Source organism: Narcine bancroftii, chromosome 4 (genome assembly GCF_036971445.1).
Source record: "Narcine bancroftii isolate sNarBan1 chromosome 4, sNarBan1.hap1, whole genome shotgun sequence".
NCBI classification, from domain to species: domain Eukaryota; kingdom Metazoa; phylum Chordata; class Chondrichthyes; order Torpediniformes; family Narcinidae; genus Narcine; species Narcine bancroftii.
In genome coordinates, this window is record NC_091472.1 from 190,311,498 (window position 1) to 190,599,855 (window position 288,358).

A 288,358-nucleotide genomic window follows, 5' to 3' on the forward strand; every position below is an offset into this window, starting at 1 on the left:
CTTGAGCAATTTCTTTAAAGGTAATTCTGTTTCTAACACTTTTATATAGTTCTGAGTCTAACATAACCTCGTGAAACATCATCTCATTTTCTAACTCGGCTCAGTGGAGATCTCAGGACTCCATAGCAAATTCAACTCCAGTAATGATGAAGTGTTTAGAATTTCATCCAAAATGCCAGCAATTCCCCCCTCTTCACCACATAATTGATGCTGCTTGACCTGTTGAATTCTATCAGATTGATTTTGCTCTTGGTTCCAACATTGTATCGTCATTCAATTCAACAATCTCAGATAGCTAGCTTTTCCATTTGATGTCAAGACTGAGAACGAAATTCTGGGAACCCCCAAAGGTCTGTCTATGGGGGAGGGACAGTATTGATGTTTTAGGTCAATAACCTTTCATAGGGGACTGTTGTTATCTTGGGTGTCATACCTCAATTTCACACTTGGTGGATATTGCTTTGGTTTCATATTTCCAGCACCAATGTTTGGTGGGCAAGCTGTGGGAGATTGGATTAGCAAGCATTTAATTTTACAAAACAAATTAGACATACAGCACGGTAACAAGCCATTTCGGTCCATGAGCCCATGCTGCCCAATTAAATCAAATTAACCTACACCCCTGGTACATTTTGAATGGTGGGAGGAAACCAGAGCCCCCGGGAAAAACCCACGCAGACACAGGGAGGACACACAAATTCCTTATAGACAGCATGGTATTTGAACCCCACTCTCAATTGCTGGCACTGTAACAGCATTGTAACCACCACACTAACTGTGCCTAATCAGATAGTCAGCATGGCTTTGACAGGGGAACATGGTGTCTCTTGAGCCTGATTTAATTCTTTAAGGATGTAACAAAGTACATTGATGAAGGTAGAGCAGTGGATGTAGTGCATATGGATTTTGGAAAGGCATTTCATAAAGTTCTCCATGCAAGACTCATTCAGAAAGTAAGGAATCCATGGAGGCTTTGTTTTATGGATGCAGAATTATCTTGGCCCTGTGTTCTGCAGAGATCTATTCTTTGAAGATGTAACAAAGCACATTGATGAAGGTAGAGCAGTGGATGTAGTATATATAAATTCTCCTTTACTTCAGCTTGATCTCAGTACCAGCAGGTGTTTCATCTCTTCTTTGTCATGTACTGTGATGAAGTGCTTTATGAGGAAGGACACCACTGTTGTGAAGATAATGTCAGAATACAGAATGGAGGCCCTAGATGGTGGTGCCAGAACATTCTTGCTCTCAATGCCACCAAGACCAAAGAGCTTATTGTTAATTTTATGAAGGACAGGTTTTTTAAAAATTTTTTATTTTTCACACTATAAACCATATTGACCAAGATACATACAGACATTTTTCTTCTTAAATATATACAGTGTCGTTTTCTCCCCTTTTTCCTCCCTCCCTTCCCTCCCTCCCTCATGCCTTCCCCATTTATTTGAAGTTCAATCTATAAGATACATCAAACCCGTTAAACAATGTTGTCACTTAATAAAAATAAACAAGAAATTTTACTGAGGGGGGCGTGGCAAGATGGCGTAAGGAACAGACGTGCCTTCCAGTCCTCTCCTGACTCTAACTTATTGTTTTGTCTTTAAGTGCCTATTAAAACTTTTTTAAAAAGTTTATAAATAGTATGAGATGTTGAATTAATACCTAATGGTACATTTGTTAAAAAAAAAGTAAAAGGAAACATCAACAGATTGTTAAAAAATTATATTTTCCGAAATTATCTGAGCCTGCTTGTCTACAAAAAGCCACGACTCAGCTTGAAATGGATCCAGGAAAACAAGCGAAGAATTCGGCCTTGGAGCTCCGTTCTGATTCCGTCAGTCTTTCTGAAGGTCGTTTTCAGCTGCCTTTAGAACAAAGGGCTGGCCGGATGCCAGTATTTCAAACAACGTCTACTGAGACTTTGACTGCTGAATTAGCTGGGGCGCCACCAGTTGGAGAGTTAAAGAGTTGTTATTTGACTGCTATACCACCAGTTATAACAGCTCTTCCAGATACAGATGTAACGAAGCTTTTAAAGGAGGTTTGGATCAAAGATAACCCTGATCGTCAGCCTCCTGATACTTCTGGGGGGTCTGTGGCAGGGGCTCTTACACGGAGTCAAACTGCAAGAAAAGCTACTAAATTAAAAGAAGAGATAGAAGGTCCTCTGATTCCACAAGAACAGCAGGATCCCAACATGTCTGGATCTACTGATGTTGATATACTTTTCAAGAGTCTTGAACATAAGATATTTTCTTCAATGATGCATTTAGGTGATTCTATGAATAATCTTATTTCTAAGATTAATGCATTGGTGGATGTCAATACTCAACAGATGGCTGATTATGGAGCTTTTAAAGTTGAAACTATTGAAAGACTTGAGATGTGTGATCAAGGATTATCTGATGTACAAGATCAATTGCAAGATGTGAATAAAACAATTGAAATATTACAGATTCAGAATAAAAATTTAGCAAAAAAGGTTCATTATTTGGAGAACCATTCCAGACGGAATAATGTGAAATTTGTCAGCTTGCCAGAAGGCATAGAAGGGCCAGATCCAAGAAAATTTTTCATTGAATGGACTCCACAGGTGTTGGGACAAGATAAGTTTTCTGAAGGTTTAATATTGGAACGGGCTCATAAAGCTTTGAGAAGGAGACCTTTTTCAGGACAGAAACCAAGACCTGTTCTGGTTCGCTGTTTAAATTACTGTGATAGAGAGACTATTTTACGTATGGCTATTAGAAATGCACAGCAAAACAAATTTCCTTTGATGGTTCAGAGTAATCGTGTTTTCTTCTATCCGGATTTGAGTCAGGAAATAATGTTTCAACGACGTGAATTTAATTCTGTGAAATAATTATTGTGGAAAAAAGGATATAAGGCAACATTTAGATACCATGCGGTACTGAAGATTTTTCAGGATGGATATCAACCAAAGTTCTTTGATAATCCTAAAGAAGCTATGGATTTTGGTCAGTCTTTACCAATTACGCAATTCCAGGAACGACATAGTCCTCCACGGTCTCCAAAGAGGGCAGAGCTGCAAGAAGGGAATTTGATTTCTGGAAGAAATGGAAGAAACGGTGGTCGCAATGGCAAAGGAAACTCATTTAATAGATAAGGAACATTTGAAACTCAAACGTGAATGGGTTGGGCACGTTTTTTATTCTTCATTTAATTCTAAGGCAAAAGGTGTGGCAATTTTGGTACATAAGAATCTACCATTTTAGTTACAGAGTGAAGAGAAAAATGGTGGAAGATTATTAAAATTAAATTGTACAATCTTTAATGAGGCATGGACTTTGCTTGATGTTTATGCTCCTAATGTTGAGGATACAGCTTTTGTTGTGGATATGTCTTTATTACTTGGACAATCGAACTCTAATGTGACGTTGGGGGAGATTTGAATGTGTTGGAACCTTTATTGAATAAGTACTCAAGAGTAATTAAGAAGTCTAAGATGGCAATCCAAGTGATTAATATGATGGCAGATTTGAATTTAATTAATATTTGGCGAAAAGTTAATCCTACAGAGAAAGATTTTTCTTTTTATTCCTCGCGACATAATTCTTTTTTTAGAATTGATTATTTTTTAATATCAGCACATTTGCAGGATAGGGTTACATCTGTGGAGTATAAAGCTAGATTGGTTTCGGACCATTCATTATTATTATTAGAATATTTGAGTTCACAAGATGTTCAGAAAGCTTCAAGATGGAGATTTAATACTATGCTATTACGACGTGAATTTAATTCTGTGAAAGAACGGTTGTGGAAAAAAAGACATAGGGCAACATTCAGGTATTCTGCAGTACTGAAGATTTTTTAGGATGGAAATTAGCCAAAATTCTTTGACAATCCTAAAGAGGTTATGGACTTTGCTTAGTCTCTACCAATCATGCAGTTTCAGGAATGATGTAGTCCTTCAAGGTCTCCAAAGAGAGTAGAGATGTAAGGTGGGATCCAGATTTTTAAAAGAAATGGAAGCAATGGTGATCGAAGTGGTAACGTTGATTTAAAAAAATAAATCTTTTATCTTTTTTTTGAAAAGAGTTTAAATAGTTTAAATAATGATGATAGTTTAATGAAATGGGAGTTGGGAGAGGGAACTGGGTGGGCACTAGTTTCCAGAAGTCATCAGCTACCTGTGAGTTATCTCACACCCAATATTTTGGGGGAGTTACCGCTTTGGGCGGTTTAAACAGGAGGAGGTAGTTGTGACCTCCGACCTGTTTTTTTTTCTTTTTAATTTTTGGGTTAAGAAGTGAAGGTTTTTTTTAATTATTTTTAAAAATAAATAATTTTTTTTAAAACTCTTTTTGTTTTGATTGTAATTGAGAGGGAATTAGGAGGTTTTTTCTCTCTCCTTTTTTTCTCTTTTTTTTGGGTTTTTTTTCTCTTTTTTCTTTCTTTTTTAAGAGGATGATGTCACAGAAGATAATAAGTCAAAAATTGAGGATGTTGAATTAGATGAAGAGGATGATGAGGGGAAAGGTGATAAGAAGAAGAAAATTAAGTATAAATACATTGAGGGAGAAGAGTTTAATAAAATTAAGTTAATTTTGATAGAGAATTTTGAAGATGTTATAAATGAAGAATATGGAGAATTTTATAAGAGTTTGAACTTTTTTTCTTTTTTTTTCTTTTTTATATAAGGGGAGGGGAAGGGAATAAAAAGTTTATCTGATTGTTTTTCTAAGGGATGTTTTTGTTCTCTCGATGAATTATAAAGGAAACTTGGTATTAATGGAAATTCTGTATTTATGTATTATTAATTATGATTTTTTTGTATAACAGATATGTGGTTGATAAATGATTTTAATATTTGAATTTAGTTTTAAAGTGGATTTCATTTGTTAAATACATGAATTATGTTTGATTTAAATATATGTTTAAGGGTATTATTTTAGTATTGATTTTTTTTTGTTGTTAGTAATTTTTGTTGTTGTTAAGTTTTATCCTTTTTTTGTAAGTGGGGTTTTTTCTATTTTATTTACAACATTGTTAATTAATTTTTCACTCTTTATTTTGGGGGGGAGGGTTGGATTAATTTTAAATTAGATGATTAATGTTGTGTTATAATTATTGGGGGGGTTAATTTGTGTAGTTTAATGATGTAGTATTCTAATTTTTATTATCTTATTTTTTATTATTTCTTTAAATGTAATTTTTATTTTATTCATGTCATAACATTTTAAATAAAGTTTAAAAAAAAAGAAATTTTACTGAGTCAGTTCTTTTCATTATCTTCTCCTTCTGTCATTTTAGGTGGTGGAAGTCCATGGTAGGATTCTCTATTGTGTTTCATGTATGGCTCCCATATTTGTTTGAATATTGTAATGTTATTTCTTAAATTATATGTTATTTTTTCTAATGGAATACATTTATTCATTTCTATATACCATTGTTGTATTCTCAAGTTATCTTCTAATTTCCAGGTTGACATAATACATTTTTTTGCTACAGCTAGGGTTATCATAACAAATCTTTTTTGTGCTCCATCCAAATCGAGTCCAAATATTTTGTTTCTTATATTACTTAGGAGGAAGATCTCTGGGTTTTTTGGTATATTGCTTTTTTTTTTAAACTTTATTTAAAAATTTATGACATGAATAAAGTAAAAATTACATTTAAAGAAATAATAAAAAAAAGATAATAAAAATTAGAATACTACATCAATACTAAAATAATACCCTTAAACATATATTTAAATCAAACATAATACATGTATTTAACAAATGAAATCCACTTTAAAACTAAGTTCAAATATTAAAATCATATATCAACCACATATCTGTTATTCAAAAAAATCATAATTAATAATACATAAATACAGAATTTCCATTAATACCAAGTTTCCTTTATAATTCATCGAGAGAACAAAAACATCCCTTAGAAAAACAATCAGATAAACTTATTCCCTTCCCCTCCCCTTATATAAAGAAAAAAAAGAGTTCAAACTCTTATAAAATTCTCCATATTCTTCATTTATAACATCTTCAAAATTCTCTATCAAAATTAACTTAATTTTATTAAACTCTTCTCCCTCAATGTATTTGTACTTAATGTTCTTCTTTTTCTTCTTATCACCTTTCCCCTCATCTTCCTCTTCATCTAATTCAACATCCTCAATTTTTGACTTATTATCTTCTGTGACATCATCCTCTTAAAAAAGAGAAACCCCCCAAAAAAAGAGAAAAAAAGGAGAGAAAAAAAACCTCCTAATTCCCTCTCAATTACAATCAGAAAACAAAAAGAGTTTAAAAGAATTATTTATTAAAAAAAAATAATAATAAAAAAACCTTCACTTATTAACCCAAAAATTAAAAAGAAAAAAAAAACAGGTCGGAGGTCACAACTACCTCCTCCTGTTTAAACCGCCCAAAGCGGTAACTCCCCCAAAATATTGGGTGTGAGATAACTCACAGGTAGCTGATGACTTCTGGAAACTAGTGCCCACCCAGTTCCCTCTCTCAACTCCCATTTCATTAAACTATCATCATTATTTAAACTATTTAAACTCTTCTCAAAAAAAAGATAAAAGATTTTTTTTAAAAATCAACATTACCACTTCGGTCACCATTGCTTCCATTTCTTTTAAAAAAACTGGATCCCACCTTACATCTCTACTCTCTTTGGAGACCTTGAAGGACTACATCATTCCTGAAACTGCATGATTGGTAGAGACTGAGCAAAGTCCATAACCTCTTTAGGATTGTCAAAGAACTTTGGCTAATTTCCATCCTAAAAAATCTTCAGTACCGCAGAATACCTGAATGTTCCCTTATGTCTTTTTTTCCACAACCGTTCTTTCACAGAATTAAATTTGCGTCGTTGAAACATAATTTCTTGACTCAAATCTTGATAGAAGAAAACAGGATTATTCTGAACCATCAAAGGAGATCTATTTTGCTGGTCATTTCTAATAGCCATACGTAAAATTGTCTCTCTGTCACAATAGTTTAAACAAAACAGATCTTGGATTCTGTCCTGAAAAAGATTTTCTTCTTAAAACTCTATAAGCACATTACAGTATTAAACCTTCAGGGAATTTATCCTGTCCTAACACTAGTGGAATCTATTCAGTAAAAAATTTTCTTGGATCTGGTCCTTCTATGCCTTCTGGCAAACCAATAATTTTCACGTTGTTCCGTCTAGATTGATTCTCCAAATAATCAACTTTTTTTGCTAAATTTTTATTTTGGATCTGCAATGTTTCAATTATTCTATTTTCATCTTGCAGTTGATCCTGTGCATCGACTAAACCTTGATCACACATTTCAAATCTTTCAATGGTTTCAAGCTTAAAAGCTCCATTAATGACTTCCGCCATCGCATTAATCTTGGATACTGTATCTGACTCGATACAGAATATATCTTATCTTCAAGATCCTTAACAGACATTTCAACAGAAGTAGATTCAGGCATAATGGGGTCTTGCTGTTCCTTAGAGACCACGGGATCTTCTGTCCCTTCCCTTAATTTAGTATCTTTTCTAGCAGTTTAACTTTGCATAAAAATCCCTCTCAAAGACCCCCCCAGCAACGCCAGGAGACTGAAGATCAGGGTTATCTTTAAGCCAAATCTCTTTAATCATCTTCACTGAATCGATGTCTGGAAAAACCGTTGTAATTGAAGATGCATTTTGCAGCGCCACCACTGTAGCAGTCGAATGACAGCACTTTAACTCTCCGGCTGGTGGTGCCCCAGCTGATTCAACTGTCAAAGTCTCAGTAACAGCACTCACAGTGGCTGTTGTGTGAAATACTGGCACCCGTCCAGCCCTTTGTTCTAAAAGCTGTTGAGTGCGACCTTCAGAGAGCCTCACCGGCTTAAAACGGAGCTTCAATGCCGAACTCTGTACGTCTTCCTCTGGATCCATTCTACGCTGAGTCCTGGCTTCTTGTAAACAAGTAGGCTCAGACAATTTCGGAAAATGTAGTTTTTTTAACAGTCTGTTGATGTTTTCTTTTACCTTTTTTTTGCATATAAACCATTAGGCACTAATCCAACACCTCTTATTATTTATAAACTTTTAAAAGAACTTTAACGGGCACTTAAAGACAAAACAATAAATCAGAGGCAGGAGAGGTCTGGAAGGCACGTCTGTTCCCTACGCCATCTTGCCATGCCCCCCCGGTATATTGCTTTTTGTGATTTTATTTAATATCTGGTTTAAATCTTCCCAAAATCTTTTCACTTTCTCACATGTCCAAATTGCATGAATTGTTGTTCCCGTTTCCTTTTTAGAGCAAAAACATCTGTCTGATACTGTTGGGTCCCATTTATTTAACTTTTGAGGTGTGATGTATAGCCTGAGTATCCAGTTATATTGTATCATACGTAACCTCATGTTTATTGTATTTCTCATAGTTCCGGAGCATAGCTTCTCCCATGTTTCATTCTTTATCTTTATGTTTAGATCTTGTTCCCATTTTTGTTTAGGTTTAACATTTGTTTCCTCGTTCTCCTTTTCTTGCAGTTTGATGTACATGTTTGTTACAAATTTTTTGATTATCATTGTGTCTGTAATCACATATTCAAAATTGCTTCCTTCTAGTAACCTCAGACTGTTTCCCAATTTGTCCTTCAAGTAGGTTTTCAGTTGGTAGTATGCCAACACTGTATCGTGAGTTATATTATATTTATCCTTCATTTGTTCAAAGGATAATAATTTATTTCCCAAAAAACAATTTTCTATTCTTTTGATCCCTTTTCTCTCCCATTCTCTAAAGGAAAGGTTATCTATTGTAAAAGGGATTAGCTGATTTTGCGATAATATTAGTTTTGGTAGTTGGTAATTTTTTTTATTCCTTTCTACATGAATCTTCTTCCAAATGTTGAGCAGATGATGCAATAACGGTTAATTCCTACATTGTACCAATTTTTCATCCCATTTATATAGTATATGTTCAGGTATCTTCTCCCCTATTTTACCTAGTTCTAATCTGGTCCAATCTGGTTTTTCCCTTGTTTGATAAAAATCTGATAGGTATCTTAATTGTGTGGCTCTATAATAATCTTTCAAGTTTGGTAGTTGTAAGCCTCCTTGTTTGTACCATTCTGTTAATTTATCTAGTGCTATCCTCGGTTTCCCCCCTTTCCATAAGAATTTCCTTATTATTTTCTTTAACTCCTTGAAGAATTTCTCGGTTAGGCGTATTGGTAATGACTGAAATAGGTATTGTATCCTTGGGAAAATGTTCATTTTAATACAGTTTATCCTTCCTATCAGTGTTAATGGTAAGTCTTTCCAATGCTCTAAGTCATCTTGTAATTTTTTCATTAATGGATGGTAATTGAGTTTATATAGATGGCCGAGGTTTTTATTTAGTTGTATACCTTGGTATCGCATTGCTTGTGTTTGCCATCAAAATGGCGATTCTTTCTTAAACTTTGAGAAATCCGCATTATTCATTGGCATTGCTTTTTTTAACAGACTGTTAAAAAAACTTTTATTTGTGTTGATCTTGAACCCCGACACTTCTCCATATTCCTTCAATTTCCTATGTAATTCTTTTATTGATATTTCTGGTTCTGTTAAGTATGTTATAACGTCATCTGCAAATAGACTGATTTTATATTCCTTCTCTTTTATTTTTATCCCTTTTATTTTATTTTCTGTTCTTATCAGTTCTGCTAGTGGTTCTATTGCTAATGCGAACAGTAAGGGAGATAGTGGACATCCCTGCCTTGTTGATCTGCTTAAGTTAAATTGTTTTGATATATATCCATTTACTGTCACTTTCGCCAATGGTCCCTTATATAATGCTTTAATCCAATTAATATATTTCTCTGGTAAGCTGAATTTTTGTGGTACTTTGAATAAATAATTCCATTCTACTCTGTCAAAGGCCTTCTCTGCGTCTAAAGCAACCACTACTGTTGGAGTTTTATTTCCTTCCACTGCATGAATTAAGGTAATAAATTTACAGATATTGTCTGTTGTTCGTCTTTTTTTAATAAATCCAGTTTGGTCTAGATTTACTATTTTGGTACATAGTCGGCTAATCTGTTTGCTAATAGTTTAGCTATTATCTTATAATCTGGGTTAAGTAAAGATATTGGTCTATATGACGCTGGTGCAAGTGGATCTTTCCCTGTCTTTGGTATTACTGTAATTATTGCTGTTTTGCATGAATCTGGTATGCTTTGTGTTTTATCAATCTGATTGATTACTTCCAGAAGGGGAGGAATTAATAAGTCTTTAAATGTTTTATAGAATTCCATTGGGAATCCATCCTCTCCTGGTGTTTTATTGTTTGGTAGTTTTTTTTTATTATCTCCTGTAATTCTTCTATTTCAAATGGTTTTATTAATTTATTTTTCTCCTCTGTTTGTAATTTCGGTAGTTCAATTTTAGTTAGAAATTCATCTGTTTTGTCTTCTTTCCCTTCGTTTTCAGTTTGATATAGTTGCTTTTAGAATTCCCTGAATTCTTCATTGATCTCTGTTGGATTATATGTAATTTGCTTGTCCTTTTTCCTTAATGCAAATACCATTCTTTTAGTTTGTTCTGTCTTAAGCTGGCATGCTAGAATTTTGTGCATTTTTTTTCCTAGCTCATAATATTTCTGTTTTGTCTTCATTATGTTCTTCTCCACCTTATATGTTTGTAGTGTTTCATATTTTATTTTTTTATCTGCCAATTCTCTTCTTTTAGTTGTATCTTCCTTTATTGCTAATTCTTTTTCTATATTTGTTATTTCCCTTACAACTGTTCTGTTTCCCGATTATAGTCCTTTTCATCTTTGTTACATAACTTATTATTTGCCCTCTGATGAACGCTTTCATTGAGTCCCATAGTATAAACTTATCTTTCACTGATTCCGTATTTATTTCAAAGTACATTTTAATTTGTCGTTCAATAAATTCTCTAAAATCCTGTCTTTTAAGTAGCATGGAGTTTAATCTCCATCAATACATTCTTGGTGGGATGTCCTCTAGCTCTATTGCCAATAAGAGAGGTGAGTGGTCCGATAATAGTCTAGTTTTATATTTCACTTTCCTAACTCTCCCTTGAATTTGGGCTGATAACAGGAATAGGTCTATTCTTGAGTATGTTTTATGTTTCCTCCATATATCCAAAAGTTGCATTTCTTGCATTGATTTAATTATAAATTTGGTTACTTTGTTCTTTCTGTTTGTTTTTTTTTCCAGTTTTATCCATGTTTGAGTCCAAATTAAGGTTAAAATCCCCTCCTATTAGTATGTTCCCTTGCGTGTCTGCTATCTTCAAAAAGATATCTTGCATAAATTTTTGATCTTCTTCATTAGCTGAATATACATTGAGTAAATTCCAAAATTCTGAATATATCTGACATTTTATCATTACATATCTCCCTGCTGGATCTATTATTTCCTCTTCTATTTTGATTGGTACATTTTTATTGATTAATATAGCTACTCCTCTGGCTTTTGAATTATATGATGCTGCTGTTACATGTCCTATCCAATCCCTCTTTAATTTCTTGTGTTCCACTTCAGTTAGATGTGTTTCTTGTACAAATGCCATATCAATTTTTTCTTTTTTCAGTAAATTTAACAGTTTCTTCCTTTTGATTTGGTTATGTATTCCATTATTATTTAAAGTCATATAGTTCAACATAACCATTTCATACTTTGTTTATCTTTCCTTTCCGTTTCCTCATCACCACCTTCCCTTCTTATCCATTTCTGCTTTCTTTTTTTTGAACACATTATAAGACATTTCTAAAACATAAAATATTTCCATTATTCTCATATCTAAAATTCCTTTAACCCCAATACTCGCTCCCCTTTCTGAGTTGCCCTTTGTCCCTTGTCAGGCAACCACATCTCCCCTCTCCATTTGGATTTGCGAATTCACTCGCAAGCATCAACTGATTTCGCAGTGACTGTAATTTTTCCCCATCCAGCACCCCCAGAAAAGATTTTAATGTTCATATATAACAAAGGTCATTCTCTTAATTCCCTCCTTACTTCCTTTCTTCCCTTTCTTTCCCTTCTTAGTTCTTACCTATACTCTATTTTTATATATATATATATATACACAATCACACATATACACACCTACATACACACATACATATAGTTTTTTGTCATTTTTGGTTTTTTTTTAAACTTTATTTAAAATTTTAAGAGATGAATAAAATAGAAATTACATTTAAAGAAATAATAAAAAATAAGTTAATAAAAATTAGAATACTACATCATTAAACTACACAAATTAACCCCCCCAATAATTATAACACAACATTAATCATCTAATTTAAAATTAGTCCAACCCTCCCCCAAAATAAAGAGTGAAGAATTAATTAACAATATTGTAAATAAAATAGAAAAAACCCCACTTACAAAAAAAGGATAAAACTTAACAAAAAAAATTACTAACAAAAAAAAAATCAATACTGAAATATTATCCTTAAACATATATTTAAATCAAACATAATACATGTATTTAACAAATGAAATCCACTATAAAACTAAGTTCAAATATTAAAATCATATATCAACCACATATCTGTTATTCAAAAAAACATAATTAATAATACATAAATACAGAATTTCCATTAATACCAAGTTTCCTTTATAATTCATCGAGAGAACAAAAACATCCCTTAGAAAAACAATCAGATAAACTTATTCCCTTCCCCTCCCCTTATATAAAGAAAAAAAAGAGTTCAAACTCTTATAAAATTCTCCATATTCTTCATTTATAACATCTTCAAAATTCTCTATCAAAATTAACTTAATTTTATTAAACTCTTCTCCCTCAATGTATTTGTACTTAATGTTCTTCTTTTTCTTCTTATCACCTTTCCCCTCATCTTCCTCTTCATCTAATTCAACATCCTCAATTTTTGACTTATTATCTTCTGTGACATCATCCTCTTAAAAAAGAGAAACCCCCCCCAAAAAAAGAGAAAAAAAAGGAGAGAAAAAAACCTCCTAATTCCCTCTCAATTACAATCAGAAAACAAAAAGAGTTTAAAAAAATTATTTATTAAAAAAAATAATAATAAAAAAACCTTCACTTATTAACCCAAAAATTAAAAAGAAAAAAAAAACAGGTCGGAGGTCACAACTACCTCCTCCTGTTTAAACCGCCCAAAGCGGTAACTCCCCCAAAATATTGGGTGTGAGATAAGCTGATGACTTCTGGAAACTAGTGCCCACCCAGTTCCCTCTCTCAACTCCCATTTCATTAAACTATCATCATTATTTAAACTATTTAAACTCTTCTCAAAAAAAATAAAAGATTTTTTTTTTAAATCAACTTTACCACTTCGGTCACCATTGCTTCCATTTCTTTTAAAAAAACTGGATCCCACCTTACATCTCTACTCTCTTTGGAGACCTTGAAGGACTACATCATTCCTGAAACTGCATGATTGGTAGAGACTGAGCAAAGTCCATAACCTCTTTAGGATTGTCAAAGAACTTTGGCTAATTTCCATCCTAAAAAATCTTCAGTACTGCAGAATACCTGAATGTTCCCTTATGTCTTTTTTTCCACAACCGTTCTTTCACAGAATTAAATTTGCGTCGTTGAAACATAATTTCTTGACTCAAATCTTGATAGAAGAAAACAGGATTATTCTGAACCATCAAAGGAGATCTATTTTGCTGGGCATTTCTAATAGCCGTACGTAATATTGTCTCTGTCACAATAGTTTAAACAACAGATCAAAACAGATCTTGGATTCTGTCCTGAAAAAGATCTTCTTCTTAAAACTCTATAAGCACATTACAGTATTAAACCTTCAGGGAATTTATCCTGTCCTAACACTAGTGGAATCTATTCAGTAAAAAATTTTCTTGGATCTGGTCCTTCTATGCCTTTTGGCAACAATTTTCACGTTGTTCCGTCTAGATTGATTCTCCAAATAATCAACCTTTTTTGCTAAATTTTTATTTTGGATCTGCAATGTTTCAATTATTCTATTTTCATCTTGCAGTTGATCCTGTGCATCGACTAAACCTTGATCACACATTTCAAATCTTTCAATGGTTTCAAGCTTAAAAGCTCCATTAATGACTTCCGCCATCGCATTAATCTTGGATACTGTATCTGACTCGATACAGAATATATCTTATCTTCAAGATCCTTAACAGACATTTCAACAGAAGTAGATTCAGGCATAATGGGGTCTTGCTGTTCCTTAGAGACCACGGGATCTTCTGTCCCTTCCCTTAATTTAGTATCTTTTCTAGCAGTTTGACTTTGTATAAAAATCCCTCTCAAAGACCCCCCCAGCAATGCCAGGAGACTGACGATCAGGGTTATCTTTAAGCCAAATCTCTTTAATCATCTTCACTGAATCGATGTCTGGAAAAACCGTTGTAATTGAAGATGCATTTTGCAGCCCCACCACTATAGCAGTCGAATGACAACTCTTTAACTCTCCAGCTGGTGGCGCCCCAGCTGATTCAACTGTCAAAGTCTCAGTAACAACACCCGCAGTGGCCACCGTGCGAAACACTGGCACCCGTCCAGCCCCTTGTTCTGAAAGCTGTTGGATGCGACCTTCAGAGAGCCTCACCGGCTTAAAACGAAGCTTCAATGCTGAACTCTGCACGTCCTCCTCTGGATCCATTCTACGTTGAGACCTGGCTTCTTGTAAACAAGTAGGCTCAGACAATTTTGGAAAATGTAGTTTTTTAACAGTCTGTTGATATTTTCTTTTACCTTTTTTTTTGCATATAAACCATTAGGCACTAATCCAACACCTCTTATTATTTATAAACTTTTAAAAGAACTTTAATGGGCACTTAAAGACAAAACAATAAATCAGAGTCAGGAGAGGTCTGGAAGGCACGTCTGTTCCCTACGCCATCTTGCCACGCCCCCCCCGTCATTTTTGTTCTTGTTACATCTCTTCATCTCTCTGTCTGTTTTGTAGTTGTTCTGCAAATTTTCGTGCTTCTTCCGGATCCGAGAATAGTCTGATTTGCTGCCCCGGAATAACTATTTTAAGTACTGCTGGGTACTTTAACATAAATTTATCACCTTTTTTTCCATAGAGTCGTTTTTGCTGCGTTAAACTCCTTCCTCTTCTTCAGGAGTTCAAAACTTATATCTGGATAGAAAAAAAATTTTTGACCCTGTATTCCAATGGTTTTTGTCTTCTCTTATTTTCTTCATTGCCTTTTCCAATATATTTTCTCTTGTTGTATATCTTAGGAATTTTACTAGAATGGATCTTGTTTTTTTTTTGTGGTTGTGGTTTAGGGGCTAATGTTCTGTGTGCCCTTTCTATTTCCATTTCTTCCTGTAATTCTGGTCTTCCTAGGACCCTGGGGATCCATTCTTTTATAAATTCTTTCATATTTTTGCCTTCTTCATCTTCCTTAAAGCCAACTATCTTTATATTGTTTCTTCTATTATAATTTTCCATTATATCTATCTTCTGAGCTAACAGCTCTTGTGTCTCTTTAACTTTTTCTATCAGATTCTTCTAATTTATTTTTTAAGTCATCTACTTCCATTTCTATGGCTGTTTCTCGTTCTTCCACCTTGTCTACTCTTTTTCCTATATCTGTCATGATCATCTCTAATCTATTCACTTTTTCTTCAGTACTTTTTATTCTTCTTTTTATTTCACTGAATTCTTGTGACTGCCATTCTTTTACTGCTTCCATATATTCTTTAAAAAAAATATCCATGTACTTGCCCTTCCCTTCATCTTCCATTTCTCTGTGTTCTTCCTCTTCTTCTTCTGAGTCCACTCCAGGATCTGTGTCCTTGACCTCTGTCTCTTCTGGTTTTCTTGTTGGGTTGTTTGTTTTATTTTGTTGGGTATTTTTGGTCTTCTTATTTTTATTAGAAGTGTCTTGATGTTGGTCTTCTTCCTCTGGGTTGGTCATCTGTTGTTTCTTTGATTTCTTATTTTTACTCTCCTTTCTTGCTCTCTATGTTTTCCTCTTGCTGTTGTATTGTAGTTGTCTGTTTCAGCTGTGGAGATTGACTCCTCAGCTGGTCCCCCCACCTCCCGTCAGTGTTATTTTTGTCTTGCACGGTTGTGCACTTTTGTTTGGCTCTGTGAGCCATTTTTGTAGTCCCGAGTTCGGGGCTTCGACTGACCTCACAGAGCGGGCTTATTTTTACTCTCCTTTCTTGCTCTCTATGTTTTCCTCTTGCTGTTGTATTGTAGTTGTCTGTTTCAGCTGTGGAGATTGACTCCTCAGCTGGTCCCCCCCTCCCGTCAGTGTTATTTTTGTCTTGCATGGTTGCGCACTTTTGTTTGGCTCTGTGAGCCATTTTTATAGTCCCGAGTTCGGGGCTTCTCTCTCCATGGCAGGCCTCCTCATACAGGTAAGGCCTTCACCTTCTTCTTCCGACGTCTTTCCTCCTTCTTTTCTTCCCGTTGTTTTTGCTTTTTCTTTCTTCGCTGCCATTTTCTCCACACTTTTACTTTCACTTTGTTTTGGTTTTTATGTTTGTGCCTTTGCTTTTTCTCTATCTTTTTAAAAAACTTTTCTGGAGAGGGCTGGAGTTCCCCTACCGGCCACTACTCCATCACGTGACTCCTCCCCTTATTGAGGGAACATACACCTGTTGCAATCTTGGGAAGAAGGTGGAGAGAGTCAAAACTTTCAAGTTCCTGGGAGTCCATATCTCAGAATACCTTACCTGGAGCCAGCACATCAAGGCGACCATGAAGAATGCACTCCAGTGCCTCTACTTTGTAAGGAGTCTGAGGAGATTTAGCACAATGCATGTACTCTATTGAACTTCTACATGTGTACTGAGAAAAATATACTCATTGGTTGCATCACAGCCTAGTTTGGAAATACAGATGTTTAGGAACACAGAAGGCTGTAGAAAGTGGCAGTCAAATTCATCAGTCTGACCTGCCATTTACTGCAGACATCTGTACAAGTTGCAGCCTTAAGAAGGCAGCCAACATCATAAAGGACATCCATCATTCTGGTCACAATACCTTTTCTCACTGCTACCTTACGGCAGATGGTACAGAAGCCTGAAAGCCAGCATCCCTACCTTCAAGAGCAGTGTCTTTCAAATAGCTCTCAGACTCAGGAACCTCTACTTGGTCCACTAATCTGCATTACGATTACTGTGAATATTTATTATCTATCATGCATTTATTCTCTTAATTTAATTAGTTTACTTTTATATTTTTTCTTTATGTTTGCCTGTTTGGCTGCAGCAAGCAAGAATTTTAGGCATGTGCACATTTTATTATACATATGACAAACCTATTATCATACACTTTGTGCTTATCATTGAAGAATTGTGTTAATGTCCTTCCAAGATTGATTCAACACTCTGACTATTGGCTCCTTCATTCAGAATTCAAGACAAAAAAAAAGACCTATTTGAATTTAACAAATACTTTGACCAAGAGTCTACACCAGACGTCTGCCACTGGAAATTTACTCTCAAATACCATCTTATTCCCCCCCCCCCCACACCCCCCGTAGCTTGCATTCTAATAGGACGTTAGTTTGGATAGTTATGAAAATTGCAAATTAAAATGTAAATTTGACCTCCATCCAGACCTTTAATATGGCATGCAATATTCTCAGGTCTGTAGTGTCACTGTGACTTGAAAAAAATGTAATACATGATCATTGTACAAATATAGGAGTACTCAAGGGATGAAGTGTTATACTCATTCTTTCATCCCATTAGTTACCCTAATATTGTAACTGTCAAAATTCTATACACGCAATTACCTCCTGCATGTGGAGGTTAGACCAGGTAGTAATTCTTTATATCTTTGTTCTCTGCTATTAACTGTTATGCATGCAAACAACTCCACATGCACCAAATGAATGTAAAACTGCTAAGATCTTTCCAGTTTGGCAAGATGGCTGGAAAGAAATTAAGATCAGTCTATATCAATTGCCTTTTTTACTTTTCACATACAAAGGGAAAATTTTTTTAAACCATTTTCTTATTTTAGATTCCATTAATTTGTTATGCAAAATATAAATTGTGGTTGTTTTTAGGGGGCAGCTGTCATTTGGCACAAAGTAGTCACTGTTCCTATGGATACAACTGTTACAGAATACTCAGAAATTAGACCTGATGAAACTTGGAAGATGATAGAATGGTACTTACTGGCTTACTGGAATGAGAATATCTCTATTTTATCTCAGGCCTGAAGACCCGATTACAACTCTCAGAGCAATGCTGATCCTGCTTGCACTGGAAGTACACAGGAGTTCTAAACATCCTAAATATATTCTCAAGCCCAGCATCCAAGAACATTTATCTGAACATTCATTGATTTTGAAAAAGGCACCAAGATTAATTTTAAATATACTTTGATCAAGTTCGTCTGCAGCCCTACTGACAACCAGTTCTGTCTCAAACAGTCTGAAGGTCAACTCAATTCCTTGATCTTTGATGTCCTCTGCATTATAGCTACCATCCAACTTTCCTTCCATGTCAGCTAGGCAATTTTCAGACTCCTTTAAACAAATGCAATAGTAAACATTCAATTTCAGTAACTATTTCAAAAATTAACAAAAGGTTTCCACAAGTATTCCTTTTAGAAAATGGATTTTAGTGGTTTTAAATAGTGAGAATTTAAGCCACATTCCCAGTTGTGAGCCTACTTTCCATTAAGGCAAAAAACTACAATATTCTTGCTTCTTCTTGATTAACAGACTTTGCTGATTTGTACTGTATCTTGAATAACTATTTTCCTGACTCAAAAGAGCTTGTTAATAATAGCCAATACAAGAAGAATGAGCAATGTCCTTGATACCGTAACACAATCAACATCTTCAAATCAAGGTGTCAATCAAAAAAAGTTAGATGAATGTACATTTCAATTTTTTCAGTCTACTCTTCCAGAATTTATACAAAATTTATGACAATTACCGGTACTACTCGGATACAGAATATTCATGTAGCATCACATTATAAAGGGCACAAAGATGAATTATATTTCATTCAATTATTTCAGTAAAACAGAAAACAGTGAATATTTGGGGCTTGAAATTACATTTATTTGTGTGTGTGTGTGTGTGTATGTGTGTGTGTGATGGTGGACAAGCATTTCACATGGACCAGTAGGGTATCAGGAAGCAGAAACAAAATACAATGGCCAAGAATTTAATTACATGAAATTAATTACATGATAAACTATACCATTACAGAAAGGAAATATTTACAGGATTGAAAACCCTCAGTAATTCAGGAATGTGGCACCTTATGCAGCAAGGATCTCAGCTACCCTCATCAGTTTGTAGAATAAAGTTCCTTTCATATGGTTGGACAGTTAACTAGTCATTCATGGAAATTAAATTTACAATTCACATACAATGCAATTAAAGACTTGATCAAAGTTGAAAAGAGAAAGAAACTGTAAAAGGTAAACAATGAAATTATTTAAAAAAGCAGTCGTGATAACAAAATTTAAGATTTTTTGTATTCAATCCGTTCTACTTTTACATCATCAGAAATCAGCTGATAAACATAAGTGACTACTGTAGATGCCTGTATGTCCATTAATACGAATGAAGGGATGATATTTCTGGAAAAGAACATAAACAGTTAGTCTCTATATAAATTTATCTGTTTTTCAACATCTATTATGCAAAAATATGTTTTTACCCAAGTTATTTGCAATAAACCTCACTGGAAACTAAAAGTGAAGCTTCTGTTAAATTTTACATCTCATTAACCAAAGTGAAATGCAGGAATTACCGTATTTGATGAGATACAAGACCCCCCACCAGGGATAGCAGGGAATATTAAGAATTTTTTTTTTATTAAAGTGCATTTACGAGCAAGTTAGTGAACAGGTTCCTCCTGCACCTCTTGGGCTGAAGTGAGCTGCAGCGGTGGCTCCGGAAAGCACAGACTTGTACTGCTGGCGGGGGCTGCCGTGGTCAGTCTTCTCACCGAGGGAAGTGAGCAGTGGTGGCGGCTCTGGAAAGTGCGGGCCACCTGAGGGAAGGTGGCTCCTAAAGCTGCGGGCCCGCTTCCTAGACAGCTGCAGCATCTCCACGGGCTTCTTGAATTTCAACATCCTATATGACGCAGGGGATATTTTTGAGACAATTTTTGGGAAAATAGTGGGTCTTGTATGCTGTCAAATACAGTAAATAATTTGAGCTAGTTTTTATACAAACAGACAAAAATCACATTCATGAATTGATATTTATAATAATCAGTAATATCTTCCAGACTTTGAAAACACTAATCCAGCCACATATTTAATGACCAGAATGCAACATGGAGAAGATTTTCAATGTTTAATTACTGGATTTGTCTATTTTATGGCAAATAATTTTAATTTTACTGAGTTCATTAATGAAAAGACAACAGCGTTTCATTTCACCTTGGGATATTTCAAAGCTGAATACTTTTGAAATGTCTGCACTAATTAAACACAACAATGGCCCATAAGATAATGTTTCTTCTTAGCCAGTTCCTAGAAAAGAAACATTTCCACTCCAGCTGCGTGGCCTCTGATAGTGAGGCCAATCTGAGAGAGAAAACGACACTTTCACAGATGGAGCAGACAATGAGGGAGCATGTAATGAAGTAATTTTCCCCTTCCACAGGGCCTCTGAACTCTTGATGCAGACTCTGGTATTTAATGCCATCCCAAATGCTTCTTCAATGAACAACCATGCGCCACATATTCTCATACATACAAATCTTTTTCTTTGTCTTTAGATAGAGCTCAGAATAAAATGTGTTTTGCAAGCCTGGTGTCAGACACATCATTACCTGGCCTGCTCAATGCAGCTGATTGAGTGTAACTGGGGCCTCAATATTGATGATGTTGACCTGATATTAGTTTGTTTCACCTTTTGGTGAGGGCAAGATCTATCTTATGATTCAGAAGTAATTGAGGGCTTGGAACTTGCCGTCTGAGCACGTTCAGATACAAATATAATCCCTATACAGGTGCTTCCCTACTTACGATTGTTCGACATGATTTTTTAAAAAGTTACAATGGTTTGAATCCATATTTTCAATTTTGAACTCCATCTGTTCCCAAGCTTGCGATATACAGTACACTACTCTCTCACATCCCCATCATCCAGCAATTTATTTTAGTTCAATGCTTCAAATATTCTTCATGTCCAATGTGCTTTCAGCTGTGCATATTAATGGTTTTTTTCAGGGTGGAATAAAGGAATTCAAAATCTAATTACTAAAAAAATGGAAGGCGCAGTGTTCTTTTTCGACTTATGATGGGTTTGCCAGAATGCAACCCCATCTTTAGTTGAGGAGCACCTGTACCTATGTACGGGTAACCTTCATTCTGGAGTGTAGTCTTAATAAGTGGAGCAAGTTATCAATAGATCTGAATATTCACTCCATTCCCATGGTAAGATTATTGGAGGCATGATGCTGATTAGGGCAATGACTTTGTCTTTGATTCACAGTTGTCAGTGAGATGGTTCTATTGCACACATTGGTTATCATGATTGGCTTGTCATCAAGGAACAAATATAGGTTTGTGTGTATTTTGGTTAATATGGTTCATAGTGTGAAAAATAATTTTTTTTAAAAAAAGGAGCAAATATAGGATGGATATGAATCTCTGCAAGCAGCCAAGCTTGAGGAATGTGATCCAAAGACAATTAATTGGAGGGTCGAAGGCTTTGGCAAGGTAGGTTGGTGGTGTTTTCTCTACACTTTTCTTGAATTGTCACATACTGAGATGATATTCATTCTGCTGCTGGATAGAACCAACAATATGATCAGGGAACAGCTTTTCAATCTCTTGGAGGAGGTGGGGCCAGGAAAACCCTGGAATAATTTTACCAGTGGTAGATAGCAGTGAAAGCCTTCTCTGGTTACCACAGTTGGACTTGTCGACTTTCTTGAAGATGATCACATTGGCAGCATCTCTGAAATGTCTTCTTTCCAAACGTGGATTTGTGACAAACTTTTCGCCGTCAAGTGTTATCTTTTCAGTTGGAACACCTTCTGTTCCCAAGACCATGCTAATTTTGAGTAGGGTAACGCAAGAGGGTGTTGAATAACCAGATGCTTTGAAGGCTTTAGCTTGAGTAAGAATATTAAGTCGGACATTTCCACTATCAAATATGTCTTTTAACCCAACAGGTTCGTTAAACAGGATTGCTTTGCAAAGCACCACCATTCAGTCCACACAAAGGATCCCAAGTTTCAGTCTGCCTGTCACTAATGCCCCATCCCATTCTCCACCTAGCTGTGGCCTCTCACACTATTACAGATCTCATGCAGGCTTGAGAAACCCTCATCTTCTGACTGGGCACTGTAGAGTTTTCCCAGATCAAATACAGGAATTCTCTAACTTTAGGTCACTTTCTTTGATTCAGAAATAGCAGTTAGCACCAAGCATAATTGGTTCCAACTATAAATTAACCTACTTGATCTCCCTCAACAGCAATATTCTTTTTAGTCTTCTCATTCCTGTCCCCACCTTCTCTGAAATTGAAAACCAAATTATTTTCTCTCAGTTCCAATGAAGGCTCGTGGATCTGAAATGTTAACTCACTTTTTCTTTTCACAATAACAGGCTTACCTGCTGATTGTTACCGCATTGCTGTTTTAATTTTAGATTTAAAACTTAAAATTTTTTTTTATGACATCTTTGATGACAACTTAAAAAAGAAAATCAGACGATAGAATTGATAATGCCCACTAGGAATCATATTCATGACTTATACTGAAAACTTTCACACGGTAGTGTATTATGGATGAAACTTAAAAAGATGCATTTTAAATTACAGTACAATTCTGATTATCCGAAATGAGATTCACTGAAATCCACAGTTATCCGAATTTTTTTAAAAAAAATTTTTTTTGAATAAATGAGGATACCTAAAATCCTGGAGCTGAAGTGACTGGAGAAGTTGGGCTCCCAGTGGCGGCAGCAGCAGTGGACCTCGGCAGGGAGGTGTCGGTGATGGCCAGCATTTTTTTTATTGTGAGAACTAAATATTATTTTAATGCTTACAAAGCCTTACCTTGTTGTTTGTTGTTGTTTCAACACTGTTACAAGTGATTTGCTGTTGCTAGTGGGCTGTTTTTAAAAAAATTAACCTAATCTCCGAAAAAAAACGTTTATCCGAAATGGGCACAGCCCCGACCATTAAATTGGAGTTGTACTGTAACTTCAAATTGTCATTATATTATTCTACATCCAATGTACTCACCCTTCCAATGCATTACCAGCACCTGTGGCTGAACCTGGATTGATATAGAACTTGCTCTCCTGCTCAAAGGCCTCAAACTTGTGTGTGTGTCCTGATATTAGGATATCTACATCTAGCTGTCGTTGAAGCAGAGCCAGACTGGTCATATCACCCCAGGGAATCACCTGGTGGCCATGGATCAATCCAATTTTGAATTGTCCCACTGTTACCACTTTCTGTTCTGGATAATTCAAATTCTGAAATCAAGACAAGAGTGGTTACATATTTAAAAAACATCATAACCAGATAACATAAAAATAGGAATGCCAATATATATTATTTCAAATTCCTAATTTCATTTAATTATTGTGATGGAGAACTGGCCACAGAAAGTGATACATGGGCCACAAGGAGAAGAGAGAGTCTCACTGTCTGCTTCTCCAGGTGTAACTACAAACTAAATGAGAAATTGCTCTCAAGTCTACATGCATTCTTAACATAACATGCCAAAAACATTAATACAGATTTGGGCTTGTAATTTCTCACTGATGACCTGATAAGGATAGAGCATGGAAAAAAATGCTCAAAATTCTTTTGCTAACTCGTATCATGTTCTTAGTCAGTTGGTCATGCCTGGCTAACAGCTTAAAAGCAAATAATCTACACCAAGTTTTTAAACATGCTTATACAGGTACACAATCCTTTATCCAGACATCTAAAATCCAGAAAGCTCCAAAATCCAGCAAGTGGGGAGTGAGACAGCAGTTAAAATCGGGCGGGAGACTGGCAGCGTGAGTCGGGAGGGCTGGGGGGGGGGGGGGGGAATAGAGACCGGCAGTGCGAGTCGGGCTGGGGGGAGAGAAAGAGACCAGCAGCGCGAGTCAGGAGGGTAGGTGTAACTCTGGCTTTCTGAAATCCGGAAAAATCCAAAATTCAGAACACATTGTCTCCCAAGGGTTCCAGATAAAGGATTGTGTACCTGTAAAATGGTCTTAAATTGAAAAATATAATGATGCCATCTTTACGAACGCAAGATCAACAGAATACATGATAAATATAACTATCTCATGATCGCCTTGTTAATAGCCTCCATTATAACTTGAATACTCTGCAAAAACACATAGCTGACAGCATAAAACAGAAGTGCATTGCATGTATTTCCTCCTGCTTCCACAACCCCCCCCCCGAAAAACCATGTTGTTTTATTTTAAAAAAAATAGCTTTCACCTATTAAGATATTCATCTAGAACACGGAATCCTAGCAAGATACAAGTGCAGTACTACAAGTATGTAGTTGGGCTTCTGTTTAGGAAATACTAATTTTTTAAATATAGCCTTTTTGTCTGCTCCACTTGCTTTATAGCCATAGACCAACACACAGTTTTGTTAGTTTTGCAAGATGGAGTAATATTCTCAGGAGACAGAACAAAGCAAAGGAAAGAAATGTAATTAGAAGGGAGACCTATTCATTATGCATCCATTCTGCTCAAGTGCAAGAGGTGCCAATTGAAATAAAGCACCCAGAGAGTTCTGGTAATCTAGTCTCAGACAGACACTAAAAAGAATAAGCTTTGGAAAAAATAGTGGTAGGTAAAATAAACTGAGATTCTGCAATGTTCTATTTGACATCAGGCAAATCAAAGAAATAATTTGGTCAAGAAGAATCAACATTCACAATTAGCCATCATAGCTAAATGTCCTGCATGTTGTTAAAAACAACCAGAATTTTAGTTAGCAGAATCAGTTTAAGGGAGACATCATGTCTGGAATGTATTGCCAAAAAAGGTGGTAGTGGAGGCTGGTACAGTAGGGACATTTAAAAGACTCAGACAAGCACACGGATACAAGAAAAATAGAGGGTTATGGGTGTGACGCAGGGCTGATTTAATTTGTTGAGTAGGTTTACATTGGTCGGCACAACATTGTGGGTCGAAGAGCCAATACTGTAACGTTTTATGTACTTATTGCAAATATGCACAGCAAGAATAGGTAAAGGTCATCAACCATACAAAAGAAATGAGAAAGGAAATGTGAACTTGAAAAGGGAGTGAAAGATCTCTCTTACACCAACTTATGAAAGAATGAGATGCAATACACAGTAAATATTTAGTTCACATCATATGTTTGGGAGTATTCACCAAATCAGCAAAATATTTAAGCCTGAATTATTGGTGTACTGAGTACTAGCTATTGTGGATCAAGGTTATCAATAACTTCCAGTTTTACATTTAAATCCACATGCACAGATATTACAATATGCCATATTCTGTAAGGCTCACCATCCAAATCCAAGGGCGATAAAGAAAAACTAAGGGATATAGCCACTGGCCATTTTAGTATGCTGCTAAAATAGAAAGTGTTCTTAGCAGTGGAGCTCCTAATCCTGGTTTTCAAACAAAAGTACTGAACAACTTTAAAGAATGAATGCATTGAGATCATTATGAAACCAATAAATAGTTGAACCATTTGTTAGTTTGAAAGTCACTGTTGTGTGCTGGGTCTTTACATCTACAACTTTGTTCACTAAAGCATTGCTGATAAGCGTGGAAAGATGTTGAGATTCTTATTCCTGTTCCACAGCCACCACGATATCAGTGAAGGATGCACCATCATAATAATAAGTCAAGTACATAGTTGGTGAACTATTGGTAGAAAAAGTGTTCCTGTTGTACACTAACCACAAAAATCAGTGTCTCCAAGGTAGACTGGAGGCACAAGAAGAATTGTTTTACTAACACAATTCCTTTATTTTCCTTTCCCATTTAATCAATTGGTCAGATACTGAATTTTTGAAGCAGCCAAAAAACTATATTATTAAATTAGAGCATCCCTTACCTCATCAAAATCTCCTCTGACAATGTGGACATCGCCAGCCAGTGTTTTAAGATAATCATAGCTCTCTTTAGTGCACAGATTGCCTGTGCATAAAATGTGCTGGATCTTACCAGGTACCAATAGCTTCTTGAACTTGGCTGGTAATGTATTACAGCGGTGAGGAATGTGAAGGTCTCCCAGTACCAGCACCAACTGTAGGATAAAGTGGAAAACAAAAATAAATTAAGCTCTTCTGCACAACCAAATGAACAGCAGTACATGTTATATAATTGCATTGCACGAATGCAATTCAGAATTAGAATCCTGCCATTCTTTCTTCTTTGGCTTGGCTTCGCGGACGAAGATTTATGGAGGGGTAAATGTCCACGTCAGCTGCAGGCTTGTTTGTGGCTGACAAGTCCAATGCGGGACAGGCAGACATGGTTGCAGCGGTTGCAGGGGAAAATTGGTTGGTTGGGGTTGGGTGTTGGGTTTTTCCTCCTTTGCCTTTTGTCAGTGAGGTGGGCTCTGCGGTCTTCTTCAAAGGAGGTTGCTGCCCGCCAAACTGTGAGGCGCCAAGATGCACGGTTTGAGGCGATATCAGCCCACTGGCGGTGGTCAATGTGGCAGGCACCAAGAGATTTCTTTAGGCAGTCCTTGTACCTCTTCTTTGGTGCACCTCTGACACGATGGCCAGTGGAGAGCTCGCCATATAATACGATCTTGGGAAGGCGATGGTCCTCCATTCTGGAGACGTGACCTACCCAGCGCCATAATCCTGCCATAATGAGTGAATATATCACTATTGCTTACAAGGCTCCTCTTGGCAAAGATCAAAGTCAAGTCTTTTTCATTCCCTTGAATTCAAGGCCAACAATAAAAATAGCTCATTCTCAGTAATGGGTTCCTTGTTAACAAAAATGTGTTTGGAAATGCACATTTAGAGATCATACTAGGTTAGGAAATTTACTTTTGAAGCTCATACTTCGGAGGTTGCTTACATTTTACATCTTCATGGAAAGTTTTTCATCACATTTATTTTTTCTGTTTTATGGCTATCTAGATAACAGTTTTAAAGTAGCATTTAATCCTCTCCATTTCTGCAGGCCACTAAAAACTCACTTTCCAGTTTCAGCACAGCATTTGTTCAATGGACCATCGTACCACAAGCTGAATGTAATCACCATCATCCCTTTACAGTGAAAGCATTTATACTTTCTATGTCATTCCAATCACAAGCAGCTTTGTTATAAACTGGTTCAATTTCATAATGTGGCAAGTATTTGTCCAATTTTCACAGCCAACAAAGCAGGACTACCAAATAATAAAGGAGGTTTGAGCATACTTTCAGACTGCAGACCAATAACTCTCATTTTAAAAGTGGTCAGTATGTGTCAAATGCTTTAGCAATTCTACATCAATACAAGTTTCCATTCACATTACACTGGAAAATGAAGATTTTGCTTCCTGAACACTTTTGGGTGTATTTTATGAATTTTGGGCTGTTGATCATGAAAATCACCTTAAAATGTTCCTATCACACATACTGTTTTTTAGATATAACCTATTTTTGAGATTTCCTGTCATATTGTAAGTCTACTTCAAGCAGACAAAACCATGAAGTGCAGTATCATTGAAAATTGATTTTCTGCATTTGTACTGGAACGTCTTCCCTGACAATCTTGGTGCAGTTAGTGACGAACGTGGTGAAAGGTTTCACCAGGACATTACGAACATGGAAAAGCAATATCAGGGCAACTGGAATCTATCAATGCTGGCCAACTATTGTTGGGCACTGACACAAGAGGCATCAGATACTGAATATAAAGGAAAATCAGTGGCAAAACATTTTTAGGTCAGTTGAACTAACGCAATGTGTCAGCATCGTTATGTTAATAAACATACTAAATTAAAAAAGTTTATTTAATGTTTCTCCAATTTCCTACGTGATACAGCAAATCTGAAATTATCTTTGTGTTCAACTTGAAGTTGTCTATCAAAACCTCCAATTTCTTTTCAGGAAACAAACCCTTTGAAAAAAAATTGTTGTCCAGTGTTATCACAGATAATATTTTAAAAAAATAACAAGTTGAAAGATTACTGTCAACCTTTTAAAAAAAATCTACAATCATGCCAAATTCCAGGTCAGGAATCACTCATTGGTTTATGACTCTTTGCAATTCATCTTGGAAGTGGTCTAAAAGAGTATAAAAACGAGTTTTCACAATACCGTCATTTTAGAAGTGAGATCAGCTACTAAGTTTAAATTATGATCTTGATTAATATATCAAAATTATTAAAAGATAATAGAAACACATCCTTCACATTAACATACAAAAGTGGTCACTGAATCTATTAGCTCCTTTTGCTGAATCAAAAGATCTATAGATATAAAGATCTATAGATGTCTGTGGAAATGCAAGTGTTCAATTCTCACTTCAGTGATAAAGACTCAAACTGTAAATGATCAAATTAAAATTCATTCCCTTCACTGTTTCCTTGGAGAATTAGGGAACAATTATGCTACTTTATGAAACTAATATTGAATATCAAATCTTTTTTTAAAATCAACAGCAATTTTACACAACAGGGTATTGACAATTTTATTGACAGAGCATCAATTTGTCATTTGGCCCTTTATACACATATTGATCTTTTAGGAAAGTTATTCAATTAGTCATTCTTGTTCTTTCCACATTGTCCTTCAGTTTTTATTTCCTTTAGTACACTGATTCAGGCAAAACTCCATACAACGTCTTAAAATAAGGAAAATGAAAATAATTACAGAAACAAGGTACATTTCTTCAGAGAAAAGATTCAAATAGTAGCTAAGAATAATCGAAACAAGCATATTTGTCACATGAACAGAATTAAGTGGATGTTTTCCCATACAAAACATGGTAACTAAAATTCTTGAATCATATAGTTTGGAGAATGATGTGGGAATAGGGCAGGCAATAATAACTGAGAATAAAATAACACAAATAAACATATTCTTCGATACTGAATTTCACATTAGAACTCTTCATTCTGACCTTAAACGTTAACCGTACTTTGTTTATCTCCACCGAGTTCCTCCACAGATTTTTTTCCTTCAGGTTTAGAATGAAAATTCACTCCATTTCCTCCTATTCTAGGTAGTTTGCAGGCATTCCGTAGTCGGGTCAAACTACAGAATATATTCAGGTTAAATGACAACTCAAGCAGAAGCTTCAGATTAATAATATTTTTTTCAAATGACCATTTTTAAATGTTTTCGCCCGGGAGACAAACATCGCACGATTGGGAAATGAACATTGGAAGCGCTTTAAAAAAGAAAGGAGCGTCGAGGGTTGACCAACTCCTGTTTCTGGACCATAGAGAAGTCTGTCCAGTGCTGGGAGTCTCTGCACTGAGACTTGTCCAGTCCAGCTGAGACATCATGTGACTGTGCTAAACCGGCTGCTGCAGGCCCCGGACACCGATCATCATCGCAGCACATTTCGAACCCGTTGCTCCGACATTAAGAACCGTTCGAGAGACCGCGCATACTTGTTCTCAAACCAACTAGGCATAAAGCATCAACATAGCAATGACCAGCGTTCGAGCTCCGCAAACTCACCATTTTCCAAGCGTCCAAACAGAAAACACTTCTTCGTTGAACAGATGCAACACCCAGTGCAAGCGCAACCAATCAGCTTCCAGTTTAGGAACCGGATCCGACGGCGCGGCCACCAGGCCAATCTTAGTCTCGCAATTGCAAAATGTTATGGTTTTGAATTTTAAATGGCCTTTGCTTCGGAATTGAATGACACAACTGGCGACTGAATAACGGGGGTAAATGTGGATCCCCCCAAAAAACTGCAGACGCTGGAAATCTGAAATAAAAACAATATACTAAATAGTTTGCATTTCGACTCTGTGTCATCGAATTACATTTTACAGTTCTTTCCATGTGGAAGTAAAGAGCTCTGCATTAAGAAGAAAAATAACAGTGCAAAGCAGGACACGAAGAAATCCAGGCTGGGTGAATGCATCGAGACTGAGTTTATTCGATGTTAATTGATAGAATGAGTGGATTTCAGACAGGGTTGAACAGAAGTGGTTCAGCAAGTATGGTGGTGGAAACGGTCCAGCTCGAGGTGTGTGCGTCCAAATCCTATAAGATTGATACAGTTAGAATTTGCAAAGTTAAAAGATTTGAAAGAGGGGTTGAAATTTTATAATCAATTTGGATGGGTGAAAATTGACAAAAAAAACTTTTGGTTTGCAATGATGTTTCAAATGCACGTAATACTTTCATCAGTTTGCACTTTGATGATTCATTTGGGAGATTATCTTTGATAATCTGCTGAGTTCCTCCGTTATTGTATTTTTACTAAATTCACTGCATCTGCAGATTTTCATATTTCATTCCACTCATTTAGAAAAACTCCAGAGGGTGTGATATTTTAGTTTTCTCCCCTCATTGTTTAACCTTGTTAAGTCTCTATGTTACAGGAGAGGCCTCTTAAATAACTTAGATTCAAATAACAGAAGAAATTTTACTTACTGATGACTTCCACCTTACGGAAGCTGTTCACAATCTCACATATGGTGGACTACAGTGTATTCTTACGTAGTTACAAAATAGTTCATAGTATCCTGATTATATAGCATCCTTCCTTCTCAAGATAAAGAAAAATTTAGTGTTCTTTATCACTTACTTTCCAGTGAAACTTAGTCTCTGAACTTGTATACTAGTACAACTATTTTTAAATAGTTCTTATCGATACACTAGCAGCAGAATGTTCTTTTGCCATCTTGTGGAATTGGTTGTGACCATGGGCACTGTGTAGCTTGTTGTGCTTGACCTGACAACTGCTGTGTTGATGTTTCCATATTAGTGGTTGTGGTCTCTTCACTTGATACCCCACTTGCTATTAGTGTTGCAGGCTTTGCTGGTATTAAAGCTTTCTCCTTCATTGCATTTTGTGTTGGCTGGATGTGAATTCTGTTCCTCCTCGGCTGATTGTCAGTCTGTCTTGACAATGTATGATTTTGGTGTCTCAGCTTCTCTGATGACCTTTGCTAGGTGTGATAGTACAGATCTATCACCAATGTACATAGTGTATATAGTTACTGTATCTAGACTGTGCTTACAGTGATTGGCTGAGAGCTAAGCCACACCTATTGTCTGGGCCTTAAAGGGTTGTGTCCCTAGCCAGGTCGGATCATTCCGGACTGGTCGGCCACCTGTGAAGAGCTCCGGTCTTTTGCTAATAAAAGCCTTGGTTTGGATCAACAAGTCTTTGGTTCTTTCGACGAGCTCTACAATTTTATTAGCAAAAGAATTTTTTTTGAAAGGGATGGAGCGTTTAACTCGGCCAGAAAAACTTGATATCGACCCACAGTCAGCTACAGCCTTCAAAGCCTTTAACTTCTGGCTGCTGAACTTTGAAAACTTCCTGAGATTCATTGAGGTGGAGGAGGATAACCAGCGTCTAACAGCATTGCTGTCTATGGTGTCCTTGAGAGTCTACGAGAACATCCAGGATGAGACCACTTACACCGCAGCCATAAAGGTACTGAAAGGACTGTATGATCAACCGGTGAACAGAGTTCATGCCCGGCTTGTGCTTGCGTCGAGGAAGCAACAGCCCGGTGAGTCCAGCAGGGCATATTTACAAGTATTAAAGGCATTGGGCAAGGACTGTAACTGTGTGGACAAAACTGCTGCCGAGATCACAAATGATCTCGTCCAGGATGCCTATGTGGCCGGGCTCAGATCGAATGAAGTGAGGCTGCGCTTGCTCGAACAAGGGGTAGAAAAACTAGAGGACGTGGCCCGGATTGCAATCACAATGGAGGATGCAGCCTTAAAGTCCACCGAGCTGTCTAGGGACTGGACCCCTCGTTCTGATGTGAGTAGAGTGCCCTTCTACCCTACCACCCCCCGAGATACTGACGGCCTGTCGGCTGCTGCTACGTTGCCCCGTGCGAACCCGAAATGTTATTTCTGCGGGAGGGACAAGCACAGCAAGTCCCTGTGCCCAGCAAGAAAAGCCAAGTGCCAGAAGTGCCTTAAAAACGGCCACTTTGATGCAGTCTGTAGGTCTAAAATGGCCGCCAGCAAACACAGTGCCTCGTGTGAAGCCCAATCGCCACTATCCCATTCAAACTCTTCTTCCCCAGAGCTCTCGTCCAATGAGGGCTCCCCTGCACGGCAACGCCTGACGTCACGGAGACGCCGAAACCGGAAGGCGCAGCCCACCCTCGCAACCATGGTGTTGCCCCGCCTCTCGCCCCCGTGCGGAACACTCGACGCTACCGCCGCTGCTGCCGCCGCCACAGACACCCCCGGGGCCGGTGCTACCGCCGCCGCCGCCACAGACACCCCCGGGGCCGACACTACCGCTGCTGCTGCCACCGCCACAGCCACCCCCGCGGCCAACCAGGTACTCACCCTAGCGTCCATCGCTGACGACCACCAGCTCCCGATCTGCTGCGAGGACCGACCATTCACAGCCTTTGAAGCGAATAGGTGGCTATATCAATTTCTCAGGGTACCATTCGGGTTCACGAATGGTGTCGCGGTCTTCCAGCGGGAAATGGACAGGATGGTGGACCAGAACGGGCTAACCGCTACCTTCCCGTATCTGGAAAATATCACCATCTGGGGCCACGACATGCAGGACTACGACGCCAACCTAGATAAATTTCTTCAAACTGCCCGTCGTCTGAACCTGACTTACAATTTGGACAAGTGTGTCTTCCGGACCACACGACTCGCTATTCTAGGTTGTGTGGTGGAGAACGGGATAGTCATGCCAGATCCTGACCGCATGCGTCCCCTAATGGACTTACCCCCCCACCCCCCACATACCCAGAAAGCTCTCAAACGTTGCCTGGGCCTTTTCTTGTATTACGCCCAATGGGTTCCACACTACGCCGACAAGGCACGTCCTCTTAGCAAGACCACCTCCTTTCCCCTCTCGACTGAAGCCACAGCGGCTTTCGATCGAATCAAATCCGACATCACTGCTGCGACGCTGCACGTGATCGATGAGTCTGTCCCGTTTCAAGTCGAGAGCGATGCATCCGACTTCGCCCTGGCAGCCACCTTGAACCAGGCCGGTCGGCCTGTAGCCTTCTTCTCCAGAACCCTCCAGGGTCCGGAGAGTAGACACTCCTCGATCGAGAAGGAGGCCCAGGCCATAGTTGAAGCGGTGCGTCGTTGGAGACATTACCTCGCTGGGAGGCGCTTTACACTGTTGACTGATCAACGCGCAGTCTCCTTCATGTTCAGCAACACCCAGCGTGGTAAGATAAAAAACGACAAAATCGCCAGATGGAGAATCGAACTCTCCACCTTTAACGATGACATCCTGTACCGGCCTGGTAAGCTCAACGACCCGCCCGACGCGCTCTCCAGGGGGATGTGCACCAGCATACAGATGGACAGACTACGGAAACTCCATGAGGCGCTCTGTCATCCAGGGGTCACTAGGTTTGCTCACTTTGTCAAGGCGCGCAACTTACCCTACACAGTCGAGGAGATCCGCTCCATGACCCGAGCCTGTTCGGTGTGCGCTGAATGCAAGCCCCACTTCTTCCGTCCGGATAACTCCCACGTTATCAAAGCCACCCGCCCCTTCGAGCGACTTAGCGTAGACTTTAAGGAGCCCCTACCGTCGACCAACTGTAATACCTACATCCTTACAGCCATCAACGAGTAATCCCGCTTCCCATTTGCTGTGGCCTGCCCAGACACCACTGCCACCTCAGTGATACAGGCCCTTCACAGTATTTTCACCATCTTCGGGTACCCCAATTCCATCCACAGTGATAGGGGGTCATCATTCATGAGTGCAGAGCTGCGACAGTACCTTCTGGAGTGTGGTATTGCTTCAAGCAGGACCACGAGCTATAACCCACGCGGTAACAGCCAGGTCGAGAGGGAGAATGCCACCATATGGAGAGCGGTTGCACTGGCTCTCCGGTCTAAAGGTCTCCCCACCTCTCACTGGCAGGAGGTTCTCACTAGTGCCTTACACTCCATCCGCTCCCTCCTATGTACTGCAACAAATGCCACCCCCCATGAAAGAATGTTCCTTTTCCCGAGGAAATCCGAATCAGGAACCACTGTACCGGCATGGCTCACCGTCCCTGGCCCCGTCCTTTTGCGACGCCACGTCCGGCACTCAAAGAACGACCCCTTGGTCGACCGAGTGACTCTACTCCACGCGAACCCACATTACGCCTACGTTGAGTTCCCAGACGGGCGAGAGGACACTGTTTCTGTGTGGGACCTAGCTCAGGACGCGGTAGACCCAGCAAACCCCCCAACCCAACCTTCCCCAACTCCTTATTCTCCAGGCCCCGTGCTGCAACAGAAGGACCAACAGCACCCCAATGACCCGGGCCACCCTGCCGACAACACGACTGGGGAATTGAGCGACGGAGCAGTCGCACCCGACGAGCCCACTGGCGACACCACTCCAGCGACCCCAATCCCGGCACCACGGCGGTCACGCCGGATGGTCAGACCCCCTGACCGCTACAGTCCTTGACCTACCCCTTCCTTTCATTCTCTCCCTCGTTTTTGTTTTTTTTTTCCCAGGGTCAATTCTCCAAGAAGGGGTGAATGTGATAGTACAGATCTATCACCAATGTACATAGTGTATATACTGTATCTAGACTGTGCTTACAGCGATTGGCTGAGAGCTAAGCCACACCTATTGTCTGGGCCTTAAAGGGTTGTGTCCCTAGCCAGGTCGGATCATTCCGGACTGGTCGGCCACCTGTGAAGAGCTCCGGTCTTTTGCTAATAAAAGCCTTGGTTTGGATCAACAAGTCTTTGGTTCTTTCGACGAGCTCTACACTAGGGTCCATGTTTTTAACATCGGCTCTTGAATATGCACATGCTGCCTTCTGATGAGTTCTGGCAATGTTTGTATATAATGCTGGCGTCCTTCTTCTAGCATGTCAGCCAGTCTTCTTCTGGTTTCCTCCTGGTCTTCTGGAGGGTGTATTTTGTTTGGCTGAGTTGTTTTGTATCTCCTTCCATTTAGAAGTACTGCCAGGGACTTCATATCAGCCTTAAAGGTGTAGCTAGGTATGGCTCTTTTGTTTTGCGACATTTAGCTAGTGTGCATTTCACAGTTTGCACTTGTCTTTCAATTAACCCATGACCTTTGGGGTAGTATGGGAATGATGTAGTGATAACAAACCCATTCTCTGCAGCCAGCTTTTTGAATTCTTGTGACGAGAACTGTGTTCCATTGTCACATATTTCTTGCTCGGTTATTTCTTGTTCAGCAAGGAGCGCTCTCATTTCTGAGGTGATAGTTGATGCTCTCAGGTCTTTCACCCTTTTGATTAATGGAAATTTAGAGTAGTAACACGCTACTATTAAATACCATTCTTGATTATTAGTGAACAAGTCTGCTCCCAATGTGTGCCATGGCCTGGCAGGTACTTCTGTGGAAATTATTTCCTATTTTTGTTGTGTGTTTTTGTACTTTCCATATATTTGACATGTAGCCACCATATTTTCAATGTATTTGTATATATCAGTCCAGTACACAGCTGACTTTGCTCTGAGTTTGCATTTCTCCATTGCCATGTGATCTTCATGTTTTTTCTGGAGAATCTCTTTCTGCATTGTTTCAGGTATAATCAGTTTGGATCCAGCCAGCAGAACACCAATCTCCAACAATATGTTGTCTCTGATAGATCAATATTGACATATTGAAGGCTGTATTTTCTTTATTCTCTCTGACCATCCTTGTATTACTTGTTGAGAAAGCATTTGCAACACCTCGTCCTTACTGATTTCTCCTCTGATCTGGCTCAATTTATTACTGGTCACACTGATGAGATGATGTATCTTGATCCCCTTGTCTTCCATTTCACATTTTGCATTCAGGGAAAGTCGTGACAAGGTATTAGCAAGAACCATCTCTTTGCATGGTATATATTTTAAGTTGAAGTTGTAGCATTGTAATCGCAGAAGTAATCTCTGCATTCTAGCTGGTGCCTTGTTTAGGATCTTTCTCTGGATGTGTTCCAATGGGCGATGATCACTTTCCACTATAAACTTTCTTCCATACAGAAACTTGTGAAACTTCTCACATCCGTATACAACCGCCAACAGCTCTCTCTCAATATTGGCATATCTGGTCTCTGCTGTTGTTAGTGCTTTTGAGGCAAAAGCTATTGGTTTTCCTTCTTGCATTAATGCTGCACTAAGGCCTCTGTTGGATGCATCTACTTGCAGAATGAGGGCTTTTCTCTATCATAGTATCTCAACTCCACTTCTCTGCATGTTATTTCTTTGAGCTGGTCAAAACTTCTCTGATGTGATGGTGACCACTGAAATTCCATGTCTTCCTTCAGCAACTCTCTGATGTTTGCTGTCTAGTCTAACATATGTGGTTGAAGGAACTCATGTATTGGACCAACCCAAGAAAGCTTCTGAGTTCCTTTTTGTCCTTTGGGTGCTCCATCTTGACAATGGCTTAAATATTGTAGGTTAAATATTGGAGGCTTGTTCTGGATTGTCCTCTGTATTTGGATCCTTGTGTTCAACTTGCTTCCTTTTTTCAACTCACCGAACATCCATGTCCAGTATCTGGGTGTTGGAGTCCTGATTGTTGTTTCCCTTTACATGGTGGATCTTCTTGTCTTTTTTGTTCTCTGGTATTACTGTTTTCTTCATACCAGACTTGCACATCTTTGCCCAGTGGTTTGCTTTGCCACAGGTTCTACATTCAGAATCATATGGTCATCGGAGGAATGTTGTCTGCCGCACTTCCTGCAGGTCTTGGAGGTTTGCACTTTTCTGATTGTCTTCTTTATAGCATCAACCCTTCCTTTTCTTTGCTATGGGTGGGTCTGCATAGTTAGGGATTTCGTTTGCATCCTCGTGACTTTTAAGGCTCTGTCTGTGACTATAGCTTCGGCCAGCTTCAAGCTATTCTTCCCTATAAGAGACTTCTGCATTTCGGGATGGGCACTCCCTCATATTAGTTGATCAACTAATCTTTCCTCTATACCCTTAAATCTGCATTTTGCAGCAACAATTTTTAGTCTAGTGAGGAGGTTATCAACAGTTTAATCAGTCTATTGCATTAAGCCTTGAAATTCATAGCTTTTAATTCTATGATTAGATCTGGGTTCAAGTTTCACCACCTCTGTAAGTCAAGGCCTTGCTCCCCTGTCTAAAGAAGTATATAACTGACCTTCTCCTCTACTGTTGCATTTTTAAAATAGCTTTTGAATGCTAAATTGTTGAATCATTTAAAAAGTTTCAATAGAAGTGCAATGTCTTCAGCCTCCCAGTCCATCATTGGGTGAACTGCTATTGCTCCAGCCATTTTTTTCAGTAATGTTTATTCTCTTCTTCCCCTTTGTATTTCAGTGACTTATAATCAATTGTATGGCTTTATTCTTGTTCTTTTATGCCGTTGCCATCATGTAATGTCTCTGTGTTTCTTGAGAGGCTTCTTAAATAACTTAGAGATGCAAGATTCAAATAACAGAAGAGTTTTTACTTACTGATGTCTTCCACCATCACAGAAAAATGTTCAGACACTCACATATACCTATGGCCACAATGGTGCACTGCAGTTACTACAGTAAGAAGGGTGTATTCTTATGCAGTAACAAAATAGTTCTCATTATCCTGACTATATAACACTTGCTAAACACTCTCAAGCCTTTGATTACTTCCAACATAATTGATTTGCACACACTAGCTGACAACCATGAAGCTCCAGGAAAGTATATGTGCTGTTCAAGTTTGTGAGCAAGCTATTAGGTGTGGAAATGCAGGGTTATTTTTCTATCATTGTTGTCATGTGTCTCGTTCTCTGAGTGTAATAGGCACAGATAGTCAAACTTTTCCACAGCATTGCAAAGTAGTCTTGCTGCCATCAGTTTACTTTGAGTCACCTCTTGTAATCCTAAAGTCAATTTGGATTTTTACCTTGTTTACTGAAACATTTTTTTAGTCACTTGTTCGTCAGATGGAACTTGAGTATCACTGTTACTTTCTCTTATACTGGATGGGCCGTTAGCTCCTGGCATAAAGATTCTAGATTCAGAACATGATGGGTATAGATAAAAGTTATGAACAGATACCATATTAAGTTGAAATTTAATACTTTGATGGTCCCACAATGTGGCAGGTGTTGATTTGAGCAAGATCTCACTGTGTTCAGCATCCCAAAGTGATGTGCAGCTTTTCTTTATCCAGGATTCCACCAGGTATTTCTTCACTTTGAATGTTGAGGGGTGGAACGAAGCCATTCACTGCATTCAGGACGTCTTATTCGGTCAATTGTGTTGACCAGATATGGCAACATGAGGCAAAGGCATCCTAACTACTCCATTCAATGACTTCCAATCCACAACACAGGTTTCCAATACCACTTGAGGAAACTGTAGCAATAACTGGTGTACAACCTGGTTGCAGAATTAATAATTTGTTTAATTGTCCAAAACAGAATATGATTGATGCCAGAAAAACTCAAGAACTGGAATCTTTAGCAAACAATGAGAAGCTGGAGGGACTCAGTGGGTCTAGCATTTTTGGTCAGTCAATATTTTGGAATGGGACCCTTTATTGAGACTCAATTGTATGTTCGGTGAGGAGGAGTCACGTGATGGAGTAGTGGCCGGACGGTGAACTCCAGCCCTCTCCAGAAAAGTCGGGAAAAACAAAGGAAAACACAAAGGCACAGAAATAAAAGTTAAAGAAAAGTGAGTATAAACGTGGAAAGAAGATGGCGACAAAAAAAGAAAAATCGAAATCAACGGTAAGAAGAGAGGAAGAGAAGACAACGGAAGAAGAAGGAGAAGGCCTTACCTGTTCGAAGAGGCCCGCGGTGGAGAGAGAAACCACTCCCTCAGGTCGGTAGAAAGTGGACTACAAAAATGGCTCGCTGAGCCGAGTAAAAGTGCGCAACCGCGCATGAAAAAAAACACACCGATGGGAGGGGGGACCAGCTGGGGAGTCGATCTCCACAGCCGGCAACGACAGCTGCAGAACACCCGCAGCAAGAAGAGAACACAGAAGACAATGGAAACAAGAAAGAAGAGAAGAAAAGGGCAACAAAGAAACAACTGATGGCCAACCCAGAGGAAGAAGAAGAGGAAGAGTACAGTGAAATAGAAGAAGAAGAGAAAGGCAAGATAAAGGTTGTACTTTCTCTTATTAAAGGATACATGGAGTCATTTAAAGAATGGCATACACAGGAATTTAATGATTTAAGAAGAAGAATAAACAACACAGAAGAGAAAATGAATAAAATAGATATGACCTTAACAGAAATGGGAAAGAAAATGGACAAGATGGAAGAGCGGGCAGTAGCAGCAGAAATGGAGGTAGAAGACTTAATAAAGAAATTGGAGGAATCTAATAAAAAAACTAAAGAGACACAAGAACTGTTAGCTCAAAAAATAGATATAATGGAAAATTATAACAGAAGAAATAACATAAAGATAGTGGGCCTTAAGGAAGATGAAGAAGGCAAGAATATGAGGGAGTTTATAAAAGATTGGATCCCTAAGACCCTAGGATGTCCAGAACTACAGCAAGAAATGGAAATAGAAAGGGCACATAGAGTATTGGCCTCTAAACCACAACCACAACAAAAACCAAGATCTATTGTAGTAAAATTCCTAAGATATACTACAAGAGAAAAGGTACTGGAGAAGACAATGGAAAAAGTAAGAGAGGGAAACAAACCACTGGAGTATAAAGGGCAAAAAATCTTCATTTATCCAGATATAAGTTTTGAACTCCTAAAGAAGAGAAAAGAGTTCAATACAGCAAAGGCGATTTTATGGAAGAAAGGGTATAAATTTATACTAAAGCATCCTGCGGTATTGAAAATATTTATTCCAGGACAATAAAACAGACTATTCTCGGATCCAGAAGAAGCACGAAAATTTGCAGAACAATTACAAAAATAGACTGAGGGAGGAAGACGGGTAATGAGAGTAAAAATGATCACGATTGATATGTATGTGGGTAAAGACAAAAATAGACTGAGGGATGAAGACGGGTAATGAGAGTAAAAATGATCACGATTGATATGTATGTGGGTAAAGAGGTATAAGAGCGAATAGATACAATGTGCATACATGAATGTATCTGTACTTAGAGGAAAATATATAGTATAGACAAGAATTAATAAGGGAAGGTAATGGAATAGAGAGAATAAGGAGGGAATTAAAAGAGTGACCTTTGTTACATATGAAAAGTGAAATCTTTTCTGGGGGGGGCTGGGTGGGGGGGAATAGCGGTCACTGCAAAATCAGTTGACGCTTGCGAGTGAATTCGCAAACCCAAATGGAGAGGGGAGATGTGGTTGTCCGACAAGGGATAAAGGACAACTCAGGAGGGGAAGGGGAGAATGGGGATAAAGAAGATATAAATAGGAGAATAAGGAAAATGTTTGATGTTGTAGGAATGTTGTCTTATAAAGAGTTTAAAATAAGAAAACAGAAATGGAAAAGGAGGAAAGGTAATGATGGAAAAACGGAAAGATAAGATAAACAAAGTATAAAATGGCTACGCTGAACTATATGACTTTAAATATTAATGGAATACATAACCAAATTAAAAGGAAGAAACTACTAAATTTACTGAAAAAGGAAAAAATTGATATAGCATTTGTCCAAGAAACACACTTAACTGAATTGGAGCACAAGAAATTAAAGAGAGATTGGGTAGGACATGTAACAGCAGCATCGTATAATTCAAAAGCAAGAGGAGTGGCTATATTAATTAGTAAAAATGTGCCATTTAAAATAGAAGAGGAAATAATAGATCCAGCAGGGAGATATGTTATGATAAAATGTCAGATATATTCGGAGTTTTGGAATCTACTTAATGTATATTCACCTAACGAAGAAGATCAAAAGTTTATGCAAGATATCTTTTTGAAGGTAGCTAATACGCAAGGGAACATACTAATAGGAGGGGATTGCAACCTGAATTTGGATTCAAATATGGATAAAACGGGGAAAAAAATTAACAGAAAGAACAAAGTAACCAAATTTATAATTAAATCAATGCAAGAAATGAAACTTTTGGATATATGGAGGAAACAAAACCCAAAAGAAAAGGAATACTCATACTACACGGCTAGACATAAAACATACTCAAGAATAGACCTATTTTTGTTATCAGCTAGTATGCAGGATAGAGTAAGAAAAACAAAATATAAAGCTAGAATACTATCGGACCATTCACCCTTAATATTGACAGTAAAGCTAGAGGACATCCCTCCAAGAATGTATAGATGGAGATTAAACCCCATGCTACTTAAAAGACAGGATTTTAGAGAATTTATTGAAAAACAATTAAAAATGTATTTTGAAGTAAATACGGAATCAGTGGAAGATAAGTTTATACTATGGGATGCAATGAAAGCATTCATTAGAGGGCAAATAATAAGTTATGTAACCAAGATGAAGAAGGACTATAATCAGGAAACAGAGCAGTTGGAAAGGGAAATAGTAAATATAGAAAAAAAATTAGCAATGAAGGAAGATACAACTAAAAGAAGAGAATTGGCGGATAAAAAAATAAAATATGAAACATTACAAACATATAAGGTAGAGAAGAATATAATGAAGACAAAACAGAAATATTATGAACTAGGTGAAAAAACGCACAAAATCCTAGCATGGCAGCTTAAGACAGAACAAGCTAAGAAAATGGTATTGGCATCAAGGAAAAAAGACAAACAAATTACATATAATCCAAAAGAAATTAAGGAAAACTTTAGAGAATTCTATGAACAATTATACCGAACTGAAAATGAAGGGAAAGAAGGGAAAATAGATGAATTTTTGACTAAAATTGAACTACCAAAACTACAAATAGAGGAACAAAATAAATTAACAGAACCATTTGGAACAGTAGAAATACAAGAGATAATAAAAAAATTACCAAATAATAAGACACCAGGAGAGGATGGATTTCCAATAGAATTCTACAAAACATTTAAAGATTTATTAATTCCGCCCCTCCTGGATGTAATCAACCAGATTGATGAAACACAAAGCTTACCAGATTCATGTAAAACAGCAATTACAGTAATACTAAAACAAGGGAATGATCCACTCTCACCAGCGTCATATAGACCAATATCTTTGCTAAACACAGATTATAAGATAATAGCTAAACTATTAGCAAACAGATTAGCAGAACAGGTACCGAAAATGGTAAATTTAGACCAAACTGGATTTATCAAAAAAAGACGCACAACAGACAATATTTGTAAATTTATTAACTTAATTCATGCAGTAGAAGGAAATAAAGCACCTGAAGTAGCAGTTGCTTTAGACGCAGAGAAGGCCTTCGACAGAGTAGAATGGAATTACTTGTTCAAAGTATTGCAAAAATTCAGTTTACCGGAGAAGTATATTAATTGGATTAAAGCATTATATAAGGGACCGTTAGCGAAAGTGACAGTAAATGGACATGTATCAAAGCAATTTAACTTAAGCAGGTCAACGCGGCAGGGATGCCCACTATCACCTTTATTGTTTGCGCTAGCCATAGAACCACTAGCAGAATTGATAAGAATAGATAATAATATAAAAGGAATAAAAATAAAAGACAGGGAATATAAAATCAGTCTATTTGCGGATGATGTTATAGTGTACTTAACAGAACCAGAACTATCAATAAAAGAATTATATAAGAAATTGAAGGAATATGGAGAAGTGTCGGGCTACAAGATAAACGTAAATAAAAGTGAAGCAATGCCTATGAATAATGCGGATTTCTCAAAATTTAAGAAGGAATCTCCATTCAGATGGCAAATGCAGGCAATAAGATACCTAGGTGTACAAATAAACAAAAATCTAGGCCAATTATATAAACTCAATTACAACCCACTAATGAAAAAATTACAGGACGATTTAGAGCATTGGAAAGATCTACCACTAACACTGATAGGAAGGATAAACTGTATTAAAATGAACATTTTTTCCAAGGATATTATACTTATTTCAGGCATTGCCAATACAACTGACAGAAAAATTCTTCAAAGAGTTAAAGAAAATAATAAGTAAATTTTTATGGAGAGGGGGGAAACCAAGGATAGCACTAGATAAATTAACAGAATGATATAAACAAGGAGGCTTACAATTGCCAAACTTCAAAAATTATTATAGAGCCGCACAATTAAGATACATATCAGATTTTTATCAAACAAGGGAAAAACCAGACTGGACGAGATTAGAATTAGATAAAATAGGGGAAAAGATACCTGAACACATATTATATAAATGGGATGAAAAATTGGTACAACATAGAAGTTCTCCAGTATTACATCATCTCCTCAATATTTGGAAGAAGATTCATGTAGAAAGAAATAAAACAAATTATCAATTACCAAAACTAATATTGACGCAAAATAAGCTACTCCCTTTTACAATAGATAACCTTGCCTTTAGAGGATGGGAAAAAAAAGGGATTAAAAGAATAGAAAATTGTTTTTCAGGAAGTAGATTCTTATCCTTTGAACAAATGAGAGATAAGTACAATATAACTGGAGATACAGCGCTGGCATATTACCAACTGAGATCCTACTTGAAGGATAAATTAGGAAGCAATTTGAGTTTGCCAGAGGGAAGTAACCTTGAATATGTGATTACAGATACAATGTTAATCAAAAGATTTATAACAAATATGTATATTAAACTGCAAGAAAAGGAGAATGAGGAAACAAATGGTAAAACTAAACAAAAATGGGAACAAGATTTAAATATAAAGATAAAAAAGGAAACATGGGAGAAATTATGTTCTGGAACGATGAGAAATACAATAAATACGAAGCTACGTATGATACAATATAATTGGTTACACAGACTGTCAGAAATAAAACTTCTCACACATGAGTCTCTTTAAAACTGATGACACGACAAGCTTTATTTACAAGTCTGCAGAGTTGGACTCAACTGGCTTCTCACCAGTTAAGCCCCGATACATACAGTGCATTGATTTTTATACCCTTGTTGTTTGCTCTTCCCCTACTTATTAATACTGTTTTAATTGGTTAGTATTGCAAAAGCATTCTAAGTACAACTGCATTTTTAATTATCACGTTCGTTACGTACGCTGCGAACTCTACATACACTAAATTCTGTTTCTCACCCTTCTTATCAATCTTTTGTCTCCTGCATGTCTCTCACTATGACCATGAAAAGATATGTTTAAAAAAACATATCCAGCTGAACCTTTTGTCCTTGGCTGCTAGTAAGCTCCCTGTCCGTTCTGGCTTCCCTTTTTATGATTAATCATCACATTTTAACTTAAGCCATTTTAACCTAAATTCTCTATATATAACACAGAGTATACATTACACCTCAAAAGTTAAATAAATGGGACCCAACAGTATCTGATAGATGTTTTCGATGTAAAAAAAGAAATGGGAACAACAATTTTTGCAATCTGGACATGTGAGAGTAGAAAAATTTTGGGAAGATCTCAATCAGATATTAAATAAAATAACAGAAAACAATATACCAAAGAATCCAGAGATCTTTCTCCTAAGTAACATAAAAAACAAAGAATTTGGAATTGATTTGGAGGATGCACAAAAAAGATTTGTTAAGATAGCCCTAGCTGTAGCAAAAAAATGTATTATGTCAACCTGGAAATTGGAAGATAATTTGAAAATACAACAATGGTATATAGAAATGAATAAATGTATTCCATTAGAAAAAATAACATATAGTTTAAGAAATAATATTGAAATATTCGAACAAGTATGGGAGCCTTACATTAAATACAATAGCGAAAACCTACCGGGAACAAACATTACCTAAGTTGATGGAAGGAGAAGAGAAGAAAAGAATGGACTCAGTAGAATTTCTGGTGTATTTTTGTTGAATGACAACATTGTCTAACTGAATTAATGCAACCTAGATTGTATAACTAAAATGGATGAGAGGGGGGGGGGATGGGGGGGTGGCTTGGGAGGAGGGAGGGGGGAGGGAGAAAAAGTCACTGTAAATGTGTGGAAAAGAAAAAGTGTATATCATGGCTATTGTGATTTATGGTGTGAAAAATAAAAAATTTAAAAAAAAAAAAAAAAAAAAGTTAAATAAATGGGACCCAACAGTATCTGATAGATGTTTTCGATGTAAAAAAAGAAATGGGAACAACAATTTTTGCAATCTGGACATGTGAGAGTAGAAAAATTTTGGGAAGATCTCAATCAGATATTAAATAAAATAACAGAAAACAATATACCAAAGAATCCAGAGATCTTTCTCCTAAGTAACATAAAAAACAAAGAATTTGGAATTGATTTGGAGGATGCACAAAAAAGATTTGTTAGATAGCCCTAGCCGTAGCAAAAAAATGTATTATGTCAACCTGGAAATTGGAAGATAATTTGAAAATACAACAATGGTATATAGAAATGAATAAATGTATTCCATTAGAAAAAATAACATATAGTTTAAGAAATAATATTGAAATATTCGAACAAATATGGGAGCCTTACATTAAATACAATAGCGAAAACCTACCGGGGACAAACATTACCTAAGTTGATGGAAGGAGAAGAAAAGAAAAGAATGGACTCAGTAGAATTTCTGGTGTATTTTTGTTGAATGACAACATTGTCTGACTGGTTTAATGCAACCTAGATTGTATACCTAAAATGGATGAGAGGGGGGGGGTGGGGGGTGGCTTGGGAGGAGGGGGGGGGGGGGGGAGAAAAAGTCACTGTATATGTGTGAAAAAGAAAAAGTGTATATCATGGCTAATGTGATTTATGGTGTGAAAAATAAAAAATTTTTAAAAATAAAAAAAAACTGTATGTTCGGTGCTATTTGACACCTTCACTTCAATACAATTCTCATTGTCAACTGTTTTCCTTGATAGTCCACTCTTCACATGTTCACTGTATCATCTAATCCAGGAGCGGGCAACCTTTTACCATGCGTGGGCCAGGAGGTGTGTCAGTGTCAATGGGTGAAATAAATAGTGAAACACAGACATTATGTCATTTAAGTTTTCGACTGTCTCCACTTGAAGTACGTAATGAACATAACTGATGATAATTTATCAAATAAAAATCCACAGAAAATGTTCAAGCTATGAGATCAACCGTATTCCTTCCAAAAAACTATGACGATGCATTTCAGGTCAGAGACAGCATCTTCAAATCTGAAAATGCACCAAAAATCACAAATTAAAATGACACAATAAAAAAAAGTCAAAAAAGAGAAAAATTATTCACAATGAAAACAAAATAACCTATCTCAAAACAGACAGCACCTCAGTGGGAAACTTGATTTTTGTTTGTTGTTTGAAAGAATTTTGATATTGGGTGACATAGTTGTTGATGCCAATAGCAAGACATAATTGCAAGGAGTTGTGTTATCAATCCTACCAGTAGTAGAATGAACTACTTAGCAGGAATGATAAAGTAATTCCTTACTGGATATAAATATTTCAGACAGGCGTTGGGAATGCTGCAAACTGTCATTTAAACTTGGTTGCTTTTAAATAATTCTTCAAATAGTTTAAAAATAATCAGTAACAATTATTTTTGTTGCAAAACTGCAGACATAAATACATTTGTCAAATACAGCATTTTGAATCTTTCTCAGCAGAAGCTATTGTGCATTCCTCTCAACTTCTGCCTTTGATCCAGATCTCTCGCTTTTATTTAACTTCTCTGCACTCTAAGGTCTGTTTTGAACTATGGGTATGTGAGGTAAATCCCATTTCCCAAGTGAACAAAATTTGCTTTGTGCTAAATGAGTTTTGCTTGCAGCCAGAGTTGGATGAAGAAACATTGCAGCATCCCACACCCAGAAATATGGCTTTGCGCTTTTATGAGCAGCTCAGGGGAGTTGGAAGAGGGGGGAATGGGGAGATTCAGGGGAGCAGGGAGATGGGGATGGGTGGCGGCAGGAAAGGGGGTGCTTCAGGGTCACTCCAAAAGGTTCGCACCTGTGGTAAACCAATGTATGTATGTTTGGGCACACCCGATAGCCGATGGCACCTGTGGCTCCTCCCACAGAATGGTCCAGAGCCTCCTGCCCAGTCCAGAACAGTCGAGCAGCATAGATGCACTTTGTTCTAAAGCTAATAAAAGCCTATCAGTTCATTCAACTTCAGTCTTTTGGAGTTATTGATGGTGCATCAATTTTATTAGCTTTGGTTTTATAATAGACCAGATCCTGAAGCCAGAGAAGCTGGGGATTGACCCTCAATCACCAGAGGCAGCTACCAACTTCGAACTCTGGCTACATTGTTTCAAGGCATTCCTCCAGGCATCTTCATCCACTGTGCGGTCAGAGACTGACAAATTACAAGTACTGCATTCTCGAGTTGGCACCCTGGTGTAGTCAATGATCAGGGATGTCACGTCGTATCAGGAGGCCACGGGCATTCTAAAGGGCTAGTCTCTATGAAAGATTAATGAAGTATATGCCAGGCATCTCCTGGTGACCCAAGTGACCTGGTGAGTCAAATGCTGAGTTCCTCCGGGCCCTGCGAACCCTCGGAAAGGCATGTGAATGTAAGGCTGTGATGGCTGCAGAGTACACGGAGAACCTGATTAGGGATGCCTATGTTGCAGGGAGCAGGTCGAACTATATTTTCAAAAGATTATTGGAGCAAGAGGAGCTCAGTCTGCAGAGAGCAGTTGAACTGGCAGGTATACTAGAAATGGCCCTCCAGAATATGGAGGCCTACTCAACTGACAATATGGCCACCTCGTAGTTATTCCCACGTGCCGCCATCCCCACACCCTAACAATCCGACTATGGTGGCAGTACCTCGCGAAGGCCTTTGATCACCACCACCAGGTGCAGTCAGCAACCCAACCATGGCCACTGTATTCTGGGAGCTTCTGAAGTGCTATTTCTGTGGGCTGGGCAAGAAAACACTGCCCAGTGAAAGACACACTCTGCTCCAGCTGTGGGAAGAAGGGACACTAAGCAAAGGTGTGTAGATCCAAACCCCTTCCCAGCAGCACTGTGTGCAGATTGTGGAGGGGGCCATCCTGGATGCTGCCATCACTGGGAAATAGCTGCACCATATGCAAGTTGCAGGGACTGCCATCCTGGGGATTCAGCAGTGCCACGTGCAGGCTGCTATCTTGGACACTGCCATATTCCGAAACACCACATAGGTCATTTGGCTCCCCGGTGGGTGAGTAGCCTGGGATCAAGATCAGGACAGCTGGCCACTGATGCACAGCTTGTCTTAGGCCCATCTTGAGGGCAAAGCAAGTTCCCAGGAACACCAGGGTGAGTTGTTTTTCCAGGGACAGAAAGTGATGCAGTTGATGATTGATTTCTGGTTACAACTTTAGCGAACATTCTGCATGAACACAGTCATTTCGCTGCTGGTTCATAACCCCGAAGGAACGGGCGACATTTTTATAGCCACCAAGTATTTCCTTTGCTGAGGCATGTTTAATCCACGTGCACAGTCCTCGGGGCCACTGCTCTCAAAGGCTTACAGTTTACTGCGGCGAATGGTGTATGTTGGCTGAGGGTGTTCGCATTGGGTTGCGGGCTGTAGGTTGCCCACCCCAATCTCATCCATTTGCTGCTCAAAGCAAAGCATAAAATAAAAGATATATTCCACAATCAATACCTACCAGGCAACATCTACCTACCTTTGATCTGGCTTTATTCCTGCATGGCTGTCCACAATAGTCACAGTATGATTTTAATGCAACATATTCTAAGTAGCATCCAACTGGTAAATGTCCTCTTTTGCTCTCTATAACAAGAGCATGAAAACTCTTTGTAAAGTGGGCTGTCTGTAACGACAAATTGAAATTTATGCCCCATCTTCATAACAGAAATATGTCAAAGAGTGTAAAAATTACGAGCGATTGCTTTGCTGCACGGATTGGACTTGCCTCCATTAAAAAAAGCTACAAATCGATGTTACACTAACTGAAAGATAATTTAACAAAATATGAATGAAATTAGACAACTGCAAGCACATCCCGAAGATGTTTGTTCATCTTCTGTAAGTTGTTAATCCCTTAAACTGTATTTGACAAACTGCGATCCAACCGACTCGTCCTATTGATTAGAACAATTTTCCCGCTCAAACAATGGAGAGCCGCGCTGCCAGTCGTTATGCGCATGCGTCGGTTTGTGCTGCGCGCACGGGCCTTGGGCTTGTTGCCGAGACCTTGTCGTTGATTGTCAGTGGTCACGAGGGTCAGACGCAGGTGACGAGCTTGTTCGACGCGGGGTGTCTCGTGGTGTCGTGCCGGAGCACTCAAAGCGCTCTCGCTCAGGCTCACCCTGCGGAAGCGTCGGCGCTCGGGGCCCCAAATTTGAAGCGAGTGTGTGGGCATGTGCTTCATATACAAGTTTAATCGTGAAATAATTTTACTTATTCGTTAAAATCAAATTGTATGGTTTGCGTTAATTTCAAATGAATGAAACCAAATCCGGACAAAACATCCTGCGACACCATGAAATGCATAATTCCTGCAACCAATCTAAGAGGTAGCTTGGATGTTAGTTTATTATCAACATAACACCAGGCCACGTTCATTTAAATAGCAGGTTGAATTTAAAGATAACAATTTTGGTTTAAGATCTTTTAATTTTTTTGTTCTTTTCCACCAGTGCAATTTTTGGCCCTCAAGAATGTCAAAATTGTATTGTTTCAATTTTAATTTCAAGTTTTTTTTCTCTTATCCATCTGATGTGTTCAAGGCAAAGAAATTTCCAAAAGAGCATATGCTTTTATTTATTTTTTTCTCCTTTGTATAACTAACTCTAATCCAGGTGGTAGGTAAAATATTTGTTTTACAGTCATCTATAATTACATTGCATGGTTTTGTTTCATAATGCTACAACTGAGTGTCTTAAGCAATATAGGAAAATAAAATGTGAAGTAATGTGTAATAAAATGCTTATCTTTATTTTGCAGTATTTGGAAAAGCAATCCATGCCCTATCCCGAATTGGTGATGAGTTATGGTTTGATCCTTTAGAAAATGGTGTAAGTTATGGAAATCAGCAATGTATTTGTAACATAAGATGGGTGAACCATCCCCTCTTTTTCTGAATGTTATGATTTAATCTTTTAATTTATGTAATGGCTTAATTGAGTGGGCAGCTGATAGAGTAAACATACATCTCTTGCTGGTTCAACATTGTAGGTGGAGGAGTTGGGACTAGAATTGGCCCAAGTAAATAAGTTGCAGCAAAATCGTCAATCAATTTTTCATGTGAGGTATAAGGGATGTTAAATAATGTGTGGCGGTGCTATGGTAGCACTACAATTCCCAGAGGGCATCGAAATTTCTATGTGACATAAGCACATCTCGGGCACGTTATTCGGTCTTTTAAAAGTTTGCACAGGTTCTGAAGACTAAATCTGTTTGATTCACTCAAGCTGCCTTGGGAGGTTATTTCATTGTGTCCACTGTGATTCCAGTGGCCACAAGTGGTGATCCCGATGAGTCCAAAAATAATTTTTGGACAAACGTGGAATCTGCAGCCATTTCTGTGAAGCTACCACCTTTCTGGACAGCTGAGCCTGAACTGTGGTTCCAACAGACTGAAGTACAACTTCATCTTCACAAAGTTGAGTTGGACACTACTCATTATTACCATCTCATCAGGCTGTTGCTAAGAGGGTTGGTGACTTCTGTCAGAATCCACCAAATACCAGCAAGTACGATGCTTTAAAAGCACTTTTATTACGGGTATATGGTATTTCACAAAGGGAAAAGGCAGCCAAACTACTACATCTTGATGGTTTGGGAGACCGAGCCCTTTCAGATCTAATGGATGAAATGCTGTTCCTTGGATCTGGCAAAAGTCCCAATATGCTATTTGAGCAGCTCTTTTTAGAGCGAATGCCAGATGATATTAGGCTCTTGTTATCCAAGTGTTCTTTTTTTTTAAAATTTTTTTATTTTTCACACCATAAATCACAATAGCCATGATATACACTTTTTCTTTTCCACACATTTACAGTGACTTTTTCTCCCCCTCCTCCCAAGCCACCCCCCCTCTCATCCATTTTAGGTATACAATCTAGGTTGCATTAATTCAGTCAGACAATCTTGTCATTCAACAAAAATACACCAGAAATTCTTTTCTTTTCTTCTCCTTCCATCAACTTAGGTAATGTTTGTTCCCGGTAGGTTTTCGCTATTGTATTTAATGTAAGGCTCCCATACTTGTTCGAATATTTCAATATTATTTCTTAAACTATATGTTATTTTTTCTAATGGAATACATTTATTCATTTCTATATACCATTGTTGTATTTTCAAATTATCTTCCAATTTCCAGGTTGACATAATACATTTTTTTGCTACGGCTAGGGCTATCTTGACAAATCTTTTTTGTGCATCTTCCAAGTCAATTCCAAATTCTTTATTTTTTATGTTACTTAGGAGAAAGATCTCTGGATTCTTTGGTATATTGTTTTCTGTTATTTTATTTAATATCTGATTGAGATCATCCCAAAATTTTTCTACTCTCTCACATGTCCAGATTGCATGAATTGTTGTTCCCCTTTCTTTTTTACATCGAAAACATCTATCAGATACTGTTGGGTCCCATTTATTTAACTTTTGCGGTGTAATGTATAGTCTGTGTAACCAATTATATTGTATCATACGCAGCCTCGTATTTATTGTATTTCTCATCGTTCCAGAACATAATTTCTCCCATGTTTCCTTTTTTATCTTTATATTTAAATCTTGTTCCCATTTTTGTTTAGTTTTACCATTTGTTTCCTCATTCTCCTTTTCTTGCAGTTTGATATACATATTTGTTATAAATCTTTTGATTAACATTGTATCTGTAATCACATATTCAAGGTTACTTCCCTCTGGTAAACTCAAATTGCTTCCTAATTTATCTTTCAAGTAGGATCTCAGTTGGTAATATGCCAGCGCTGTATCTCCAGTTATCTTGTACTTATCTCTCATTTGTTCAAAGGATAAGAATCTACTTCCTGAAAAACAATTTTCTATTCTTTTAATCCCTTTTTTTTCCCATTTTCTAAAGGAAAGGTTGTCTATTGTAAAAGGGAGTAGCTTATTTTGCGTCAATATTAGTTTTGGTATTTGATAATTTATTTTATTTCTTTCTACATGAATCTTCTTCCATATATTGAGGAGATGGTGTAATACTGGAGAAGTTCTATGTTGTACCAATTTTTCGTCCCATTTATATAATGTGTTCAGGTATCTTTTCCCCTATTTTATCTAATTCTAGTCTCGTCCAGTCTGGTTTTTCCCTTGTTTGATAAAAATCTGATAGGTACCTTAATTGTGCGGCTCTATAATAATTTTTGAAGTTTGGCAATTGTAAGCCTCCTTGTTTATACCATTCTGTTAATTTATCTAGTGCTATCCTCGGTTTCCCCCCTCTCCATAAAAATCTCCTTATTATTTTCTTTAACTCTTTGAAGAATTTTTCTGTCAGTTGTATTGGCAATGCCTGAAATAAGTATAGTATCCTTGGAAAAATGTTCATTTTAATACAGTTTATCCTTCCTATCAGTGTTAGTGGTAGCTCTTTCCAATGCTCTAAATCGTCCTGTAATTTTTTCATTAGTGGATTGTAATTGAGTTTATATAATTGGCCTAGATTTTTGTTTATTTGCACACCTAGGTATCTTATTGCCTGCATTTGCCATCTGAATGGGAATTCCTCCTTAAATTTTGAGAAATCCGCGTTATTCATAGGCATTCCTTCACTTTTATTTTCGTTTATCTTGTATCCCGATACTTCTCCATATTCCTTCAATTTCTTATATAGTTCTTTTATTGATAGTTCTGGTTCTGTTAAGTACACTATCACATCATCCGCAAATAGACTGATTTTATATTCCCTGTCTTTTATTTTTATTCCTTTTATATTATTATCTATTCTTATCGATTCTGCTAGTGGTTCTATAGCTAGTGCAAACAATAATGGTGATAGTGGGCATCCCTGCCGCGTTGACCTGCTTAAGTTAAATTGCTTTGATACATGTCCATTTACTGTCACTTTCGCTAACGGTCCCTCATATAATGCTTTAATCCAATTAATATACTTCTCCGGTAAACTGAATTTTTGCAATACTTTGAACAAGTAATTCCATTCTACTCTGTCGAAGGCCTTCTCTGCGTCTAAAGCAACTGCTACTGCCGGTGCTTTATTTCCTTCTACTGCATGAATTAAGTTAATAAATTTACAAATATTGTCTGTTGTGCGTCTTTTTTTGATAAATCCAGTTTGGTCTAAATTTACCATTTTCGGTACCTGTTCTGCTAATCTGTTTGCTAATAGTTTAGCTATTATCTTATAATCTGTGTTTAGCAGAGATATTGGTCTATATGACGCTGGTGAGAGTGGATCTTTCCCTTGTTTTAGTATTACTGTAATTGCTGTTTTACATGAATCTGGTAAGTTTTGTGTCTCATCAATCTGGTTGATTACATCCAGGAGGGGTGGTATTATTAGATCTTTAAATGTTTTGTAGAATTCTATTGGGAGTCCATCCTCTCCTGGTGTCTTATTATTTGGTAAATTTTTTATTATCTCTTGTATTTCTACTGTTCCAAATGGTTCTGTTAATTTATTTTGTTCCTCTATTTGTAGTTTTGGTAGTTCAATTTTAGTCAAAAATTCATCTATTTTCCCTTCTTTCCCTTCGTTTTCAGTTCGGTATAATTGTTCATAGAATTCTCTAAAGTTTTCCTTAATTTCTTTTGGATTATATGTAATTTGTTTGTCTTTTTTCCTTGATGCCAATACCATTTTCTTAGCTTGTTCTGTCTTAAGCTGCCATGCTAGGATTTTGTGCGTTTTTTCACCTAGTTCATAATATTTCTGTTTTGTCTTCATTATATTCTTCTCTACCTTATATGTTTGTAATGTTTTATATTTTATTTTTTTATCCGCCAATTCTCTTCTTTTGGTTGTATCTTCCTTTATTGCTAATTTTTTTTCTATGTTTATTATTTCCCTTTCCAACTGCTCTGTTTCCTGATTATAGTCCTTCTTCATCTTGGTTGCATAACTTATTATTTGTCCTCTAATGAATGCTTTCATTGCGTCCCATAGTATAAACTTATCTTCCACTGATTCCGTATTTACTTCAAAATACATTTTTAATTGTTTTTCAATAAATTCTCTAAAATCCTGTCTTTTAAGTAGCATGGGGTTTAATCTCCATCTATACATTCTTGGAGGGATGTCCTCTAGCTCTATTGCCAATAACAGGGGTGAGTGGTCCGATAATAGTCTAGCTTTATATTCCGTTTTCCTAACTCTCCCTTGAATGTGGGCTGATAACAGGAATAGGTCTATCCTTGAGTATGTTTTATGTCTAGTCGAGTAGTATGAGTATTCCTTTTCTTTTGGGTTTTGTTTCCTCCATATGTCCACAAGTTTCATTTCTTGCATTGATTTAATTATAAATTTGGTTACTTTGTTCTTCCTGTTAATTTTTTTCCCTGTTTTATCCATATTTGGATCCAAATTCAGGTTGAAATCCCCTCCTATTAGTATGTTCCCTTGCGTATTAGCTACCTTCAAAAAGATATCTTGCATAAACTTTTGATCTTCTTCGTTAGGTGAATATATATTAAGTAGATTCCGAATATATCTGACATTTTATCATAACATATCTCCCTGCTGGATCTATTATTTCCTCTTCTATTTTAAATGGCACATTTTTGCTAATTAATATAGCCACTCCTCTTGCTTTTGAATTATACGATGCTGCTGTTACATGTCCTACCCAATCTCTCTTTAATTTCTTGTGCTCCAATTCAGTTAAGTGTGTTTCTTGGACAAATGCTATATCTATTTTTTCCTTTTTCAGTAAATTTAGTAGTTTCTTCCTTTTAATTTGGTTATGTATTCCATTAATATTTAAAGTCATATAGTTCAGCGTAGCCATTTTATATTTTGTTTATCTTCTCTTTCCGTTTTTCCATCATTACCTTTCCTCCTTTTCCATTTCTGTTTTCTTATTTTCAATTCTGTACAAGACAACATTCCTACAACATCCAACATTTTCCTTATTCTCCTATTTCTATCTTCTTTATCCCCAATCTCCCCTTCCCCTCCTGAGTTGTCCTTTATCCCTTGTCGGACAACCACATCTCCCCTCTCCATTTGGATTTGCGAATCCACTCGCAAGCGTCAACTGATTTTGCAGTGACCGCTATTTTCCCCCACCCAGCCCCCCCCAGAAAAGATTTCACTTTTCATATGTCACAAAGGTCACTCTTTTAATTCCCTCCTTATTCTCTCTATTCCATTACCTTCCCTTATTAATTCTTGTCTATACTATCTATATTTTCCTCTAATTACAGATACATTCACGTATGCACATTGTCTCTATTCACTCTTATACCTCTTTACCCGCATACATATCAATCGTGGTCATTTTTACCCTCATTACCCGTCTTCATCCCTCAGTCTATTTTTGTCTATACCCACATACATATCAATCGTGATCATTTTTACTCTCATTACCCGTCTTCATCCCTCAGTCTATTTTTGTAATTGTTCTGCAAATTTTCGTGCTTCTTCTGGATCCGAGAATAGTCTGTTTTGTTGTCCTGGAATAAATATTTTCAATACCGCAGGATGCTTCAGTATAAATTTATACCCTTTCTTCCATAAAATCGCCTTTGCTGTATTGAACTCCTTTCTCTTCTTTAGGAGTTCAAAACTTATATCTGGATAAATGAAGATTTTTTTGCCCTTTATACTCCAGTGGTTTGTTGCCCTCTCTTACTTTTTCCATTGTCTTCTCCAGTACCTTTTCTCTTGTAGTATATCTTAGGAATTTTACTACAATAGATCTTGGTTTTTGTTGTGGTTGTGGTTTAGGGGCCAATGCTCTATGTGCCCTTTCTATTTCCATTTCTTGCTGTAGTTCTGGACATCCTAGGGCCTTAGGGATCCACTCTTTTATAAACTCCCTCATATTCTTGCCTTCTTCATCTTCCTTAAGGCCCACTATCTTTATGTTATTTCTTCTGTTATAATTTTCCATTATATCTATTTTTTGGGCTAGTAATTCTTGTGTCTCTTTAGTTTTTTTATTAGATTCCTCCAATTTCTTTATTAAGTCTTCTACCTCCATTTCTGCTGCTATTGCCCGTTCTTCCATCTTGTCCATTTTTTTCCCCATTTCTGTTAAGGTCATATCCATTTTATTTATTTTCTTTTCTGTGTTGTTTATTCTTCTTCTTAAATCATTGAATTCCTGTGTTTGCCATTCTTTAAATGACTCCATGTATCCTCTAACAAGAGCAAGTATATCCTTTACCTTGCCTTTCCCTTTATCTATTTCACTGTATTCTTCCTCTTCTTCCTCTGGGTTGGCCATCTGTTGTTTCTTTGATGCCCTTTCCTCCTCTTCTTTCTTGTTTCCATTGTCTTCTGTGGTCTCTTCTTGCTGCAGGTGTTCTGCAGCTGTCGTTGCCGGCTGTGGAGATCGACTCCCCAGCTGGTCCCCCCCTCCCGTCGGTGTGTTTTTTTTCATGCGCGGTTGCGCACTTTTACTTGGCTCTGTGAGCCATTGTTGTAGATCTTTTTCTACCGACCTGAGGTAGTGGGGTCCTCTCTCCACAGCGGGCCTCTTCGGACAGGTAAGGCCTTCACCTTTTTCCTCCGTTGTTTTCTCTTCCTCTCTTCTTTCCGTTGATTTTGATTTTTCTCCTTTTGTCTCCATCTTCTTTCCACCTTTATACTCACTTTTCTTTAACTTGTATTTCTGTGCCTTTGTATTTTCTCTTGTTTTTCCCGACTCTTCTGGAGAGGGCTGGAGTTCACCGTCCGGCCACTACTCCATCACGTGACTCCTCTATCCAAGTGTTCATTTGAAGACCCAAGGGCTGTAGTGGCAGAGGCAAACATTCTATGGCTGGCTAAAAAAGAAAGACAAGTCTGTGCAACCAGCCACTCCACTCTTGACCTCGTATTGCACTTTAATGCTCTTAGCACATCACTCCCTACAAACAGATAACACCCCAAAATGGGAAAGCAGCCTGTGGACATCTCATCTTGGTGTTATTATCACAGGCGGTGGGGAGTAAATGCCTGCAAGTGTCTTCCACCCACTTGTTTGTGGGAAATGGCCAGGCTAACCACCAGTAAAAGCTGTGGCAGTTGGCGAAAAACCTGCAAGTCTACTGTATGTATGGGACCAGTTGTTTCAGTGAAAATTTCTGGTGGACGCGGGTTCACAACTTAGTGTATTTCCACCCACCGGTTTTGACACATGCCATCCTACCCCAGACCTGCAACTACGAGCAGTTAACAGTTCCAACATTCCTACCTTTGGCACCAGGAATCATCTTTACACTTGGCTATTCATTATTGCAGCAGTACCCCGACCTTTGCTTGGTGCAGATTTTCTTTGGGCTCATTCATTCCTCGTCGACTTAAAAGGGCATTGGCTAATAGATGGAACTACTTTTCAGACCATTTCTCTGGCATGCCTATACCCCTGCTCTGCACCTCCAAATTGTTCTCCAAGCTGTTGGAAGGTTTCTCTGAGATTACTACTCTACAATTTTCTGCTTCCACTGCAAAGCGTGGTGTTACTCACCGGATTTGTACTAAGGGCCCATCTATCCATACTAAAGCGCATTGCTTGCCTTCAGAGAAGCTGCGTTTAGCTAAGGAAGAGTTTGCCAAGATGGAGTAACTAGGTATAATTCATAGGTCTGACAGTCCCTGGGCATCTCCATGTAAAGGTTAAAAACCTTGTGTTTTTGATTTTTGTTAATTTTGTGCCTATCCCTTTAAGGAAAATAATTGTTTGTAGTGTTACGATAGTTACTATGATGTGATATGTCATAATATCCTGGCTTATGGAGAGTTTGTATCTCATTCTTCAAAGAAACAAGACATATGTAAACTTGAGATGCTTTGAATTCATCTTAATTCACCTTAATTTCATTTTATTTTGTTTATTTCATTTATATTTGTTTAAAGTTGAATATCGTTATCATTATACAGTATGTTTTATTACTCATCGTTATGAAAATCTCAATGCGAAGTTGTGCAAAATGTTTTATCAGCCAATTAAAGCTACTTATTGTTGCAACTATGAAGTTTCATTTATTAAATTAATAAGATGGATTTTCAGAATATCGTTGCTTATGTTTCTGTGAAGATGACATGTTTTGAAATTGGGAAATATTAGAATTTGGAAAATGTAGTCTTTACTTTACATATGGTCTCGAAACACATTGGAGGTTGGTGACTATGTGGCGATTACAGGCAGCTTAACAACGCCCCATTCCGGATCAATGTTCCAATACATATTCAGGATTTCCCAGCCAATTTTGAATGGAGTAAAGATCTTCTCCAAAATGGACTTGGTGTGTAGCTATCACCAAGTACCAGTAGAGCCGGAAGATATTCCAAAAGTAGCAATAATTACCCTGCTTGGGTTGTTCAAATTTTTACGAATGCCATTTGGATTAAAGAAGGCTGCTCACTCATTTCAATGGGTAATGGATGCTTTTGGATGTGGTATGACCAATGCCTTCATTTACTTCAACGGCATTTTAATGGCCAGTGCGATCAAGGAGGAACGTTTGGAACATCTTCATATTCATCTTCAAGTATTTGGACTGACCATCAATCCAGATAAATGCATTTTTGGACAAGAAACAATTGATTTCTTGGGGCATAGGATTACTCCGGAAGGCGTGACCCCGCCGCCATCCAAAGTTGAGGTCATTACCAAATATCTCAAAACCTGCCTACAGAAATTCTTGGGAACGTTAAACTTTTACTGTTGGTTTCTTCCAGCATCAGCTTGCATCATGAAGCCTCTTTTTGATTTACTGTCCGGAAACGTCAGAACTATCCATTGGACTGAAGAGGGAAAAGGCATCTTCTTGAAGACAAAATAATTGCTGATTCATGCCACTATGCTCAGGTCCCCAGTTTTTAAGCAACCACTGCCCTTTCTACAGACACTTCCAATATGGCTATAGGAGGTACACTTCATCAATATGTCAATGGCAATGGAAACTGTTAGCATTCTTCAGCTGCCATCTTCGTGAAGCAGAGAAGAAATGGTGCTTTTGATAAGGAACTTTTGGCCATTTGCTTGTCTATTCAACACTTCTGTTAATTTTTTTGGCGGGTAGTGATTTTACGACATACACCGACCACAAGCCCTTAACATTTGCATTTTTCTGGTCAGTGTGATAACGGCAATTATCATTCATTTCAGAATTTACCACAAAATTACTACGTATTTCCAGAAAAGACTATGTACAGTCAAACCTCGTGAGAACGCGATAGTTGGGGTCCAAGATTTCATACTGTTGCAGCCGAGTCGTGGAATAGATGCAGGGGCGGCTGGCGCGGGATGTCGGGGCAGGGGCGCCACCACTGCCCCGAAGTCCCGCGCTGGGGGCAGGGGCAGCGAGGAAGGGGCCTGTCAGGTCCAGGGATGGTGGCTGTCAGGCACAGGGAGTTGAGTCACAGGTTAGCAGTTTGGTGTACACAGAAACCCGCACTATAAGTGATTCCAAGAATTAATGAATCGCGTTCTAACGAGGTTTCGCTGTAGTAGCTGATGCACTGTCCTGTTCTGCTCCACTCGAGGTTTCGTCTGTAGATCAAGGTATTGACTACACAGCTTTGGCCACAGCCCAAGAACATGACCATGAGACGAATGTTTATCAGACTGCAATCATGATCCTGCAATTGAAGAATGTCCAGTTTGGAGTTCATGGCAAACTGCTCCTCTGTGATATATCAACAGGCTTCCATGCCCAGTAGTTCCGGCATCATGGAAATGTTAAATATTTGACTCTCTACATGGGTCTCTCACTTCCATTGATTAGATCGACTGTTTGTATGGCTTTGGACAGGTTCATATGGCACAGTCTTAAAAAAAGATGTTACACAATTGGCGAGGTCCTGCATTGCTTGTCAGGAAGCAAAGGTTCAGTGGCATACTAAGGCATCACTGCAGTCCTTCCCAGCAGTTACTCGTCATTTTGCTCATGTCTGCATGGACATTGTTGGTCCACCTCCTGTTTCAAGAGGATACAGTTTTACGCGGTGGCTGAGGCCATGCCTATGGTAGATGCTACTGCAGACATTTGTGCTTGGGAATTCCTCAGTTCTTGGGTGTCTCATTTTGGTTTACTGGAGCATTTACTTTGGATAGAGGACCACAATTTACTTCCTCACTGGACGGCCTTGTCTCGTTTGCTTGAATCAACAATTCACCACACATCCCCAGGCTAATGGAATGGTGGAAAGATTTCATCAACATATCAGTTAGATGGCCCAAACTGGGCTGATGAGCTGCCCTGGGTATTACTGGGCAGAAGAACAACTCCAAAGGAGGACCTCCAAGTTTCTTCTGCGGAGCTTGTTTACGGTGCACCGTTGGTGGTCCCAGGGGAGTTTATTCCCAACCATCCAACTCCAACGATGATCCTAAGGAACTGTTGACCAGGCTAAGGGAGACAGTAGGAAAATTGACCCCATATCACCATCTTCACATGGAGAACATTCTTCCTTTGTGCCCGAAGACTTCAAAAGCTGAGAATGTCTCGTCTGTAGGGGAACACTTGGCCAACCTTTGCAGATGCCTTACGAAGAACCTTATAGGATACTCAGACAAACTAGGTCGACTTGTATTTTGTACATTGGAGGGAAGCCACAGTTGTTCACTATTGACAGACTTAAACCAGCTTATGTGGACAAGTCTTCCCCGCAGCAGCATCCGTCACAGAGGTCAACCACCTTAAAGTCAGACAAACCTGTCTGCCAGTTCTGGGGTTCGGGAGGGGGGTAGTGTAGTGGCACTACAACTCCCAGAGGGCATCGAACTGGCTATGTGATGTCAATGCGTTATGACGTCAACGCGTCGGGCACGTGATTCGGGCTTTTAAAAATTTGTGTGGGTTCTGAAGAATAAATCTTTGATTCACTAAAAAAAAAACACCCACCTTATGTGGTTATTTCATCGTGTCCACTGTGATTCCATTTGCCACATATTGTTCCCCTCTTGCTGTTATGAAGTACTCCCCAATCAACTGCGGCTTCCTAATAGTTTTAGGCAGGAATCTGAGTAAGGTTACAAACCGTTCAAACTTTCTTGCTGCTTGCTGCCATGTACAAGACTCCTGCAATGTGAACTTGCAGTGTGTTCAAGATGTTATGGCTCAGCCACAATTTGAGATATTTTAAGATTTTGATTGGAAAATTGATAGTTGTATCAAAGTATTCAAAGAGAGACAGTTTCAACAGAACTGAACTTCATGAGTCAAGATTTTCAAAAGAGAAACAAAAATTAAAATAATTTTAAAATTGAAATAACAAACATCTGAATCATTTTACAAAATTAATCAAACATTTTATTCATCTTACAAAATAAATAAAAAATGTAAAGTCTCCCTTAAATTTTGAAAAGGGTAAAGTCCTTTAAATTTCTATCTCTTGAAGTCAATACTTTTTAAAATGTATTTTGGCAAGAACATGGATGGGAAAGACTCTAGCAGGCCAAACACAGGGAGATGAAAGCAGCTTAGTCAGCATAGCCATTGGGCCAAAAGGTTTTTCATGCTATAAAATTCTATGATGGTAATACCATGTATTTTGGCGTACAAGTCGAGTCACGAAACCCCAAAAAAAAACTTTCAAAAAATTGGGGTTGACTTATAAACCAGATATACTTTTGAGACCTTAAATTCAACTCAAAATTCAATCTTCACTGACCCTTGAAAGGCCGATTTGGCATATGTTGACCCTTGAAAAACAAAAACAAATCCTGACTGTGACAGATTTTTGTTGAGATTTTTATTGAAAACAACAACACAATTAAGGCCCTTCAAAATTGCTGTCATTGTTCAAAAGCAACAACACTCTGTTACAAGCCCAGAGGACTCTAAAGCCCAGCAGCAATAGAAATTCACCAAGACAACAGTTACTTAAGCAAAAGTTGCTTTTAATTTTCTTAAAACAACAACAAGATCAACCCCCTTCTAATTCTAAGCGCACGTGTATGTAATGTGTATTATATTCAGGAAAGTTCTCTGTTTCGCTGTCCAATCATGTACTTTTCACTTCTCCAAGTTCACTGGTATCAGGCAATTCTCATACTGTGCACAGAATTTAACATTTATGAATCTTCATCAGGCTCTGGTGCTTAAAGGTAAGGAAGGTTCTTGTTGGTTTCAGAGAGAGATTTGTTGCTCATTGGACACACAAACTGATTTCCCATGTTCAGTACTTCATTGTCTTGCTGAAGAAAATTGCCCCATCATGGGTTTTCCAAATGATAACCTTTTTCCAGGTCACTACTGAGTACCTCTTGTTTACAAGGGTTTTGAACAGGCTGAACTCAGAACTCACAACCCATCTTCAAAATGGGGTTTTCAATCAGCTTGCCATTTTGTAGCATCAACTGCTACTGTAGAACTGACCTTTCTCTCTCTAAAAGAGAAATCATCCATTTGTTTTTCCTCTCTCTGCTTGTAAAAACCATTTGACTTCTTACAGAGCTCCAGACCCAATCTTTGAAAGATCTTATCAGTATCTCTGAGCCTGGACTTTATTGCCCATACACAATAGATCAGCCTTCTTCATTTCTTCTGCAAAGTCAACTGGTGCCTCAACGTCTAGCTTCAGCAAAGCTCTTGCATTTAAATGAGATGTCTTTTGTGAAGTGTTACTGTTTGTGAAGTATAACCTACACTAAACCCCCACAATCTCTTTTAAAGACATATTTTACCCTTAACTATTCTAACATGACCCGTAACAACATTTAGAACCCTTCAAAAATCACTCTCACTATCATCGTCTGAAGCAAACACATCTATACTCTCACTGTTTATCAGTCATCATATTGGTCCCAGAGTATATCTGATGAGGTAGTTTCAGCTTTGTCATCAGTGTCCCACAATAAATCATCAGTGGTGCCATCAATTGCACAAGAGATACCACACTACTTAAATGATTATCACAGTCTCTGCTTTTGTCCCATGTCTTGAGCATGAAGTTACCCAGCATATCAAGTGATACAGCACGCATTGCTCTGCCCTTTATAAATGACTTTTCTGCACTCATCATCCATGTATTCCATTCCTTGTGCACAAGGTCTTTGAATGGCTTGTTCAAGCAAACATCGAGAAGTTGCAATATACATGTCAAACCACCCGGGAAGGCGCCATGTAAGTATTATGTAGTGCTAATCTACTTTTAGTCTTCTCAGTGAAATGGCTACAAATCATATCTCAGACCAGCAAACTCAATTTTTTGTGTAAACCACGTTCCTGCCTGTTCCACACATTGTCTATCCATAGTTTTACACCATTTTCATCCATCCATTCTTTTTTGTGAAAATGAACAAAAATACCTGCTGGGAATTTCATTTTAAGTTTAATTTTGCATTTTAAGATAACCATGGGTCTTAACTTAGTCCTGACAGCCATGCATGATAACACCATGGTAGTCCTTTCATGGCCTGTACTTCTGGTTTGCACAGTTTTAACACCTTTCCATTCCACTGTTCTATTGCCAATCATGTTAAAATTCATGGGGGTTTTGTCCATGTTTCCAATTTTTGCCAGTGCAAACTGGTGTTTCTGCCAGTTCCATATAATAAACTGGTGAAAACTTACAACTTTATGATCAAGATCTTTTGTGTGTGCAATTTTTGTTTTTTTGCGTAATACCAGATTTTTCCTGTTCATGAAACTGTTACCCCACCTACTGTAGCCTCAAAATAATCACTGAGGTCTGAGTACAACTTTGCCCACTGCAGTGCAAATGTTCTTATTTTATTTCAGGTTACTGTCGCAATCTTGTCTCTGTTCATGTACCCATTTTACAATGTGATTTTCCAACTCTGGCCAACGAGTGATTCCTTTTCTCAAAGAACATTGTCTTTTTGGTATGTTTCTTAAAGTCTCTTTTTTCCTCCTCCAATCTCTTACTAACTTCTCGTGTACATCACATTTTCTTGCAGCAGCGCAGTTGGTTTTCTTGGCCATTTCTATCACTTTCAACTTAAAATTCACTTCGTATTTTCATCATGTGCTGCGTTGTGTTGATGGACCCTCCATGATAGCGATCACCTCCAGCCAATGCCCAGAAAAACAATACGCGCGATCTATGGGGGTCGACGTAGACGTCAGGTCAACAGCCCATCTCTGGCATTGCGAGCTTTGGGGGTTGACTTGTATGCCAGTCAACAGGGTACCTCATGCAGCCAGAAAGTTAGGGTCGACTTGTATGCCAGAGTTACCATAAAACCTTAAAATTAGGCTGAAAAAGGGGGTTGACTTGTACGCTTAAATTTCCGGTAGTTTTTATTCTTAATAAGTCATACTAATGCTAGAATTTTTTTTCCTTTGCAGCTTGCACTCAGATCTGTTAATTCTTCTGGATCAGGATATGCTTGTTTTATATTTTCTCCTCTCTTCTTCCTGCACTACAACAGAGGTAACAAGCAACGACAAGGCATTTCTAAAGATGAGGTTGTACCCCTCAACTGTAAGATGGTAATTAAGGTATGGTTTGTGTTTTTGGAAGCTGTGTGTTAAATATTTGACTTAGACAACTAAATAATATTTATGTTGAAATAGAATTCAAATCAGATGGTTTATGTAACCGCCTATGTAAAAATTGTTTGGTAAACCTATGCAAGTTGGTAACTGCCTAGTTAGTGTTAGCTGGAGGATCGGAAGCAAGATGTTAATGTTGGACTTAATGCATGGTCTGTTTTTGTTGTTATGCATTATAGTCCTTTATTCAGTTTGTTAGAATCCTTTTGGCTTGAATGAAGAATTTATAGTCATTTACTTGAATACAATGTACAAATGTGAAAGAGCGACAGTAGCATCCCAAGATCAGAAAACACAGTAACAGTAATTATGAAAATCACAATAGTTTATTAGTGTGGTAATTTTTGTGATAAAATATGGCCCTTAAATATAGAACAAAACTTTTTTTTAAAGTCTAAATTATTAAATTATTCTTTAATTTTGCAAATTGAATGTTTTTGTGATTGCTGTCTAAATTCAAACTAATATGATTGACAGTAAATCATACGGCATTTATTGTAAATTCATTTGCCCTGAAAGTTATTTTAAAACCTAAAAATTCTCATTCTTTAAGAGAATTGGTTTGTGCTGCAGCTGAGTTGGATTGGTGGGAATTGTATTGTTGCTGAAGGTTTTCTTTTCATAAATTGTTGTTTTACCTCCTGGACTACATATTATTTTCCTTTAATACAGGAGCTGAGAATTAAATAATTTGCTATATAAAAAAAATACAAGATCAATTAAAGCTTTGAAATCTTGTTTAACTAATAATGTATTTTAGTTTCATTACAACATAGTAAAATGTGAGTAAACATGAAAATACAGACATTGTCAAGTATTTTTTTTTAACTTCGAATTTCTCCAAGTCTAATTCTGTTGGACAAATCTTTGTTTATTTCTTGAATGACAAACATAGAGAGCACACATCAGTGAGTTTATGATTAAGTTAGATAATTGTTATTATGTCCACTGAATCAAGAGCCCTTGGCTCTCCTAGCTTTTTGTTTTTTTTTTAGTATATTCTTCCTATGTTTCGATGCCTAACTACCTTGGAGAGGAATGTGGAGAAATGCAAGATTTATGTAAATTCCAAAGACTGCCGAATTGTTTTTCAATTCTGCTGCAAGCATGGTAGGAAAATAGTTTACTAAGTTCTGTCTCTAGATTGAATGGTATCAGTTGTCAGATTTTGCAGAGATAGTGATTGTAATAGGAATTAAAACTGATTAGTTCCAATTTATTATGAAATGTAGAGAGATGTTATAGTCAATTTGTACAGCATACAATTCCACAGTTAAATGAATTGAAAGCTAAGAATTTTTATCACTGTTCATTAAAGTGTATATATGGATATTTCTCAGCAAATGAACCCTTGTGTAATCTAGTGTCTGAGAGAGTGATGGAAGCAGATTCACTGATGGTCATTGAGGCTACAGAGTGAGCTGCCTTCATGACTATTGCTCAGTAGCACCCACATCTACTGTAATAAAATGCTTTGAGAGGATGTACATGACCAGAATTAACTCATACCTAAGCAAATACCTGGACCCACTGCAATTTGCCTACTGCCACAATTGTTCCACAGCAGATGCAATCTCACTGGCTCTCCACTCAGCCCTGGATTACCTAGATAACATTAACACAAATCAGATTGCTTTTCATTGATTATAGCTCTGCCTTCAACACTATCATCCCTCATTACTAGTCAGCAAGCTCCAAAACCTGAGCCTCTGCAACTGGATCTTTGACTTCCTCATTGGAAGACCACAGTCAGTGCAGATCAGTAACAACATCTCCTCACTGACCATCAACTCAAGGGTGCACTCTTAGCCCACTGCTCTACTCTCTCTACACCCAGGACTGGGTGGTTAGGCACAATTCAAATGCCATCTACAAATTTGCCAATGACACCACATTTGTTGGCAGAATCAAAAATGGTGATGAGGGAGATAGATCAGCTCATTGAATGGTGTAATGACAACAATCTTGCACTCAATGTTAGCAAAACTGACAACAGATTGTGACTTCAGAAAGGGGAAACCAGAAGAACACAACCCGTCCTCATCGAGGGATCAGCAGTGGAAAGATTTTTAAAAAAACTTCAAATTCCCGTGTATCAACATCTCTGAAGATCTATCCTATGGCCTCCGTGTTGATGGAATCATAAAGAGTTTGAGGAGGTTTAGTATGACCACAAAGACTCTTGCAAATTTCTAAAGGTGCACTGTGGAGAGCATTTTGATTGGATGCATCACTGTCTGGTATGGAGGTGCCAATGCATAGGACAGGAAAAGGCTATAGAGAGTTGTAAACTTGGCCAGCACCATTATGGCATTAGTTTTCGCTCGATTAAGGACATCTACAAGACATGATGTCTCAAGAAATCTGTCTCTAACATCAAGGACCCTCACCACCCAGGCCATGCCCTCTTCTCACTGCTACCATCAGGAAGAAGGTACAGGAGCCTGAAAACGAACTCCCAACGTTACAAAAACAGTTTCTTCCTCTCTGCCAGCAGATTTCTGAATTGTCAATGAACTGCAGACAATGCTTCACTTTTTTACTAATTAACTTATTTTTAAATAATGTAATTTAGAGCAATTTTTGTTCCTGTAATGCACTGAAAAACAACACATTTCATGACACATTCGTAACAATAAACCGATTCTGACAGCAGTTAGGATGTGTTTAGACAAGCACGTGAATTGCCTGGGTATGGAAGGTTATGGGCAAGTGTTTGGACATTTGAATTAATGTGAATGGGTTCCCACTGGTCATGGTGGACCAAGTGGCCTATTTCCATGCTGAATGACTCAATTAAGTTATTGAAGAAATGAGGTAAACTGTTAAAATGCGGGGAATGCACAGCCAATTTCCGCAGACATTGTGAAATGACTGGATAATCTGGAGTTGATTAGGAAACAAATATTGGCCAGCACTGAGTAAATCTGTGTTCAAGAAATACTGCCCTTTTTACATTTGCTTATAGCGGAAATGAGGCAGTGGCTAAACGGTTCATCCAGAAGATTAGTATTCAACTCCCTATTGATAATTTATTGGAGTTTTGACCTACATTTTGTGTCTCAGTTTTTAGAATGGGACGTGAGCTGACAGCTTTCTGATTTGAAGGTGAAAGTGCTCTCTGAGCCATGGGTGGTCAAGAAAGCATGAGAACTCACTTTAACATCTTGTGAAAATTGGCACTACAACCAGTGAAATGTTCGGCTAGATTATGTACTGGTTTTTGGATTGTCATATTATCTTGTGACCTTCTAAAAGTATTTCATTGGCTAGGATATGTTATGAAACATTCTGAGGTTGTGAAAGCTACTTTTTAATTGCAATTTTTTTCTGTAGGTTGTCTGCGACATGGTCCATGAAAACACAGTAGCTTGAGAAATGACAACTTGTTCATGTAATTTTACTTTTTCACTGGTTTTCTGTTTTGCTGCCTACAGGAATTACAAAAGCTCACCATTTGGTATTTCAGAAATGTGAATCCCTTCAGGCTGTGTTTTCAAAACAGTTGAGCCCAAATATAGTGCGATCTCATGCAAGGTAGGAGAAACTGTGTCCTCCAAATGGAATAAACTCCATTGGGTGTAGGTAAACATTTAGTATTGTTAAGAATAACAAGGATCAAACTCCATGCAGCACTTTAGAAATCCATAGATTTTAAATTTGAATAACCAAAAGTTTATAAACAAATCCTTCGACGGAACATTCCATTATTTCTAAAGGGCCTGGTAGACAGGCACTGAGATAATTATCTCTTCGTTGACGTGACAACTGCAAATGTTGAGATGTTCTATCAATTTTGTTAATTTCAAAATTGACTTCTATTGCTGGTTGACATCTGAAACATGAAAAAAAACTGCAGCTGCTGGAAATCTGACATGAAAACAGAACAACATTGGAAATTCATCAACCTGAAATGTTAGCCCTGTTTTCTTCCCACAGAAGTGGCCTAACCTGTTGAGTATTTCCAGTGTTATCTGGAATATGAACTTGTTCATGCATTCTGTAGGTTCTGAATAAACTTGCGAGTATATACAGCACTTTCTGGTTTTGCTTCTGCTTTCCAGCATTTGTATTTAAATACTGTTTATCTTTAACTTGGAGCAAGGTTTCCTAGCTTCACCCTTGCATTGGGAACATTGTTTCTGAATCACTAATGAAATGTGAAAATGCATCATCCAGAACAGCCATTCTCAACGAAGAACAGCACATTTAAAGGGAGGGTGCCCAAGGACTGAAATCATAAAATATTTTAATGTTCTTTTCAATGTAGTCAGTAGGAGAAATATGGAAAAAAAACAAACTAAATGACTGCTTCTTCGGGAAGGAGGCCCATAAACTGAGCAGAGTCCTCAAGGGACCATAGCCAAAAAATGGTTGAGAATGGCTGATCTAGAAAACAGTAGAGATGGTATTGGAAAGTACATGAAGAAATATGCAGTGTTGGAACATTGCTAGAATAACAACAAATGAAGGAAGACCTGTCTTGAGACTTGGTAATCACTTTCATAGAATGATGCATTTAATTTGTTTTAAAGGCTTCTGGCTGATGTAGCTATTCACTTTCCAATGTCTCAGGAAGAAATTACTTTGACTGTAACTCCTGTGAAAATTTTCTTCACAAGTTATGTAGATGAAGACAAAGGTTAGTCACTCTCAGTTGTTGCTGATATGTAAATTGCAAAGAGTTTGACTATAGTCTAAAAGAGATAATGGTCTTTTAATCTCCCTCCTCTTGTAGACTTTTCAAAAGTAATGCAAACTGAAGTGAACATAAAACCCAATGAATTTGAATATCTGCAGGTTGGAGTTGATGCTGAAATAACATTTTGCTTGAAGGAGTTTAGGGTATGAAAATTTAATCATTATAACGTATTAATGTTTATAAATATTGGCGCAAAGTGTTATAAAATTCAACCAAATGGATCAAAATATAGATCAGTTTTCTATAGTTCTGAAGCACTGGATTAACAAAAAATATATGGAAAGATATTTATGCTAAGGATTACTTCAAAAGTGACTTATATTTTCTTAAAACAGGCACTTCTCTCACATTATTTGCTTTCTGCAATAATTGTCCCCTCCAATCCTGCCTTGCAGATGAGACTGGCAACCTAGCATTCATTGTCTTCAGACAAACATGCTCCCTGACTAGAGCCACAATGGCAGCATGTCCAAATGTGAATGATGTCAAGAGTCAAAAGTGAACTTTAGTCGAGAAGTGAAAATTGATTCTGTATCTTACTCCACAATGGTTTATGTAAACAATTAATAAATCAATATTGAAGGAAGAAGCTGAGTATCACTACAAAAATGAGGGACTGTGCAGCATAATTGGAGAGGAGTGAGTCAGAGTAGTTCAACAGGCTTTGGTGAGAACAAGTAGGAAGTGAGGGATAGTAGGAGTGTAGCTCGACACCTGAAACATGCTCGATGATAGAGAGGGGGGGGGCTCGCGCTCCTCCTGAACCAGGTCCCTGAGGCCCTGAGCGGGGGTGGAGAGAAAAAGCTCGGTAGCTCGTGGGGCACCTGTTCTGGCGGTTGCCAGGTCCCTGATGGAGATGGTGTCCTCCCTGTCATTCAGGTACTCCACGTAGGCATACGTGGGGTTGGCATGCAGCAATTTCAACCTTTCCACCAGGGGGGGTAGGTTTGGTCTTGCTTCTCCTCACATGCTTTTTGAGAAGGACTGGACCAGGACTAGTGAGCCAGGCTGGAAGTGTAGTCCCTGATGCCAACCTTCTGTCAAAATGTAAACATGAGCTCATGAGGAGTAGCATTGGTTGCAGTGCAGAGTAGCGACCAAATTGAGTGGAGCGCAATGGGGAGAACAACCTGCCAGTGCAAGTCTGGAAGGTCTTTTTGCTTCAGGGCAAGTTTGATAGCTTTCCAGATCGTGGCATTCTCTTTTTCAACCTGACCATTCCCCCGGGTGTTGTGATTGGTAATCCTGCTGGGTGTGCTGTCCCTCACAAGCAGCTTGTCGCTCATGAAAACTGAGCCCCGGTCACTATGAATATAGCTGGGATACCCGAACAGGGTGAAAATAGAGCCCTAGGACCCTCATTATGGAAGAGGTGGACATGTCTGGGCACGGGATGGCGAACGGAGTACTCATCGATGACCAATAGAAAGTAGATGTTCCCATTCGTGGAGGGGAGAGGTCCCTTAAAATAGACGTTGAGCTGTTCGAAGGGCCTGGATGATTTAATCAGGTGTGTTTTCACAGGGCGAAAAAAGTGCAGCTTGCACTCAACGCACACCTGGCATGACCTGGTAATTTCCCTGATTTCTTCTATTGAGTAGGGAAAATTGCAGGACTTGACAAAATGCACTATGCAGGTGATCCCTGGATGGCAGCACTCCTTGTGTATGGTCCACGGTTGATCGGTGTGTGCGGAGACACAGCATTCCCTGGGCAAGGCATCTGGAGGTTTGTTAAGGGCCCCTGGCACAGAGACTGGTCCTGTGGCTAAGCAGGGAAGGGAGGAGAAGTGGTGAGCTTTAGTGATAGGGGATTCCATGATTAAGGGGACAGATAAAAGGTTCTGTGGAAGCGATCAAGTATCCTAGATGGTATGTTGCCTAGATATCTCAGATTGAGTTTATGGTATTCTCTGAAAGGAGGATGAGCAGTTAGATGTCATAGTACCTATAGGGACCAATGTCATGAGTAGGAAGAGTGAGGAGGTCCTGCAAGGAAGGTTCAGGGAGTTGGGCGCTAGGTTGAAGGACAGGGACGTCCAGGGTTGTGATCTTAGGATTGCTAGTAAGTTAGAAAGAGGATAGTGCAGCTTAATATATAGCTAAATACATGATGCAGAAGGGAGGGCTTCAAGTTAGAGTCAAATTTAAATTATGTTTCTTCAACAGTAAGCAATCTGAGGCAGTGCTTGCAAAATTCCTTTTCTTCAGAATTTAATTATTTTGTTTCACCTGAATATTAACCAAATTGCAAATACAAATTTCACCAACTTCCCAGAGACCAAATATCCACCATCACCATCCTTCCAGAAGCCGGTTTCCAACCTGTTCCCAGACACCCACAGGCCGGATCTCCCAATGTCTCTGATGTGAATATCCACCTCAGCCCCAGCTTCCCGCAGGTGGAGCTCCTGATGCCTCTGACGTGGGTTTGCATCCCAATCCCCGCTGCCCACAGGCCTGAGCTTCCAACACCTCCATCGCTAACCCCCATCCCCGCCGACCAAGTGCTGGAGCCACTTGCCATAGCCCTTGGCGCAGGTTCTGGTCCCAATCAATACCATTCCGGTGCCCATGCCGACTCCATCACCAGTTTCCACACTAACCTCAGCAAGGGGAGGGGAGGGCAGTTGAAATTTTAAAAATGTGGCCAGCCTCGCGCCAAAAGAAATTTTGAGTGTCATTGGTTGAAAATGGCATTGCTGATGTCAAGCCTCAAGACATAATTTTGTTTTGTTACCATCGAGGCAACTCAATGCTAACAAAAGGTAAAAAGTAATTTAAATTAAATAAAGAGTTATTACAAGTTTTAGTTATTACAGGTACACTATCCTTTATCCGGACATCTAAAATCCGGCAAGTGGGGAGAGAGACGGCAGCGCGAGTCGTGGAGGGGGCGGGGTGAGAGACCAGCAGTGCGACTCGGGTTGGGGGGGGGGGGCAGCAAGAGAGACCAGTAGCGCGACTCGGGCGGGGGGGGGGGGGTGCGAGAGATCAGCAGCGCGACTCGGGGGGGTGCGGAGAAAGACTGGCAGTGCGACTGGAAGGGGGTGGGGGTGGATACGGCAGCACAATTTGGGTGGGTTTAAATCTGGCTTTCTGAAATCTGGAAAAATCGGAACACTTTCTCCCCCAAGGGTTCCGGATAAAGAATCGTGTACCTGTACTACCCATTTCTTCTGCTGATCCCCTGTGCCTTTCCTCGAAACCTGACCCAGTGTGGGAAATGCTGTCTCAGTTGCATCTATTTCATTCCAAGGAGTATGGTAGGAAAGACAGGTGAACTTAGAATGTGGATTGGCATGTGAATTATGACATTGTGGCCATGTGAAACTTGGTTGCAGGAGGGACAGGACTGGCAGCTCAATATTCTGGCCTTCCATTGCTTTAAATGTGATTGAACAGGGTTGGGGGGGGGGGGAAAGGACAGACTAGAAGGCTCATCTACTGAGGCTATATGGGTGCAGTTGAGGAACAGGAAAGGTATGATCACACTCATGGGATTGTATTATAGACCACCCAATAGTCAACGAGAATTGGAGGAGCAAATCTGTGAAGAGTTGGCAGACAGATAAAGGAAAGGTTGTGACAGTAGATTTTAATTTTCCCCATATTGCCTGGGACTCCCTGTGGTGATATACCATTACCCTACTACAGGGGGCAACCTGTGTACCTGCAGAAGAACACAGGAAGTCAAGACAACACCTGGCAGGCTGTCAACCAGCCGATCTGAATGGACCAAACCCCACCTGGTCGGCTGCCAATCACCCTCCGACATATAAGCTACATCTGGTCTCTCGAGGTCAGTCTCAGAGCCAACACAGCACTCTCACAGCCAGCTCTGTGGAAGTTTATGTAGAATAAAGCCTGTTAAACAGACTTTGTTTTGTTTCTCCTTTTCTGCTCGATAGCGCATCACAATTTATTCCACATAAAATTGAAGCTGAAATGGAGAAGCTCCTGAGCGCTGGGAGCCTCGAAGTTGATCCATGTCATCTGGAAGCACATGGTTGAAGCGATCATCGAGGCATACACCGACGACATCTTAGACTCCAACAGGAAAAGGCTAGTCTTACTCTGCTTGAAGCTGGGTTCCCAAGCCTTCCAGGTCTTCAAAGCCTGCACTGAGTACCCTGAAGCAATGAACACCCTGGAAACCATGTACAAACCTAGTCTTCACAAGGTAATTCTGAGTATTTGTGCCCAGCAGCCCCGAGAGACAGCAGCGTCCAACCTGGGAGCCCTACGCGAGTTAGCCTGACCATGCCTGGCAGAACCCAGAGTGACCAAAAGGGAGGTTGAAAGGTTGATCAGGGTCACCTGCATCTGGGATCTACGCTTGAGAGCAGTCAGGCAAAAGCTGCTGGAGGACAATATTTCTTTGGCTTGGCTTCGCGGACGAAGATTTATGGAGGGGGTAAAAGTCCACGTCAGCTGCAGGCTCGTTTGTGGCTGACAAGTCCGATGCGGGACAGGCAGACACGGTTGCAGCGGCTGCAGGGGAAAATTGGTTGGTTGGGGTTGGGTGTTGGGTTTTTCCTCCTTTGCCTTTTGTCAGTGAGGTGACAAAATATTTACTCCCTGGCCAAAAACAGTGGAGGTCGTCCGAGCCCGGGAGGCGGCAGCAGACCTGCACTCCGAAGTCTTTGACTCCAGGCTTCCCCAGGTCTCCACATGGTCAGCACAGACCGCAGCTGTGGCCCAAAACCAGATGTTGGACGAGAACATCGTTGCTGTGGGAGCCCCATGCAATTGTAAGTACTGTGAGTCCCGGTGTGGGTCAGATCGATGATCGCGCCAAAACTGCCCAACCAGAAGTCAGTACTGCTCAAGATGTGGCAAGAAAGGCCATTTCGCTAAAGTGTGCCCTTCAAAGCCTGCCGGCAGCTCAGTGGCCCTCTACCACCAGCTCCCCTCCCACCCGGTTCCGGCCACATGTGATTGCTGGGTGACGCCATTGCCCCTACAGCAACTTCTGGCCTCCCCAACCTCGGCAGCCCTACTTCCAGCTTCGCTGGCAACGATAGCCACGTGCTCTGCCAGGACCAGCCCTCGAGCATGCCAGCACCATCCCACTAAGATTCCACGTCCACAGACTACAATGACGTCACTTCCACTGATGGTCGACGGAGTGACGTCTCTTCCCCTGGTGCAACTAGTGTAGCCGGGGAGGAAGGCCAGCTATGCCACCGTCACACATCCCCATGCAGCACTGCCATTTTGTGCCAGGCAGGCTCAGGTGCCACAGCCACCTGGGCCTACAATGAACACAGCACCGACAACGTTGTGGTCAACACGGGCGCTGACCAGGCTGCTCTACTGACACACCTCACGCCTCTGGACGCCGCCAATCACCACCCAGTGCACCTCATGCCTCCGGACACTGCCTATGGAGAGCACCACCAGCCAACACTCGCCTCTCACAACGCATACCACGCCTGCAGAGGATGCTGCCAGCCACAACTTGCCTTCGCCGTCGGGGAATGACGACTCGGACCCTGAGATTGTCCTAGCAGTCACCACACTGATCAGAGACATCCCTCACGGCTTCGGGCTCTCCATGATGGACGTCAAAAATCAACAGTCAGGAAACTGTGCCTAATCGACAGTGGCAGCACAGAGAGCTTTATTCAACCGAGCATGGCCCACTACCCAAAATCCACCCCACCACCTTCTCTATCGCCTTTGCCACCCAGGATCAAACTATTAATACCTTTGGGTGCTGCTCTGCCAATCTGACTGTGGGGGGAGAGAGATACACACTGGATTCTGGCTCCTGGTCGTGCCCAAACTCTGCGCCCCAGTCCTCCTGGGCTTAGACTTTCAATGTCACCTGCAGAGCATTACCCTTGCCTTTAGGGGGGCCCTACCCCCACTCATGCTCTATAGTATGCCATCTAACCAGTCCCGACCAACCTGTGTCCTCTCCATGCTGCTCATTGCCCCCCAAACTCTTCGCACACTTCATGCCAGACTGCAAGCTGATAGCTGCCAGAAGTAGGCGCTATTGCACCGTAGACAGAGACTTCATCAGGGCAGAGGTGCAGTGGCTTCTGGTGGAAGGTGTCATAGATCCCAGCAACATCCTATGGAGAGCCCAAGTCCTGGTGGTCAAGTGGGACAGCAAGCCAAGGATGGTCATGGATTATAGCCAGACCATCAACCAGTACACCCAACTGAATGCCTATCCCTTACCAAGATTAGCCAACATGGTCAACGAGATAGCCCGCTACTGAGTCTTCTCCATGATTGACCTGGTTGGCCTATCACCAACTCCCCATCCTTACACTGCCTTTGAGGCGGACGGGCGCCTCTACCTGGTCAGAAACGGGGTCTCTGTCTTCCAGTGGGAGATGGATCACATGGTAGACTGGCACAAGTTAAGGGCGACTTTCCCGTACCTGGATAATGTCACCATCTGCGGCCACAACCAGCAGGGCCAAGATGCAAACCTGGATAAATTTCTTCGGATGGTCGTGGAGCTGAACCTCACTTACAATAAAGAGAAGTGCATGTTCAGCACCACCTGTCTCACCATCCTGGGGTACATCGTGGCACATGGGGTCATCACCCCAGATCCAGAACAGATGCACCCATTAATGGAGCTGCCCCTTCCCCACACACTCAAGGCCCTCTGCAGGAGCCTTGGCCTTTTCTCCTATTACTCACAGTGGATTCCTCGCTTCTCAGACAAGGTCCGCCCACTGGCTACAACTTTTCCTCTCCCACCCGAGGCGCAGGCGGCCTTCATGGGAATCAGGCAAGATATTGCAAATGCCACGATGCATGCCGTGGATGAGGACTCCCTCTTCCAGGTGGGGAGTGATGCCTCCGATGTGGCCCTCGCCGCTACCCTTAACCAGAAGGGGCGCCCTGTCGCCTTCTTCTCCAGGACCATCCACGGTTCAGAACTAGGGCACTCCGCCATTGAAAAAGAGGCCAGACGATCGTGGAAACGGTCCACCACTGGCAACACTACCTGGCCAGAATGAGATTCACCCTCCTCACAGACCAGCGTGCAGTGGCGTTCATGTTCAACACCACCCACAAAGGCAAGATCAAGAATGATAAGATCTTGCACTGGAGAGTCGAGCTGGCAACGTACAGCTACGACATCAGTACAGTCTGGGGAAGTTTAAAGACTCCCCCGACTCCTGGACTGGACTCCAGGCGCTGCACGAGTCCCTCTGCCACTCAGTCAGACTGAGCTGCAGGCTTATACCACTTCCCGCAACCTCCCGTACACCGTCAGGGATGTTAGAACCATGACTGCGTGGACTTCTTCCACCCGCCCCAGGCCCACGTCGTAAAGGCCACTCGGCCCTTCGAGCGCCTCAGCATAGACTTCAAGGGCCCCCTGCCTTCCATGAATCGGAACGTTTTTCCTTGTGGTCATAGACAAGCACTCCTGCTTCCCTTTGACCATTCTATGCCCAGACACCTCCATGGCCACAGTCATCAGGGTACTGATGCAGATCTTCACCATGTTTGGCTACCCCGCATTTATCCACAGTGACTGGCAGTTTCGCTTCATGAGTGAGGAACTGTGCCAGTACCTGACAGCAAGGGGCATTGCAACTAATCACACGATTAGTTACAACCCGAGTGGTAATGGACAGGTGGAGCGCGAAAATGGGGTAATCTGGAAGGCAGTGCCTCTGGCCCTTAAGTTTAAGGGGTAGTCCGTAGAGTACTGGCAGGATGCCCTTCCCCAGGCACTCCATGCCATCAGGTCACTCCTATGCACGGCTACCAATGAGACCCCACATGAATGCCTGTTTTCGTTCCCCCGGAAATCGGCGACAGGAACTCCCAGCATGGCTCATGTCCCCGGGAATGGTGCTCCTGCATAGACAAATGTAGGCCCTCAAGGCCGAACCCCTGGTCGAGCAGGTGTTCCTCCTACACGCAAACCATAACTACGCCTACGTTAGGTTCAGCAGCAGCAGGGAGGACACAGTTTCAACCAGGGACCTGGCACCAGCGGGAGCACCCACCTACCTCAGCACAACAGCATCACTCCCCGACAGCTGTGGAACACCCAAGACCATGCCGGCTTGACGCACCTTCCCCACCCTGGGCGCCCTGGACTCACTCCAACCATGGGGGATGAACCCATCCCCCCACCCAACCAACACCTCACACACATTTCAACTCTGGCTGCACCACCCCAGCCGCTCTGCCCCTCCTGACCAGCTCCCGCTTACCCTCGCTGACCTTTGACCAGAAACCAACCTTGCAATGGTCGCAGAGACTCCGACAGCCCCTGGACCATCTAAACTTGTAAATAATGTATTGTAGCGGTAGCTACACTGCTACTGAAAGAACACACAACCAGACGGGTTGAGCTCAGTGAGCAGAAAACTGGTTTATTGCTAGCTGCTGGGCTGGACTTGTACTCCCAGCCCAGATCTGGCTGAGAATCGCACTGGGGGGCGCTGACGTCACTCGGGCGTCACGTGGACCCCCAGTGCGGGCTTCTGAGCCCGGTGTTGAGAAGGGGAAACCCCTGAAGGTGCCATTTGGCTGGCTGCTACGCTGCATGAATTACAAACGGGGCCGGTTCACCTGCCTAGTGGCATGCCACCCACACCCCCTCCCCTAAAGAACTGGCGCTAATGTCCTTTTTAGCTGGGCGGCCTCGCTTCTTGGGCTGGGCCACAATCACTGGTTTGGTGGGGTCGAGGGGAGCTGGCTTCAACCTGTCCACAGTAACAGCTCCCGTCTGCCACCGATCTTCAGCGTGAACGTAGACCCTGAATGCTGGACAACCCTGTACGGCCCCTCGTAAGGTCTCTGCAGAGGTGCCGCGGGCTGACCCCACCGAATAAAAACGTACTCTGCGGAGTGCAGCTCACTGGGGACACAAGATGGCTGGGGCCGTGTCTGGGCGGCGGTGGGGGTGCGAAGGAATCCAAGTGGGCCTGGAGGTGGGGAAGTAGCTCGTGCGGTGACCGCTGGGGGGGTTGTGAGCCGCGTTGATGAACTGACAGGGCAGTGCCAGCGGAGTTCCGTAGACCATCTCAGCTGATGATGCCTGCAAATCATCCTTAGGCGTGGAGCAGATGCCCAGGAACACCCAAGGCAGTTTGTCCACCCAGTTGGGACCGGTGAGTCGGGCCATAAGTGAAGACTTAAGGTGGCGGTGAAGACGCTCGACCAGCCCATTGGCCTGCGGGTGATAGCCCGTGGTGCTGTGTAACTCTATCCACAACCTGTTGGCGAGCTGTGCCCAGAGCACAGAGGTGAATTGAGTTCCTGATCGCTGGTGAGGTGATTCAGAACGCTGAACCAGGCAACCTAACCGTGCAACAACCCTCGGCAGCAGGAATCTTTGGAGGCATCCAGCATTGCGATTGCCTCGGGCCAATGAGTGGTGTGGTCTACCACTGTGAACAGGTAACAGTTGCCCCGGAAAACTGGTAAGGGCCCAACTATGTCCACGTGAATGTGGCTGAACTGTTCCCGGGCGTGTTTGAACTCTTGCACAGGCACCCTGGTGTGCCTGTGCACCTTGGACATCTGCCAATGGGTGCATGTACTGGCCCAGCCTGCGATCTGCTTCCGCAGCCTATGCCAAACGAACCGCTCTGCCACCATATGGACCGTGGACCTGATGGACGGGTATGAAAGGTCGTGGATGTGATGGAAGACTTGCCTGTGCCACTGCTGGGGAACCACTGGCCGTAGGGTGCCCATGGAGACATCACACAGGACGGTGCTTTTGTTGCTAGGAGTCGGGAGGTCTCAGAACCCCAGGCCCCGTGATGGCAGTCTTGAAGGGTTGCGTCTCTTCGTCGGACTTCTGGTAGAAGTAGAGGCTGGGTGTCAGCGCGCAGATGGCTGGTCGTGAGAGTGCATCGGCGACCATGTTGTCCTTTCCCACCTTGTGCCGAATGTCAGTGGTAAACTCCGACGCGAAGGAGAGGTGACGATGCTGGCAGGCCGACCAGGGATTTTTTGCCATTGCGAGCGCCTGAGTGAGGGGTTTATGGACAGTGAAGATGGTAAATAAAGGTCCTCCCTCCAAAAAATAGTGAAAATGCCGCACCGCCAGGTACATGCCCAGTAACTCACGGTCACATGAGCTATATTGCGCTCTGGTGGGTGGAGAAGCCGGCTGAAGAAGGCCAGCGGCTTCCATTGTCCATTCACCTGCTGCTCCAGGACATTGCCAACAGCTGTGGCAGAGGCATCAGTGGAGAGCACCATATGCAGGTCGGTGTACATGTGGGCAAGTGTAGTAGCCTTCCCAAGGGTGTCCTTGGTGGCCTCTAATGCACTGCAGGCCTCTGGGGTCCAGGTGAGCGTTTTGTGCTTGGCTGTGATGAAGGCGAATAGCGGCTGCATGATGCACGTGGCTCCTGGGTTGAATTGGTTATAAAAGTTGACCATACCCGTGAACTCCTGCAGCCCCTTGAGGTTGTCTGGGCATGGGAACTCCTTGATAGCGGTGACCTTCGTAGTGGCAGATGAGACTCCTTCGGCCGTGACAGTATGGCCCAGGAACTGCATGGACTCTTTCCCGAACTGGGACTTGGCTGGGTTGATGGTGAGGCCGAAGTCAGCCAGCTGGGAGAAGAGGGCACGCAGGTGGGCCTTGTGTTGTGCCCGATCCCTGCTGACAACGAGGATGTCGTCCAAGTAAATGAAGATGAAATCCAGGTCCCTGCCCACCGAGTCCATGAGCCGCTGGAAGGTTTGAGCGGTGTTCTTGAGCCTGAACGGCATGTGAAGGAATTTGAACAAGCAAAAGGGGTGATTATGGCAGTCTTGGGTATGTCCCCAGGGTGCACCGGGATTTGGTGATACCCGCACACCAGGTCAACCTTGGAGAAAACCCTCATTCCATGCAGATTGGCTATAAAGTCCTGGATGTGAGGGATGAGGTAATGGTCAGGAACTGTCGTCTCATTGAGCCGTTGATGGTCTCCGCAGAGGCACCAGCCGCCGGAGGCTTTCGGGACCAGGTGGAGTGGTGAGGCCCACAGCCTGTCGGAGTGCCGAATGATCCCCAGCTCCAGCAGATGCGAAAACTCTTCCTTCGCCACCTGGAGCTTGTCAGGTGGGAGCTGGCGTGACTTGGCGTGAACTGGTGGACCCTGTATGAGGATGTGGTGGAACACCCCGTAGCACGGTGAGGCAACGGAGAACTGTGGCCTGAGGTGGGCCAGGAACTCATCTCTGGGCGTGCTGATCATGGCCATCTGCGGCTGCACTGTGTGGGAGGCGTCAAGGCAAACGGCCTGGAAAGTCCGGACATCTACCAGGTGCCTACCTCGAATGTCCACCAGGAGGCCATGGGTGAGAAGGAAGTCGGCTCCCAGGATGGCAGTTGGAAGGGACGAGACAGTGAACCTCCATGAGAACTTTCGCCAGCCGATCTGGAAGTAGACTGTCTTGTTCACATACGTCCGGATCTCTGTTGCGTTGGCCGCATGGAGGGAAAGTCCTCGAGGTCAGTTCCTGGACTTTATGGCCGTGGCCGTGATGACGCTGATCTGGGCTCCAGTGTCGACAAGGAACGTCAGCCACTGACTGTCCTGCAGGTAGAGGAGGCTGTGTTCTTGCCCAACTGCCGCAGCCATTAACAGTGGCCGGCCTGCTCTTTTCCCTGGAATGAGCAGGGCTGACGACACTTCCGAGCCTTGGCTCCCCAGTGCTGGTGGTAGAAGCAGAGGCCCGGAGCGGATGCCGTGCCCCTGGTTATGCTCTTGGTGGCCCCTGCAGGGGCCGGGTGTTCTACCACAGCACTGGGAGGGGGGTTGGCTTGGTCATTCCTGTGCCTAGTGACCTGCTGGACCACTGAGCCCTCTGGGAATCACTCAAGCCATAGCATTTGGGCCTTTTGAGCACCCTTCCTCGGATCGGTAAAGCTCCCTTGAGCTAGTAACGACTGGATGTTGTTGGGCAGATGGTCAAGGAAAATTCGCTCAGAGTGAGCAGTTGGTGTGATCACCCATGAGCGCGAGCGTCTCGTCCATCAGCTCCACCAGGGAGCTGTCCCCCAAGGTGTCGAGGTGCAGCATCCGAGCGGCACGCTGATGCCTGGATAGTCCGAGGGATTCAGTTAGCACTCGCTTGATGGTCCCGTACTTGTCTTCGGTAGGCGGGTGCTGAATGAAGTGCAGCACACGTTTGGAGGTGGCCTGGTTCAGGGTGGCGACCACATGGTAGAATTTGGTCGTGTTGGACAAAATCTGAAAACTGGGACACCGCATGGCCGAAACAGGTTTCTGGCTCCTGAACCCAGAAGTCAGGCAGCTTGACAGCTATAGCATTGATCCCAGGTTCGCTCATGTTGGGTTCAAAGACTTTTGAACCAGTCAGGGTCACCAATTGTAGCAGCAGCTACTGAAAGAACACACAACCAGACGGGTTGAGCTCAGTGAACAGAAAACTGGTTTATTGTTGGCTGCCAGGCTGGACTTGTACTCCCAGCCTGGAACTGGCTGAGAACTGTGCTGGAGGGCGCCGGCGTCACTCAGGCATCACGTGATCCCCCAGCACGGGCTTCTGAGCCTGGTGCTGAGAAGAAGGGGAAACCCCTGATGGCACCATTTTGGTCGCCTGCCCTGCCGCGTGAATTACAAGCAGGTCCGGTTTGCCTGCCTAGTGGCTTGCTGCCACAGTATATATGTTTGGGGCTTTGTAGAATATGGTGATACACCACTAGCCGACTGCAGGGGACAACCTGTGTACCTGCAGAAGAGCACTGGAGGACAAGGCAACACCTGGCCGGCTGTCAATCAGCTGACCTGAATGGACCAAGCCCCACCCAGTTGGCTGCCAATCACCCTCCGGTATACAAACTACATCTGGCCCCTCGAGGTCAGTCTCAGAGCCAGCACAGCTACTCTCACAGCCAGCTCGGTAAAAGTTTGTGTGGAATAAAGCCTGTTGAACAGCCTTTGATTTGTTTCTGCTCAATAGCGCATCACACTCACATACTGCAAAAGAGCTGGATAATGGAGTTTGTCAAATATGTTCAGGAAAGTTTTTTTAAAAAAAAATCAATATGTAGAGGTACCAACTAGAGGATCCAATACTGGCTCTCCTATTAGGGAATGAGACAGGACAGGTGACAGAAGTATATGTAGGGGAACATTTTGGGCCCAGTGATCACAAGGTCATTAATTTCTAGTTAATTATGGAGAAGGTTGGGTCTGGTCCTTGAGTGGAGATTTGAAATTGGAGAAAGGCCAATTTTGATGAGGAAATGAGAAAGGATCTAAAAAGCGTGAATTGGGATAAGTTGTTTTCAGGCAAGGATGTTTGAGGTAAGTGGAAAACATTCAAAAGGTAAAATTTTGGGAGTACAGAACTTGGAGTATTTTTAAAAAAAAAATGCAATAAAAACCTCAAGAAAGAAATTAGCAGGCCTAAGACATTAGGTTGCTTTGGCAGAGAATATGAAGGAAACTCCTATGGTTTCTACACAAAATTGGTCCCCTTGAAGATCAGAGTTGTCCGCATTGTATGGAGCTGAAAGAGGTGGGGTAGATCTTGATTTTTTTTTTCCCATTAGTGTTCACTCAGGAAACTGGCACATAGTCATGGGAAGTAAGAAAAACAAGCAGTGAGGTCATCGAACCTACACAGATTAGAAGAGGAGGAAGTGCTTGCTGCCTTAAATAAGGGTGGATAAGTCCTCAAGCCCTGACAAGATATTCCATTTGACTTTGAGGGAGACTAGTGTAAAATTTGCAGGTTTCTGGCAGAAATATTTAAAATGTCCTTTGCTATGAGTGAGGTGCTGCAGGATTGGAAGGTAGCTTATGTTGTTCTGTTGTTTAAAAAAAAGTCTCCAAAAGTAACCCTAGAAATTATAGGCTGGTGAACCTGACATTAGTAGTCAGTAAATTATTGGAGGGTGTTCTAAGAGATCGTATATACACTTATTTGGATAGTCAAACTGATTAGAGATAGTCAACATGGTTTTGTATGTGGTAGGTCATGTTTAACCAATTTCATATTGTTTTTTGAGGATATTACCAGGAAAGTTGATGAAGGAAAGGCTGTGAATGCTGTCTACATGGACTTTAGTAAGGTCTTTGATAAGATCCCACATGGGAAGTTAGTCAGGAACGTTCAGACACTAGGCATTCGGGGTAAAGTTGTGAGCTGGATTTGACAATGACTGGATGGGAGAAACCAGAGAGTGGAGGAGGATGATTGCTTTCCAGACTGGAGGCCTGTGACTAGTGGTGTGTCTCAGGGATTAATACTGGGACCATTATTGTTTGTCATCTATATCAGTGATCTGGATGATAATGTGATAAATTGGATCAGCAAGTTTGCAGAGGATTCTAAAAGTGAAAGTGGTGTGAACAGCAAAGGTGGTTTTTCAAAGTTTGTAGGGAGGGTTCAGGATCAATTGGAAAAATGGGCTGAAAGATGGCAGATGGAATTTAGTGCAGAGAAGTGTGAGGTTGCATTTTGAAAGGACAATCCAAGATGGACATACATGGTAAATGGTTGGGGAGTGAGGAGTGCATTAGAACAGAAGGATCTGGGAATACAGATGCATACTGTATTTTTATACAGATATTTTACAAACCAGGTACCACCCCCCCCCCCCACCACCAAATGTGGGCTATACGAGAATATTTTACATGATGAAGGAACGGGCACAACTAATAGCAGGCATGGGAAAGTCAAGCAGGCAATTTATAGTGAACATGGGAATATAATAGTGGAATTGAAAGAATGCACACAATAGTGGCTATGGAAAGACGTGTCAGGAATTTATTGAGAGCGTGGGAATATTAGAGCGACCATGAGAATATAATAGTAGCAATGAAAGAATGGGCACAGTTTATAGCAAGCATGAAAATGAAGTAGTAGTAAGAGGCACAATTTATAGCGGGCATGGAAAATTTTGATTTTTGGGTATATTTATTTGTATTGACTGCCCTGGTATTCTTACAAACACGGCATTCTGGCTTCGGTGCTGCACCTTATCAATGTTAATTGCCCAGATTCGTCCCTGAGGGAGGAGATAACATTTTAAATACCTCTGATTTGAGACAACATTAGAATTAAAATCCTGCTCAACTCTGAAGCCTGTCTTCGATCTATTTGAAGGCTCTTTCAGGTGGCCAGACTACCCCGCTGTAAAGCTGCATATTCTACCCCTTTGCAGCTCTCAGGGTACCCACCTGAAAGAGCAGGAGGCACTTCCGAGATGCACTTTCTAACCCTCCTCCAGGAGGGATGATCTCTGGAGCACTGAAGTCTCCCTACGCACCTGAATGCAGCTGTTAAGGGGCGGGCTGATGATGTCATCAGCCCGAGATGCTTGGCATGAATTTGGAAACACAGTGTGCAACAGGGTATTGCAGAGTCTGAACACTGAGAAAGGCTGAAACTATCATTAGTATTTCTCTTGCCTGCTCCAGGTCCGCCATAATCCTGTGTTCCTTCTGCTTCTCCTTTGTTGCGCTTCAAATGATGTCACGTCAGTGGGTGAGAGTACAGCTACAGTGGACGAGAGTACAGCTACAGTGGACAGGAGCCAGAGTGCGCTCCGAGGAACCTCCCATGCAGCTGTCCCTTTCAGGTGGACAGTGCAGCGCTTTCAGGGCTGCCACCTGAACAACAATTCCAAAGCTCTGCATCCGCCTCTGCAGGCACATTCTTGACGGAGAATGTACTTGAAAGCGGCTTAATTGATTCTTCTCCAAAGTTGTTAATGTTTTGCAGCAAGACATTTATTTATATAAATGAGCAATTGACACCTCTGGTGGAAGTTGATTGGGTGTTAATTGTTGAAGATTAACTATGGCAGCAGATACTGGTATCTGCTTTATTACATGTCCCATTTAAATGCAAATTGATTTTGCCTGTTGGAATTTAGAATAATACACCCACCCATTATATGCATGTGCGTGTTATACAAAAATAGTTTTACACAATTTGATTTTCTGTACATTATATGCATGTGTGTTATGAATAATAATACGGTAATTCCACATTTTCACAGTGTCACAGGTTGTAAAGAGTTTTTGGCATATTGGCCTTCATAAATCAAAGTTTAGGAGTTAGGATGTTACAGTAAATTTGTATAAGACATTGGTGAGGTTAAATTTGGAGTATTGTGTACAGTTTTGGTAACCTAACTACAGGAAAAGGAGTCACGTGATGGAGTAGTGGCCGGACGGTGAACTCCAGCCCTCTCCAGAAAAGTCGGGAAAAACGAGAGAAAATACAAAGGCACAGAAATACAAGTTAAAGAAAAGTGAATATAAAGGTGGAAAGAAGATGGAGACAAAAGGAGAAAAATCAAAATCAACGGAAAGAAGAGAGGAAGAGAAGACAACGGAGGAAAAAGGTGAAGGCCTTACCTGTCCGAAGAGGCCCGCTGCGGAGAGAAGACCCCACTACCTCAGGTCGGTAGAAAGAGAACTACAACAATGGCTCACAGAGCCGAGTAAAAGTGCGCAACCGCGCATGCGCGAGGAGTCGCGCATGCGCGATGCGCATACAAAAAAACACACCGACGGGAGGGGGGACCAGCTGGGGAGTCGATCTCCACAGCCGGCAACGACAGCTGCAGAACACCTGCAGCAAGAAGACACCACAGAAGACAATGGAAACAAGAAAGAAGAGGAGGAAAGGGCAGCAAAGAAACAACAGATGGTCAACCTAGAGGAAGAAGAAGAGGAAGAGGAAGAGTACAGGGAAATAGAAGAAGAAAAGATAGGCAAGGTAAAGGAGGTACTTGCTCTTGTTAGAGGATACATGGAGTCATTTAAAGAATGGCAAACACAGGAATTCAATGATTTAAGAAGAAGAATAAACAACACAGAAAAGAAAATAAATAAAATGGATATGACCTTAACAGAAATGGGGAAAAAAATGGACAAGATGGAAGAACGGGCAATAGCAGCAGAAATGGAGGTAGAAGACTTAAAAAAGAAATTGGAGGAATCTAATAAAAAAACTAAAGAGACACAAGAATTACTAGCCCAAAAAATAGATATAATGGAAAATTATAACAGAAGAAATAACATAAAGATAGTGGGCCTTAAGGAAGATGTAGAAGGCAAGAATATGAGGGAGTTTATAAAAGAATGGATCCCTAAGGCCCTAGGATGTCCAGAACTACAGCAAGAAATGGAAATAGAAAGGGCACATAGAGCATTGGCCCCTAAACCACAACCACAACAAAAACCAAGATCTATTGTAGTAAAATTCCTAAGATATACTACAAGAGAAAAGGTGCTGGAGAAGACAATGGAAAAAGTAAGAGAGGGCAACAAACCACTGGAGTATAAAGGGCAAAAAATCTTCATTTATCCAGATATAAGCTTTGAACTCCTAAAGAAGAGAAAAGAGTTCAATGCAGCAAAAGCGATTTTATGGAAGAAAGGATATAAATTTACACTGAAGCATCCTGCGGTATTGAAAATATTTATTCCAGGACAACAAAACAGACTATTCTCGGATCCAGAAGAAGCACGAAAATTTGCAGAACAATTACAAAAATAGACTGAGGGATGAAGACGGGTAATGAGAGCAAAAATTATCACGATTGATATGTATGTGGGTAAAGACAAAAATAGACTGAGGGATGAAGACGGGTAAGGAGGGTAAAAATGACCACGATTGATATGTATGCGGGTAAAGAGGTATAAGAGTGAATAGAGACAACGGGCATATGTGAAAGTATCTGTAATTAGAGGAAAACATAGAAAGTATAGACAAGAATTAATAAGGGAAGGTAATGGAATAGAGAGAATAAGGAGGGAACTAAAAGAGTGACCTTTGTGACATATAAAAAACGAAATCTTTTCTGGGGGGGGCTGGGTGGGGGGAAAAGAGCGGTCACTGCAAAATCAGTTGACGCTTGCGAGTGGATTCGCAAATCCAAATGGAGAGGGGAGATGTGGTTGTCCGACAAGGGATAAAGGGCAACTCAGGAGGGGAAGGGGAGATTGGGGATAAAGAAGATAGAAATAGGAGAATAAGGAAAATGTTGGATGTTGTAGGAATGTTGTCTGGTAAAGAGTTGAAAATAAGAAAACAGAAATGGAAAAGGAGGAAAGGTAATGATGGAAAAACGGAAAGAGAAGATAAACAAAATATAAAATGGCTACGCTGAACTATATGACTCTAAATATTAATGGAATACATAACCAAATTAAAAGGAAGAAACTACTAAATTTACTGAAAAAGGAAAAAATAGATATAGCATTTGTCCAAGAAACACATTTAACTGAATTGGAGCACAAGAAATTAAAGAGAGATTGGGTAGGACATGTAACAGCAGCATCGTATAATTCAAAAGCAAGAGGAGTGGCTATATTAATTAGCAAAAATGTGCCATTTAAAATAGAAGAGGAAATAATAGATCCAGCAGGGAGATATGTTATGATAAAATGTCAGATATATTCAGAGCTTTGGAATCTACTTAATATATATTCACCTAACGAAGAAGATCAAAAGTTTATGCAAGATATCTTTTTGAAGGTAGCTAATACGCAAGGGAACATACTAATAGGAGGGGATTTCAATCTGAATTTGGATCCAAATATGGATAAAACGGGGAAAAAAATTAACAGGAAGAACAAAGTAACCAAATTTATAATTAAATCAATGCAAGAAATGAAACTTGTGGACATATGGAGGAAACAAAACCCAAAAGAAAAGGAATACTCATACTACTCGACTAGACATAAAACATACTCAAGGATAGACCTATTCCTGTTATCAGCCCACATACAAGGGAGAGTTAGGAAAACGGAATATAAAGCTAGACTATTATCGGACCACTCACCCCTGTTATTGGCAATAGAGCTAGAAGACATCCCTCCAAGAATGTATAGATGGAGATTAAACCCCATGCTACTTAAAAGACAGGATTTTAGAGAATTTATTGAAAAACAATTAAAAATGTACTTTGAAGTAAATACGGAATCAGTGGAAGATAAGTTTATACTATGGGACGCAATGAAAGCATTCATTAGAGGGCAAATAATAAGTTATGCAACCAAGATGAAGAAGGACTATAATCAGGAAACAGAACAGTTGGAAAGGGAAATAATAAACATAGAAAAAAAATTAGCAATAAAGGAAGATACAACCAAAAGAAGAGAATTGGCGGATAAAAAAATAAAATATGAAACATTACAAACATATAAGGTGGAGAAGAATATAATGAAGACAAAACAGAAATATTATGAACTAGGGGAAAAAACACACAAAATCCTAGCATGGCAGCTTAAGACAGAGCAAACTAAGAAAACGGTATTGGCAACAAGGAAAAAAGACAAACAAATTACATATAATCCAAAAGAAATTAAGGAAAACTTCAGAGAATTCTATGAACAATTATACCGAACCGAAAACGAAGGGAAAGAAGGGAAAATAGATGAATTTTTGACTAAAATTGAACTACCAAAACTACAAATAGAGGAACAAAATAAATTAACAGAACCATTTGGAACAGTAGAAATACAAGAGATAATAAAAAATTTACCAAATAATAAGACACCAGGAGAGGATGGACTCCCAATAGAATTCTACAAAACATTTAAAGACCTAATAATACCGCCCCTCCTGGATGTAATCAACCAGATTGATGAGACACAAAACGTACCAGATTCATGTAAAACAGCAATAATTACAGTGATACTAAAACAAGGGAAAGATCCACTCTCACCAGCGTCATATAGACCAATATCTTTGCTAAACACAGATTATAAGATAATAGCTAAACTATTAGCGAACAGATTAGCAGAACAGGTACCGAAAATGGTAAATTTAGACCAAACTGGATTTATCAAAAAAAGACGCACAACAGACAATATTTGTAAATTTATTAACTTAATTCATGCAGTAGAAGGAAATAAAGCACCGGCAGTAGCAGTTGCTTTAGACGCAGAGAAGGCCTTCGACAGAGTAGAATGGAATTACTTGTTCAAAGTATTGCAAAAATTCAGTTTACCGGAGAAGTATATTAATTGGATTAAAGCATTATATAAGGGACCGTTAGCGAAAGTGACAGTAAATGGACATGTATCAAAGCAATTTAACTTAAGCAGGTCAACGCGGCAGGGATGCCCACTATCACCATTATTGTTTGCGCTAGCTATAGAACCACTAGCAGAATCGATAAGAAGAGATAATAATATAAAAGGAATAAAAATAAAAGACAGGGAATATAAAATCAGTCTGTTTGCGGATGATGTGATAGTGTACTTAACAGAACCAGAACTATCAATAAAAGAACTATATAAGAAATTGAAGGAATATGGAGAAGTGTCGGGATACAAGATAAACGTAAATAAAAGTGAAGCAATGCCTATGAATAACGCGGATTTCTCAAAATTTAAGGAGGAATCCCCATTCAGATGGCAAACGCAGGCAATAAGATACCTAGGTGTGCAAATAAACAAAAATCTAGGCCAATTATATAAACTCAATTACAATCCACTAATGAAAAAACTACAGGATGATTTAGAGCATTGGAAAGAGCTACCACTAACACTGATAGGAAGGATAAACTGTATTAAAATGAACATTTTTCCAAGGATACTATACTTATTTCAGGCATTGCCAATACAACTGACAGAAAAATTCTTCAAAGAGTTAAAGAAAATAATAAGGAGATTTTTATGGAGAGGGGGGAAACCGAGGATAGCACTAGACAAATTAACAGAATGGTATAAACAAGGAGGCTTACAATTGCCAAACTTCAAAAATTATTATAGAGCCGCACAATTAAGGTACCTATCAGATTTTTATCAAACAAGGGAAAAACCAGACTGGACGAGACTAGAATTAGATAAAATAGGGGAAAAGATACCTGAACACATATTATATAAATGGGACGAAAAATTGGTACAACATAGAACTTCTCCAGTATTACACCATCTCCTCAATATATGGAAGAAGATACATGTAGAAAGAAATAAAATAAATTACCAAATACCAAAACTAATATTGACGCAAAATAAGCTACTCCCTTTTACAATAGACAACCTTGCCTTTAGAAAATGGGAAAAAAAAGGGATTAAAAGAATAGAAAATTGTTTTTCAGGAAGTAGATTCTTATCCTTTGAACAAATGAGAGATAAGTACAATATAACGGGAGATACAGCGCTGGCATATTACCAACTGAGATCCTACTTGAAAGATAAATTAGGAAGCAACTTGAGTTTACCAGAGGGAAGTAACCTTGAATATGTGATTACAGATACAATGTTAATCAAAAGATTTATAAAAAATATGTATATTAAACTGCAAGAAAAGGAAAATGAGGAAACAAATGGTAAAACTAAACAAAAATGGGAACAAGATTTAAATATAAAGATAAAAAAGGAAACATGGGAGAAATTATGCTCTGGAACGATGAGAAATACAATAAATACGAGGCTGCGTATGATACAATATAATTGGTTACACAGACTATACATTACACCGCAAAAGTTAAATAAATGGGACCCAACAGTATCTGATAGATGTTTTCGATGTAAAAAAGAAAGGGGAACAACAATTCATGCAATCTGGACATGTGAGAGAGTAGAAAAATTTTGGGATGATCTCAATCAGATATTAAATAAAATAACAGAAAACAATATACCAAAGAATCCAGAGATCTTTCTCCTAAGTAACATAAAAAATAAAGAATTTGGAATTGACTTGGAGGATGCACAAAAAAGATTTGTTAAGATAGCCCTAGCTGTAGCAAAAAAATGTATTATGTCAACCTGGAAATTGGAAGATAATTTGAAAATACAACAATGGTATATAGAAATGAATAAATGTATTCCATTAGAAAAAATAACATATAGTTTAAGAAATAATATCGAAATATTCGAACAAGTATGGGAGCCTTACATTAAATACAATAGCGAAAACCTACCGGGAACAAACATTACCTAAGTTGATGGAAGGAGAAGAGAAGAAAAAAATGGACTCAGTAGAATTTCTGGTGTATTTTTGTTGAATGACAACATTGTCTAACTGAATTAATGCAACCTAGATTGTATAACTAAAATGGATGAGAGGGGGGAGGGATGGGGGGGTGGCTTGGGAGGAGGGAGGGGGGAGGGAGAAAAAGTCACTGTAAATGTGTGGAAAAGAAAAAGTGTATATCATGGCTATTGTGATTTATGGTGTGAAAAATAAAAAATTTATAAAAAAAAAAAAAAAAAAAAAAAAAAAAAAACCTAACTACAGGAAAGATATCAAAAAGATAGAAAGTACAGATATTTACTAGGATCTTCCCTGAACTTCAGGAACTGAGTTACAGGGAAAGGTTAAACAGGTTAGGATTTTATTCCCTGGAATGTAGAAGAATGAGGTGAGATTTGATAGAGGTATTTAAAATTGAGGGGGATAGCAGAGTAAATGATGATGGGCTTTTTTCCACTGAGGGTAGGTGAGATATAAACCAGAGGGGAATCTTCTTCACACTTAGAGCCGTAGGAGTGCAGAATGAGCTGCCAATTGAAGTGGTGAATGCAGTCTCAATTTTTTACACATGAAGAATTTAGACTGGTACATAGATGGGAGAGGTATGAAGGGCTATGGAATGGATGCAAGTCAGTGGGACTATGCAAAAAAAGGTACAGCACAGACTGGGATTAAAGGGGCCTGTTTCTGTGCTACAATGTTCTATGGTTCTCCTTTATGTTTAAAGATAACAGTGACATTTAAAAATAGTTCCTAATTGTATTAGTTTTAATTTCAAAATTATTTAATTAAATGCTTGATATAGGAGGTTCCATCTTAGTTTTTTCTGGCCCACTTTTGAATATTTATTCTTATTAGTAGTGTTTCCATTAGTATGATTGGTTAAAAGCCTGTATTACATTGCCAGAGAAAAGAATGATGTTTGACCATAAAGCAAATTACTGAAGGAACTCATTGGGTCAAGCAGCGTGCAAGGGGCAAGGAAATTGATGACATGTAGCGGTACAAATATTCCATTTAATGTTACTGAGGATGTCTTTGGTGTGAAGACATCGGTTTTCTAAGGAATTCAGTTTTACTGATGCTATAGTTAAAAAGAAAAATTGCACTAGCATGGAGGGGGGAGGGTTGTTTAGTAAATTTATCCTTTGTGTTGGTTCACAAACTGTATTGCAGAAGACTCTGCCAGCTTGGTCAGTGGAGGTGCTTTTAAGCTCTGCTTGATAATTGACATTTAAGGTCCTTCCAAGAGAGCTTTCTGGACAAAGGTGCAGAAATTGCCACTGAATTATACCCAAGGCTTTTATTCAATGTTTAGAATATATAGGCTATTGTGCTTTCTCAAATTTGTCCAGTCTCCTCCCTCTAGTTAAATAGTGGTTCTCAACATTTTCCCCCCAACTCACATACCACTTTAATCCCTTACTAACCACAGAGCACCTATGGCATAGGGTAAACAAAGGTTGAGAACCACTGCTCTAGTATGATTGACACATGAAAGGGAGATTTGTCGGAAAAGTAGTTTTTTTTAAACATACTTCAAGTCTTAGGAATGAGTTAAACAAAAACAGATTTCTCATGTAGTTATTTTTTTACTGCAAGTAGAGGCAGCAATACTCGGTTTATTTCTGAAAGCTATTGGTGTAACATGTATTTTTACAGAAGTTTGCCACTGTGTGTGTGTGTGTGTGCTGATAGAAAAAAAAATCATGTCTTGAATAACTAAACCAATTGTTTTTCACTGAAGAGAAATGCATAAACTGCAGATGCTGGAATCTTGAGCAAGCAACAAGATCCTGGAAGAACTTTGTGGGTCAAGCAATATCCATAGGTAGAAATGGTCAGTCAATGTTTTTGGTTGAGACCCTTTATCAAGACTCCAATGTATGATGCCACCATAGTTTCAAAATAAATGGTAGGAATGAGAATGATTTTTTGGCATCCTCAAATACAAAAGAGAACATGTTATTTTTGTCCTTTGTTCTGTTTCTGCTAATGCTGGGGATGATCAAGTTGAAGTTAATAGAAACATAGAAAACCTACAGCTCAATACAGGCCCTTTGTCCACAAAGTTGTGCTGAAACATTTCCCTACCTTAGAAATTACTAGGATTTCTCATAGGCCTCCATAGGTACTCTCTAGTACATGACTCTTTCCCCTCCTGACTATCACCCACATATCCATCTCCTGTGGCCCTGGCATAACCATCTTTCTCTTACCTTCTCACTGTACCAGTCCGGATGGTCATTGTGCAGCAATTCCAGTTCCATTTGGAGCTGCAGCTTGACACTCCAGGTGCAAATATGGTTATCCAGGAGGCTGGTAGACTCCAGGACCACTCACATCTGTGAGTGGTAATCTCAAGATTGCTGCCTGTGCCATGTGCCAAAGAGGGTAGGAACAGGAAGATGAAGAATTGGTGCAGTGGGTTCAGATTTGTGGATCATTGGGATTTATTCTGGGGAAGATCTGACGTCCACGAAAAGAATGGGCTGCACCTAAACTGGGGCGGGACCCATTTTCTGGCAGGCAGATTTGCTAGAATGGTTGGGGAGGGTATAAACTAGTTTGGCAGGTGGGTGGGAATCAGACTGTGAGTGCAGAGATTAGGGTAGAAGGGAACCAGGGTGTTAGGATTGAGAAAGAGGAAAATAGGAAAAAAAAGACAAAAATAATGTGCAGCAAAGAAGACAAAAAGAACAGGCAGCTGAAAAGACCAGATCCTTTTGCTGTACAATAGGAAGGTAGAGGACCCCACCACCTACGGCTCCTAGAACGCTTCCACCAGCGTTGTCTCCGCTCCATCCTCAACATCCATTGGAGCGCTCACACCCCTAACGTCGAGGTACTCGAGATGGCAGAGGTCGACAGCATCGAGTCCACGCTGCTGAAGATCCAGCTGCGCTGGATGGGTCACGTCTCCAGAATGGAGGACCATCGCCTTCCCAAGATCGTATTATATGGCGAGCTCTCCACTGGCCACCGTGACAGAGGTGCACCAAAGAAAAGGTACAAGGACTGCCTAAAGAAATCTCTTAGTGCCTGCCACATTGACCACCGCCAGTGGGCTGATAACGCCTCAAACCGTGCATCTTGGCGCCTCACAGTTTGGCGGGCAGCAGCCTCCTTTGAAGAAGACCGCAGAGCCCACCTCACTGACAAAAGGCAAAGGAGGAAAAACCCAACACCCAACCCCAACCAACCAATTTTCCCTTGCAACCGCTGCAATCGTGTCTGCCTGTCCCGCATCGGACTGGTCAGCCACAAACGAGCCTGCAGCTGACGTGGACTTTTTACCCCCTCCATAAATCTTCGTCCGCGAAGCCAAGCCAAAGAAAAACAATAGGAAGACAGCAACAGATACTAGTCTAAGGGTAATGTACAAATGCACAGTGCAGTAAGAATAAAGTAGTTGACCTTGTTGCACATTGAAAGATATGACATTGTGGCCATCACCAAGATACGGCTTAATGTTAGATGTGATTGGGAGCTGAATCTCCAAGGGTACACAGTGTGTAGGCAAGTTGGTACAGGTGGGTGGCATGGCCCTGATGCTAAGCATGATATTGGATCACCAGAAAGAAGAGACATAGGGTCAGAAGAGGTGAAATCCTTATGGGATGAGTTAAGAAATGGCAAGGGTAAATGGACCCTATTGTCAGTTATATACAGGCCCCCAAATTGCAGTCAGAAAGTGGACTACGAGTTACAGCTGGAAAATATCAAAACAATTATGGGGGGGGATTTTCAACATGAAAGGAATTGGGAAAGTCAGGAAGGTACTGATCTTAGGAGAGAGAGATTATTGAATGCCTATGGAATGGTTTTTTGGAGCAGCTTGTTGATAAGCCCACCAGGGGAATCAGCAGTTTTGGGTTGGGCGATGTATAATGAACCGGAGGTAATTCTGGAATTAAAGGCAATGGAACCCTAAGGAAGTGGTGATTATAATGATGATAGAGTTCAGTTTCAAGTAGGAAAAGGAAAAGCTGATATCAGGTGTCAATATTTCAGTGGAATAAAGGAAATTACAGTGGTATGAGAGAGGAACTGGCCCAAGTTGACTGCAAAAGTAAGCTCACTGAAGGGATGGCAGAACAAAATTGGATGACATTTCTACCAGAAATAAAGAAAGTTCAGGATATATACATTCCAAGAAAAAAAAATTATGAATGGATAAATGGCACAAATGTGGCTAACAAGAGGTTAGGGCTAAAAAAGCAAAAGGAGAGGGCATACAAGAAAGCAAAAATTAGTGGAAAACAGGAAACTTACAGAAAAAGAAAATCATTAGGAAAAAAGATGTATTATGAAAGGAAGTTGGCAAGTAACATACAAAAGGATTCCAAGAGTTTAAAAAAAAAAATATATATATAAAGAGTAAAAGAGACACAGGAAGCATAGAACATTACAGCATAGAAAAACAGGTCATTTGACCCTTCCGGTATGTGCCAACCAATAAAACTGGCTAGTTCCACTGACCTCTCTTTCTCTTTGGCTTGGCAGACGAAGATTTATGGAGGGGTAAATGTCCACGTCAGCTGCAGGCTTGTTTGTGGCTGACAAGTCCGATGCGGGACAGGCAGACACAGTTGCAGCGGTTGCAGGGGAAAATTGGTTGGTTGGAGTTGGGTGTTGTGTTTTTCCTCCTTTGTCTTTTGTCAGTGAGGTGAGCTCTGCAGTCTTCTTCAAAGGAGGTTGCTGCCCGCCGAACTGTGAGGCGCCAAGATGCACGGTTTGAGGCGATATCAGCCCACTGGCGGTGGTCAATGTGGCAGGCACCAAGAGATTTCTTTAGGCAGTCCTTGTACCTTTTCTTTGGTGCACCTCTGTCACGGTGGCCAGTGGAGAGCTCGCCATATAAACACGATCTTGGGAAGGCGATGGTCCTCCATTCTGGAGACGTGACCTACCCAGCGCAGTTGGATCTTCAGCAGCGTGGATTCTGCCAGCTCGAGTATTTCGATGTTAGGGATGAAGTCGCTCCAATGAATGTTGAGGATGGAGCGGAGACAACGCTTGTGGAAGTGTTCTAGGAGCCATAGGTGATGCCGGTAGAGGACCCATGATTCGGAGCCGAACAGGAGTGTGGGTATGACAATGGCTCCGTATACGCTAATCTTTGTGAGGTTTTTCAGTTGGTTGTTTTTCCAGACTCTTTTGTGTAGTCTTCCAAAGGTGCTATTTGTCTTGGCGAGTCTGTTGTCTATCTCGTTGTCGATCCTTGCATCAGATGAAATGGTGCAGCTGAGGTAGGTAAACTGGTTGACCGTTTTGAGTTCTGTGTGCCCGATGGAGATGTGGGTGGGGAGGGGGGGGGGCTGATGGAGGACCTCAGTTTTCTTCAGGCTGACTTCCAGGCCAAACTTTTTGGCAGTTTCCGCTGACCTAATCCCATTCTATAACCACTCCTATTCATTTATTTATCCAATTCATTTTAAAAACTCCAGATTGAATCTGCATTAAATGGCAGCTCATTCCACACTCCTACTGCTCTGAATGAAAAGCTATACCCTAATGTTCCCCTTATGCCTATGGTATTTATCTCCCCGAGTCTAAATGGAAACATCCTACTCACATCTACTGTCTATACCTCTCAGTCTTATAAACCTCTATCAAGTCTTCCCTCATTCTTCTTCATTCCAAAGAGTATAGTCCTAACTGGTTTATCTTTCCTGGGAACTCAACTCCTGAAGTTCCAGCAACATCTTAATAAATCTTTTCTGCACTCTTTCAAAGTTATTAATATCTTTCCTGCTGCTGGGCAACCAGAATTGCACACAATATTTTAAGTGTGTCCTCATCAATGAGTTGAATAACTTCAACACAAGATCCCAACTTCTATAATCAATACTTTGATTTATAAAGGCAAAGGTGCCTTTACATTCCTGTCCATGTGTGACACCACCTTCAGGGAACAATGTACATGTATTCCCAAATCTCTTTGCTCCTGCGCACTCCTCAATGGCATACCATTTACTTTGTACGTCCTACCCCAATTCGATCTACCAAAGTGCAACACCTCACACTTATCTGTATTAAATCCCATTAGCCATTGACTGGCCCTATTTCCCAGCTGGTCCAGATCCCTCTGCAAGCTTTGAAAATCTTCCTCACAGTTCACTATATCTCCTATCTTTGTCATCAGCAAACTTGCTAATCCAATTCACCCTCATCCAAGTCATTTATATAGATAACAAACAACAATGGTCCCAACACAGATCCTGGAGGCACACCACTCGACACAGACCTCCAGTCTGAGAAGCAGCCATCCACCACCACTGTTTTCTTGCACCAAGCAAATTTTGAATCTACATATACCTAGTGTCCTAACCTTCTGAACCAACCTCTCATATGGAACCTTGTCAAAGGCTTTACTAAAGACCAAATAAACAACATCCACAGCCTTTCCTTCATCCACCTTTTTGGTAACTTCCTCAAAAAACTTGACAAGATTTGTTAAACACAACCTACCACACACAAATCCATGCTGACTGTCCATAATTAGCTGATGACAGTCCAAATATCTATATATCCTATCTCAGAAATCTTTCAAATAATTTACATACTACTGATGTCAGGCTCATTGGCCTGTAATTACCTGGTTTATTTTTGGAGCCCATAAACTGTGGGTCAACACGAGCTACTCTCCAATTCTCTGGCACCTCCCACGTGACTAAGGACATTTTGAATATATCTGCCAGGGGCCCTGCATTTTCAGCCCTCGTCTCCTTCTAGGCATGGGGGGATATTCTATCCAGTCCAAGGGATTTCTCTACTTTTATTCATTACAAGGCAGCAAGCACCACCCTCTCTTAAACTCCATATGTTCCATGACCCTTCTATTTGTTTCCCTTCCATCCTTATTCACTATGTCAGTTTCCTGCGCAAATATCAATGCAAAAAATTATTCAAGATATTCCACATTTCATGAGGCTCCACACATAGTTGACAACTCTGATTTTTACAGGGGTCCAATTTTGTCCCTTACTATCCTTTTACTTTTAATATACTTGTAGAAACCCTTTGGATTTTCCTTCACATTATCTGGCAAAGCACCTTCATGTCTTTTTTGCCTTCCTAATTTCCTTCTTAAGCATTCTCCTACTTTTTCTATACTCTATAGTAGCTTATTTGCTCCTTGTTGTCTATACTGCACATATAGCTCCCCTCCTTTTCTTAACCAGCTCTCCAATATTCCTTGAAAACCAAGGTTCCCTATGTCTGTTAACTTTGTCCTTATTACTGGTAGGAACATGCAATCTCAGCACTCTCAAAATTTCATTTTTTTAATATAATTTATTTTTCACACTGTGAACCATATCAACCAAAATACATACAAATATTTCCCTCTTAAATATACACAGTGGCATTTTCTCCCCCTTTCTCCCCCCCCCTCTAAAACCAATAAACATTCAACATATACAATACAATAAAACCATTAAACAATGTCATCACACAATGAAAAATAAGCAGGAAAAATGTGTCATCCACTTCTACACACTGGACCAAGCCATTTTGTCTTATCATTTTAGGGGGTGGAGATCCGAGGCAAGCCCCTCTGTTATGTTCTATGTACAGTTCCCAAATTTGTTTAAATAATGTGACTTTATTTTTTAAATTAAATGTTATTCTTCCGATTTCCAAGTTGACATTATACATTTTTTTTTGCTACAGTTAAGGCTATCATAATTTTTTTTTTGCACTTCATCCAGTTTGAGGCCTAATTCCTTACTTCTTGTGTTACTTAGAAGATCTCTGGATTTTTTGGTATGTTGTTTTTTTTGTGATTTTATTTAGTATCTGATTTACATCTTCCCAAAACTTTTTCACTTTCTCACATGCCCAAATTGCATGAACTGTTGTTCCCATTTCCTTCTTGCAGCGAAAACATATCTGATAATGTTGGATCCCATTTAAAAAAAATAAAAAAACTTTTGGGGCGTGATATACAACCTGTGTAACCAATTATACTGTATCATGCGTAACCTTGTGTTTATTATATTCTTCATAGTTCCAGAGCATAAATTTTCCCATGTTTCATTTTTTATCTTTACGTTTAAATCCTTTTCCCACTTTTGTTTGGGTTTATAGGTTATTTCATCATTTTCCTTATCTTGCAGCTTGATATACATGTTCATTATAAATTTTTAAATTATCATTATGTCTGTAATGACATATTCAAAGCTGCTACCTTCTGGTAATCTCAGTCTGTTTCCCAATTTATCCTTTAAGTAGGCTTTCAGTTGATGGTGTGCAAACATTGTACCACGAGTTATTCCATATTTGTACTTCATTTGTTCAAATGATAATAAATTATTTCCCAAAAAACAATTTTCTATTCTTTTAATTCCTTTTCTCTCCCATTCTCTAAAGGAAAGGTATTCTACTGTAAAAGGGATTAGCTGATTTTGCGTCAATAATAATTTTGCTATTTGGTAATTTGTTTTTTTCCTTTCTAAGTGAATCTTCTTCCATATATTGATTAAATGATGCAATACTGGTGAGCTTTTATATTGTACCAGTGTGTATTTCATCCCACTTATAAAGTATATGTTCCGGTACCTTCTCCCCTATTTTATCTAGCTCTATCTTAGTCCAATCTGATTTTTCCCTTATCTGATAAAAATCTGATAAATACCTTAATTGTGCTGCTCTATAATAATTTTTAAAGTTTGGTAACTGCAAACCATCTTCATTGTACCACTCTGTTAACTTATCTAATGCTATCCTCGGTTTCCCCCCTTTCCATAAAAAATTCCTTATTATTCTCTTTAGTTCATTAAAGAATTTCTCTGTTAAGGGAATTTGTAACGATTGAAATAAGTATTGTATCCTTGGGAAGACATTCATTTTTATGCAATTTACCCTCCCTATCAACATTAGCGGTAATTCTTTCCAATGTCCTAAATCTTCCTGCAATTTCTTTATTCGTGGTTGATAATTTAATTTGTACAAGTGGCTTAAATTATTATCTAACCTAATACCTAGGTATTGGATTGCTTGTGTTTGCCATTTAAATGGTGATTCTTTTTTAAATTCTGTATAATTCGCATCACTAATTGGCATCACTTCACTTTTATTTGTGTTGATCTTGTACCCCGATATTTCTCCATACTCCTTCAATTTCTTATGTAGTTTTTATTGATATTTCTGGTTCTGTTAAGTATACTATGATGTCATCTGCAAATAAACTGATTTTATACTCCTTCTCCTTTATTTTTACCTCTTTTATTTTATTTTATGTTCTCATCTGCCAATGGTTCTATTGCTGAAGTGAACAGTGAGGGAGATAATGGACAACCCTGTCTAGTTGACCTACTTAATTTAAATTGGTTTGATACATATCCATTTACTGTTACCTTCGCCAATGGTCCATTATATAATGCTTTAATCCAATTAATATATTTTTCTGGTAGATTGAACCTCTGTAATACTTTGAATAAATAATTCCATTCTACTTTGTCAAAGGCTTTTTCTGCGTCTAAAGCAACAGCCACTGTTGGCATCTTATTTCCTTGAACTGCATGAATTAGATTAATAAATTTACAGACATTATTCATCTTTTCTTAATAAATCCAGTTTGATCTTGTTTTACTATTTTTGGTACACAGTTGGCCAATCTGTTTGCTAATAATTTTGCTATTATCTTATAATCTGAATTAAGTAGAGATGTTGGTCTATATGATGCTGGTGTTAGTGGATCCTTCCCTGTCTTTGATATTACTGTAATTATTGCTGTCTTACATGAATCTGGCAAGTTTTGTGTATCTTCTATCTGGTTCATTACTTCCAGGAGAGGAGGAATTAATAACTCTTCAAATGTTTTATAGAATTCTATTGGAAATCCATCCTCTCCAGGCGTTTTATTGTTCGGCAGCTTTTTTAATATATCCTGTACTTCCTCTATTTCAAATGGTTTTATCAGTTTGTTTTGTTCCTCTTGCAATTTCGGCAGTTCAATTTTAGCTAAAAACTCTTCTATTTTATCATCTTTCCCCTCGTTGTCAGTTTGGTATAATTGTTCATAAAGTTCCTTAAAGTTCTCATTAATCTCCATTGGATTATATGTAATTTGTTTGTCCTTTTTCCTTGATGCCAGGCTAATATTTTGTGTGTTTTTTTTTCTCCTAGTTCATAATACTTTTGCTTTATTTTCATTATGTTCTTCTCCACCTTGTACATTTGTAATGTTTTGCATTTTTTTGTCCGCCAATTCTCTTCTTTTTGTTACATCATCCCTTGTTGCTAGTTCCTTTTCTGTACTTACTATCTCCCTTTCCAACTGTTCTATTTCCCGATTGTAGTCCTTTTTCATCTTAGTTACATAACTTATTATCTGCTCTCTGATGAAATCTTTCATTGCATCCCATAATATAAATTTGTCTTTCACTGAGTTCGTATTTATTTCAAAGTACATTTTAATTTGGCATTCAATAAACTCTCTAAATTCCTGCCTTTTAAATGGCATGGAGTTTAATCTCCATCTATATGTTCTTGGTGGGATGTCCTCCAGTTCTATTGCTAATAATAGGGTTGAATGATCAGATAGTAATCTTTTATATTCAGTTTTCCTAATTCTAGCTTGAATATGAGCCGACAACAAAAACCTATCAGTCCTTGAGTATGTTTTGTGCCTACTCGAATAATATGAGTATTCCTTCTCCCTTGGGTGCTACCTCCTCCATATATCCATAAATTTCATTTCCTGCATTGATTTAACCATAAATTTGGCCACTTTATTCTTTTTGCTAGTCTTTTGTCCAGTTTTATCCAACATTGGATCCAAATTAAGGTTAAAATCCCCTCCTATCAATATATTCCTTTGCGTATCTACAATCTTCAAAAATTATTTTGCATAAACCTTTGATCCTCATCATTAGGTGCATATATATGTTGAGCAAATTCAAAAATTCTGAATATATCTGACACTATCATTACATACCTCCCTGCTGGATCTATTATTTCCTCCTCTATTTTGATTGGTACATTTTTATTAATTAATATAGCTACACCTCTAGCTTTTGAATTATATGATGCTGCTGCTACTTGTCCTACCCAGTCTCTCTTTAATTTCTTGTGTTCCACTTCAGTTAGATGCGTTTTCTGCACAAGTGCTACATCTATTTTTAATTTTTTTCAGTAAATTTAATGGCCTCTTCCATTTAATTTATTTATTTATTCCATTAATATTTATAATCATATAATTCAACATGGCCATCTCATATCCTGTTTACACCTCATTTCTGCTTCCTCACCACCACTATCCCCCTTCTCATCTCTGTTTTCCCTTTTTAAACTCAATGTATGACAACACATTTAAAACATAATACTTCAACAACTCCCACATCCAATATTCCCTTAGCCTCAAATGTCCCCCCTCTCTGAGTTGCCCCTTTTCCCTTGCAGGTCAACCACAACTCTCCTCTCCATTTGGATTGCGAACCCACTCACAAGCATCAACTGATTTCGCAGTGACAATTATTCTCTCCCACCTAACCCCCTCCAGAAAACACTAAAAAAAAACAAAGTTCACCCTCTTTATTCCCCCTTCCTTTCTTCCCTTCTCTTTCCCTTCTGTAGTTCTTACAAATACATTTTTTTTTACATCTTCATATATATATATATTCTCTTTCTTCTCTTTGGCTTGGCTTCGCGGACGAAGATTTATGGAGGGGGTAAAAAGTCCACGTCATATATATATATATAAATAAAATCACCATTCTTCATTCTTATTACATCTCTTCATCTCTCTTTCTGTCCTGCAAGCATTCTGCAAAATATATGTGCTTCCTCTGGATCCGAGAACAGTCTGTTTTGCTCCCCAGGGATAAATATTTTAAGCACAGCTGGATGTCTTAACATAAATTTATAACCTTTTTTCCATAGGATCAATTTTGCTGTATTAAACTCCTTCCTCCTCTAAGAGTTCAAAACTTATGTCTGGGTAAAAAAAAAAAAAAAAAATTGACCCTTGTATTCCAATGGTTTATTATCTTTAATTTTATTCCTTGCCCACTCCAGTATATTTTCTCTTGTTGTACATCTCAAAAATTTTACTGAAACTGATCTTGGTTTTTGATGTGTCTGTGGTTTCGGAGCTAGTGTTCTGTGTGCCCTTTCTATTTCCATTCCTTCCTGTATTTTTGTCATTCCCAGCACCTTTGGGATCCATTCTTTTATAAATTCATTCATATCTGTGCCTTCTTCATCTTCCTTTAGGCCCACTATTTTTATGTTGTTTCGCCTACTATAATTTTCCAACATATCAATTTTCTGAGCTAACAACTCTTTACTCTTTAATTTTTTTTAAAATCACTTTCTTCCAATTTTCTACTTGAGTCATTCACTTCCATTTCTACAGCCGTTTCTCAATCTTCCACATTTTCTAATCTTTTCCCTATTTCTGTCATGACCAGCTCTGATCTATTCAATTTTTCTTCTCTACTTTTCATTTTTCTTTTAATTTCACTAAATTCTAGTGTCAACCATAATTTTAATGGTCTCACTTGTTCTTGAAAAAAAAACTATATTCTGTCCATCTGTTTTACCATCTATTTCTCTGTGCAGATCTTGGTCTTCTTCTTCCTCTTCTGTGTATCTGTGTCTCTTCTGACTTTCCTGATGAGTTGCTTGTCTCACTTTGCTGGGTTTCTTCTTGCTTGGCTTCTTGCTGTTGTTCCTCTTCTTCTGGGCTATTCATCTGTTGGGCCTCCTGCTGGTGCTCTTCTTTCCTTTCACTTCCTTTCCTGTCACTTTCCTCTTCTTCCAGCCGAGAACCCTGGTGTTGGTCATCCCTCAGCTGGTCGCGTTGTGTTTGCCCGCTCCTCAGCTGAGCCACCCCTCCCGTTAGTGAACTCCTTAGTAAGCGCACTGTGCACTTTTGTTTGGCTGTGAGAGCCATTTTTGCAGTCCAGCGGTCGGGGGTTGCGACTCTGCGGGGCCGTCACTGACCTCGGGGAACAGGCTCTCTTCTTCATGTTGTATCCCTGTTTCTTCATGCAGGTAAGGCCTTCTCCATTCTCTTCCATAGTCTTTTCTTTTTTTCCTGTTGTTTTTACTTTTTCCTTCTTGGGTGCCATTTTCTTTCTTTTCTCTACAACTATCTTTTATTTGTTATATTTTGTATTTCTTGAACTTTGTATTTTCTTCACTTTATTTCTTCTTTTCTGGAGAGGGCTGGTATTCCCCTACTGACCACTACTCCATCACGTGACTTTCAAAATTTCATCTTGAAGGCCTTCCAATTGCTGGATACATCCTTGCCAGAAAATTACTCATTCCAATGGATTCTTCAAAGATCCTTTCTCATTTGGTTTTTCTCCAATTCAGAACCTCAACTTGAGAACCAGACCTATCCTTCTCCATAATTAACTTGAAACTAATGATATGGTCACTGGACCCAAAATGCTCAGCTACACATACTTCAGGCACCTGACCTGCCTGGTTTACTAAAAGAAGATCAAGTATTGCATCTTCTCTTGTTGGTACCTCTACATATTGAGGTAGAAAACTTTTTGTACACATTTGACAAACTCCAACCCATCCATCCTTTTATCGTATGAGAGTCCCATTCTCTGTGCGGAAAGTTAAAATCTCCTACTATAACATCTTTGTTTTTTTTACACCGGTCTGCTATCTCTCTACAGATTTGCTGCTCCAATTCTCTCAGACTATTAGGCAGTCTATAATACAGCCCTATTAGTGTGCTCAGGCCCTTCCCATTCCTCAGCTCCACCCATATGGTCTCTGTAGACAAGTCCTCAGTTCTGTCCTGTCTATGCACATCTGAGATATTTTCCCTGACTAGCAATGCTACACCTACTCCCTTCCTCCCTTACCCTCTATCCTGTCTTAAACAGAACCCTGAAACATTGAGCTGCCAATCCTGCTCCTCCTGCAACCAAGTCTCACTAATGGCAATAAAATTATAATCCCATGTGGCAGTTCTTGCTCTAAGCTCATATGCTTTATCAATAATACTCCTGCACAACCCTGTCATTACATGCAGTTCTTACTCTCATCATCCTCCACCTTACTATCTGCTCTTATATGCTGGTTCCCCTCTCCCACAAATCTAATTTTAACCCCCCCTCCCAAAAAAAACAGCACTAGCAAAACTACCCACTAGACATTAGTCCCCCCTCCAGTTCATGTGCAAACAGTCCTGCTGCAACAGATCTCACCTTCCCTAGAAGAGAGCCCAATGATCCAGAAACTTGGACCCCTCCCTCCTGCATCATCTCTTTAGATAGATTCTCACCTCACTAGCAATGTGGCATGGGTAGCAATCCTGATATTGCAATGCTGGAGGTCCTTTCCTTCAACTTGCTCCTAACTCCCTAAACTCTCCTATTAGGACCTCCTCACCCTTCCTGTCCACGTCATTAGTCCCTAATGGACTATGACATGTGGTTGCTCACCCTCCCTTCTGAGAATCAGGAACATGTGATCAGAAATGTCACAGACCCTGGCACTAGGGAGGCAACAAACCATCTGGGATAATCCATCTCTCTCACAGAACCTCTCGTCTGTCCCCCTAATATTGAATCCCCTATCACGACTACATTCCTCTCTTCCCTCCTTCCCTTCTGAGTTGAGGGTCCAGTTCCAGTGCCAGAGACTCAACCACTACATCTTTTCCCTAGTAGGTCATCCCCACCAACAGTATCCAAAACAGCATATCTACTGTTAACATGAATGACCACAGAGCTGCCCTGCTCTCTCTATCTCTTCCCCTTGCCTCTCCTGACAGTCACTCAGCTGCCTTCCTCCCTACACTTAGGGGTGACTGCCCTCTGAACCTCTTATCTATCACAACCTCTGTTTCCTGAATGTTCTTGAGTTCATCCAGCTCCAGTTCCCTAACTCAGTCTCTCAGGAACTGCAGCTTCTTGCAGGTGTAGTCATCAGGGACACTGTCCCTGACTTCCCATATCTTGCAATCAGAACATTGGACTGCCCAACTGCTGGCTCCATAACTTAATTCTTGCAATAATCACAATTAATTAAAGAAACTTACCACCCTGATGAGGAGAAAGCTCTTCCTCACTCACTGCTCAACAAAGCTGCATCATCAATGGCCCCACTCTGTCACTGGCTGCTCCAGTAGCTGTCCCTCTTTTATTACTCTCTACCTGTTAAACTCGATTGCTTTCTAGCCCTAATCAATTGTCTCAATTGAACACACTACTAATCTCTCACTGTCTCCAAACACAGCAATTAAAGTAAGTGGAAAGGAGCTTACCTTTTAGACCTGTGCCTGAACCCTGCTTACATCACTCATGTCTGTGCAGTTGGCCTTCTTTCCTCCCTGAGCTTGCAGCCTACATGTTAAAACTATAGTTTTAAAATGATGCTGGAGAAATTATAATGGGTAACAAAGAGATAGCAGAGGAACTAAATAAGTATTTTGCATCAGTCTTCATTGATAGTCAGAGGTCTCAGAGAAGTAAGTACAGTCAGGATTACTAGAGAGATGGTGCTTAGTAAGATGAATGGACTAAAGATAGGTAAGTCTCCGGGATTGAATGAAGTGCACTCATAGGTTCTGAAGGAGGTGGATTTGCAGATCGTGTAGGCATTGGAATTGCTTTTCCAGAAATTAATAGACTCTGGCATGGTTCCGTAGGATTGAAAGCTTGCAAATGTAGTTCCACTGTTTAAGAAAGGAGGGAGGCAGAAGAAAGGAAATTATAGGCCTATTTGTCTGACGTCAGTAATTGGAAAGATATTGGAGTCGATCCTCAAGGACAAAGTTATGAAATACCTCGTGGTGCATGACCTGATAGACTCAAGCCAGCATAGTTTCATGAAGGGAGGATCCTGCCTGACCAACCCAATGGAATTTTTTGAGGAAATCTCAAATAGGATGGACAAGGGAGAGGCTGTGGACGTTGTGTATTTAGATTTTCAAAAGACCTTTGATAAGGTGCCACATAAGAGGCTGCTTATTAAGATGAGAGCCCATGGAATTATAGGAAAGATATAAGATTGGGTGGAGCATTGGCTGATACAGAAAGCAAAGGGTGGGAATAAAGGGATTTGTTCTGGTTGGTTGCCATTTACTAGTGGTGTTCTGCAGGGGTCGGTGTTGGGGCCGCTTCTTTTTACAACATATATTGATGATTTAGATTATGGATTGAATGGTTTTGTGGTGAAATTTGCAGATGACACCGAGATAGGCGGTGGAGTAGGAAAGGTTGAAGAAACCAAAAGGTTGCAGAGAGACTTGGACAGCTTGGCAGAGTGGGCAAAGAAATGGCAGATGAGATACAATGTTGAGAAATGTACAGTTGTACATTTTGGAAGAAGAAATAAACAGGCAATTGTTTGAATGGGGAGAAAATTCAAAATTCAGAAGTGCAAAGGAACTTGGGGGTCCTCGTGCAGGTTAACCAGCAGGTTGGATTGGCAGTAAAGAAAATGAATGCTATGTTGGCATTCGTTTCAAGAGGAATAGTGTATAAGAGCAAAGAGGTGTTGATGAGGCTCTATGGGGCACTAGTGAGACCTCATTTGGAGTACTGTGTGCAGTTTTGGGCCCCTTATCTTAGAAGGGATGTAATAATGTTGGAGAGAGGACAGAAGATTTACCAGGATAATTCCTGGAATGCAGGGGCTAACATATGAGGAATATTTAGTGGCTCTTGGACTGTATTCCATGGAGTATAAGAAAAATGAGAGGGGATCTCATAGAAACATTTTGAATGCTGAAAGGATTGGACAGAATAGATGTGAATAAGATATTTCCCTTGGTTGGGTGGATCCAGTCTTAGAATGAGAAGGCACCCATTTAAAACAGATGAGCAGAAATTTCTTTAGCCAAAGGGTTGTGGATTTGTGGAATTCATTGCCATATACGGGAGTGGAGGCTGGATCATTGGGGGAGTTTAAGGGGGAGATTGATAAATATCTCATCAGGGTATCAAAGATTATGGGGAAAAGGCCGGAACATGGAACTAGATGTGAGAACAATTTAGCTCAGGGTGGATTTTCAGAGCTGACTCAATGGGCCAAAAGGCCCACTTCTGTTCCTTTATCTTGTGATCTGACATTGAGCACAGAAGACTGGCCTCACATTCATACTTTGTGTCGGCAATTAACACAGGTAAACCTACCTTGTCTTGTTACTGCCTAAGCCTGTTGAGCCAAAACCCTACCACTCTGCTATTCTCTGACTCCGCTGCCCACTGGATATGCCAGTCTTTTAAAACTTTTCCCACTCTACTGGCTGACATCATGCGCCTGCACAGTCTTGCCTCTCTTTTACCCTAGGTAGAAAAAAGTCTTTGCTCTGGAAATCCTTAGCTATTCCACTTGCAGCCTTCTTGCTCTGAAAATGCAAATGAAATCTTGGGATACAGGAGATGACAGAACTTGAAAATTTTGAGAGCTGGCTACACAATAATGCCAGCCTGTGCTGAATCTAGGATCGAAAACAACACTAATTATGGCTGATTGCACAAAGCTGCTTGCTGACATCAATGCAAGCTTTTTTTCACTTTCCACTCTAGTTTTTCACCTAAGGTGTTCGCATAGAACTATGAGGATGGCACCTTAGATATCTTTTTAATGTAAAAGTACCTTTTGTTTTAATTTTCAGGCAGACCTTTGTACAATGGAAATTGCTTTCTTAGTCAAGTAGGGTGGCATTAATGTCACTTTATTAATTTCTCACTTGTATTAATTTTCATTTCAAGATCTGTATACATTCATAATTACTGAATAAAGTATGCCACATTTGGATGTTTACTGAAAAACCATTGGTGCTTTTACCCCAGCCATCTTACTAATGTATGTGAACAGCCAGGAACATCACTGAGGTCTTCCTTACCTTCATTGATAACATTCACTGGCATCATTGCTTAAATGGGGCTTAAAGATTTATTGAGGATCCTTCTCGTCCATCACAGGCTCTTTGACCTACTACCATTAGGAAGGAGATACGGGTACTCCCCGACTTACGACCTACTCGACTTGCATCTATCCGCACATACGACCAAATGATTTTTAAAATATATGTACGCGTATGTGCTTGTGCAATATAGTGCCCAGCGTGCAGTCGCTGTTCTGTAGGCACGCTAGAAAGATGGCAAGCAAGAGGAAAAATCTATCCCTTGCCGATAGATTGTCTCATTCCATTGTTTCAACAATTTTAAAGGACAAAGAGAAAATATGTGAGGCTGTAAAAGGTTCTGCAAGTACGAAGTTCCACTTTGATTCCTGTGCACATGCGCGAGTCTTCGGTTAGCACATGCGTGGTGGGTTCATGTATTGGAGGTTGGTTGGCATATGCGAAAGAGTTAAAGGCATGAATTCAATATCGTCAGGGCACTTAACTTGGAGGTTGTAACCTTGGATATCATAAATTAAATGAGCAAATTATTCTGAAATATTTAATATTACATTTTGTGTATATATAATTATATGCTGAGTATTATGTGTGTGCACAGTGGCCTGGTTGTATTTGTAGTCAAGTGACAATGAACTTGACAGCTGGCCATCTCACTAATGCATGTGTTTATGTCTTGTAATTATTTCTGTGCTGCAACATTGTCTATTAGTTGATCTTATTTATTAACTGGCCATGAAGTTTGCCACATAGCCAATGTGCGTTGTTTTGGACAACATAATTTGAGCTTCACTGGATGGTTAGTTTATTTATAAAGAGAGTATGATGTGTGTGATCATGTGCCATTTGGATAATTGGCAACTGTTTTATCATCGTCATTTTCATTTGTTCTTTCTCAACCTCTTGTGCTTTCATTGCTTCTTCCTAATAAATGGTGACAAAGATGGTGAAAATTCTATGTCACTTTATACTTAACAGTATATAATATTGCTTGTGACAATATAGCCTTCACTGTAGGCACACCTGCAAGATTCTGTACCAGAATCTCCCAGTGAAATAATAACCTGGTTTGCTCAGCTGCAATGTTGGCACTGAACTACCACTGAGTAACAGTATTCTAATGATTGCCAGGCAAGCAATATGTGGCTGTGCACAGGCTCCATCCCTTTCTGTCATGTAAAAGGAAGCTCTCATGAGTTCTGCAAAAGACCACCTGGATCTCTTTAGTGCAGTCTGAAGCATGGGGAAGGCTGAAGTCTGTACAAATTCTTGAATTTTCTTTGTCTGCTCATCTGTATGAAAGTTCTATTTGGGCAGAGAATGTCAGTCTCTTACGCTGAACATTGAATAACTTCTCTCTCTTGGAAAAGTTTAAGCCAGTGTGATGGATTGTATTATATTTTATATTATAACCATTTAACCATATAACCATTTACGGCGCGGAAATAGGCCACGTCGGCCTTTCGAGTCCGTACCGGTTCATCTTAACCTTCCATTTTTGTCCTCACTTGCACTTGGCAGAACAGATTGGACATTAAAAGAAAAGAAAACAAAAAGAAACCAAGGGGAAATCTTTTCACCAAGTTGTGGTTGGTTTTACAACTTCAAAAAATCCAAGGGATAAATGCAAATTTCACAATATATGAATGTTTTTTAAAAAAAAAATAGATTGTGGGGGTTTAGTGTAGGTCACTACAAACAAAGACTAACACTTAAGGCATCTCATTTAAAATGCAAGAACTATACATAATGAGACCTCATGTCCACAGTGACTTTTCAGAAACTTTGAAGAATGCCTATAGAGATTTCACAAGTAGATGTTAATTGGACTGATGCTGTGGAATAGATGGATTATTGTTTTGAAAGCAACAGATGGCCAGGCAGAAACTGATTCCTATGTTGGCAGTCTTTCTACTTAGAGTTTGCTGTTCTAAGAAGGGTCATGTGGTCTTACAAGCAGAGAGAGAGACCAAACAGGATTCTTCTCTGAAGACACTTTCAGGTGGCCAAGATCCCCCAATGTAAAGCCGTATATAATGCCCATATGTGGGTGTTGGGAGGCCACTTGAAAGCGCAGGAGGCGCATGCGAGGCGAACTTTGTAACCCTCCTCTGGGAGGGATAATTGCCGGAGCACTGACATTCCCCCACCCCACCCCACCCCAGCACCTGAATGCAGCTGCCTGAAAGCGGCTGCTAAGGGGATGACAATCAGCTGGCAAGTGCCTGCACTCCAGCGCGGGACATCAGGGCAGGGGCAGCCGGCGCGGGTTGTCGCCACACTGATCCCACTGCCCCGTGCTCTCCCCACAGCCCTGTATCAGTCCCCACAGTGAGGGGTGACCGGCGCGGTACCTGCGCTGATAGCCCGCGCCGGCCCCCCCACAGTGTGGAGACTAATACAGGGCTGTGGGAGAGCACCGGGCAGTGGGATCAGTATGGGGACATCCCACATGAGCCGCGCCGGCTGCCCCAGCTCTGACAGCCAGTCGTCCCAACCCTAGTAGCTTGAAGGGACAGGAGCTGGAGTGCACTCCCAGGCACCTCCCATGAAGCTGTCCCTTTCAGATGGCCAGCTCTGTGCTTTCAGTGCTGCACCTGAACAACCATTCCACAGGTCTGAATGTGCTTCTGCGGGTGCATTCTTGATGGAGAATGCACGTGAAAAAGCCTTGAAAAAGAGAAAGAGAGAGAGAACTGCAGTGGCTTTTGGAAGCTGGTGGAAAACTCCATTTTGAAGATGGGTTGTAAGTTCTGAGTTCAGCCTGTTGAAAAACCCTTGTAGTCCTTACAAGAGGAAATGGCTGGGTAGAGTGTTTCTCCTGAAACAAGGGAAACAAGAGGAACTCTGTGGCGACCTGGAAGAAGAGGTTATCATTTGGAAACCCCATGATGGGGCAAGTTTCTTTGGCAAGACACTGAAGTACTGAATGTGGAAAATCAGTTTGTGTATGTCCAACGAGCAACAAATCTCTCTCTGAAACCAACTGGAACTTTCTTGAGCAGTAATCATTTACCTTTTCACAGGAGCCTGGTGAAAATTCATAAATGTTAAATTCTGTGCACAGTATAAGAATTGCCTGATACCGGTGAACTTGGAAGAGTGAGAAGTGAGATTGGACTGTGAATCAAAGAATTTTTCTGAACGTATACACGTTACATACATGTGCACTTAGAATTAGAAGGGGGTTTAGATTATGTTAAGTTAATAGTAATAAGTTAACAATTGATCCTGTTTTTATGTTTAAAGAAAATTAAAAGCAACTTTTGATTCAGTAACCATTTGTCTTGGTGGATTTCTATTGCTGCAGGGTTTTGGGGAGCTCTGGGCCCATAACACAAGGTCTCTTTCTTTTTCTTTGGCTTGGCTTCGCGGACGAAGATTTATGGTGGGGTATGTCCACGTCTGCTGCAGGCTCGTTGGTGACTACAAGTCTGATGCGGGACAGGCAGGCACGGTTGCAGCGGTTGCAAGGAAAAATTGGTTGGTTGGGGTTGGGTGTTGGGTTTTTCCTCCTTTGTCTTTTGTCAGTGAGATGGGCTATGCGGTCTTCTTCAAAGGAGGTTGCAGCCCGCCAAGATGCACGGTTGGAGGCGATATCAGCCCACTGGCGGTGGTCAATGTGGCAGGCACCAAGAAATTTCTTTAAGCAGTCCTTATACCTCTTCTTTGGTGCACCTTTGTCTCAGTGGCCAGTGGAGAGCTCGCCATATAACATGATCTGGGAAGGCGATGGTCCTCCATTCTGGAGACGTGACCCACCCAGCGCAGTTGGGTCTTCAGCAGCATGGATTCAATTCTTGCGGACTCTGCCATCTCGAGTACTTCGATGTTAGTGATGAAGTCACTCCAATGAATGTTGAGGATGGAGCGGAGACAGCGCTGATGGAAGCATTCTAGGAGCTGTAGGTGATGCCGGTAGAGGACCCATGATTTGGAGGCGAAGAGGAGCGTGGGTATGACAACGGCTCTGTACACGCTGATCTTTGTGTGTTTCTTCAGGTGGTTGTTTTTCCAGACTCTTTTGTGTAGTCTTCCAAAGGTGCTATTTGTCTTGGCGAGTCTGTTGTCTATCTCGTTGTCGATCCTTGCATCAGATGAAATGGTGCAGCTGAGGTAGGTAAACTGGTTGACTGTTTTGAGTTCTGAGTGCCCGATGGAGATGTGGGGGGGGGGGGGGGGGGCTGGTAGTCATGGTGGGGAGCTGGCTGATGGAGGACCTCAGTTTTCTTCAGGCTGACTTCCAGGCCAAACATTTTGGCAGTTTCCGCAAAACAGGACATCATGCGCTGGAGAGCTGGCTCTGAATGGGCAACTAAAGCGGCATCGTCTGCAAAGAGTAGTTCACGGACAAGTTGCTCTTGTGTCTTGGTGTGAGCTTGCAGGCGCCTCAGATTGAAGAGACTGGCATCCGTGTGGTACCAGATGTAAACAGCGTCTTCATTGTTGAGGTCTTTCATGGCTTGTTTCAGCAACATGCTGAAGAAGATAGTAAAGAGGGTTGGTGCAAAGACACAGCCTTGCTTCACGCCGTTGTCAATGGAGAAGGGTTCGGAGAGCTCATTGCTGTTGGTTTTCGTGCAGTTGGATAACCATGTTGAGGAACTTGGGGGAGGCATCCGAGGCACTCTAGTATTTGCCAAAGCCCTTTCTTGCTCACGGTGTCGAAGGCTTTGGTGAGGTCAACAAAGGTGATGTAGTGTCCTTTGTTTTGTTCTCTGCACTTTTCTTGGAGCTGTCTGAGGGCACAAGGTACACAAAAACTAAAGGGTCATGATCACTGAGAGCTACAAATAGAGCTATCACTTTCTTTTTTTTCTGAGATTATTGCATTGTTGGCAAATTGAAGTGACTACTTCAATTAAATGAAAATCATATATTTTTTCCCCTTAAATGTACACATAAACTCTGAGAGACCTTCTCACAATCTTTCCCCATCCTCACTCCCACTGCCTGCCCTTTGTTCTGTCCTCCTTCATTCTGCCAGTTATTCCCAATTTCAAGAGGAAGGTCATTCATAGCAACCTGCTCAAAGGAAACTGGTGCTAATGTACCAGATTTCTTCCCCTCAGTTTGTTGCTTAAATATGTAGCTAATAGATTTCAGATTTATGGTCACAGTATATACATGACATCACATACAACCCTGAGATTCTTTTTCCTGTGGGTGAGGTAGAATTGCCATTTATTGGCAATGCAAAAAAAAACTGACTCAATGTACATGTGTAAATAAATTAAGAAATGTAAACAAACTTCAATATAGAGAGGAAATAAAATTCAAAGTGCAAAAGTAAGAGTCTCCTCGTGGATATATTAGTGCAATACTGTTATTTTAAATAGCATATTGGCTGGATTTTCCAATACTAAATGAAGACTACTGTTGTTTGCCATTTTTACTCTTTGAAATTGACAGATTTCTGAGATCTGTGCCTGCATTGCCAAATATGAAAATCTTGAAATGGTTGTCGACAGTTTGACACAATTTTACAAGCTGTGCCTCAATCTTGAAATCTACAGAGATCAAAAAGGAAGTATGAAGTTGTGTTTATATGTTGAAAGTGTAAATACTGCGTGGCTCTATTTGAAATATATGGAGGGGACATATCTTAACTTGATTGTAGTATTTTTCTACACTACTTTTCATGCAGGACTAGTCTTGACTGCCCCTCTGATACCACTACACATTAGGCCAGTAGTTCTCAACCTTTTTCTTTCTACTCACATACGAATTGTGCAGACCCCATACATCTAGATCCTGCTGCTGTTGGTGGCAGTCAGGGGAGGCCCCTTCTTTCTGGAATGAGTGTCAATGCTCAGTTGTGGGAGGGTGATATGATCTCCGCTCTCATGTCAACGAGAAAACGTCATCCTGAATGACGATCCCAGATGTAGAGGTCGATCTTTTTGGCCAGCCTCCATTGCTCCTACCGAGGGCTGGCTGAGGCGTTTCCCACATGCATGCAGGGTGGTCGGCATTGATGGGCTCCGGAGTCCCATCTTGGGTGGTAGTAGAACCACTTGTCCTTACTAGCACTGTTCGAGACTGATGTTACTGTCGCCCTTTCCATTGAGGCTGGGCTGTCCATATCACCTGATGAGTCACAGCCCCCATCTGGGTTTTCTTTTGAAAATTTTATTTAAGAATTTTACAAAATGAACATATGCAATATACTCATTTTTTTAAAAAATGCCCCCTACTACACCCCCTCCCCCACCTAATCCATCCCTAACAACTCACCCCAAGCCCCCATCTGGTTGATGGTTGATTTCCCCCTGCTGTTGGCTTGCCATAGTATGTCCGCACAGGGCTGTTGGGGTCGGTGAAATCGTCACTGAGAGGATCAGGTGGATGTCCTCAGGCATTTTCTTGAGGGAAAACCTGTTCGAAGAGGAGGCAGGTCCTGTGTCCATCTATCAGGGCGAGCATTTCATTTGAGCGTGGATGGTTTGCGATCGCCTAGGCCATCTATGTGCAGCAGTTTTACTGTCCTGTTGCGGCGAGAGAGATGAATGTATGTTTGAAGAGCATTTTTTAATCTCTTCATTTGTCAGCTGGTGGTTGAAGAAGGTAATTGATGATACGCCCAGCGGTTTCCTGGTCTAGTGTACTGACGACGTAGTAGTACTTTGTGGTGTCAGCAGCTATTTGGTGTACATGGAATTGGACTTCGGTTTGTTCAAACCATACTTGCGGTTGTGATGTCCATAAATTGGGCATTTTGAGTAAAACTGTATTCTGTAGACCTGAATTGTCCCTTTCCAGCATTTTGTACTCCCAAAAAAGGCTGTTTTGGATCGTCGGGGTCACCACAGTAGTCATTTGCAGGTTGTACAAACACCGTTAATTGTTTAACAATTCAGTTCAAACATTAAGTTTAATAATTCAACAGTTCAGTTCAAATGTCATTATCCATGGTCGAGAACGCGAGTCAACCTGCTGACTCTGAGAAAGTATGTGCCCAGCTCTGCGCTACTTGTCCCCTTCTCCCAACCCATCCTTCGCCAAGCATCCGCAAGAATCCAAACCTCTGAGTGACAGTTTGTGGACGAAATGACGTGATCCACCATGTGATTTTTATTTTAAAATGGATTTTCATGCTTTCATTTACCTTTGATCCACTGTTGGGAGAAAAATGTGTAATAATTGTATGTTGTATTTTGTTGCATTGCTAAGAAGTGCACATTGCATTTAGATTTCTATGCTGTTATGTTTTGCTACACTATTTTTTTTATTTTAAGGGTCTTCTGACATTTGCAGAATCTTTGAGCCTTTCTGTTTCAGCCCATTTTGGAACAGCTGGAAAGTGAGTTTATTTTGTTCAGTAGCTTTATTATAACAAAACCAAAACATGCTAATTTGTAGGTCCCCCACAACCATAAATACCAATAATCATATATTGTGCTTGTAGCTTAACAGCTTGTGTTTTCATTAATGTTAAATTTTATTTATGCTGCATTAAATAGCTTGCCTGTTTTCAATATTGCATTTATGTTGCATAAATAAAATCTTGAACAAAAAGCTACTGAAACAGGTGGCCATAAGCTCATCTAAAGAATTGAATTTCAAAACTGGTTGATGGAATTGATAAGGTCCATTGATGCTGATGAAGGGAAGGGTGAAGGCAAATAGGTCTTTCCTGTTTCCCTGTTCTGGCCCTCACATAATTTATACAACTTAATTAAATCTCCCACTTCTTTGTTTCAAAGAAAACAACTCCTGCCTAGCCAAAATATTAACCAATATTGTGTCCTGAATGTATTCAAACTGTGGATTAACCAGCATGTTGCATAGTATCTGCATAACTATAGCTAATACTATATTTTACAGCTTTCTGAATCACCTTATTTGCATGTCCTGAGGTAACCTTGAGAAACTTGTGAAATTGCACTAAAATATTCTTTTTCTAAAGTTCTCAGTGTATACTCCATCTTTCTCTTTCCAAATCCACTATGACACCCTTGTATTAAATATCATTGTCTTTTCATTGATGTCTTGATTAAGTCATATAACTTTTATAATAGTATTAACACTTACACGCAAGCAAGTATCTGGAGTCTTTGGCACAAAATTGGCAGCTCTGGGCTTTCAGTGCCTTTTTAAACAGACATTTTCTCAGAATCTCTGTTTATAACAAGTCTTTCTGCTAATTATGTGGTATTGAGATTTTATTTTGTGAATGGTTTGCATCTACTCAAGTTTGGGCTGTTTTCAAGCAAGAAGACATCACCAAACTTTATTTTCTTGAAATTAGTCTTTTCATCCATTTTATTTTATAGGCCAATTGCATTTATTGTTGATAATATGATGCTTGAAGCCATTTTCATATTGGCTACATTAACTGATGTAGGGAGCCAGTCATCATCACCACAGAACATTCAGAACGTGAAGAGTTTGGCCAATAAAAGGTATGAAATTGTAGATACAGTATACTTTTCCAATGTTCTTTGATCCAATTCACTGAAACATTCTCTTTAATACGGGATTTCTCTACTATTATTTTCACAGTGATTCTTTGAATTAATATGCAGATCCTTGATTGTTATATATTAGCAATTATCTGAAGTGAATTTGTACTCATTTGCTTAGTTTTTTGTATAACCACTAGCTGCTTTTTACAATGTACCTTGTGGGACCAGTTGAGGTGGTGCAGAGAACTAGGACTTGTGAATACTCAGAACCATGTTACAGATTGACTTTCTTTTATGTTGTGGATGTTATAATTATTATGCTTGTTGCTTTTATTCTGTTTTTTTTATTTAAATTTAAGCTCCCATTTGTGTCACTTTTCCTTTGATATTTAACATGCAGCTTCCAATTTTCCTGTTGTGAACAGCTAATAATAATGAACTCCTAATGGTAAATAGCACCATGGCTATTTACTTTCCATATGTTTGACAAATAAAGTATTATTTTTCAAGGCTATCACTATTAATAGAAGATTGTTTGCATCCAAATCTACTAAAGTATAAAAAACATGATATTGATAACATGACTTGTTTCCTGTAGTCAAGAAATGTAAGTGGAGAAATTGGAAAAGGACATTACCCAATTAGCGAAGGATTTTCAGGAATCAGGCCTAGAGGACCACTTGGCTAAAAGTGTACAATCCTTAAGTTATTCCATTGCAACAATGGCAACCCCTTTTTAATTAACAGAAGCCATAGAATCAGCAGATTTACAAGAAGTGAGGAATTAATTCAGTCATTGTCTGTTATCAGTTCAAAAAGCTCTCCATGCTAATCCCAGCCTTCACCACTAGACCTGTAAACTAATAGATATTGGCTTGTCAAGTACACGTGTGAGCATTGGATATGCTTAAGATTTATGCCTCTACCATCAGTACAAGACCATAAATTTAAGACTGGAGTGGGTTGTGCGTGCGTGCAGCGAAAAGACCGAGACAACAGACTGAGAGCTCGAGTGACAAAATTGCTTTCCTTTGAATTCCACGCTTCAGCCTTTAAGGCTGTATCTGGCCCGCCCCTTCCATTCTGGAGCTTGTGTCACACTGACACAAGCGTGCATGCGTTCTTCCAGTGCAGACCAGAAAAGAAGGTCCCGCAATGCCATCTTTGCTGCGGCTGCCCCTCTAACTGCCCATGAGAAATGGGGCAGTATGCTGCTACAACTATGTATGTTGCCACACAACACCTTCCCCCAGAACTGGCACCGATGGTCTCATGATGCGATGAGGTTGAGGTCCACTGCCTCGGTGGCTGACCCCTACGTACCGGTGGGGGATCCTGTGTTGGTTGTGACAAGTTTAAGTGGGCTGGTTACAAGCGGTTCAGTATGGACAGTTCCCCTTTGCCCCCAATGTCGAGGGTAAAGGTGGATGTGTTCCTTTGCAGCACCTTGTAAGGTCCCTCATAGGGGCGCCAAAGGGGTGTCCTGTGTGCACCCCATCGCACAAGTACGTACTTACAGGAGGTTAAGTCTGGGGAGTAGTTGAAAGGTGCCTGACCATGTCGCGATGGTGGTGGTAGTGGCGTGAGTGACCCAAATTTGTCTCGCAGTCTCTCGAGTACGATTGCTGTGTCAGTGATTTGATTGGGTGCTGAAGGAAGGAACTGGCCCAGGACTGCAAGGGTCTTGCTGTAGACTAATTTGGCTGAGGAGGCATTGAGGTCATCCTTGGACGCTGTGCGAATCCCCAAAAGAACTCAGGGGAGTTCGTCTACTCTGTTGGGCCTCTTGAACCATGGCATCAGTGCTGATTTCAGGTGATGATGGAAGTGCTCGACTGGCCTGTTGACCTGAGGATGGTAGGCCATGGTGTGATGTAGTTGGGTGCCAAGGAGTTTGGAGAGCTCATTCCATAGGGCAGGGTGAACTGGGCTCCTCAGTCGGTCTTTATGTATGCTGGGAGACCCAGGCGGAAAGGGAAGTCCTGACACACGTGTCGGTGGAGGTGTCCGGGCGGGGAATGGCCTCTGGCCATCGAGTGAACCTGTCCACTACTATGAGTAGATAGCGTGACCCTTGGGTAACTGGCAAGGGCCAAATTATGTTGAGGCGGATGTGCTGGAACCTGCAGGTTGGAGGGTTAAACTGCTGGACGTGGGGCTTAGTGCGTTGCTGGAGCTTTGCAGTCTGGCAGTCCGTGTAGGTTTTCACCCACTCTGTGATTTGCTTGCATTGGCCATGCCAGACAAATCAGGAGGATACCATCCGCACTGTTGTTTGGATGGAGGAGTGAGACAAACCATGGATTGTGTTGAAAACTGTTCTCTTCCATTGGGTGGGGACTACAGTCGGGTTTGGCCCATGGAGATGTCGTAGAAGAGAGTAGTATCATTGGCGTCAAGTGGGAGGTCCTGGAGCTGCAATTCCATGACTACAGTCCTGAAGCTGTGCATCTCGATGGGCTCGAGCCAAGTCATGGTAGTCAATGCCATGTTACAAAGCATTGACCACTGGCCTGGAGAGTATGTCAGCAATAATGTTTTGTTTGCCAGAGAAATGGCAGATGGAGGTGGTGAATTCGGAGACGTAGGATAAGTGCCTCTGTTGTTGGGTGGACCATGGGTCAGAGGACTTGGAGAAGGTGAAAGTGACCAGCTTGTGGTCTGTGTAGATAGTGAACAGCCACCCCTCTAGGAAGTAGTGGAATTGCCAGGTAGAGGGCCAGAAGCTCTCTGTCGAAAGTGCTGTACTTAATTTCAGGTGGTCACAGGTGGAGACTGAAAAAGGCAAGAGGGCTTCGTGAGTTGACAACGAACCATTCCAGGACAGCACCAACTGCTGTGTTGGACACGTCATCTGTGAGGGCTGTCGGTACATCCATTCGTGGGTGTTGTATGAGCCAGGGCCTCCTTGAAGGCGTTGTGAGCTTCGTCCATCCACACAAGCTCCTTCGTTGAGCCTTACAGAGTGAAAAGAGGGTGCATAATCTTGGTGGCTGCAGGAATTAACCTGTTATAAAAATTCACCATCCCCACGAACTCTTGTAGCCCCTTCAGTGTTGTTGATCTGGCGTTATCTTTGGTAATTTTGTGGTCCAAAAATTCGATCTCTGAGACCAAACTGACACTTTGACGGGTTAATGGTGAGGCCGAACTCTGCCAGGCAATTGAAAAGCTGGCAAAAGTGTGCCATATGCTCATTGAGCTTTCTGCTGGCTACCAGGATATAATTGAGGTAGATGAAAAGAAAAGCCAAGTCTCTGCCGACCGCATTCATGAGGCTCTGGAAAGTCTAGGCTGCATTCTTCAAGCCGAGGGGCATGCGGAGGACCTCAAAGGCAGAAAGGGGTGATGATGGCAGTCTTTTGGACATCATCTGGGTGAACAGGGATCTAATGGTATCCCCAGATCAGGTCGACCTTGGAGAAAAGTGTCGCACCATGAAGGTTCACCACAAAATCCTGGATGTGGGGAATGGGGCAGTGGTTGGGTGTTGTCACATCGTTGAGGCGTCTGTAGTCTCCACAGGGTCTCCAGCTGCCAGTGGCCTGAGATCCTGTCCCAGACATGGAGAAAGCTGTTCGGTCGGCCAGCTGCCGCAACCACTCATGATGTCTGGCCCAATTGTTTCCTGGAAACTAGCATAGCTGACAGCATCTGTGCGCTTACCACTCCACTCCCCCAAATGTTGATGGTCAGGCCTTTCTGTCTTCTGGCAGGGCGGGGCCTCTTCATGTGGTGGACTGGACTTGGGCGTTACCTTGGTGGCGGCCATGTAATACAGATGACTGAGTTTATGGTCTTACACCTGGATTGGTAGAGAACGTCTGCTCGTGCCGCAACTCGTGTGGGTTGCTGAAATCCTCGTCGGCCAATAGGACTCTGATGTCTTTGGGCATCTGCTCGAACATGAGGCAGGGCTTGTGCCCTTCTTCCAGGGTGGGCATTTCATCCATGAGGGCGGATGGGCTCCTAGGCCTCGGCCGTCCAAATGAAGGAGCCTGGTGGCCCTCTCACGCCATGAAAGTCCATATATGCTAATGAAGAGGTTTTAAAGAGCAACATTTACTTTTCTCTGGTGGTGCCTGGATGAGGTCATTGACCCGTGAAGTGTCTTCCAAGTTGAGTGAACTGATGACATAGAAGTATCTTGTCGAATCAGAGGATATCTGTTTGATCTGGAATTAGGCCTCCACTTGGCCAAACCAAGTGCGAGGCCTATTTGTCCAGAAAGTTGGGAGCTTCAACACAATGGCACCTACTGCTGCAGGGTCCATTGTGCCAAGTCTTCAGGATGTGGAAACTTGTCAGGGTCACCAGTGTAGCAGTCTGAACTGAAAGAGAAGGTCCCTCAATGCCATCTTTGCCGTGGCTGCCCCGCTGACTGCACGTGACAAGCAGGGCCAGTTCACTGCTACAACTATGTGCGACATCACTTTTTGGGTGAAAAAGTTTTTCCTTGTATTCCCTTTAATTCTCCTGTGACTTACTATAAATCTATGACCCCTGGTTATTGATTTCTCACTGGGCAAAATTGTTCCTTCCTATTTACTCAATCTTTAAACATCTCCATTAAGTCATGCCTCAGTCTCATTTTAAAAACAACCAACATATCCAATCTTCCTTTGTAACCATAATTTTTCTGTCCCACCAACACCTTCATAAATGTACACTGTGTCATCTCAATGTAATCATATCCTTACTTAAAATGGACCAGAACTGCAGTGTACAAACTGTGGCCTAATACTGTACAAGTTGAAGAATTAACTTCCGTCCTGTGCCTTGGCTACTAAAGGTGTGAAAAATGTGTTTAACATCACAGTAACCTTTAATGGTATTTTGTCTTGCATTCCAAAGTCCATACCATTCAATATACTCTGAGTGTATATCCCAAGATTTTACAATCTGAAAACAATTTTTGCTGTTTTTGTTTCATTTCTATGTGGAATAGTAAAAATCAAATTAAAATAAAGTTTAGGAATATTTGTGATCTGAAGTGCAATTTACAAAATTAATTCAATAAAATCTGGATGTTTATTTGGAAGCTAATAGCTGGATAAGTTTGAGTAAATGTAGAAATCTGAATTTTTAAACCCGAGTCTCAGTTTTATGGTGGATCCCATATTCATGCAAGTTGTGTAAATTATCAGTATCTCATTAAAATTTATCTACCAGCAGCATTAATCTGACAAATATTCAAATGGAAGATGCGAATGAATTGTTTAATGAAGAAACAAATTCACCTGTAATAGCCACTGTACAAAAAGACACTAGAACCAAAATTCAGGAAGGAAAAGATCATTGTGGAAACCCCAGATTAACTGATGATCTGAAAAAAAATGTCAAGACTTCCTCACCGATCAATGGTTATTCAGAGAATGGAGTCAAAAATGAAATGGTGCCTGGAATACCACCAAATAAAAAGGTAGAGTATTAGTTTGACGTACTTCTGTTACAAATTTTAAAATATAGTCCAAATACAAAATTAATTGCAGATTATTCTAATGATCTTAATTTAATGTTTTCCTAACAGAGTTATGCTTTTCCATGTTCTCTTTTGATCCCTCCCCTCCACCACCCACAAAACATTCTCTTGCTTGAATACCTGTTTTGCAACAAATTCAGAATTCAGCAAGCTAGCACAGGAAATGTTACATTCCAGCTCTTTGATGGAATACCCCATAAGTTCTTTGCAATAAGAGAAAATAGCTTTCAGTACATAAGCATCTCTCTTGGCCATGTGTTTTAAGATGTGCATCTCAACTCAAATTTATTATTTCTCCACTAGACTTCTTGCCATTTTTTTTTCTGCCTTTCTGGCGTAGATGCTCAACTGTGTGGCCTGTGGTCATTATTAGAAACAAAATCTCAAGATTGATATACTGAGTGATGCAACAGTAAGTTTCCTTCATACACTTTAAGAATCATTGATTTTGAACACTGACCACCATTCTGATGATATCAATGATCTCCTTCAGACTTAGCATTCTTCAATTGTGGAAATCTGCCAACCTTGTTCATTTTGGCCTTATGATTCCAAACCCAGAGCATCATGGTTGACTCTTAATTGCACTCCATGGCATAGGATTCTGGGAAGCTCCACTGTGATTTGGACCAATTGAGGGAATGTGTAAATTCAGGCCAGCAACAGTGTTTTAGTGGATAAATGAGTTTATCCACTTTGATGTCAACAACAGGAAGGCAGATCTCTGAATGACAAATTAGGAAATGGGAAGGTGCAAGAAGTCTTGGGTGTTTAGGGCACTAATCATGTACATAACCACCAGTTGTTCCTACATACTTAAACAGACAAATGGTATATTTTGTCTAGGAGCAGGGATGCCTTTCTGTAATTATATGGGTCCTTAGTGAGACAGCATAATAAATATTGTATGCCATTAATCCTGTCCTCTCTCACTATAATCCTTCAACTCCTTTAACAGTCTCCACCTTGAATATTTAGTATCCTTACCACTACAATCTTGGGATGGAGAAGTCAAGTCGTTACAACTCTCAGGGTAGGAATTCCTCCATGTGACTCTTTTAAATAGGCAAACCATATTCTGAATACCCCCACAAGAAACATTTTCTCAGCATCCAATCTGTCTATTCCCCCTCAGAATCTTCAATACTGCTCATTCCTAACTCAAAAGAACATAGGAATTTTTAAACCCATATCTACCTTCATATCTAGAATAATCTATGTGGAGGTCTCGTGATATGGGGAGAGTAAGAGGAGGTGGATTCTGAGAGCTCCCAGGATTTTTGATTACAAACCTCAACTGGCCAGTCCAAAACGCCAAAAAAGGATGTGAGAATTTTTTTTAATGCAACATGACAAAAAAAAGTAAGTCTGCAAGCAAGAGTGCAAAAGAATCACCTCTGAGGCGAGAGGGCAAGCCTGGAATGCCTCGTGGTGAGGAAAATGGTGGTGCCACCCCAGGGCTCGAAATTGGAACCGCAGCTCCAAAGGAGGAACTCACCAGACGGGGAGAACAAGTCCTGGATGAATCCAGCATCAATGCCCAGCAGGTACAAAGGGAAATCCTTCTGGAAGCCCCTGGAGAGAAGGAAAGGGGTGGGTCCCCCCCCCTCCCACAGCAGGATCACAAAGTTGGGTGCGCTCGCGGTGGGTGCGAGGCCAGAGGTGAAGTCAGCGTCGGGTGCGGGGCAGCAGTGGCAACCCCCGTGGGGAACGGACCTGCCCGACAAAAGAGGAAACTGCAAGAAACCAGCACTAAGGGAGAGTGTGAAACTCTGCCCTGGCAGCAGGCCAAGAGTGAAACTACGCTCTGTTCTGGTGAGGCTGTTGTGGTACCAGGACAGGGAGAAAATATTAGGAGCACCAGCGATCGGGGCAAAGAGAAGGGGATCCCCCTAGAGTTAGAGGGGAACAAAAATTTTTTCTACCCAGTTATTAGTTCGGCACTCTTGAAGGCCAGGAAGGCATTTGAACCAGCTGAGAGACTGTTCAAGCAGAAGAAATATGAATGTGTGTTGAGGTACCCAGCCACCCTGACAATATCATTGCCAGAAGGAGCAAAGAAATATTTACAGATCTGGAAAAAGCCCAGGAATATGCTGCAGGCTTACCCACATTGGGAGCATGATGGGAATGTAAAATCTAGAGACTTGTTCTGCCCTCAACTGCCAAATGAGTACCTTATGAGCTCTTACCCTCAACTCATAGTATTTTTGTCTCGACCTCATAATAGCCTTTTTCATACTATACGTCTGAAGCGTATTGTATTCCAATTTCTTGTTTGTAATTTCTTGTAATGGTCCTCTAGGCCTGATTCCTGAAAATCCTTCGCTAATTGGGTAATGTCCTTTTCCAATTTCTCCACTTCCCTCATATAATTTTTCTTGACCACCTTCATATACCCAATTATCTGACCCCTCAAGTATGCCTTGAGGGTGTCTCATACAAGAAATTTATCTGGAGTAGAGGGGCAGTTGTCCTCACAAAATTGAGTTATTTGAGATCTTATAAAGCTACAAAACTCCAGCAAAGTGTTAATATGCCACCTATATGCCATGTCCTGCTTATCTAGCATGTCTATAGTCAAGACCAGGGGGAAGTGGTCTGAGAGAAGTCTCGCTCTGTACTCGGCTTCCATGATCCTACCCTCTAAATGGGCTGAAGCCTAAAAGAAATCTATTCTAGAGTAGGAGTCATGTTGTTTCAAGAAGAATGAGTAGTCTCTCTCTCTTGGATGCATTCTATGCCAGACATCTATTAAATTCAATTCCCTCATACATTCAATGGTGGCTTTCACCGCTCCAGTCCTAGTTATAAATTTTGTGGACTTGTCCAATACAGGATCCAGGCATAAATTAAAGTCGCCCCCTATCAAAATAGTTTCACTTCCCTCTGCCAAACGTAGGAAAATGTCCTGTATAAATTTTTCATCAGCAAAATTGACTTCTGAGATTAAAGTTCATAATACTTACTCAGGCCTGTGGCGGGAGGGCAGGGTTTGCAGGCGATCGGGTTGGACAACGACAGTGCGGGGGAATCGGCTCTCGCTGCAGGGCGGCATCTCGGCAGATCAGCGGCCCCGTCACCGTGAGTCGCGGGTCGGCCTGCGGCAGGGAGGGGGAGTGGGCAACGGTCCTGGTGAGGTCAGGCCCCCCTGAATTTCTGCCAGACCCCCCTTGACCTGCTGAGTTTCTCCCGGACCCCCCTTGACCTGCTGAGTTTCTGCCAGACCCCCCTTGACCTGCTGAGATTCTCTCAGACCCCCCCTTTGACCTGCTGAGTTTCTCCTGGATCCCCCCTTTGACCTGCTGAGTTTCTCTCGGACCCCCCTTTTGACCTGCTGAGTTTTTTCCCTTCTGGTGTTTTTACGAGAACCACAGACTTTTGCTCATACATTGATGAGGGGGATCAAGGGCCAAACATTGTCAGGCACCTCTCTGCTGGATAAAGGATACGGTTTAACCCGCTGAGTTTCTCCAGTGTTGGGTTTTCACGAGGTAGAGTCAAAGGGCCGAAGGGCCTGTTTCTGATCTTTAATGTTCTACGGACCCTGCTCTTCTTTCCGTGCCGGTGTCCCAGGACCTTTCCAGGGCAGTCTCCGCGCTCGGGACCACGCTGGGATCCCGGTCAGCGGAGGAGGAGCAGGTGAGCGCGGCTAATACCGATCCAGCCCACGCCACTCCCGAGATTGGCGAGGGGTTCCACCCTACCTGCCCGACCAGCCTCGCTCTCCACGTGTACTCCGGGCACCCTCCGGTGGGAAGGCGGAGGGCGGCCGGTGCCCCCATCGCCCGGCGGGGAGCCCCAATCTTCCCTCCGGCGTCCCGACTCCATCTGCAGCTCCAAGAAACGCTGTGCCACTGGGGTTCCGGGCGCTGGGAAGCGGCCTTGGCTTCCCCTGACACCGGCCAGGCCGCGCTGCGGTGGGGGGGGTGGGCGGGGGGACACGACAGCGTGTTTATAAAACCACCCACCACTACTTTTCATGGACCAGGATTTTTCTCTCTCTCTCTCACCCTGGGACACAGCGGTTACTGTGCATGCGCTATACTGGCGCGGCGGCCAGCGGGCCACCTCTATTACATTTTTGATATGATCTTGCTGGCCAAATATAATTATATTTGGCCCGCGGACCAGAGTTTGACATGTGTGGTCTAGGCAGATTGAGATTGCCTGACTTTAAAAAAAAATTATTGAGCAGCCCAATCGAGATACATCGCCTCTCTTTTTCAGGGAGATGTACCATCTTGGGCACAAATTGATCTGCACCTGGTGGGGGAGAAGATAGCAGAGGATTTTATTTATAAATGGGACGTTAAATTGTTGACAGGGAAGAAGTGCAGCCCTATATTAAAACATGTGATTAGTATCTGGGCCAAAATCAACCAGTATTTAGATACTAAAGTGGGGTTGTCCCCAAAAATGTCTTTGACTCCAGATAAATTAATACCACAAAAACTGGGTAATGGGATTCTGGACATCTGGCTCCGTAAGGGAGTCGGGTGTATAGATGACTGTTACGAGCAAGGGCAATTAATGTCATTGGAACAGTTCAAAAATAAATATGATTTACCGAATAAAACATTCCACTATCTTCAAATAAGGACTTTTCTACAGGACATATTAGGTCCAGGTATGGTCCTACCTCGTTGCAGTGCATAGAAGCCCTGATTTGAAGGGGGATCGGTAAGAAATTTATTTCAATTATTACCTGTTCCAATCAGAGTGACCCAAACCGGGTCTTCATAGGTCGAGAGAAAGATGGGAAATCGGACTTGGGTATTACAATTGGTGAGAGGTGCTGGTCCGACCTGTGCCTGGAAAGCATGACCACTGTCATTAATGCAAGATATAGGCTGGTCCAGTATAACATTTTGTACCAATTGTACATAATGCCACAGAAAATCAATTGGTCAAAACTAGAACTCCCGGATCAATGCTTTAGTGTGGTGTTGCAACTGGGACGTTCATGCATGCAGTCTGGTCATGTGCCAAGGTGAGGCCCTTTTGGGTAGATCTAGGCCAAGTCCGGGAAAAAATTGTAGGTAAATAATTCCCTCAGGACCCGGAGTTGTTCCTGTTGGGAAATATATTGGACATAAGGCTTACAATGAAGCTGTCCAAATTTCAAATCCAATCTATGTTAATCGCATTGGCAGTGGCCAGGAAGTGCATTGCGGTGACTTGGAAGTCCGACTCTATTCGTAGTATCGAGCGATAGAACAAAGAAATGCAAAGTTGAGTTCCCCTGGAGAAAATAACTTACAATCTAATAAACAAGTACAGCACCTTTCAGAAGATTTGGCAGCCATACATGCACTACATAGGTGCATGGAAGTGATTGTTCTACCAGTCCCTGCTGTGGCTCCCTCTCTCCCGCACTGATCCCGATCAAGGAAAGTCAAGAATGAGCATCGACCCGGAAGTCGTCCATTGAGCCATGATAGTCCCTTTCTTTTTTATGATTTATACTCTTATTCATTTCCTTAATGTTAATGTGTGTTATTGTTACTGATATTGTAGCATGAATGAATCATTTAGTTTTGTAGGTGGGGAGGTTGGTAATGATGTGGGCCTGCGTGAAAAATTATTAAATATTTAAAAAAAAATCTCTGCATTATTTCCAATGCCAATACATGCTTCCTTAAATATTGAGACCTAGACAGCAGGCAGTACTCCAGCAGCAACATTGTAAAGTTGTTACAGAATTTCCCAGTACGGTGTTAACTTTTTGTTTCAACAATAGTTCCTTCCACATCCATTCTACCAATGGATTTCATAGGGTTAGAATTGCTAGTGGAACTTAGCAGGTCAGGTGTAGAAATGGTTAACTATGAAGACTAGAGGGGAGTGAAATTACAGCTTAAAAAGATAGAATTTCAGGATTTTGTTGCAGTGTAAAAATAAGCCTTTAATCAAGGAGGGTAAGGGAATGCATCTGACTGTTAAAGGCCAAATTTTCTAGCATCTGGATATTGCTGCAGAAGTTTCAGGGCAATCACATTAGCTGCAGTGACACAAGGCGAGCATGGCTTGACAATGTATCACTGCACTTTTCTTTAAATTATGTCTAGGAAATACTGCTTCAATACACTTGGGAATTATTATAGAGCTTCAGTGGCTAGTTTGGATTTTTGCAACTTCAAATTCAAGTAGACTTCTGAGTTATGACCACCCACACATACTACAGAATTTTAAAAAGACTTTATTAAAACTACTGTACAAGTACACATTTTATATTAAAAACACTGTACAGTGGTCCTTGTTCCTGGCGGGAGACAGATTCCTGAATTATGAACAATCCATCGGTCCCAATTACAGTCGTAAGTCTGGGACTACCTGTAATTTGTCAGAGTGTGAACAACTTGTTACAAGATACCCAGCCTGTGCCTTGTTCTTGGTCAGGATGGTAGGCATGATTTCTTTTGTAGCAGATGAGAGGTTAATGCTTCTTGCAGTACACAAACGGGCAGACATGGAGTTGCTAACGTCTATATATGGCCCAAGTTTAGTTCTAGGCTGCCACAGTCACTTTACAGGTTTATTTATCTAATTTAGTGAGAAGGGTCCTTCTGCAAACAGAAATAACAGGTTAGCTCTAAAAGCCAGCCAGTTATAGTGCTACACAAGTTAGAGTACAGAGTTACAGTACAAAAAAATAATTAGTACCAGTGGGTTCATTCAGGATCCTGATGGCTTTAGAGAAGCCAAGATACAGGCTGTATCTTTAATCCTGTTGAGGTGCATTTTCACACAAGCCTTCTCATCATCCTTCAGTATGTTGGCTGCCTTTCAATGGCAGCAGATGGAAATCATGTTCTGAGTCATTAGTCATTAGTCACAATGTCTTGCAGCAACTTTGAGCAGTGTAGGTCCCATAATACTTCTAGAAATAACTAGAATAATGGAAATGGGGCCAAAAAACATTCAGCAAACACTGCCTCTGATCCTTTATTACTAAATGGTGGAACTGAAGAAGCTCCCTGAAAAATTCTTGCAATAGTATTCAAGCACTATTCAGGATTGACAAACTGCTGGAATGTTTGGTCTTGATTAATTACATAAGTGTCCTTATCATTCATTACTTTGGGAGGCACAGGAGTACTGCTGATGGCAGAAATCTGAAAGACATAACTGGCAGTAAAGACTAGGGGCTTGTTTTTTTTTTATTTTTTTTTTTAAATTTTTTATTTTTCACACCATAAATCACAATAGCCATGATATACACTTTTTCTTTTCCACACATTTACAGTGACTTTTTCTCCCTCCCAAGACTAGGGGCTTGTTGAAACCAGACCTGATATAAAGAATTGCAATAGTGAGAGCAGAATAAAGGTTAATCAGACTCCAAGGATGATAGTTTGGCTTTTGAGAGAAGCAGCACGCTGGGCCTTTACTAGTGTAAAATGAGATCTGATCAGAAGTACATTTTTTTTTGTGGCTAAATAGGCAAATCACAGGGATGTAGTCTCCCCTGGCTGAGGCATCTGGGACCAGAAGCTGCAGTCAAACTAAGGGATTGATCAAGAGACGAGAAATTATCACCAAAGGGTAGTGAACTTGTTGAAATTCTTTACCCAAGGCAACTATGAAACTAGCAGTCGAGACAGAAGATTAAAAATATTGAAGTAAATTAGGGCAAGGCCAGGGCAAAAGATAAACCATTACTCTATGGTAAAACAAGCTGGAGGTGAATTAGTCTGACCCTGCTAGCCCATGCAATGTTCTTGTGAACTAATAATAATTTACATAGGCTCAATGGTACTTCTGGGATTTTATTCTCAGTATGTTTTGCTTGTAAAACTGAGAAAGCCAACTTTTCTATTTTGTTATTTTACATATTCTCTTTCGTAATAGTTATTTGTATTCTTTCCAAAACAGTTGTGTTCACTATTCTTCAATGCTGTGTTGACTGAATATCAAAAGAACAAACAAACATTTGTGAGCCTAGCAGATGACAGTGAGGAGGAAGATATTAAAGAAAACTACAGGCAAAGAAGTTTAATGCCAGAGTAGCAGCCCATGTTTTGTCATCTTCAGGATTTGGAAAACCAGGGGACAACTGGACCGTCAAAAAGAATCCAAAGCAGAAATCCTGCAGTGCTTCATCTCAACTGCAGTTGTAGGATAGTTTATTTGTATTTCATTCTGTTTTTGTTCAGTAAGCTTTGAAAGGACATAGTAGTAAGTAAATGGACTCCAATGTTATAAAGCACCATACTCCTTTGATGTGAACTTGCTATTCTTAAATTTCCATCCTTCCTTCATCCTTCATATGCACTGTACAACAACCAAAAATTTCAGATTGTGAGGCCTGCTGATAAAATTTTGAATACTCAATTCAATTTTCTTTCAGTTGCAATGGAAACCAAATAAAGTCTCATGATCTACCTCAATCAAATCCAAATGACTTTCAATATTCTAAGTCGTCATATTTCAATATTTTAACTTGGAAGATACCTAATGCAGAATCCTAAGCAACTTTTTATTGGAAGGCTAAGGAAGAAGAAATGTAGGAACTTTAAGATTCATCTCTTATTATTGGAGGTCTTTTTATTAAAAGTTTGCAGTTGAGTATTTGTTAAGCAGTAGTATCTGTATTTCAAAACATACTTGCTCCTCTAATAACAAGATTATTGTAACAGCAAAACATATAATTTCCCACCTTAAATTCAAATGTGTTTAAACCCATGTTGCATAATGAATACAAAATCTGGTGTTTGGAGCAATTTGCATGGTTTGATGCATTTTTAATATTCAGTTCGAAATGATAAAAGTATATAGTTTCAAATTAAGCATCATCTCAGCATTATGCTTAGCAACAACTTTAACAAGTGAAAATTCATGAAATATTAAATTTCCAAATTCTTCCAATTGAGCTGTAATACAATTTAAATTCAATAGATTAAAAATCTCTGAATATAATAATCAAAATAAGACTATTCAAAAAGTTTGAGGAATAATTTATGCTCTGAACCGGTCAAAATTTAGATTAAGAGGGCTGTGGAAAATTCTGGCAAGTTAGTTACTCCTATAAATGAATATTTAAAAATAGAACCAGAGATGCTTACAGCAGAGGATGCCATTTAGTCTATTATACACAGGCTTTGCTAGAGTGGGAAAATAGGTCCTCTGCCTGCACAACTAAAATAAGATTCACATGATGCCTGGCACTACCACTGGAACATTATTTTGCTATGCACAGCAGAAAAGATTACTGTTAATATATTGTACTCAATGTACAAATTTAATAGAATTGAAATGGTCTCTTACTTAAATATTAAATGTAGTCCATGGTGTCACTGTACAATCCTTGAATGTTGATGAAAAACTCCAAATGCACATTAGTTGACATAGTCAGGATCTGTGTACATAGATTCTTAGTCAACCAGTTTTGAAAAAGTTTTAAAGATTGTGAAAGTTAGCAAAGTTGAGTATTAAATATCAAATGGAAAATGAGGGAAAAAAGTGCCTAACTTTAAACTTCACTAATCCATGTTTAGATTTGACATTTAGAATCCCAGCTGGCTAAAAATGAACCTGTCAAATTGAAATAAATTATATTGGAATGTAAAGCTCTTGAAATTCAAGCTACTGTTTAGGTTAAAGAAACCTAAAAGCATTGCACTTAACATAAAAACATCTTGTATTTTTAAAAAATCAATATTAAGTGAACACCAGCATTATGCAAAGTGAAATTGAGAATTCCCTTAAAGGTATGACATTGTAAAAAATGCAAGACAATGCACCAACTCTGGGAGGTCTCCTTAGAAATTTATTCCCAAGAATTTATGCTTCAAGTTTAGGATCACAGATGGTATGAAAATATTCCAAACTAATTTCTAAGAACTTGTTTTGGAAATTTAGTTATCTTTACTAAAATATTCCTCTACAACTTGGTAGTCAGAGGATGAAAGACAAGTTATCTGGAAGAGAATTTTCTGAAATTACTGGAATAGAAAGTTGGTTATGTATGGCATCACTGCAATTTAAGGACCATAAAATTTAATTCCCTGGATAATGATAAATATTTATTCGTATTTAGTGATGGGATAGAGTATGTTCATATTTATAGAATTTGGATATTAGACCAGAGGTTTGCTTTGTACTTGGTGCCTCACCCCAAACAGGCCTGATCTAATACTTTTTCTACAGTTTTTATCTAGCTCATTTTAATTAGCTTTTAACCTTTTAGTTTTTACCCATCGTGCCCAAACCATAATATAATGAATATTCTACTCCTTTTGCTCATTTTATACTTCATATGGTTTTCCATTAAATCTCTCAAGCACAAAGCCATTACCACTTTTTATTCTCCAATGATCCCATTCCAGGATTAGTTAAGACAATTGTATAGTGAGGCTGCAAAAAGCCAACCAAATCAAATACACACAGGTTTTCTAATTTGTTTTTTTTTTTAAAAAGAGTATTCCATTTTGGAATGTGACTTCAGTGTTGCTATCTTGACACTTAATCTTCATCTTCTGCCAAACTGGTCCTATGAAGCTATCCCTATCTGATGAATGTCCTTTTCAGTTGTAAATGACAAGTGTTTTTTAAAAAATTACATCAGATCCCCAAGGTGAACATCTAACATGAAAATATGTCAGATTGAGTAATCAAGCTGATCATCAACACCTGAAATACATATTAAAGCTAGTACTCCACTCCACAAACAAAAAGTATTTTTTTCTGGCCCTCAAAATTAGTGTTTTATGAACTTGTCCAAGGCCAGCTCTGTGTGCAAGTCCTGCTGCGTCCACAAGCCGGCTCTATGTGCAAGTCCTGCTGCGTCTACAAGCCGGCTCTATGTGCTAGTCCTGCTGCGTCCACAGGCCGGCTATATATGCAAGTCCTGTTGAGTCCACAGGCCGGCTATATGTTGAGTCCAGTAGGACATGCAATAAATGGCCAAGCAAATCAGCTGTGCAGGTTCAAAACTTTTGTTTGCCATGGAGTTCCAAATCCCTGTTCAAATGGGGAAACAACCATCATTTCTGATGATGATTTGGGCCATTTATTTTAATAATAGTTTACAAATTTGAATTTAATAAGGCAATAAATTTTTGATAATGCATCAGTTTTCCCAATTTTCAAATACAATTATATTTCATGCAATGCAATAATTTATAAATCACAAATATATTCTGGAGAAAGAACATTTTCTAATATTCACACGTGGAAAAAAACAATTGATACAATATTTTTATTAAATATTTGTACAGCTTTTCAACATGTACATAATTCCTGCATTTATATTTGTTACAGTTGAAGCATATGATAAGCTACAGTTACTTTGATGACCAAAAACATCCTCCTTCATTGAGGGTATGTACCCTTTCACCAAGTTATACTTATCGACACAATAATTAAAATTTGTTGGAAAACAAACCAACTTGAAGGACACAATGAATTCAAACAATTTCAACAACTGCAAGTTAACTTTCCTTGGAAAAATATTGTCAAAGGCTTGTAAACATAACTGTCCAATTAATTTGTGCGGAAGGAGCATTTTTATTTAAAAAGTGGAGACTGCTTCAGTTGAGCACATCTCCTACAAATGTAGTGCATTATAGAACATCCTAAAATTACAGCACTAGCCCAAAGCCAAAAAACACAATGCTGGAGAAACTCAGTAGATCAACCAGTGTACTTGATATTGCAAAGAACGATACCCAACCAACATTTTGGGCTTGAGCTCTTCATCTTTGATGTTGGTTGGGTATCTTTATCTTTGCTATACAAGGTACACCATTTGACCTGCTGAGTTTCTCCAGCATTGTGTTTTTACTTCAACCATGTCTTACCACTAGCCAAAAGCAAGTATTTTATAATGTTTCAGGAAAGTATTGCTTAAAATGTGGAGCTCTAAGTGGGGTAAGAAAAATGCATTCTGGTCTTTTGTGTGAACTTGGGACCATAGGAAAGTGCATTTTTCAACTAGGAATAATAGTCGAAGTTTATTTTGCAATTATCCAGCATTCAAGTGCGGTAGAGTTTTTTTGATCATCACACTTACAAAAAGTCTTTAGACTTGGATTATTTCTTACAAAAATAACCATTTAAATGAAATTCAAAATAAAGCTAATTTTGACCATCATCTGGTGGATTCTATCACACAGCCACCACCAACACCTACAACCCAATTTTTTTGGTAAGATGCAAGGCCTCATTGTCAACACTACATTAATTTTCTAAGAAAGTGGAAAATGTACATAATCTACAAAGACAAATGACTCAAACCGGGACGGTTGCTACTTTTGTTTTCTCATTTTTGTGTAGATTTTTCCCAACTCTTGATTATACAGTTACGAAAGATCAAAACAAGTCAGTACATGCAGCCAGAACAAGCAATTCTACAGACAAAATTGAAATCAAATAAAAGGAAGACCATTGCTAAATTGTTTTGGAGCTCTAGCTTGAATGAAAGTTTAATTAATTCTTTTAAATTGTAAAATGCAATTCAAAAAGGATAATCTCAATAACTTTTACAAATTTTAAATAGGTATCTCCGCTTCTAGAACATTTAAAGAAATATGGGATTAGAAGTTTAATCAGTCACATGGGTGTATTTAGGTGGCACAAAGGACCAGTTACAGTACTGTATCTATTTTTTTTAAAAATTTGGACAAAATCATTTTATGTACTTCCAATATTATCGAACATTACTGACAAAAATATAGTAGCAAACCACAATCTTCATGAAACAAGATTTGATAAATTTGATTTGTATCCTGAATAATGTAGTAATAACCACAAGTAGACAAATTAAGAATCTGATATTCACCAAAATAATGATTTTTAAAAAATTGTTCCAAAGTCTCCAGCCAACTCAAATGTTACACAACTCAGAGCCAACCTCCATACACAAATGCGAGCAAAGGGAGTACAAAGAATTGTAGATTATGTGACTGAAACAAGATGCCTGTTACAAGCATGTTTAAATAGGAAATTGACATGTACATGGTACATGTAAATAAATTAAGTCCTACTATATACAGCATACTTTAATGAAACAGTAATTACCATATAGGAAAATAGTAAAACAAATTACACTGAACACACTTTCTCAGAAATTATTGAATTTACTATGTAGAGTTAAAGATGGCTTCAATCACTCCATAGGCTGCATGCCATAACATAGCCAATTGTTCTCTACACAACACCATCCAGAGGAGCTGCTATCCACCCAAATAGTTCTCTGCTTCATCCAGCTATTAGCACAATTAATCTCAACTATTTGAGGCAATTAATGAAGTTAAATATCCAAGTTGTTTAGTGGGCCAGCAACAGGAAAGGAAGGGTTTAGATATTACATCAAGTGCCATCAGCAACGATTCTCAACTTTTCAGCAGAAAGGAATTCTGAAAGATGAATACAGGCAACGCCTTCGTTAGCAATGGGAGGGGGTTGCCTTTCCAGAAAACTGTTGTCATTTTCCATGAACGGAACCGTTGACAAATGAAAGTTGGAAAAAAAACCATACGGATTAGATGTTCACACATTGAGTGAATTTTATTCTGCATCCAATGACTGCATTTTTATAAAGATTAAGGAAAACATCTATAATGAGGTGTCAGCTGTATTTTAAAGTGGTTGTGCTGACAATCATTTGTATGTGCCAACCACTCAAATGAGTGGCCAATTCAACCACAGTACTCTTACTACCAACATCAAGTAACATCCCTCCTGAATTACTGCTTCCCTGAAGTACTGCTGTAAGAGGCTTTTGCAGTATCAAGTCCTGCCAGCAGGAAACTACCCAAATTGGATATTTAGATTAAAAAGGGTCTGCGCCTTTGAAGTAGTTAGTCCGTATATTCTGCTACTATTGAGAGTAGAACAGTGATGTCATCTGGTTTACCACCTGGAAAACAAAAATCAATACGCTAATGAATATCTACTTACATTAGAAAAATATCACTAACCAATTTTATTAACATAGGTACAAGGAACATTAGGCTTTTAAAAACTGAAGTATATTTTCATCTTTATGTCACAGTCCACACATTCAGGTTTTGATTCAATCATTTTGCAAAAACAGAGCTTTCTGCCATAATCACAGATTGATGGAATAATAGGAAACTTTTCAGACTTTTTTTTGAGCAAATGCAATGCTGACATTCGTTTCAAGAGGAATAGAATACAAGAGCAGGGATGTGATTTTGAGGCTTTATAAAGCACTGGTGAGACCTGGCTTGGAGTATTGTGAGCAGTTTTGGGCTCTTCAATTAAGATGCGCTGACATTGCAGGCTTCAAAGGAGGATCACTTGGATGATTCACTCTGAATGAAAGGGTCATCATGTGAGGAGTGTTTAACCGCTATCAGTTGGAATTTAGCAGAATGTTTCTCACTGAAATATTCGAATGTTGAAAGATGTGGACAGAGTAGATGGAGCAAGGTTGTTTTCCATAGTGGAAGGGTCCAGCATCTGATGAGAAGAGAAATGTGTAGGGATTTCTTCAGAGAGTAGTAGATCTGTGGAATTTGTTGCCACACAAGCAGTGGTTGAGTGCATTTAAGGTAGATTGATAGGTTATTGATTAGTATTGATTAGCCAGGGCATCAAAGGTTATGGGGAAAAGGGTGGGCAGCAAGGTTGAGTATGGAAATTGATCAGCTACGATTGAATGGCTGGGAGACTTGATGGGTTGAATGGCCTATTTCTGCTCTTATCTCTTATGGACCTTCCACTATCTAAAATTTATCTTTAGTTAATACTGAGAATACATAAACTAGATATTTTCTAACCATTTACAGGTATGATTTAATTACAAGAAAATTTTGGTGTTCCTGCATCAACATCCAAGAGGTGAAGCTTTAAGATTAATCAAAAAAGCACAAGTTAGATCTCTAAACATCCAAAACATGATTACAATAAATTACTGATGAAAGACTTAAAAAGTTATTTGAGTGAGATTACCATTAACCTGTAATACAAAATTAAAATTCAATTTTGTACAACAAAGGAAAATTAGTTCATTACACGAGAACACTGGAACTGCACAAGAGATCTATTGGTTTATGGTCAACGCTAGAACAAGCTCTCCCTGATAACAAATGGTAAATGCCAGATTCTGCTTTAGATCCTCATTTGTTGTACTGCAGCACTCCCCGAATAATTCCAATAGATTCTGGTGTTTTTTAAAAAAAAAACTTGCTAAAAAGTGACCTTACCTCGTACATTCAGTCCATTATCACAAGCAAACTGTGCAAATGGTGACATATAGTTTGGATCATATGCTAGTTCATGAGCTTGTTCTGCAATGCTCCTTGCCGTTTGCTGAATACTCTCATAATTAGTCTTCTGCAATAACATTAACATGAATGGATTAAATTAAATTATTCATAAAATATATTTACTTCAAAAGATATCACAGATCAACCAATATGGCATTTTATAGTAGCTGATATGCAGTATTCTTTTGTGTTTGCTTCAATTCAATTTTGATCTACAAAAGCTCACTTGTGAACATTTAAATAGCTCACAAAATTTAGCCATCATCTCATGATCTTCACCAAGAAACCCCACAAATATACAAAGTAACTTGTACATTCATGTACAAAATTTTTTTCTACATTTATATACCGTATATTTCGGTGGACAAGGCAACCTTCAGACATGACAAAATCCTAATTTCAGTCTGAATTTAATGGTTGTAGGTCATATTGGTGGTATAAGATGATCCCCAAACATACCAGCATCATACATGTGTTGACTGAGCCAGTGTCATGATGACTGAACTGATAGGCATGGCCATTTGTTGGGTGAAGCACCCTCACAAAGTGATTCATAGTTCAGTTTGTACTAGCTTCTGTCTTAACCAGTTAAAAACTTCTAATTTTTATTTTTAAATAAAATTGTTATGGAGCCACCAGCAAAATGAAGTATGAAGCAAGTTTTGTTAAAAGATGGATGGTTTGGAGGATGATGTATTGTGGAACACTGACGAAGCTGAAGCACCAGACTGGGCCCCACACGGCAACAGTGAAAACAGTGAGACTCCGATGTGCATGTCGAGTTCTTTGCCTCAGACATTGAAGCTAATGATTCAAGGATTTTAAATGTATGTGAGGTGTTTTTTTTTAGATTTTACAATTCTTTTATTTGTTTAATGTCACATTGGTAATGGATTTTAGCAGAAAAAAATACCAGCACCCACATTTTAGTACAAAAAAAAGGTGTTTGTAGCCTTTTGGACATTTTGGCACCCAGTTTTGCGCTGTTCCAGCAACCCCCAGCATTGGGATTTATTGTTTATACATTAAAGAATCCCTTATTATACAAATAATCCAACCCTCCCCCAGCAAACATTGGGATTTATTGTTATACTTGGGTATGTTTGACACTGGCTGGGCTCCCAGTGGTGGTGCAGCACTGCCTGGCATTTCAGAAGCCACTCCCTGAACCCCCAGTGTTGCAGAAACTCCCTCCCTGGCAAACATTTTCGATTATTGTTATACTTATTAAACAATCATACAAATAAATACCAGGGTTTCAGGCAGTGCTGTAATGCCAGGATGGAGTCAGCCAACAGACAGAATGGGACGGCAGGCCAAAATGTCCATGCCTGGATACAATTTACCATCCTGGTTGCTCACAGCAAATTTTACAAAACAAAGCAATTCTTTAAATACATTCAGACAAGACTTGGATGGATTCCAGCCTGATGGAAAATGGGTGCTATAAAATTTTCAATATGTTTTTGCAGCTTTGCATACAACACATTGTTTAAGTAGACCATCTGTATTTTTGTACACGTGCTAAAACTATCCATGTGTCTTAGCATTTCTAGTCTTCAAACCAGTTGGTCTGTTATCTCTTGAATTGTTCATTGTGGAACAGCCCGCAAACCGGGACATAACTCAGTACAAAAGTGGCCCATGAATGGGGGGCCAATGGCCTTTGTCCCAGATGACCACCTGCACGATGGGAAACAGTGAGCAATGGTGGGAAAGCCACCCAATCAGAGATCAACGCTGCTGTGATGCAGCGAGAATACAAGCAGAGCTTCCAATGTTGACACACGTTACTACTATGTGGTGAACTTGCCCAACCAGGAGACAGCAGCCTCCAGAGAAAGGCAAATACAATGTCTTCAAGGTGTTATTAACCCGTACTTTTAGGCTCTTGTGGCATGACTGCTCCACACGATTGTTGCATATGGACAGTTTGGGGAAAACGGGGTCCCATCCACCCTCATGAGCTAGATGATCACCCTTGCTGAGGGACACAGGCCTCATGTGCTCTTGGAGCAATATTCCTGACAGAGGACATCTGACTCTTACTCACTGACAAGGACTTCAGTGACCCCAGGAAAGTTGCAGCCCGGGTGGACGTACTCTGGAGATCAAAGAAAGAAAACCGCACCTCAGTGGAGCAGGTTGCTAGGCCCCACACACAGTCGGCAATAAGGCCACAGCAGAGAGGCAAGTGGACTCCCCCACCGCCCCCCCCAACTCCCAACCCAATAGAATTGCTATCATCACCAACGATGGGGTGTGGGGGCCCATCAATGCTGCTCACCCTGCGCGTTTCAGGGAAATGCCATGGCCAGCAGTCATTAATGGCTGCGGCAGTTGGCCAACGTGACAACATGACAACCTCCTCCATGTGTGGGACTATCAGGAAGGTGCTTCCTCATTGGCACTGGAGCCGAAATAAGTGTCTTTTCTCCCCCTTGGCCTATGACACCTGGAACCGGGCCCGGCAGTGAGGGCAGCAAACAGCACCATATGAACATTTAGCACATGCACTGTCCTCCTCTGCTTTGGCAGCAATCAGTTCCCAGACATTCACGATTGCAGCAGTGGCAAAACCACTCCTGGGAGCAGACTTCCTATGAGCCCACTGCTTGTTGGTAGACCTTAAAGGGTAGCAATTGGAGCATGCCAGGACTTCAAACCACACCCCTGGGGAAGCCAAACTACCTGCCCACCTTTACTCAGTTACACTATCCAACAACACATTTGCAAAGGGACCCTAGCAGAGTTCCCTTCGATCGTGGTGCCAGTTTTCCCAGCACTGAGCCAAAGCACGGGGTGGCACTACATCCTCACCAAGGGCCCCCTGCTCCACATCACAGCATGCTGCCTCCTACCCCCACCCCCCACATATGATACCGGAGGGTGGAGGCCATGTGGTGACTATTGCTGCCTCAATGAGGCTACCACACCCGACAGGTACCCTGTGCCCTACATCCAAGACTTTACTGTTAAGGGACACAGGTGTTTTCAAAAGTCAACCTCATCAGGTCCCAGTCTATCCTGATGACATCCCTAAAAATGCCATCATTACCCCTTTAGGACTAAATTCCTGAGAATGCCCTTCCAGACTGATGGATGCAGCCTAGACCTTCCAGACTGATGGATGCAGCCTAGACCTTCCAGACTGATGGATGCAGCCTAGACCTTCCAGACTGATGGATGCAGCCTAGACCTTCCAGACTGATGGATGCAGCCTAGACCTTCCAGACTGATGGATGCAGCCTAGACCTTCCAGACTGATGGATGCAGCCTAGACCTTCCAGACTGATGGATGCAGCCTAGACCTTCCAGACTGATGGATGCAGCCTAGACCTTCCAGACTGATGGATGCAGCCTAGACCTTCCAGACTGATGGATGCAGCCTAGACCTTCCAGACTGATGGATGCAGCCTAGACCTTCCAGACTGATGGATGCAGCCTAGACCTTCCAGACTGATGGATGCAGCCTAGACCTTCCAGACTGATGGATGCAGCCTAGACCTTCCAGACTGATGGATGCAGCCTAGACCTTCCAGACTGATGGATGCAGCCTAGACCTTCCAGACTGATGGATGCAGCCTAGACCTTCCAGACTGATGGATGCAGCCTAGACCTTCCAGACTGATGGATGCAGCCTAGACCTTCCAGACTGATGGATGCAGCCTAGACCTTCCAGACTGATGGATGCAGCCTAGACCTTCCAGACTGATGGATGCAGCCTAGACCTTCCAGACTGATGGATGCAGCCTAGACCTTCCAGACTGATGGATGCAGCCTAGACCTTCCAGACTGATGGATGCAGCCTAGACCTTCCAGACTGATGGATGCAGCCTAGACCTTCCAGACTGATGGATGCAGCCTAGACCTTCCAGACTGATGGATGCAGCCTAGACCTTCCAGACTGATGGATGCAGCCTAGACCTTCCAGACTGATGGATGCAGCCTAGACCTTCCAGACTGATGGATGCAGCCTAGACCTTCCAGACTGATGGATGCAGCCTAGACCTTCCAGACTGATGGATGCAGCCTAGACCTTCCAGACTGATGGATGCAGCCTAGACCTTCCAGACTGATGGATGCAGCCTAGACCTTCCAGACTGATGGATGCAGCCTAGACCTTCCAGACTGATGGATGCAGCCTAGACCTTCCAGACTGATGGATGCAGCCTAGACCTTCCAGACTGATGGATGCAGCCTAGACCTTCCAGACTGATGGATGCAGCCTAGACCTTCCAGACTGATGGATGCAGCCTAGACCTTCCAGACTGATGGATGCAGCCTAGACCTTCCAGACTGATGGATGCAGCCTAGACCTTCCAGACTGATGGATGCAGCCTAGACCTTCCAGACTGATGGATGCAGCCTAGACCTTCCAGACTGATGGATGCAGCCTAGACCTTCCAGACTGATGGATGCAGCCTAGACCTTCCAGACTGATGGATGCAGCCTAGACCTTCCAGACTGATGGATGCAGCCTAGACCTTCCAGACTGATGGATGCAGCCTAGACCTTCCAGACTGATGGATGCAGTGGGCCACAATCTCCCACTCACGTTCATCTATTTGGATGATATTCTCATCGCCATCCGCAACAACACTGAGTATATGGCCCACCTAAGGCAACAGTGCCTGGCTGCAGGAATTTGGTCTATAAACCCTGCTAAGTGTAATTCTAATTGGAAACGATCAACTTTCTGGGGCATCAAATCAAAAGGCAAGGTCATTTGATGGTTCGCCAAGCCCCGCAGTGAAGCATGGTTGCAAGAATTCACCTGTATGATCAACTTTTAATCGCCTATTCACCAGCAGCGGCTTGTATTATCTGCCTCCTTTTCGTGCTCACCACAGGGAAAAGTAAAGATATTTCCTGGGACAACGAGGCCTCGAAGGCATTCCAGAACACCAAAGATGCACTGGCCAAAGCCACCCTTCTGGTACACCCCAGACCTCCAGCACAGCTGAAGGGGGCATAATGAAGCAATTAATTGAAGGCAAATGGTAACTCCTGGTCTTCTTTAGCAGGCACATCCGGCCACCCGAACTCAAATACAGTGCCTTTGACCGGGAGCTATTGGAATTGTACCTTGCAGTCAGGGCCTTCTGGTATTTTTTTGGAAGACAGGCAATTCAGGGCCTTCATGAACCATAAACCTTTGCCCTTCACAAATTACCTGACCCATGGTCAGCCAGGCAGCAGTGGCATCTTCCATAAGTGTCCCAGTTCACCAGATGTCCAACTAACATGGCAGCGGATGCACTGTCCCTGCCCCGCAATCGAGTTAGTTCAGGCCCTGTCCCAAGGAATAGACTATTCCGTCCTAGCCAGGGTGCAGGAACACCCTGAGATCCAGCCATCAGGACTTCTGTTAAAATGGTGGCCAGTAGGTTCATCTGGCATAGCCTTCAAAAACAGATCAGTGGGCCAAGACCTGCACGCCCTGCCAGACATCCAAAGGGCAGATGCACAACAAAGCAACCCCTGATACTTTCAAGCCAGCGCGACGTTGGTACAGCCACGACCATATTGACATTGTAGGGCTACTGCTGGTTTTCCCATGGGGCAAGGCCTCTCCTCACCATGATTGACTGCTCCACGAGGTGGCTGGAGGCAGTCCCACTGGTTGATACAATCACAGAGACCTGTGTCAGGACAATAATTAACACCTGGCTGTCGATGTTCAGAGTCCCTGAGCATATGACTTCTAATAGAGGTACACAGTTCATTTCAGGGCAGTGCTGGCCAAGTTGCTGGGAACCCAGCTCCACCATATCATGAGTTGGTGGAGCAGTTCCACAGGAACCTAAAGGCAGCCTTGATGGCCCAGCTCAGGGGAACTAAAGTGGGCAGATGTGTTGCCCTAGGTGTCCTGGGGATCTGCACCACGCTCAAAGAGGACTTCAATACCTCAGCAGCCAAGATGGTATAAGGCTCCATTGGTGATACCAGGGGAGTTCTTGTCCGCTGCCAACAACCCAGAGTAACCCATAACCTCACTGACTAAGTGGAGGGAAAAGATGCGTACTCTAGCATCTCCACAGCTTCATGGCCAAGCCAAAACTTTTGTCCCAAAGATGGAAACCTGTGAATATGTTTTCATTGGGGGGTGGGGGGCACACTGAACACCTCTGCAACTGCTGTACAAAGTAATCAAACAACGGTTCGACATGGGTGCTGGATATCGGCAGTAATGAGACTTTCACTATTGACCGCCTCAAATCAGTACACCTGGACATTAGCCAACCATGCAGCTCCCGTGACACAGCTTGGCCAATGAAAACACCAAACAGTGCTCCGATCGCTGGTTCTTGGGAGGTCGTGTAGCAACCCGCTAACCAAGATGTAACCCGATACACAAAATGGCCAATGAATGTGGTGACCGTGCAGACCCCACAGGGGCCAACAACCTTCATTCCAGGTGACTACCTGCATGGCAGGAAACAGCGAGCAACGGCAGGAAACAGCGAGCAACGGCAGGAAACAGCGAGCAACGGCAGGAAACAGCGAGCAACGGCAGGAAACAGCGAGCAACGGCAGGAAACAGCGAGCAACGGCAGGAACACTGTCCAATTGGAGATCAGCACTGCTGTGAAGTCACCCCTGTTGTTAGCAGAAAGGAGAAACTACAAGCAGAGCTGCCAGTGCAGTAAATCAGGCTACAACCCCTCATGTCTTCTTTCCACACTTCACGGTAGAACGCATGCTACAATTGCTATTTTTGGTTAGAAGAATTCTTGTGCCTTCAGGGATACAAACTGATTCTCTACCATAAAAGTTCTTTAGGCCACACCCTGAGAAGTCAAGCTTCACTTTTTTCTTACACTCAAATTGCCTTGTAACTATCTTTGCGTATATGAAATAATTTTTCCCCAAACAAAATACCTTCAGTTTCTTCAACTCTTGCAGGATCATGTAGTCAGGCATGTTATCAAATAAACCATCTGTTGCTGTCAGGATGATATCTCCTATTTGCACATCAATGGAGGTGCTGTCAGCAACATCAGGGCTGTGAAAATGGATACATTAACATAGTCAAATCATGAATTAATGGTATTGTGGCTAACCAATTCTAACTCCTGACAGAACTTCAACATAACAGCAAGATTTGAAAACAATGTTTATAAAGCACTAATGAGTTGAAGTTGATGATTAATAAATTTTATAGCAGTAAGGTGACAAAACATTATTATATATTCAAAGGATGTAGACTTTACTGGGTGAACCAGCACTTAATTGCTTTTAAGATGAATGACTAGTTTTTGCTGATAGGAAGCAAGTTCCAGAATTTTGACTCAGTGATGGTGTGTGGGTTGGAGATGCTTTTATTGGATCAACCAATATCTGACTGGAAGGCATAACAAAACCAAAGTGCTGACTTGCCTACTCTCATTTTGTAACAAAACCCATCGAATGGGATAGCAATTACATGGAGTTTGTGTCTTTTCAGACTTTTGTTGCGATTACATCTTTTGCATCATTTGCTCAACTATTAGAGCTGTTTTTTAGAGTAGATACAGATGTACAAGCAGTATATCTGATTAAGCTCTTGGGGCTCATCAAGATTTAGGAAACACTCACAATTGACCTGCCATTAACAAAATCAAATTCCTAAGCTTGTAACACACATTCTTTAATATTCCATGAAATTTATTTTCATTGCCTCTTTAAAGCTTCATCATTGCAACATTTTCAGTGCAAAGCTAACATTTTCACATCCTACAAACCCCACATTTATAATCCATTCTTACAAGTCAATACTGTGCAACAATTTTGATAGGATTCAAAACCACATTGTTTTACATTCCTGTTATTTAACATTATTAAAACTTCCATTAAATCCAGTTAAGTAATTTTAGTCTTTCAAACATTAAAATGTTAACAGAAGTTCAAAAATTTATCCTGAAGCTTGCTCAAGAACTACAGTAATTCAACTGGAGAGAAAAAGTTCTGTACACAATACACATCTTTCCTACTTTACTGAGCAATGCACATGGATTATTCAAAGATTCATTTTTCCCGGGGGTAAAAAAAATATTAACATGTCCCAGATCCATATGGTTGAAAGGTTGAACAGAATGCTAACAGTCTTAGAGAAATAGTCCTCTCCAGTCCTTTCCATCTTCTGGTGAATGTCCAGGAGCTGCACTTATGCTTCAGGGAAGTTTAAATTGAAGTGGAGAGAGAACCTCAGCAACTGGTGTCAGAAGATGTGCTTGGTTTAAAGGGAGTTTAAACTGAGGTGGAGCAAAAACCTCAGTTATTGGTTGGGAAACAATCAGATCCAACAGCAAATAACTCTTAAAAGTAGAGTGGACACTGTGTGATTGGTCAAGAGTAAGAGTGGAGAGTTAATGGCTTTGACTTAAGCTTCGGCAAGCAGAGGCAGAGGACACGCAACAGGCAAGATCTTCTCAGTATCTTAGAGTAGGTAATGGAGATGACAGCAGTATGCTCCAATTGCAGGATGTCGGAAATCTGGGACAGCACCATGTCTCTTTATGACTACACCTACAAGAGCTCCTTACAGACTGGATGAACTCCAGATTATTCAAGAGGCTGAGGGGGTGATAGAAGCTATGAGGAGACTGTCACACGGAAAAGGCAGGTAGCTGGGTGACTGCTAGGATAGGGAAGGGGAATAGGCAGTCAGTCTAGAGCACCCCTGTGGCTGTTCCCACTAAGTATACTGTTTTAGATATTGTTGTGGGTTCGATCTACCAGGGACTAGTTGGAGTAGTCAGGTCTCTGATACAGAGTCTGGCCCTTTGACTCAGAGGGGAGGGAGAAGAGAGCTATAGTGATTAGGGATTTGTTAAGGGAACAGATAGAAGGTTCTGTGGAAAAGATCGAGACTCCCAAACAGTATGTTGCCTCCCAGTTGCCAGAGACCACAGCATTCTCAAGCAGGTGGGTGAGTAGTCAGATGTTCACACAGGTACCAATGACAGATACAAAAAGACACAAGGTCCTGAAGAGAAAATATAGAGAGTTAGAAAGAAACCCAAAAAGGACCTCAAGAGTGGTCATCTCTGGATTCTCACCTGTGCCATGCACCAGTGAGGGCAGGAATAAGTAGTTATGGCACATGAATGCATGGGTGAAAAAATGGTCCAAAAGACAGGGGTTCATATTCATGGATCATTGGGATCTCTTCTTGGGAAGGAATGACTGTACAAAAAGGAAAGGTTGCACCTAGATGGGAGAGGGACAAATATCCTGGCAGGCAGGTTTGCTGGAGCTGTTAGGGAGGGTTTAAACCGACTTGGCAGGAGGATGAAAACCAGAATGACAGGGCAGAGAATAGAGCAAGTGGAAAGGTTGTTGCAAGTTTGTGAGGAAGGACAGAGGTGGAAGAAGCATAAATGTAGTCAGTTGGAAGATTTGAAATGTGTATTTTAATGCAAGAAATATTAGGAATAAGGGAGATTAACTTAGATGGATCAGTATGTAGAATTATGATGTTGTGGCCATGACAGAGACTTGTCCGACAAGTTCAGGATTGGCCAATTAGGTACTTGGGTTGAGATCAGTGGCTCTCAACCTTTGTCTTTTCACTCACATCCCACTTTAAGTAATCCCTTTGCAATCAGTGCTGTGATCAGTAAGGGATTGCTTAAGGTGGGATGTGAGTAGGAAGGAAAGGTTGAGAACCACTGCTCGAGATTCAATTGTTACTGAAATATTTTGCTTGAGAAAAATTGTCATTTACCCATTTCCTTTAGAGTTATGAAACCATGCACATAACGAGTCAATAGGTACAATTAAAACAGTGGTTTTCAAACTTTTCTTTCCATCCACATACCAACTTAAGCAATTCCTTACTAATCACAGAGCACTGAAGGCACAGGGATTACTTAAAGTGGTATGTGGGTGGAAAGAAAAAGGTTGAGGAACCATTGGTTTAGAGGCTTGATGTCAAGGGGCGTGGGGCGGGGCCAAGATGTCAAGGGGCGGGGGCCAAGAAGTCAAGGGGCGGGGGCCAAGAAGTCAAGGGGCGGGGGCCAAGAAGTCAAGGGGCGGGGGCCAAGAAGTCAAGGGGCGGGGGCCAAGAAGTCAAGGGGCGGGGGCCAAGAAGTCAAGGGGCGGGGGCCAAGAAGTCAAGGGGCGGGGGCCAAGAAGTCAAGGGGCGGGGGCCAAGAAGTCAAGGGGCGGGGGCCAAGAAGTCAAGGGTCGGGGGCCAAGATGTCAAGGGTCGGGGGCCAAGATGTCAAGGGGCGGGGGCCAAGATATCAAGGGGCGGGGGCCAAGATGTCAAGGGGCGGGGGCCAAGATGTCAAGGGGGGGGGCCAAGATGTCAAGAGGGGTGGGGCCAAGATGTCAAGGAGGGGGCCAAGATGTCAAGGGGGGCAAGATGTCAAGATGTCTAGATGACCTACTTAATTCAAATTGGTTGGATACATATCTATTTACTGTTACCTACGCTAATGGTCCATTATATAATGCTTTAATCCAATTAATATATTTTTTTGGTAGATTGAGCCTCTAATATTCTGAATAAATAATTCCATTCTACCCTGTCAAAGGCTTTTTAGTCTCAAGCAACAGCCACTGTTTGCTTCTTATTTCCTTGAACTGCATGAATTAGATTAATAAAATTAGACATTATCCACTGTTTGTCTTTTCTTAAATCCAGTTTGATCTTGTTTTACTATTTTTGTGCATAGTCGGCCAATCTGTTTGCTAATAATTTTGCTATTATCTTATAATCTGAATTAAGTAGAGATATTGGTCTATATGATGCTGGTGTAGTGGATCCTTCCCTGTCTTTGGTATTACTGTAATTATTGCTGTTTTACATGAATCTGACAAGTTTTGTGTTTCTTCTATCTGGTTCATTACTTCCAGGAGTTGAGGAATTAATAACTCTTCAAATGTTTAATAGAATTCTACTGGGAATAAATCCTCTCCAGGCGTTTTATTGTTTGGCAGCTTTTTTAATATATCCTGTACTTCCTCTATTTCAAATGGTTTTATCAGTTTGTTTTGTTCCTCTTCTTGCAATTTTGGCAGTTCAATTTTAGCTAGAAACTCTTCTATTTTATCATCTTTCCCCTTGTTCTCAATTTGGCATAATTGTTCATAAAATTACTTAAAGTTCTCATTAATCTCTATTGGGTTATATGTAATTTGTTTGTCCTTTTCCCTTGATGCCAATACAGTTCTTTTAGCTTGTTCTGTTTTAAGTTGCCAAGCTAATTAATATTTTGTGTTTTTTCTCCAAGTTTGTAATACTTTTGCTTTATTTTCATTATGTTCTTCTCCACCTTGTACATTTGTAATATTACGTTTTTTTTTTGTCCGACAATGCTCTCCCTTTCGTTATATCATCCCTTTTTACTAGTTCCTTTTCTGTACTTATTATCTCCCTTTCCAAATGCTCTATTTCCCAATTGTTGTCCTTTTCATCTTAGTTACATAACTTATTACCTGCACCATTTCATCAGATGCAAGGATCGACAATGAGATAGACAACAGACTCGCCAAGGCAAATAGCGCCTTTGGAAGACTACACAAAAGAGTCTGGAAAAACAACCAACTGAAAAACCTCACAAAGATAAGCGTATACAGAGCCGTTGTCATACCCACACTCCTGTTCGGCTCCGAATCATGGGTCCTCTACCGGCACCACCTACGGCTCCTAGAACGCTTCCACCAGCGTTGTCTCCACTCCATCCTCAACATCCATTGGAGCGCTTTCATCCTTAACGTCAAAGTACTCGAGATGGCAGAGGTCGACAGCATCGAGTCCACGCTGCTGAAGATCCAGCTGCGCTAGATGGGTCACGTCTCCAGAATGGAGGTCCATCGCCTTCCCAAGATCGTGTTATATGGCGAGCTCTCCACTGGCCACCGTGACAGAGGTGCACCAAAGAAAAGGTACAAGGACTGCCTAAAGAAATCTCTTGGTGCCTGCCACATTGACCACCGCCAGTGGGCTGATAACGCCTCAAACCGTGCATCTTGGCGCCTCACAGTTTGGCGGGCAGCAACCTCCTTTGAAGAAGACCGCAGAGCCCACCTCACTGACAAAAGGCAAAGGAGGAAAAACCCAACCCCAACCAACCAATTTTCCCCTGCAACCGTGTCTGCCTGTCCCGCATCGGACTTGTCAGCCACAAACGAGCCTGCAGCTGACGTGGACTTTTTACCCCCTCCATAAATCTTCATCCGCAAAGCCAAGCCAAAGAAGAAGACATAACTTATTATCTGCCCTCTAATGAAGGTTTTCATTGTGTCCCATAGAATAAATTTGTCTTTCACTGATTCCATATTTATTTCAAAATATGTTTTAATTTGGCGTTCAATAAACTCTCTAAATGCTTTCAATAGCATGGAGTTTAATCTCCATCTCTATGTTCTTGGTGGGATGTCCTCCAGTTCTATTTTTTAATAGCGGGGTGAATGATCAGATAGTAATCTAGGTTTATATTCAGTTTTCCTAACTCTCCCTTGAATATGGGCCAACAACAAAAACATATCAATCCTTGAGTATGTTTTATGCCTACTTGAATAATATGAATATTCCTCCTCGCTTGGGCGCTGCCTCCTCCATATATCCAAAAGTATTATTTCCTGCATTGATTTAACCATAAATTTGGCCACTTTATTCTTTTTGCTAGTCTTTTGTCCAGCTTTATCCAACATTGGATCCAAATTAAAGTTAATATCCCCATCTATCAATAGATTTTCTTGTGTATCTACAATCTTCAAAATAAATCTTGCATAAACTTTTGATCCTCCCCATTCTTTGGCTTGGCTTCACGGACGAAGATTTATGGAGGGGTAAAGTCCACGTCAGCTGCAGGCTCGTTTGTGGCTGACAAGTCCAATGCGGGACAGGCAGACACAGTTGCAGCGGTTGCAAGGGAAAATTGGTTGGTTGGGGTTGGGTGCTGGGTTTTTCCTCCTTTGTTTTTTGACAGTGAGGTGAGCTCTGTGGTCTTCTTCAAAGGAGGTTGCTGCCCGCCGAACTGTGAGGCGCCAAGATGCACGGTTTGAGGCGATATCAGCCCACTGGCAGTAGTCAATCTGGCAGGCACCAACAGCTTTCTTTCGGCAGTCCTTGTACCTCTTCTTTGGTGCACCTCTGTCTCGGTAGCCAGTGAAGAGCTCGCCATATAACATGATCTTGGGAAGGCGATGGTCCTCCATTCTGGAGACGTGACCTACCCAGCGCAGTTTGATCTTAAGCAGCGTGGATTCGATGCTGTCGGCCTCTGCCATCTTGAGTACTTCGATGTTGGAGATGAAGTTGCACCAATGAATGTTGAGGATGGAGTGGAGACAACACTGGTGGAAGAGTTCTAGGAGCCGTAGGTGATGCCGGTAAAGGACCCATGATTCGGAGCTGAACAGGAGTGTGGGTATGACAACGGCTCTGTATACGCTAATCTTAGTGAGGTTTTTCAGTTGGTTGTTTTTCCAGACTCTTGTGTAGTCTTCCAAAGGCATTATTTGCCTTGGCGAGTCCGTTGTCTATCTCGTTGTCGATCCTTGCATCCGATGAAATGGTGCAGCTGAGATAGGTAAACTGGTTGACCGTTTTGAGTTTTGTGTGCCCGATGGAGATGTGGGGGGGCTGGTAGTCATGGTGGGGAGCTGGCTGATGGAGGACCTCAGTTTTCTTCAGGCTGATTTCCAGGCCAAACATTTTGGCAGTTTCCGCAAAACAGGACGTCATGCACTGGAGTGCTGGCTCTGAATGGGCAACTAAAGCGGCATCGTCTGCAAAGAGTAGTTCACGGACAAGTTGCTCTTGTGTCTTGGTGTGAGCTTGCAGGCGCCTCAGATTGAAGACACTGCCATCCATGTGGTGTATATATATATTGAGCAAATTCCAAAATTCTGAATATATATGACACTTTGTCATTTTATACCTCCCTGCTAGATCTATTATTTTCTCTCCTCTTTTGATTGGTACATTTTTATTAATTAATATAGGTAAACCTCTAGCATTTGAATTATATGGTGCTGCCACTAGGTGCCCTACCCAGTCTCTCCTTAATTTGTTATGTTCCACTTCAGTTAGATGCATTTCCTGCACAAATGCTATGTCTATTTTTTCTTTTTTCAGTAAATTTAATAGCCTCTTCTGTTTAATTTGTTTATGTATTCCATTAATATTTATAGTAATATAATTCAACATGACCACCTCATACCCTGTTTACACCTCATTTCCGCTTCCTCACCACCACCATCCCCCTTTTCATCCATTTTCCCTTTTTATACTCAATGCATGACAACACATTTAAAACATAAAATACTCCAACAACTCCCACATCCAATATTCCCTCCCCACCACAGAGTTGCCCCATATCCCTTGCCGGGCAACCACAACTCCCCTTTCCATTTGGATTGCAAACCTACTCGCAAGCGTCAACTGATTTTGCAGTGACTGTTATTCTCTCCCCCCAACCCCACCCAGAAATCTTTTCATCCATCTATTTATTTATTTAACATGTATAACAAAGTTCTCCCTTTTTTTCCCCCTTACTTCCTTCCTTCTCTTTCCCTTCTTTAGTTTTTTACATATACATTGTTTTTACATCTTTATATATATTTTATCACCATTCTTCATTCTTGTTACATCTCTTTATCTCTCCTTCTGTCCTGCAAGCGTTCTGCAAATTCTTGTGCTTCCTCCGGATCTGAGAACACTCTGTTTTGCTCCCGGAGTATAAATATTTTAAGCACAGCTGGATGTCTTAACATGAATTTATAATCTTTTTTCCATAGGATCGATTTTGCTGTATTAAACTCCTTCCTCTTCTTAAAGAGTTCAAAACTTATGTTTGGGTTAAAAAGTGGTTTATTAATTTCTCTAATTTTATTCCTTGCCCCCTCCAGTATATTTTCTCTTGTCGTATATCTCAAAAATTTTACTAAAATGGATCTTGGTTTTTGATGTGTCTGTGGTTTCGGAGCTAGGGTTCTGTGGGCCCTTTCTATTTCCATTCCTTTCTGCATTTTAGTCACTCCCAGGACCTTCGGGATCCATTCTTTTATAAATTCCTTCATGTCTGTGCCTTCTTCATCTTCCTTTAGGCTCACTATTTTTATGTTGTTTCATCTACTATAATTTTCCAACATATCAATTTTCTGAGCTAACAACTCTTGTGTCTCTAATTTTTTTTTTTATATAATCACTTCCAATTTTCCTCAAGTCGTTTACTTCCATTTCTACAGCCATTTCCCATTCTTCCACATTTTACCTATTTCTGTCATGACTAGCTCAAATCTTTGCATTTAATCTTCTGTTCTTTTCATTTTTCTTTTAATTGCACTAAATTCTAATGACAACCATTCTTTTAATGCTCTCATTTGTTCTTCAAAAAAAGCTTTATCTATATTTTGTCCAACTGTTGTACCTTGTATCTCGCTGTGAAGATCTTGGTCTTCTTCCTCTTCTTCTGTGTCTGTACCTGTGTTTGTGTCTTCTTCTTCTCTTTGTATGTGTCTCTCTGATTTTTCTGAGGAGTTGCTTGTCTCACTTTGTCGGGCCTCTTCTTGCTTGGCTTCTTGCTGTTGGTCCTCTTCTTCGGAACTGCTCATCTGTCCAGCCTCCTGCTGCTGCTCCTCTTGCCGTTCACCCCATCAATTTTCTTCCTCGCCTTGTTCCTCACTCCCTCTCCTGCAGCTTTCCTTTCTTTCTTTTCTCTACAACTATCTTTAATTTCTTATATTTTGTATCTATTGAACTTTGTCTTTTCTTAATTTTTCTTCTTTTTTGGAGAGGGCTGGTTTTACCCTACTGGCCACTACTCCATCACATGACTCCTCCTCATCTCATTTTACTTGAGTCTTTGTAACAGCTCTGCCATTTGTGCTGGTAAGTGAAACACATAACCACAATGCTCTATCCCCCATTAACTGTTAAAGGTGTCATCAAGGGAACTATTATGAATCTGTATCCCTGGAACAGAAAAGTCAGATGATTCTGCTATGTAGCAGCATCATTATTTAGGATTTACTTCATTTGCAATCTACTTGTAGATTAAGATTAAAGCAAAATATTTTTGATCATAAATAAGCTCCACTCCATAATGCATCAGATTTAATGCCTTCAGGATCCATATAAACTTGCCATTCAACACATACTAGACAGTCTAATTCTATACAAGACCCGTTTTACCTGTCACTCAGAACTACACCTTCTGCTTCGGGTGGTGGTATTGACAACTGGAAAGGTGTGTTAAAATAATGCTGTTGTTCATCTGATCGGTGAACCACTTCACCACCTCGGACTACCAGAAAGCCAGAATCTCCTAGGTTTGCCGTGTGCAACTGATGGCTACTTCGGTCCAGAACAACTAAACAAGCAGTACTACTCCCTGCAAGGCAATAAAGAATCAAATTTAAAAAGAATTCTGAAGAAGATAAATACTGGTTAAAAGTCAAATACAAAATTTCAAATCAATCAAGTTTTTTGTAATAATATAATAACATTTCTGTCATCTGCCCTTTAATTGGAGTCTTTTGAGAAAAAAATTCACTGCTGTGTACCTATCCTGGGACCTTTCCTTGCAGCCACATTACTGATGTATCTAGTCAAGTTTCTGGTCATTACAATCTTCAGAATACTGATGGTGGGTGTAGTCTGGCAATTTGTGATTAATATGTGCCACTTAATGCCTCTAAATTATCTAGGTTTTTTTCTTTACACAAGCTTGGACTGCCTCACTGAGGAAGTGTATATTGTGCATGCATCTGAACTTAATGTAACCATATGAAAGAAGGCAAGCCACTGAAACAGTTGAAATTAATAGCATATGCATTATAAATTATGAAAATAATGTATTTTTGTGAGAAATACAAAAGAGCATTAACAAACTTTGTTTTACAACACAAATTATGATTCAGGCATCTGTTCCAATTTGCATCAAAATATTTATTGAAGTAGTAAGATTGACCTTAAAGCAAGATATTTATAGCTGTAGTTAAGAATGATTACTTAATGGAGCCTTTAAATATGATGAAAATGGGTTTGTTACCGAAGAACTTTGCCTCACGAGTAACCAAGCCTTTTTTTTTTAAAAAAAATGAAAAACATTTTGGACATTGTAGCACATGAAAAATCAGTATTTTAGACAAAATGTTGAGTGAGAGGGCAGGATTACAGCACATTAATATTAAAAGATTTTGTCAGCTGGTGGTGTGCAATTTGAATTTAAAATTGTTGGGTCTGTTGCTGGTTTCAGATGAATTGTGCAACTTTGGGCCCCAACCTCAAACAAAAAATGTTTTTGTATTCTTTTATACAACTGCTTTATAGGATGATCAAAGAACTGAAAGCAAATGTGAATTTATCTAAAATTCTATTTTATTTCCACTATTACTGAATGCCTAGAAAAATCTTTAAAAATGTATTCATACATCAAAATGATTATAATACATAAAATTTCCATTCATGAACTTAGACAAAAGAACAGATGTAGCATTAAAAGAAAACATTCCAGACATGACCAAGTCTATACTTGTGGGATATTACAATCAAGAAAAATTGTAAAATAAAAGTTATTAAAATAAATCAACAACATCAAATAAAAAATGTAAAGGAGAAAATCAAAGGCATGCATATATTTCTGCGCAAGACTCGGGAGAAACTCAAATTGACCGTGGGCATGTAAGAATTATTGAAACAAGGATGTAGAGTAAAATCCTCTTTATTTGGCACCTACGAGATCATGGATGCCAGAAATGCAAATTTTACAGATGACCGAGGGTCACTCTTCCAATGCCTAACTAATACACCTGCATTAAGAATACACTGTTCAAAAGACAATGCAAAATATAAAGCAATTCGGAAAAAAAATTAGTATAGTATTTAATTATGTAAAGTTCACTTTAAATCAAGTATTTCCCATAACTTACAAAATTTAAATTCAAACTGGTTGGTGGTGCTATATCAGAGTTGTGCCAGCTGCTACGCTAACCATGCTGTCGTCATGCCCCCAAGTTTTCAGATAAAGCTAATACTTAATAGTAATAAAAACTCTTACTAGTCAGGGATAGGGAGTCATTTTGGGAGCGTCACCCCATTAGCATGCAGCATTGGCCAGCACCATTTTCAACACAACTTTATTCAAACAGCTGCTATGGGCAGGGCATGACTAAGGCAACCTCCATGCAAGTACCACAGTCAGGCCCCCAGTGCACCTTATCACACCACCATCTTGGCTTACATCTGCGTGAATGTCCCAGTCAGACCCAAGACGCATTCTACCACCTTACTTGCGCTGACAACCCAGCTCACTAACACACAAGTTGTCCCTGACAACTCGACTGACCACCACACAAGTGGCAATAGTGAAAAGAATGAGCACACATTCAAGGGCATTGCTAGCTCACCAGCAAAAACCTGCACGTGTACAACAAAGTCTCAGTGCTCCCCATGGGGTCCATCTGCCCTGTTGTAGCCAAATTATTTAGTTATTTCTGATTTTTTTTTTGCCAGTTGATTGAATTCTAAATAATGGGGATTTTACTGCATTTGTCAGAACATAGAACATTACAGCACAGTACAGGCCCTTTGGCCCTCAATGTTGTGTACAAATACTAAATCCTCCATTGTTCTTTTTGTGCCTAAGGGTCTCTTAAATGCTCCTGTTTCAGCCTCTACCATCTCTAGCAGGGCAGTCCAGGCAACTACAACTTAAACACAACTCCCTTCACTTTTTAGAGATGTCCCCTGGTGTTTGCTATTCCTGCCATGGGAAAAAGGCACTCACTGGCTGTCCACCCTATCTATGCCTCTCAATCTTGTAGGCCTCAATCAAGTCTCCCCTCATCCTTCACTCCAAAGAGAAAAGTCCCAGTTCTTCTAACCTTGCCTCAAGACTTAGTTTCCAATCTGGGCAACATCCTAGTAAATCTCCTCTGCACCCTCTCCTTAGCTTCCACATCCTTCGTATAATGAGATAACCAGAATTGAACACAATACACCAAGTGTGGTCTCACCAGAGATTGCAACTTGACCTTTTAACTCAAACTCAATCTCCCCATAAATTAATCCCAGCATCCCATAGGCCTATCAACCTGTATGGTAATCTTGAGACATGGATGTGTTACCTCACACTATTAAATATTTGACTATTAACCCTGTAATCAGCCTTCTGGTTTGACCTTCCAAAATGCATCACCTCGTACTTATCTGGATTGAGCTCCATCTGCCACTTTTATGCCCAACTCGGTATTTTTTTTCTATATCCTTTTGTAACCGAAGACAACCTTCAGCCCTATCTACAACCTACATAACATCTGCAAACAGTGACCCATCCTTCCACTTCGTCTCAGTCATTTATATATAAAAGGTAGGGGTCCCAGAACAGATCCCTGCAGAACTCCTCTAGTCACTGACCTCCAGGCAAAATACTTTCCTACTACTCTGCTTTCTACATACAAGCTAACTTTTAATCCACACAGCAAAGATTCTGTCAACAAGTCTCTCAAGAGGGACCTTGTCAAGTGCCTTCCTAAAATCCATATCGACTACATCTACTGTTCTACACTCTATTTCTTTTATTACCTCCTCAAAAAAATCAATTTGGCTCATGAGGCACAACCTTCCCTTCACAAAGCCATGTTGACTATTCTTAATAAATTGTACTTCTCCAAATGCTCACAAATCCCATCCTCAAGCAACATCAATAATTTGCACACTACTGACTGAAGACTCACTGATCTTATTCCTAGGATTCTCCCCATTACCTTTTTTTAAAAATAAGATGACCACATTTCCTATTCTCTAATCCTCTGACACCTCCCTTGTGGCCAAGGAGGACTCAAAGATCATAGCCAATACCCCAGCTATCTCTTCCCTCCCTTCCCACAGTAATCTGGAGTAGGTCACATCTGGCCCCAGAGACTTATTAACCTTTATGTTTTTAACCAAGATCCAACACTTTCTCCTCCTTGATCTCAACATTGTCCAGCACACAAACCTGTTCTATTCTGACCACCCCCTGATCAAGGTCCTTTTCTCTTGTGAATATTGAAGTATAAATTTAGGACCTCTCAAGCCTCCTCTGCCTCCAGGCACATGTTACCACCTTTATCCTTAAAGCAGCCCCACCTTCATTCTCACCATACTGCTGTTCTTCACATATGCATGAATGCTTTGGGGTTCTCCTTAATCCTACTTGTCAAGGCCTTCTCGTGCCCTTTATGTTCCTTCCTGGTTATTGTATAATTCTCATGAGCCCTTCCTTTTTCCTGCTTTCCAAATCTAATGCATGCTTCCTGCTTCCCCTTTAACGAGCTGCCTCACTGTTTTGTCAATCATGGTTCCCTTTTCCTACCATCTTTTCCCGTTTCAGTGGGAAAAAAACCTATACTGAACCTGCGGAAGTGGACCCTAAACATTCTCCACATTACTTCTGTGCTTTCTCCCATGAACATCTGTTCTCAATTTACTCTCCCTAGCTCCTGCCTCATCCCTTTGTAATTAGCTGGATGTCCAGCCTTTGAGGAACTGAAACCAAGATGCTAATAACTTCAAAGAGCACAAAGATGGGATTCTATAATTATACAGCAATGTCAGTTGAGAGCATTGAAGGTCTAGGCCACAAAATGATAAATGAGTAGCAGTGGAAAATTAGCTGCACTTTAAATAAAGTGAATCAGGAAGTGGTTTGAATCGCAACCCCCCCCACCACACCATTAAACCAAGAAGGGCCTAGATTGCACATAAGCATATTTTGCTTGCGCAAATATCTACTTTTGTCTAAAATTAAAATTATAACAGTAAGATAATGAAACATTTCAATAGTAGATTCTTCACATATACAATAAAATATAAATGAACACATCTAATTTTGACCATGAAAGTATTATAATTTGTTACACAAAGGAACAAGGAAATGAAACATTTTCTTGACTAAAAGCAATCTAATAAACCTTAAAGTGCTTACCTAGCAAGGGTACTTTGTTCTGTAACAATTCACAATAGCTTGCAGTCAGGATTCCTACAGGATTGGTTGGTACAAAGCGTCCTTCTCGTACCAAGCGTTCACATGTTCGCATCAGCGTTCCCGAGAATTGGGAAGGATCTACTCCATAATCTCTCCAACCTCCAACCCCATCTGCCACCCCTGAAAGAAAATCATTGACGTGCAAACATTTGCTTTATGGTAAAAATTGAAAAATTACTGAACTTTTATGCTTCTGGTGTAAACCCCCCCTCCCCCCATCAATATTTCTTAACATTTGTCATTCTGTTTTAATTTAATTTGAGATATTTTTGAATTAGATTATACAGTACTGAACTTATTCTGTAACTTGCTTTCACTACAAATTATGAGGTAGCCAGATGCATGGGTAAAGTCGCTGTTTTAGCTACCATACATACATTTAATGAAAAATTTCAAAGATTACATTTTACTCCAATAAAATTTGGTAGCCTAAACAACAAATTTCTGGAATTACAGAACAAATATACCAGACATGGTACAAGCATGCAGCTTTGTGGTGCCTTGACATCTTCAGGAATTGTTGGTTGTCAATGCATCAAAGTTCAGCTTTATGTATGCACAGATTAACATCAAACTTTAGAAATAGAAATAATTCTAATCATTCTGTAAAAATTGTCTACTTCCCATCTGTCCACAAAGAATTGTTCCACTAATTCTTGAAAATATTGTAATGACAAGATGGAAACCTTTCAGATTTTTTCCCCTAAACAATTTGAAATAAAGCCAAATGTGGTTAGGTTTGGGGGCAAGTCTTGTTTATTCATTGATAAATTTAGTCCAAAATTAGAATCACAATCCATTCCTTTTGTAGCAATATTCAAATTGTTGGAAGATTTACATGAATCATATTTAGCAACTCATTTTGACAAATAATGAGCAATCTTATTTCATAGCAATAAAATTTTTAACTGATTACTATAGTCAACTTTTTCCCCACATCCCTTTGATTGAATATTAGAACACAAGAAATAGGTGCAGGACATCCAGCCCGTCAAGCCTGCTCTGCCATTCATTATGATCAGGGCTGATTTGATCTCAAAGCTTTTGATTTCTGAATACTACACATCACAACTTAACTAAAGTTAAGTTTCTAGGGCATCTTGTGAAGGATCAGTTATCTGAGCACATGGCTTCTTTGGTGAATTAGAATGAAAGCCCAGTCAGAGACTATATATTTTCAATGTCATTTTTCATCATACTACAAAGCTAACTACAGTACAACTCCGATTATCCAAAATGGTCAGGACCAGGCCTATGTCAGATAAACAATTTTTTGAAAAACTGGTCATTTTTAAAAACAGCCCAGTAGCAACAGCAAATCACTTGTATCAATGTTTAAACAACCATCACTAACAATGCTTTTTAAGCATTAAAATGTTTAATTCTCACCAAAACAATGCTGGCTGAGTCACCGCTGCCAATCACCAAGACCTCCCAACCACCATCGCAATCCCCAACACGTCCCCATGGGGCCGCTGATCCCCGGGAAGGCTTCCCAGACCGATGGAACACTCACTGGCAAGTCAGCGGGTTCCTTCTCCCTGGCCACTGGAGCTCCCAATACTAAAATCGAATCCTCCCCTAGGCTTACTGCACATGCACACTGGGGAGTCTGGTGTTCAGTAGTAGGCCAAGGGGAGGGTTCGAAGTTGACATCGGGAGCTTCAGTGTGCCGAGGGAGGGAATGCCACTGAGCCAGAGATCCTGCTCCTGCCCTTGAGGACGCCCTCGATGACGCCAGGTCAAGGGATTCTTCTGACTGTTTGGGGCAGGGAGATAGTGACATGCAGTTTGAGAGGGAGAGTTAGAGAAAAGTAGATAGGGGAAAGTAAAGAAGAAATGGAAAGAGAGGGGAGAGAGTTACCAGAAACAAGGACAATCATTGTTCCAATTTCATATTGAGTGAATCTTCTCTCCCCGCCCGCCCCCCCCCCCCCCTCACCCCACACACAATCTGTGAGGTCAGTTTGGCTCTGAAAATTTTTTGAATAAGTGAGGATTCCAGAGAATCTGAGTTGTACTGTACTACTACAACAAAAAAAATCACAGAAAAAGACCAGAGGGCAGCTGGCCCAGGATTTACTCAAACACTTCAAAACAATTTTAAAAAGCAGAGAAAGGTTCAGATCCACTTACACAATGTTTCAGTCTCTTATTTGAGAACTCAAATACTTGTTTAACAAACCATATAGCATGACAAACTGATGGAAACACAAGACTCTGTGGAAGTGATAATGCAAGGTCTTTCAGCTCAGCTTTCAGATTTGACATTGCCAAACAGATCCAGCACACAATGTTTCATATTTCAACTGATTAACATTTGATCTTTGGTACAATATTCCAATAGTGTCTAATAGTTATTGTTTCTTTTGCACATCACTCAAATGCTTTTCTCCCCCACAAAGCCAAGTTCCTGATTTACAATAGAAGCACACTCTTATTGATAAAAACACTTGTCAGGAAGATTCACAAGTATGAGATTACATTACCAGATTCAAGAACAGTTTCCTGCTACTAGACTGCTGAATGCATCTCAAAGTAGTAAAATTATGTTGTAATTTGCTCTGTACCAATAGATATCTGTAACTCTTGCACTTTTAAAGTAGTCTTACTTGAACTACGTGCAAGATATCCAACTGGCTTGCTTTCAAAAACAACCCCCATTCACTACATCTTGGCACATGTGACAAACTTGAATGTTCAAACATTTTGGGTAGGCCAAAGTAAATTACTCAGATGGTGTAAGCAAAGGCACCTGAAGACTGAATCAGACAAATGGCTGCACAGATCCCAATTATTGACAAACCATATGCACACATGATCATGTATGAGATAATAAGTGGCAACATTAAATCTCATCTAGAAGTTTTTTTCATCTAAGTTACAATGATGTAATACAACTTAGCTGAGATTGATCAAAACCAATCATAGATCCATGATGTCAAACATCTCAGTTATCAGTTTGCAAACCACATCTCAAATAAGCCACCAGCCTGTCCCTTGTAGACATTTTTTCACAAAGTTTCAATTTTAAAACTGAAAATTGCTTGTGCTATTCATTAAAACACATTTATGAAGACTGGTTCTCATTGTATTAATGTTTCATATCCACAAAATTCCATAACCCACAACTCCTAATTAACCACAAAAACATTCACTTCCAAGACAAATATCACTCTAATCACTAGCCCCTTTTCCACTGGTACTCTGTCCCAGGAATCAAATGGGAATTTACTGGGACAGGGTCCAGTGGAAAAGGAACATTGTCTGAACATCGGCATCAAATGATATCATTTCATGCTGGGGATTAACCCCCTCTATCCCTACTCGCATCCCCAGTGTTTGCTGATGCTGGTATGTTGATAAAACCAGTGGAAAAGGGACAGCAGAAAGCCACCTGTTTCCAGTTGTAGGAAGAACACTCCAATCTCCAGGGATGAGTGTATTCAGTGGAAAAGCAATCAACTGTCTCAGTGGAAACAGTACCTGGTCACTTCACACCCAATTAACTGGGATGCCAGTGGAAAAGGGGCTTCTGTCTGCAGACAACATTTTGGAACACAAAAACATTTAGATCCCAGTTCAAAGTCAACGACTTGCTTGCCAAAAAATCTGGGCCTTTCACTGAGAAAACAAAGCATCAATCCACCCCTGCTGCACAAAACAACAGCTCGACATTAAATTGCCAGGACAAGACCCTGGAAGAATATGGATCGCATTTCACATCTTAGTCTTAACTTTGAGCAAAGAGAGAAAATAAGTACAAAGAAAATGCCCACAAGGCACCAGTAATTCTTGGTTTTCCTGCATGTTTTCAAGGCATTAGGATTTACAGCAGGCAACTTAAATCACTGCAGAGTTACCACATTCAAAATTCAAATCCAACTGTGAAGGGCAAGCCAGCTTCAGCATTCATTTCAATAGACAAACAGGCTTTTGAAAAATCAGCACATCACACAGCATCCATGGGAGGTAAAGGGTAACCAACGTTTTGGGCTAGGCCTTTTGACAAGTTTAACTCCATTCAGCAATCTCTGCTGGGCCACGTCATTCAAGTCAAATTCAAGTTTAGTTTATTGTCATCTGATTGTACAAGTCTTCTTTCTTTGGCTTGGCTTCGCGGACGAAGATTTATGGAGGGGGTAAAAAGTCCACGTCAGCTGCAGGCTCGTTTGTGGCTGACAAGTCCGATGCGGGACAGGCAGACACGATTGCAGCGGTTGCAAGGGAAAATTGGTTGGTTGGGGTTGGGTGTTGGGTTTTTCCTCCTTTGCCTTTTGTCAGTGAGGTAGGCTCTGCGGTCTTCTTCAAAGGAGGTTGCTGCCCGCCAAACTGTGAGGCGCCAAGATGCACGGTTTGAGGCGATATCAGCCCACTGGCGGTGGTCAATGTGGCAGGCACCAAGAGATTTCTTTAGGCAGTCCTTGTACCTTTTCTTTGGTGCACCTCTGTCACGGTGGCCAGTGGAGAGCTCGCCATATAACACGATCTTGGGAAGGCGATGGTCCTCCATTCTGGAGACGTGACCCATCCAGCGCAGCTGGATCTTCAGCAGCGTGGACTCGATGCTGTCGACCTCTGCCATCTCGAGTACCTCGACGTTAGGGGTGTGAGCGCTCCAATGGATGTTGAGGATGGAGCGGAGACAACGCTGGTGGAAGCGTTCTAGGAGCCGTAGGTGGTGCCGGTAGAGGACCCATGATTCGGAGCCGAACAGGAGTGTGGGTATGACAACGGCTCTGTATACGCTTATCTTTGTGAGGTTTTTCAGTTGGTTGTTTTTCCAGACTCTTTTGTGTAGTCTTCCAAAGGCGCTATTTGCCTTGGCGAGTCTGTTGTCTATCTCATTGTCGATCCTTGCATCTGATGAAATGGTGCAGCCGAGATAGGTAAACTGGTTGACCGTTTTGAGTTTTGTGTGCCCGATGGAGATGTGGGGGGGCTGGTAGTCATGGTGGGGAGCTGGCTGATGGAGGACCTCAGTTTTCTTCAGGCTGACTTCCAGGCCAAACATTTTGGTTGTACAAGTACAACCTGACAAAATAGCATTCTCTGGTCCTCAGTATAAAACATGCAGAAACACAACCAGACATATACAAATAATACACATGTAGGACAAGTATTCATATATACAAATAAATAACTAAATATTGTTTCATAAATATGAAAGCCTCAGATGGTTAGTATGAGCATATCCTCTGGCACGTTCAGCAGTCTCACTGGTCATGGGAAGAAGCCTGGTGGTGCTGGATTTGATACTCCCTTACCCTTTTCCTGATGGGAACAGCTGAAAGATGCTGTATGCAGGGTGGAAGGGGTTCTCAATTATTTTGTGCACCCTATTCAGATAACAATCCCAATAAACCACACCAATGGTGGGGGGGGGGGGGGGGGGGGGAAAGAGAAAGCAGGTTGGGGGCTCCAATCCATTTATCTGCAGCAACCACACTGTGATGCAGCTGGACAGGACACTTTCGCTAGAGCTCCTCCAGAAGGAGGAGGACATATGGTGATGGGTAGCCTTACCCACCAGGCTTCTCAGGAAGAGCTGTTGCACCTTCCTGTCAAGTGAGATGATGTTGAGTGTCCACAATAGATCACTAGTCAAGTGAATTCAACTCCAAGGAACTTGATTCTCTCCATAGTCTCCACTAGAGTTGCTGAGAGATCCTGGTCCTTCAGGTCCATGATCATCTCCTTCATGTTGCCATGTTGAGACTTAGGTTATTACTCTTGCATCACAGAGATTTTCCACCTCTTATCTGCATTGTGACTTACTGTTGTTGCTGATGAGGCCAGCTACTGTTGTGTCATCTGCAAAAGGGATGACCGTTTTAGCTGGATCTGGCAATGCAGTTATGGGTCAGTAACGAGAACAGAATTTGGCTGAGCATACAACCTCAAGGTGCACCAGAGCTCAGTGTGATGGAGCTCAACGTCCTGCTACTGATCTGGACAGACTATGGTTTTTCTATTAGGAAGACCAGAATTCAGTTACAGAGAGGGGTGTTGAATCCCTCCAAGGACAGATTCTCCTCCAGCCTCTAGGGAATCATTGTATTAAATGTTGAGCTAGACGATGAACAGCAGTCTGGCGTACAAGCCATTGTTCTCCAAGTGGGTCAAGATGGAGGGAAGGAACAAGGCTACAGCATCATCTGTGGAATGATGTCTTCTATTGAAGTGGATCCAGCGTCTCTGGGCGGTGCGCTCCATCACCAGATGCTCGAAGCATTTCATAATGGTGGAGGTCAGTCTCTTGTTTTGGTCACTCTCTTGGGTGCCAGAATAATGGTAGCTGAACCCTGTGAGAACAATGGACTGTTGCAGTGAGGTGTTGAAGATGTCTATGCAGTCCTTCAGTACCTGACCAGGTATGTTGTCTGGTCCCACTGCTTCGTGTGGGCTCACTGTGGAGAGGGCTCTCCTCATCTCAGCCGAGGCTATGCAGGGCATCCATTCATCAGAGAATACGGACCTTTCTTTGGCATCTTCCAGTCCTCATTAACCCGTGCATGTAAGGTGTTCAGTCTGTCCGAAAGGGAGGCGCTGTTGTCTTTCACTCACAAAGTGGACCTATGACGTCAGTCTCTTGCCACATCAACCTCAAGCCACTGGTGCAATTCTCATGCTCAACTCAAGTTTCCCAACTCTCAGCCTATTGTGGCAATGGGACTGGGGTGATATGTTGACTTAGATAGAGAACTGACTGGCAAAAAGGAAAAATAATTTATTTTGCAAGTGGCAGACTGCGAAGAGGAGTGCCAAATTTGAATGTTTGTGCTAGAATCAATTGGTATGGTAGGAAAATGGTGTTGGGGCAAAAGATCATTATAGCATTACAGAAATAAGAGCTATTGAAATACAAAACCAAAAGGAGCATTGCATAAATGTGGTAACAAACCAGTGTTTCCCCTCCAACTCAGCATGTTTGACTGCATCATTAAACATTTTAATCTTAACCCAATGCACTGATAAAATGGATCTGAAACCCATATTGCAGATGCTGAAAATAAAAACAAATCACTGGCAAGATAGCTTCTGTGAAAAGACAATGAGAACAGATGCATTTTCTGAGAAATGGCTTTTAATGATAGGCTATCTATGCAAAATGTTGACTTTCTCCCAAGCTACAGCCTAACTTGTGCATTTCCAACATTTTCCTTTTATTTTGAATGACTGCAGTTGGATACATTGGATATGGAAAACATAGAAGTTGTAGAAAAAGGCAAATACAATGGGCTATCTACTAATAGTATTTACTCAAGTGGACCAAAGGGCTCAAAATCAGCACAATTAGTTTCACTTGCCAGCCCACCTCAAATCTCTAAACCCACTCTTTCCATTCTGCATTCAGAGACCTCGTACAGGATTTTAACCCAAAATGTCAACCATCCCTTTGCCTCCATAGATGCTGACTCTCCCACCAGAAGTGTGGTTTTTTTTTAAAAAAAGGGCTTGCAAACATTAGATGTGTGGTCAGCAGGGTATTCCAGTAGTAAACAATTGGAGATCAAGGCTGACGCGTGTTTTATGCTTTAAATTATGCACAAGTTTTTAAAAAAAAAGTATTTATTTATCTCAAAGACCTGGTTCATTGAAAGAAAAAAAACGTATCTGAAGCAAGGAAATCAAGCCAACAAAAACTCACCAAGTGGCAATGAAAATTGTGATCACAAAAGTATGACCAAGGTTCTGAATAAGGAATGAACATTTATTGTTCCCATAAATTACAACTGGACTGTGCATTTCAATTTCCCAAAATTTATTTTAGAGTAAACAGCCTGTTTAAAGCAGTTATGAATCAAGAGCAAATGTATCAGCTGGCTTTCCCATGCCACTTTCCAAATCTTTGGGATCTCTCCAAAATCAATGAATTTTAGTTGTTTAGAAACAAAGTGTCCATTTTCTCCATAGCCAATTCCTTTAAAGCCCCAGGAACATTAGCCTTTAGCCCCCACAGGTTTGTTGAGTTTTAAGTTTCTTACTTTCTGTTACACCTTGATTATGGGAATATTTTCAGTGTTTTCCACCATAAAGACCTGATCCAAAATAAAATTGATTTCTATTTTTACCATTATTTTCTAGTCACATAGTATTGAAAAACAATTTCATACACCTGCGGTTCTTATATTATTTGTTCATTCACTTTCATAATCCATCATTATAATTTGTCATCCATTACCCCTTTCTACAAATTTTGTAACCCTTTGGCACAGTGTTAATTCATTTACTATTGGTCATTTAAACCACATGGCTCCAAACTTTTTCTCAACACAAGCAAATAGTGGAATTGAAGAGATGTCATAAAAATGAAGTCAATGGACATCAAATAGAAAACACTCCAACGACTGGAAATGATATCGTGGCTGTTGGAGGTCATTCCTCACCACAGGACATTGCTACATGAGCTCCCAAGGTCAATGTCCATTTTCAGCTGTTTCATCAACAATTTTCCTTGTATGATATAAAGGTTAGAATTGCAGATGTTTGCATAATTTGAGTGGCAGTGACAGAACTAGTTAAGCCACTGCTTTGCAGCACCAGAGACCAGAGTATAATCCTGACCGTGGGTGCTTGGCTGCATGTCCTCCCTGTAACCAAGTGAGTTTCCTCTGGGCAGTTCAGTTTCTTCCCAAATCTTAAAGGCACATGAGATGGTAGTTAGTCTGCCATTGCAATTACCCAGTGTGTAGGAGAGTTGTAAAATTTAGGGAAATTTCAGAGGAACAGCTGGGGAATAGAAAAATGGAATCAATGCCAGATTAGCACAAGGCTGGTTGATGTTTGGTCCAGGAATTTTTCATGCTGTATTTCACGTGTACATCTAGGTCTCCCATGATCAATTCTATTCACTACTTCTCAGTAAAAGAAGTAGCCCATGCTTCTGTGCACCAGCATCTGGACAACATTCTGGCATGGGTTTTTAAAATGGCAAGTTACTTCATGGTACTAAAGTGTCAGACAATGGCCACATCTACCAGGGGAAAGTCCAACACCTCTCCTCAACTTTGAATGGCATTAGCTTCACCTTGAACCCAGTCTTCTGAAGATCACCACGATAGTTATTCAGAGACATCGACAAAGCCAAAAAAAAAGCTCAAACCTGAGAATGCCATTACTAAAGATGGCGCCACCTCTAACTCGCATAACACCCTGACATAGAAAATGCTGCTAGATCAAAATCCTGTGACTTTTCCAACAGCACTGTGGAAATATCAATTCAAGGACTGCTGCACTTCAAGGCAGTGACTCAGATTCACACACTCTAGAGCAGTGGTTTTCAAACTGTTTCTTTCCACTCACCTACCACTAAGTGCTTTGTGATTAGTAAGGGATTGCTTAAGGTGGCAGGTGAGCAAAAAAAGTTTGAAAACCACTGTTTTAATTGTACCTAAATTACTCCAAATAAAATGGGCCAATAATAATTTTTCTCAGGCAAAATATTTCAGTAACAATTTGGTCTAGAGTAGTGGTTCTCAACCTCCCCCCTCCCACAACATACCACTGCTCTTGAGTAACAAGGAATGGACAATAAAAACTAGCCTTCCCGACAACACAAGATCCTGAATTATAAAACTTAATTCGAGTCTGTGCTGATAGCAAGCCAAAGGTTTCCTAGAGAGGGACCCACGACTGCAGTGGGTATTATTAGTGCATTTTCAACTTCCAGGCGTGCTATGCACACTAGAGATCATGATGCAGTGAACTGAGGAAATAGGTGGTTTTTACACCTGGTCCCTTCAGTCTTAAAGCGATCTAAATCAGCTGCAATCATGTGGTAGGAGTTGCTGACCTTCAAAATGGAAAGTCTCCCCAGCTCACTTTATTTAATTGCTCTCATGTTAAATGTAGTTTAAAACGATTTTTAACATTTTACTTTAAACGTTTCTTAATCTTTTGTAAATATCAATGATCAGATAGTTAAAAAGAGTGGAAATAAGGTATGACATTAGTTGGCAGAGACCATCAGAATGGTCTGCCCGTTGACGCTGCTTACGGCCTAGGAAGAGATCGCAGACTGCTCCATCTTGCGGAACGGCCGCAGCACCGGCAGCCTTGCGGTTGCAAAGGGGCCACCGAGGAATAAGGCGTCGGAACAAGCTACATGTTATCAATCCGACGGCTTCAAATGAAGTTTCGGAGCAAAGCTGCCGAATTCGCATTCATATTAAACTAATTGAAGTTACACGCAACCACATTTCCAAATGCCACCTACTACGTTGGAAGGTATCAATGCGGAAGTCGTGCTCAGAACTGCAGTCACCTTGTTTGGAAAGAAACCAGCATCACTGCTGCCAAAATGCGTCGGAACTCCTGGAGAAACAATCTGAACGAAAGTGGATGGGCGCAGGTTCAACCGATTAGAGAACTACTTCAACATTTTGGGCCAAGCTCTTTGATGGGTGGGGGGAAGATGGTTAAAAATTTACGTAAGAGAACACGATCTTTGCCCAAGGACAAGAGGTCCACGGATTGACCGATGGGTGAGCAGGCAATTGAAGAGAGAAACGACCTCGTTAGAGACTTACAACCATAACTCGCCAAATTGCTAATCCAAACCTGTCGATGCTGAACAGGCCTTTGCCAGAATGCTCCAAAACCAGATGAATCTCATTCCATACATTTCTCCCCCTCATTTATAAATTGCTCAAGTCATTAAGCGATAACATAAAAAAAATAACTCGCTCACCCAAAACATCGGCACTCTTGTGTTTGGCGATGAAACACGCGTCGTCCCCGTAGCACATTCCTTTCTTTAAAATCCCTTTCCTGAAGTCCTTCCCAAAGCCACAACTGGCCGTAACCAGACTATAATCCCGAGAATCCGTCTGGGAGAGTCCTCCCAACACCGCCCTGGCCACCAATCTTCCGTAGGACAGCACCGAGAACATCCCCACAGCCCGAGACCTTCGACCGGCGGGCGACCTTCCAGTCCACTCCGGAGACCACGCTGGATTAGCTGGCTCCTCGCCGGGCGCAAGGCACCCGAACCTGCTGGCTCTCCCTCGCACAAACACTCCCCCCCCCCTCCCCCACACACACACACCCCTCTTTCTTTCTTTCCCTCCCTCCCTCCCTCTCCCCGTCACTCAAATAATGCGATTCCGCTGGATGCAACCGTCTCTTAAACGCAGCCTGACAACCGCCATCTTCCTCGCGCAGAACACGCCCTCATCTCCGGGGCACGGCGGACTTTCCCTGAACCTTACCATCCGCAGCTCGAGCTCGCCTCTCCCGTGACTCCCTGCCAACGTCATTCCAGAGCACCCTGCGTCATTCCGCCTCTCTGACGCAACGAACGCCCGTTACCGCCCCCACCTGACTGCCGTCTCCGTCCAAAAATAGTCCGTCCATTAGAAAGGGCATCGTCTTCCCCGTCGTTGCACGGCGGGGCCCTCCAGACGCAGAGAATTTCCTCGTGCACCGAACGTTCCTGGCCAAGTGCGCGATGACAAGGCTGTCGTTTGCGGCAGGTTGACGTCGTGTTCTTCCCCCCCCGCCCCCCCGCGCGCGCCTCCTTCCCGCCGGCCGAGAGGAAGCGGATGTTGGCGGTTACCCGCAGCAATGGGATCATCGGTCTCGCTGTGGACGTGCTTGGGAATTTTCTGGCTCCGTGGCCTGCTGAAAGTGCGAGCTGATCAAGGAAGAAGCGCCTCGGGTCTCCTTGATCCGACCTCGAGCAGCACCACCGACTCCCAATTCGAAAATTCCGCGCACGCTCCCGGTGCAACCGCGCCAGTGGATCCAAAGGCGGCTCTGCCCCTCGCAGGTGCCCTGCCAGACCTTAACATCGACGGTAGGTTTGATGCTGACGTGCTTCTTCCCTTCATGAACTTTCACCGACTTGTCAGAGCGGATTTTGGCGAACTTATTCTGGAAGACGGCCTTTGAGAAGTATAAATAATAGACAAAGCTCGTAGCTTGCAGTCATTTAAATTTTTCCATCAATACTCCGTATTTGGCCTTTGCACATTGTTCCAATGAGTTTCAACTTCAGGTCAAGAGACAGCGTGCCATCTCACCTCTAATGTTGTGATCTTCAAGGCTCGGCATTGAGTTCAACTATTTCAGATAATCAGCTTTTCCACATTTTGCTTTATATATTTTAAGTATTCAAAGTGCTCCTCATATAGTCATCTCACGAATCATGTGTTCTTCCCAATCAAGATTCAATTTATTATCATAGTAATAAAACAGTGTCACATTACATTAAATTTCTTTTTGCCTGCTGCAAGGCAGGCAGATTTTCCATAGGCAAGAATTGCCTAAGTGCCTCTAGTCAGAGAGAGAGAGAAGCAAAAGAGAGTCTCCCCCCTCCCCCCCCCCCCCCCCCCAGAGTCACCGAGTGTTCATAGATCTGCCTCCACCATTTCCGCAGGCACACAGAGCCCAGTCCAAACCACTGGCAACCAGAGCTCCAGATCTGAACCTCTGACCCACTCAGGAAACTTTCAGCTCCCTCGGCACCTCCTCACATCCTGGTTCCAATACCTCCAGCCAGTTCAAGCCAGTCTAATATTTATAACAAATCCCGCCTGATTTGTTTAGTACTGCAGATTTACAAATTTATTCAAATATATAATAATTTTCTCAAATATAAATTTACTAAAAAAAAGAAGGGAATCTGTAGACATTGTATATTTATATTTCCAAACGGTATTTAACGAGGTGCCACATAAGAAGGCGCTGCATAAATTGAAAGCCCATGGTATCAGAGGGACTGTATTGCAATATATTAAAATATGGCTGGCTGTCTCATTAAGAACAGACATTTAGAACAAATGGGTCATTTTCAGACAGGAAGGATTTAACCAGTGGAGCAGATAATAGTTTTTAGCTTGCAATTGTTCACTATTTACAATAATAACCTGGAGGAAGGAACAGTATGTAAGATTTCCAAATTTACCAATGGAAGGCAATGTTGTGGTGAGGAAGTGGAAATGAGGTGTAAACAGGGTATGAGATGGTCATGTTGAATTATATTACTATAAATATTAATGGAATACATAAACAAATTAAACAGAAAAGGCTATTAAATTTACTGAAAAAAGAAAAAATAGACATAACAAATTAAAGAGAGACTGGGTAGGGCACCTAGTGGCAGCACCATATAATTCAAATGCTAGAGGTTTAGCTAAATTAATAAAAATGTACCAATCAAAAGAGGAGAGGAAATAATAGATCTAGCAGGGAGGTATATAATGATAAAGTGTCATATATATTCAGAATTTTGAAATTTGCTCAATATATATGCACCTAATGGGGAGAATCAAAAGTTTATGCAAGATATTTTTTTGAAGATTGTAGATACACAAGAAAATATATTGATAGATGGGGATTTTAACTTTAATTTGGATCCAATGTTGGATAAAGCTGGACAAAAGATACTGTAATTTTGCAATGGGACATACTTTGAATAAGTCTAAAGACTGGCAAATAGAGTTCAATCTCTGGAATGCATTTTAAGACTCCAAGTCAGTGAAGTATAGAGAAATCTAGGTATTCTTAGAACGTGAATCACAAAAACCAACAATTTAAGTTTACCTCAGTACCTGATAAAAAGTTAAGCTTGCTGGGTCTTGACATCTCCCTCTGTAATTGGATTCCTGACTTCCTGTCGGGGAGACCACAAGCAGTCCAGATTGGTAATAGCACTTCCAAGACCATCACAGTGAGCTTGGGGGGCCCCCCCAGGACTACGTGCTAAGACAACTGCTGTTCACTCTGCTGACCCACGATTGTGCAGCTAAATACAGCTTGAACCACATTAAGTTCGCTGACGACATGACCGTTATGGGCCTTGTTAATATGAATGAGGAGTCAGCATACTGAGATGTAGATGCTAATGGACTGGTGCAGAGCCAACAATCATGAGTAAAACAAAAGAGATGGTTGTTGACTTCAGGAGGGCCCGGGGGGACCACGCTCTGCTGACCATTGATGGCTCCGCCATGGGGGGGTCATGAAGAGTATCAAGTTCCTTGGAGTGCACTTGGCAGAGAATCACACCTGGTCCATAGCCAAGAAAGTCCAGCAGCGCCTTTACTTCCTGGAAAGGCTGAGGAAAATTAATCTCCCACCTCCCCATCCTCACTACATTCTACAGAGAATGTATCGAGAGTATCCTGTACAATTACATCACCGTCTGGTTTGGAAGCTGTACCTCCTCGGACTGCAAAACCCTGCAGAGGATAGTGAAATTAGCGAAAAAGATCATTGGGGGCTCTCTTCCCACTATGAAGTGGGGATAAGGCTGGAAAGGGATACTGATGGTAGTGATCAGCCACGATCTGCAAAATGGCGGTGTTGGCTCGACGGGCCGAAGGGCCTACTCCAGCTCCTATTGTCTATTGTCTATTGAAAGGGACTAAACATTGTGAAGGACTCCACACACCCCCTCACGTAAACTGTTCGCCCTTCTGCCATCTGGTAGGAGGTACCATTGTACTCAGGTCATTAAGTCCAAATTGGGCAACAGTTTTTTTCTCCCAAGCCATCAGGATCCTGAATTCTCAGACATATGTGGATAGTGTACCTTGGACTTCTACTGTATACGTTTAATATTTCAATATGTTTAACTTCTATTCTAACTTATATTTATGTAAATATGCTCCACCTTTTGTGGAGAAATGCTATCTCATCTTTACCATGCAAGCATGGTATGAACGATAAGTAAAGGTGACTTGACTTGTATATTTAGGTTGACACTTCATTGTATTTCCAAGATTGTGCTACATTATTTGAAGTGCTCATTTTTGAATGGCCAATTAAACTAGCAAATTGTTGATTCTCAGATAAAGATAATTGATTTCCAGAGTATTATAGTTTGTGCATCTTGGCAAATAAATCCAAGATTATTTTATTAGTATGTAATACACAAACTTTCCATAATTCTTCTGTAAGGCATCACAGATTCACCATCAGCACAAATTGCCTGGTGCCCCCTTAGAGAAAGAGAAGCAAAAGAGAGTATCCCTAGAATCACTGAGTACCCATGGATTTGCCTCCAGCACTCCTGCAGCCACACAGTCTTCAGTCCAAATCCTCGGCAACCCGAGCTCCAGATCTAAACCTCCGACATGATTAGGAAGTCCTCATCACCCTTGTGCATATCAGTTGTGATACCTGGTATCCTTTCAGCAAGTCTCCAGCAGTCTGCAACCCAATGAAACTCCCTTGACTGCAGTCACCAGAACCCCTCGCATTTCCACCAACTGTGGTCACCGTACCATGGGTCTTCTCCTCTGCTTCTCCTTCTTAAATGTGGGGGTGGCGTGGTCTCCCCATTTTCTGGTGCCCTGTACCAGTCTTCTGCTTCCCTGGAGTCTGCAACCCCTTGTGGTCACTGCCGTAAATAGACGTTTCCATCTTGGGACCAGACGTCACTGTCACAGGATTTTTGAAAAGAGTCCAAACCTGAAACATTTGTTGTCCATTTTTCTTCAAGATTCTGCATGTCCTGCTGAGTCTGTCCACTTCTTATTGTTAATTAAGTAGTTGCTTATCTTACAAATGTTATTGTTGAACTAACAGCAATATATTTTTGTTATTTCAGTTCATACTTTGTGTGTCTGTAACTTACTGGTTGAACAATGCGATATAAATTGCTGTTGTGATCCAGACTGCAACGCATCTGATCGGTCTACCTTTTCAACATGTGATATTCATATAGTTACGTAAGTTAACACAAGAAGTGGGTTAATTTATTGATTTTCTGAACTTGAATTGACTGAAATCACAGCATGTTGACTTGCATTCAATAAATACATTTTGTTTTGGCAATATATTCTGTAGTTTTAATTGCTTTATTGTTTTATGATTTCTAGATACAAAGTTAGGTGGAGGAGTGTAGTGTTGAGGAAATAGCGAAGCTGCAGGAGGACAGATTAGGAGAATGGGCAGGGAAGTGGCAAGTGAAATACAATGTTGGAAAGTGTATGGCCATGCACTTTGGTAGAAGAAATAAACGTGCAGACTTTTTTCTAAATGGGGAGAAAATTGAAAATTCCAAGATGTAAAGGGACCCTGGAGTCCTTGTGCAGGATATCCTGAAGGTAAACTTGAAAGTTGGGTCAGTGGTGAAGAAGTCAGATGCAATCCTGGCATTCATTTCAAGAGAAATAGAATGTAAGAGCAGGAATGTGATTTTTTTTAAATATAATTTTTTATTTTTCACACTGTGAACCATATCAACCAAAATACATACAAACATTTCCTTCTTAAATATACACAGTGGGATTTTCTCCCCTTTTTTTCCCACCTCCAAAACCAATAAACATTCAACATATACAATACAATAAAACCATTAAACAATGTCATCACACAATGAAAAATAAACAAGAAAAATGTGTCATCTACTTTTACACACTGGATTTTGTCTTATCAATTTAGGGGGTGGAGGCCCGAGGGAAGCCCTCTTTGTTATGTTCCATGTACGGTTCCCAAATTTGTTCAAAATATGTGACTTTATTTTTTAAATTATATGTTATTTTTTCCACTGGAATACATTTATTCATTTCCATGTCCATTGCTGTATACTCAGGCTCTCTTCCGATTTCCAAGTTGACATTATACATTTTTTTGCTACAACTAAGGCTATCATAATAAATCTTTTTTGCGCTTTATGAGGCCTAATTCCTTAACTCTTATATTACTTAGAAGAAAGATCTCTGGATTTTTTGGTATGTTGTTTTTTGTGATTTTATTTAATATCTGATTTAGATCTTCCCAAAACTTTTTCACTTTCTCACATGCCCAAATTGCATGCACTGTTGTTCCCATTACCTTCTTACAGCGAAAACATCTATCTGATAATGTTGGATCCCATTTTTTAAAATAAAACTTTTGGGGCATGATATATAACCTGTGTAATCAATTATACTGTATCATGCGTAACCTTTGTTTATTATATTCTTAATAGTTCCAGAACATAATTTTTCCCATGTTTCATTTTTTATCTTTATGTTTAAATCCTTTTCCCACTTTGTTTGGGTTTATAGCTTATTTCATCATTTTCCTTATCTTGCAGCTTGATATACATGTTCATTATAAATTTTTTAATTATCATTGTATCTATAATCACATATTCAAAGTTGCTACCTTCTAGTAATCTCAGTCTGTTTCCCAATTTATCCTTTAAGTAGGCTTTCAGTTGATGGTATGCAAACATTGTACCATGAGTTATTCCATATTTGTACTTCATTTGTTCAAATGTTAATAAATTATTTCCCAAAAAACAATTTTCTATTCTTTTAATTCCTTTTCTCTCCCATTCTCTAAAGCACACATGTCAAACAATTTGGCCCGCGATATAATTATATTTGGCCTGCAAGATCATTTCAAAAATGTATTAGAGGTGGCCCGCCCTGCAGCGAGAGCCGATGCTGTTTTTTGGTAATGTCACCCCCACCATCCTCCCCCTTCATTGCACATCCTTCCCCATTGTAACACGAGAAATTGTAACACGAGAAGTCTGTCGATGTCATCAGCCGGCAAGCCAGTTGGAATGCTCCCCGCACAACCAGTCACTTCTCCCACCTGTCGAGCGGTGCGGCGGATTGGCGAGCGTCTGTGATTTCCTGTCGGTGCAACGGGCATGGAAGGCTGCGCACGGCCCCCGGGCAGCGCGAGCCCCACGCGACTGGCACCGGACGGCCCTTCCACAGCGCGAGCACACTTCTCCCGGTCGCCACGGCCTTCAGCGCTTGCACCCGTGGGGACCCCAGGGATGGCTGGTTCGGCCCTGCACGTGAAGAGAGAGATGGTGGCTGTCCGCAAAGGCTGATCGGCAGCGCGCTGGGCCTGAGTGGGTGGGTAAGCAGGGGTGGGCAGAGGGTGTAGGTGAGGAGTAATTGGCAGGGGAAGTTATGGTGGTGCGAGGGGCAGTTAGAGGGAGGGATAAGTAGAAGGAGGGGTGGATAGGGAAGAGGTAAAAGGGGAGGGGCAGGGCGAGTCGGGGAGGGGTGATTTGAGGGTGAGAGACGGGTAGAGGGAGGAACAGGTTGAGGGGAGAGGCAGTAGAGGGGTGTGTATAGGATGGGGTGGGTAGAGGCAGAGCGAGTGGAGTGAGGGGTGAGTAGAGGTTGGGTAAAGGACTGGTCAAGTAGAGGGATGGTGGGTCGAGGGTGAATAGAGGCTTAGAGCCTGAGGAGTGAGCAGGAAATGCTGAGTCCTGATGCAGGCCAAAATGGACACAGCCTGTGAATGCTGACTACATCTCCACAGGGACCAAATATGTTTCCCTCAGGTCAAGCAAAGGGTGAACTTGAGCTACCTACTCCTGACCTGTAACATTATTCTCCTAAAGTTATATCCTAAAGTCTAACATTACATATGTTGAAAGAAGAGAAAACATGCAGATGTTGTTGAAAAATTTCAATAAATATTTAGTTTGGCCCTCGACTTAGTCCAAGTTTTTAATTTTGGCCTTCCGTGAATTTGAGTTTGACACCCCTGCTCTAAAGGAAAGGTTATCTACTGTAAAAGGGATTAGCTGATTTTGCGCCAATAATAATTTTGCTATTTGGTAATTTGTTTTTTTCCTTTCTGTGAATCTTCTTCCATATATTGAGTAAATATATGGTGAGCTTTTATATTGTACCAGCTTTTCATCCCACTTATAAAGTATATGTTCCGGTACCTTCTCCCCTATTTTATCTAGCTCTATCTTAGTCCAATCTGGTTTTTCCCTTGTCTGATAAAAATCTGATAAATACCTTAATTGTGCTGCTCTCTAATAATTTTTAAAGTTTGGTAACTGCAAACCACCTTAGTTGTATCTCTGTTAATTTATCTAACACTATCCTTGGTTCCCCCTTTCCACAAGAATTTCCTTATTATTCATTAAAGAATTTCTCTGTTAAGGGAATTGGTAATGATTGAAATAAGTATTGAATCCTTGGGAAGACATTCATTTTAATGCAATTTACCCTCCCTATCAATGTTAACAGTAATTCTTTCCAATGTGCTAAGTCTTCCTGCAATTTCTTTATTAATCCACATTACTCATTGGCATCACTTCACTTTTATTTGTGCTGATCTTGTACCCTGATATTTCTCCAAACTCCTTCAATTTCTTATGTAGTTCTTTTATTGATATTTCTGGTTCTCTTAAGTATACTATAATGTCATCTGCAAATAAACTGATTTTATACTCCACCTTTATTTTTATCCCTTTTATTTTATTTTCTGTTCTTATCAGTTCTGCCAATGGTTCTATTGCTAAAGTGAACAGTAAGGGAGATAATGGACATCCCTTTTTGCTAGTCTTTTGTCCAGTTTTATCCAACATTGGATCCAAATTAAGGTTAAAATTCCTTCCTATTAATATATTCCCTTGCATAACTACAATCTTCAAAAAATATCTTGCATAAACTTTTGATCTTCTTTATTAGGTGCATATATATTGAGCAAATTCCAAAATTCTGAATATATCTGACACTTTATCATTACATACCTCCCTGCTGGATCTATTATTTCCTCTCCTCTTTTGATTGGTACATTTTTATTAATTAATATAACTACACCTCTAGCTTTTGAATTATATACTGCTGCCGCTACGTTCCCTACCCAGTCTCTCTTTAATTTATTATGTTCCACTTCAGTTAGATGCATTTCCTGCACAAAAGCTATGTTTAACCATATAACCGTTTACAGCACGGAAACAGGCCATGTCGGCCCTTCAAGTCCGTACCGGTTCACTTGAACAACTCCACTAGCTCCTCCGCAAACTCCTGAGGAAGTAGAGGCTTTCATCATGATGCCATGGGTGCTGTGGGAAACTGGAGCTCCTGGGGAAAACCCATGCAGACACAGGAGAACGTACAAATTCCCTACAGACTGCTGGAGATTTGAACGTCTGTTCTGATCACTGATGCACATTAATTAATTATATAGCTTTTATATCATGCAATACAGAATATGAGTCACATATCAATTATACATAGTCTTATAAAAATTCTCAAAAAAGTGAAATACCCTTATGGGAATTTCACCTTGTATTCTAATATTGAGATTATACATTGTGGATATCTAAATAAATCAATCTCTTCTAGTTATTTTAAAAAAAGAACAAAAGAAAAAAAAGCCATACTAATCTAACCCCTCCCACTAAACACGGTCACCAGCAAATAAATTGTGAAGAATCAAGTATTGGCTCTAAGAGATTGGACCTGCCAAAGTAATCAAGTTATGATAATATTCCATGATTGGGCCCCATATCTTGTCAAATTCAACCTTGATCTCTTTAACATTATATCTAATTTTCTCCAAACTCATGAAAGACATCATAATGTCCTGTAACCATTGCATACGAGTTGGTGCTATGCTGTCTTTCCATCTTATCAAAATTGTTCATCTTGCATCAATGAAGTTGAATTCAAGGAAATCCTTTCTTTTAGAGAATAACCAAACAAAGCAATAAAAGAACATGGTTCTAATTTAATCCTAAGAATCTGTGATAGAGTTTTAAAGAATTGTTCCGGACACTCCCAAAACATATGAAGTAGAGAGGCCTCAAACATTTTACATTTGTCAAGGATGTACTAGCATTGGAAAGAGTCCAGATATGGCATAATTATGATCACAAGGATGAGAGGATTAAAATATGAAGAGCATTTGAAGGCTCTAAGGCTGTACATGATGAAGTTTAGAAGGATGAAGAGGAGGACCTCATTGAAATGTGATGAATGTTGAAAAGGAGTGGGAAGAATGATCATGAGGAAGGTGTTTCCAGCTGTGGAAGAACCTTGGACAAGAGGGCACAGCTTCAAAAGGATATTCTTTTAGAAATGAGATGAAGAAATTTCTTCAGAGGGTGGTGAATTTGTGGAATTCATTGCTACAGAACCAAGTCTTTAAACATATTTAAAGTGGAGATTGATAGGTCCTTGATTTACAAGGTATCAATGGTTACAGGGAGAGGGCAGGAGAATGGAAGTGAAAGGAAAAATATATTAGCCACAATTCAAATAGTGGAGCAGACTCAAAGGGTCAAAATAGCCTAATTCTGCCCCTACATCTTATGGTTTATTTATTTGCAAAGAAAGACATTTAATTTGTTCTGTGCATATCCCAAATAGATCAACAAAGATTATGAGCGGAAGATTTAAAAATTCTAGGTTATTTTTTCTTTTTTCAGTAAATTTAATAGCCTCTTCCGTTTAATTTGTTTATGTATTCCATTAATATTTATATTCATATAATTCAACATGGCCATCTCATACCCTGTTTACACCTCATTTCCGCTTCCTCACCACCACCATTCCCCTTTTCCCCATTTTCATCTCTCAGTTTTCCCTTTTTGAACTCAATGAATGATGACACTTTTAAAACATAAAATACAACAACTCCCACATCTAAAATTCCCTTAACCCCAAATGTCGCCCCCCCACTGAGTTGCCCCTTGTCCCTTGCCAGGCAACCACAACTCCCCTCTCCATTTGGATTGCGAACCCGCTCTCAAGCGTCAACTGATTTTGCAATGACCCAACCCCCTCCAGAAAAGACTTTTATCTTCACATACAACAAAGCTCACCCTCTTTTTCCCCCCTTACTTCCTTTCTTCTCTTTTCTTTCCCTTCTTTAGTTCTTAATTATACATTATTTTTATATCTTTATATGTAATTTGTCGTCATTCTTCATTCTTGTTACATCTCTTCATCTCTCCTTCTGTCCTGCAGGCATTCTGCAAATTCTCGTGGTTTCTCCGGATCCGAGAACAGTCTGTTTTGCTGGCCCGAGATAAATATTTTAAGCACAGCTGGATATCTTAACATAAATTTATAACCTTTTTTCCATAGGATCGATTTTGCTGTATTAAACTCCTTCCTCTTCTTTAAGAGTTCAAAACTTACGTCTGGGTAAAAAGATATTTTTTGACCCTGGTATTCCAATGGTTTTTTGTCTTCTCTAATTTTATTCCTTGCCCTCTCCAGTATATTTTCTCTTGTCATATATCTCAGAAATTTTACTAAAATGGATCTTGGTTTTTGTTGTGTCTAAGGTTTCGGGGCTAGTGTTCTGTGTGCCCTTTCTATTTCCATTCCTTCCTGTATTTCTGGCATTCCCAGGACCTTTGGGATCCATTCTTTTATAAATTCTTTCATATCTGTGCCTTCTTCATCTTCCTTTAGGAAGATGTTTCGTCTACTATAATTTTCCAACATATCCATTTTCTGAGCTAACAACTCTTGACTCTTTAATTTTTTTAAAATCACTTTCTTCCAATTTTCTTCTTAAGTCATTCACTTCCATTTCTACAGCCGTTTCTCATTCTTTCATATTTTCTAATCTTTTCCCTATTTCTGTCATGACCAGCTCTAATCTATTCACTTTTTCTTTTGTACTTTTCATTTTTCTTTTAATTTCACTGAATTCTAGTGTCAACCATTCTTTTAATGCTCTCATCTGTTCTTGAAAAGAAAACTTTATCTATATTCTGTCCATCTGTTTTACCTTCTATTTCTCTGAGCAGATCTTGGTCTTCTTCTTCCTCTTCTTCTGTGTCTGCACCTGTATTTGTGTATTCTTCTCTTCCTTTTATCTGTGTCTCTTCTGACTTTCCTGATGAGTTGCTTGTCTCACTTTGCTGGGCTTCTTCTTGGTTGGCTTCTTGCTGTTGGTCCTCTTCTTCTGGGCTATTCATCTGTTGGGCCTCCTGCTGCTGCTCTTCTTTCCTTTCACTCCCTTTCTTATCGGTTTCCTCTTCTTCCAGCTGAGTGCCCTGGTGTCGGGCATCCCTCAGCTGGTCCCGTCGGTGTTCTCCTTTTCCTTAGTAAGCGCACTGTCCACTTTTGTTTTGCAGTCCAGTGCCGGGAGGTCGTGACTCTGCGGGGTCGTCACCAACCTCGGAGAATGGGCTCTCTTCTTCCAGCGTCTTTTCTTCTTTTTTTCCTGTTTTTTTTACTTTTTCCTTCTTGGGTACAATTTTCTTTCTTTTCTCTACAACTTTATTTTTTTATTTGTTATGTTTTGTATTTCTTGAACTTTGTATTTTCTTCATTTTTTTTCTTCTTTTCTAGAGAGGGCTGGTATTCCCCTGCCGGCCACTACTCCATCACGTGACTCTTCCAGGGATGTGATTTTTGAGGATTTATAAGACACTGGTGAGACCTCACTTGGAGTATTATGAACAGGTTTGGCTCCTTATTTAAAAAAGGATGCGCTGACGTTAAGAGAGAATTCAGAGGAGATTCACAAAGCTGATTCAGGAATGAAACGGTTATCATGTGAGGAATATTTGATGGGTTTTGGCCTGCACTTGGTGGAATTGTAGAGAATTGGGGGGGGGGGGGGGGAATTTCCTTGAAACATTTTGAATGTTGAAAGGCATGAACAGCGTAGATGTGGAAGGGTTGTTTCCCATGGTGGGAAAGTCTAGGATAAGAGGGCACAACTTCAGGATTGAAGGGGGTCCACTTAGAACAGAGATGTGGAGAAATTTCTTTAGCCAGAGGGTGGTGATTCTGTGAAATATGTTGCCACAGGCAGTTTTTTGGAGGCTGTCATTGGGTGTATCTAAGGCAGAGATAGATAGGTTCTTGATTAGCCAGGGCATCAAAGGTTAAAGGGAGAAGGCTGGGTGGTGGGGCTGAGTGGGAAAATGGATCAGCTCATTATTGAATAGTGGGGCAGACTTGATGGGCTGAATAGTCTATTTCTGCTCCTGTCTCAAAAAAAAGAAAATTTTGCAGTCAGCTGAAGTTAACTGATCGAAGTATCTTGTATATCCTTGCTTCACTATCTACACCCATTTTCTCACATCTAATGGAGTGAAACATGGAAGTTTGCAGACGCTGTGATTGTAGAAAAAAAACAAAAATGCTGGAGGTTATTGCATTTTGCCTGCAGAACTGTGCTCCCAGCCTTTTTATTCAGGTACCTGCCTGCCTTTTGCTCTTAACATGATGAAGGCTTGGGCCCAAAACTTTGGTTGCATTATCTTTATTTCCTATGGATGCTGCGATTTCTGCTGAGTTCTTTTAGCACTTCTGTGTTTTATCTGAAATTGAATTATGTTGTTCAGATGCTCCTGTATTCAGTTTTGCTTTTCCTTTTCAACTCAGCATTTTATTTCTTAATATATTTCTTAATAGTCACTTTCTATTTCAATTTCTTCCTTGAATTCATGAATGTTTTTTGAAATTTCATGGATTGATATGACATTGAAATCAAATTTAAACTTATTTCTGAATGAATATTTTGGAATGTCATTCATTTATCAGTTTTAAGTTAAACTGCCATTTGTTATCACTTGCAAAACTCTGTTACAAGTTATTTTGCTCTTTTGGCAAGTTTCTAATGTGATGATTGGACAGTGAAGAAAATTACAAAAGCATCTTGATCAACTGGAAAAGTCGGCCAAGCAATGGCATATGGAATTTAACTTGGACAAATGTAAAGTGATCATTTTGGGAAGGTTAACCAGGGCAGGACCTACACAGTGAATGGTAGGGCTCTGTGGAGTGTGGCAGAAAAGAGGGACTTTGGAATACAAGTACATAGTTTCCTGAAAATGGCAACACAGGTAGATGAGACGGTGAAGAATGCATATGGCATGGTTGTTTTGGCAGATGGGGCACTTATTGTTTGGAATGTCATGCTACATCTGTTTAAGACAATGTGAGCCTGTAGCCTGAATTCTGGTTCCCATATTGAATGAAGGATTGATAAGTAGAGAGGATGCAGGAACGATTCACAAGGATATTGCTGGGAATGGAGGACTAGATTTACAAGAGTTGACTGGATTAACTCAGAACAATTTCCCTGGAATCAAGGAGGCTGTGGGATGACCTTTTAAAATCATAAGGAGTATAGATTAGATGGATTCTCAGTCTTTTTCCCAATAAAGGGGTATCTAAAAGGGGTTAGGTTGAAGATGAGAGGGGAAAGATTTAAAGAGGACATGAGAGGCAAGTTTTTCCACACAGTGAGTATAGGTCACGAGCTGCCAGAAGAAATGGTAGAGGTGGGTACAGTTATAGCACTCAAAAGACTGGTACATGGATATGTAAGGTTGAGAGAGATGTGGGCCAAATGCAGCAAAAAAGGACTAATTCTGGAAGACTCCATCATGGACAAGTGGGCTGAAGGGTCTGATTAACTCTGTAACTAAATATGATTCTATTTTTGCAATTGAAGGTGAATTATTTTATCTTCTTTCGTGCAGTTTCAGCATTAAATGAGAATTAAAAATTCAGAATGAGGTAGCCAAAGCATGGTCACTATTGATAATGTGGTTAAAATCAGGCATAAAGTGTCAGAATTGAAGAAGCACATATATTTTGATGGGATGGAAGAATATACAGGGTTCGAGAGAAGTGAGACCATCGAGTGATTTGAAAAAGACGTGAATTTTAAAATTGAAACATTGTAACAGGTTATTTACCACAGAGTCTGACAACAGCATTTTGGATGAATACAAGTTTAATAGCAAGATGGGAGTACAGCTAGAAGAGCAACGATTGAGTCAAATGTATAATTATCAAAGATCTGGATTAGGACAAGACAGGATGAGCTGAGAAGGTTGAAAATTGGTTCTGAGAAAGTCAGAACTTCATAGTCAGCCCCTTCATAAACCTTGTTCTCTGATTTCATTTGCTCTCCATGGCAACTGGTTGAGGTTGAACCGTTCCTTTTAACCTGTATCTTATTTGATTTTATGGAGATAAGGTTCCAATCAACCCATATAATGTTATTTTATTCTGTCCTGAAATAAGTCCCAGCTCATCCGTGAGCCTTTTCAAGATTGAAGGTTCTTTTTATTGTCATGTAATAAAACAGATGTAATATTACACAAAATTGCATTTAGTCTGCCGTAAGGCAGACAGATTCACCATCAGCAAAAATTGCCCAGCACCGCTTACAGAGAAAGAGAAGAAAAAGAAAGTCTCTTCAGAGTCACCGAGTATCCTTGGATTCAAATCCAGCACTCTTGTTGCCTCTGCAGCCACACAGACTTCAGACCAAACCACTGGCAATCCAAGCCCCAGATCCAAACCTCCAACATAATCAAGAGGCCTTCTGCACCCGAAGCCCCTCGGGAACCCCTCCTGCCCTCGACACCTCTTGCACGTTGGTTCTGATACCTGGTACCCATTCAGCCAGTCTGAAGTGACTCCAGCAGTCTGCAGTCTGAAACATCTTTTGACTGTATGTGTTCCTCGCCTCGAGTTGCCAATAGCCCATTGCCTATATGTTACTTGCATTGACTCCTTGTGTTAAGTATCTCAACTTGGCCTTGCCCTTTCCTGTTAACCATTTCTAGTACCTTTCATGTGCTTTGAGCCATTGATGTGCCATCGATAGTTCAGTACTCATGAATACATTGGGTGGCAATGATTCTGTCCTATAAATCACAAATGGAGTAATAGGGTTGAGATCTTGATCTTCAAACAACCTGGTTTTTAGAAGGCAGAAAAGTGTACTGGTGCATTGAAGACCATGTTGAATTTTACTGTCCTCACATTATAAATATCTCATCTAGCAATCTACAGATATTCGAGAAAGAAACTCCAGGGGAGAATGATTGATTATTATTGCTGTAAAAGATTGAAGTAAATTCTGGTCTTTTGGAAGCTGTGTGTTCTATTGATCAAGCTACTGTTTTTTTTCTAATTTGAAGTTTTTTCAGAACTTATCTTTATCAAAAACATTCATATTTTTAATTCTTGATCTATATTCCTCAAGACTCAAACGTGCTAATACATTAATTGATAATTAATTTTATTTAAATTTCTTGGTTCCTATGCAGAGGTGACCGTGAACTTTGCAAACAAGATGCAGCAATGTACTCTCCAGAAATAAACAAAGTTGTGACCTTGAACAACCCCAGCATCTTTTGCATTGAGACAAACAACTGTAAGTGCTTTTTTTAGGCAGGATATAATGTATTTTCATAATTGTTTTGTAAACTGCAATGCAATATGTCACTTAAATTCAAAACTAGTAATGATGGATTGTTTCATATATGGAAGATCCATAATGGAAGCTGAAAAGCTCAACCAGCATGCCTGATCATTTATGCTTCATTTATTAAGTATGATTCTAAATATTAGTTAAAAATAATTTTAAAATCTTATTGTAGTTTTCTTAAATCAATCCAACTATTGGTAATTGAAAATTAATTGAATTTTCTAATAATTTTGGAAATAACTTCTGCATATAGCTTATTATCTGATCTGCTTTCACTTAGATTCTGCGGTGTGCACTGAATGAATAGTATTATACTAAATAGATATCTCATTGAATAATCACTAAAGATGATCTATGATGGATTATTGTAGCATGCTACACTTCTTCACTTAGGACTTTAAAAGTAATTGGAAGAACACAATGATTTTTGTCCCAAAAAACAAAATTACAAAAACACACTTTTAGTTTACTTTAGAATATGAGAAAATGAATGCATTTTCTAATTAACCTAGTACATTTCAAAAAAATACTGGAAACTGAAACAGGTGAGTTTCAGGGGAGTGCTGCAAATAGAGCCAGGTAAGTGTCAAGAGAACCCAGGAAACAAAACCCAAGTGTGTGAAAGGGAGTATGACAATTGCACCCAGTGAACCAGATCCAAATTGTTGGAAAGCAGATTACTGGAGCTTTACTGAATTTCAATGTCTTTAATTTAGTTGATATATTACAATACAAATTTCTTATAATTTGAAGAAATGTGGCAAATAAACTTACTGAAATCAAGTTAAGTTATTGGTCTACAAGGTAAGACTAAATCAGAACTATAAATATACTTTTCAAAGTTAATGAAAATGTAAATAATATAAACTTTTTCTAATGCGTGATACAAACCAGAAAAAAAACCCATCACATCTGACAAGTGGTTACTTTTTTTGTAAATGAGGTATACATGCTTATTGTATTCAGCATTTCCTTCTGAGTACAATGTATATTGATAATTTTGAGAGGTTTTTTTAAGTGTTCAAACTAACACACTTTTTTTCTGTTCACATTTGTATTTTAATCCTTAGACAAGAAAGGGTCATCTTTTTTTGCCCCAGAAGTGCCAAGTTCTGGTAATTTTGACAGTATAATGAAACAGTTTGGTGGTTTTTCCTTTGGTACTGATGAAGCACCTCCATTTCTTCTTCCAAGTACATCAAGTTCAACTTCAAATGGCTATCAGGTAGTACTACCAAGAGTTTTGCAACTTATTACAACTTATTAGGTCTGAATTCTGGTCTCCATTGTCTGAATTCTGAATTCAGTTGTAGTTTGGCATCTTGAATCAGACTTAGTCTTATTCATCAGAGCCCATTACTTTCTGGGTATCTGAATAATATCTGGAAAGGTCAATCAGGGATTCAAGACATGGAAAGGAGATTTTTGGAAGCATTAGATTAGAATCAAGATGCGAGATGATGATCTTTGAATATTAAATGAATCAAGGGATATGGGATTGGCAGAAGAAAGCTGCATTTTCTCCTGATCACAAACACAGTCGGGCTGCCCACACAAACCGATCCCGGGAAAAGAGTACCAGGTTAAAAAAAAATGTGCAACACCCAATTAATTGTGTACAAGGTCTGGCTATTTGCCTTTAATGCCATTCCAGAGTACTTTGAAGATGGCCATTTAGCCAATCATGCCAAGGCAAATAAGAATGACCATTTGATACAAGTCTCTCTTAACAGTTCCAGGGCCATATGAAATACTCAACCAGGAACTTATTCTATGCAATTAAGTTTTTTGTTTTATCATCCTTCTCAAGCAGTAAATTTGAAAACATCATCACCTTTATAGTGGTGAAAAATGCCCTCAACTTTCCATGCAATTCTATTATCTGCCCAGGGAAATATTTCATTTCCTATTCATTCTTTGGAGGTTACTAATCGTTTAATTGCCTCTCTTAATTGTATGTCTCAGTCTCCTCTGTCCTCCAGAAAACAAAATTGATCTGTCCTCATAACTAAATCTCTTCATTCTTTGTCCTGTTTTAGGACATTTTTCCTGTGAGCGAAACTATATACAATACTCTATAACTTATTCTTTTGGATTCTACATCTCTTCCAGTGAAGGAAAGAATCCCATGTGGGTTTTTGTGCTTCTTATCTGTTTGTAGAGATGCATACCTATGTCCCTTTACTATTCTGCTCTATAGTATCCTTTAATGTTTTGTATATTCCTTTGACTACACTCCAAATACATCAGATCATATTTTTCTAGATTGATTTTCATTTGCTGCTTTTTCCACATTTAACTAATGCCTTGATATTTTCCTGAAGCCTAGCTTTCTAAATAGTTATCTATAGCACAGACAGTTTTTGTATTATCCGTAAACTTATTTTTAAATTTTCCCTACCTTTTAAAAAAAAATCTGTTAATATTGATCCATTCAGCGTCTTTTGTTCCTCAGTATGGTATGCCTATTAAAGTCAGTGATGGTTATCTGAAGCTTCCTGCTCCTCTGGTAACATCTACATGTACTGACAACAACCCTGCAGGTAAGAGATAGAACAACTGAAATGTGCTTAAGTTAAAAAAGTACTACTGTATTTTAGAAAATCCATTCAGTTGTTATAAAATTGGGATGATGATTATTTTAACCATTTTGGATATGGGGGTCAGAAATTCACATCAGGGAAGAGCAATCAGTGCTAGCAAATGATTACACTTGAATAAGGAGTTTGACCCAGAAAATATCTGCTGGATTAGAATAGCAAAAGTGATGCATCTTGTAGTCCTTGGTTCATTCCTAACCTTAGTGTTGTCTGTCTGGTGTTTACACATTCACCCTGCTGTCATTACAAGGGGTTTTCTACCACATCTTAAAAGTGTGTCTTTTTATCAATGAAGGGGTATCTAAAAGGGGTTAGGTTTAAGATGAGAGGGGAAAGATTTAAAGAGGACATGAGAGGCAAGTTTTTCCACACAGAGGCTAGTGAGTATAGGTCATGAGCTGCCAGAAGAAATGGTAGAGGTGGTAGCACTCAAAAGACTGGTACATGGATATGTAAGGTTGAGAGGGATGTGGGCCAAATGCAGGAAATGTATGTTAAGTGGGTATGTTAAGTGCCCACTGTAAATTATCCCACTTCAGACTGATCTTCCCAAAATGAAGTTCCTGAGGACAGCAGAATCAGAATTTATTGAATGATTTGTAATGAAATTTACTGTTTTGTGGCACCAATACAGTACAAACATTTCTATAAACCACATTTAAAAATAAATAAAAATAGTGCAAGAAAAAGACAAAGTGAGGTAATGTCTGTGGTTCATTGTTCAGTCAGAAATCTGTTGGTAGAATGGAAGAAGCTGCCCTTGTGCCCTGAGTGCTCATTTTCAGGCTCTTGTACCTTTTTCCCAATGGTAGAAATGAAGAGGGCATAGCCTGGGAAGTAAGGGTCCTTGAGGATCAAATCTGCTTTCTTAAGACACCACCTTTTGTGGATGTCCTTGATGGAGTGAAGACTGGTGCCCTTGATGTCACAGGCTGAGGTAACAAACATCTGGAATTTTTGCTAATGTGGCAGGCAAGGTTGCAGTTGTGACACCACTCAACCAGCTGATCCATTTCCCTCCTGTGCGTTTCCTCATTGCTCTCTGTGATTCTGCTGACAACTGTGGTGTCATCAGAAAATTTGCAGTTAGCATTTGAATTGTGCCTGGCCACACAGTCACGGGTAAAGAGTGAGTAGAGCAGTGGACTAAGCACGCATCCTTGAGGTGTGCTTGTGTTGATCGCCTCTGAGGAGGAGATGTTGTTTCTGATTCATACTGACTGTGGTCTTCTGATGAGGAAGTTGATCTAGTTGCAGCAGGGGGTGCAGAGGCCCAGGGTTTGGAGCTTGTTGACCAGTACTTAGGGAATAATGCATTGAAGGCTGAGCAGTAGTCCATGAAGAGTAGCCGGATGTAAGCGTTGCTGTTGTCCAGGTAAAGCTGAGTAGAGAGCCAAAGATATTGCGTCTGCTGTGGAGTAATTGTGACAATCAGCAAATTATAATGGGTCCAGACCTTTACTTAGGAATGTGTTCATTCTGGCCATGACCAATCTCTCAATGCTTTTAATAACAGTAGATGTGAATGCTACTGGGCAATAGTTGTTGAGCAGCTCACTCTGCTTCTCTTTTGCACTGGGATGATTTATGCCCTTTTGAAGCAGGTGGGAACCTCTAACTATAGCAGTGAGGGGTTGAAAATGTCCATAAAACACTCCGGCTAGTTGGTTGGCATAGATTACCCTCCCAGGTACACCATCAGGGCCCAATGCCTTGTGAGGGTTCACCCTCTTGAATAATGTTTCTGATGTTGGTCTCAGAGACAGATGTCACAGGGTCATCAGCTTTTGCAAGGATTCTTGTAGGCACTGTTGAGTTTTCCATCTCAAAGTAAGCATGGAAGGTAGTGTAGGAGGAGTATATACAATAGGAGTATAGGCGGTGTCTCGACTATAGGAGTTTGGACAATATAAAGTTGTACAAGATATTGGTGAAGCCAAATATGGAGTATTGTGTGCAGTTTTGGTCACCTAATTGCAGGAAAGATATCAATAAGATAGAAAGAGTGCAGAGAAGATTTACTAGGATGTTGCCCAGACTTCAGGAACTGAGTTACAGGGAAAGGTTAAATAGTTTAGGACTTTATTCCCTGGAGCGTAGAAGAATGTGAGGGGAGATTTGATGGAGGTATTTAAAATTATGAGGGGGATAGACAGAGTAAATGTAGATAGGCTTTTTTCATTGAGGGTTGGTGAGATACAAACCAGAGGACATGGATTAAGAGTGAAAGGGGAAAAGTTTAAGGAAATATAAGGGGGAATTTCATCACACAGAGAGTGGTGTAAGTGTGGAACAAGCTGCCAGCTGACAAGGTGGCAGGCTCAATTTTAACATTTAAGAAGAATTTGGACAGGTACATGGACAGGTACATGGAGGGCGCAGGTCAGAAGGACTAGGCAGAAAAATGGTTTGGCACAGACTATAAGGGCTGAAGGGGTCTGTTTCTGTACTGTAATGTTCTATGGTTTCAAGGTGTTCAACTCATTGGGTATTGAAGCATCACAGCCATTTATGGCCTCGCTTTTTAGGATGTAATGGAAAGCTTGTAATGCTTCATGCATCTCATGAACTAGCATGCCCTCTCTATAGCAACATACTAGTTCCTTAGGAATATGGTAACTTGTTGGAGTATAAAAAGAAGGAAATAATTCTGAAACTTCCTGAGCTTTGTTGAGATGGGGGCAATGTTTGCAACTTGCCTTGGAGTCAGTGAAGAAGATTGCAATAATGGCATCTAACCTTCAGGTCATTTCAGAGTTCTATTTTGCCGAGTCTGGAAGGCTGAAATTAACTGAGCTGCAAACAGTTGCCACAAATGGTCCCAGTTTGGGACCTCAGATGCTGAGGGAATCTGATGACATGGAAACTTGAAGCACAGGATTAGTCATGCTTTTATCAAATTCTTTACCATTATTAAATATTATGGAGTTAATAATTTATTTAGTTTGGAATAGAGAGGCCTGAATTATTTTGATCAATTATAAGATGTATCAATCACAAAATAAATACATGCCTTTCTATGTATTTCAGCATTTGGTCTTCAATATATCCCATAGAGGCAGGGTGTCTAAGAAAAAAAAAATCTGCATTAAACTGTATTTATAAAGTTTTTTCATTTAATGTTCTTTGACTTTTATTTTTGTGTCATAGCTTTTTTGATAGATCAAACAACACATTGCAGTAGAAGGATTCACAAATCAACAAATTGTACAAGTCTTCCAGCATTAAACATAAAAAACTACTTCAATTTTAAGATTTTTGCAGTAAGTTTTCCACAGTTTGATATGTTATGTTGATAATTCTAAAATAAAATGTACCAAATAATGGGTTGGATGTTAATGAGTTTTGCCAACATTTTCAATTGGAACTATTGGAGCTCAGCTGTTTCAATATCTGTAAGTGCTGGACATCGTGCACTGACATTCAAGAACAGAAATTCAGAATTTATGGAATGTCAGACATTGTTGCATCTGTCATGATGCATCATTATTGGATCCCACATGGAAACCAAAAGCATGGCTAAGATTCACTGAGATTCCCTGGGTATTGTACTGGCCTGCAGATTGGGAGAGAAGGAGCAAAATGTGTTTTTAATATTTTGCTTCAGCTTAATACTAGGCAATAGATCTGGCCTACCAAGATCTGCTTCAATATTAATCAGTTACCCAAATCTTCATTTAATATTAATGAACATCACTATTATATTTTAACAATATCTATTGAAGTTAACTCAAAGTTCTGTAAGCATCTCAAATTTATATTTGTCATGAAGAATACTGAGCAATTTTCTCAATTGTACTTTGTAGGAAGTTGATTCTGAATTTATAACTTAAAGTGGGAGATTCCATGCAATGTGGTCATTTGTGTAGGCAGTTTCTAAGTTGAATAGATTTACAGCTACTGCTAAATTTCCACTTATTGATGGATTTTGTGTTGAAACTTTTTGAAATGATCCTTTCAACCTAGAAACTAATATATGAAAATACACTGTTTTTCAGAGTCCAAATGAAGTCTTGAATAGTGGAGTAGTAAGTATAATAGTTCTTCAGTCTAATTTTTTTTCTTATATTTTGTAAGAGTGAATATGATATAGTTGAACTGCATGCATTCTTTTAGTGGCTTATTGGTGTGACCTTGAAGGAATTAATGACCCCATACAATTTTAAGGCACAGGAAGAATGAAATTCCTGATTTGGAATTTTTACATATTTAGGTTAAAAGGAGAAAGGAAGGTGTGCCTTGAGTGTTGTTCGAGGTCAGGTATGTGCTGGTATTTAAAAAATTTTCACGGCAGTAAGTGGTTCTATGCAATTATTAATGTATTAACCACATGCTATCTAATTCTCCTATTTGATGTTTTACAAAAGTCTGTAACTTATGGCTTGTAGGTAATACATTAGATTTGTCTTCTTCAGAACTGGAAAAAATTCCTTCCAGCTTTGTACCAATCAATAGAGAATGAAGATGTCACATATTTCATAAACTCAATTTAAGTCCTTTCAGGTCTTTAATTTTATTGGCTCATGATGAGCAAAAAGAACAGTGAAATTACATTATATATTGTTCAACATGATGCACAAATGTGTTTGTCTGCTGATTAGGATAATCAACCAGCTAACAAAAAAGAACCCAGAATTACCAATGTCCATTGCATTTAATAAAGAATTCTTTTATTGTTAAAATTGACAAATTGTTTCATAAATTATTGTACTTCATAAGTATAGTTTGAATTTTTAATTGTTCTTTGACAGTGCAGTATTTATGATTTCCTTGCTGCTACCCTAAGATTTCAGCATTGAAGCCTGAAAGAATGCCACTATTTTAATTTGTTTTGTTGAGTATTTATTCAGTGATCTACAACCAGCTATGCAGTTTGCCAGTTTGTTTAAAGAAAGCAGATGTGAACTGTGTACTTAACATGACACAATCAAATCTGGTTTCTATCAAATTTTACGTTTTATGAAATTTGCTGAAACCCATTGCGACAGATTATGTTGTGTTTGTATATAGATATGTTTTGGGGAGATAAATTGGGCAGGATTTTTAGTGTAGGTCACATGCAAACACTTTAAAACAGATCTTATTTAAAATACTGGAGCTCTGCTCATACTAGACAGGCCGGCGCCAAGAGCCTTTGCAAAAGCTTTGGCGCTGCCCAAGAGACGTCACTAATGAATTGTTGTTCACAAAAAGGCAACAGTTGAAAGGACTCATTGGAGCTGCAAACTGTCTAGAGTGGAACTTTCTAAGAGGGCATGTGGCTTTCCAAGCAGAAAGAGTAAAACAGGCTTTCTCTCTCATAGAGGAAGAGAGAATTCAGTTCTGCAGTTTTACAGTCAGCAGCAGCAGCTGGGACTGGAACAGGACAAGCTGGCAAGCTTGTGGAAAACCCCGTTTGGAAGACGGTTGTGAGTGCTTAGTTCAGCCTGGTCAAAGCCTTTGTGGTTCATGCAAGAGGAGAGGACTAGCTGCCTAATGTTTCACTTGAAATAAAATAAACAAAAAGGAATTCTGTGGTGACCTGAAAGAAAGAGGTTATCATCTGGAGAACCCTGAGGGGGCAAGTTTCTTCGGCAAGTCACTGAAGTGGCTGATTAAAGGGAATCAGTTGTGGATGTCCAGCGAACAACAAATCTTTTTCTGAAAATCGACAAGAACCTTCCTGAGCAGTAACCATTTATCTTTCTAGCACCAAAGCCTGGTGAACTTCATAAATGTTAAATTTTGTGCACAGTATAAAAGTTGCCTACAACCAGTAAACTTGAAGGAATGATAAGTGAGATTGGACTGTGAATCAAAGAACACTTTTCTGAACTTACATATACATGCCCTTAGAATTAGAAGGGGGTTAAGTTAGGTTAGTTAATAGTAAGTTAATAGTTAAGTAATAAGATAAAGTGTGATCCTGTTTTCATGTTTAAAGATAATTAAAAGCAACTTTTGTTTAAGTAACCATTTGTCTTTGTGAACATCTATTAGTGGGTTTGGGGTCCTCTGGGCTTGTAACATCCATATAATAGGAATTTTAATGCAGTTTACCAGAAGCTTAAAAATGAAAGATGCTTTCAATTTTAAGACTTATTTTCATAAACACTCAATTATTTAAAAAAAACCCAAAAAAAACTAACTGAATTTTTAAATTTTTCATTTTTAGTGACTTCAATTTGTGTTTAAAACATTTTGCTAATAATTCTACAATGTTAAAAGTTTACCTTGACTTTAAATATAACATTAGACTTCTATACTAAGGTTAGATGTATGCAATACATTATTTCGTTCCTTTCAGATTCCAGTTCTTCTCACCTCGATCATTTTGAGATCTCCAAATAGAACATTAATACGCCTGAAAGACTTTGATGTGAATAGCTGGACACCTAACCAAGATGTTAATGTGTGCAGAAATATTGTGTTGGAGGTAAGTTAGGACTTGTGTGATTGCTTATAATGGCCTTGCTGTACTGGAATGTCATCATACATTTTTAGTCTTATTGCTCCCAAGTTCTACAGAATGTAATTGTTTATGTATGTTGAGTTCCAAGTAAATTTTGTATGATGTCAACAATACTTTGTTTTTTTATTGTTATTGGTAGGTAAAGTACATTGTTGCGTATAGCAATAATGGGAAGATTGTAAATGCAACTGTTGCTTTTCTTCTTGGAACTATTAACAACAGCATGGTCCCAATACAACAGCGTTTCCAGATTAGTTTCATTCAGGTACTGTAAATGCAAAATTATTTTATTGTTTGGAAGTAACTGAGCTGGCTCAGTGATGACCACTTTTAAATGATAATGTTTTCAAGTATGTCCTCACAAAGTTACCATCGAAACTGGGGGACCATTGTAGCAACAATATTATTCTCAAAATGTACATAATATTTTTTCTCTCACTTTAAACACTTCACATTTATTAGGGTCTTAATGTTTAACCTAGGGAAAATGATGGGCAAGGAATATTTCAAGACCAAGGTGATGTGACAAAATCACATATACCAAGTACAGTATGGCTTGTTGGTAGCTCCAATTCTGTTGGTAAATGAAAAAAAATAGAATGGATTATTATTTAAATGGTGAAAAATTGCAGCATGCTGTTGTCAGAATCAGAATTTATTGTCATGAACAAGTCACAAAATTTGGTGTTTTGGCAGCATCACAGTACAAACATTCATATAAACCACCTCACAACAATATATGTAAAAAATAGTGATTATTCAGGAACCTGATGGCAGCGGGGAGAAAGCTATCCTTGTGCCACTGAGCGCTTGACTTTAGGCTCCAGTACCTTTTTCCTGATAGTAGCAGAGTGAAGAGGGCATGACCTGGGTGGTGGGGGTCTTTGAAGACAGGCTGCTTTTTTAAGACACCATTTCTTGTAGATGATCTCAATGGAGTGAAGTTTGGTGTCTGTGATTTTGCAGGCCAAGTTAACAACCCTCTAGAGCACACATGTCAAACTCTGGCCCGTGGGCAAATTTGGCCCGCGATATAATTATATTTGGCCCACAAGATCATTTCAAAAATGTATTAGAGGTGGCCCGCTGGCTGCCGCGCCAGTATAGCGCATGCACAGTAATACAACAAATCCCAGAATGCATTGGCGTCAGCCTGCTAATCGCCCCCACCTCCTCTGTTTACGTTGCAGGGTCTCACTGGACTCTGGTTTTGGGGCCTGGCCGGTGTCAGGGGAAGCCAAGGCCGCTTCCCAGCGCCCGGAACCGGAGGCCTCGGGCCTGACCTCACCAGGACCTTTGCCCACTTCCCCTCCCTACTGCAGGCCGATCCGCGACTCACGGTGACGGGGCCACTGATCCGCCGAGATGCCGCCCTGCAGCGAGAGCCCATGCCCCTGCACTGTCGTTGTCCAACCCGATCGCCCGCAAACCCCGCCCTCCCGCACACAGGCCTGAGTAAGTATTATGAACTTTAATCTCAGGATAAAACGATCTTCCAATAGTTTCATGTCACAGTGATAAATATATTCCTGGTTAAAAATGGACCTGCACCTGGATACAAGCTAATTAGGCATAAAACTTGAAAAGTGTGTAAATCAAATGATATCTGTACCAATGGAAAAAGGGCATAGCAAATAACCCTGTTAGAGTTCATGCCCACAATCAGTCACCCATTTGATTGTTTCAGGAATCATGTTATTCTCCCACATTCTCAATAGCCCTCAGATTTTACTATTCGACAGCACACTAGCAACATTTGACAAATCCTCTTTAGAGAAATATTTTTTGTTGAATATTTTATTTCTCATTTGTTAATGCTTCTGGAAAGAGTTTATCCAAAACTATTATTAAACATTTATTTTAATAAGAAAAAGTTTAACATTACATATGTTGAAAGAAGAGAAAACATGCAGATGTTGTTGAAAATTTTCAATAAATATTTAGTTTGGCCCTCGACTTAGTCCAAGTTTTTAATTTTGGCCCTCCGTGAATTTGAGTTTGACACCCCTGCTCTAGAGATTTTTCTTGTCTTGAGAGTTGGTGCCTCCGTAGTGATGCGATCAGCCAGATGCTCTCCACGGTACACCTGCAGAAGTCAGAGTTTTCGGCGACGTACCAAAAAAGTATAGCTGCTGGAGAGCCTTCTTCATGATTGCATCAAATGAATGCGCCCTCTGAGGACTGGATCATGTTCCCCTGACTTCCTCCTGAAGTCCACAATCATCTCCTTGGTTATGCTGACGTGAGTGCAAGGTTGTTATTATGCAGAGAGACTTGGAAGTGTTTGTGCATGAATCACAAAACAGCTAATCATGAAAGCAAATTGCCTTAATTGCTGGAATGTTTGAATTCAAGAACAGAGAAGTTTTGCTGCAACTATACAGGTATGTATTGTGTGCCTTTATGGCTTTATTTAATAAAGGATATCCTGGCATTGGAGATCGTGTCGAGGAGGTTCTCCAGGTTGATTGAAGAGATGAGGAACTGGGACTGAATTAGCTGAAATTTAGAGGAATGAGAGGGGATCTTATAGAAACATACAAAATTATAAAAGAAATAGCTAAGATAAAGCTTGAAATTTTTTCCACTGCCAGGATAGATTAGAACTAGGGACATACCCTCAAGATTTTCCGGAGGAGGAGGAGTCACGTGATGGAGTAGTGGCCGGACGGTGAACTCCAGCCCTCTCCAGAAAAGTCGGGAAAAACAAAAGAAAACACAAATGCACAGAAATAAAAGTTACAGAAAAGTGAGTATACAGGTGGAAAGAAGATGGCGACAAAAAAAGAAAAATCGAAAGCAACGGTAAGAAGAGAGGAAGAGAAGACAAAGGAGGAAAAAGGTGAAGGCCTTACCTGTCCGAAGAGGCCCGCTGCGGAGAGACGAGCCGGCTTCCTCAGGTCGGTAGAAAAAGAACTACAACAGTGGCTCGCAGAGCCGAGTAAAAGTGCGCAACCGCGCATGCGCGATACTTCGCGCATGCGCGATGCGAATGAAAAAAAAACACACCGACGGGAGGGGGGATCTCCACAGCCGGCAACGACAGCTGCAGAACACCTGCAGCAAGAAGAGACCACAGAAGACAATAGAAACAAGAAAGAAGAGGAGGAAAGGGCACCAAAGAAACAACAGATGGCCAACCCAGAGGAAGAAGAAGAGGAAGAGTACAGGGAAATAGAAGAAGAAAAGAAAGGCAAGGTAAAGGATATACTTGCTCTTATTAAAGGATACGTGGAGTCATTTAAAGAATGGCAAACACAGGAATTTAAGGATTTAAGAAAAAGAATAAACAACACAGAAGAGAAAATAAATAAAATGGAGATGACCTTAACAGAAATGGGAAAGAAAATGGACAAGATGGAAGAGCGGGCAGTAGCAGCAGAAATGGAGGTAGAAGACTTAAAAAAGAAATTGGAGAAATCTAATTAAAAAAACTAAAGAGACACAAGAACTACTAGCTCAAAAAATAGATACAATGGAAAACCATAACAGAAGAAATAACATAAAGATAGTGGGCCTTAAGGAAGATGAAGAAGGGAAGAATATGAGGGAGTTTATAAAAGAGTGGATCCCTAAGACCCTAGGATGTCCAGACTACAGCAAGAAATGGAAATAGAAAGGGCACATAGAGCATTGGCCTCTAAACCACAACCACAACAAAAACCAAGATCTATTGTAGTAAAATTCCTAAGATATACTACAAGAGAAAAGGTACTGGAGAAGACAATGGAAAAAGTAAGAGAGGGCAACAAACCACTGGAGTATAAAGGGCAAAAAATCTTCATTTACCCAGATATAAGTTTTGAACTCCTAAAGAAGAGAATAGAGTTCAATACAGCAAAGGCGATTTTATGGAAGAAAGGGTATAAATTTATACTAAAGCATCCAGCGGTATTGAAAATATTTATTCCAGGACAACAAAACAGACTATTCTCGGATCCAGAAGAAGCACGAAAATTTGCAGAACAATTACAAAAATAGACTGAGGGAGGAAGACAGGTAATGAGAGTTAAAATGATCACGATTGATATGTATGTGGGTAAAGACAAAAATAGACTGAGGGATGAAGACGGGTAATGAGAGTAAAAATGATCACGATTGATATGTATGCGGGTAAAGAGGTATAAGAGTGAATAGAGACAATGAGCATACATGAATGTATCTGTACTTAGAGGAAAATATAGATAGTATAGACAAGAATTAATAAGGGAAGGTAATGGAATAGAGAGAATAAGGAGGGAATTAAAAGAGTGACCTTTGTGACATATGAAAAGTGAAATCTTTTCTGGGGGAGGCGGGGTGGGGGGAAATAGCGGTCACTGCAAAATCAGTTGACGCTTGCGAGTGGATTCGCAAATCCAAATGGAGAGGGGAGATGTGGTTGTCCGACAAGGGATAAAGGACAACTCAGGAGGTGAAGGGGAGATTGGGGATAAATAAGATAGAAATAGGAGAATAAGCAAAATGTTGGATGTTGTAGGAATGTTGTCTTATAAAGAGTTGAAAATAAGAAAACAGAAATGGAAAAGGAGGAAAGGTAATGATGGAAAAACGGAAAGAGAAGATAAACAAAATATAAAAGGGCTACGCTGAACTATATGTCTTTAAATATTAATGGAATACATAACCAAATTAAAAGGAAGAAACTACTAAATTTAAATGAATAAATGTATTCCATTAGAAAAAATAACATATAGGTTAAAAAATAATATTGAAATATTCGAACAAGTATAGGAGCCTTACATTAAATACAATAGCGAAAACCTACCGGGGACAAACATTACCTAAGTTGATGGAAGGAGAAGGAAAGAAAAGAATGGACTCAGTAGAATTTCTGGTGTAATTTTGTTGAATGACAACATTGTCTGACTGGCTTAATGCAACCTAGATTGTATACCTAAAATGGATGAGAGGGGGGGGTGGGGGGGTGGTTTGGGAGGAAAGTGGGGGGGGGAGAAAAAGTCACTGTATATGTGTGAAAAATAAATAGTGTATATCATGGCTAATGTGATTTATGGTGTGAAAAAAAAAATTAAAAAAAAAAAAAAAAGATTTTCCGGAGGAGATTTATGACAGATGTTGAGAAACTGCTCTTTCCAGAGAGTGCTAAATATGTGTAATGCTCTGCCCAAGAAAGTATATTTAAGAAATTTTCTACAATCGGAGAATTAAGGGTATGGAGAAAAAAGTAGGTAGGTGAAGCTGAGTGCATGGTCTGATTAGCCACGAGCTTGTTGAGTGGTGGAACAGGCCAGGTAGCCTACTCCTGCTATTTCTTGCATTCCAATGACATTTAGTTATGATCAGGAATTCACGGCATGAAAGGGTGGTGGAGACAGATTCAATTGTTGGTTTAAAGAGGGAAATTACATAGATATTAGAAAGAAAAATTATTTCCAGATAATTGTGATGGGAAAGCATCTAATAGCACAAGCCATGAAAGCGCTTGTTTACCAACTGCAGCTTTAGGATTTCAGTGCTGCTTTGCTTTTACACAATAATAAAGGTGAATGTTACTCCAGAAAAATTTGGATTTTTGCTTTGTACAAGCTCATTAAAATTCAGTTAGTACCTCCCCCTTTAACATGGAGTTTTTAAAAACTGTTGTGTCATTTATCTCACACTATAAAACAGAGAGAATAAGCAAAGAATTAAGATAATCTCTAATGATGAGCCCCTCCAAGATCATAAAGTCTCATTCTGTACCCACATTTGATGTGTAATCATTAGAGCTATTCTTGCAACTTTTAATAAAGAGTTTAACATTTTCAAACTTTAATTTTTGTTGTGAATTGCAAAACATTATAAATATGCTTTTATGCTCAGTATATAAAAATTAATAAGGAAAACTTACTTTTGTACTTGTATTTTCTCTGCTCTCAAAGGTACTTGAAGTGCAGTTATTATTATGATGGAAAACATAGCAAAGTGAGAAAACAAAATCTTTCAAGCATTAAGGAAATGAGCAACACATTTGTCTTCATGATGTTGATCAATTAGACAGTGGGAAAACCTCTACTTTATACTACTCTCCTTATTCTCAACAGAATCTTGGGGAACACTTGTGCACTTTGTAACCTCAAGCTCAACAATTTAACATCAGTACCACGTCCCCACTTTTTTTTGTAATGATTCTATTTTTGCTTCTTACAGCTGCTCAGAATCTATATTTTGGTTATTTGCTTGTCTCGAGAAGGGTTTCTTAATATCGACTCTCACAAGTTTGCATTTAATGTATAGTAGCAACTTCATTAGTGCTTTCCCTTACAATTCTTGTATGGAGCTCAAATCCATCATGAGGTACCCCTGAACTTTAAATATTTAAAAATCTGGGTGACCTTCACTTGGAACTCTCGTAATACATTTGTGTTATTAAAATGCTATGAAAAAGCTGTCAATTGACTTTGAATTTGTATGTATTTGCTCTCTCTTCGATTAAAGTAAAATCTACAGGATCGTTCTTTTTGATGGACCAACTATAGACTCCATGAATTTGTTATTTTCAATATTGACATTATTAATCGTGTTGCTTTTTAAAGATTCTTATGTTTTTTCGTGACTCAATGTCCTTTTAAATTGCAGAAAAACACAGTGGGAATTCCTTTCAGTGGAAATCCAGGCTATGTTGTTGGACTTCCTCTTGTGGCTGGATTTGGACCAAATGCCACATATCCTTTTCATTTTACTTTTCATGTTATGTATGTATGTATGCATAATAAAGGGCCATCTCAACATCCCCTTTTAGAAAGGCGTTCAATTTATCATCCCCTCATTACAATATGTAATAGTTTCTACCAGAGCTTTTCTTAAAATATTAAGATCGATTCCTTTATTGTCATGTGATTAAACAAGTGTAATATTATAGAAAATGTGCTTTAGTCTGCAGTAAGACAGGCAGATTTGCTGTTACCAGAAACTGACAGGCGCCTCTTATAGTCAGAGAAAGAGAAGCAAAAGCAAGACCCTCTAGTCACGAGCGCTCGTGGATTCGACTCCAGCACTCTCACAGCCACACAGACTCCAGTCCAAACCATTGATGACCCGAGCTCCAGATCCAAACCTCCCACAAGATCTGGAAGCCTTCAGTGCCCTCTTGCATCCTGGTTCCGATACCTAGTACCCCTTCAGCCAGTCTCCAGCAGTCCACAGCCTGGTGTGAGTCCTTTGACTTCAGTCACCAACAGCCCAATGCCTGTGTATTTTTCAGCCACTCACTGGTCCTCCGCCATGGTCACTATCCTGAGGGTCATCTCTGCTTCTCCTTCCGAAACAGGGCATGGTTTCCCCATTTTATGGTGCCCTGTGCCAGTCCTCTGCTTCCCCAGAGTCTGCAACCCCCAGAGGCTGCTGCTGAACATAGGCGCCACAATCTTGGGCCCAGATCTCACGGTCGCAGGATTTTAAAGTAAGTCACTTGCCACTAGTGCAGACTCACGGAGAGGAGCAACAGGGTTCCACCACCCAGTCCAATTATTGATGACTCTACAGGTTTTTAATAAGCCGTCTAAAACCTGTACAGAGTCATCAGTAATTGGACTGGGTGGTGGAACCCTGTTGCTCCTCTCCATGCGTCTGCACTAATGGCAGTTCCAAAAGCACCATCATTTTTATGTAAAACAATTCCTGCCATTTTACCTTGTTCCTTCCTCCATAGTTTCCTTCCCATCAGAGGCCAAATGTGTGTGTGTGTTTTTTTCCCCAGATGATAGTTATTTTGTCATGGTTTGACTTGCATGTCACAATGCAGCCTTCTCACCTTTGAACACCTTTTGGTCAGTTTGCAAGTGTGAACATAAGTAGGAGCAGGAGTAGGCCATCTGGTCCGTAAAGCCTGCTCCATCATTCAATGAGATAATGGCTGATCTGATGATAAGCTCTCATTCACCTACCTGCCTTTTCTCCCATTTCCCTTAATTCTTCTGATGTAAAAATCTATCCAACCTTGTCTTAAATATATTTACTGAGGTAGCCTCCACTGCTTCAATGGGCAGCAAATTCCATAGATTCACCACATTCTGGGAAAAGCAATTCCTCCTCCTTTCCATACTGCCCTGAATCTTGAGGAGTGTCCCTAGTTCTGGTCTCCCCCACCAATGGAAAAACATATCAGCCTCTATCTTTTCTATGCCTTTCATAATTTTATGTAAGATCCACACTCATCTTCCTCAATTCTGGCGAGTACAGTTCCAGACGACTCAGTCTCTCCTCATAGGTTAATCTCCTCATCTCTGGAATCAACCTGGTGAACCTCTTCTGCACACCTCCAAATCCTTTCTCAAGTAAGGAAACCAGAACTGCATGCAGTATTCCAGATGCCGTCTCACTAGTATCTTGTACAATTGCAGCATAACCTTCTTGCTCAATCCCTCTAGCAATGAAGGAAACATTTTATTTGTCTTCTTGATAGCCTGCTGCACCTTCAAACCAACCTTTTGCAATTCATGCACAAGCACTCCCAAGTCCTGCATGTTACCATCGATTGCTATTTAAATAATACTCTGATCTTCCATTTTTCCTTCCAAAGTGGATAACCTCATATTTACCAATATTGTAGTCCATCTGCCAGACCCTTGCCCACTCTGTGGAGACTTACCACATCCTCTGCACAATTTACTTTTTAGTTTAGTGTCATCAGCAAACTTAAATACACTACACTCTATCCCCTCTTCCAGATCATTAATGTATATCGTGAACAGTTCCAGGCCCAGCACTGACCCTGTGGCACCCCACTCACCACTGATTGCCAATTAGAAAAAACACCCCTGTATCCCAACTCTCTGCTTTCCATTGGTTACCAATCCTCTATTCATGCTAATACATCACCCCCAACTCTATGCATTCTTCTTATGTCTTATCTGGCACCTTATTGAAAGCCTTCTGTAAATCCAGGTAAACACTGTCCACCTGGTCACCACTATCATCCTCATTATCCCCTCAAATAACAGGACCTGCCTTTGCTGAATCCATGTTGTTGTCTGCTCCAGATGCCTTGCTATTTCTTCTTTAATGATAGTTTCAATCATTTTCCAAACTACAGATGTTAAACTAACTGGCCTATAGTTCTCTGCCTTTTGCCTACATCCTTTTTTAATAGTGGTGTGACATTCACTGTCTTCAAATCTGCCAGGACCAGTCCAGAGTCCAGAGAATTTTTGTACATTATCATCAAAGCTTTGACTATAACTTCTGCTATTCCTTTCAATACCCTGGTGTATTCCATCAGGACCAGAGGACTTATCAATCTTTAGTCACTCATGTTTGCTCAGTACTACCTCTTTAATTATAGCTATTACATCCATGTTCTCGCCTCCATCACACCCATAACATCTGTCTTTGGCATGTTCAACATGTCCTCCACTGTGAAGACTGACACAAAATAGACATTCAAAGACTCAGCCATTTCCTCATTGTCCAATATCACCAACCCCCTGTCATCTTCCAAGGGACTAACCTTCACTTTTCCGCTTAATATAATTATAAAAATTTACCATCTGTTTTTGTATTTTGTGCTAATATTTTCTTATGGTCTATCTTCCCTCTCTTTAATACTTACTTTGTGCTTCTTTGTTGCTTTTTAAAGTTTTGCCAATTTTCTAGTTTCCCACTGCTCCTGCCAATTTTGTATGCATGAGCTTTTAGTTTGACGTCTTCCTTTATTTTCAAGGCTGGCTCTCCCCACCTTTTCAGTCCTTGCTTTGAACTAGAATATACTTTTGTTGAGAACTGAAAAATAACAAGATATAGGAGCAGAAGTAGGCCCATTGAGTCTGCTCTGCCATTCTAATCATGAGCTGATCCATCCACCTACTCAACCCCACTCCCAAACCTTTTCCCTGCAACCCTTGATGCCCTGACTAATCAAATACCTGTCAATCTCTGCCTTAAATACACCCTGACCTCGGTTCCACAGCCGTCTGTGGCAACAAGTTGCTCAGACTTCTCTTTCCGTTTTTCCATCATTACCTTTCCTCCTTTTCCATTTCTGTTTTCTTATTTTCAACTCTTTACCAGACAACATTCCTACAACATCCAACATTTTCCTTATTCTCCTATTTCTATCTTCTTTATCCCCAGTCTCCCCTTCCCCTCCTGAGTTGCCCTTTATCCCTTGTCGGACAACCACATCTCCCCTCTCCATTTGGATTTGCGAATCCACTCGCAAGCGTCAACTGATTTTGCAGTGACCGCTCTTTTCCCCCACCCAGCCCCCCCCAGAAAAGATTTCGCTTTTTATATGTCACAAAGGTCACTCTTTTAATTCCCTCCTTATTCTCTCTATTCCATTGCCTTCTCTTATTAATTCTTGTCTATACTCTCTATGTTTTCCTCTAATTACAGATACTTTCACATATGCCCATTGTCTCTATTCACTCTTATACCTCTTTACCCGCATACATATCAATCGTGGTCATTTTTACCCTCCTTACCCTTCTTCATCCCTCAGTCTATTTTTGTCTTTACCCACATACATATCAATCGTGATAATTTTTGCTCTCATTACCCGTCTTCATCCCTCAGTCTATTTTTGTAATTGTTCTGCAAATTTTCGTGCTTCTTCTGGATCCGAGAATAGTCTGTTTTGTTGTCCTGGAATAAATATTTTCAATACCGCAGGATGCTTCAGTGTAAATTTATATCCTTTCTTCCATAAAATCGCTTTTGCTGTATTGAACTCTTTTCTCTTCTTTAGGAGTTCAAAGCTTATATCTGGATAAATGAAGATTTTTTGCCCTTTATACTCCAGTGGTTTGTTGCCCTCTCTTACTTTTTCCATTGTCTTCTCCAGTACCTTTTCTCTTGTAGTATATCTTAGGAATTTTACTACAATAGATCTTGGTTTTTGTTGTGGTTGTGGTTTAGGGGCCAATGCTCTATGTGCCCTTTCTATTTCCATTTCTTGCTGTAGTTCTGGACATCCTAGGGCCTTAGGGATCCATTCTTTTATAAACTCCCTCATATTCTTGCCTTCTTCATCTTCCTTAAGGCCCACTATCTTTATGTTATTTCTTCTGTTATAATTTTCCATTATATCTATTTTTTGGGCTAGTAATTCTTGTGTCTCTTTAGTTTTTTTATTAGATTCCTCCAATTTCTTTTTTAAGTCTTCTACCTCCATTTCTGCTGCTACTGCCCGCTCTTCCATCTTGTCCATTTTTTTCCCCATTTCTGTTAAGGTCATATCCATTTTATTTATTTTCTCTTCTGTGTTGTTTATTCTTCTTCTTAAATCATTGAATTCCTGTGTTTGCCATTCTTTAAATGACTCCATGTATCCTCTAACAAGAGCAAGTATATCCTTTACCTTGCCTTTCCCTTTATCTATTTCACTGTATTCTTCCTCTTCTTTTTCCTCTGGGTTGGCCATCTGTTGTTTCTTTGCTGCCCTTTCCTCCTCTTCTTTCTTGTTTCCATTGTCTTCTGTGGTCTCTTCTTGCTGCAGGTGTTCTGCAGCTGTCGTTGCCGGCTGTGGAGATCGACTCCCCAGCTGGTCCCCCCTCCCGTCGGTGTGTTTTTTTGCATGCGCGGTTGCGCACTTTTACTCGGCTCTGTGAGCCATTGTTGTAGTTCTTTTTCTACCGACCTGAGGTAGTGGGGCCCTCTCTCCACAGCGGGCCTCTTCGGACAGGTAAGGCCTTCACCTTTTTCCTCCGTTGTCTTCTCTTCCTCTCTTCTTTCCGTTGATTTTGATTTTTCTCCTTTTGTCTCCATCTTCTTTCCACCTTTATACTCACTTTTCTTTAACTTGTATTTCTGTGCCTTTGTATTTTCTCTTGTTTTTCCCGACTTTTCTGGAGAGGGCTGGAGTTCACCGTCCGGCCACTACTCCATCACGTGACTCCCCCCACAAGTTGCTCAGACTCATGAAATTTTTCTCCCATTGTTTTAAATTGACACCCTTTTATCCTGAAATAATGCCATCTTGTCCTAGGATGCCCTCCTATGGGAAAGATCCTTGCCATATCTACTCAGTTCAGGCCTTTCAGCATTTGAATGCCTCTGATGTCGCCCCCCCCGTAATCTCTGCTCCAATGAGTACAATCCTAGAACCGACATCACTCCTAATATACCTACCCTTTCATTCCTGGTATCATTCTTTTTCTTTCTTTGGCTTGGCTTCGCGGACGAAGATTTATGGAGGGGTATGTCCACGTCTGCTGCAGGCTCGTTGGTGACTGACATTCTAGTAAACTTTCTTGAACCCTCTCCAATACCAGCACATCTTTTCTCTAATAAGGCACCCAAAACTACACAGTACTCCAAGTGAGGTCTCAACAGTGCTTTATAGTGTCTCAATGCTACATCCCTTCTCTTGTATGCTATTCCTCCAGAAATGAATGCCAACATTGTCTTCTTCTTCTTCACCACTGCTCAACCTGTAGGTCAACCTTTAGGGTATCCTGCACAAAGATTCCCAAATCTCTTTGCACCTCAGAATTTAGAATTTTCTCCCCATCTATTTGAAAGTCTTCCACTGGAACTCAACCATCCCTCCATATAGCCTACATTCCCATTCTACCTTGGTCAACTCCTTCCTCATCCCCTTTTAGTTTCCCTTGTTTAGGCATAATACACTGGATTTACTTTTAACTATTGTACCCTCCATTTGTATGAGAAACTCAGTCATACTGTGATCACTCTTTTCAAGAGGATCCCAAACTACAAGATTACTAATTTTACCTCTTTGTACAAGACCAGATCCAAGATAGCTCTTGTAGATTCATCAACATGCTGTTCAAGAAAGCTATCACATAAGCCTTCTATGGTCCTCTTCAAAGGTTGCCTTGACCAACCTGATTCACCCAGTCTATGTGCATGTTAAAATCCCCACAATAACTGCTGCTCCATCCTTATATGCCTCCGATATTTCTTGATTTATTCCCTGTGCCACTGTAATTGGGTGGCCTCTCCACAACTCCCACCAGTGATTTTTTTTTACCCCTTTACTATTCCTAATCTCTACCCAAATGGATTCAACATTTTGCTCCTTAGATCTTACATCATCTCATTATTGCTCTGATCTCATCCTTATCTAAGAGCACTTACCCCACCACCCTTACCTTGATGCCTGTCCTTCCTTATTCCCTGATATCTTTGGATATCTAATTCCCAATCCTCTCCACCCTGCAACCACATTTCTGTAATAGGCACTAAATCATACCTCTTTTCATTGATCTGTGTCATAAGTTCACTGACCTTGTTTTGAATATAGATACTCCCTGACTTGCGATATGTTTGTGTTTGACAAACTATAACAGGGATGCAGGACATGCAAGAGCCAAAATGTGTGAACTTGATAGCCAGCGCCCCGGGGTCTATAGGCTGGGCGGGGCTGTCTTGATTCCTGAGTGCATATGTGAATCTTCTCTCCTTGGCCTCCTACACTGTTCTAATTATTTACAACAGAATCTTGGGGAACAGTTGTGCACTTTGTAACCTCAAGCACAACAATTTAACATCAATACCATGTCCTACTCTTTGTAATGACTCTGTTTTTACTACTTACAGTTAATCAGAATATTTTGCTTATTTGCTTGACTCAAGAAGTCATCAACATTCCTTTTTGCTTTGCACCATTTATGAGAATCCCAACCTTCCACTGTTTCTACCCAACCCAACCTGCCTAAACTTGCTGCACCATAACTTTTCTAATTCTGATCATCTCAAATATTAATCTTGTTTCTCGCTTCATCAGTGTTGTGTGACCCAAGTAGTTTAATCATTTTGCTTTTATTTTTATTATTCCAGCTGTTTTATAATTTTGGTTTTGACTCTGGGTGATGAGATATTCATTGGAACCATTTGTGGCATAGTGAGCCTCAAAATACCATGATATGTTTGATGCACTGCATTTCTCAGTCTCAAGCAACTAAATTATTTCTGTCACTTAGCATGTACACAAAAAAAAATCAGATCCTCCTACACAAAAGTGTGACCCAAATTGACATCTGTATTTGTTCTTCAAATGGGATTCATTTCAATAATGTGCCTTGATGGCAATTTTTTGTCATCTTTTTAAATTTATTAAATTTTAGAATGCAATAACATCCATGTCCTCTTGCATAGAAACCTCCATCAAATCTACATCAGGGCTCAACCAACTTTATATAAAGCTGCAGTCTTTAACATTTCATTTATTTTGAAGGATTAATTTTGTTCATTCATTTGTTCAGGTGACTTACCGTTCAGTATGGGTAATCATGTCTCTCCATCCATTACGGTCTCTGACCCTCTGAATTGTAGTCATTGCCTCCTATTTCTAACCATCATGTTAATCGATCTTTCATTTTCATTCTGTCTGCCTCTACTTTTTCCTTCCAGCTTTCCAGTTGTAACTAAATGTTCTAATACATCTCTTCACATATCTCCAAAGAATTTTGATTTCTGTTTTCTGATTCTTTTAAGTAATGTACATTTTCTTTACATTCTTTGTAGAACTTCTTTGTTATCCTGTCCATATATGATCTGCATAACATTCTGCTGAGAAAGCACATCTCTGCTGCATTGATTCTTTTTTCCATTGCACTTGTGATGGTCCATGACTCGCAACCATACATCAACATAGGAAGAATGTAGCAGCTGAGAGTTCTAAGGCAGATGTCAATTGTTATTTTCTTGTTTGCTCGGATGTTCCTCATTTCTATAATTGTCTTTATAATTGTCTTGCCTTTATGTCTATTTTGCGTTGCCAACAGATGTTACCCATGATCTAAGATACTTGAAGTTGTAAACTTGTTTCAGGATTTAATTTCCCAATACGATCCTACAACTTGGAATATCAGGTTTCTTTATATTACCATTATATCAGTTTTCTTTTCATTTAAAGTTAGGCCAATTCTTTCACTCTCTGTGTTGATGGTAGATAGTAATTTTTGTAAATTTAGACTATCAGTACTGTATAGCAGAGGTTGTTGATATTGTGTCCTATATTCCAGGTAGGTCTTGGATGGTTCTCATGATGGTTTCACTGTGCAGATAGAACACAACCCTGTCTGACTCCTTGCTTTATTGGCTGACTTTCGCCAATCTCGCTGTCCATCCATATGGCTGTATAAGTTTAATATCCATATAATTTTGTTTTTGGTTGTAGAAATTCCATGTTTCCTTATTTTATCCTGAAAACCTTTGCTTAACTGAGTCTTTCCACAACTGGCGTAATTCAGAGCAAAAACAGATTTGGGCAGTTGACAGTCATGAAGAGTTCAACTAATCAGGACTGTCTACAAATGGAAGGGGTTCGTACACCAGTTCTTTTCGGATACAATTTACTCTCTGGCTGCATCATACGGTGAGTATTGGAAAATAGTTTGAATATCCAATTCTGGCAATAATTTAGTGAACTGCCATGGATGGTATACAAATGAGTAGATTTTTGAAAAAAAGTTATGACTAGGTAAATGGAAACTTAATATGGAAACGATAGCAACACCAGTTGGATAGATGAATCTTTCTCCATTAGGCCAGATAGAAGAAGAAGAAAGGGTGTCAGCTTCTCTGAAGATCTATCTTGGGGCCTCCACGTCAGTGCAATCGCAAAGAAGGCTTGCCAGCTGTTATACTTTGTGAGTATTTGAGGAGATTTGGTACGTCACCAAAGGATTTCTGCAGGCTTCTGTGGGGAGCATTCAGACTGGTTGCATTAGTGGTATGGAGGTCCCAATGCATAGGACAGCAAAAGATTTCAGAGGGTTGTAAACTCAGCCAGCAATATCATAGGCTTCATTCTTCATTCCATTAAGAACAAGAAGCAGTGTCTCAAGAACAAGAAGCAGTGTCTCAAGGCCATGCCCTTTCTCACTGCTACCATTAGGAAGGAGTTATAGGATCCTGAAGACAAACATTCAATGGTACAAAAACAGCTTCATCCCCTCTGGCATCAGATTTCTGAATGGACAATGAACCACAGCTACTTTTTCTTCTTTCACATTATTTATTTATTTAAAAATGTGATTTTAAGCAATTTTGTCCCTGTAATGCTGATGCTGCGGATTTAGGACCTTTCGGGGCAGCCATTTTGGCATGAGTGATTTGGCGCGGCCTGTTTGGCGCAGCCCAATTTGTCGCAGACCCATTTCGGCACCACTCATATTCAGGCTTAGTTAAAAGCATTAATGAAAGCAAGATGGGAATTGATAATACTTTATTATGTTTACATGGAACTAAAAAATGTTTATTCTCTTTAGTAAAAATGTTAGATGGTGATAAGTTAATTACGAAAATCTAAAATATGACGTTTATTCAAAATTATGGGCTAACCCTCTTAAATACTCAACATTATTTGCAGGCCACCTGCGCTTTGGAAGCTGACCTTTAGCTTTGATATGTCCTTCTGTTTTGCAATGGCTGCATTTAGAATATTTGAAGAGTTTTCTGGTCAGAGGTTGTATTTCCCACAACGGAAGCATTGTTGGCAGGAAGACCTCCCAACCAGTAGGTCTGGTTGACCCACATCCAACTTTTCATCTGCCATTTCAGAGCTGCAGGCAGCCCTGTATACAATCTGTAATGTAATGTCTTCATCCATCGCTAACAATTTTTGCCTTGCTTGGTGATTTCCCAGCCTTATCACTAATCTGTATCACAGTGCCTGATTTAGAAACTGCTTGAAATGACAGTGCTCCGCTATTTGTGCAAGGATGCCAGGTATTCACTTAGTTTCTCCTGGTCCTTGCCTCCTTTAATAGAATCGTTGCCGTTCTGCCATAACTGGTTGTTTGGGGCTTAAATGGTATCTTAGAGCTGTGCATAATTTGTTGAATGTCTTCGTCTCTGGATCCTCTGGGGAGAGCAAGGTCTTAAGGAAGTTGAATATTTTGCTGCCCATTATACTGAGGAAGAGGGCACATTTGTGGTTTACTGGACCTTCCACAATATTGTGGGCTACGCAGTAGTAGTTAAACCATTCTATGTAGTTATCCCATCCTTGTCGCCACTGTTGTGTATGCACTCACACAATTAAGGCTTGAAGACGTGATGCTTTCTCATCCTTTACTTCGAACAAACTAACATGGCTACTGACACACAGGGTTATATACATGGAAGGGTGACATCATGACGTGGGCGTCATTATGTCCAGCAGAGGGCGGGCTTATACCCAACACTAACCATGCCATGTCGTACTTGTATATTGGCATAAACTGGATCCTAGATGAAGGTTGTAAAGAGCTTACTTAAAAGGTGAGGTATTTGAGAGTTCAAATTGAGCCTCTGAAACAAACGAAAGCTAAGGACAGAGGCAACGTAGAACGAAGGTCACAGTTACATAAAAACAAGGTTAATGAAAACTAGAATTTTGTTGGCCAAGACATGATTGTGATTTAGAAAATTTAACTGTTTCTTTTGAAGAACACAGTGATATAACATTTTTCAGAGGGCCCTCCATCTTGAAGGTAATTGGGAGGAGGCAAGTGAAAGATAGAGGGACCAGGAATATTCCAATCCTCCTCATTAAAGTGGATTTTTTAATATAGTAAATTAGTGTAGGAACTCTGTACTTAGTGTAGATATTAGGTGGAGTAAAACCAGTGCACTTATGCTGATCTTAATAAATATGTCAGAGACTACAACTAAAAGACACAAAATAGGAACATAATAGAATGCCCTCCACTAGTCTAGATGACAATAGGCATAGCAACTCTCAAAAGGCTCTGCTCTACACTGGACAAAGCCAACTTTTTGATACCCCATCAACCATGTTAAAAGTTTATTCCTTCTCCTACTGTTACACCATGGTTGGGATATGTGCCATCTACAAAATGTGAAGCTGTTGCTTATCTCGCTTCACTGACTGCACCTCCCAAACAAGTAAACTTTGCCATCAAGGTAAGATGCTAGGTCCATGAGAATGCCACTATTTGCAGGTTCCCCTCCTAATCTGTTTAACCTTACCCTGTAACTTAGTTCCTGAGTCCAGGCAACATCCGAGTAATCTTCTCTGCACTCTTTCAATCTTATTGATATATTTACTGTAGTTAGGTGACCAAAACTGCATACAATACTCCAAATTTAGCCTCACCAATGTCTTGTACAACTTTAACATAACATCCCAGCTCCTTTACTCAACACTTTGATTTGTGACAATATGACAAAAGCTCTCTTTACAACCCTATTTGCCTGTGACACTTCCAGGGAATTATGTATCTATTCCCAGATCCCTCCGTGCCCTACCATTTACTGTGTCCTTTCATGGTTTTTACTTTCCAAAACGCAGTATCTTACACTTGCCTACATTAAATTCCATCAGCCACTTTTTAACCCATTTTTCCAGCTGGTCCAGATCCTTCTGCAAGCTTTGAAAGCCTTCCTCACTGTCCACAGCACCTTCAATCTTTGTGTCATCTGCAAATTTGCTGATCCAACTTACCACATTATCATCCACATCATTGAGATAGATGACAAACAACAATGGTCCCAGCAACAATCCTTGAGGCACACCACTAGTCATAGGCCTCCAGTCTAAGAAGCAATCATCCACATTCGCTTTTTTGGCTTCTCTCATGTAAGCAATGTTGAATACAGTTGGCTACCTCCCATGAACACCTAGCGTCTGAACTTTTCTGACTACCTCCCATGTGAGACCTTATCAAGAACCTCACTAAAGTCCATGTAGACAACAGCCACAGCCTTTGTCAACTTTCCCAGTAACCTCCTTGAAATACTCAATAAGATTGGTTAAACACAACCTACCACACACAAAGCTATGTTGACTATTCCTAATCAGTTCCTGGCTATCCAAATACTTGTATATCCGATCCTAAGAGCACCTTCCAATAACTTGCCTACTGAAGTCAAGCTCACCAATCTATAATTTCCAGGGGTTTTTTGGAGCCTTTTTTAAAAATATGGAACAATGTGAGCTACCCTCCAATCCTCTGGCACCACACCTGTGGCCAAGGACATTAAATATTTTTGCCCGAGTCCCTGCAATTTCTACACTAGTCTCCCTCAAGATCTAAGGGACTATCTTGTCAGACCCTGGGGATTTATCTACCCTTATTTTCTTTCAGACAGCAAGCACCTCCTCCTTTTTAGGTTCCATGACCTCACTGCTTGTTTTCTGTCGACTGCAGTTTTTGGAGTAAATCCTGATGCAAAATAAAATCTCCCCCATCTCTTCTAGCTCCTTGCATAGCTTACCATTCTGATATTCAAGGGGACCAATTTTATCCCTTCCTATCCTTCTGTTCTTAATATACTGTAAAAACCCTTAGGATTTTCCTTCACATTGTCTACCAAAGCAACCTCATGTCTTCTTTTAGCTGTCCTGATTTATTTATTGAGGTTTTTCTTGCATTTTTAAAAAATATAGTTTGAGTACCTCATTTGCTCTGTGTCAGCTCTATATCTCTCTTCTTCTGAACTAGATTCCAACTATTCCTTGAAAACCAAAGATCCCTATGCCTGTTTACTTTGCCTTTCATCCTAACCGGAACATAAAAACTCTGTACTCTCAAAATTTCACCTTTGAAAGCCACTTTACCTTATAAATCCTTTCCAGAAAACAACAACTCTCAATCCACGCATTCTAAATCTTTCTCATTTCCTCAAAATTGGCCTTTCTCCAATTTAGAATTTGAACCCAAGAACCAGACCTATCCTTTTCCATAATTAACTTGAAACTAATGACATTATGATAACCAGACCCAAGATGTTCCCCTACACATACTTCTGTCACTTATCCTACCTCGTTCCCTCTCTCTCTAGTTGGTTCCTCTATACATTGATGTAGAAAAATTTCCTGAACACATTTGACAAACTCCAAGCCATCCAGCACTTTCACAGAATGGGAATGGGAATCCCAGTCAAAATGTGGAAAGTTAAAATCACCTACTATCACAACCTTATGTTTCCTGCACTTGTCTGTTATCTGTCTACAGATTTGCTCCTCCAATTCTCGCTGACTATTGGGTGGTCTATAATACAACCCTATGAATGTGGTCATATCTTTCCTGTTCCTATAGCCTCAGTAGACAAGCCCTCTGGTCTGTCCTGCCAGAGCACAGCTGTGATATTTTCCCTGACGAACAGTGCCGTTCCTCCCCCTTTCATTCTCCCAGTTCTAATGCGTTTGAAACAATAGAAGGCCAGTCCTACCCCTTCTGCAACCAAGTTTCACTGATGTCCACATCATAATTCCACATGCCAATCCACGCTCCCAATTTTGGCTGCCTTTCCTACAATACTACTTGCATTGCGATAGATGCACCTGAGAAAATTGCCTTCACATTCAACCCTTTGACTTCTGATATTACCTGCAATCTTCCCTTCATCTTTTTCCCCTTCCACTCCCCTATTTACTCTGGTTGCCATTCCCCTGCAAATCTAGCTTAAACTGCCCCAGAGCAGTACTAGCAAACCTTCCCGCAAGGATATTAGTCCCCCTGCAGTTCAGGTGCAAACTGTCCCATTGGAATTTGCTAACAACTCCCACAACACACAAAAGTGAATATCAAAATGATCTCAATGGCTAAATGCCTCCAACCTAAGAGAATACAAGAAATGTAACCTGAGTGACGAGATGCAATCATGGATGAATTACTCAGGATTTTCTTATTTATTCCCAAAGAATAACCAACATCACAACATGTCATCAGTGGTCACGGATGATCAAAAGTGTGTTAATTGGACAAAATTTTCCTCAAATTGTTGCATCATTTGGAAATACTCCAGTGCAAAACGTGAAAGACTGGGTTCCAATCAAGAAAGCTTCTTCAATAATTCAGGTAATAACATGGGATATATGATAAGTGGGATCACTTTTTACATCCGCATAGAAAGTGCCATTGTCGTAATAAAAATCTCCACAAATAGCAGCAACAAAATAAATTGCTTGCAGGGTCACGGATGGACTGCAACTTTCCAATTTAACAGACTCTTAAATCAGGCACACAGATTAGAAAGCAAGTATGAGAATATTTAAATTGGTCGCTCATAATCTGATATTTAAAGTGCAAAAGTAAGGAAGTTTGAATTGAGAAAGGCAAGAGATCAAAAAGATCATTTTTTCCATTGTTGAAAATTCAATAATTTAAATTTGAAGGAAAGAGTCTCCATGTTCATCACTGTTTATTTTTAGTGCCACGGAGATTCTTTGGCATTAGTTAAGATTTCATTTTAAGAGTAGACAGCTCTGACACGCTGTTTTTGACAAGTTTTGTCAAATTTACAAATTGATAATTTGCACGATTTCAAACATGCCAACCAGAAAATTAACAAAAGAACCATCTACTTACAGAGATGTGGTTGTGAGGTTCCTGAATCTTTAGTACTGGAGATAAAGTGGACAAAGTATGGTTCCTTAATAAACCCACAAGCTAAAATCGTAGCAGTGACACGAACAATTGGAGAAACATGCATTTTGGTAGGTAATGAATTTTCTTGAAGAAAATAAGTTTTTTCAAAAGTAACAATCCAGTACAACTAAAAGCAGAATGTTTCAAAATTAGAATTTGTTAGTTGATACAGTGAAAAGGAGAACATCGTCCTTGTATAAAATGTATTACATGTTAGAGCATTGAAGTTCCTCAAGGATGCATCTAGAACATTTGATAATGTGACACTTTTGGATTTTGATAAGGTCCACAAGGAAGATTGGTGAACCAGATTAAAGCACATGGAATGGGAGGCAATGCACCCGTGTGGAATGAGGGTAGGTTAGCAGATGGAAAACAGTAGAAATTAAATAGGTAATTCTCACAATGGCAGGCTGCAACTTGTAGGGCATTACAAGACTGCGCAAACATCCAACAATTCACAATCCATGTCAATGATTTGGTTGAGGGGAATTCAATGTAACATTTAAGTTTGCTGATAAAATAAAATTAAATGGGAACATGAATAGTGTTGAGGACACAAAAAAGGCAATAGAGATGAGTTAAGCAAGTTGTCACCAACTTGGCAGATGGAGTCCAATGTGGGGTGGGGAGGGGGGGGTGAGATAAAAATGTGAGATCATCCACCAGTAGAAAATAAATGCAAGAACCAAGTATTTTTAAATGTTGAGATCAGGAACTGATGGTCAAATGCAGCTACATGTCCTTTTACACTGAAAGCTAACATGATAATATAGCAGGCAATAAAGGCAGAAAATAATAAACTTCATTCTGTTGCAGTCGTGTACTTACTTTTGTAGGGAGCAGTGCCGGCTCCCACCGTTGATGTTAATGATGTGATGCACGGGAGTAATAGCGCACATGTTGCAGGAGTGTCAAGCGTTAGTATATGGATGATGAATCACAGATGCGGGAGGATGGGGGACAGAGTGTCAGGGTTAAGAGGATTTGAATACAAGAGCAAAGATGTCTTACTGCAATGACACAAAGCCTTGAATAGATCCACCTGAAGAACAGTGGTACCCAAGAACATCAAACCATAAATGAAAGTGGAAATTTACTAGTCTGAGTTTTATTTTTGAGTTTAGAAAAATGACATCACCCAAATGTACAAAATTCTTAGTGGGCTCAACCTGATAAATAGAGGAAGGATGACTCCCTTGCCCAAAGAGACTTCAACTAGGAATCATATTTTCAAATTAGGGGCAGTCCATTTAAGACTGAGACTGATTTTAAACCTCTTACCCCCAACCCCTCCAAAACACAAAGAGCAATGTATGTTTTGAATTTCCTAACAGTGAGAGCTGCAGAGGTTTGGTCATTACTTGCATTTAAAAGATTGAGAGATTTCTGCATATTTAAAAGAATCAAGGAACATGGGTTCAGCCAGGAAAATAGTATGCGAGGCAAGTGATCAGCCACAATTTTATTGTCTGAAACAGCCAAATTCCCCTTCTTCCGATCTCTCTATCTATAAAATCAATAGATTTATGAACTAATTCAGTATTGTTAGAACAAACCATACATAATTTTCAAAGCTAAAAATGTGCAGCCCATCCAACTTTCTTTTCAGTTTTTAATCTTTATTATTCAATTCCACCTTACAACTTCTATTGAAAATTCTGATTCCTCTGAGACCTGTGGCAAGATTATGAACCAAAGGAAAATAAATTTGTTTATTTCAGCATTATGGAAAGAAAATCTCAATTTTACACGACTGAATACCATCATGATGTTTTAATGTCTGGAATTTGGGTTGGTAAATTATAGCAAGTACTGAGTAACAAAAGGAGATAAAGTCCACAGTATTCCTCAATAAACATTTCCTGTATCAATGAGGCACAGAAGTGATAGGCAAGTGTAAAGTTCAAGTGACTTTAGCTTTTAATGTTACAGTGAATAAGGAATTTAAATGATCTTTAATCAAGGTCCTGTGGCAACCAATGCATTTGGTGTCAGGCGAATAGGCTCCGATTGTAAGGCAGGCGTGGTTGGAGCAGCCGACACCAAGATGGCACCAGGCATCTTCCCCTCAAGAAAAGGGGCCGCACGTGCTAAGTATGAATAGCTGCCAGTCAGTGATGCAACTTCTGGTTCCTAGTGGCGGGAACAGGGAGCACTTTTAAAATGCTCAATGAGCAAACAATAAAGCAGCGAGTTTTGGAGACTTCTGGTCTCATTATTTGCTCCATAGTGCAAACGATACACTGGTGACCCCAACAGTCCACAAGGTATTTTGGACCCAACATCATGGATACAGCAACAGTGAACGCCGTTGCATTAAAATTTCCTACCTTCTGGATGCTGCAACCACATGGTTCAGTCAAGCGGAGGCACAGTTCCAGATCGGACAAATATTATCGGACTCCACAAAGTACATCCTAGGACCAGGAAACTGCTGTCCAGGTAGATGTCTTTATCCTTGCCCCTCCAGAGAAAGGCAAATATGCAGCTGTTCAGCACCTTGGACTCTCCAGACTCAAAAGAGCAGCCAGGCTGATGCACCTAGACAGTCTGGGCAACAGGGCCCCGTCAGCTTTAATGGACGAAATGCTAGCACTGGCAAAGGGACACAAGCCCTGTCTCATGTTCGAACAGGCATTCCTCGAGCATCTGCCTGACAAGATCCAGCTGATGCTGGCAGATGCAGACTTCAGTGACACACGGAAGGTAGCAGCCAGAGCAGACATCCTCTGGAAAACCAGGAGAATGAAGCCTCTGTCAGCCAGCTGTCCAGAACAAGGACCCCGCAGCTAGCCAAGCCCAGTGAGACACAGGAACGCCAGCAACCCTGACGGAAGACGGAGGACACAGAGGACCCATGGTGCTTCTACTATCAGAGATGGGGTACTGAAGCCCACCACTACCAATCACACTGGATGTTCCAGGGAAATGCCAGGGCCAGCCGCCGCTGATAGCTTCGGCGGCTGGCTACCCAAACAGCCTGCTGCACATGTAGGAGAAAAGGTCCAGTCGCCAATTCCTTGTGAACACGGGGGCAGAAATCAGCGTCATCCTACCCACCGCACTAGAAACAAGGACCAGACAGTGTGGACCCACCTTGAGAGCCACAAAAAACAGTTCTATACGGACTTATGGTAAATGCAAGGTCCAACTACAACTCAGAGTCAACACATTTGGCCATCATGACAAACCGCTCTTGGGGGCAGACTTCCTTAGGGTCCATGGTTTGAAGGGTCAAAGGCTGGTCCACGCCGAAACCTTTCAAATGTTCCCTCTGGGGGAAGCCAGACTACCTGCACCACACCTGAACTCAGTTGCATTGTCCTATGACAAGTACAGCAGGCTCCTTGCCGAATTCCCATCAGTATTCAAACCGTAGTTCACCTCAACCATGCTGAAGCACGGAGTGCGGCACCACATCATCACTCAGGGCCACCCCTACACGCAAGGGCTAGGAGACTACTCCCGGACAAACTCCACCTGGCCAAAAAGATCAGGCACATGGAAGAGCTCAGGATTGTCCGCAGGTACGACAGCCCCTGGGCCTCAAAGCTGCACGTGGTGCCGAAGACAGCTGGGGGTTGGCGGCCATGTGTGGATTATAGATGGCTGAACAAAGCCACCATATTGGACCGCTACCCCCACCACACATCCAAGACTTTGCAGCCAACCTACATGGAGCCCACATCTTCTCAAAAGTCAAAGTGGTGCCTGGCTACCATTAAATCCTGGTGCAGCCAGAGGACATCCAGAAAACCACTTTGATCATCCCCTTTGGCCTGTTTGAATTTCTGAGGATGGCTTTCAGGCTAAAAAACGCGGCACCAACGTTTCAGCGCCTAATGGATGCAGTGGGCCGGGATTCAAATTTCCTATTCATATACCTGGATGACATTCTGATTGCCAGCAGGAACCATAAGGAGCACTTTTCCACCTCTGCCAACTGACTGACTGAGCAAGTTTGGACTGACCATTAGCCCAGCCAAATGCCAATTTGGGTGGGAGACCAACAATTTCCTGGGCCACAGGATCTCAAAGGACAGGACAACTCCTCTGCTGAACAAGGTAGAAGCCATCTGACAGTTCAACAGGCCTACCACAGTCAAAGAGTTGCAGGAATTTGTGGGCATGGTAAACTTCTACCACTGCTTTCTCCCATCAGCAGCCAGCATCATGTGACCACGGAGGCTGAAGCAGCTTTCGTCCAAACTAAAGAGGCCCTGGCAAATGCTACCATGCTAGTACACCCAAGGACCCTCACAGTGGGTGCATCAAACACAGCAGTTAGCAGAGTACTGGAACAACTCGTGAATGGACACTGGAACCCCTTGGTCTTCTTTAGTAGACATTTAAGACTACCCGAGTTGAAATACAGTGCTTTTGACAGAGAGCCATTAGCCCTCTACCTAGCGATCCAGCACTTCCGGTACTTTCTGGAAGGCAGACCGTTTACAGCTTTCACTGACCACAAGCCCATAATCTTTGCATTCACCAAGGTATAAGATCCCTGGTCAGCCCAGCAGCAGCTGTACCTTTCGTATATATTGGAGTTCACAACAGCAATCCAGCACATCTCCGATAAAGACAACATAGTGGCAGACACTATCCAGGCCACCCAACCAAGCATTAGCCCAGGGAATCAACTACTCGGAGCTCAATGAGGCGCAACGAGGAGACACACAGCTACAGGACCGCAGTCTCAAGCCTGCAGCTGCAGGATATACCCTTGGGTCCAGGTGAGCAGATGTTCCTTTGCGATACAGCCACGGGCCATCCCTGCCCCATAGTCCCGGCAGCCTGGCGACAGTGTGTATTTGGCTCAGCACCATCCGAACCACAGTCCATATGATATCCAGTCTGTTTGTCTGCCATGGCCTCAAAAATGTCAGCGACTGGGCTAGGACATGGATTCAGTGTCAGAGAGCCAAAGTCCAGAGGCATACTAAAGCCCACCCCGCCCCCCTCCCCGCGCAGCAGTTCAAACCCACAACCCACAGATTCAACCATATCCATGTTGACATTGTCAGGCCACTGCCGGTGTCACAGGGACCATGGTGGACTGTTTCACCAGATGGCCAGAGGCAGTTCCTCTCACACCAAATCCTGCGCCAGGATCCGAGTTACAACTTGGGTAGCAGGATTTGGCATCCCAGCCCACATCACATTGGATAGAGGGGCCCAGTTCACATCTAGCCTGTGGGCTGTTGTAGCCAGTTTGTTGGGGACCCAGCTGCATCACACCACAGCCCATCACCCACAATCAAACTGCCTGGTGGAGCACTTCCATAGACACTTAAAATCGGCATTTATGGACAGGCAGAAGGCTCAAATTGGGTGGATGAGCTTCCCTGGATTCTACTCGGGATCTAAAGAAGACCTGCAAGCTTCTTCAGCCGAACTGGTCGATGGAACCCCTCTGGCAGACGCTGGCAAGTTCCTACATGCCCAAAGGGGGCAAGAAGCAAACACCATGGCGGCCCTGAGAAAGCTCTGCGAAAGGCTGGGTAACTGGCACCCATCTTGACCTCCCGACACGGACGAACATCGACCTCTGTTCCCAGATGATTAAAAGAGTGCGAGTATGTCTTTGTTAGAAGGGGTGCACACCGGCCACCGTTGCAGCAGCCATACAAAGGGCCATACAAAGAGTAGTTAAAAAAACAATGGGTTTACATTTGTGTTGGACGTGGGGGGGGGTAAAGAGGAGGTGTTCATTGTTGACTGATTAAAGCTGGTGCATGTGGACTTGGAAAAACTGGTCAAAGTGCAAGCACCCAAGCATAGAGGCAGGCCACCCAAACAGAAGGAAATGCAGACTTTGGGTTGTTGGGGGGGGGCAACCAATGCATTTGGTGTTCAGGCGAACCTGCTCCGGTTGTAACACACACACATGTTCAGAGCAGCCTGCACCAAGATGGCACCAGGCATCTTCCCCTTTCCCTCAAGGAAAGGGCCTGCACATGTGAAGAATGAATAGCTGCAGACAGCAAACAATAAAGCAGTGAGTTTTGCAACAAACCTGCTGATTGCCGGTCTCATTATTCGCTCAAATAGCACGAAAGCTATGGTCCCATATAATGGCCTGAGAAGTTATTAATAGGAAGGACTATTTCTTGGAAATAGTGTAATTTTAAGAAGGTTTACACCTCTTGGTTTAAAAATTCTGACAAAACACACAGGGATTGGAGCAAGGCCAGAGAAAAATGAATAATTACAAAATGAATTTTTATTTTAATTCCAGTCACCAAATTCTGCACAACACCACTGCTGCTAATCTTTGTTCTTTTTTTCAGAAACCTTTGAAAACTGCAACAATGTTACACATCTCTACCTCAGTTAAGTTTACAGATGTGTCTGCATCAGCCCAGCCTGGGTACAAAAGTAAACCAATGCTTGATGTTAACTTGCCCTACGATTTCTTCTTTCCTTTTGTATGAAATACTCTCAACTGGTTTGATGCATCTGGAGTTATAATAAACTATCCTGGAATTGTTTAAACAATAACAGATTTGTCTAGTGACTTAAGAATACTGATTTATAAGTGTTAAACAGTATCAGAGGAAATGACGATTTATAGTTTTATAGCTAGTCATTTGCTTTTCTTTCCCCAACTGCATACAGTGAGTACCTGCTTCACTGTATTATTAAATAACAGGCCTGAAGTACACATGTAAAGCAAGTACTGAAGACTGCAGGATATACGAGTTAAGTCAGACTGAAATCTAGACTAAAAGGAAGAACTATGTTTTAACTCAGATTTTTAACAAACAGGGATTTTGAAACAAGGAATTGCAGATGACGCAGCATCTGCAGAGAGAGGGAAAAAAAAAAAGACTTTTAGCAACTGCCAAGTTGAGATTCGTGGTTCCAGCTGGTTCGTTGTTTTCATTTTATATTCTCTATCCTCCTTCATCTATGAACTGGATGATTCTGAAACTTTGTAGCACCAAGATAAGATTAATCTTTACCCCATCACAGCCATCCCCTTTGTTGTCTCGCTTGTCCCTTCACTGCATTTTAAAAGGACACTGGTTTTCTTCACTTTTATTTTGTTCTGAAACCTGTTCTTTTTGTCCCCTCTTGCTGGAATGCTGTGTGACCTGAAGACCATTTCTCGATTTCCAACAGGTCTGCAGTTTATATGTAATTTATTACTAAGAACAATGTTTTTCGATTTGGGCTGGAGCCAATATAATGCTTTTATTAAAAAAAAAGCTTATTGAGGAAAATTAAGACTAATCATATTTTTAATCATATATATATTAAAAAATCATTATACTCTCAGACATCCAACATCAAATTGGCCTGTTTCTGTGCTGTAGTGTTCCATGGGGAATTGAGGGATGCTGGTTGCATGAAAAATGCCAAAAACATTATTGTACTTCATACACTGGTATTTCATGTTTAAACCTTTCAGTTGCCAAACCATGTCATCTCTTAACCCTATGTTTTGCATTGTAATTCTGTCTTAAGACTAGAAATATTAATACAAAATAAATCAAACTTTAATGAATATATACTCATAAAGTGATGGTGAGTATATTCAAAGTGGACTTTACTGCTAATCAGCCTACAACTGCGCTCTCTTTTATAAAAGAGTGTAACTGTGTAACTGAGCTACATGATTGAGAAAGTAGGGATGTGATTCTTGATCTGCACAATAACAATCAATTGGGATTCGGGCTGATTTGCTTTGCAATTGATTTCAATATTTCAAGATCACAAAATACCAGACGATGACTGATGTTAATTGTTCCCAGGTCGGAATCAGATCTGTAAGACAAGTCATTCTTTTTTTTTTTACAGGAAAATAATTTTAGGACAAGCCAGAACTTTGACAGAAACATAGTCAAATCTGGTAATTTACCAGGGTGGAAAATAGTAATCAGTGAAAATAAGTCATTTAACTCCAGAACAATAACGTTTATTGAATTGCATTTTAGCCATGGATGACCTGCTAGAGAAGGTGGTAGAGACAAGTACAATCACAAGTGGAAAAGCTTTTTGTCAGAAACTTAGATTAGAAAATAGAGTGATATGGATGGTGGATGGCATTAGCATGCATAGACTTGGCATTGATGAGTTGGACAAAGAGCCCATCTGTGCCGTACAACTGTTGAAATGACAATGGCATTTTAAGTAGACTTGATTTATAACTATTGTTTGATAATATATTACAAAAAAAACCTGTGGCTGTTAAAATTTGTTATTTTGAAATAAGCCTAATTAACATGTTTTGGTCATTTTGATTTCTTGGAAATGTACGCAAAATTGCAGACCGATGATGGCTTGCAAGATACTTTACAAAGGTAATTTCATCTGCTGTTCTTAATGCAGTCAACACACCTTTAAAGAAATTTCCTATATGATCTGGTAGCTTATTCTATGCTCCTGGAGCAATCTGCGAAGTCTCTCAACTTCTTGCGTCTGTGAAAGGAACAACAATTTAAAATCTAGTCATTTAAAAATAAATACCTTTGTAAGGTGAATGAATGCTCTCTCTTACCAGTTCACTGCACTCATTCTGGAGCTCAGCCACTCTCTGTTGGAGATTGCTGTTAGCTTGTTTCATTTCAATTTCTTTCTTCAAATGACGTGATTTCACAGTCATAAGGATTCCTTGACAACAATAAATTAAGAATAGGTTATCAAATAAAAATAATGGTCAGTTGTCCTCAAGCTTTACAAATTATATCTAATCAAAATGGATAGTGTTAAGGGTTACATTATAGTTCAAGCAAATTTCAGGGAAGTTAACATATATATATAAAAAAATTTTGTTTTTAAATTTATCTATTTATTTATTTATTTTTAAGTGATTTCTTCAGGATACTTGTACTTAAAAGAAATGTAAAATTTGTAACATGCTCAATAGCCAGTTAATAGATGTTTTGTTTGTACAAAAGTGACATTTTCCAATCCTGCCAATAAGTTAAAAAAAAAGTAATACATTTTACAAAGCAGAGAATTATTTAGTATCCATAAATGAGATTGTTTTACAAAATGTATTCCCTACCCAGAATCAGGTGAAAATTGTTAAAAAAGTCCATCGCCCCACCTCTACCTACATTTAATGATCAATTATAAAGTGTACCATTTATTATTCTTGCCACTCTCCACAGGCGCAGTAGTATGAGCAAGCCCACACCATCAAAAGCATCTTCCTGGGAAATGTAGACAATATCAAGAACGAATGATACAATGACAACAACTCCATCCAGAACTTCAAATTTATGAAGGAAAAATTCTAAGCGGAAGGCATACAATTTACCAGCCAACTCCAGAATAAAACAAGTCAGAATGGTAATGCTCAGGTAGTGAAACACCTATAAAAGACAGAATATTGTTAAATCCACAATATAAAAAATTATCACTTTAAACAGTATTGATTTGGAGCATTTAGAAAACAAACAAGATGGTTTCATACTGGCTGGTTATAAAAAAAAAACATTTGTCACCAATCAATTGAATTACTTGCATCATGTATACACAGAAACATTGAAAAACTTTGTTTTCTGTGATTTCCAGGCATGTCAACTTGTACTCAAATATAACAGGTACTTTAAATAGAAGTGCAGAAGAAAGTTACAGATAAGATTGCAGTCAAAACAGTGCAAATCCACCGAGGTAGATCTGTGAGAAAGATAATTGTATATTAAAGATCCAGTCAAGAATCTGATGACTGAAGGAAATAAGCTATTTTTTAATCTGATGGTATATTTTCAAACTCCTGTATCCTCTGCCTGACTAGAGGGGAGAAGTAAGTATAATCTGGGTAGGATAGGTCTTTTATAATGGCAGCTTTTCCAAGCAGTGGAAAGTAGAATGAGTCAATAGAGGAGAGGCTGGGCGATCCAAGAGGTGATCCAAGAGCTCCCCTAAGAAAAAATGAATAGATATAAGAAGATCCCCTAAAATAAAAACCCAAAAAGACATCGAGAAATACAAATGGAAGAATGAGAAGAAAAAAGATGGGAAAAGAACGAAGAACCAGGATGGAGGAAAAGACTCACCATGTGGTGGAGGTAGAGAGGCCGAACCAGGGCCTAATAAGACATAAGCGGCAGTGACAACAGAGCCCCAGAACCTCTCTTGAGAAGACAACTCACCCGGGATGGAGAGACAGGATGCCCTGATTAAGTCGGATCGCGAGGGAGCAGGGAAAGGCCTTAACCAAGGCAGTGGGAGTGTTGTTAGGTGCCGAGATTGGGGGGGCTGAGCAGAGGCAGAGGCAACAGTGACGCAGGCAGTGACAGGAGCACTGTCGGGGATGTGAGATTAATGAGCCCAAGGTTGGGGGAGCCGAGCCACGGTGACGCTGACAACTGCGACACTGGCAGCAATGGGAGTGGTGTTGGGTATGGACAGTATGGGAACCCGAGCGGAGGCAAAGTGGATGGTAACATTGGCAGTGGCAGGAGCACTGTCAGGCGAAGAAAGTTGGGGACCCGAGTTGAGGCAAAATGGAAGAAAAAGTCAAGGAGAAAATAAAGACCTACCTGGTAAGGCCACTCCAACTGGTGGGTGTGAAATGGTCGGGTCCAATACATGGGAGGTCATTCGAGGTGTCGGGCCTGGAATACTGCAGGAGCATCACGGCCAGAGGGAATTTGGTGGAAAAATAACATGGCAGGGAAACCAGGAGTTGGAAAACTAGATGGAGGAGGAGGAAGAACGAGGAAGTAAAGGAAGGATATTACAGGGAGGTGAAAAACAGATAAAGGGTCCAGAGGGCCTTTTTGCAGAGAAATACTGGAGGCCATAGGCCAGATTTTTTAAAAACTTTGAAGACCTTGGTAGGAGGGAAGAGGGCAATCAAAGGTTGCCGGAAAGGGAAGTGTGGGAAAGGGATAGGATGTGGGAGAAGATAGATACCTTAGAAAAATCAAGCAGGAGGAAATTGTGGGGGTGAAAGAAGGTACAAAGTGGAGAGACATGGGGGAGTTCCTGAAAAAACTGGGGAGGGAACAAATTAGAAATAACTTGGAAATAGAATGGGCCCATGGGTCTCTCGCCCTCTGGCCAGGGCCAAACCAATGGCCACACTCTATCCTGGTAAGTCTCCTTTGTTAACAGGATAGAAAGATTTTACGGGCGGCAACAGTGGGTGCAAAGATGGGGGGGGGGGGGGGTGGGGTCCAGTAGAATATTGGTGGGGGATGGGGTTAGAAGGTGGTTTTATTCTTCCTGGACATGTGCAACACTATTGAAACGCAGGAGGGAATTTGACCTGGTTAAAAAGAGCCTTAAAGGAATAGAGTTTACCCTCCTTTACCTAGCAATGCTGAAGATAGTGAGGGCAGGAAGGGAAAGGAAGTTTTTTTTAAAAAAAGGATCCAAGGGAGGCAATGGACTTTGTAAGAATCCTGCCACCACTTCAGGAATAAATGTAAATAAGGGGGTAGGGGGGTAGGTGGGGGTGGAAGAGGGAATCAGAAAAGAAGGATTATAAATATTGTAATTGTGAGGAATACAATGGGGATATGTTTTTTTCATCATGTTAATGTTTAAAGGTGAACGTGTATTAGAAGTTAGAATAAGGGGAGCTCAAAGAAAGGGAGGGAGGTACAGGTGTTAGATGGGGGCATTGGGCAAGTCTCAAAATGGCAGGGGAATTGGCACCAATAGCTTGGTTATTGGTGCCGGGTAAAGGTAAACTGGGAGGGGGGTTTTCATTTTGTTTTGAATTGTGGGTGTTAGTTTTGTTAATTTGTTTAGTTCTTGTGCGGAACATGTTGCCTGCACCAAGGATCTATGGAGGAGAACCAGGATGGAGGTTAAGTATCAGGGGATGAGAAGGAAGAGGAAGGATATAATGGAGTGGTCTGGGGATCATTGATAAGTCAATCAAATTTGTGAGTTTTAACGTAAATGGGCTAAATGGGTTAATTAAGAGAAACAGAGACTTGGCATACCTAAAAAAGATCCAGATGGATAGAATGTTTTTACAGGAGACCCATCTTACAAAGCAAGAGCATTTAAAATTAAAGAGGGACAGATGACAATGTCCTCCTTCAATTCTAGAACCAGGGAAAATGGCAGTCTTGATAGGGAAGAATGTTCCAGTGATGGTCAGGGAAGTGGTTGCTGGCTTAACAGGATGATTTGTGATGATGTATTGTCATATATACTCAGAACCCTGGACACTTATGCCCCAAACTTCAACACTGAAAAATTTATACAGGACATATTCTTGAAAGTATCCAAAGGGTGGGAGAATATTTTCATTGGAGGGATTTTAATTTTTGTCTGGATCCGAACATGGACAAATCAGCAAAGATTTGGGCCGAGTGGCTAAGTCTACCCTGGTCTTTATGAATGAGCTAAATATCTTCGATGTCTGGAGAAGGCTGAATTTGAAAGAAAGTGTTTACTCCTTTTACTTGAGACAATACATCACAATTGATTTATCTTTGACATCAGCCCAATTGGAAGGTAGGATAGTGGACACAGAGTACACAGCTCGACAACTGTCTGACCATTCACCCTTGACTCTGTCCATTACAATGCAGATAAGCAGGCCTCTTATTGCCTTAAGACTGGAATTTTGTAGTTTTGTTAGAGCTCAGATAGAATTGTTCTGTGAGATGAACTGCCACTCTACTGAGGATAACTTCCTAATATGGGACACATTGAAGGCTTATTTAAGGGGTCAGATAATTGGTTACACCAAGAGCATTAAAAGGAGCACATGAAGGAGGTTAATGCTTTAGAACAGGAGATACCTCAACTGGAAAAAGATAATCAAAGAGCGGGCACAGAAAATACAGGAATTTGGTGAATAAAAAGTTCAAATATAATATGTTCTAAATGTACAAGACAGAGAAGAGTTGATTTTAAGTCCTAGACAGCAGTATTATGAGCTGTGGGTGAGGGTGGAATAGGCTTCAAGACCAATCAATGCTATTCAAACAGGAGAAGGCAAGATCTCACATAAACCAAAAGAAATAAACGAAACAGTTGGAAGGTTTTATAAGGAATTGTATAAATTTAAGTCAGGGTTTTCCTACCAAAAGATACAGGATGGTGCAATACAATTTCTTGCACCAGTTGTACCTCACACCATAAAAATTACATAACTCAAAACAAGAGATTTCAGAAATGTGCTTTAGGTGTGGTCTGGAGGTTGGAACTTTTGTCCACTCCACCTGACTATGTACAAGGCTTGAGATCTTTCTGGGAAGACCTGGGGGTACTTTCTTTAAAAAAATTTTTACAGAAGTGGATTTTCCACAGGATCATGAAATGTTCCTTCTGGGGGACATTGGGGTCATGAGTTTAAGACTGTCCAAATTCAGTTCGTGAAGTTCGCCTTGGCGGTAGCCAGGAAATGTATACATGGAAGTCTGACTCCCAACTAAATACCACACGATGGAAAGTGGAAATACAGAGTTGCATTTCCCTCGAGAAAATCATTTGCAATCTAAGGAAGAAATCTAACGCTTTCATTAAGGTGTGGCAACCTTGCTTGAAATATATTGGCACTCAGATTGATCAGTTCCCCCCCCCCCCACTTTAAAAATAGGGGTAGTGTAGCAATCTGTCCCAGCAAGGAAATGAATGTAATCAGAGAAGTGGGATGTGTTCCTTTCATTTTTGTTTTGAGTTTCTAAATTTCTTTTTAATTTAATGGTAACAGTGTAATTTAATTGACTATACTTTCAGTTGTACAAAGGGTAGGGGGGAATAAATATAGACTCTATATGTTACATGAATGTTAAAAAAATTATATGGTTTGTTTAATTTTTACGATTTAAAATAAAATAGAGGAGAGGCTGGTTTGTGTGATTGCCCAAGTTGCATTCACAACTCTCATGAACATTTTGCAGAAATGGACAGACCAGTTCCCATTCCAAGCTATGATGCATCTAGACAAGATATTCATGGGGTATTTATTAAATTGATGAGACATTGGGGACTTGCCAAATTGCCTTAAGCCTTCTGGTTATGTGGATTAATTGATAGGTTTCCTTGGCTATAATATGGTTGGACTAGGACAAGTAGTTGGTGATATTGTGATTAGTGATATATCAGGTCAAGGAATGCTGGAAAAAACCAAACCCAAAAGGTGGCCCTCATTACTTCTGGATAATATTACACAGAATGGAGGAGAAATGTTGAGCAAGTATGAACATGAAAGCAACACGGCAGTACTACAAAATGATTGAATAACAAGTTAGGCTGGTTTGTAAGATCATTTGATTGTAAGAAAACTTCATTTACCAGCTTTGTGTCTGCAAGTTAGGGAACGTGGAGTTATTAAATATGACTCATCCTTACGTAAAGAAACATTGAAATGATGCAAAGATTTAAGTAACCAGCTCAAGTTCTTAATTCTGATAGCCTATTAAAGAAAACAAAGAATGTGAGGGACACCTTTTTTCCTCCCTCAAAAGGAGGTAGTTATGTACATCAAGGACAGAAGAAATGATCGAGGCAGGTATAATTGCAACATTTAAAAGATATTTAGATAGGTACATACATGGGAATGGTTTAAAGCAGCCATTCTCATCCTTTTATTTTGACTGTGACACCCTGAGGACACTGCTCAAAGTTTATGGGCCCCCCTTCCCTATAAAGCAGTCAAATTTAGTTGTTTTCTTTCATTCTCTACTACCGACTACATTAAAAAAAATTGAAATATTTACGATTTCAATCCTTTGCCTGCCCCCCCCCCCCCCCCTTAAATGTGCTGCGGTCCCCAGGGCCCCTGTTGAGACTGGTCGGTTTAAATGACTCAGCCAAACACAAGTGAAACTAGCTTGGGTAGATAACTTGATCATTGTAAAAAAAAAGTCATGCTGAAGAAATTCAGCAGGTCTCACAGTGTCCACAAGAGGTAAAGATATATAACCGATGTTTCAGACCAGAGCCCTTTTTCTGTGTATGAGTGAAAAGCAGGCAGGTGCCTGAATTAAAAGGTTGGAGAGAAGGGATGAATAGGCAGGGGGCTGGGTGAAAGGAAATAGAGGGAAAAGAGAAGATTCAGATTTATTGTCAAGAGTACATACATGACATCACATACAAAGTTAAGATTTTTTTCTTGTAAGGCTGAATTATCACTTATTGATAGTGCAGAAAGAAACTGCACAATGTAAACAGATAAAGAAATGAAAACCACTGCAATATAGAGAGAATTTTTAAAAATAGCCTGCAAAAGTAAGAGTTCTTAAAGGAGTCCCTGATTGAGTTTGCAGATGGAGGGTGCAACAGATTTAAAATTAGTATATTATGCTTGAACAGGGGAGACTACATACAACAGGTCGAGGGAGGAAATATTTATCGTGGACTGGGAACACAGGCTAGTTGCCAGAACAGTTTTTTTTTGTAATTCTTATTTAATCGCACTATGAACCATATCAACCAATATTTTTACAGATGCATCTCTTTAAATATTCAGTGACATTTTCTCTTTTTTCCTCCATCCCTCCCTTCCCCCTTCCCTCCAAAAACAGTAAATATTGGACATAAAATACAATATCTTTATACAAAAGGAATACAAACAAAAAAGACACATCATCTACTTATTCACATTAAATCTGATTGTGTTTATCTTCTTATCATTTTAGGTGGAGATGGTCCTAGGCCTGCTCTTTCTGCCATGTTCCATACATGGTTCCCAGGTTTCCCCAATCATTATAACTTTGTCTTTTAAATTATGTGATTTTTTTCCCCCAATGGGATACATTTAAATTTGGTTATATATTCCATTAATGTTTATAGTCATTTAGTCCAACATGGCCATCTTATATCTTTATTTTCATTTCTTTTCTGCCTCTTCACCACCTCCATCCCCTTTTTTCCATTACTGTTTTTTTTAAGTTTTCATTTTTAATCTCAATATATGACAACGCATTTAAGACATGAAATACCCCAACAATCCCCACAAGAAATAACCCTTTAACCCAAATAAATCTCCCCTCCTTGGATTGCCTCCTGTCCCTTGACGGCAACCACAACTCTCCTTTCCATTCGGTTTGCGAACTTACTCGCAAGCGTCAACCAATTTCGCAGTGACCCTTATTCTCCCCCCCCAGCCCCTCACAGAGAACACCATTTTCCTATACTTATAGCAAAGTTCTCTCTTTTTTTTCCCCTTCTCTTATCCATCTTTAAATCTTTATATATACATTATCTTTATATTTATTACATATTTATGTATATTTTCTTGCCAGTCTTCCTTCTTGTCACTCCTCCTCCTCTCTTCTCTTGTCCTGCAAATGTTCAGCAAATTCTTGGGCTTTCTTTGGGTCCGAGAACAGTCTATTCTGTTCCCCAGGAATGAATACTTTGAGTACCGCTGGATGTCTTAATATAAAGTTATACCCTTTCTTCCACAAGATTGTTTTCGCCGTGTTGAATTCCTTCCTCTTCTTTAAAATTTTGAAGCTTATATCCGGGTAAAAAAAATTTTTTTGTCCCTTATATTCTAACAGCTTATTGTCTTCTCTAACCATCTTTCTTGCCTGCTCCAGTAGGTTTTCTCTTGTCGTATATCTTAGAAATTTTACCAATATGGATCTCGGTTTTTGATGTGGTGCCGGTTTTGGTACTAGCGCTCTATGTGCCCTTTCAATTTCTATTTCTTCATGTGAGTCTGTTATTCCCAGCACCTTCGGGATCCTTTCTTTTATAAATTCCTTCATATCTGACCCCTTTGCCTTCTTTCAGGCCCACTATTTTTGTTGTTTCGCCTACTGTAGTTTTCCAATACATCAATTTTCTGTGACAATAAATCTTGTGTCTCTTTAATTTTTTTCCCGCTCTCTTCCAACTTCCCTCTTAAATCATTTATCTCCATTTCTACAGCAGCTTCTCATTCCTCCACATTTTCTACTCTTCCCTATTTCAGTCATGACCAACTCTAAGCTTTGCATTCTGTCTTCAGCTCTTTTCATTTTTCTTTTGATTGAACTAAATTCTAATGATTAGAATCTAATGATTCTAATGACCTCAATTGTTCTTCGAAAAAAGCTTATCTAAATTTTGTCCTTCTACTTTACCTTCTTCTTTCCTTTGAAATTATTGGTCTTCTCTTCTCTGTATCTTCTTCTTTTCTCTGCACCTTTGTATCTTCATCCTTCTCTGGTGAGCCGTAGGTCAACCCCCTGCCGGGCCCCCCATTCGTTCTCTTTCTCACCATTCTTCTTTCCTTCCCCCAACCAAACGCCCCGATACTGGCCGCTCCGCAGCTGAGTCCCCTTCCTGTCAGCGTTGACCTTTTCTTTTGCTCACACAGTTGTGCACGTGCAACTCTTCGCGGCTCTACGAGCCATTTTTGAAGTCCGCCGGTCGGAAGGACACCACTCCTCTGGAGACTCACCAACACCAGAGATCGGCCGCTCCTCTCCACGGTGGCTCTCTGCTCAGACGTGCAGGTGAGGCCGCCTTCTTTCTTCTCCAGTAATTTTCCTTCTTCCCTTTTCTGTTATTCTTACTTTTTCTCTTTTGGGTGCCATCTTCTGTCTCTTTGTAACTTTATCTTTCTCTTACTATATTTTATGTTTATTGAGGTCCATTTTTTCACACTTTTTTTTCTTTTCTCTGGAGAGGGCTGTTTCCACCCAACCAGCCACTACTCCATCACGCAACTTCCGTTGGCAGAATAGTTGAGGAAAAGTGGAAGACTTTCAAAGAGATTTTTCATGGGCTCAACAAAAATATATTCCCGTTTTAAAATAAGGGCAGAAAGAGAGGGAAGAGTCAGGCTTGGTTAACTAAGGAAATAAAGGAAAGTGTAAAATTAGAAGCTCATGTGTACAAAGTCACCGACAGTAGTGGGGAAACTGAAGGAGTGGGAAAACTTTAAAGGGCAACAAAGGACAACTAAATGAGAATTAAGGAAAGGGAAGCAGGATTATGAAGGTAAATTAGCACAAAGTATAAAAACATAGCAAAAAAATTCATAAATATACAAAACGGAAAAGAGTGGCTAGGGTCAACATAATCCATTGGAAGATGAGAAAGGGATATTGATATTGAATAATGAGGAAATGGCCAAGGCATTGAACAGATATTTTGTGTCAGTCTTCACGGTGGAAGACATGTCCAGCATGTTGAAGAGTGGTGATAGAGACGCAAAAGGAGGTGAGAGCCTCAATAAAATAATTGTTATCAAAGAGAGTGTTGAGCAAACTAATGGGACTGAAGGCAGACAAATCCCCTGGTCCTGATGGGATGCATTCCAGGGTACTGAAGATAATGGCGGGAATTATAGTCATCGTGTTGGTAGTCATTTACCAAAATTCTCTGGATTCTGGGCAGGTCCCAGCAGATTGGAAGACTGAAAATATTAAAAAGGAATGTAGGCAGAAGGCGGGTAACACTCATTCAGACTTCAATCAACAACAGAAAACTTTACATTAGGGAACAGGGATTGTCGCTGCTCAGTGGACGATTGATGGCCCTTGATCGGGATTAGTGCGAGGGAGAGGACACCATGGTAGGGAATGGGGAATCAGTCATTGCCATATGCCTATGTGGCGCATGTATAGCTGCCAAATCCTTCAAAAAGTGTCATATTTGTTTTACAAATTATAAGTTACCTTCTCCAGGGGAACATAGCTCTGTATTTCCATATTCCATTGTTCAATATTAAGCCTAGAGTTGGACTTTCAGGTAACCGCAATGCACTTCCTGGCCACTGCCAATGCAATTATTACAAATTGGATTTGAAATATGGACAGCTTCATTGCAAGCCTTATGTCCATTATGTTTTCCAACAGGAACAACTCTGGGTCCTGTGGGAATCATTTACCTATGATTTTCTCTAGGACTTGACCTATTTCTTCCCAAAAGCACCTCACCTTGGCACATGACCAGGTTCCGTGTATTTATGTCCCAGTCGCCATGCTGCATCTGAAGCATTGGTCCGAGAGTTCTAGTTTTGACCTGTTTATTTTCTGCAGTGTTAGATACAGATGGTGCAAGAAATTATATTGCACCAACTTGTACCTTGCATTGATGACCATGGTCATGCTGTCCCAGCATAAGTTGGACCATCATCCATCCCTCATCAATTACAATACCCAAGTCTGACTCCCATCTTTCCCTCTATCTGTGGAGTCCTGGTTTGGGTCCATCCAACTAGAGCAGGAAATACATTGCAGAAATAAATTTCTTTCCACTCTCCCTTCGAATGATGGTCTCTATGGCACTGCACCGAGGTAGGGCCATACTTGGACCCAAATATGTCCTGTAAAAAAAGATCTTATTTGAAGATAGCAGTGGAATGTCTGATTTGGCAAATCATATTTGTTTTTGAGCTGCTCAAACGACATAAATTGCCCCTGCTTGTAACAGTCCTCTATGCACCTGATGCCATTACGGTACCAGGTGTCCAGAATCTTGTTACCTATCGTCAATGGTATTAATTTATTAGGAGTCGAGTGTTTTTGGGAACAGCCCCACTTTGATGTTCAAATATTGGTTAATTTTGTTCCAGATATTAATCATGTCTTAATATGGGGCTGCCCTTCTTTCCTGACAGCAATTTAGCGTCTCATTTATAAATAAAGTCCTCTGCTATCCTCTTGCCCACCAGGTGTAGATCAATTTGTGCCCAGGAAGAGAGAGACAATGCATCTCGACTGGTCTACATATATATTTTTTTTCCATAGAGACCCTTACCACCTTACCATTTCAGAGAAACATTTTGACCTTGTGTAGCAGCTGTTTGAAGAAACCCCGGGACAATGGCACAGGCAATGTCTGAAAAAAGATACTGAAATCTTGGCCACACATTCATTTTTATGTTGTTAACCCTGTCCACTAATGTTATGGCCATTTAAATCCTCCTTGACTCTCTCCAGCAAAAAAGGGCATAATTTAACTTGTATAAATTATTCAAGTTGCAATCAATATTAACTCCCAGGTATTTGACCCCTCCTGTGGCCATTTAAAATTGCTATTTTCTTTAAGTTGGCTATAATTCCCCTTGGTGAGTGGCATCACCTCACTTTTCACCCCAATTGACCCAGTGAGAATATGACCTAACCCACCCATCCCCATTTTAGCTCCTGATGCTCCCGCTCTGTTAAATGCATCTCTTGGAGGAAGGCCAGATCTCTCCCCATTTTTTTTTTTTTAAATATAAATGTGTGCCAAGACCCTTTTTCTTTTCACCATCCATTTAACCCATTAACATTGAAAGTAACATACTTTATACTTTTACCCTTTATACCAGGGCTCCCTTCCTAAATGTTTTCCCTCCATCTCCACCGCCATACCCCCACAGACCCAATCTCATACTATCTGCCCGTTGCTCCACTCAACAGGCCTTGGGGAAAAAAGACACCACAAATCCATTCTCCCACAACATGCATACCTACTCACAATCATACCCCTCCAAATAATAAAAGGGAACACACACCCTATACGCAAGTCTCAGCCACCCTCCACTCACACCTCTGCCAATCACTCTTCTCCTCTTGTCGCCATTACCCCTTATTATGCAGTCACCATGACTCTCCATTCTCACCCTCAGAATCCCCCACCCATCCAGATGCAGACCACCCCCCAGACCCTTACATATAACCTCTTTTAATATTTTTTAAAATATAAATCAGAAAACAGCCAAAAGCCCATTCTTTATGTAACACAGAAATCGAAGTCCTCCCAGTCTATCAATTTTAATAATTTAAGTCTTATTTCCCCTTTTACACTTTTCTACTTGGACCACCATTTAGTGCCAGCAGGGTATTTTTAAACTGACGTGTTAAAAAATATTTCCTTCCCCCCGCCCCGCACCTCCACCGCACCACAAGGTTCAGAAACAGTTGCTGCTACCCCTCCATCATCAGACTCCTCAATGGCAAACTTGATCAGGGACATTTAAGGACTTTTACTTTTGCATTTTATTGTTTTTTTCCTCTCTGCATTACTCGGTATGGTTAATTTCTTTATTTGTTCACAAGTACATTGAATACAGTATTTTAAACTACCAATAAGTGGTAATTCTGTCTTTCTCATAGGAAAAAGAATCTCAGGGTTGTATGTGTTATCATGTATGTACTTTGACAATAAATCTGAAATGCAAGCCATTGCTGTAGAAAGCAGATTCTCTGTATATTAAAATACCTTTAACCATACCTGAGGAGGGGAGGAGTCACGTGATGGAGTAGTGGCTGGTAGGGTAAAACCAGCCCTCTCCAGAAAAAAAAAGTCAAGAAAAGACAAAGTTCAACAAATATAAAATATAAAAAATAAAGTTGCAAAGAGAAAGAAAATGGCACCCAAGAAGGAAAAAGTAAAAACAACGGGAAAAAAAATTACCGGAAAAGAAAGAAGGCCTTACCTGCACAAAGGAACAGGGAGCCGTGATGGTGAAGAATGCTGGTTCTCCGAGATTGGTGTCGGCCCTGCAGAGTCACGCATAAGCAGTGCGCAACCTAAGGTAAAAGAAAACACCGACGGGAGGGGGGCTCAGCCGAGGAGCAGGCAACCACGGCACGTCCAGCTGAGGGACGCCCAACACCAGGGCTCTCAGCTGGAAGATGAGGAAGGTGGCAGGAGAGGGAGTGAAGTACCAGCGAGAAAGAAAGTCGACGGGGTGAATAGCAAGAGGAGCAGCAGCAGGAGGCCCAACAGATGAGCAGCTCAGAAAGAGGACAAACAGCAAGAGGCTGTAATGGAAGATTTAAACTTTAAATTGTTTTTTACTTTTGCAGCCTTTGCTTCTGCAAGGCTAAGAACCTGCTTGTTTTTTTAGAAACAGCAGACATTATCTAATTTACACTATGGGGCCCAGGGATGCATATGAATCAGTAGACGTTATCCAACTTCCACCATGAGGCCCAGAGATGCAGTTGTCTTTTGTTGGTCGCAGACTGTCAGGAGACCTTAAAGATAATTAAATCATTTGTTCAAAGACAAGATCTGAAGTAAACAACTTTTGGGTAATATAAGCCATGGTCCCACTGCTGAAGTTTGAGACTCTCCAAGAGGTGGCACCATCTCTCAGCAAGAAGAAGAACTTCAAGAGTCAAGCTTACTTCCCGGTCGAGGGAGGTGGAGAAGTTGCCTACTACAAGTGTGCAGTCATTGCCTCGCTTTGGCAGTTGGGACCAGTCCAGACATTGATAAGTATAATTGGGAAGGGCTTGCATATTGTAGTGTGAATTCAGCTTTAGATTTAGTAATAAAGCCTTGTATAAACTGAACTGCGCTCGGTGTGTGTGTCTTTTTTTTTGGTAGCTCAAACACTGTGACCAATCTAAAACGAACAAAATAAGAGGTACAAGTTTACCCAAGATACAGGCTCGACAAAGTGATACAAGCAACTCATCAGGAAAATCAGAAGAGACACAGATACAAAGAGAAGACACAAGAAGGAGAAGACGACCAAGATCTTCACAGAGAAATAGAAGATAAAACAGATGGACAGAAAATAAAGCTTTTTTTCAAGAATAAATGAGCGCATTAAAAGAATGGTTGTCATTAGAATTTAGTGCAATTAAAAGAAAAATGAAAAGAACAGAAGATAAAATCCAAAGATTAGAACTAGTCATGACAGAAATAGGGAAAAGAATAAGAACGAGAAACGGCTGTAGAAATGGAAGTAAATGACTTAAAATTGGAAGAAAGTGACAAAAAATTAAAGAGACACAAGAATTGTTATCTCAGAAAATTAATATGTTGGAAAATTATAGTAGGCGAAACAACATAAAAATAGTGGGCCTGAAGGAAGCTGAAGGCGGCACAGATATGAAGTAATTGATAAAAGAATGGATCCTGAAGGTCCTGGGAACAACAGAAATGCAGAAAGAAACTGAAATAGAAAGGGCACACAGAGCATTAGCTCCGAAACCACAGGCACATCAAAAACCAAGATCCATCTTAGTAAAATTTTTGAGATATACGATAAGAGAAAATATACTGGAGCGGGCAAGGAATAAAATTGGAGAAGATGATAAACCATTGGAATACAAGAATACAAAATATTTTATTACCCAGACACAAGTTTTGAACTCTTAAAGAAGGAGTTTAATACAGCAAAATCTATCCTATGGAAAAAAGGTTATAAATTCATGTTAAGACATCCAGCTGTTCTTGAAATATTTATTCCCGGGGAGCAAAACAGACTGTTCTCAGATCTGAATGAAGCACAAGAATTCGCAGAGTTTTTGCTGGACGGAAGGAGAGATGAGATGTAATAAGAATGAAAAACAGCAATAAAGTATATATAAAGATGTAAAAACAACGTATATGTAAAGGATTAAAGAGGGAAAAGAGAAGGGAAGGAAGGAAGAAGGAAAAAAGAGAGCTTTGTTATATATATTTTAAAAAAAGTCTTTTCTGGGGGGCCTGTGGGGGGAGAGAATAACCTTCAGTGCGAAATCAGTTGATGCTTGCGAAAAGGATTGCAATCCAAATGGAAAGCGGAGTTGTGGTTGCCCGACAAGGGATAAGGGGCAACTCAGAGGAGGGGCATTTGGGGTTAAGGTAATATTGGATGTGGGAGTTGTTGGAGTCTTTTTATGTTTTAAATGTGTTGTCACACATTGAGTTTAAAAAGGGAAAACAGAGATGAAAATGGGGAAAAGGGGGATGTGGTGGCGAGCAAGCAGAAATGAGGTGTAAACAAGATGTATGAGATGGCCACGTTGAACTATATGACTATAAACATTAATGGAATACATAACCAAATTAAAAGGAAGAGGCTATTAAATTTACTGAAAAAAGAAAAAATAGATATAGCATTTGTCCAGGAAACACATCTAACTGAAGTGGAATATAAATTGAGACACTTAGCAGCAGCATCATATAATTCAAAAGCTAGAGGTGTAGCTATATTAATTAATAAAAATGTATAATTTTATTTAAATTATTATTTAAAGGGTGAAAAACTACAGCATGCTGTTGTGCAGAGGGACTTGGGAGTGCTTGTGCATGAATCGCAAAAAGTTAGGTTGCAGGTGCAGCAGGTTATTAAGAAGGCAAATGGAATGTTGGCCTTCATCGCTCGAGGAATTGAATTCAGGAGTAGGGAGGTAATGTTTCAACTGTATAAGGTACTGGTGAGACCGTACCTGGAGTACTGTGTCCAGTTCTGGTCTCCATATTTGAGGAAGGACACACTGGGTTTGGAGACGGTCCAGAGGAGGTTTACTAGGTTGATCCCTGGGATGAAGGGGTTGACTTATAATGAAAGATTAAATCGTTTAGGATTGTATTCGCTCGAGTTCAAAAGAATGAGAGGAGATCTTATAGAAACAGATAGGATTATGAAGGGTATGGATAGGATAGATGTAGGAAGGTTTTTTGAGCTGGCCGGGGAAACTAAAACGAGAGGACACAGTCTCAAGATTCAGGGGAGTAGATTTAGGACAGAGATGAGGAAAAATAGTTTTTCCCAGAGAGTAGTGAATGTTTGGAATTCTCTAACCAGGGAAGTGGTTGAGGCTGCCTCATTGAACATATTTAAAATTCGGTTAGATCAATTTTTACATGATAGAGGAATTAGGGGATATGGGGAGAAGGCAGGTAGGTGGAGTTAGGTCATAAATTAGATCAGCCATGATCGTATTGAATGGCGGAGCAGGCTCGATGGGCCATTTTTGGCCTACTCCTGTTCTTACTTTCTATGTTCCTAAAATAGAGGAGGAAATAATAGATCCAGCAGGGAGGTATGTAATGATAAAGTGTCAGATATACTCAGAATTTTGGAATTTGATCAATATATACATGCACCCAATGAAGAGGATCAAAAGTTTATGCAGGATTTTTTTTTTTTTAAAGATTGTAGATACACAAGGAAATATATTGATAGGAGGGGATTTTAACCTTAATTTGGATCCAATGTAGGATAAAACTGGACAAAAGACAAGCAAAAAGAGTAAAGTGGCCAAATTTATAGTTAAATCAATGCAGGAAATGAAACTTGTGGATTTTTGGAGGAGGCAGTACCCAAGGGAGAAGGAATACTCATATTATTTGAGTAGGCATAAAACATACTCAAGGATTGATATGTTTTTGTTGTTGGCCCATATTCAAAGGAGAGTTGGAAAAACTGAATATAAAGCTAGATTGCTATCTGATCATTCACCCCTGTTATTAGCAATAGAACTGGAGGACATCCCACCAAGAACATATAGATGGAGATTAAACTCCATGCTACTTAAAAGACAGGAATTTAGAGAAGTTATTGAACGCCAAATTAAAATGTACTTTGAAATAAATATGGAATCAGTGAAAGACAAATTTATATTATGGGATGCAATGAAAGCCTTCATTAGAGGGCAGATAATAAGTTATGTAACTAAGATGAAAAAGGACTACAATCGGGAAATAGAACAGTTGGAAAGGGAGATAGTAAGTACAGAAACAGAACTAGCAACAAGGGACGATGTAACAAAAAGAAGAGAATTGGCGGACAAAAAAATAAAATACGAAACATTACAAACGTATAAGGTGGAGAAGAACAATGAAAATAAAATAAATGTATTACGAATTGGGAGAAAAAATACAAAATATTAGCCTGGCAACTTAAAATAGAACAAGCTAAAAGAACTGTATTGGCATCAAGGAAAAAGGACAAACAAATTACATATAACCCAATAGAGATTAATGAGAACTTTAAGGAATTTTATGAACAATTATACCAAACTGAGAACGAGGGGAAAAAAATAGAAGAGTTTTTGGCTAAAATTGAACTGCCGAAATTGTAAGAAGAGGAACAAACCATTTGAAATAGAGGAAGTAAAGGATACATTAAAAAAGCTGCTGAACAATAAAACGCCTGGAGAGGATGGATTCCCAATAGAATTTTATAAAACATTTAAAGAGTTATTAATTCCTCCTCTCCTGGAAGTAATGAACCAGTTAGAAGAAACACAAAACTTGCCAGATTCATGTAAGACAGCAATAATTACAATTATACCAAAGACGGGGAAGGATCCACTCACACCAGCATCATATAGACCAATATCTCTACTTAATTCAGATTATAAGATAATAGCAAAATTATTAGCAAACAGATTGGCCGATTGTGTACCAAAAATAGTAAAACCAGTTCAAACGGGATTTATTAAGAAAAGACGAACAGAGGATAATGTCTGTAAATTTATTAATCCAATTCATGCAGTTCAAGGAAATAAGAAACCAACAGTGGCTGTTGCTTTAGACGCAGAGAAAGCCTTTGACAGGGTAGAATGGAATTATTTATTCAAAGTATTACAGAGGTTTGATCTACTAGAAAAATATATTAATTGGAGTAAAGCATTATATAATGGACCATTGGTGAAGGTAACAGTAAATGGATATGTATCGAACCAATTTAAATTAAGCAGGTCAACTAGGCAGGGATGTCCATCATCTCCCTCACTGTTCGCTTTAGCGATAGAACCATTGGCAGAACTATAATACAGAAAATAGAATAAAAGGGATAAAAATAAAGGAGAAGTATAAAATCAGCTTATATGCAGATGACATCATAGTATACCTAACAGAACCAGAAATATCAATAAAAGAATTACATAAGAAATTGAAGGAGTATGGAGAAATATCAGGGTACAGGATCAACGCAAATAAAAGTGAAGTGATGCCAATGAGTAACACGGATTATACAGTATTTAAAAAAGAATCATCATTTAAATGGCAAACACAAGCAATCCGATACCTAGGTATCAGGTTAGATAATAACTTAACCCACTTGTACAAACTAAATTATCAGCCACTAATAAAGAAATTGCAGGAAGACTTAGAACATTGGAAAGAATTACCGCTAACGTTGATAGAAAGGTCAAATTGCATTAAAATAAATGTCTTCCCAAGGATACAATACTTATTTCAATCATTGCCAATTCCCTTAACAGAGAAATTCTTTAATGAACTAAAAAGAATAATAAGGAAATTCTTGTGGAAAGGGGGGGGGGAACTGAGGGTAGCGTTAGATAAATTAACAGAGAGGTATAACCAAGGTAGTTTGCAGTTACCAAAAATTTAAAAATTATTAGAGAGCCGCACAATTAAGGTATTTATCAGATTTTTTACCAGACTGGACTAAGATAGAGCTAAATAGGGGAGAAGGTACCAGAACATATACTTTATAAGAGGGATGAAAAGCTGGTACAATATAAAAGCTCACCAGTATTGCATCATTTAATGTTTGGAAGAAGATCCATTTAGAAAGGAAAAAAAAACAAATTACCAAATACCAAAATTGTTATTGACACAAAACTCACTAATCTCTTTTACAATAGATAACCTTTCCTTTAGAGAATGGGAGAGAAAAGGAATCAAAAGAATAGAAAATTGTTTTTTGGAAAATAATTTATTAACATTTGAACAGCTGAAGTACAAATATAGAATAACAATATTTGCACATCATCAATTGAAAGCTTATTTAAAGGATAAATTGGGAAACTCAGACTGAGATTATCAGAAGGAAGCAGCTTTGAATAAGTGATTACAGACACAATGATAATTAAAAGATTTATAACTAACATGTACATTAACCTGCAAGCTAAGGAAAATGATGAAATAGGTTATAAACCTAAACAAAAGTGGGAAAAGGATTTAAACAAAGATTAAAAAATGAAGCATGGGAAAAGTTATGATGTGGAACTATGAAGAATACAATAAACACAAGGTTACGCATGATACAGTATAATTGGTTACATAGGTTATAGATGACGCCGCAAAAGTTAAAAGAATGGGATCCAACATTATCAGATAGATGTTTTCGCTGGAAGAAGGAAATGGGAACAACAGTACATGCAATTTGGGCATGTACAAAAGTGAAAATGTTTTGGGAATATCCAAATCAAATATTAAATAAAATCACAAAATATAATATACCAAAAAATCCAGAGATATTTCTTTTAAGTGACAGAAGAAGTAGAGAATTAGGCCTCAAATTGGATAAAGTGGAAAAAAGATTTATTAAGATAGCCTTAGCAGTAGCAAAAAAATGTATAATGTCAACTTGGAAAGTGGAAGAGAGCCTGAGAATACAGCAATGATACGTGGAAATGAATAAGTGTATTTAAAAAATAAAGTCACATTATTTGAACAAATTTGGAAACCATACATGGAGCATAAGAGACAGGGCTTAGAGGGCTTGTCTCGGACCTTCACCCCCTAAAATGATAAGACAAAACTACTTTATTCAGTGTATAAAAGCAGATGACGCATTTTTCTTGTTTATTTTTTTATTGTGTGAAGACATTGTTTCGTGGTTTTCCATGTTGAATATTTATTGGTTTTGGAGGGGGGTGGGAGAAAAGGGAGAAAATGCCACTGTGTATATTTAATGAGAAACATTTGTATATATTTTGGTTGATATGGTTCACAGTGTGAAAAATTATAAATAAAAATAAATTAAAAACACCATACCTGAGGAGCCATTTTCTCTTTGTCTGCCTTAACGATGGATAAATCCATTAGTAATTCACCAAACACAAACAGAGCGTCCAGAATGACTAAAATCACAATGGCAATCTGTTTATTTTACAAAAATAATCAAAGTATAATGTATCAGTGGGTACGGGAAGCACAACCTTTACACAATATTTGAGTGAATCCTATTCAAAGCACGCTTTTTAAATGTGTAAAAAAAAATTATAATCACTTGTTTGGCTGCCTGAAAACTTTAGAAAACAAAAATCAATACCAGCCTTTGCTCTAGAGCTATATTGCACAACAGACTATGACTGTACCCGTTTAAAGCACATCTCCACTAAATGTACCATTTTAAAAATTTAGTTTTTTTTTAAATTTTTTATTTTTCACACCATAAATCACATTAGCCATGATATACACTTTTTCTTTTTCACACATATACAGTGACTTTTTAAAAATTTAGTTTAATTATGAGTCACCAGGCTTTAGACCACATGGTCTTATCCTGTTACTTCCCTTAGTGTTCTCTTTTTCTGAACAGACAGTACCAAAATTACCATCACAGATAAATAATTAAATTGATACACGTTGCAAATATAGACCCCACCAAAACCCTAAATAAATGAAAAGGAAGAAGGAAAAAGGAAAAGAAACAAGCTGTCAAGATCTGGAATCCAAATCAACAAAAAAAGTGCCCCTTTATTATTTTTGTCTAGATCTCAATAAAAGGAAGAAAAATAAATAGAATGAATATTTATTCATTAAGTATTCAACCCTACACTTTGTAGGCAAGGTTCCCATACCTGCAAAAATGTGTTGTACTCCTTCCTTAAATTGTAAGTGATTTTGTCCAGGGGAACACAACTACTCATTTCAGTATTCCAACGGGCTATTTCAAAGAGAGAACCAGACTGCATACATCTCATGGCCATTCCCGACGCAACTTTAAGAAACTCTAATTGGTACTTAGATGGCCTCATTTTAGGTCTTACGTTCACAATGTTTTTAAAGAGAAACAATTCTGGATTTAGAGGCAATTGTTTCCCAATAATTAGATTTAGTAAAACTCTTAAATTTTCCCCCAAAGTATTTCAGTTTGGAACATGTCCAGGTAGAATGCAAGAAAGTACTCGTTTCTTCCCCGCATCCAAAACATATATTGGAAAAATTAGTTTAATTTATGTAATTACTTCTGGGCAAGATGTAGCTGATGCAAAAAATTATATTGCACCAGCCTCTATCTTACATTAATTACATTGGTCATACAATTATGTCACAAATTCAACCAGGTCTTATCATCAATACTAATGTCTGATCCCCATCTTTGTGTTATCTATACAACTCCCATTTAGGAGTAGCTGATTGAAATTCTTTGTGTTCCCCATTTGAATTAGAATCTCCATTTTACTGCACTCTGGTAATATCATAGTTGGTCCTAATTCTTCTCTAAGAAAAGCTCAATTAAATTAACAGAAGATTGTATTATTATAAATATTGTACTTTTTTAAAAAAAATTGTTCAAATAACATTAATTGATCTTGTACGTACCAATCTTCCAGGTATGTAAAATTAAGTTGTCCGTTGTTAAACAAATTAATCCGTTCTGAAACAAGGGCATTTTTGGGGTAGTTTTTTTTCCGCATATCAATTAAATTATTCATTTTAGACCAAATACTTAAAATGTGTTTTATTGTTGGTGCTTCTTTTCCAGTAAAAATAAAGTTAACAGCCCATTTATATACAAATTCTTCTGCCACTCTTTCCCTGACTTTGTGCAGTTCAATTTCTACCCATGAAAACTTAACTCTATCATAAAAGAGGGAAGTGACAAACTTCATCTGGGCCATGCAATAATAGTATTTAAAGTTGGGAAGTTGTAATCCTCCCAGGTCATATTTCCAAGTTAATTTTTCCATGGAGATTCCAGCCAACTTGACTTTCCACAAAAGTTTCCTAATTAATTTATTCAAATTTTAAAAGAATTTCTGTGGTAGTGGGGTCAGGAGAGTCTGGAAGAGGTACTGTAAATGAGGAAATATGTTCTTTTGAATAGAATTCAATCCACCCATCAACATTATCAGGAGATTAACCCATTTATTTAAATCATCTTCAGTTTTCTTAAGCAAGGGCAGATAGTTCAACTTGTATAATTTTTTAAAAAAATTATTTACTTTAATCCCCAAATATTTGATCCCATTTGCCAGCCATCCGAATTGTGTATTCCTTTTGCAATCTGTATTATCTCCATTCGTTAAACCTATGATCTCACTTTTATTCTAATTTTTCTTATTTCCAGAAACCTTCCCATAATCTTCCAATTGCAGATGCAGTCCTTGTAGGGAGGATATGTTCCATCAGATATATTGGTATATCTATCATCTGCAAAAAGACCAATTTTTATGATCATCTTGGTCTACTCTGAATCCTTTAATGTTTGGGTACTGTCGAATGGCTTCAGCCAAAGTTTCTATGGCTAGTACAAAGAGGGCTGGTGATAGTGGACATCCTTGTCTACTAGACCTAGACAGTGGAAATGTCAAAGACAGTTGTCCATTGATTACAACCCTAGCCTTTGGATCATTATAAAGAGCGCAAATCCAATTTATAAAATTTTGACCTAGTCAAAATTTATCCAGTACTTTAAATAAAAAGTCCCACTCCAATCTATCAAAGGCTTTTTCTGTATCCAAAGCAACTGTCACACTATGTTCTCCTCTTTTCTGGGCCAAATGAATTAAGTTAAGGAGTCTTGTTACGCTGTCTGCTGATTGTCTTTTCTTCACAAATCCTGTTTGGTCTTTATCAATTTAGGCAATCTATTTGCTAAAGCCTTAGCTATTATTTTGTAATCAGCATTTAACAAAGTGATTGGTCAATATGATGATGGTTTCAATGGGTCGCTATCTTTCTTAGGAATCACCATTATTACTGCTGTTGAGAAGGATTCCGGTAAAGTATGGGATCCCACCACTTGATTCAATACCTCCATAAAGAGGCATTAATGTCTTAAATTCTTTGTAAAATTCTGGTGGAAGCCATCTTCCCTGGGGATATCTATTAACATGTAATAAATTCAATGTCTCCTCTATTTCCAAATGTGTTAAGGGTGCATTTAATTCATTCTACTCTTCAATGAGAGATCTGAATTTAGTGGATGCCTGGAGGAAACTGCATCCCAGACAAAGAGACTACTCCTTTCACTCTAACATATGTGACTCGTATTCCAATATTCCAGTATATGGCTGAAAATTTTTTTTTTGCCATCTGCACATTTACAGGATAGAATCAAATATGGCAAAGGCCAATCATGACAAATAGTCATCTAATTAACATCTCCTTAATTCTGATTTATATAATTTAACATAAAATGATTTAAAAGTCTCATTAATTTTTAATGGTTTACAGGAGATCCGATTAGTTTCTGTTTCAATTGCATTAATTGTACAGTAAACTGGTTTTCAATGGCCAAGATCAGAGTTTATGAACTCTTTCCTCCAGCTCACAATTACCTCTGTTTAGATCTCATCATTACTTTTTCTATCTTATGTTTGTAAGGATTATATTCGAGCTTTTCACTAACAAGTACCCTTTGCTTTTGTTCTGAACTCTTTAACTGCAAGTCCTTCTCCAAATAGTGCATCTCTTTTTCAAATTATTTGCTTCCTATAATCTTTTTTTAATTTAGAGGTTATAGCTAATTATTTGACCCCCTTATATAAGCTTTTAAGGAATCCAATGTAATAAATTTATTGGCAAAAGAATGACAATTGGTTTCACAGAAAATCCCAATAGGTCTCCTAATGAAATCACAAAGCTCTGATCTTCTCAACAACATTGAATTAAAACACCATCTATAGACCATGTCCTGTTTATCAGGCATAGCAATTGATAACAATAGAGGTGAATGATCTGACAGTGCCCTTGCCTTATATTCAACTTCCATGATTCTATCCTGTAAATGTGCAGAGGGCAAAAAAACAAAATTTCAGCCATATACTGGAATACGAGTCACATCTGTTAGAGTTAAAGGAGTAGTCTCTTTGTCTGGGATGCAGTTTCCTCCAGGCATCCACTAAATTCAGATCTCTCATTGAAGAGTAGCTTTAGCCATCCTAGTCCTGGCCACTGCTCTTGTTGACTTATCCAAGACCAGGTCCAAATGGGAGTTAAAATCTCCCACTACAGTTATTTTATGGTGTGCATCAGCCAATTGAAGAAAAGCTTCTTTTATAAATCTTTCATCATCTTCGTTTGGGGCGTATAAATTTAACAGAGACCAAGATTCAGAATATATCTGAATAAATCTACCTGAATATATCAGAATATATCTACCTAGTGGATCAGTTGTGACATTCTGATTTGTAACTGGAAGATTCTTCTTTATTAGTATTACCACTCATCTTGCTTTAGAATTGAAAGAAGATACTATGACCTGGCCCACCCAGTCTCTTTTCAATTTCTGATGTTCACTGTCCGTTAAGTGTGTTCCTTTCACATTCGTGAAAGATCAATTTAATCCTATTAATCTTATTTCTGAAATAATTAGATTTTATTACTGACTGGGATTGACTTCATTGATCAAAATAAATTACTAAAGTTAACCCTCACCACCAGAATTTAAATGGTTCTTATTGATGATCCAGCTTACCTTTTAAAAAAATACACAAATAAAGTTACCACTTATAACTTGATCATCATTAGAAAGCTTAATTGGATAAAGGCAGCTTAATCTCTCATAACTTATAGTTTCAAGTGTTTCTATGTTTAACATTAGTGATGGTGAAGTAGCAAAATTATTTTATTAATATTGAACCCATTCGATACTTCCTGTTATTCCTCCAGACTGCCAAATAGAATTTACAAAGAACCTTTACAAAACAGGGGTTCAGCCACAACTAAGGTATTGTGTCAAATTCTAGTTGCTACACTTGTAATGGAGAAAAAAAAAATTCTGCAGATAGTCCTAGGGAGGAGAAATTTCAGTTGCACATGAAAAGCAGGGCTTGTTCTCCTGGGGTGGGGCTGGGGAAGAGAATTAATACAGTTGTACATGTTCATTAAGGATTTTGCAAAGGTTAACAGAGCAAGCCATTAATAAGTGCTTCAACAATCAAAGGACATTGATTTAAAATGACACATAAAAAAGCATTTTTACGATATGAAACTCACACTTCACAATCATTTAATGATAACCTTAAAAAGATTCAATATTAGTAAAGTTACTGTATTCTTAATTCTGAATCCTTGCCATTAAATGTAAATATTACCTGAAATTTATTGGAGTTATATAACCACTTGAGAGCATCTCGGAAAGAAATGAATTTAGAAGGAACTTTTTCTTCATCAATGTCTTTATCACCATCTCCTTCTTGCCACTTCTGGTAGTCATCACCCACAGTTGTGAAGTACCCCAAGAATCTTGCCATTGGTACAAGTATTTTAAGTCCAACTTTAATCCTCAGGCACAAAAAGATAAATGGCTCAGAATTAGACAAACTACCTCCAAAGGCTAGTCAAGAAAAATGTTCATTCGGATTATGGAGTTTTAGGATCGAATATCTGGAATTAATGTTATCTTACTTTAATAAAATAATAATATTCATTGTATAATTTCTAAACTTGTCAAAACTAACAACTATTTAAAACATCTTAAATTGAGACGCACAATTTTCCACAATAAATTTAACGTGTTACATCGTTATTTACACTTTTGGGAGGTAATGCAGCTCATTTCATTTTCGATGCTGCAGTAAGGAGATGCTTTAAGTTGCTCTCCATCCCATCGGATGGTTTGTTAGGGAAGAACATTTAAACCCTTAGATATCTTCATGACATCTTGTCAGCCAAGACACACCAGAAAGATCCCAGTTTGCACTTGGTTGGTCGCCAAGAATTCTCCAAGAATTAGAGAGAGAGAGAGAGAGAGAAGAGAAGAGAGAGAGAGAAGAGAGAGAGAGAAGAGAGAGAGAGAAGAGAGAGAGAGAGAAGAGAGAGAGAGAAGAGAGAGAGAAGAGAGAGAGAAGAGAGAGAGAGAAGAGAGAGAGAGAGAAGAGAGAGAGAGAGAAGAGAGAGAGAGAGAGAAGAGAGAAGAGAGAGAGAAGAGAGAGAGAGAAGAGAGAGAGAGAAGAGAGAGAGAAGAGAGAGAGAGAAGAGAGAGAGAGAAGAGAGAGAGAGAAGAGAGAGAGAGAAGAGAGAGAGAGAAGAGAGAGAGAGAGAGAGAAGAGAGAGAGAGATAGCTCACCGGGAAGGACAGCCAAGCTGGACCCCAGCGGCGAGTTGGAACGGCTGGATGCGTGAAAGCGGTCACCGGTGCTCCTGCTCAGGATGCATGTGACCGAGCTGAGCCAACCCGTGATTTCCTGTTCCAATCCACACGAAAATAGCAAGGATCTCTTATCCGGGGAGGACCCTCTGGTCAGCGCTGGAAAACTTGGGAATGTTATCCCGCACCAGAAACAGCGGATTGAACAGATGTGGTCAAAGGTAAGCATCCAAATCCGAATAAGGGATCTGGCCAAATCCAAATCACTCACAAGGTGGAGGTGGTGGGGTGGGGGGGGGGGTTTAACGTGCTTCAGGTGCACTTTGACCCGAATTCTTTCTCGGACTGGACTAAATAGTTTCCTTCCGCTCTTCCCGGCTGAAGCTGGCAGCTCCTTTCCTGCTTCACCTCCAGCACGAAGCGCTCTCTGCTCCAGCGCTGCCGACCCAGCAGTTACTGCCTCCAGCCCCCGATTTTGTTCCTGCTGCCCACAAGCCTGCGCCGTTTTCCTGCCAGAAGGGAGGGAGCCTCCACCGACCGCCAGCGAGCTTGTCAACTCGGCCAAACACTCGTGTACAAACTTGGGCGAAGTTTTAAACCACAAGGAGCCAACGCAAACCCTCCATGGAGATCCAGGCCACGAGTGGGAACAATATTAATGATGAGTTTTACTTGCAATAAAACTACTCCTGGCAGTTAGGCTGAGTTGAAGGGATTGAGGACGTGGTCTCTTTCCAGCTGTGAATGAAACATCTGTATTCTCAAGAACACCAAGCCGCTGACGTCATCAAAACTCAAGCCATGCCACACATTACAAACGATCTTCCTTTTAGCCGGAGGAGATGATTAACGTGGATCTCGTTCAATGGCTCTCAACCTTTTTCTTTCCACTCACATCCCACTTTAAGTCATCCCTAGGGCACTGGCGCCCTGTGATCAGTAAGGGATGGCTTAAGGTGGGATGTGGATGGGAAGGGAAGGTTGAGAATCACTGCTCTCGACCTAATTGTCACTGAAATATTTTGCTTGAGAAAAATTGGCATTGGCCGGTTTCCTTTGGAGTAATGAAACTGTGCACATAACGAGTCATTTAGGTACAATTAAAATAGTGGTTTTCAACCTTTTTCTTTCCACCCACATCCCACCTTAAGCAATCTCTTACTAATCACAGAGCATAGGGATTCCATCAGCCAGCTCCCCACCATGACTACCAGCCCCCCCACATCTCCATCGGGCACACAAAACTCAAAACGGTCAACCAGTTTACCTATCTCGGCTGCACCATTTCATCAGATGCAAGGATCGACAACGAGATAGACAACAGACTCGCCAAGGCAAATAGCGCCTTTGGAAGACTACACAAAAGAGTCTGGAAAAACAACCAACTGAAAAACCTCACAAAGATAAGCGTATACAGAGCCATTGTCATACCCACACTCCTGTTCGGATCCGAATCATGGGTCCTCTACCGGCATCACCTACGGCTCCTAGAACGCTTCCACCAGCGTTGTCTCCGCTCCATCCTCAACATCCATTGGAGCGCTTTCACCCCTAACGTCGAAGTACTCGAGATGGCAGAGGTCGACAGCATCGAGTCCACGCTGCTGAAGATCCAGATGCGCTGGGTGGGTCACGTCTCCAGAATGGAGGACCATCGCCTTCCCAAGATCGTGTTATTTGGTGAGCTCTCCACTGGCCACCATGACAGAGGTGCACCAAAGAAAAGGTACAAGGACTGCCTAAAGAAATCTCTTGGTGCCTGCCACATTGACCACCGCCAGTGGGCTGATCTCACCTCAAACCGTGCATCTTGGCGCCTCACAGTTTGGCGGGCAGCAACCTCCTTTGAAGAAGACCGCAGAGCCCACCTCACTGACAAAAGACAAAGGAGGAAAAACCCAACACCCAACCCCAACCAACCAATTTTCCCCTGCAACCGCTGCAACCGTGTCTGCCTGTCCCGCATCGGACTTGTCAGCCACAAACGAGCCTGCAGCTGATGTGGACATTTACCCCCTCCATAAATCTTCGTCCGTGAAGCCAAGCCAAAGATGTGAATGGAAAGAAAAAGGTTGAGAACCACTGCCATAAGGTTTCTTAACTACCCTATCAATCTACACCCTGGTACATTTTGAACGGTGGGACAAAACCAGAGCCCCTGGGAAAAACGACACAGGGAGAACGTCCAAACTCCTTACAGACAGTGAGGGATTTAAACCCTGGTCCTGTCCCGATCACTGGCACTGTAAAGGTGTTCCACTAATTGCTACGCCAACCTTGCGGCCCCACATTGTGCAAGTACGGCAGTGCAAGTACAGTGTGTCCTAGATTCTAATCTTCTGACTGAAGAAATCCTTCCTCAGTCGAATGTCAGAATGAACTGGTTTGACTGAAAGGCCTGTTCCGTGGTGTACAGCTCTACAAAGAGTAAATTACCAAGAGGTCACAAATAAGGTGGTGGTATTCATAGATGACAAATGCTGGATGGAGATTCAGGATACCTTCAGACAAAAAATATATATAAATTAAAAGGCAATAACCTTGCATGAAATTTGCATCCATGAATAAGAAGACAGGACATGCAAAATGCCACACTTTTGATTAAGAGCATAGTAACAGCTCATATTCATTTTGAGGATGAAACAGGTGTCCTAAACTTAAATTCATGACAGTTAGCTAGAGTGGGAAAAGCTATATTCTGGAAAAGGATACATCATCCAAGACTAAGATTAAGGTTTGTTTCAAGGTAAAAATGCACACAATATTGCAAAAAAAAATTCATTAATAGCCATAGAAATAGTTTCATTAAAAGATAAAATAATTAACAAGCAGACATGAAAGAGCGGCTAAAGTAATGCTTGGTCCTTTAGAATAGCCATTCTCAACCCTTCTTCGGCTATGCCAGCCTTCTTCCCTCCCCTCCTCCCCAGGATTCTGGTTCCCTGTGAAGCAATCCAGTTTTGGTTTCTTCCGTACTTCTCCCCTACGGACAACTTAAAAGCAAAAATTATTTATGTTCCGCAAGGAGGTGAAAAGAAAACAAGTGCTGTGGCCCCAAGACCAGGTGAGAATGGTTAGAGCAGGGCCTCCCCAAATTTTTTTAAACCATCAATCCCTTCATGGAATCCTTGATCCCTCATCGATCCCCAGTCATGTACAAATAAATAAATAAGAAGAATAATTTAGTAGACATGCAATTTTTATATGCGTTAGTGAGAGAAACTGCATACCAAACCTTGCTTTGGTTGGAGATTGGTGAGTTTAAGTCGTAAGTCTTCCAGGTTCAATCTGTTCCTCTGCTTTGTTATAACTGCACTTGTGTGGCTAAAACCAGTTCTAACCATGTACAAATTTGGGAATGCAAGTAAAAATGGCTCAACTGCTGCACTCAGCTTGGGGCATTTTGTAGCATTGCTCCAATAGTCTCTGAGGCTTTGAACAATGATTTAGCTTCGAGATCCACACACATATCAATGAGTTCATCGTCTAGGTGAGATTCATTACCCCCTTTCACATTGGCAAACTGCTAAATTGATGAGGGAAATGACCCGTTTTGAAATACTGGTAGGGCCATTCACACTGGACCAAGGAAAGTCAGTTCTATGCGCCCTTTCACATTAACCACATGGCAACGCTGAACAAAGGGGCACCTATCCTCCAGCGGTGATGTCCTGAGTGATGTATTATGTACTTGCAGTAAGTGAGATCTCCCCCTTCTCAACAACGCCGGATGTCAACGTAGTTCATACGACGATCTTGAGAATATGTATGTGCCTCTCTCACCACACAGGCAGATCTTATCAACAAGATGATGCAAACACTGATGGAGCCTTGTCAAGACCATTTACGTGCTCTCGGGTGGGAAATTTTCATGGAGAAATTGAGGAAAAGCAGGGAAGAGTTTGAGGAGGAAACTCAAGCTGAGTTGAGAAGCCATCGGAGAAGACGTCTGGTTATCTTGAAGCATTTTGAACGGTTATGTAATAGAAGAATGTGGAGGAGATAGAGACCACAAGGGCCCATGTTCTGGTCTAATGTTCTCTATAATTTTGATGATGAACAGTGACGGAATAGTTTTAGAATGTTTCATAGTACTTTTGACTTTATAATCAAGCTCCTCAATCCAGACCTGAGGTGTAGGAGCACAAACTTCCAAACATCTGAGCCCCAGCTCAGACTTAACCTTGCTGTGTGCTGGTATGTATCAATCCATCAGTTGTATCTTTGGTGTGGGTGCCTCCACTGTGTGCATGGTTGTGTGCCAAGTTACTGTTGTATTGAGGAAGACCCTCATGAATCATTTCATTGACCTGCTGAATGGATCTTGCCTTCAGGAGACAATGTGTTTGCAGAAAGGGGATATCCAATATGTGCTGGTGCCATCGATGGCACAAGTATTCTCATCATTGCCCCACATGACGATGCAGCAGCCTAGTACAATCGAAAAAGGCTGGCACTCCATTTTTCTTCAAGCTGTTGTTGAGCACATCTGCTGGTAAGGATCATGCCCTGAGTTACTATTTTTGTCTTCACCTCTCAGCATTTGTGAGCTGTCTGAGGAGATTCGGTATGTCACCACTCTCTTAAACTTCTACAGGTGTACCGTGGAGAGCATTCTGGCTGGTTGCATCACTGCCTGGTATGGAGGTGCAAACTCTCAGGACAAGAACAAACTCCACTGGGTTGTTAACTCAGCCTATGACATCAGTCTCCAGACTACACTCCATCGAGGTCATCTACATGAGGTGGTGTCTTAAAAAAGCAACTTCTATCCTCAAAGAGCCCCAGCACAGGGGAATGCACCAGTCTGTATGAGGGCCCATGCAAGATGGTGCATCAGAACGCAGTCATGTGGGTCCTCAACATGGGTGCCTCAAGCTGTCGCACCTAGCCCTGAAACACCCTGTGACTGTGCCACCCCCACGCCTACAAGGTCAGCCACCCAAACGGACTAAAAAGGTGTTGGCTGTGGACTCCACACCTCCTAACACCAGTTTGGGGGGGGGTCCCTATGTAGCAGCTCACCCACACAACAGGTGAAACGGCTCACAGAGTCGTGGGCAAGTCTTTGAGGTTTAGACTAGCAGGGGAGTAGCTACGTCATATACCCTAGACCGGCGGAGCGGTCCTCTTCTAGGGGGCCATCCTCTGCGACCGAGCGCTGAGCTTCGGGAGGGACGCACATGGAGCTGTGAGGGAAGGGTGACACCCGCCTAGCCAGCCAGATCAGCCGAATCATCCCTAGCGATCAACGGGGTGACAGATGTCGCAGCCAGATCGCCCTCACACCCGAGTCGTGGGCAAGTCCATGGCAGATCGGACTGTGAGAGCTCCAGGTACAGGACAAGCCCACAGCCTAGCTGGGATTCATAAGCGTCATCGGGTTCTGAGGGATTTAAACACGTGAGTTTGATTAAAGTCGGTTCAATTCACTTTCAACTCTGCGTGGTTCTTTCACTCACTGCATGCCTAGTGTGACTACAAAGTAATGAATAAAGATTTAAAACTGTCATAACAATGTGAAAAAAAATTATGTACAATTATGATCAAGGGACTTTCAACAATAAACTGTACATCACCTTCCAATAAGAGGAGTGAGGAGGTAACAGGAGGATTAGAAAAGAATTGTCTCCCTCAGACACCTCCCCACTTTCCAGCATAGAATAGTTTGGGCCAGGAAGCTGGAAGAGGAAAGAGGCAGCAGGGAGGAGGAATAAGGCTGGAGGTCTGAAAGAATGCCAAATGTGGAGATAAGGCCTGTCTGGGCCTGCATCTCCAATGCAGGATGGATGTCCAATATAATGCAAGCAAAACTCTCATCTTTTTGCTGGCACTTCTGTCAATCAGCCTCCTGTCCCGACCTCTGCCCCTCTTGGTGGCCACGCACCATCCTCTACTCCTGTTCTACCTGCCTCTCCTGACATTGGTGGTCGTGCTCCAGGTCGATTTTGCAGAGCAATCCCAGGATCTCAGTGGTGACCTCCTGCATCTGGGTGGGCTTCCTCCTCTTTATCAACAAGTGTTCAGCATTCATCATCCCCTCAAGACTAATCAGCAAACTCCAAGACCTGAGAGTTAACACCCACTGTGTAATTGGATCATGGATTTCCTCACCTCCAGACCATAGAGAAGATTCGTAAAAACAATCTCCATCAGTACCTGAGCACCACAGGGCTGTTCTTAGCCCCTGCTCTACTCACTTTACACTTATGACTGTACCTCGGAACAATAACACAGCAGTGGGTTGTATAAAGCAAGGGAATGAATCAGCATACAGGAGGGAGATTGAAAACTTGCATACAATCCAGTGATCATTGGTGGAGAGGGTGAGCAAATTTAGGTTCTTAGGAGACACTATCTCAGGGAATCTTTCCTGACCCAACACACCAATGGCATAGTGAAGTAAGCACATCAGCTCCTCTACCTCCTCAGGAGTTTGCGGAGGTTTGGTATGACACCAGAAACCCTGGGAAATTTCTAGAGGTGTGGAAAGTGTGCTGCATCACGCACGAAGCCCTCCAAAAGATAGTGGACACAGCCCAGGACATCACAGCTCAAGCTCTGTTCTCACTGCTACCATCAGGAAAGAGGTGTAGGTGCCAGAAGACTCACCCTACCAGGTTCAGGAACAGTTGGTACCCCTCCACCATCAGACTCCTTAACAACAAATTCTGACTAAGGACTATTTTGCACTTTATTGATTATTTTTCTCTCTGTATTGCACAAATTGTTTACATTCATCATCTGTTTAGTTTTTATTTGTTCGCGGTTATGCTGTGTAGTTTATTTTTTGCACCACCAGCAAGTGGTAATTCTGCCGCACCTACAGGAAAAGAGAATCACAGGGTTATATATGATGTCATGTACTGTCAATAAATCGGAAATCTGTTCCTGCAGAGCAAATGGAACACATCGGAGATTGGAAAGATGGAACTTAATGGGCAAACACTCCGAAAACACATTAGACAAAATGGACAGATGCGCAAGCAGTTTCCTGGCTTGTGGCACAGCAGATGGGGTGCTGGGGCCAGATGAAGTCCTTCTCTGGTCCCAAACTGGTCAAAGGCACCAGTGAGTCTACGGGAGTCCTCTCACGGAGCTGTATGTTTGCAACCATGGACATGGGGTTTGCTGACCAGACGGTACCCCAGATCCAGTAGGTCATGGTACCGTTGTGATCAACCACCTGAAGAAACTTCCTCCGAAGACTTGCTTATTGATCACCTGGGGGTTGTCCCAAGCCTACCCCATGTCTCTGAGCCTGGAAGCGTTTCCTCTCATACAACAGGCTCTCTTTAATTGTTCATTTTATATGAAGCAAGGTCACCTCCACAGCCCTTAGGGAGACTATTTTCACTTACTATAAATCTTTTGCTTCAACTTCTGCTCCTGCTTTTGGGATCCTTAACCCATGGTCAGACGTACGCAAGGATGTCATTAACGTGTCACAAATTGGACCCGGCGTAGCCTGCATTTCCATTTCCAAATCAAACAGTCCAACAATCCAATCAGACACGTTTTGAGGAATTTGAGAAAATGCCCGTATTTTAAAGTCTTCCTTTAAATTTTCAAGGTGCTTTATGTACATCTCCAGATCAAAGTCTGAAATGTTTTCATCTTCCAATTGCCGTTAGTTTGAAAATCACTACGTGCCAATGAAAATTTAAACAAGCCTCTCTTGACTTAGAAACCTATTAGGATTGTTTGGATTTGAATAATTGTAACATCTTCACCTCGCTTCATTAAATTTTGAATATCAGTCTGCCAAACAGAAGCTGGTTCTTACACTTTTTCAACTCATCAGTGAAAGGTCCACAATTGTAAGAAACTCGTTGTGGAGTCTTACTAGTCAACAAGTCTGTACAAGCTATCACCTCCTTATCTCAGCGTGCAAAAGTTAATGATTCAAAGTTTAATCATTTTTTCCACACATCGTTGCAGTTGCAAATTGAGGATGTTTTAATATTTGACTGACTTGCTACACTTAAGGCATTATGCATTCACCAATAGCTACAATACATTGTGAACCTTTTCCTTGAGTAAATCGGAAAATCATCTGTAACAGCCAACCATTGCTGGTGCACCGTCCATAGCCATTGCAGTAATATTCCCGAGCAGAACATTGCGTTTCTTTAAATCATCCTCCAAACATTGAAAAATTCTTTCATCTTTCACATCACTTGAAGGTACTTGGCAAACAAAATCTCGTCAACAATGCACTTTAGGCTTGAATTATACCAACACATAAGCCATGAGAATATTTCAACTGCTGAACATTGCTTGGATGGAAAACATGCTCAGATGCCAAGGTTTTCACTACATCATCATCGGCCATCTCATCAATGTGTTGATGCACTGTATTTGCACTTAATAGCATGCATTTTAGAACAGGTTGAGTATTTCTTCATAACATCTTTAATTGCTAGTATTATACTCCCCTCACCAATGGTGTATAATTATCCTTTGTTATATTAAGGGAGATAATGGAGGACTGAAGGCATCATACACGATCTGCACCAGCCTTTAAATTTTGTCGGTTTCTGATTTTTCTTTCTTTCAATGCCTTAAAATAAAATCAAGATCTTTGTTTTTCTTAGCAGAGTGAATCATTTCAAGGTGGTCTTTCATTTTGTTTTCATGGCATCATTACTGAAAGTCTTTTCACATAAAAGGCACATTGAAATTATTTCATTAGTAAACAAAGGTATGAAGCCACATTTCAAATACTCTTGTGAATATTGTCGGCACTTATTGCGTTTACTAGAAATGTGGCAAATTTACACAGTAAACGCACAGCTATCAGTTCAATGATAGCTGTAGGTGCTGAGTGTGCCCTAGTTGGGATAGGAAATGGGGCAGCCAGGATACTCAGCCGAGCATTGCCACAACCCAGATTTTTGTTATTTACTTGGAAAACAAAGCAAAGGCTAATCTAAAATATTACAAAACTACAATACTAATGAGGAATAATAGTTAATACATTTATCGAGTACACTGTATTTAAAAGAGCATATGAGTATAGAAAATCCAAGTCAATTTATCCATCTGGGAACAGGTATTACAATGTTCCATTAAATTATACCATCATTATTGTTTCAGTAAACAATATAAAAAGGACAATGAAAACTAATATATAAATCAGAAATCTCAGCAAGTTGTATTTTATTTTTTTAAAGTCAACTTTTGATCCCAAAAATTCAACTGGACCCCCCCCCCATGTTTATTGACCCCTCTGGAGACCCCTGGGTTAGAGGATGATACTGCAGGAATATTAATGGAAAATACAGTAGATTCTAACTTAAATTGAAATTCCTGTGATATCATAAACGTCCAAATAGATAGCTGTTTCAAGAAAAAGATTAGAGCTCATTAGAGAAAAAGTACAACTTAAACTCCGGGCCAAAAAGCTCCTGGAGTTAGCAGCTATATCTTAATGGAAGTGACTGTAGAGATAGTGAATGCATCTGCCAAAATTCTCTAGTTCTTGGCATAATTCTAGAGAATTGGAGAACCACAAACAAAATATTAATATTTTGTTGAAAGAACCTAAAAAGTCAGTCTCCAGCTGACAACTGAATTCATATGTAGACAAGAATACAACTTAAAAGCAATCATAACTGGAGCCATCTCTTGAACCTGGTTGATAATCACCCAAGAGGAATAAATAAATCAAACATGTACACAAAAACCACAGGAGTCCAGGTTTGTAAAAAGGTTTTATTTTTTTTCCATTTTTGATCTTCTCAGGAAATTAAATTAGTTGACAGGCATACAAATAGATGCCCTGGGATCTGCGACTGCCACATTTAAACCATTAGGCTCAAGTGGATTTGCTCAATTTTGACTTTCCCTAGCATGGTATTGAAGGAAAGCAGAACCCCTTCATGGCTCTACCAGTTCTGTCCGGAATGTTGCAATGACATTGTTTACTACGATTTTGTTTTTTTACAATTATTAAGTGATTAGAGCCACAAGTTTTGAAATAGAGTGGTACTGTTTTACTTAGAAATTTTGATCAGATGGAAGGGCCACTATGTCCACTTTAGGTTAGTGACCTAAGTTTAGAACTACATGCTCTAAACCACAAAAACATGGTGAAAACTCCAGAGGGAAGTTGAAACATTGAGCACACCGACTGTTTTAGCCTAAGTGGCCAATTATTTAATGATACAGATCCTCAAGAATTGCTTGCTTGGCTTCAAGGCCAGGGATGATAATGGCATGGTGGAATAGGGAAACTTCCCTATCCCATTTTAGGAATGAGTGAATAACAAATAAAAGTTCATTAATCTTCTATGCTAGACATTTCTTGATCTGTTCTCCACCATCTTTGCCAGAAGTTAACTAACTCATGTTAGCCATTACAAACACAAAGAATCTAATATTTGACAAATCAAAATGCCAAATGTAAAATAATGGCTTTATTTCATCTAAAATACAGTACAGGAAGTGTGCTTAATCAAATGTTATTTTCAGTGATGCTGGCAGAGTGGAGAGGCAGATCCTTCTAATCATCTATACAAGATGGTTGTTTATATGACAGACTTGAAAAAAAAGCAGTCGCATTCCTCTAAATAAAAAACATTAAGTACAAAATTTTGAACTATAACTTGAGGTTTTATAAACAGTATACCCCACTTCCTGCACTGACTGTGTTTTCCCCCCAAAAAAGTAAATTACCAGCTCACAAGCACCTCTTTGGGTTTTAAAAAAGGAAAAAAAAACTTAACTGTCACATTGCATTTACAACACTTCTGTGAATTGTACCAAAAATGTCAAATTTCTGTCAACTACTAACCTCATTTATCCCCTACCATTAACAACACTCCCACCCTCCCCTCCCCTCCCCATGTTGAAGCCTGTTGTGGAATAGTCAAGCACACTACTGCTAGCAGATAATGCTAACAAATAGGAGCGCTGATGCAGGTTAGAGAGCTACTGTACTTTTAATAATCTTCCATCTCAGGGGCAGAGTCATGTTTGTTGTTGAGCAGCAGCAAACATGGTTCAATACATCACAGCAGATAAACTACAAATCGACAAGTAGCAATCTAACCCAGGCTGACAGGTACACTTTACACCAAAAAAAAGTTAAAAAATGGAGACAAACTGTTTTAGATATAGTACACGTCTGACTAGGCAATGCCAGAATTTCCTGATTTTATTTCTTGGCTTGTTTTGTGATCATGCTCCTTGGTGGTGTTACTGGCCGGCTTGTATTAGGTTTCTTTTTCTCTGCTGGTTTCAAAATCTAAAAAAGCATTTAAAGCAAATATTTCATTTAATCTTCTAACGTACTTACTATAGTAAAATTAAGGCAAAAGTCAACAAGTGCAACTCTGCCTTTCACCTTAAGCAATAAATATAATTCTAAGGTTTTGACAAATGAGGCTGTTCTTAACATTTTGTATAATGGACATGAATATATTAAAATATTTACCTTGCCTCCATCCCAAAATTTGAATCTGCTGAAATGTCTAGTTGAGGGATCTTGGCACCAATACGGTTCAATATTTCTATGGTAATTTTGCCATCACACCAAGACAAGCAAAATATTTCAACTGAATTTGCTTTTTTACAGCAATTCTGCAAATTCAAGTTTTTTTAGTTAAATGTTTACTGCCAATTGAAACTTGCAGATACTCAAGTGTTTAGTTCCAAATTCTGTAATGTTCTTATGAATGCTGAAGTGCAAGATTGAGATACAAACACAAATCCCAAGCTTGTACAAATCCCTTCACCATCAGGTGCACAACTCTTCAAAAGGTCAGGGAGTTTGAGCAATGGCAAATAATTCAAAAAGCTCAGGTTTGAACTAAACGAAATGCCTAGATTCAAGCCAATTTTATTTTTAATTTCCTCTTGTAACGAACTTTAGTAGTGTGGCTTATCACATAGTTAACTGAACTGAAATTAAAAGTTGCAGCACCAATACAGAAAATCAACCAAGTTACACTTGAAGATAATCTCACCTGAAAAGAGCACATCAAGGTTTCATCTACACTCATCATAGCACCTGCATTATCAAACTCCCCGCAATAATTGGGTGCAGAGAACAAAGTCACCAATTGCCTCTTAGCAAAAAACTCATACCCGTCTTCTACAACCTGTTGTAGCAAAGGAAACAAATTGAACACAAGTCTTCACATATCAACTCTATTTGCTTCATAAAAACTGAACGTTAAATTCACATTTCAAATTATTGGATATGTTAAGCTGCATCAAAAGTCCATGATAACACATAACCATTTACATTGAAGTTTTAAATGTTCACATTAAAGGTGAACCAAATGTTCAATGTAATAACTAGAAACCAGCAGGAATGTTCAATGCAAAATATTGACCGTTGGCTAGACAACAAACTTGGGCAACTTAAAATATACGAACTTGATCAAGTGATGCAAATTAAAGGGAAGTGATGTCGTCATATTACAAAATTGTAGCTAGAGGAACAGTGTCAAAATAATACGAAATCTGATGGTGTTTTAAAGTAAAAGCAAGAAGAGACTGAACAACTGGGGTTAATGAAAAGCCGGTCATGAGGCCATGCCTATGAAATTAAGTTTTCAACAGTTCATTTTTTTTTTAAAAACAACTCCTTTATGAAATGTATTTCTGCTTTTGAGCGAGTTTTCAGCAAGACATTTGAAATCAGATGGTGGTAATTTGGCTTCATTATTTGACCTCAAAGTTATTTCAGACTCTCAATACAAAATCTCCATGCCATACCTGGTGGGCTCTACAGATCAGATCCAGGTCATGTTTATGAAGAAACTTGGCAACGACTTCAGCCCCAAATGTAAATGAGACACCTCGATCATTTTCACCCCATCCCAACACATCTTTGTCTGGATCAGACCACAAGAGATCACACAGAAGTCCTTGGTCAGGTACATCAGTGGGTCGCATGATTCGTCGGATTTGTTCCATGGACTGAAGATCGGGAGACAAACCTGATTGAAACCACAAAATGTCAAGTTGATTAATACTTGCACATTTCCACCACCATTCCACACCAATATCACACAAATATAGAATTTTAAATAGAGTTCAGTCCTGATATGGAACATCCAAAATCATGCATTTACAAATCCATATAAATTATTTTCAAAAAAAAATTACAGGAAATCTTATGATCTCCCATTGAAATAAATGAACGAGAATCACACTCCCCAACAAACAAGATTAGTAATTACATCACTGAAAATAACAAGATTTTAAACCTTTTAAATGAATTGGTGATCTTGACCCACCATAATGCAAGGTCAGCAAATCTAACACCTGGAAGCACCAGGTGCTTTTTGTGCCCAAAAATGTGGTGCACAGACTGAAACACATGAATCTGCACTAGCATTCCACCACCACCCCACTCCCCCCCCCACCCCCCATACCAACCAAAGCACCCTTTTGGCCAATGTAGTCTCAGGAAAATAAAACGGACGACCCAAGGGAAAGACTTCTGTATCAGAGGGATGCAAAGGATGGCTGTGTACTGTTTCAGAAACATGGCTTACCCCCAACTCTTTGGAATTTGGCTTTCAGCCAAAAGGATAAAGGAAGAGGCGGTGGTGTCTGCTTCGTGGTCAACTCTTGAGGATGCTTAGATGTTGCGATTTTGTCCTACGGCTGCTCCCCTCATCTGCAATATCTAGAGTTGAAGTACGACCCTTCTATTTCCAGAGGGAATTTATCTCCATTGAGCAGATTGCAGTCTACATCCTTCCACAGGCAGACGTTAAGCCAGCCCTAGAGGATCTACACATTGCGATCAATAAATATCATATGGTGTATCTAGATGCCTTCTCAGTCATCACTGGGGACTTCAATCAGGCCAGCTTAAAGAAGGTACTCTCAAACTACCACCAGCACATATCCTTCAACACCAGGGAATTGACCACTTTCAAATCACAGCTGCATTATCATCAAGAATGCCTATGCTTCATTCCACACCTTCACTTTTGAAAACTGGGCCACCTGGCTGTGGTGCTTCTTTCTGGGTACAGACAGAAACTGAAAGGGGGACAGAAGTCACTCTGTGACTGTCTGTAGTTGGTAGACTGGACCACATTAAAGGACTACAGCAGAGACCAAATCTTTGGCATTCAGATCACTCTGGAGGGCTTGCATGCCATCAGATACAAGGTCAATGCCTCAAGCTCACTTCAAAAGGGAAAGCAATGATGCATTATCATGATTCTCCAGTGACTCAGAAAAGCCAATCACTGAAGTTGGCATGAAAAGCACTTTCAAGAGGAAAGCAGCCATCCCAGACTATCCATATGGCCATGTTTTTAGAAACTTGTGCCAACTGACAACTTTTTGCAGATACTTTCAACCTCTTGCTACTACGATCTGAGAGCCCCACCTGCTTCAAAAGGGCATGCATCATAATGGTGCCCAAAAGCAAGGTAATCTGCCTCAATTACTATTGGTTGCTTTCACTCATGCTACAGTAATGAAGTGCTTTGAGGTTGGTTATGGAGCATATCAAGTCTCAAGTAGGACTTGTTCAGCCATCATCATCATCATCACAGGTAAGCAACAGATGCCATCTTGTTGGCCCACCACTCTGGTTAAATCATCTGGATCAAAGAACACTCGCATCAAACTATTGTTCATTGAATATAGTTTAGCACCATCATAGCAGCAAAACGAAAAATATACACAGGGATCTGGAACTGTTCTCTTTGCAACTGGACCTTGTTGATCAGTGTATTAGCAACATTACCTCATCCTCCCTGATCATCAGAGGGGCAACACAAGGATGTGGACGAACTGTTTTGCTCCATTTCCTCTACACATACGATTGCGTAAAAAAAAAAAAGTATGGCTTCAACAATTCATAAATTCACTGATTACACCATAGTGGTTTGGCCAACTAAGGAAAACGTTACAAGTCAACACATATACATATAGAAAAGTGGACAGAACTACATCAGCAGTTCCGATCCAGAAGGATCGGGTAATGATGATTCAGGATTATCTCCTGGCTGTGTGGACCCAAAATAATAATCTTGCTCCTGATGTCAGCAAGACCAAGAAGCCTAATGGAGAATTTAGGAATGGGCTGGCAGAGGAACCACACATCCACCTTCATTGACAAGATGGTGGCAGAAAGGGGAGAACTTGAACAGTACCTTCACCATGGATTCATGAATCCACATACAGCAGAGGACCTCTCCTGGAGCTAGCACATCGAGGAAACCGTGAAGACAAAACATTGATGTCTTTATTTTCTAAGAGTTCCAAGGTGGCTTGGCATGTTGAACATGATAATCGAACTTCTACAGCTGAACTGTGAAAAGTATATTGACAAGTTGCATTGTGGCCTGGTTTGGAAACTCAAGCGACTAGGAATGCAGAAAGCTGCAGAAAGGGGCAAGCCTTGCCAATCCATCACTGGGACCATCTTCCTATCCATTGAAGACACCCACGTGAGATGCTGCTTAAGGCAACCAACATCATAAAGATTCCCCATAGTCCTGGTCTCTGCTATCTTTTGGCAGAAGGTTCAGAAAAGCTTGAAATTCAGCACCATTAAGCTCACAAACAATCCCAACCCCCCCCCACAACAGCCACCAGGCTCTCAAATTTCCCCATACGGCCCTAATGTTCATAATCTACGCAAGGACCACCAAAGGATCAGACTGCAATATTTAAAGTTTTTTTCCTTGCACTTATTGTTCTGGCTTGGCTTACTGTTTCTTGTAACTACCTACGTAGTTGCAAAAAGCAAGAATATCAGTGCATCAATTTATACATACCTCCATGGCAACAAAATATCTTTTCATCCACAATGGCAGCTATTGGTAAGCAGTTGAAACAATCTGTAAAGGTCTTCCATAATTTAATGTTGTACCTCCTTTTACCTAAGATAGGAACAGGAATAATTAAATTCTGGGTGTTATTTTTAAAAGATTGTTTGCATTTTGATAATTTGCTAATAAAAATGCTAACTGAGGCAGGGAAAGCAGCACAAAAAATGGCTCGAAATATTCAGTGAGCAGCAAGCATGAATAGAATTTTTTTTTTTTTTTTTAAATGGTTTGGATTAAACGCCCTTCATTTGAACTGATGATAAAAATTAACTATGTTTAAGTTGACAAGGAAAGGAGAGAAAAAGTGTCTGATAGAGACCAAGAAAAAGCATGTGGTGCATGTGCTGACTGAGAGGGGTAAAGGTTTGTCTGGAAATTTGAAATAAAAGGATGAAGACGCAAAATGTCCTCTTTTCTCAAACAACCACGCAGAGACCCAAATACCATGTGAAATAATAATTCAAATTTACCTCTACCAACTTAGTGCACTTTCAGCTATACTGAAGAGACTAAAACAAGAGTGGCCACTTTCCAGAAATCAGTTCAGCACGCAAGCATGCAGTTGTCAGTCATTTTAATTTGTTGAATTACCCCTGCATAGTTGACCTCAAGTTCAAAAAATACTTGAGGAACAGCATTTCAGTTTCCAATTTGGTATATTGTTGCCTGTAGGCCTCACTAAAATCAGAATTCCAGCTAAGTAATTTAAAATCAGAACTGGCTAGCTCTAAAGAGTCAACTTTTCTCCATAGCAACTGACTGACCTGATGAGTATTTCTTGTATTCTCAACTTTAATTTGACTACCTGCTTTTTTTTTGATGAGAGGGAAATTGATGGTACATTTTCCAACACCTAGAAGATTGTGTTTCAGTGTTTAGAAGTTTTTCTCTGGCTAGTCCCATTATAATCATCTTTTTCAGATGTCTCTGTTGAACATAGGTTTCAAGGAATGGTATAAATTATGTATCCAAAGTTATAAGGATCTTTTTAGTCGAGATAACTTTGCTCCTTTTGAACAATCATCAGTCAAATGTAACCTTTCTAACAGACATTTAAAAAATGATATTTACAAGTTAGACATTTTGTTCAGACCAAGTTTGAGTTTCCTTGAATCTCAAATACTAATATTCCTGATTCATTTTTAAAAAACTTGTCTCCCCCCCCCCCCCCAAACAGTGGATTAATATTATATATTTATAATAATACATTGGATTTAAGATCAGCCTCAATGGCTGGGATTAAGGACGATTGGGTACAAGATTTGAACATAACATTTTCAGATGAAGATTGGTACTCTCTCAGCTTGATTAATTTTGTGCAAGGTACTACTTTTTACAATTTAAGGTGATACATAGAACACACATGTCTAAACTTAAATTATCTAATTTTTAAAGCAGATATTGATCCACTATGTGAGGTGTAAAATTTTTGAAGCTTCACTGATCCATGTTTTGGAAGTGCCCAAATTTGAAGAGATTTGGAAAGATTTTCTAAACTTTATCAATGATTTTTAAGATCAAAGTAGAACCAGGTCTGATAATTGCTTTGTTTGGCTTTTCATGTGAGCCAGATATACTTCTATCTGCACCTCAGGAGAAAGTTTTAGACTTTACCAAGCTGATAGCCAGATGAATAATTTTATTGAAATGGAAAGATAACCCTTCACCTACCCATAAACAGTGGTTACATGATGTAATGTCCTAATTAAGGTTGGAGAAAATTAGATACACATTAAAGATAGAAAGTTTCAATTTGTAAAGATGTGGGGCCCATTCATGGAATACTATCATTATTGGAAGAATTTTGAATGTTCTGGAGATTCTCTATCTGATGGTCATTATCCGATCTACAATTTCTCATTTCTTTTACAAAGGTTACCTTGATTAGAGGGAAGGGTAGATTAAATTAATTTTTTTTAGCATTTTTTGTTTGTATTTTTATCAATTTTTATTTGGATTAATTTGGCAAATGTAGGTTTCAACATGGTTACCATAAATTAATTCAATAACTTGCTTATCAAGTGGATTAAGGAACTGCTGATGTAGTTCTGTCCATTTTTCTATATGTATATGTGTTGACTTGTAACGTTTTCCTTAAAATTTTGTATGCAATTTTATGTTAATCTCAATAAAAATATTTAAAAAGTTTAGAACACAAGAAACTCAAAGCACATTGGTCACATAGCAAGATTCTTGTATTCAGACCCCAGACATCATTTGCTCAAAAAAAATTGGAGACCAAACCCTAATGCTCAAAAAACCTTTGAATTCTCATTGTATTGGGCAGATGGAAACTATCATGGAAATTTGGTCATCAATCCCAAATAAAACAGATATTTTATATTCAATCAAAATATCATAATGGAAACAACAAAGGAATGAAAAATTAGAATGTGTTGTTTTGCATGTTATGGCCACATTTAGCACTAATTTGGAAATTTAAAAAGTTATGTGATAACAAAATGGAATTTCTTTGAACTCGGCGTGAAGTATTATCTAATCAGGACTTCACTACACTGGCAAAATGCTGAGCATTTAGCAGCTCGAATGAAATCTGGGAAGCAGTGGAACCTTCATCTTCAATGCATCCAACCAAACATAATAATAGTAGTACAATAAGAGTCAGAAGGTTTTCGACCAACATCTGTGACCGACCAATCAGTATTCACCTTTGACTGAACAATGGTATCCAATAGTGTGGAGAAGGTAACAAAAGTAACTAGAAGGGCAGCAATTTCATTTATGATTGATGAGGGGATTTGATAGAAGTATTTAAGATTATGAAAGGGATAGACAGAGTGGATGTGGATAGACTATTTCCGTTAAGAGGAGGAAAGATTAAAACAAGAGGACATGAGTTAAGAATCAAGGGGCAGAGGTTTAGAGGTAACATGAGGGGGAACTTCTTTACTCAGAGAGTGGTAGCCGTGTGGAATGAGCTTCCGGGAGAAATAGTGGCGGCGGAGTCAATTGTATTATTTAAGAAAAGGTTGGACAGGTATATGGATGAGAAGAAGATGGAGGGTTATGGGTATTGTGCAGGGAGGTGGGACTAGAAAGGGGTGTTTGGTTTGGTGCGGACTAGAAGGGTTTCCGTGCTGTAATTGTTATGTTATGTTATAGTAAAAAGAGAGTATTCACTTCAGCACCCAGGCATTAACATAACATAACAATTACAGCACGGAAACAGGCCATTAGGCCCTTCTAGTCCGCACCGAACCAAACACCCCTTTCTAGTCCCACCTCCCTGCACAATGCCCATAACCCTCCATCTTCTTCTCATCCATATACCTGTCCAACCTTTTCTTAAATAATACAATGGACTCCGCCGTCACTATTTCTCCCGGAAGATCATTCCACACGGCTACCACTCTCTGAGTAAAGAAGTTCCCCCTCATGTTACCTCTAAACCTCTGCCCCTTAATTCTTAACTCATGTCCTCTTGTTTTAATCTTTCCTCCTCTTAACGGAAATAGTCTATCCACATCCACTCTGTCTATCCCTTTCATAATCTTAAATACTTCTATCAAATCCCCTCTCAACCTTCTACGCTCCAAAGAATAAAGACCTAATCTGTCCAATCTCTCCCTATACTCTAGATGCTTAAACCTAGGTAACATTCTGGAAAACCTTCTCTGCACTCTCTCCACTCTGTTTATATCCTTCCTATAATTAGGCGACCAGAACTGCACACAGAACTCCAAATTAGGCCGCACCAACGACTTATACAATCTCAACATCACCTCCCAACTCCTATATTCCATGCAATGATTGATAAAGGCCAGCATACTAAAAGCCTTCTTCACCACCCTATTCACGTGAGTTTCTACCTTCAGGGAACGATGTACCGTTACTCCTAAATCTTTCTGCTCTTCTGTATTCCTCAATGCTCTCCCTTTTACCACGTATGTCCTATTCTGATTCTTCTTACCAAAATGAAGCACCTCACATTTATCAGCATTAAATTCCATCTGCCATTCTTCAGCCCACCCCTCCAAGCAGCCCAAATCCCTCTGCAATCCCTGAAAACCTTCATTATCCACTATTCCACCTATCTTAGTATCGTCTGCATATTTACTAATCCAATTCACCACCCCATCATCTAGATCATTAATGTATATAACGAACAACAATGGGCCCAATACAGATCCTTGAGGCACACCACTGGTCACCGGCCTCCAACCTGACAGACAATTATCCACTACCACTCTCTGACCTCTCCCTTTCAGCCAATGTTCAATCCATTTGACTATCTTAAAATTTATACCTAAAGACTGCACCTTCCTAACTAACCTTCCATGTGGTACCTTATCGAAGGCCTTACTGAAGTCCATATAGACAACATCCACTGCACTACCCTCATCCACATTCCTAGTCACCTCTTCAAAAAATTCAATCAGATTGGTCAAACATGACCTTCCTCCCACAAATCCATGTTGAGTGCTCCTGATCAGACCCCGTCTATCCAGATGTTTATAAGTACTATCTCTAAGAATTTTCTCCATTAATTTACCTACCACAGACGTCAAACTTACAGGCCGATAGTTGCCAGACTTCCTCCTTGAACCCTTTTTAAATAACGGAACCACATGCGCAATGCGCCAATCCTCCGGCACTATCCCCATATCTAATGCTGAGATCCAAGGCTACAAAACCAGGTAAGTTTATGAAGGGCTTTGCAGCATTCCAAGAAATAAGTACAATTGAAAGTTCTTTCCCAAACTTAAAACAGAAAAGGTTTTCTTACATTCATCATAAAATCCATAAATTCTGTTTATACTGGCACATTCATGATTTCCACGCAGAAGGAAAAAATTCTCCGGATATTTAATCTTGTAAGCCAACAAAAGACAAATAGTTTCCAACGACTGCTTTCCTCTATCCACATAATCACCCAGAAACAGGTAGTTGCTCTCTGGCGGGAAGCCACCATATTCAAACAATCGAAGCAAATCATAATATTGGCCATGAATATCACCTGAAAAAGAGGGAAAAAAAATTAGAAATATCTACAAAGTCACCATCAGTAAACTATGGAATAGATAGACCATTTGATTAGAAAATAGGATGACCCACAAGATTGGTGGGGGAGGAAGGCTGAAGGGGAAGAAGTGGGGGGGGGGGGGGGGAAGAGAAGGGGAAAAGAGTTAGTATTTGGACTTGCTAATAACTTCCTTCAAAAGCAGTCTATTAAAAGTAATCTAATAAGCTCAAACCACCCAATGGGATGACATAATTAACTACAGTAATCAAGCTACTGTTTCTTGCACGTGCATTCTGGTTTGAATTGCCAAAGGTTTGCAGCAAAAAAAAAATTGTATTGAAACAATGAGCATCAGTGGGAGAAAGAATGGCCGACGTTTCAGGTCGGAATCCTTCGTCAAGGCTAATGAAATGATGATCTTTGACCCATTGAGACCCTGCAGTAGATAGATTTTTTTTGCTCCAGATTCCTGCATCTGCTGTCTGTCATGTGTCTATAGCTGCAATAAAGCCGATGCAAAAACTGCCAGATCACCCACGTTTTATTCCAGACACCTGCAAAGAAATGCAATGTACTGATCAGCCCAGTTACTGAGAATGAAACAAATAAAATTCCTATGCACTCTGTGATACAGGTCACCAGAAAGCCACATACAGCATAAGAGGTAGAATCACAATAGGCTTATTTCAATTCCTGGTGCATCTGGTGGAATAATTGAGGCAACTACCCATGCCCAAAAAGGTGAAACAATAACATTTGTTGAAACCTCTCACCACATTCAAAAGATTCAATTTGTTGTTCAATCGGACAAGCTAATGTGCATTTTATTTTTAAATGTTGTATGCAATTCCCTCAACTAAAAATAAACCAAATTTTAATCAAAGCACTCTACTGAACAAGCAACTTTGATGAGCATTAAACATTTTTTTAAAAATGCTTAAAAAGGCTTCCCTTTTTGTTGTTTAAACATTGATACAAGTGATTTGCTGTTGCTTCTGAGCTGTTTTTACAAAAAAATTATCAGTTATCCAAAAAATTCAATCATCTGAAATAGGTCTAGTCCCATCCATTTTGGATATTTGGAGTTCAGACCTTTTCAGCATAGATTAAGAAAAATGTTAATACCAAGAGAAAAAAAAACAAAGCTTCTTACCACATATTTTTAAGGGAGCCTCAAGTTCTAGGAGAATTGGTTGACTGAGGAAGATTTCACGCGATTTGAGGCACAAACCTCTGATCTCATTCTCCTGAAGCTGCACATTTTTTCCAGGTTTTGAACCTCTGACTAGAATGTGAAAGAAAAGGGACTCAGTTAAATATATAATTTCTATAGTTTGGATAGCTGCTAGGTTACTGTCCCCATCACATAAACAAAGATAAAATGAGTTTCTAAAAATATTAGAAAAATATTAGCAGCAATCTAACAATACGTGCTTCACCTATGGGTAGGCAACTGCAGAATAGTACTCATTCCCACAGAAAACCAATATTTCATTGATTTCAACCATTAGAAGGATTGAAGTGAATTTACTTTGGACACTTTAAAAATATTGTGGATTTTGTTTGTTCTACAATTTCTTATGCAAATTTTGCAAGTTAAGCAAATTAAAAATGCCTTCTGCTACAGTCAGCAAAATTCTCCTAATCAATGTTTGACTTAATGAAATGAGAAACAAATTGAAAGAAATTTATAAAATCAATCTAAATATACAAATTCAAACATGCAAGGAAATGCAGAGCTGGAAGGAGACAGACAGAGGGATCGAAAAAGAGAGAGATGGGATCAGGGGTGGGAGGCCTAAATGAAATCAGGAAAGTTGATGGTAATGCTGTCTGGTTGGAGGGTGCCCAGACAGAATAAAAGGTGATTTTCCTCCAATTTGCGGGTGGTCTCCTCTTTTCTCTCCTGCCCTATTATGCTCACCTATAGCCTATTGGCTCTTGGCCTATGCTGTTCCTTCCCCCCACTCCCCCCACTTCCGACCTTCTCCTACCTTTTTGCACACAACGACAAAGGGTTCAGGTACAAAATGTTGTTTGCCGGGACCTGCTGAGTTTCTCCAGCAATTTTATGTATTTTCTACAATCACATCTGCAGATTTTGTTGTTTTGCTTCAAACATGCAAGATGCAGTTGAACTTGCAGCATTTAAAAGCAGGTAATTACGACCTCATGCAATTCACCCAACAGGTAATTACGACCTCATGCAATTCACCCAACGACAGATTAGTTTACATTCGTTGAGTTAAAGTAACCATGGGGTCTTGGCCCAAGATGGCAGCAGTGTTCAGCAACAGCCTTGAGGGGTTACAGACTCTGGGGACTGGCAGAGTACACCAGAACAGTGAGGCCACCCATCTCTCTCCCCACCATTTGAGGAGAAGCAGAAAAGAAGACACTATGGGACAGTGACCACAGTAGTGAACCAGTGAAGGATCAAGGAGAGGAAACCATGCAGGATGCAGACTGTTGGGAGATTAGCTGAAGGGGTACCAGGTATCAGAACTGGAATAAGAGAGGGTGCAGAGGGCAGGAAGGGCTCCCAAGGGGCATCAGCTGCTGAAGGCTTCCTGATCGTGACGGAGGTTTGGATCTGGAGCTTAGGTAACTGATGGCTTGGACTGCAGAGGCTATGGGAGTGCTGGAGGTGATTCTGCTGACACAGTGACTCAAAGGATTCTCTTTTGTTTCTCTTTCTCTAACTACAAGGGGAACTGGGCAATTTCTGCACCAGTGAATCCTCATCTGCCTTATGCCAGGCCAAATATAATTTTGTTTAATATTACATGTTTTATTACATGACAATACAAGAACCTTGAATTTTAGGTTGAAGTTTGTGAAAGCTTGACATACTTTCAATTCATCTATGACATCAGGAAGCGACCATGTGGTTTCTATAGAAACTTAATTCCCTGCTTATTGTTTTATAACTTAGCCTCTTAGGCCAAATAACACCCCCCCTTATTCTCCCAGCACATCCCATGAGGGATAATTTACAGTAAGCAACTAACCTAGCAAACCACACATTTGGGATGAAGAAGGAATCCAAATCACCCTCCATACCAGGGACAATACAAGACCAGAGATCAGAATTAAGCCCCAGTTGCTCTGCTACTGTAGTGTCACTCATTAATAATCATATTAACATGCAACTAGAAGTTTTCATGCAAATACCACTGTCACTTTGGAACCAAAACAACCATCTATGGCAGCACCCAAGAATAAATGAAGTTTACAAGGACATATAGGGAGTGGGTGCCTCCAACTCATTACTTGATATCCTTGTCACATTTAAAGAGTAAATGAACAGAGAACAAGCTGTAATCCAGAAGTCAGGATTGGGATGTTGATTCTTTAGCAGAGAGCAAGACTAATACAATGATCTTTCAAAGATTGGGAGTGAGAAGGTACAGTTTTAAGGGCTCGCAGTTATTCATTTTGGGGAATGTTAGAATGTTGGGGAGTGGTAGAGACATCAAGTCAATCACCAAAGGCAACACCAGCACAGAGGAGCTGACTAAATCCTGACAGACAGTCGCCAAAATGGATCTGCAGCAGATGGAAGAACCAATAAACGTACACGAACCCAAACCCTCCAACTACGCATGTATTACAGAAACAATGTGGAGTGAAGAAAATGATCACGCCGAGAAACCACACACTCTTTGTTAGAGTTACCAAGTCGAATGGATTGCAGATAGAAGGTGGTTCTTCTTTCTTTGGCTTGGCTTCGCGAACGAAGATTTATGGAGGGGTAAAGTCCACGTCAGCTGCAGGCTCGTTTGTGGCTGATAAGTCCGATGAGGGACAGGCAGACACTGTTGCAGCAGTTGCAGGGGAAAATTGGTTGGTTGGGGTTGGGTGTTGGGTTTTTCCTCCTTTGTCTTTTGTCAGTGAGGTGGGCTCTGCGGTCTTCTTCAAAGGAGGTTGCTGCCCGCCGAACTGTGAGGCGCCAACATGCATGGTTGGAGGCGAGATCAGCCCACTGGCGGTGGTCAATGGGGCAGGCACCAAGAGATTTCTTTAGGCAGTCCTTGTACCTCTTCTTTGGTGCACCTCTGTCACGGTAGCCAGTGGAGAGCTCGCCATAGAACATGATCTTGGGAAGGCGATGGTCCTCCATTCTGGAGACGTGACCTTCCCAGCGCAGTTGGATCTTCAGCAGCGTGGATTCAATGCTGTCGGCCTCTGCCATCTCGAGTACTTCGATGTTATGGATGAAGTCGCTCCAATGAACGTTGAGGATGGAGCGGAGACAACGCTGGTGGAAGCGTTCTAGGAGCCGTAGGTGATGCCGGTAGAGGACCCATGATTCGGAGCCGAACAGGAGTGTGGGTATGACAACGGCTCTGTATACGCTAATCTTTGTGAGGTTTTTCTGTTGGTTGTTTTTCCAGACTCTTTTGTGTAGTCTTCCAAAGGCGCTATTTGTCTTGGCGAGTCTGTTGTCCATCTTGTTGTCGATCCTTGCATCGGATGAAATGGTCCAGCCGAGAGAGGTAAACTGGTTGACTGTTTTGAGTTTTGTGTGCCCGATGGAGATGTGGGGGGGCTGGTAGTCATGGTGGGGAGCTGGCTGATGGAGGACCTCAGTTTTCTTCAGGCTGACTTCCAGGCCAAACATTTTGGCAGTTTCCGCAAAACAGAATGTCAAGCGCTGAACAGCTGGCTCTGAATGGGCAACTAAAGCGGCATCGTCTGCAAAGAGTAGTTCACGGACAAGTTGCTCTTGTGTCTTGGTGTGAGCTTGCAGGCGCCTCAGATTGAAGAGACTGCCATCCGTGCGGTACCGGATGTAAACAGCGTCTTCATTGTTGAGGTCTTTCATGTCTTGTTTCAGCATCATGCTGAAGAAGATTGAAGAGGGTTGGTGCGAGAACGCAGCCTTGCTTCACCCCACTGTTAATGGAGAAGGGTTCAGAGAGCTCATTGCTGTATCTGACCCGACCTTGTTGGTTTTCGTGCAGTTGGATAACCATGTTGAGGAACTTTGGGGGGCATCCGAGTGGTTATTAAACAAGGAAAAGCCCATGAACATTCTTCTTTCATTTTTGGGGAATTTGGTCTATACTGGTAAGGCAAGTATTTATTGCTTATCTTTGTCTTGAATAATTCTGGCCTTTAGCCCTTCTGGTGAAGGTATTGATAGATTTAAACCCAGTGATAAAGGATTAGATATATACAGTACTTGCAACTTATGACAGCTTTCCAAGAATTTTCAAGGTTCAATTGGCCTTCTAGGCTTCTCTTGTTTATTAATTTGGATTTCCAGCTTCTGTAGTTATTTTGATGATTAAACAACAGCCCTCACAAGCAGCTTCTTAGCAGTAAGTTGTGGGTGCATCACTAAAGGGTACAGGGTGCTCTGTTAAATCAACGTACCATGGGCCAGGATTAAGCAAAGAGTATTGCCCCCAACTCTGCCCAAATAACAATAAACCTTGCCCCAAGCACAAACTTCATTATATGATTCAACAAATATCTGACCCAAATACTGTAAGGGGAGAGATCACAAATACCTCATCCAAAATAAAAGTCATCACCTCCATTCAAGCCCTTTTGTATTTAAATTCTAGAAAGCAAATTTCTGATCGTAACTCGAAAGAAATATGACTACTTTGATAAAAGGTTCATTGGCTGAACAATTGGTAATGATTATACTAAAAAATGAAAAAGAAAACAAACTCTAATAAATATAAATAGTCCAACTGTTGCTTGTTACATACCCAATACCCAAAAATGCCATTTTTATGTAAAAAAGGTCAGTCTACTGTTCCACCCCCAAAAAAACTCTACATAGGATAGGAAGCTCCATTCACTAGCTACTTGGCTTAAATCATCTAAATCCTAATCCAAAATTCCCTCCTTAACCTCACTTCTTTCATGAAAGAAAACCTTCAACAATCCCTTCCAATTTCATTCCAGGTTCAGCATCCATTTGTTCTAGTACCTTGAGATGGTTTGTACATTAAAAGTTACCAAGTATTAGTCACCACTCTTTAAAAGAAATGCTTAAACTTGCTGCAGGTCTCAAGGCTTTGCAGAAATACCTCTATGTTTCCGTATGCTTAGGATGACCAAAAGCATTCAACTTGCAATAAATTCATCAGTGCAGATAACTTTCTGAGCAAAATATCATGTCAGCAACAAGCAGGCTGTGCTAAAGCTGCTGAGCAAGAAAAGCCATCAAAAAAATGACTATTTCCAACTGCGCAGTTGATATAGTTATTTCGACCAACACTTTCTCATTTTTCATTTTGATGTAGGTGTTAAGAACTAACTGGGAAAGCTTTTCCCAAAAAAAAACCAGTGAATGTCTTCTACTAGAATCTCATATCTTACAAGAGTGACTTTCCAAATATCCAGCACTGATTAGGTTTTCCCCAAAGATCATCATAAGCACCTTGGTTATTTGGTTACCCTTTAAACAAATCAAGCACAATTTAGGTAATGTTTTCCAATGCAATCGATGAGTTAGATTGCTGTCCTACATTTCCAGGGACAGGGTGGAAGAGGAGGGCCCCACATTATCTTCATCAGGATTCACAGACCTTTTCAAGAATGTATTCAGAAAAGATTTCTTAAAATGATTTTTTTTTGTATAGGAAATGAATATTCAGTTAAATTTTTTAAACCCTTTAAGATGAGGGGCAATTGAGTATCCCATTTCTCAAACTAAAAGTTTTAAATGTCATCTAATTATACTGCCTCGATCACACTTTAGGACAGGAGAAAATAAATGCTGATAGTTATTTGGTTATTCGACAAGAAATCCCATCGCAAGTTAGATAGGTTTTATCTGAGACACCAAGTAAATCCTACATTTGGCGGGACAGGGAAGAGGAGAAACAATGATCTTCCAAACATACAAGATGCCAGCGCCTCAGGTAACAAACCACCACCTTCCTGTACTTCTCGTTACCCAAAAAAAAGTTAGTGGTCCTCTAAAGGGGTTCCTTTCTAATGCAATTAACACACAACTAGGCAAGGCATTGATTTGCTTTTGTATGGATAAAACATTCACGCGAACCACCAGGGCAAAGAACTCCGCCATTTCGGCCGCAGTTTCAGCCTTGATCCCACCAGCAACCCACCCCCCCCCCTCCCCTCTCTCCTACCCCCCCCCCCCCCACCCACGTTACTCAACATCCCCAGCGCTAAAATGGATCCCGCATCCGGTTACATTGATCGGGGAGCAGGGCCTCGGTGTCCGTACACAACCACACGGCGGCCCGATCGGGGGGCGGGGGAAAGGAGGCGGATGTTACCCTGAGGCCGATTGCCACAGTGAGTGAGCCGGAGCCCCGAGGCCTGGTGGGCGAGGAGCCGGAGAAAGGGGGGAGTCAAATACCAGACGGGGTGCCCACCCGGTCCTGCCGGACCCCAGCCGCTCCCCCCTCCCCCAACTTCCCTCAGACCGCCACCCATCCCCGGTGACCCAGTGAAGCGGCGGCCGGTTGTGCGACAGGCGCGCCCTATCCCCCTTCCTTCCCGCGCTGATGTCCGCTACCCTCACCTTCTAACAACCTCTGAATGATGCTGTCAATGTTGAGTTTGTCGATGTCGGCCATAGTCTCAGGGTCGCACTCCCTCTCGCCGTTCCTTCCCTGCTCCTCCCGAGCTTTCTTTGCCCCCTTTTTAAAAAAAAACCCCACAAGAAAATGGCGTCACCGCTCTGCGGAAGGATACCCAGGCGCCGCCGCGAACGAGTTATTCGCCTCATGACGTCGTCCCCCCGGTCCGCCGTTTTACCGCTTTCGACGTGCGCGCGCACGTGCTCTGTCCTCGCCCCCAGCGCAAAGACGCGCTGGGAGCGTTTCGGCGGACCGGGCAGCGTCGGTGGAGAGCAAGGGTCGGTCAACGTTTCGAGCCTGTCAAGGGCTTAGCTCGGGACTTGGTGCTGTTGCTGTGTTGGGGCCATCTGCTGCATGTGCCATTGAAGTTTCTCCCTGTTTCTGTATGGACGACATGCACTTCCCCCATAAAGAAGGCCTCAAAGACCTAAGCAGCTCCCTCCACCACTGCCCTCACCAACTTCTCCTTTAGCTCATCTCACTCCCCAATTCAAAGGTGTAGCCATGAGTAATGCATGTGGCCAGGATATGCTGTCCTTTTGTTAGATACCTGAAATTCCTCCATGCTGCAGGCCTACACACCAAGGTTCCTCAACACATTTTCCATTACATTGACAACTACATTGGTGTTGGCTCCTGCACCCACAATAAGCTCATGAACCTTATCCATTTTACTGCCAACTTCCACCCAATCTCAGTGTGATAGTACAGATCTATCACCAATGTATATAGTTACTATATCTCGACTGTGCTTACAGCGATTGGCTGAGAGCTTAGCCACGCCTACTGTCTGGGCCTTAAAGGGTTGTGTCCCTAGCCAGGTCGGATCATTCCGGACTGGTCGGCCACCTGTGAAGAGTTCCTGTCTTTTGCTAATAAAAGTCTTGGATTGGATGAACAAGTCTTTGATTCTTTCGACGAGCTCTACACTCAGATTCACTCAGTCCATCCTGCACCTTTTACAACCTGTCTCCATTCAGGGAGACCAATCATGTACAGGCATCTTTTATAAACTCACTAACTCCTACATTTACCTTGACCACACTTCGTCCCGTCCTGTCTCCTGTAAGAATTCTATTCCTTTCAATTCCTCCAACTCTGCTGCATCTGCTCCCAGGATCAGGCTTCCAGAGTTCCCTTCCTTCTTCAGAAAATGTGACTTCCCCTCTGCTGCTATTAACAGCTGTGCAATAAGAGCTATACTTGCACTTGCCCCTCTTTCCTTAAAACTATTTAGACCCCCAAACAGTCCTTTCAAGTGATGCAAACAAGTCACTGAAGATATCTGAAACGCTCTATCAATGATACCAAAGCTGTAGAGTGAGGAACGATAGGCTTTATTACACTTTAGACTTGTAGCTGGCCTGATTCCAAGTGCTTGACTGAGGACAGGGAGAGGAAGCTCAACCTTTATTCCAGGGAGCAAGTCTCCAGTGAGGGACAGGCCAGCTACCCACTGACAGTCACATATGCACACATTTGTATCACCATAGGTGTCTACTATTTTTACTGCTGCATCATTTACACAAACTGGGAAGTGAACTTCACCCATCCTCTGGTAACCAATTCTTTGGTTTTCCTGACATTGAGGGAGAGATTACTGTCCTGACACCAAGCCACAAGTTCCTTTATCTCTCTTCTGTTCTTTGTTTGTCATCATCTAACATCCTGCATATGATGTCATCAGCTCATTTGTAGCTGGAGTTAGCCCTGTGTTTGGCCACACAATAGTGGAAAAGTGCAGAGAACAAAACAAAGGACTCTACATCACCTTTGTTGACCTCACCAAAGCCTTCGACACCGTGAGCAGGAAAGGGCTTTGGCAAATACTAGAGCGCATCGGATGTCCCCCAAAGTTCCTCAACATGATTATCCAACTGCACGAAAACCAACAAGGTCGGGTCAGATACAGCAATGAGCTCTCTGAACCCTTCTCCATTAACAATGGCGTGAAGCAAGGCTGTGTTCTGGCACCAACCCTCTTTTCAATCTTCTTCAGCATGATGCTGAACCAAGCCATGAAAGACCCCAACAATGAAGACGCTGTTTACATCCGGTACCGCACGGATGGCAGTCTCTTCAATCTGAGGCGCCTGCAAGCTCACACCAAGACACAAGAGAAACTTGTCCGTGAACTACTCTTTGCAGACGATGCCGCTTTAGTTGCCCAATCAGAGCCAGCTCTTCAGCGCTTGACGTCCTGCTTTGTGGAAACTGCCAAAATGTTTGGCCTGGAAGTCAGCCTGAAGAAAACTGAGGTCCTCCATCAGCCAGCTCCCCACCATGACTACCAGCCCCCCCACATCTCCATTGGGCACACAAAACTCAAAACGGTCAACCAGTTTACCTATCTCGGCTGGACCATTTCATCAGATGCAAGGATCGACAATGAGATAGACAACAGACTCGCCAAGGCAAATAGTGCCTTTGGAAGACTACACAAAAGAGTCTGGAAAAACAACCAACTGAAAAACCTCACAAAGATAAGCGTATACAGAGTCGTTGTCATACCCACACTCCTGTTCGGTTCCGAATCATGGGTCCTCTACCGGCATCACCTACGGCTCCTAGAACGCTTCCACCAGCGTTGTCTCCACTCCATCCTCAACATCCATTGGAGCGCTTTCATCCCTAACGTCGAAGTACTCGAGATGGCAGAGGTCGACAGCATCGAGTCCACGCTGCTGAAGATCCAGCTGCTCTGGATGGGTCACGTCTCCAGAATGGAGGACCATCGCCTTCCCAAGATCGTGTTATATGGCGAGCTCTCCACTGGCCACCGTGACAGAGGTGCACCAAAGAAAAGGTACAAGGACTGCCTAAAGAAATCTCTTGGTGCCTGCCACATTGACCACCGCCAGTGGGCTGATATCGCCTCAAACCGTGCATCTTGGCGCCTCACAGTTTGGCGGGCAGCAACCTCCTTTGAAGAAGACCGCAGAGCCCATCTCACTGACAAAAGGCAAAGGAGGAAAAACCCAACACCCAACCCCAACCAACCAATTTTCCCCTGCAGCCGCTGCAACCGTGTCTGCCTGTCCCGCATCGGACTTGTCAGCCACAAACGAGCCTGCAGCTGACGTGGACTTTTACCCCCTCCATAAATCTTCGTCCGCGAAGCCAAGCCAAAGAAAAAAGTGTGGATATACAGGGAGTATAGCAGAGGACTGAGTATAAATCTTTGTGGTACCTGGTATTGAGGATGATGGTGGAGGAGGTGCTGTCACCCAATACTCATTGATGGAAAGTCATGGATCCACTTGCAGAGAGGGGGAGGGGGATAAGTTTGTTTAAAACTATTCTGTTGAAAGCAGAGTTGTAGATGATAAATAGTAGTCTGACGTAGGTGTCCTTATTGTCTAGGTGTTCCAAGGCTGAGTGTGGAGAGATGGCATCTGCTGTGGACCTGTTTCAGCTGTATAATTGGAGTGGGACAAGAGGGTATGGTAGGTGGAGACCATATCTATCCTCCCAAAGCACTTCATGATGGTGGATGTCAGAACTACTGGCCGATACTCTTCTTTGGCATCAGGATGATAGTGTCACCTGCAGACAAGAAGTGGTGCTGTTGTGGTCTGGTGCACTGACCTCTACCTTGCTGAGGCCAGGTGACCACTCTCAAACACCTCCTATTTACCCCTTCCACAGGACCAACCAAGGAACACCAAGCCACCATCTCCAACACCACCTCCAACTTCATCACCGCTGGTCACCTCCCTCCCACAACCTCCAATCTCATTGTTTCCCAACCCGCAATGCCCAGTTTTACCTTTTACCCAAGATACACAAACACAATTATCTGGGTAGATCCACTGTTTCCACCTGCTCTTGCACCACTGAACTAGTATCGTCTTAACTCGACTATCTTTTCTCCCTTGGTCCAATCCCTCCCACCTACATTCATGATATCTCACATCCCCTCCTTCTTTTCCATGACTTCCAATTCCCTGAACTTGACTGCCTCATTTTCATTAATGACGTCCAGTCCCTTTACACCTCCGTCCTCCATACAGAAAGTTTCAAAGCCTTTCATTCCTTTCTTGACAAGGGACCTCACCAGTCACCCTCCATGACCACCCTCCTCTGCTAGGCAGAACCTTTTCTCACTAACTTCTCTGTGGACTCATCCCACTTTCTCCAAATCAAAGGAGTACCCATGGGTACCTGCATGGGTCCCAGATATGCCTGCCTGTTTGTGCACTTTGTGGAGTAATCCATGCTGCAAGTCTTCACAGGTAAGGCCCCTCAACTCTTCCACCGCTATATTGACGACTATATCAGGGATGCCTCAATGTACCTACGATGAGCTCGTCAACTTTCTTGATCTCTGTGTCCATCTTCGAACACAACTTTCCACCAACTTAGTTTACAAACCCTTGACTACACTTCGGCACATCCAGTCACCTGCAAAGACTTTATTCCTTCTTGCAATCTCTCTGTCTCCACCACAGTTTTTCCCAAGATGAGGTCTTCCAGTCCAGATCATCTGAAGTGTTCACCTTCTTCACAAAAGTGGTTTCCCATCCACTACCACCACCTTATCCGCATCTCCTCCATTTTCCACTCATCTGCCCTAACCCCCTCTGCCCTCAGACTCAACTTGTCCTCACCTTCCACCCCACCATTCTCTGCAACCAACATATTATCCTCTCTAATTTCTGCCACCTACAACAGGACCCCACCACCAGACACATTTTTCCCATCTCCTCCCTCTCCACCTTCCATAGGACTGTTCCTTCCACAACTCCCTCATTCACTCATTCCCCCCCACCAATCACCCCCCCCACCAATCACCCCCCCCCACCAATTGCCCCCCCCCCCACCACCTTCCCCTTTGGCCGCAGGAAGTGCCACATGTGCGCCCACACCACCATTTGGAGCCTCAGACATTTCAAATGAAGCCACACTTCACTTGTGTATCTGCAGGAGTTATCTACTGCATCTGATGCTCCCTTTGTGACTTTTCTCTACATTGGAGAGACTGGGCGCGGACTGAGAGATCACTTTGCTGAGCACCTTTGCTCTGTCTGCATCAGTGACAAAGATCTCCCAGTGGCCAACTATTTCATTTCCACGCCCTACTCCCATGCTCATGTCTCTTCATGGCCTGGTGTACTATCCCATCAAGACCACCCGTAAATTGGAGGAACAACATGATTTTCTGACTGGGCACTCTTTAACCTGATGGCATTAACATCAACTTCTGTTAGCCTACTCTCTTCTCCCTCCCTTCCCTTTCCCTTCTTCCCTTCAGTTCTCCACCCCCTTTCCTCTCCATTCACAGAGCCATCCCTCCTCCCTCTGCTTGCTGGAGTGCCCTCTCTTTGGGACCATGCTCCTCCCCCTACCATTTCATTTGGGTGCTTGCCAACATTTTCCATACCTTAATGAAGGGCTCCAGCCTGAAAAGTTGGTTATGTATCTTTATCTTTGTTACATAAAGTACTGTGACGGATATCTTATATTTTATATTTATATAGATATATATTTAAAGGAGATAGATTGTGGGAGTTTAGAGTGTCGGTCACTTCACACAAACACTTCACAAAACAGATCTCATTTAAAATGCAAGAGCTTGGCTAAAGCCAGATATGCAGACACCAAGATCCTTTGCAAAGACAATAAAACAATGAGACTACTTTGCTAAAGAATTTCAAAAGCAGGTGTAAATGAATTATTGTTTTGAACCTGCTGAGAGGATAGGGTTCGGTGCCGCAATCTATCTGGTTGCAGTTTGCTATTCTAAGAAGGTCATGTGGTTTTGCAAGCAGAGAGAGAGAACTCATTTCTGCAGTGGCTTTTGGAGGCTGCAACAACAAGCTGGCAGCTTGTTTAAACCCTATTTTGAAGCTGGGTCATGAATTCTGAGTTCAGCCTGTTGAAAACCTTTGTGGTCCATACAAGAAGAAATGATTGGTTGGAGCGTTTCACCTGAAATAAGGGAAACAAAAGTAACTCTGTGGTGACCTGCAGAAGAAGAAGTTATCATTTGGAAAACCCTGATGGGGCAAGTTTCTTCAGCACAACACTGAAGTGGCTGATCAGAGGGAATCAGTTTGTGTGTGTCCAATGAGCAACAAATCTCTCTCTGAAACCAACAAGAACCTTCCTGAATGGTAAGCCAGACATGCAGACACCAAGATCCTTTGCAAAGACAATAAAACAATGAGACTGCTTTGCTAAAGAATTTCAAAAGCAGGTGTAAATGAATTATTCTTTTGAACCTTTAAGCACCAGAGTTTGGTGAAAATTCATAAGTGTTAAATTCTGTGCACATATAAGAATTGCTTGTTACCGGTGAACTTGGAGGAGATTGGACTGTTAACCAAAGAACTTTTCTGAACTTATACACGTGCGCTTAGAATTAGAAGGGGGTTAAGTTAAGTCGATAGTAATAAGTTAATAAGTAATAAGATCCTGTTTTTATGTTTAAAGCAAATTAAAAAATAAAAACAACTTTTGTTTAAGTAACCATTTGTCTTGGTGAATTTCTATTGCTGCTGGGTTTTGGAGTCCTCTGGGCCTGTAACAATACATTGTTTGACCACCTGAGTTTCTCCAGCATGGTGTTTTTACTTCAACCATGGTGTCTGCAGACTTTCATATTTTACATCTGTTTTCTTGAACCAGATGAGTACCTCAGCTTGTTGAAGAGAGAAGCTGAAGATCTTTATGAATACAGCCACTGGTTTAATGCATATATCTGAACTGTGCCACCTTTGGACTTTCATTTCAAAAATATTAACATTCTTACACCCTTTCTTAACCTTAGGCAAAGTTATTGCAAAGTATGGTACATAACTTTGGCCATAACACTCCAGCTAGAATTAACCAGTGTACTGTAAAAGTTTACCATAACTTCCTTACTTTGTTTTTTGGAAAATTTTATTTCATTTCACATGTTTATTAAAAACTTTTACATAAATTTATTATTTGAAATAATTAAAATGAATACATAGTGATTTAAAATTTCTCCCCAACAACCCAATAGAAAAAGAAGGAAAAAAAAGAAAAAGAGGAAAGAAAACATCTGGATAGTAACTATAAAAACTTAATAAAATTATCAAATAAAATCATATCTTAATTTTCTTGATTTTAGAATTCAGAAGATTCAGGTTGGGTGATTACAATTTAATTTCTACAATTTGTAAATATGATTCCCAAATATTTTCAAAAATTTCAAATTTGTTACATAAATTATATGTAATTTATTTTTCAAGGGGTATACAACTACCTATTTCAGTATGCCATCTATCCATTCCCAAATATACATCTGGTTTCCAAGTTACTGCCTCTCATCGCTTGAGGAAGCTTAACTTTTGTAACTCTTTCCAAAAATAAACTCAGTTCTGTCCAAAAGGGTCTTATTTTTGAACATTCCCACGTAGAATGTAAAAAGTACCTATTTCTTTATTGCATCTAAAATATTTATCTGAAAAATTAGAATTTAATCCATTTAATTTATGTGGAGTGAAATATAGTTGATGTAAAAAATTAATTGTGTTAGTCATACTGTCCTGACAAAGTTCTAACCAAGTTTCCTCTTGAATATTTATTTTAAAATATTTCTTCCATCTTTGCCTTATCTTAAGAACTCCTTGTTTATTCATTCCTTTTTGCAAAATTGTATACACAATTTAAATGAAATTTTTAATATTTAATTCTGTGATTAATTGTTCTAAATAACTTTGTTCAGATAATATCAAATCTGGGCCTAACTTTTCTCTTAAGTATGCCTTTAACTGATAGTAAGAGAATATTGTATTGTTTTGTATCCTATACTTACTTTTCAATTGCTCAAATGCCATTAAAGTTGAACCTTGAAATCAATCTTTTATTAATTCCTTTGTTAAACCAAATATCAAAAAGTTTATTAGTTATTGTAAAAGGAATAAGTTGATTCTGACTCAATATCATTCCTGGCATCTGAAATTTTCTTATTCCCATTTCTCAATGTATTTTACTCCATATTTTAGAGAGATGTTTTAACAAAGGAATATCTCTATTTCCAATAAAAAGCTTATCATTCCATTTATATATAAAATTCTCTGATTTACCTTCTCCTATTTTATTCCTTTCTGTATGAATCCATGCTGGCTTCTCTCCCTCTTGAAAAACAGAGAGAAACCTCAGCTGTGCTGCTCTACAATAATTATTAACATTTGGTAATTATAGTCCTCCTAATTCAAATTTCCATGTTAATTTTTCTAATGCAACTCTTGGCATTTTATCTTTCCAAATACATTTTCTTACATATTTAGATCTTGAAAAAAACTTGATGGTATAAAGCTTTTGAAATAAATACTGTATTCTAGGGAATATATACATTTTTATACAATTAACCCTTCCTATTAATGTAGTCCCTTCCATTTCCCCAAGTTTTCTTCTACATTCTTAAGCAATGGTGTATAACTCAATTTAAATAAATTATTTAAACTGTTATCAATTTTAATACCTAAATATTTAACTGCATCTCTCTGCTACTTAAATCAACTTTCCTTTTTACACTGCTCTTAATTCACCATTACTATAGGCATTATTTCACTTTTATCACAATTTATTTTATAGCCAGATACTACACCATATACTTTTAACCTTAAATGCAATTTACTTAATGAGCTTTCTGGTTCAGTCAATTACACTATAACATCATCTGCAAATAAACTATTCTTATGCTCTTTCCTCTCTATAAAACATTTAATATCATTATCACATCTAATTAATTCTGCCAAAGGCTCTATTGCTAAAATAAATAATAAAGGTGACAATGGACATCCTTGTCTACTTGATCTAGTCAATAAAAAAGATTCTGATATTTGTCCATGTGTTACCACTTTCACTTTAGGTTTATTATATAGAGCTCTGATGTAATCTATAAATGTGGGTGCTATTCCAAATCTACTTAAAACTTTGAATAAAAAATCCCACTTAAGTCTATCAAATGCATTTTCAGCATCTAAAGTAACTATTACACTAGGTACTTCTCCTAACTGTGCTAAATATATTATACTCATTAACTTTGTTACATTATCTGCTAATTTCCA

General features: G+C 40.3%; 6 protein-coding genes and 3 long non-coding RNA genes across 17 annotated transcripts; 5 read left to right on the top strand and 4 right to left on the bottom strand.

Annotated features, from left to right (window-relative positions):
* Positions 1-14,468: 14,468 nt before the first annotated feature.
* On the top strand, positions 14,469-22,508 carry LOC138761367 (uncharacterized). Its single transcript, XR_011356276.1, has 3 exons — positions 14,469-14,616; positions 21,501-21,596; positions 22,055-22,508. It is a non-coding gene; the product is annotated as an uncharacterized lncRNA (long non-coding RNA).
* On the bottom strand, positions 19,063-29,611 carry vps29 (VPS29 retromer complex component). 2 transcript variants are annotated; one of them, XM_069933349.1, is made up of 5 exons: positions 29,525-29,611; positions 25,945-26,136; positions 23,131-23,366; positions 22,342-22,399; positions 19,063-19,499 (listed from the first exon to the last, which is right to left on the bottom strand). In XM_069933349.1, exons 1-5 carry the CDS (start codon positions 29,525-29,527, stop codon positions 19,422-19,424), a joined length of 567 nt encoding a protein of 188 aa, XP_069789450.1. In that variant the 5' UTR covers positions 29,528-29,611; the 3' UTR covers positions 19,063-19,421. The 2 variants fall into 2 exon arrangements, with proteins under 2 accessions (XP_069789450.1, XP_069789451.1); XM_069933350.1 differs by lacking the exon at positions 22,342-22,399.
* Positions 29,612-29,726: 115 nt separating this feature from the next.
* LOC138761362 (cell cycle checkpoint control protein RAD9B-like) lies at positions 29,727-131,438 on the top strand. 4 transcript variants are annotated; one of them, XM_069933340.1, is made up of 11 exons: positions 49,156-49,413; positions 49,844-49,914; positions 64,289-64,441; positions 65,491-65,605; positions 67,933-68,032; positions 69,031-69,137; positions 69,234-69,340; positions 116,213-116,277; positions 117,251-117,379; positions 122,555-122,804; positions 130,743-131,438. In XM_069933340.1, the coding sequence occupies exons 1-11, from the start codon at positions 49,344-49,346 to the stop codon at positions 130,875-130,877; spliced, it is 1,302 nt and encodes a 433-aa protein (XP_069789441.1). In that variant the 5' UTR covers positions 49,156-49,343; the 3' UTR covers positions 130,878-131,438. The 4 variants fall into 4 exon arrangements, with proteins under 4 accessions (XP_069789444.1, XP_069789441.1, XP_069789442.1 ...); XM_069933341.1 differs by having other exon boundaries at positions 122,558-122,804; XM_069933342.1 differs by lacking the exon at positions 130,743-131,438 and adding an exon at positions 123,168-123,267.
* A 2,614-nt stretch (positions 131,439-134,052) lies between these two features.
* On the bottom strand, positions 134,053-170,108 carry LOC138761364 (protein phosphatase PTC7 homolog). Of its 2 annotated transcripts, none has more exons than XM_069933346.1 (6): positions 169,769-170,108; positions 159,016-159,195; positions 154,239-154,437; positions 144,989-145,112; positions 138,041-138,170; positions 134,053-136,728 (listed from the first exon to the last, which is right to left on the bottom strand). In XM_069933346.1, the coding sequence occupies exons 1-6, from the start codon at positions 169,968-169,970 to the stop codon at positions 136,670-136,672; spliced, it is 894 nt and encodes a 297-aa protein (XP_069789447.1). In that variant the 5' UTR covers positions 169,971-170,108; the 3' UTR covers positions 134,053-136,669. The 2 variants fall into 2 exon arrangements, with proteins under 2 accessions (XP_069789447.1, XP_069789448.1); XM_069933347.1 differs by lacking the exon at positions 169,769-170,108 and adding an exon at positions 169,076-169,256.
* A 250-nt stretch (positions 170,109-170,358) lies between these two features.
* Positions 170,359-225,746, top strand: LOC138761361 (tectonic-1-like). 3 transcript variants are annotated; one of them, XR_011356274.1, is made up of 15 exons: positions 170,359-170,875; positions 174,635-174,755; positions 185,831-185,937; positions 187,062-187,216; positions 188,447-188,534; positions 191,742-191,854; positions 192,590-192,619; positions 194,878-195,006; positions 195,182-195,307; positions 201,625-201,706; positions 210,184-210,328; positions 215,606-215,762; positions 216,275-216,400; positions 216,617-216,688; positions 222,629-222,704. XR_011356274.1 is itself a non-coding variant. In XM_069933339.1 (14 exons), the coding sequence occupies exons 1-14, from the start codon at positions 170,644-170,646 to the stop codon at positions 225,464-225,466; spliced, it is 1,620 nt and encodes a 539-aa protein (XP_069789440.1). In that variant the 5' UTR covers positions 170,359-170,643; the 3' UTR covers positions 225,467-225,746. The 3 variants fall into 3 exon arrangements, 2 of the variants coding, with proteins under 2 accessions (XP_069789440.1, XP_069789438.1); XM_069933339.1 differs by lacking the exons at positions 216,617-216,688; positions 222,629-222,704 and adding an exon at positions 225,458-225,746; XM_069933337.1 differs by lacking the exon at positions 216,617-216,688 and having other exon boundaries at positions 222,629-222,839.
* hvcn1 (hydrogen voltage-gated channel 1) lies at positions 222,628-251,226 on the bottom strand. Of its 2 annotated transcripts, none has more exons than XM_069933344.1 (6): positions 250,918-251,226; positions 249,944-250,125; positions 244,671-244,775; positions 225,430-225,661; positions 224,842-224,954; positions 222,628-224,762 (listed from the first exon to the last, which is right to left on the bottom strand). In XM_069933344.1, exons 1-6 carry the CDS (start codon positions 251,165-251,167, stop codon positions 224,697-224,699), a joined length of 948 nt encoding a protein of 315 aa, XP_069789445.1. In that variant the 5' UTR covers positions 251,168-251,226; the 3' UTR covers positions 222,628-224,696. The 2 variants fall into 2 exon arrangements, with proteins under 2 accessions (XP_069789445.1, XP_069789446.1); XM_069933345.1 differs by having other exon boundaries at positions 224,244-224,762; positions 249,944-250,133; positions 250,918-250,999.
* On the top strand, positions 251,063-256,357 carry LOC138761366 (uncharacterized). Its single transcript, XR_011356275.1, has 3 exons — positions 251,063-251,159; positions 255,273-255,433; positions 255,536-256,357. It is a non-coding gene; the product is annotated as an uncharacterized lncRNA (long non-coding RNA).
* Positions 256,358-260,641: 4,284 nt separating this feature from the next.
* ppp1cc (protein phosphatase 1, catalytic subunit, gamma isozyme) lies at positions 260,642-279,423 on the bottom strand. Its single transcript, XM_069933351.1, has 7 exons — positions 279,257-279,423; positions 272,894-273,025; positions 271,504-271,734; positions 266,703-266,807; positions 263,668-263,891; positions 262,911-263,045; positions 260,642-262,189 (listed from the first exon to the last, which is right to left on the bottom strand). Exons 1-7 carry the CDS (start codon positions 279,309-279,311, stop codon positions 262,100-262,102), a joined length of 972 nt encoding a protein of 323 aa, XP_069789452.1. The 5' UTR covers positions 279,312-279,423; the 3' UTR covers positions 260,642-262,099.
* Positions 278,922-286,143, top strand: LOC138761369 (uncharacterized). Its single transcript, XR_011356277.1, has 3 exons — positions 278,922-279,027; positions 282,678-282,760; positions 285,945-286,143. It is a non-coding gene; the product is annotated as an uncharacterized lncRNA (long non-coding RNA).
* Positions 286,144-288,358: the final 2,215 nt, after the last annotated feature.

Coding starts and splice junctions, on each gene's coding strand:
- vps29 (XM_069933349.1), bottom strand. Junction 22,400..23,130: donor GCTGGTAATGCATTGGAAGG/GTGAGTACATTG, acceptor TTTCAATTTCAG/AGAAGGTGGGGACAGGAATG. Junction 19,500..22,341: donor TTGCTGTTGAGGGAGATCAA/GTAGGTTAATTT, acceptor GTTCTTTTCCAG/AAATATCATCCCTTCATTCG.
- LOC138761362 (XM_069933340.1), top strand. CDS start 49,344: ATGAAACCAAATCCGGACAAAACATCCTGCGACACCATGAAATGCATA. Junction 49,414..49,843: donor TCCTGCAACCAATCTAAGAG/GTAGCTTGGATG, acceptor TTTATTTTGCAG/TATTTGGAAAAGCAATCCAT. Junction 49,915..64,288: donor TTGATCCTTTAGAAAATGGT/GTAAGTTATGGA, acceptor TTTCCTTTGCAG/CTTGCACTCAGATCTGTTAA.
- LOC138761364 (XM_069933346.1), bottom strand. CDS start 169,970: ATGTTCTCGGTGCTGTCCTACGGAAGATTGGTGGCCAGGGCGGTGTTG. Junction 159,196..169,768: donor CAAGAGTGCCGATGTTTTGG/GTGAGCGAGTTA, acceptor ATTTTCTTTCAG/GGGTGGCAGATGGGGTTGGA. Junction 145,113..154,238: donor GGTGTAGTTCTGAGTGACAG/GTAAAACGGGTC, acceptor CCATTTTCACAG/CCCTGATGTTGCTGACAGCA.
- LOC138761361 (XM_069933337.1), top strand. CDS start 170,644: ATGGGATCATCGGTCTCGCTGTGGACGTGCTTGGGAATTTTCTGGCTC. Junction 195,007..195,181: donor GCAGAAATATTGTGTTGGAG/GTAAGTTAGGAC, acceptor TGTTATTGGTAG/GTAAAGTACATTGTTGCGTA. Junction 195,308..201,624: donor TCCAGATTAGTTTCATTCAG/GTACTGTAAATG, acceptor TTTAAATTGCAG/AAAAACACAGTGGGAATTCC.
- hvcn1 (XM_069933344.1), bottom strand. CDS start 251,167: ATGCTTACCTTTGACCACATCTGTTCAATCCGCTGTTTCTGGTGCGGG. Junction 250,126..250,917: donor CAGCTTGGCTGTCCTTCCCG/GTGAGCTATCTC, acceptor TGAGGATTAAAG/TTGGACTTAAAATACTTGTA. Junction 225,662..244,670: donor AAGAGAAAATGGCTCCTCAG/GTATGGTGTTTT, acceptor TGTCTTTTATAG/GTGTTTCACTACCTGAGCAT.
- ppp1cc (XM_069933351.1), bottom strand. CDS start 279,311: ATGGCCGACATCGACAAACTCAACATTGACAGCATCATTCAGAGGTTG. Junction 273,026..279,256: donor CATTCAGAGGTTGTTAGAAG/GTGAGGGTAGCG, acceptor TTCACATTCTAG/TCAGAGGTTCAAAACCTGGA. Junction 262,190..262,910: donor CCTTGATGTGCTCTTTTCAG/GTGAGATTATCT, acceptor ATGCTTTTTTAG/ATTTTGAAACCAGCAGAGAA.